A 288,358-nucleotide genomic window follows, 5' to 3' on the forward strand; every position below is an offset into this window, starting at 1 on the left:
AAGGTCCAGACGGCTTCACTGCACCCTTCTTCAAGGACTTCCAAGATCTGTTATCACCTTTTCTTTTAAAAGTATTCAATAGCATTTCAACCACGTGTCCCTTTCCTAAGCAGTCACTGGAAGCTCATAGTCATAATCCCGAAGCCCAATAAAGACCCAAAAGTCTGCACTAATTATCGTCCCATATCCCTAATCAACTGTGACATCAAACTATACTCCAAACTTTTAGCGAATCGCCTTAATAAAGTACTTCCCGGTGTCATCCATGGAGATCAGGTAGGGTTTATTCCCGGTAGGGAAGCTAGGGACAACACCATTCGCACGATTAATCTCATCTCTAGGGCAAGAACTATTGGGGATCTTTTCTGTCTCTTTGCAATCGACGCAGAAAAAGCGTTTGACAGAGTTAACTGGAGATTTATGATTGCAGCACTGAAGCAGATTGGTTTGGGCCCCACAGTAATAGGGAAAATCTGTGCTTTATACACGAATCCCACAGCCAGAGTGAGGACCAATGGTATACTTGCCTCTTCTTTTGACATTAAAAATGGGACCCGTCAAGGGTGTCCACTCTCACCCTTACTGTATGTAATAGCTATGGAACATCTAGCTAATGCTTTACGAGCTAACCCGGATATCACAGGCATAAAATTAGGAAACACACATCATAAATTGGCCCTCTATGCCGACGATCTCCTTATGTACATTTCAAACCCTCATGTTGCTATCCCATCTATTCTACAAGAATTCCAAACATTTGGCCTTCTTAGCAACTTTAAAATAAATCCCACTAAAAGTGAGATGCTCAATATTTCACTCTCGTCAGACGTAGCTTCTCAGACTCAAAGTAACTTTCCCTTTAAATGGCAGAACATTAGTATAACATATTTAGGATTACAAATTCCAAGGCAGCTCCATCTGCTTTACCCTCTCAACTATCTACCCTTGCAAAAAAAAGTATTGGAAGACCTACAGAAATACTCCTTGAAACACATCTCATGGTTTGGAAGACTGGGAGTCATTAAGATGGACATCCTTGCAAGAGTTCTGTATCTTTTTCAAACAGTCCCAATAAGCGTACCTAGAGGGTATTTTGTGGTTCTTCAGAAGGCCATTACACGATTCATTTGGAAGTCCAATAGGGCTAGGATCAGCTCCTCAATATTGACCAAACATAGAGATAAGGGAGGATTGGGATTACCAGATCTTAAGGTATATCATGCATCAGCGATACTGATGAGAATCATAAATTGGTCAGATGGGAATTCCCCGAAACTTTGGATTAAGATGGAAAGGGAACTTTCCCCAATAGACTTGTCAGTAGCACCCTGGGCGAACAATAGACCAGCTCATGAAAGTTGGCCTTTTTTGGTGAGGCACACCTTGGCCTATTGGGATTATTGGACCTTGAGGTTTCAGATCTCGCAAAAAAAGGGTCCTATGACCCCAATCATGGGTAACCCTGATTTTCTGGCTGGTGAAAAAGCATCCAATCTATTGATATGGCACAAATCTCAATGCCCCAGGGTTTGAGATATTATGGTAAAAACAAACATACAAACTTATGAATCTCTTGTCCCTGAGGATAGATGCAAAGGTTCCATGTGGTTCGCATACACCCAGATAAGATCTTTCATACACAGTTTGTTTGACCAAAGGTCATGTCCTAACTTAACAGCCTTTGACAGCATTTACATAAAACCTGATGTTCATTACAAGCTCATATCACAATTATATGGGCTCCTAATGGACTGCAGCAATCCTGATATAGTCCCATTCTTCAAAAAATGGGAGTCTGACCTTCAGGTGACTTTTTCGTCGGATGTGTACACTCTCTCATGGATTGTCTATAGCAGCTCACGCAAAGGAAAAGAACTTCAAGATCCTAGCTAGGTGGTATTATTGCCCCTCGACTGTCAACAAAATGTTCCCGAATGTTTCTAACCTATGCTGGAGATGCAAATCTGAGGTAGGCTCAATTTTATACATCTGGTGGGCATGTCCAATAATAAAAAAAAATTGGGACCAAGTTTTCCTTATCTACAACAAATTCACAGGTAAAACCATTCCCAACTCCCCTAAAATGTCTCTTTTATTGCTAATCCCAGGTTTGATAGCTAGTCTAAAGAAGAACCCGCTACGATTCTTTCTTATAGCAGCACGTATGGTAATTCCACGACAATGGAAAAAGGTGGGTGCTCCCTCTCTCTGTTCATGGGCATCCGAACTCAGACATCTATTGAGAATGGAAGAACTCACAGCACACTCGAATAGTCTGGAAGGCTTGTTCTACACTAGATGGAATTCATTCGTGGAATTTCTTCATTCTACGGAATTCTCGAGATTGGTTGGAGAAAATACTAATATAGATGACGGGATGAGGTCCAGGGATAAATAGAATTGTAATATGCCCACACAATTCCCTCTCTTCCATTTCCCTCTTCCCGACCTGTATATTGGCTGCCTTGGGGACGTATACATATTGTTTTCCATCTTTATTTCTTACTCACTCTCTCCTCTTAGGCCCTGATTGGTCGGTTTATATTTTACTTACTAGATAAGCGAGTTGTTTTTCACTCAAGATATAGGCAAACCCTAGATTTAGGGTTTCTAATAATTTACGCGATAATAAAGCAAAGTAAACATAAAAATTGATTTTACAAACTTTGGTAACCCTTTAGGTGTTCCACATGAATTAAAGGAAAATGTAGATGAAATTTCAGAATTTCACTTTTTGGCAGATTTTCCATTTTAATCCATTTTTTTCCAGTAACAAAGCAAGGTTTAGCAGCCAAACAAAACTCAATATTTATTGCCCTGATTCTGTAGTTTACAGAAACACCTCATATGTGTTCGTAAACTTCTGTACGGGTACACGGCAGGACACAGAAGGAAAGGAACGCCATATGGTTTTTGGAGGGCAGATTTCACTGGGATAATTTTAAGTTTTCATGTCACATTTGAAGATCCCCTGATGCACCCCTAAAGTAGAAAATCCAAAAAAGTGACCCCATTTTCGAAACTACAGGATAAGGTGCCAGATTTGTTAGTACTATTTTAGGGTACATATGATTTTTGGTTGCTCTATATTACACTTTTTGTGAGGCAAGGTAACAGAAAATAGCTGTTTTGGCACAGTTTTTTTTTTTTGTTATTTACAATGTTTATCTGACAAGTTAGATCATGTGGTATTTTTACAGAGCAGGTTGTTACGGACGCGACCATACCAAATATGACAACTTTTTTTGGTTGTTTGTTTCAGTTTTACATAATAAAGCATTTTTGAAAAAAAAATTTTTTTTGTGTCTTCATACTCTGAAAGCCATATATATATTTTTTTTGGGGCGACTGTCTTATGTAGGGACTCATTTTTTATGGTATGAGATGACGGTTTGATTAGTATGATTTAGGAGTGAGTATGACTTTTTGTGATGAAAGTTGACAAAAAATGGCTTTTTTGACCGTTTTTTTTTATTTATGGTGTTTACCTGAGGGGTTAGGTCATGTGATATTTTTATAGAGCAGGTCCTTACAGACGTGGAAATACCTAATATGTATACTTTTTTCATTTATTTAAGTTTTACACAATAATATAATTTTTGAAACAAAAAAAATCATGTTTTAGTGTCTCCATAGTCTGAGAGCCATAGTTTTTATATTTTTTGGGAGACTGTATAAGGTAGAGTGTTATTTTTGCAAGATAAGATGACGGTTTGATTTGCACTATTTGGGGGTGTATATGACTTTTTGATCGCTTGCTATTACAATTTTTGTGATGTAACGTAACAAAAATGGCTTTTTTGACACGTTTTTATTTTAATTTTTTTTACGGTGTTCACCTATGGGGGTAGGTCATGTGATATTTTTATAAAGCAAGTTGTTACGGACATGGCAATACCTAGGGTGTTATTTTTGCAGGATGAGATGACGGTTTAATATCTTTTTTATGATGTTCACCTGTGGGATTAGGTCATGTGGTATTTTTATAGAGCGGGTTGTTACGGATGCGGCGATACCTAATATGTCTACTTTTTTTTATTTATATAAGTTTTACACAATAATATCATTTTTTAAACAAAAAATAATAATAATGTTTCAGTGTCTCCATAGTCTGAGAGCCATAGTTTTTTTTTTTTTGGGCGATTGGTAGAGGCTCATTTTTTGCAGGATGAGGTGACTGCTAGATTGGTACTATTTTGGGGGGCACACACCTTTTTGATCGCTTGGTGTTGCACTTTTAGTGATGTAAGGTGATAAAAAATGTTTTTTTTTAGCAGTTTTTATTTTTTTAACTGTGTTTATCTGAGGGGTTAGTTCATGCGATATTTTTATAGAGCCGGTTTATAGGGACGCGGCGATACCTACTTTTCTTTTTTTCCCTATTTTTTTAAAAAAAATTGTAAAACTTTATTTTTTTAACTTCTTTTTTCACTTTATTTTTTGTACCACTCTGGGACTTCCACTTTTGGGTATCTGATCCCCTTTACAATGCATCACAATACTTCTGTATTGTAAGTGTATTACACACTGTAATACACACAGCCTGCTTCCTGTGAGATCCAGGGGGCTGGATCTCACAGGCTGGCACGGAAGGCAGCCACGATGCGTAAGGAAGGCATCAAGCTGCCTTCCCTGCCATCTGGTCCCCGTCACAGCAGCGCCACCCCGCACCCGGCAGGATCCCGCACGTGCCACGTCAGCGCTGACTGCGGCAGTGCGAGGGTTAATGCGCTGGCATCAGTGTTTTCACTGATGCTGGTGCATACAGCAGGGGTCCAGCTATCAGTGACTGCCGGACCTCTGCCGCTGATCGGGCGGGCGCAGCTTCTGCACCTGCCCGATCAGCCTGTTTTACATGTACGGGGCTGGGCCATTTAGTCACATCCACCAGCACCGTACATGTACGGTGTGGGTCCTTAAAGGGTTAATGTAGAAGGTTGTGAGTTCAAATCATCACAGAAACCTTTTAAAAATAGACGCTAAATAAAACTTAACAGTGAAAATTTTTATTTTATTGAGAAAAAAAAGGAGCAAGCGTAAAATATGATCAAATAACACCCGTATTAACCCACACCAACCTTTTTAACTTGTGTATCAGTATTTTTAAAATGTTTCTGTGGGGATTCGAACTCACAACCTTCTATATTACAGGTAAAACCTTAACCACTGAGCTATAGAGCTCAATGCTAAGTTACTGGTGAAAAACCTCATAGAAGTTTCTCTTGTATGAAACAAGAGAAACTTCTATGAGGTTTTTCAGCAAGGACTTATCATTGAGCTCTACAGCCCAGTGGTTAAGGTTTTTGCTTTTAATGTAGAAGGTTGTGAGTTCAAATCATCACAGAAACCTTTTAAAAATAGAGGCTAAATAAAACTTAAATACATAGGGTGTCCCCCAACAATAAAAAGTTTGATTCTATTGAGAAGAAAATGGAGCAAAACGTAAAATATGATCAGATAACACCCTTATTAACCCACACCAACTTTATTAACTTGTGTAACCAGTATTTTTTGTTGGTAAAGGTGGCAACCCTAACAGCACCCCCACTGAGGACCTCTATAGGTCCGCTCACTGCAGCAAGCTAAGCCTCATCAGGACTCACTTTATAAAAAATGTTTTTTTCTTTTCATCGCAATATTTTGACCCTCATAACTTTTTTATAGTTATGTCCACGGAGATGTGTGGGGGCTCATTTTTTGCGGGACGATCTGTCGTTTTTGACAATACCATTTTGGGTTGTGCATGACTTGATCACTTTTCATAAAATTTTCTTGGGAGATAACGTGATGAAAAAAACGCAAATCTGACTTTTTTAAAAAAAATTCTGTTACGCCATTCACTATATGGGCTAACTATTTTTATACATTTTAATAGTATGGGTGTTTTCGCAAGCCGCGATGCCCATAATGCTATTTTTTTGTTTCTTTTTATTTTGAGGAATGGGTGGTGATAAAAAAAATTTTTTTTTATATTTTCAAAACTTTTTTTTTTTTTTTGTAAATTGCTCCATTATTCTGTATATAAATCAGTATATCACAGTTCAGTGCTGCCATCTAGTGGCCTTAACTGGGATATACTAACAATGAGCCTGGAAGCCAAGTAAAGGCTGCGGATCATTTTTAGAACAGGGTGCTTTCCCTGATCTCTGCTGGGGGAAAGTGCTCCTGAAGAGGAATCCCGCACTACCGGTCTTTAACACTGTTAGATGCCGTGAGTAAGGGGAACTCATTGCTGTGAGGGGAGGGGCATGTGGCGTATTCTGGGGCCATGAGGGTGAAGAACTGTGTGAGCAGGTTTACGGGGCGTAAATCTGTGAGGGAGGGCCAGAATCGACAGAATGTAACTGTGTTTGTTGTTAACACATTATTACAAGATTTGGGGCCCCACTTTTGATTTTGCCCAGGACCACATTTTGTCTAAAACCGGCCCTGCCAACAGTCAGACCTTTACCAATCAGATACTTACGACCCAGCCACAAGATAGGTTAGATGATATAGCAGAGGTGTAACTGTAAAGGGTGCAGAGGTTGCAGTCATACCTGAGCTTTGGATATTGAAGGGGACAAAAAACCTTGTGCCCTATAAACATGTGTAATAGCAGGTTGTCCTGTTGCAGACTTTAAATGGGGCGCAAGTTACGTCTCTGTTACCTATATTTTTAGTTATATAAAAATGGGTAGCTGATACGCTGAAGTTTGTACGGTGTAAGGCCTCATGCACATAGCTGTATTGTGTCTCCGTACAAGCTCCAGGTTTTATGCAGTGCCCATTGAAGCCTACTCAATCATACTGTAACTATGGATGCTTCTTTTCAAATGTTAAAGTGGTATTCCCATCTCAGAGATTGATGGCATATTGTTAGGATATGCCATCAATTTCGGATAGATGCAAGTCCCACCTCTGGGACTTGCTCCTATCTCCAGAACTGGGCTGCCAAAGTGAAGAAAAGTGCACTGTACAAATATAGCCATCCTACATCCACTGCTATGGGAGTTGCAGAAGTGGCAGAGCTCTGGCTCAGCTAACTCTGGCAGTATCATAGTGGTGAATGGAGAGAGGGCCGCACATGCGCAGTGCACTCCCCATTTACCATTATGGGACTTTTGAAAATAGGTGAGTGCACTCGCTCAGCTATTTTCGTAAATTCCACACCACTGAATGTAGAACAAACCTTGCATTCATGGCATGCTCGCCTTCACTTCTAGAGATAGGTGCGGGTCCCACCTCTGAGTCTGCTCCTATCTGACATTGATGGCATTTTGTAGCATATCCTTTATAGGAAAAAATATGTTTGTATCTTAGATAGAAAAGATAAAAAGTTAAAGTTCTCAGTTGTGGATACCTTTTATTGGCTATCTGAAAAACTGATGACAAATAATAAACTTTCAGACTACTTAGGTGTCTTCATCAGGCATAGTTAATAATAAAAATACCTAAGTAGTCTCAAAATATTGCTACTTGTCACCATCCTTTTAGTTAGCCATTACAAGCTACTTACTGAGGACTCTCACTTTTTATCTTTTGTTTCATATGGAGGCAGCATGCTGATCTCCCTTTGAAAGATTCGTTCACAGGCATTATTCAGTTGCACATGTACAGTATCCAGGGGCGGATTGGCCAAATACCTTACAGGGAAATTTTCCGGAGGGCTGATGCACAGGGGGCTGCCTGGGCCCTCCTCACAGCCGGCGGAAGTTTTTGAGGGTGTATTTTGTGATGGACTGTGGTATTTGGCTCTGTTAGGGTGGTATAATGTGCCATAATATGCTACTGCTGGCCCGGCCTATCATCAATTTGGACCGGACTACAAAACGGGGCCTTTTTCAGTATTTTTTCCAGGGCCACTTTAAGCTCCCAGTCCGCCCCTGACAGTATCTCACAAAAGTGAGTACACCCAGGAAATGTTTGTAAATATTTTTTTATATGTTTTCATGGGACAACACTGAAGATGTGACACTTTGATACAATGTAAAGTAGTCTGTGTACAGCTGTATAACAGTGTAAATTTGGTGTGCCCTGAAAATAACTCAACACACAGCCATTAATGTCTAAACTGCTGGCAACAAAAGTGAGTACACCGCTAAGTGAAAATGGCCAAACTGTGCCCAAAGTGTTAATATACTGTGTGGCCAGCATTATTTTCCAGCACTGACTGAACTCTCTTGGGCATGGAGTTCACTTGAGCTTCACAGCTTGCCACTGGAATCCTCTTCCACTCCTCCATGATGACATCATTGAGCTGGATGTTAGAGACCTTGTGCTCCCCCACCTTCCGTTTGAGGATGCCCCACAGATGCTCAATAGGGTTTAGCTCTGGACACATGCTTGGCCAGTCCAGCACCTTTACCCTGAGTTTCCTTAACAAGGCAGTGGTCGTCTGGGAGGTGTGTTTGGTGTCGTCATCATGTTGGAATACTGCCCTGCGGCCCAGTTTCTGAAGGTAGGGGATCATACCATGGTTCCTCCAATGAACTGTAGCTCCCCACAGCCAGCAGCACTCATGTAGCCCTAAACCATGACACTCCAACCTCCATGCTTGACATGCTTTACACACACACACTTGCCTTTCTACTCCTCACCTGGTTGCCGCTTGATACCATCTTAAACAAATAAGTTTATCTTGGTCTTTTGAGACCACAGGACATGGTTCCAGTAATCCATGTCCTTAGTCTGCTTGTCTTCAGCAAACTGCTTGTGGGCCTCCTTGTGCATCACCTTTAGAAGAGACTTCCTTCTGGGACGACAGCCATGCAGAGACCAATTTGATGCAGTGTGCGGCGTATGGTCTGAGCACTGACAGGCTGCCCCCCCCCCCCCCCCCACCTCTTTAACCTCTGCAGCAATGCTGGCAGCACTGATACATCTATTTTGAAAAAACAACCTCTGCATATGACGCTGAGCACGTGCACTCAGCTTCTTTGGCGAGGCCTGTTCTGAGTGGAACCTGTCTTGCTAAACCACTGTATGGTCTTGGCCACTGTACTGCAGCTCAGTTTCAGGGTGTTAGCAATATTCTTATAGCCTAGGCCAGTGATGGCGAACCTTTCAGAGACCGAGTGCCCAAACTGCAACCCAAAACCCACTTTTTTATCGCAAAGTTCCAACTCGGCAATTTAACCTGAATACTACAGTCCAATACAGTGTATCTTCCATGTACTTCATTAATTAGCTATAATAGCCGCCTAAATTCAATGCGCTGCCTGGGCTGTTCATAGTGTGCCCTGCGCTGATGAATGGCAGGAAAAGTCTAAAGCATATTAGTACACCATAGACTTTTTACCGGGTGCAGGAGCCCACAGAGAGGGCTTTGAGTGCCGCCTCTGGCACTGGTGCCATAGGTTCACCACCACTGGCCTAGGCCATCTTTATGTAGAGCAACAATTCTTTTTTTCAGATCCTCAGAGAGTTCTTTGCCATGAGGTGCCATGTTGAACTTCCAGTGACCAGTATGAGAGAGTGAGAGCGATAACACCAAATTTAACACACCTTCTCAAGTGTCCCGTCAAGTCTCCGGTTGTCTACTGGGAACAGCCATGCCAGTGGTGTGAAAGTATCTACACAAGATTTTCCTTCTTTTCTCTTCTTAGTAGTAAAAAGATTTCCCATCTTAGTAGTAAGAAAGCTTTTTATCTAATCTGTCTTACATAGTTCTTTTCTAACTTATCCATTAATGACAACATTGTTATAAATCTTACCTGAAAGAGAATCTATGTCTTTTCCTGTTACTACAGTAAAAATACCATTTCTTCTTACAGAGCCAAACAATTCCACATTAATTCACTGCCTATGCATTTCACCAAAGTATGATGTTTTTCCCATGAGTGTTCCCTAGCTATAATTACATTGCCTCTTATCTCATGTGATACTATCCCTTGAATCTTCTCCTGCTCTGCAAGCATCTTCCCCTGTGTCTTAACCGTTTTTTAATAATATTCAGTTATCTCATCAAGCTCTGCTAGTGTGTCTTCGCCTTCCACTAACTATGACAGTAATATCGCATCTTAAAAAGCTATAGTTGCATTTCCTTATACCGCACCCACGCTAACCAGTATTCCCAGTGTCCCAGATTGCACCGTTACACAAGCATTTTTATTTTATCCAGCTATGAGAGCTTTTCCTCTGATTTACTTATCTACGAAAAGCCACCCCATTTTATGGTCTCAATTATTCTGCCAACCACCTGTTCTGGTAACCTTCTTTTAGCTTATGATAGTTCCTCCTTTGATCTTTATCCAATCTTTTGTCAAATGCTACCCACCTGTGCTGGTGTTACCTGGTGTCTCACTTTGCTGCGGCGCCCTTGTATCCCATCCCTTGATATCGCATTTACTGTCGCTCATCTGTCATGATGTTGCCTTGTACTGTATCTCACGGGAATATAATAGCTTTATACCTGCAGCTCTCGGGGGTATGGAAATGTCATCTACTGTACTTGTGACAGGGTTCACTTACCTTACAGGCTCCCTAACCCATGACGATAGTGTTCTATTTCATGTGATCTAAAAATGTTCATAGCTCTATGTGCATGCTCTTAGGTAGTGCACAATGGTGTCATCTTCAGGTGCTCTGCAAAAGAAAAGAGACTCATTCTTCTCAGATTGTCAGGGAACTGCGTTCACACCTCTAAAGACTGGAATAACATCCTTTAGTTTGACGTCTGATGAGATACTCCCAAAGGTCAAAGCCTTTAGCACTCTCTGGAAAGAAAGCTTTTTAGGTTTCAAGGGAAAGAAAGCAAAAAACAAACCCCCCAAGAAAACATGCTGCTTCTAGACCTTGTAAACCATCAACAGTCTCATATATAGTCACAACTGTATATAAAAGAAATCAAGAGTAGATAAAACCTGTTGAGCCACTACATATATAAAATATATCAAATACATTCAGATAATGGTGTAACATTTCATGTAACACTTAAACCAATCTAAATAAAAAAAATAAGAGACCATCATCCCCCACCCATTTCGAGAATGAGGTTCCTGGTTCCATACATGCAACAGGTAAAAGTAATGTACATTGTCATGCATGGCCACTTTTCTGCTGGAAACACAACCAAGACTAAAATCAAATCCAAGCGATATGCTGTAGGATAGGTCCACATGAGGTGGATATTCCGTAGTGGAAAATCCTCTGCTGATTTTGTGGCTATTCCACTTTGAATGCATATTTGCCACAGTTTTCACCCTATCTTCTGCCTTACACACACATGGTATGGATTTTTCTCCAATCCTTAAAATGGCCATATATTTCCCAGATCCATGTGGCAGGTTCTCATTCAGGGACAAAATGTTAGTGCCATCTATATTTGCAGATTAAACCTCTATAGGCGCTGTGTTATTTTAGCATTATTTACAGTACCTAAATAGAGGGAGTTATTATGGCTCTACTCCCTTAGAAAAGTCGCACATTTTGTTGCAAGTGCCAATTTAAAACAGAATATGGGATCGGATGCGGACCCATTCATTTAAATGGAACCACCAAAGATGCACACCGTGTGCTGTCCGCATCTATATTTCCATTCCATGACCCTGCAAAAAAGTAGAACATGTTCTATTTTTGTCCGTGTTGCGGACAAGAATAGGCGTTTATAATAGAGGGCGGGAAGTATGAATCTGCAAAATGCGGAATGCATATGGCGAGTATCCATATTTTGCGGATCCACAATATGCAGAACACAACAATGGCTACAGCTGTGTGCATGAGGCCTAAGAGTGGATTATTTACTGTACTTGCATGATACCATGGCAAAAACAAAGCTGAAAAATCAGTGGCAGATGGGAATGGAAATTTGCCTCTGATTGCTTGTTTTTTTAATGGCATAAATTCCACCAAATATATTCCATATACTGTATGCCTCCTACTCATCAATGTATTTAACCCCTTTCCAAATTGACTTCAAAATAAAATAGACTTCTAAGAAGTGACATGAAACTTCTGCTGAGTTTTTTAAAACATCTATGCAAAACTAATGAAATCATTGGAAAGATGTTGGTGGCAACTTGGATGCGGAATAGGCAGCAATTTTTGTCCAAGTGAGCAAAGTCCCAGTCATTCAGGAGGAGCTCAGCAGATTGATATACAGTGTTCTGGGAAAAGATTCAGTAAAATTTCTCATATCCTTATATGTACACTTATACAAGGAAGAATGCCAATCACTGGCAGGACTGCCCACTGGACTCCTCAGCCTAGAAGAATAATGAATTCAAAAAAATAAAATCCAAGTTATACTAAATAATTTCCCACAATCTGCTCGGCTTTTCTTCTTTGGCAGCAGTTCAGACAGCATGGTTAACATGATAGTTCCCTTTAATATATAGCTAATGAACTTTTCACTGATAATGATAAGTGTAGCTTTCTGGTATCCAGGTGTTATTTTAATTTTAGTTGTCAGAATATTTCACTTTTCACTACCCCTGTGAAACATATCTACTGTATACTATAGAAGATGCTTAAATCCTGCGGCAGTGGTATTTGGTTTAGAAGGTAGGTGTCTCCAATCACAGTTACTTCTAAAATTCTTTGGTTTGTATGACTGAGTTTCCACTTTTAGGTTTTTTGATGCAGTGTTCGAAGCCAAAGCCATTGACGGAATATAAACAAAATGGATAAAGGAAAGATTGAATCGTCTCCTCTTTTAGAACTCACTGTATTGAAAAAGGAATATGGAAACTCAACCTACATGTATTGATAGCCCCTGTCTGCCATTCATCTTAATATTGCTAACCTGGTTTTCAAGATGGCAGAAGACATGAAGACAACATGTACTGTACAGTGCCTTTCAAAAGCATTCACCCCTCTATTTCTGGCTTTTCCTGCTTTGTTGTATTAGAATCTAAAAATAAAATTAATTTTAAATTAGATTTAATGAAATGGAACTAGTAAAATAGTCCAAATTATTACAGTGGATTGATAAAAACTGCCTTGTTTAAAAAATAAATAAAACCTGAAAAGTTTTGAGTGCATGTGTCTTCGTCCCCTTTGCTATGAAATCACTAAATAAGGTCCAACCAATCATAAATCACATAATAAAGCCCCCCTGTGTGCATGCAGTGTCACATGATCTGTCACATGATATGAGTATAAATCAACCCTGAAAGTTCCGTAAGAGTCCGCAACACTACTATGCAAGCAACATGAAGATCGAGGAGCTCTCCAGACATGTCAAAGACAAAGTTGTGGAGAAGTACAGATAAGGGATGGCTAATAAAAAATAGGAGAAAATTTAAAGGGGTTTTCCGTTTGTTGTTTTTTTACTGATGATCTATCTTCTAGATAGGTCATCAGTATCTGATTGATGGGGGTTGACACCCGGGACCCCAGCCGATAAGCTCCTGAAAGTGCTGCGGCCTTCTCTATGCTTTTCCTAGGCCGAGTGGCGACACGTTCATCGATCACATGGCCTAAGAGCAGCTCAGCCCCATTCAAGTGAATGGGGCTGAGCTGCAATACAATGTACGGTGCTGTGCTTGGTGAGCTGGAAGTAGGCAGACTGCCTTCTGAAAACAGCTGATCAGCGGGGATCCCCACAATCAGATACTGAAGATCTATCCAGAGAATGGGTCATCAGTAAAAAAAATCTTGGAAAACCCTTTTAAATCCATTATAACAATATACAAAGAATATGGCACAACTACAAACCTGACAGGAGAAGGCCGCCCACCAAAACTCACAGACCGGGCAAGGAGAGAATTAATCAGTGATTCAACTGCTTACAATAACACAGAAGGGTCTTCAAAGAACCAGAGGAGATGGAAGTATCTATAGATGTCTTAGGGCCTAGTTTAAACCCAGACCTCAATTCAATTGAGAATCTGTACCACGACTTAAAGACTGCTGTCACCAATGTAACCCATGTAACTCGAAGGAGTTAGAACAATTTTACCAGGAACAAAAGATGAAAATCCCAGTGTCTAGATGTGCTAAGCTTACAGAGATCAACCCCAAGAGAACTGCATCTGTAAGTGCAGTAAAAGGTGGCTGCACAAATGACTTTCATTTCTTTTTGTTTTAATTATTGTTTGTGTGACCGTAAAAAACTGCACCATGAAATGAAATGGTGCAAACCTCTCAAAAATCCATTTTAATTCCAGGTTGTAATACAACAAAACAAGCAAAACATGTAGTGAAGTTAACACACATGCTTTATGAGACGTGTTATCTAAACTAAATGCGTTAAGCAAACACCTTCAATTGCTTTTCAATGGCTTTTGTATCAAGATAACCTGATGAGTTAAGAAATTTGAGTTAAGAGCTTGAGTGCTAACCCTGCTACATCTGTAGGTGAATACTTTCACAATGTATAACATATAGATTCAATGTTTCTGGGCGGCATATCCCTGTTTACAGAAGACAACTGGCTGCTCTGAAAACACTATTTAGTTCTGCTTTCTCCCAATGAATGAGCAAAAGGTGGCACCTTTACACAGGGCAATTATCAGGAACAAGCTTTCCTACGAACATCTGTAAAGGGGCCATTAGGAATTTACGAGTCTAATAGGGTAGGAGGGGGCAGACTTAAAAGTCTAAATACTGTAAAGCAATTTTAAGAACATCAGGGAGAGAAAAAAAAAAGGGTATTCAGACTGATAACATGCCAGTCATTGACACAAGGACTCACTCTAACACCTGACCTTCCTCATTAGACTCTGATCTCCTAAGTTCCTAAAGGCCCCTTTACATCAGCCAACAAAGCGGGCAATTATCAAGCATGTTCCGTTTGTTCCCAATAATTGCCTGCTCATCAGAGGAGGTGAGAGCTGCAGTAACATACAGTAATCATCTCCACTGTATAGGGGCAAGGGATAGCTGTTGCAGTTCAGTTGGTCATCTCTGAGCAGTGCTGTTTAGATATCATATTCTACTACCCAGAAACAATAATAATTGCTTTGTGTAAAGGTGCCGCTTATCACCTGATGAACAAGCAAGCGATTGTTGATCAGGTGACACCATCACTGAATCGGTCACCTAAATCATCCTTTCTGGGCGGCAGATTGTGCTGTCTAAACAGCTATTCCTCATCCACATACAGTAGGGGTGACTGGTGCATATAAATGCAGTTCTCACCTCCTCTGACGGAGTATGCAATTATCAGGAATAAGTGGATTGTTCCAGATAATTGCCTGAGTTGGCCTTTGTAAAGAGGTCTTTAGGTGACAGCATCAGCAATACTTTCAACCTAAGAACATGCATGTGCCGGTTCATCAGCGACACCTTTACACGGGACAGTTCCTAGGAACCCTCCTTGCCTATAATTGCCCTGATTGATCATTGGCCTGGGTATAGGAGCATTTAGTCTTTACCCCTACTGTCTGTCTATATGAAATAAAAACCTCAGTTTTATTGCTCTGGCTTATATTAATGACGTATCACTCCATGTACACTGTACTCCATGTACACTCTACTGTATCTGTAACATCTTTTAAAAGCTGTCATTTTCTCTGGGTTATTCATTTGTATATTGCCTGAGGAAGATGCCTTGTGCTCTAAAAGCTTTCAAATATATTTTTTATGGTTAGCCAATAAAGGTATCACTGCTATAATACATTGTCCATTTTAATGCAGAAGTATAAAACATCACATACATTTACATACATGTATAAAGGCCCCTGTACATGGCCTGATAAAGCAAACGATTGTCAGGAAGGAAGCGTTTCTTCCTGGCAATCGCTTGCTCGTCAGTGGAGGAGACCACTGCATTTATATGCAGCAATCTCCTCCACAGTATGGGTCAGAGAGATCGCTAGTGCCATCGCGTGTTCCCAATCAGAATCATTGTTTGCCAATGTGCTGTCGGTGAACAATGATTTAGTTGTCCGCACCAAAAATCCTATTACCCGATGCATGAGAGGTTTGCTCATTCTTAGGGTAGTCGGCAGCACTTTTTCATTGGCAGATTATCGCTCGGAACATCAGGCAGTGTAAAGGAGACTTAAGTCTAGCTGGTACTGGGGATTATTATTTGAGGTGAAATGGACACAGCTGACTGTTCAAATCAGGTGAAACAAGTCATGGTTGTGCAGATGCAACAAATGATCATGGATCAAGGATTTTAGCAGGAATACAAAATGACTCAATGTATGAGTTATTTTAGGACAGGCTGTTGTGGGGTCTCATATAGAATTGGGAATTTCTGAGGATCAGTGTGAGTGGAAAGCAGTCATTCTAGTAATTCCTGGAACAATGTAAATACTGTCATTAACATTTACACTTCATAAAACCTTGACTTTCTTCTATTGCTTTACTTAAAGGGGTTGTCTCATCATAGACAATGGGGGCATAGCGCTAGGATATGCCCCCATTGTCTTATAGGTGCGGGTCCCACCGCTGGGACTCACACCTATATCGAGAATGGAGCCCCGCAAGGTGGTGGCTGAAGGACTCTGGTCCGGCCACCACCAAGCCGGCTCCCCACAGAAGTAAATGGGAGCGTACTGCGCATGCGCAGAAATAGCCGAGCCTCCTTCACTTGCGGTGCCCGCACCTATAAGACAATGGGGGCATATCCTAGCGATATGCCCCCATTGTCCATGATGAGACGGCAGCATTTAATCGATGAACCTCAAATGCCACAAAACAGACAACGCAGTAATATTTTTTTTAAAATAAGATAACTTTTTGGAGTTTTACAGTTTTTCTTTAATTTTTTTTCCATAATATTGTTATTTATTTTTTTCATAAAAATCACAGGTATTGAAATCAGGAGAAGATACAGAGGACAAAGTTCAGTTTTAGTCTCTTGGCCTCCCACACTCTCAACACCTTGTTCTTTACTCTGTAAATTTACCAATTCTTTTATTTTTTTTATTATATTCTTTCAACATAGCCTAGCCTCATGAAGGCCATATCAACAAATGTATTGTTGGTATGGACCGAGGGCATTTTTTGAGATCTGGGGAAGTTTTGGGGAGCAAACTCACAAGGTTAAAAGTGCAGAGATCATTCCCCAAAGATACAAAGTCCATGGATCGAAAACAACAGGATAAGGAATCCCTGTTGTCATTCCTTCCCTTAAAAAAGTAATGTTGCTTGTTTTTAAACAGTTGCATAAGGAAGGTAGGATGAGAACAGGCTTTGTGCATTCCACTAATTGCCCATATAACCACATCTCTCACCTTCCCCAGTGCTCAACCTGTATCAGATCATCTTCATATTAAACTTGCGAGGAGCATCTGCAGAGGAGAGCCCAGCATCAGACTTTCGTGGCACATACTCAATCTCAATATTGTGTTTGGTGTTTCCTTTGCCCCTGCTCCAAAGAAAAAGAAGAACCAAGCAAAACAAAACCACCCCCAAGAAGGATATAAAGCCCATTGTGGTTGCAATAATTAAAGTCTTGATATCAAATGGGAACGGGACACTTGCACGAGTGCTGTTGACATCACTTTCATTCGGCTGGTTTGAAATGAAGGCAAAGGTCTTGTTGGGTTGGTGAGGCCAATCCGGAGAATAACTGCGTACATGGAGATGAGCTAATGAAGTATCATTACCACCTGCATTACTTGCCACACAGTGGTAAGTCCCATTGTCTTGTATCTGGGCATAACGTACCTCCAACGTTCCATCTGGAAATACAGTCAGACGCCCATTGCTTTTGCTGGTGATGAAAGTCTTTCGTGGGGACTGCCAAAGTATTGTTGGTGGTGGATCACCATCAGCCCGGCAGAAAAAGTGTACGGTATGACCTTCATCTACATGTACCACTTGTGGACTTCGATCCTGGATTCGCGCACGCCGGCAAGTGAAGTAATTAGGCTGCAGGACATCAGGAAAATCTTTAAATTCTTTACCCTGCACATACTCTGGACTGGAACAGGACGGTTGTTGTCGATTGAAGTTGAGACGCCAACGTCGCCGGAAGATCCATAGAAGGCGACAGTCGCAAGCCAGTGGGTTGTGGTCTAAAATGAGTGTCTCCAGATTACCCACAGAATGGAAGGAAGATTCCTCCAGTGTACTGAGAAGATTGGAGGAGACATTCAATACTCGCAAATGGTTAAGACCTCGGAAGGCATAGGGTTCCACCACAGTTAGTTGTCCACCCACCAGGTGAAACTCCTGAAGTCTGAGCAACTCATGCAACGTAGATCCCTCGACAGATGTGATGGGGTTATATGAAAGATTAAGAAATCGAAGATAAACAAGATGTCTGATTGCCACATACGGTATACTGCTTAAATTGCAATAAGTGACAGTTAGAGAAGTTAAATTCAACCCATAGAGGCTATTGGATGTCATTGTGTCCATATATGGCCAATGTGCTACCTCTAAGTTTTTCAGCCGAAACAGCCTTTTGAAAGAATAGTCACGAATGACATTAATATTGAGGTACCTTAGCCGTAGAGAGATGAGACCATGAAGGTGGGACAAAGCCTCTGTGGGCACCAAAGTGAGGTTGCACTTTTCCAGTGTCAGCTCTTCCAGACTGTTGAGTCCACGGAAGGCACGGTGAGAGATGTATACCAAATCATTATCTCCAACTTCCAGAGATTTGAGATTGTACAGGTCCTGGAACATATCATCCAGAAGAATAACAATTTTGTTCTCACTAATGTCAAGCTGTGTAAGGTTACTAAGTCCTGTGAATACACCTAGCGGAATGAGTTTTAGACGATTATTTCGGAGCCCTAGAAAACGTAGATTGAAGAGACCACTGAAGGCGCCTGGTTCAATGATGGACACAATGTTCTCATTAAGTTCCAATTCCTCCAAATAAGGAAATGCAGAAAACTCGTCCTGGTTAAGTGTTTTGATGCGATTTTTGCTTAGGTCCAGCAGACGCGTGTCAGTAGGGATGCCTTCAGGAACATTGAGATGTCGCTTACGATGGCAGAGAACAGAACGATCCTGAGCGGAGCATTCGCAGCGTTGGGGACAACCTGAGGCTGCGCCAGACAGGTAGGAGCCCAATACAAGCAAGAGGATGGGACACAGGCAGGGTGGCAGCGGGAGAATCATACTGGACCGTGGACTCACCTAGAAAAAATAAGACATATTATTAGTACTTGCATTGAAATAACTGAAATATTATTGCCACCCATTTCATAGAGATTAAAGGGTTGTACAGGATGAGAAAAATATGTCTGCTTTCTTCTAAACACAGTGCCACACCTGTCCACAGGTTGTGTGTGGTATTGCAGCTCAGTCCTATTCACTTCAATGGGGCTCAACTGCAATATCAGGCACAGATGGACAGGTGTGGTGCTGTATTTTGTAAGAAAGCAGACATATTTTTCTAATCCTTTACAAATCCTTTAATTTTACTTATAATAAATACTGAAAATGTTACATTATTTTGAATAAAGGCTTATTTACAGGTCAGTGATTCACATCTGTGTTCTACATGGACTCCATACAGATCCAATGAATTTTGTATGCGTAATGAGACCTAGTCAGTGGACTGGTCCATATTGCAACACAATTCACCCACACTATTTAATGGACCGGTTTTTCACCGATTCACCGGAAATAAAGGTTGCTGTTTTTGCAACCACAAAAAAAAAATGGATCAACCGATGGTAAAAAAAAAACACAAAGACACATTCTGAACATCTTTTGTGGATGCAAAGCGATCCAAGATTCTGCCTCCACAAAATGGACACGGATATGTGAATAAGCCATAAGATACATCCATTCAAAAATCTGCCAGGTTTAACATGGTTTTTAATACAATGTATATGGATATAAAAGCACATAAATGTAAATGGACAGGCTGTCGCCCTGACACCTGGTGACTGCCTGGACATTATCAGCGCTACAGTTCAAAAGATTTGGTCCTCTGTAGACACAATACAGGATTATTGCTATGTCACTTGCAAGCCACCATGCAAAAATGTTATGAGGACCAATAGTGATAAATCAGATCATGAGGACAATATGACAATATATGGCAAACTGCATATCACTGAGGCGATCCTAACAGGTAGGACTAAGTCATAGTATTAGTTTATTATTTTTTATGAAAAAAAGGCTAAAAAACTATGTACAAAATAAGGAGGACAAGAACTAAGCTGGTTACACATTAATCTACCGGCAGGGTGTCTGTTGGCTGGCAGGTGTATCTACGCCCGTCATGTGTGGGCAGTGGAGGCCAATCCAGTCCACTACAAATCCAGATTTCATATCCTATCTATCAGCTAAGCAGCCTTAATGCTTTCTATCGTTTGCACTGCGGTACAGGTAAGGTGACAGTCCAGTTGGGTTCAGAAATTTCAGCAACTGAAAATGGATTCAATACATGTGAGTAGCGTTGTTTCTGCAGTATAGAAACATAGAATGTGTCGGCAGATAAGAACCATTTGGCCCATCTAGTCTGCCCAATATACTGAATACTATGAATAGCCCCCGGCCCTATCTTATATGAAGGATGGCCTTATGCCTATCCCATGCATGCTTAAACCCCTTCACTGTATTTGCAGCTACCACTTCTGCAGGAAGGCTATTCCATGCATCCACTACTCTCTCAGTAAAGTAATACTTCCTTATATTACTTTTAAACCTTTGCCCCTCTAATTTAAAACTGTGTCCTCTTGTGGTAGTTTTTCTTCTTTTAAATATGCTCTCTTCCTTTACCGAGTTGATTCCCTTTATGTATTTAAAAGTTTCTATCATATCCCCTCTGTCTCTTCTTTCTTCCAAGCTATACATATTAAGGTCCTTTAACCTTTCCTGGTAAGTTTTATCCTGCAATCCATGTACTAGTTTAGTAGCTCTTCTCTGAACTCTCTCTAGAGTATCTATATCCTTCTGGAGATATGGCCTCCAGTACTGCGCACAATACTCCAAGTGAGGTCTCACCAGTGTTCTGTACAGCGGCATAAGCACTTCACTCTTTCTACTGCTTATACCTCTCCCTATACATCCAAGCATGTACAGTAACACCTCCAGGCAGGACATGAGCTATTCTGGTCTGAGGTTCACAGACCTGGAGGCCATCAGAGACAATTTTTTCCGGCACTCACCGGGTCATCTTCACACATGGTTGTACAAACCTACTTCTGTATTAAAAATCATCTGCGTGTTGTGACCAAAACAGGGCAGTTTTTAATAGGGTCATCTGAATGTGGACTAAGGGTTATCTGATCAGCTTTCAGTAAAGCGGGATTTACACTGGCCAACTATCAGGAACAAACATTCCTACAAAAGCTTGTTCCCAATAATCTGCCGCAGATCACCCGGTGAACAAGTAAAACGCTTGTTCATTGGATGAAATGATTGTTGGCGATCTTGGCATGGACACCTCAATCACCTTTCCCAGGTAGCGGATTGTGCTGCCCAAGAGCAAAGATTTTGTATGGGGATGAGTGACAGCAATAGCGATCGCTCATCTTTATACTGTGGAGGTGATCGCTGCATGTAAATGCATTGCTTTACCTCCACTTATCGAGCAGCCGACTATCGGGAAAGAACACTTCCTTGCCGACAATCGGCATCTCCTCACCAAGTGTAAATGCACCTTCACATATATTTCTTTTGCGTGATCTCGCTGACAATTGCATAACTAACGGTAGACAATCCTAAAACAGTCTGCAATACTGTGACTAATGTGAGCTGCGTAGCAGTTTGCCCAGCAGTACGTGGAATATACATGTTCGACGTATACACTAGCTTCCATGGGCATAAATATAGAAGATAGAGCATACAATGGTAGTATACAGCACTGAACATCGCCAGTAAGAGAGAGCTGCAGCGCGGCCACCAGGAGCCCTTTCTAAACGTTTTGCCCCACCTTTTCTGCACATTAGAGATGTAAACAAAGACATGGCCCCCACCTCCTCTGCTATTTCATTGCAGACAGGGCAATTAGACGATTAACGTTAATTACAGACAAGGAACTTTAGTCTGGGAAAAAAGAGGATGAATTAACACATGACGTGATGGTAAGCACAGTGTTTGGTATATAGAGAATGCGAGCACTTACAGCTACTTTTCATTTTGTAGGTTCATTATACATGTACTGTATATATATATAATATATATATAAACATTATGACATATAACACGTATAGTGATCCCTCAAGCTTCTGCTTACTGTACTCAGATATTCCACATGCAATACCAACCCATTCTATCATCTAGCATGAACCTGCTTGTTCAGAATTACTGCTCCGCATCCTTTCTATAAAGACTTACTCGATTCCTTTAGCATTTTCACATAACAGAATGTCAGGACTTCAATACATTTTCCACCTCTGGGGGTTCCTATCAATCAGGGTTGGGCTTGGCCCACCTGATTACCAAAGGATCCTCTGTTGGGTTCAGGCTCTGATACTACAATAGGCCCCAGAGATCCAGGAGAAGAAATAACATTTGGGGGGCTTTGGAGCCAATCACTTATCACTGGGGTCTATTTTGTTCATTCAAAAAAAACATTAAACATTAATGATGACATAGGGGTTGTCTTAAGAATAATTTCCCCTGGTGGGCCCAAAGTACCCCAGTCCAAAACTTGTAAATTTACACTGGAAGCCGTCTTCCTAGAATTTTATGGAAAAGTGGCAATGCAGAAAGGGCCGAGCACTAAAGTGCAAACATTTCTACCAAAACATAAGCATCTCAGAGGTGGAGCCGGTTAGGCGTTTATGCCTATCTTGTACCATGATTCTTGACGAAGGGAATACCATGTCCTTTCCCATTTCGGACTGTGAGATTAATCTGATGTTGCTAGGAGTAAACAGATAATCTCTTTTTATCATAAATCAAATGATATACACTGATCAACGGGAAATAATGTAATACAGAAAAACAAGATGGACAATCGTCATGTAATGAACCTTACTGTATATTCACATGGTGCTGATTTCTGCAAAAATATTCCACTAGACATCCTCAGGTTTCCCTCTTTGTAAATCCATTATGCATGCTGATTTATAGGTGGATTTAAAATGCAGATTTGCTCAGCTGAAATAGGTGAAGTCTGAAAATAGCTTCCCGAGATAAAGGGCCCCCATATTTCCATGAAGTGTGCTGTTCACCGGGAGCTGGAGCTTTCTCCCACCGTACTGTGTAATTATGGAGCTTACATCTGCAGTCCAATGGAGTGCAAACCCCACTTGGCAAATTAGAGAGATGTGTATCGGTCACACTTAGCATACTCTGTTTGAACTCATTAAAGAGATCTGTAGAGTAGTTAGAAGACAGGCTTGTCTGGTAACGGATACACTTTCTGATCATTTTTAGAGAACCTTTTTCTCCAGTCGTAAATAGTGTCAAGAATGCATTGCACAGGCAGGATCTGACCGTCAGCCATATACTGGAATCACCTCCATAATACAAGTAAGTGTTTCATAAACCAATAAGCTCTTAGTAAATGACCCAATATATCAATTATAAGATGGAAGCTGAGGCAATCTCCTCATGCAGTTTTAATGCACACTGCAAGTGCAAAAAATAAAGTTATCTTTGTGAATAAATCATGTGATGCACCACGGTCTTCTATTCTTCCTTTGTCTAACAAACAGGGGATATACATATTTTATAACTGTGGATTTCTTATTTTATAAACTGCCAAACAAATGTTTATTTAAAAAGGCAAAAAGGAATCTTCCAAGTCTTCTTAGAAGAAAAATTATTACTAGGCTAGGATCATATCTGCAGTGGAGGTTCCAGCAGTATTTTCTATCTCAGATTCTGGCTAAATGTCGGCAATGCCAGAAACCCATCGGACCCCATAATAGTCAAGGTGTTCCTTCAGGCGTCAGCATGTCCAGCATATGGCGGAGCTTACGATTCCCGTTTTCTGTTCCTATGCCAGAACAGAAAATAGGGTTTCGTCTCAGCCTAGGGCCTCCTGCACACGAACGTGTGCTGCCCGTTGCCGTATTGCGGCCGCATTTGCGGATCAGCAATACACGGGCGCCGTTCCGTGGGCATTCCGCATCACGGATGCAGACCCATTCACTTCAATGGGTGCGGAACGGAAGCACGGAATGGAACCCTACGGAGTGCTTCCGTGGGGTTTCGTCCCGTACTTCCGTTCCGCAAAAAGATAGAACATGTCCTATCTTTTTGCGGAACGGGCGGATCGTGGACCCAATAAAGTGAATCGGTCAGTGATCCGCTGCGGCTGCCCCACGGTCGGTGTTCATGCATTGCGGCCCGCAGCATAGCTATGGGGCGCACACGTTTGTGTGCAGGAGGCCTAAGGGCCCATTCAGACGGCTGTAGTGTTTTGCGGATCCGCAAAACAAGGATACCGCCCATGTGCGTTCCGCAATTTGCGGACCGCACATGGCCGCAACAATAATAGAAAATGCCTATTCTTGTCTGCGGACAACAATCGGACATGTTCTATCTTTTCTGCGAAGCCGCAGTACGGAATAACGGATGCGGACAGCCCACGGTGTGCTGTCCGCATCTATTGAGGGCCCATAGAACTGAATGGATCCGCAGACCTTCCTCCAAATTGCGGAACGGGTCCGGATCCATTCATACGGCCATGTGAATGAGCCCTTAGAAGGAGTATGCTGACACTAAACCGAAGAGAGTCACTTGTATGGGTCTAAATATTAAAAGCATATTACTTTTCCAATCTGCTATTTCGTGGACCATGTAATTACCATCTATTTCACCCATTTATACCACTTTGATGGTAGGTGCTATTTTTATATTTTTTTATTGTTCCATCGTACATGTGGTGGGGATGAGAGGCTCCATCTTGGTTGTGCACTCCTCCCACCCGTTCAGGGTTGTTTTTTATTAGCTTGCTCCTACCTATCCTAAGTTAACTTTGTAGGCCTAGGCCCAAAAGAGAAAGAGGTAAGTCACCAATTGCACAGGTGGTTTATTGTAGGGACCCATCTGAGTTATATTGGCTTGCTGTGGCAGGTGGGCCCACAAAATGTGATCAAAATGTACGCTAAGATCCTCCGATTTCTAATTATACGTTTTAGTAGTAACAGAATTCAACATAATAAAAGATTGCAGGCTCGCCTAAATCTTAGCGCCCGCCACCCCACGTGGAGTGCTGCTGCCTCTTCGTGTTTGCTTGATGTGTACTGCAGTCCCAACAGGTCTTCCGATGTCTTTCACCTTGTTATGAGGTGCTGAGTAACTATTATGGCAGTTTTACACGGCCCAATAGTCGGGCAGATTATCGAGGACAAATGTTTCTATGAACGCTCGTTCCTGGCAATCCGCCTGTCTAAAGGTGCAGCCAATTACCCGGGGAACGAGCAAAACTCTCGCTCCTGGGGTGAAACTGTCGTTCGTGCAGGCACCTAAATGATCATTTCTGGGCAGCAGATTGTGCGGTCCAAAGAGTGATCTGCTGCCCAGAAACAACGCAGCTGTATGAGGACAAGTGATCGCGATAGCAATTGCTCGTTCTCATACTGTGGAGGTGATCCCCCACTGAATGAGCAGCCAGTTGTCAGGAAGGAACGCTTCCTTCCCAATCATCGGCTGCTCCGCAGACCGTGTAAACCCACTGTAATACTATTGCAAGACTGTAAGCTGGATTCAAGACACTAGGATCAGGGTAAGCATGTCATAAATGGAGGCATTCCCACATGTATACTGCATCTTTTGCAGCTTGACTGGTCTTGGAACTCCCATAACCTAAAGCAGAGAGGGAAGCATGTATGCGCAGCCTGCTTTCTCCTCTGCTTGTATGGTGCTTGGTCAATCTGGATGTGTAAGCAGAAGGTCACTAAGCCCAGGCTCCTCCATGGACATTTAGGATGTATTGTTTGGCTATGGTCTCCATTAAGAAAACAAGAGTAGCATAAAATAGTATCCTGGTGACAGCTGCAACCTCTAATTCTGTGCCTCTGATGTCAAAACTTGGCTGACACAAAAGAATGCTCTAGCACATAAGTCTTCAATGTCATGTGCAGAAGACAATATTGCTGTATTAGGTGGCAATGACCAGGCAAAGCTAATGTACAGAAAAGCATTTCTTAAACTTTAAGGGTGGACGACCCCAACTGTTGGCGACATACATTTGGATGGTCAATTTTGACAGATGTGATCATATGCAGGACAGGCTGTTCTCTGGCTGCACCATACTCTGGTGTAGCATCAAAAATAGATCCCATTGCGCTTCTTTTAGCGCTATACTGGGCGCAAAGTCTAGCTGGTGAGGCCCAGCAAAAAAAAAAACAGCTGAGGAGTGCTGGTACAGAGTGTACCCAGCTGATGACAGAGGACTGGAGGGAGGTGTGTGGGTAGGGGTAACAATACATTAGTGGAGCCGGATGTATGGGAGTGTGCAGCTCTCTGCCTCTGCTTTCTTCCTCTAATGATTATAGCACCCATTAATTTCCATTGTATTGCTTCTAAGAATTTAGCAAATAAATATGTAAATTTGTTTACCACAATACGCTACATTGTATACCAAACGTTGCTCGATCATAAAAAACAAAGCCCCCTTTTGATACAGGTATTTTAAAACGCAGATAAATGCTGCAGTACAACGACAATGCCATTATGAAAAAGGTGAAACGTAATAGCTTTAATGGATTTTAATGTATGTTTCTGCAAAAAATAAACCAGGTGCTAAGTGCAGGGAGGGGGAATGATAAAAGAGGGAGTAAAGTAAGATACACCAGCTGAGTTGCCGTGTAATAAATGTGTTTTATAAATCAGCACTATACCAGGAGTGAATGACAGAAGAAGACGGGAGATCATTTTGCTTGTCCGTCTGCATGTTCCCTAAACAAACAGACTTGTAGAGATCTGGCATAAAAAGGGGTTATGAAGGAGGCATGGCTTTGTTAAAGATGGCACCTGGTCTTCTATTTCTGCGAAGAAGGGCTATTACTGCAGCCAGTTGTCTTACAGCCAGGTCTGATCTGAGGTTTGTGAAAAGAAATGGGGGGAGGAGTATGGTTGATCATATATATATATATATATATATATATACAGTACAGACCAAAAGTTTGGACACACCTTCTCATTCAAAGAGTTTTCTTTATTTTCATGACTATGAAGGCATCAAAACTATGAATTAACACATGTTGAATTATATACATAACAAACAAGTGTGAAACAACTGAAAATATGTCATATTCTAGGTTCTTCAAAGTAGCCACCTTTTGCTTTGATTACTGCTTTGCACACTCTTGGCATTCTGTTGATGAACCTAGAATATGACATATTTGTTATGTATATAATTCAACATGTGTTAATTCATAGTTTTGATGCCTTCAGTGTGAATCTCCAATTTTCATAGTCATGAAAATAAAGAAAACTCTTTGAATGAGAAGGTGTGTCCAAACTTTTGGTCTGTACTGTATATAAATCTTTATAGTAAAATATTATCTGGGACATGATCTGGAGATGCAGACCGATTGCTGCGTTTTGGGAGGAAGTGACTTCCTTTTTGTTGAATATACTGCCGACACGAGTGGCATGCAGCCCTGAGGTTTGCCTGATGGGAATTATGGAAGAAGACAATTCGGACCACTACATGACAACAGAGTCCTTTATTTTGGCACGTAAATGCATTGCTCTGAGTTGGTATAATCCCAGTACACCGACCTTGGCCATTTGGAAACATCAAATAAACAAAATCCTTCCATATATTGTACTGGTGTTCAAGCACCATCATAAACCCAAAAAATTTGATAAAGTTTGGGGCTTGTGGTGTGAATCCCCTCACACACAGTACTCATTCTCGAGCCTAAGACGAGCCATTTTGGCGGCTCAGGGCTCCATGGCATAGCAGGCTTAGTGGGAATACCTGATTCATGTATGCAAGGAATATCATTTAGGAAATAGGAGACAGCAGCAGTGCAGTGGACAACTGACATGTTTGTAGAACCGAAGTTAACTGAAGTTTACTGGATTTGTTATAACTTCTTGTATAAGAAGATTGTATATGTCAATGTACTGTACCTTTGACTTGTTCTTCTGTGAATAAAACAGTTTAAAAAATATATATATTATCTGGGAGGAATTTCTTAGATTTGTTTTCTACATTTAGGGGGAGATTTATCAAGACTGGTGCTTTCTATACCCGTCTTGATATCCCCTGCGCTGCCTCATCATAAATAAGGTGCATCCTCAGGCAGTCCATGCGCTTAATCAGAAATCTACGACAGCTCTGAGCTGCGGTAGATTTCTGGCTTCATTTGAACCAGAAAACTGGCGTAAATGTAAACAGCTGGTCATGCCCCCTTCCTGCCCTTGCCTGTCCCCTTAAAGAAAAGTGGCAAGACTAATGTAAAAAACGCCACTTGAGACAAGTTTTTTAAAACTCGTTAAAAAAATTGCAGATATGCAGTTTGCAACTTAGTTACACCACTTTTCTAGCACAAACTGAATGATAAATCTCCCCATAGTGTTTCTCTTATTAATGCTATATACAGTAGTATAGTTAGAGTCAAAGAAGAAAAGACAACTTTACGGTTTGTCTCCATCTTTAATATATACAAACGGAGTGGTTTCTATAGGCTACAATACACGAGACTTGATATTGCTGTGAATTCCTACTACTACTACTACAGCTGAAACTGCAGCAATTAGCTGATTTCTGGCCCGGCTTCATTTTCAGAAGGTGTTGTTATGGTGAGTCAACCCCTTTAAACAATGTCATAGATTTCTTGGTGACTGTTACTGTTTAGAGATCAGGAAAACAGTGACGTGGTGTTACGACAGAAAGATTTCATCTCCGTAAAGCTAACATTTAAGGGGTTTTCAGTCCATTAGAGGAAATACAATATCACTAGGATATGCCATCACTTCATGATCAGTGAAGGCCCCACTGATATTAACCATTCTCCAGGTCCATAAAACAGGAAAACAAACCTAGCAAGGGTACAAGAGGGGCCAACGGTAATTAAAGCACTTAAAACCATTATGCCACTGAAATCGGCCGTGTACAATAGGTAGTGGTCTCTAAATTACACAATGTCTACAAGAGTGTAGTGAACGCTCATCATAAGAGTAGAATCTTATTAATAATTAAATCCCAATTAAAGCAAGCCATATCAGCAGTGGAGATCCTTGTTAAAAAGAACTTCTATGTGAAATGCATTTTTCCGAATTTCAAAGTGAATCGATTCTAATTTTTTTTTAATTTGACCCACATCTTTCTAAAGGTTCTGATTCTACCAAACCCACATTTTGTGTCATTCCATTTAGGAGATGCAAGGTGAGAGAGACAGACTCTTCCAGGCAATCAAAGCATTTGACCGGAATTGATTTGGACAGTTGATTTGGCCGAATCAGAACCAAATTGAGCTTGAAAAAAATCTGCTCATCTCTATTAAATATGCATTATTTGTTGGAGGAGCGGGACACAAATTGCCAAATTCTCCTTATAAAATGGCTTGTTTAGCCACTACATACAATGGTGTTATGACTAACGCTCAAGAGCATATGCTGAATATATAATGTACATCTGGAACTGTCACAATCCTCCTAACAAACACAAATAAAAAAACAAACCATTTGGTACGTCAGTAAAACAGTGGAAGAATAGATTGAATCCTTTCATTGACAACCAAGAGAACAGATTAAACTGGAATCACAGCAAAGGTGGTGATTCTAAAGAGGTCAAGATATAATAGAGCTTATATAATGGATGGTGAAATAACGTACCAGGCTGGTGGTATAATGGGTGGAGTATAAAGAGGGTAAAACATGTCATGGAAAGAAGAAATAAAAAAGTAACCACCTCCAGCAGGGCCACCTAAGGCTGATGAAGCACACTGTGATGCAGGACCTGGGAAGGGTGGCTGCTCTATAGTGGGCTTATTCGCATCTAAACCATTCAAAGAGCTAATCCTCCAGCGAGAGATGTGAGAAGCTGCTGTGATCTTGTGAAATCAGTGAGGAGCTCAGATGTCGTTTTTGCTCTGGTGGGTTTCTAGGCAGATTCTCTTGTGACAAACCCCATAATCCTTTTAATGTGCGGCTATATCATGGTATTGATATAACCATCTATTCCTGCTTATCTATAAACTGTACAGTCATCTGTCTCCATGTCTATCTGTAGACTGTATAGTGCAGTCTCCCTCTACCGTTCTTCCTTTGTACTGGGTCCATATTCCTCCTTCTACCTCAGTCATATCTACGGACACCTTCAGGTTCTGCCCTTTGTGCTGTAAAATTCACAGTGCCCATATAAACGAGATTTACTCTCAAAGCTTAATCTTCCTTTATATAGGTATTTCCACCCAAAGGAATAGCAAAGCGGTGGCCAATGTCCTCCATCTCCATTTTTCTGCATGCTACTAACACTCTCTCCAAACCATTCTCCCTCCTTTATTTTGCACACAGGTCTCCTGGGCTAGCTAGCAGAACATGGGGTCAATAATGGTGCTGAAGTACATGTACATGAGAAGCATACAGAGAGCAGGCAGGATGCACATATGTTCTCACCATACTAGCTGAATATTAACATGCCGGGATACTGGGAAGGGGAAAAAACAGAGAGGATGAGGATGGGTTGCTGAAGAGATAGGTTGGGTGAGGAATATGTAGTAGAGCAGTGTGGTCCAGAAATGGACAAAAGACAGGAAAAACTAAAAATACAATGGAAGTATATGAACACAATGATATAAATGCACATATATTTTTCAGGAATGTCTCTTCTGAGACATGTTACACCAAACTATATGTACTGAAGACTATGACGAGCAGAATGTGGATGTGTGCAAAGATACCCGTTCATTTTGGAATATACATGTATTTTTGCAGACAGCCCGTGATAGTCTGGTATGTTACATAGTTGGAGACATCCATAGCAAATATATAGACAGATGATATCTGTACCTGGCCTTCATTTTTCGCAGCTGCGAGACGCCTTCTCTCTTTTCCATCGCCAGGGAAAGAACAACACTGAAGGACCTCTTCCTCGCATTCAGAGCATAACATGCAGAATCACAGCCTGATCTGCAGTGACAGCAGCGCTCACACAATTAAACCCAGGCTCACTTCTAATCACACAGACAATGACCCCCTGCACGTATAATGAAGAAGCCACCCAGGTTCACATCCACACAAGGACGCTTACACCGAGACAGCGACGCACAAGGACAAGCATCCACTGCCACTCAGGAAAAAGAAAAATCCAGAGGTTGATGGCTGATGGGAAGCTGCAGCACACACCGTGCATGTCATGGCATGGACCCACGTCAGCTATATAGCGGAGGTGGCCAAAATGTGGCACATATTAGACAGAAAAGGCTAGGATAGCAGGGAAAACACACAGGGCAAGGGAGAAGAAGCAAGCAAAGAGGAGGGACATACAGATACAGAAGCGGAGAGAAGCAGGGAGGAGAGGAAAGTGGGGAGAGGAGAGCAGAGGAGGAACTATGACAATGAGCTGGAGAGAAGGAACAGCTGTGAGCAATGACTCTGCTCCTTCTTCCTATATACAAGTACTACGCAGCAATGCTACTGCTGATAGAATTCTAATGTCCACAGCTTCTCTGGCCACTGCTGGACTCTGCGAGATAACTCTGCTGCCCAGAACTACATATAAAGAGATAATTACTCTTCTCACCTCTGTATGCTGACATACTGTACATCTGGCTGCTACCAGATAAGTGGACTGGCCGAGCGCTGCTCTGAAGGATAGGAGAATCATTTATGCTGGAAAATATCTGCACTACTTTATGAGCTATACAGAAACAGCCATGCTATCCAACATAATATACTACCAGATAACTCCACTGCCCGGCCTGATAGCGCGAAAAAATAAATGCACCGTATAGCGGCAGATGATTTCCTGTCCCGGACAAAGCGAGATAAGTGATAAGTCTTATTCTTAACGTAGGTTCTATGATCAACTGTTCATCATCAGGCGATACATTTAAAACCTAAGGGGGTCATTTACTATGCTGAGATACGCCTAAATTACGCATATTTCAGGGGCAATAGCGGCGCAGCGGTTAGTTGCGCCGCGATCTGTGACTTCGCCCCTCTCATGCAAGGTCTAAAATTGTGGGCGTGGCATGGGCGGAGAAGGAGATGGCCCAGCAGGCCTGTCTCATTCGCCATTTTCTAGAAAATGATCTAAATGTAAGACAGCCTAGAAGTGGTCTAACATCTAGAACTGGCGCTGGAGGCGCCAAAGTTATGGAGAGGCCTGCATCTAGGGCAGTCGAGGGCTTTGTTAAGAACAGTGTCTAAAACACCACTGATCAGCCATAACATTAACGCTTGCCTAATACGGTGTAGGTACCCCTCATGCCGCCAAAACAGCTCTGACCTGTCCAGGTATGAACCCCACAAGATTGCTGATGGTGTCCAGTGGTACCTGGAACCAAGACATTTGCAGTGGATACTTTAAAAGGGTTTTCTGAGGCATAAATACTGATGACCTTGGTGGGGGTCTGACACCCAGGACCCCCACCGATCAGCTGTTTGAGAAGTCAGCGGCGCTTTCCCTAGGCCGTGACGACACGTTCATCAGTCACATGGCCTAGGCCAGTGGTGGCGAACATATGGCACTGGTGCCAGAGGTGGTACTCAGAGCCCTCTCTGTGGGCACCCACGCCCTGGAAAAAGTCTATGGTAAACCAATATGCCTTAGACTTTTTCTGCCATTCATCAGCGCAGGGCGCACTATGTACAGCAGGCAGCGCATTGGATGTAGGCAGCCTATTATAGCTAAATGATAAAGTACATGGAAGATATACTATATTGGACTGTAGTATTCAGGTTAAATTGCTGTGTTGGGACTTTGCGGTAAATATGTGGGTTTTGGGTTACAGTTTGGGCACTCAGTCTGTAAAAGGTTCACCATCACTGGCCTAGGCGCAGCTCAGCCTGATTGAAGTGATTGGGGCTGAGTGCAATACCAAGCACAGACACTGTACAATGTATGGCGCTGTGCTTGGTGAGCTGCGAGAAGACTGCAGCGCTCCCAGTATTTAAATCTCGGAAAAGATTTTTAAGTCCTGTAAGTTGTTCAGTGGGCCTCCATGGATTGGAAATCACACAGATGTTCAACTGGATTTTACCAGCCAAGTCAATGTCCCCAAACCATTACAGGCCACTGGCATTGTACTTGGTCTACAAAAACATTAAGGTGAGTGTCAAAGTTCCCAGCAGAACACTGCCCAGAACATTACACTGTCTTCGCTGGCTCGCTTTTTTCCCATACTGCACCTTGGTACAATCTCTTCCCCAGGTAAGGGACACACAGTCATCCAGCCGTTTACATGATGAACATGAAATTGTGATTCATCAGACGAGTCCGCCTTCTTCCATTTCTCTAGGGCACAGTTCTGACGCTTACATGCATTTTTGACGTTTGACAGGCGTCAGTACAGCCACTGTGACCAATCTGCAGCTACACAGCAAGCTGCAAAGTACTGTGTGTTCTGACACCTTTCCACCATAGCCAGCATTAACATCTTCAGCAAGCAGTCTTACAGTAGGCCTTTTCTGGGATCAGACCAGATGGCTTAGCCTTTGCTTCCTATTCACATCAATGAGCCTTGGGTGCCCATGACCTTGCCTTCAGTTGTCTACCCTTGGACTAGTTGGACTTGGACTTGTTGTTTTGGAGATTCTCTGACCCAGTTGTCTAGCCATCACTATTTGGACCTTATCGAAGTTACTCAGATCCTCATGCCTGCTCATTTTTACTCCTTTCAAACCATCAACTTAAGAAGCTGACTGTTTACCTAATACAGTACATCCCACCCCTTGAACAAGACAAGAAATGTTATTCACTTCACCCGTCAGTGGTTTTAATATTATGGCTGATCCGTGTGCATGTTACAGAACTGTAGGTAAGTGAGCTATAGAGCTTGCACTGTTCAGTATGTCAGGAATATATCAAGTCCCGCAAGTGCTATTAACTATGGTACTACATGAATAGTACTGCTGACGCTGACCTCAAATCACTAGTTTGTATGCCCGTATTTGCCCCCATTTTCCCACTGTGGGACTAGAATACATATAAGAGCACTCATTCTCTTAATGCATTTCACGGCCGGTTTGCGGGCGCACAGAAGGGGAACGGGGGTGAGTATAGACATACAAATTAGTGACCCGAGGTCAGCAGGAACAGTACTATGCAGAAGTAGTACTGTATCTAGTAGGGCCTGGGGGGAGGTGACAGATCCCCTATATAATGCAAATACAGTATCTACTAATTCATGGAACCAGCTTGGGGCAGATTTACTAATTCTGTAGACAGTGTAAATTGAACCAGTCTAAAGCTACACTGAATTTATCATGGCTGCTCATGTTGGATGATAAATTTGGTGTCTGGCTAGGCATATTCCATCTATTATTTGGTTTCTTTTCTGACAGAATTTTATGGTAAAATGGCACAATTCTGGTGAATATGTTGCACCGTGAACCACAGCCCAGTTTGCTCAAGCCATGTCCCATAGTGAACTAGGTGCCCTGGATGTTTCTAAACTAGATCTGCCAAAATGTCCCGACATGTGCATTTATGGTCAGATTGCTCTTCACAGGAGACAAAACTCATATCTTCATACACACGCCTTCTAAGTTTGAAGCATGTTAGTAGCAGAGCCAATGATGATACCCGAACCCCTCACGCTGGACTGATTATGAAGGCCCCCACAGTTCTGGAAAGCTTGTGAGTCAACAGCTCACACTTACCCAAGGACTTGCGTTCCTGGACCATGGGTGCTCCTTTTTGATTCAGTCCAGACACATGAACGGGCTGGGTATCCGGGTGCCCCCTCCAAATTGTCAGAGTGGTTCTCTTTAGGCAGAGATTGATCAATTATATCGGCCGAGAAATCACAGACAGATTCAGAAAGATATGTCTGAGGAGATCTGATTAGACCGCCCTTAAGGTCTTTATTTTATACACATCTCATTATAGGAGTTTACAAGATAATTAAGATGGTTACAGCATTATGATTGGATAATGCAAGTTATATAATCTCACGTGGTACATAATGGCAATAAAGAACCTTACGTAACTGGGTAATAGATCAAACGGACAAGACTAAAAATTCTAAGGTCATATTCCCACAGTTGGCTTGGACACATCTCACATCTGGCCCATCAATGTCCACAGTTCTTGGAATTTCAAGAACACAGGATCACAAGACACACTTGATAATTACCAGAAAAACAGTTTTGCACAATAACACAAAATCTCCCTAAAAGTCCCTTTTTCCTGTCTCCTATTTGGATGCCATACTCCCCCTTCTCCTTACAGACTGCTGTCTCCATCTATTCTTAGATGTTGTGTTACAGTGGAATATATGATAAAGGTTACACTCTTCTAGAACTACTGAGGCTAACATATATAAATATACATACACTTAATATACCAGAGATATATGGTAATTACTCTCACACAGGTGACACCAGAGGTATGGGCTACAGTGAGTGCAAGGAAACCATTTTGTATACCACTTCCATCAGTTAAGAACAGGAGATGGAGATGTGGTGGGCACAGGCTCCCACAGCTAGGCAGCTGAAGCACGGAAAAGCACTGCTTGATTTCTGCTGCACCATAAGTGGTAGATTTAGGATCTGATGTGAACACAGTGAATACATGGATGTATTTTAGCTTGTGTCAAGGGTTCAGGCTGATGGTATAATGGTGTAGGACAGGGATCAGCAACAGCTGACACTCCAGATGTTCTGAAACTACAACTCCCAGAATCCTCCTTTCACTTTTGTGGGAGTTACAGGAACAGCCAAGAAAGTGTGCATGCTGGGAGTTGTAGTTTTACAGCAGCTGGAGTGACGAAGGTTACTGATTCCTGGTGTAGGAAGTCTTTATGATATACACTTAGGGTAACATTTATTGATACAGGCGTCTAAACTGCCGGTCTTAATAAATATGACCCTAAGTGTATATCATTAAGATTATCATTAAAGTCCATAGCTGGTTGGTGCCGGCTTCTCCATAACTTTGGCGCATCCAGCGCCAGTTCTAAATGTAAGCAAGCTTCCTTGCCGCCTTACATTTAGACCATTTTCTACGCCTAAAACAGGAGTAGAAGATGGTAAATGAGATGGACGTGCTGGCCCGCCCCCTTCCCTGCCCACAATTGTACACCTGCCGTGAGCTGAGAGAAGTCACAGACAGCGGCGCAACTGACCGTTACGCTGCCATCTACGCCTGAAATACGCCTAATTTAGATTAGTAAATTACCCCCTTAGTACCATCTGAATGCCTTTACGTGTCACATCCTACCTAGAAATCATGGATGATGACTACAGTTTACACATCTTTTAATGTCTATTTTCGGAAGAGTACTGAGGCATGCCACAAAGCACTCAACTCCAAATAGTTCCGTTTACTGTAATGGCCTGCATGGCTGTTGGATCTCAATCCATTAGGGCACCCTTAGAAGAGGAAGTGTGTGATGTCATCATGTCACCATGGACCAGAATCTCTAAGGAATGTTCCATCATCTTGCAACTTCCATGCCATGAAGAATTCAGGCAGCTTTCAGAGCAAAGACTCATCCCTTTGCTCTGAGACATGTATATTGGCAGAGATTTATCAAAACTGGTGTAAAGGGAAGCTGGCTTAGTTGTCCATAGCAACCAATCAGATTCCACCTTTCATTTTTCAGAGCACCTTTGGAAAGTGTAAGAAGTACTCTGATTGGTTGCTATGGGCAACTATGCAAGTTCTACTTTACACTGTATTTAAAAAGCTCTCTTCACATCGGGCTATACTGTTTCAGGTATACAGTACATGCTTTTTAAACATTTACAGACAAAAAAAAAAATCATACAGATATTTGAGTTTTTAGGCTTAGATGCCATACTTGTGTATATACTATTTCTAGCGCACAAATGTACGGCTCAGACATAAAGCCTAAAACTGTGTGAAGAAAACCTATAAAGTCCACTGCACCATGATACATATCAGGAATATATCTGCTGAACCTCAATAAACTGAAAGTGGCCAATTTTATGAGAAGGTTTCAATTGATTTCCAGTAATGACATGCTTTACTAAGTGCTTCCCTTCATGATGAATGCATATTTTTCTCTAATTGGTTCACGGTTGTCCTTCACTGTACATGACTGTTACATATAATAATGAATACACCTGCAAAAAATAATCACGATTAATAATCTATTAATCCACAAGCATTCAGGATGTCATGACCTCTTATTTTCTGTATCTGGTGCATTATGTAGTCAGGATCTACAGGCTCCACAGTAACGGAGAGATTTAATAACAGGTCTGTACACGGACATTATAATATACGTAAATGTTGTCGCTCCATCTATACTGTACAGTGAGTGCTATGACGCACAGATTCTCCCTGATAAATGGAGATATACAGCATCATATATCAGTGTCATGTGTACAGTATGTTACATTTCCTTTTCCTGTCATGCTGTCAAACATATCATTTATTTCTCATCACTTATGTAGCACCAACATATTCTGTAGAGCTGCTCAGTCCCTTGCCCTATGGGGCTTACCATCTAATTTCCCCCATCTCACACAATTTACCTATCACTATGTTTTTGGATGTGGGTTGTGAAGTGCTCACCATTACCTGAACATCAGCATTTGAAGCTTAAAGGGAATATGTCACCCCGATTTTGGACTATTATCTACTATTTCGAGCCCAGATCACTATTTTTTATTTTCCTACTGCCCCCAGTTCCCCTGCTGTTAGCACTCAAAGCTGCACTAAAATACATTGTCAGGACTGCTGTGCATGTGCAAGGGGAGCCTTCCCCTAGGGCCCTCTATATAACGCGTCCCAGGTATAGGAAATGACGAGTGGTATGTTGTGGCCTAAAATGTCTCTTTATGTGTGTCACAATGCTCCCGCCTGGATACCGCTGGACCCCAGGCTTTGGCTCCGAAGCAATAAATAGGGGGAATAATTGAGGAATAGAATAATAACTTGAGTCCAGACCCTGAGATGAATTTCAATGGCAGCTTTACTTGAATAAACGTTTCTCCAAAACGGTTTACAGGCTTTGTCTTGGTTCCAGCAGGCTTTAGCATTAAGACCGGCAGGCAAACTCTACTCTGCTTTATCTGTTTCTCTCTGACTCTGCTGTTCTGACAGGCTGGCTATATAACTCAGCTTCTTCTATATGCTTCACTTTACTTTGTAGTTTGATTCTAGGTTGTACCAGGGAACTTTCCTTCTGGCTCCTGAGGCTTTAAGCTTTGGCCTCCATGGCCGGCAGAACTTATGGGCTTAAGGTGCTCTGGCTGGCATCGGCATGTCCAGCAGAGACATGCCCCTGCACACCCTTCCCCTTGATGGGGGTAAACTACACTGGAACTAACTGGTCCCCACCCTTCCTGCAGGAAGTAGGGCTGGCCCACTTCTCTCCAGAGGGGGGTTAGAATGGAATGGAAAGTTCCATTATATCCAAGCTAGCTCTGCCATATTTGCTGCCACCTGCTGGTGAACCAGGCATATTACATGAACATAACAGTTGCAAAAAATATCATAGATGCACATTGTGATGAACCTGGAACAGAATACATAGATGACATCTATGTTAAGACCATTTGAGATAGTAGCAGGGAGCAGGAGTGGTAACACAACTCTGGGGTAGTCCAAAATCAGGGTGACAGATTCCCTTTAAAGGGGTTATGCCACTAATAATCTTTATGCTCTTTCCAGAGGACGGGGGTGTTTGATCACTGGTGGTTCGACTGCTGGGATCCCCAGCGATCACATGAATGGGGTTCCACAAGTGCTGCCAAACAGCCCCATGTGAATGGAGCAGTGGTGTGCATGTGCGTCCTCTGCTCCAATCAGTTCTATGGCACTGCTGCAAGCACTGTACTCCTATAGATGTGAATGGAGCGGTGGACACGCAGGCTCATTCTCATGGGACTGTTTAGCGGCACTTTTCGGTCCACCCTTCTCGTGATTGCTGGGGGTCCTAGCGGTCAGTACACTCCAGCGATCAAACACTTATCTCTTGATCTGGGAAAAGGGGATAAGTGTTATTAGTGGTACATCCCCTTAAAGGGGAATCTGTCACGATGCACTTGCTGTCCTATTTGTGGGCGACGCAAACTGATGTATAGCTTTGTGGGAAATGATTCAGTAAAACTTGTCACTTGTTCACTTAAATCTCAGCTCTTTCTATGCTTAGGAGTCCAGTGGGTGGTCCTATCAGTGACTGATAGCTATCTCTGAACACACAGTCATACGCTAAGACTGCAAATCACTGATAGGACCCACTGGACTCCTAAGCATAAAAATAGCAGAGATTTAGATGAATAAGTTATACTAAATCAGTCTGCTCAGCTCCTCCTGCTCTATAAGTTGCTGCTTGCAGCTTACACTGCATTTTCATGTTGACAGGTCCTCTTTCATATTGGTACATACTAATAAACCTGGTACACATTTCAAGCATCGTTTCCAGTGTTTTTGCACCAGTTAAATTGTCATAACAAGACTGTATTATAGAATGTCTATCAATACATAGCAAAAGCTAATGCCACTGCCACGGCAATGCTACCTTCCAACACTGCACCGTGATCTTATTCAGAAATCTGCCTGTTTGAGAGACTACGGAGAAGACCTGCAATGTTCAGTAAGACATAAAGCAGTTTTTCTCCCAGATCTGCATAGTGACAAGGCTGCACCATGAGATATACTGATGCTGCACAATACTGTACTGTGAGGCGCTCCTGTGCAGGCCAGAAATGGACAATGATAGATAACTGTGCTACCCACCACTGTAGCTCTGCTTGCCAGGCCTATGCAGTTAGACAAACCACCGCTGCCAGCACTGTAAAAAGAAATAATTACGCTCTCCATTGCTGCACAATAAGAGATTACTGTATTGACCAGCACTGTACAATGAGAGGCAATTCAGCTCCTACAAGTTATAATTATGCCGCAATAAAAATAAATGTGCTGTTGGGCCATACAAAATGAGAGGAATCCAATGTGGTCAGACTTTATCGAGGGGGCCAACTCTACTGGACTGCATTGCAAAAAAGCATCTGCTTAGAGCTGTGTGTATACTGAGAAATAATGGCAGTGATGAATGACTACAGTGAAAAGCACTGCTTACTGAAAGATTATACCGTGCCATCATATGGAAGTATTGCAATGCAGAGTTACAGTGTACAGTGAAAGATAACTGCGTAAGATACCAACGTAATATATACAGAGAGTTGCTGTTGATTTGAAATATGTGCCTCTATGCTGTAACTTTCTCATTAATAGCTAAATACCTCCTTGTATCGCTAATAAACATGCAAATACCCAGAAGGTAGCCCCCCCCCCCCCCCCCCCCACACCGAACAATATACAGTGCTGCCCATAATTATTTATACACCTGGCAAATTTTGAGTTAAAGTTACTTTTATTCAACCAGCAAGTCATTTTTTGACGGGAAATGACATAGGTGTCTCCCAAAAGATAATAAGACGATGTACAAGAGGCATTATTGTGGGAAAAAAAACATTTCTCAGCTTTTAATTACATTTGAGCAAAAAGTGTCCAGTCCAAAATTATTCATACCCTTCTCAATAATCAATAGAAAAGCCTTTATTGGCTATTACAGCAATCAAACGCTTCCTATAATTGCAGACCAGCTTTTTGCATGTCTCCACAGGTATTTTTGCCCATTCATCTTTAGCAATGAGCTCCAAATCTTTCAGGTTGGAGGGTCTTCTTGCCATCACCCTGATCTTTAGCTCCCTCCAAAGATTCTCAATTGGATTCAAGTCTGGACTCTGGCTGGGCCACTCCAAAATGTTAATGTTGTTGTCTGCTAACCATTTCTTCACCACTTTTGCTGTGTGTTTTGGGTCATTGTCATGCTGAAATGTCCACTGGTGCCCAAGGCCAAGTTTCTCTGCAGACTGCCTGATGTTGTCGTTGAAAATCCTCATGTATTGCTCTTTTTCATGGTGCCGTTTAGTGTGATTAGGTTCCCTGGTCCATTGGCTGAAAAACACCCCCAAAGCATTAGGTTCCCACCACCATGTTTGACAGTGGGGATGGTGTTCTTTGGGTTGACGGCTTCTCCTTTTTTACGCCAAATGAAGGAAACATAATTGTGACCAAACAATTCAATTTTTGTTTCATCTGACCATAACACAGAGGACCAGAAGTCGTCTTCTTTGTCCAGATGAGCTTTTGCAAAGGCCAAGCGAGCTTTTGTGTGCCTTATCTGGAGAAGTGGCGTCCTCCTTGGTCTGCAGTGTGCAGTGTCCGTTGGCTTGTCTGCCTTGAGACATTGCCACCAGCAGGGCCCAGATTCACCAGGATGGCCTAGGTGGTGATCCTTGGATTCTTTTTCACCTCTCTATCTATCCTCCTGGCCAGCACAGGTGTCACTTTTGGCTTTAAGTAAAAACTTTAAGTAAAAATTTTCCAGGGGTATGAATAATTATGGGCAGCACTGTAAGTGCCCTTCACTATAGAGTCTGAAGCAGCATAGGCAGAGCTGGCAACATAGGTGATACCACCAGGATATTTTCTGCATTGGTGCAAAAACTTAGAGGGATGAATGTCAGGAGTGTTTCTGGACCTTATTGGAGATTTTTTTTTTCTGGGAGTTTCCCCAGAGATTCTGGTAAGGAAGTCTGGCATTATCGAGTTTGAAAAATCTGTAGAACCATGCAGGGCATACACATGTCCTCATTGTCCACCTACAAATTAAGTACAATTACAATATAATACAGTACAATTAAAATGAAAAGCATTTAATGTGTGAAATTAATAACACATGCCAATTATCACCAGCCCCATATCCAGAGGGTACAAAACAGTGCGGACTCGCAGTGTGGGTGGATCTGAGGCACAGGTGAGCCCAGCAGGTGCACTAGTAGCACAGGTCTATGGTGTATTGTAATGTAATGTCACTTTTCTGACAAGAGAATGGTTTCACTGTACTATCTGTCTACATCCACTCAGTGGCTCGAAGGGGTCGGGAGTGGAGGTGTGGGAGACTCTTCCGTTCATTGATCCTGCAACGGCCTCCTGCAGCATGTGCACTCCTGCCCAGGTCTGATAACTGCAACTCAACAATGAAGCCAGCTTTCCGTTCATGTGACCCTAAAGAGACATGTTAACTGGTCTGTGCACTTGCAGCCCTCTGCAGGAACTGGGCACTGATAGAACAGTTTAAATGAGTAAAAAATAGAGCATGACAGGACTCTTTTTAGAGCTCACTGCCATATCCTGACTGCAAAAAATGAATGTAAATCATGCTGTCCAGTAGTACAAAAGGAGATGGAACGATGATGTCCATTTGTGCAAAAAGAGATGAGGTAGCTATGCTGTTCAGTAGTACAGAAGGGGAGGTAACTATGCTGTCTGGTAATAAGGAAGGATATCTAACTATGCTGCTCGGTAGTACAGAAGGAAAGGAGGTAACCATGCTGTTCAGTAGTACAGAAGGAGAAGTAACTATGCTGGCCAGTAGTTCAGGAGGAGAGGTAACTATGGAGTCCGGTAGTACAGAAGGAGAGGTAGCTATGCTGGCAGGTAGTACAGAAGGAGAGGTAACTTTGGAGTCTGGTAGTACAGAAAGAGAGGTAGCTATGCTGTCCAGTAGTACAGAAGGAGAGGCAACTATGCTGGCCAGTAGTTCAGGAGGAGAGATAACTATGGAGTCTGGTAGTACAGAAGACGAGGTAGCTATGCTGGCCAGTAGTAAAGAAGGAGAGGTAGCTATGCTGGCCGGTAGTAAAGAAGGAGAGGTAACTATGCTGGCAGGTAGTACAGAAGGAGAGGTAGCTATACTGTCCAGTAGTACAGAAGGAGTGGTAACTATGCTGGCCAGTACTACAGAAGGAGAGGTAACTATGGAGTCCGGCAGTACAGAAGAGGAGGTAGCTATGCTGGCCGGTAGTACAGAAGGAGAGGTAGCTATGCTGGCAGGAAGTACAGAAGGAGAGGTAGCTATGGAGTCTGGTAGTACAGAATGAGAGGTAACTAGGCTGGCAGGAAGTACAGAAGGAGAGGTAACTATGCTAGCAGGTAGTACAGAAGAAGAGGTATCTATGCTGTCCAGTAGTACAGAAGGAGTGGTAACTATGCTGGCCAGTACTACAGAAGGAGAGGTAACTATGGAGTCCGGTAGTACAGAAGGAGAGGTAGCTATGCTGGCAGGAAGTACAGAAGGAGAGGTAGCTATGGAGTCTGGTAGTACAGAATGAGAGGTAACTAGGCTGGCAGGAAGTACAGAAGGAGTGGTAACTATGCTGTCCGGTAGTACAGAAGAAGAGGTAGCTATGCTGTCCAGTAGTACAGAAGGAGAGGTAGCTATGCTGTCTAGTATTTCAGGAGGAGAGGTAGCTATGGAGTCTGGTAGTACAGAAGGAGAGGTAACTATGCTGTCCAGTAGTACAGAAGGAGAGGTAGCTATGCTGGCCGGTAGTACAGAAGGAGAGGTAGCTATGCTGGCAGGAAGTACAGAAGGAGAGGTAGCTATGGAGTCTGGTAGTACAGAATGAGAGGTAACTAGGCTGGCAGGAAGTACAGAAGGAGAGGTAACTATGCTGTCCCGTAGTACAGAAGAAGAGGTAGCTATGCTGTCCAGTAGTACAGAAGGAGAGGTAGCTATGCTGGCAGGAAGTACAGAAGGAGAGGTAGCTATGGAGTCTGGTAGTACAGAATGAGAGGTAACTAGGCTGGCAGGTAGTACACAAGAAGAGGTAGCTATGCTGTCCAGTAGTACAGAAGGAGTGGTAACTATGCTGGCCAGTACTACAGAAGGAGAGGTAACTATGGAGTCCGGCAGTACAGAAGGAGAGGTAGCTATGCTGGCCGGTAGTACAGAAGGAGAGGTAGCTATGCTGGCAGGAAGTACAGAAGGAGAGGTAGCTATGGAGTCTGGTAGTACAGAATGAGAGGTAACTAGGCTGGCAGGTAGTACACAAGAAGAGGTAGCTATGCTGTCCAGTAGTACAGAAGGAGTGGTAACTATGCTGGCCAGTACTACAGAAGGAGAGGTAACTATGGAGTCCGGCAGTACAGAAGGAGAGGTAGCTATGCTGGCCGGTAGTACAGAAGGAGAGGTAGCTATGCTGGCAGGAAGTACAGAAGGAGAGGTAGCTATGGAGTCTGGTAGTACAGAATGAGAGGTAACTAGGCTGGCAGGAAGTACAGAAGGAGAGGTAACTATGCTGTCCGGTAGTACAGAAGAAGAGGTAGCTATGCTGTCCAGTAGTACAGAAGGAGAGGTAGCTATGCTGGCCGGTAGTACAGAAGGAGAGGTAGCTATGCTGGCAGGAAGTACAGAAGGAGAGGTAGCTATGGAGTCTGGTAGTACAGAATGAGAGGTAACTAGGCTGGCAGGTAGTACACAAGAAGAGGTAGCTATGCTGTCCAGTAGTACAGAAGGAGTGGTAACTATGCTGGCCAGTACTACAGAAGGAGAGGTAACTATGGAGTCTGGCAGTACAGAAGGAGAGGTAGCTATGCTGGCCGGTAGTACAGAAGGAGAGGTAGCTATGCTGGCAGGAAGTACAGAAGGAGAGGTAGCTATGGAGTCTGGTAGTACAGAATGAGAGGTAACTAGGCTGGCAGGAAGTACAGAAGGAGAGGTAACTATGCTGTCCGGTAGTACAGAAGAAGAGGTAGCTATGCTGTCCAGTAGTACAGAAGGAGAGGTAGCTATGCTGGCAGGAAGTACAGAAGGAGAGATAGCTATGGAGTCTGGTAGTACAGAAGGAGAGGTAACTATGCTAGCAGGTAGTACAGAAGAAGAGGTAGCTATGCTGTCCAGTAGTACAGAAGGAGAGGTAGCTATGCTGTCTAGTATTTCAGGAGGAGAGGTAACTATGGAGTCCGGTAGTACAGAAGGAGAGGTAGCTATGCTGTCCAGTAGTACAGAAGGAGAGGTAGCTATGCTGTCCAGTAGTACAGAAGGAGACGTAACTATGCTGTCCGGTAGTACAGAAGGAAAGGTAACAATAGTGTCCAGCAGGTAAGATGAGGAAGCCCCGCTGTCCATTGATACAGAAGGAAAGTCCTTATTCTATCGAGGAATTCATGAAGAGATATAACTGTGTTGAAAATAAGCTTCACAGTGGAGCTCATGGTTCAGTATAAGCAGAGTCTGGTCCCCTCTGCTACATAATAAGAAACAACTGTGCTGCCCAGAGGTGGGTGGTAAGATGACGGTGCTGCCGCGCACTAGATCCTGAGTTATAGCTGTGCAGCCTCATTCTCCTAGAGGGTAGCATTTACTCAGGAAAAGTAGTGTCGCTACCGGGGCAGGTAATTACAGCAGTGGCTCATTAATAATTAATGGCTTAGACGAGTAAACATCAGAGAGAGACTAATATCACTACAGGGTATCATGGCACATACTGCGCCCCCTTGCCAGATCTTTGGAGAACAGCTGGATTTGGAGTGGGAAATTTCAGTTGTGTGATTTAAGTGGATTGCACAAACACATTAAGATGATTTTACAGCAATGTATCTATATGTATCTGTGACACGGCTGCAAGAAATGTGAGAGAATGTCCAAGCATGTGTTCACTGCAGATGCTTTCAGTGGGCAACACATAAAATTAGGGAAATATTTAGTGTGGACATGGTCAGTGGCCATATAGGAAGGAATACACTGGAAAGACATAGGGGGGAATCTATCATGTGGGTATGGCTATGTATCATGAGGGTGATATTGAAGTTTTGCAGTAGTCTGCGTTGGCATACTTTCCACCAAATTTATTAACGGTCTCACTCTCTGTTCGTAGAATCTGGTGCATCTTTAAACCTAACACTTTTGTCTAGAAAAGCCACTCCAGTTTTCCTACGCTACCTCTTACTGGATTGAGTAGACAGGCAATAGGGAAAGCAAGTAGGATGCTTGGCTGTATAGCTAGAAGTATAACCACTGGTATGAAAGAGATTGTGATCCTACTGTATACAGCGCTATTGAGACCACATCTGGAATACTGCGTCCAGTTTTGGAGACCCCACCTACAAAAAAGACAAGATAAAATGGAACAGGTGCTAAGATGGGCAAACAAAAATGGTGGAGGGTCTTAAGTATAAAACATACCAGGATAGACTTAAAGAACATAATGGGGTTATCCAAGAGGGGTTATCCACACAACGCAAGGGGGTAGGTCACCGCTGCGGCCTGCTATTGTTTGCACCCCCTCCGTGGAAGGATGTTGATTTCTGCAGGCAGGGGAGATGTTAAGATGGTGTGGAGCAATCCAGGAGGAAACCAGCATCAGGGGCCAGGTAAGTATTATAAATATGGCGGGTCTGGGCATGGTAGGGGGGGGGAGTTATTCACTCTTGGATAACCCCTTTAATCTGTATAGCCTTCAGAAAAGAAGAGTAATGAGGGGACATGATCAATACGTTAAAGGTTTAAATAAGGTTCAGGAGGGAAGTGTTCTTAATAAGACGCTAAACACAAGAACAAGGGGACACAATCTGAAATTAGCTGTGGGTAAGATCAGGAGCAATGTCAGGAAATATTATTTTACCTAAGGGTGGTTGAAGCTTGGAACAAACTACCAGCAGATGTGGTTGGGTAATCTACAATAAGTGAATTTAAACCTGCCTGGGATCACAAATGTCTATCCTAAGATAAATGAGAAATAATATTATGGCAGACTAGATGGACCAGGTGGTCTTTTTTCGCCGTTAATCTTCTATGTTTCTATGAAACTCATTAACATATCTAACTGTGCCCATATTTCAAAACTGGATTTTTGCGCATGTGACCACAAAAAGTCACAAAAGCCCTATTTTAGAACTTTATAAAGCTCAAATTCTGGAGTGCAGGGCAAGGTGTGATAAATTCAGACAGAATCTTTATTCGAAATGAAGGAGAAGCAGTGATTAAATTGTACTTCATAATCCTCAGTACTTCTGGGCGGCATGACACAGTAGAACAATATCTGGATAATTCACAGAGTAATACCATAACAATAAAGCATCTACTGCCATGTTACTTAAAACACAAGGGAGCCACCATTGATTTTGGAAGCCAGTACATCCTTGAGGTTCTGTGCTGTGTCCTGTTAATTCCTAGTGTATCTGGGGTTAACCTCGACTATATGGTCCTCTCTGCCCCCTCAGGCTGCTAATACTATTATAGGATTAGGTAGATTTCCTGTATTCTAACGGCTGTCACTAAAGGACGGCAAGAGATGGGAGGATTAGAAAGGGAAAAGATGCAGAAGGCAGAGAAAAAGACATAGAACACATTACATTCACCAAATCAGAGAGTATACAGAAATGGGAGGTTTGTAATAAGAGATGGAACAGGATACTATTCGATTGATTTAATACTGTGGAGGTATCACAGGCCTTATTCACAGAAATTTCTGGTTAAATGTCTTTGGTGGTACTACAGGCTTCAATCACACAGGGTCATCGGTAGGTTTGGCAAAACTAATATGATGGTTCTTTAGGGTGATTTCACGCATGGGATTTTTTGAAAGAATAAAAGACAGTTTGTGGCAATTTTTTATGCAGTCTTTTGAGCCCAAACCAGCAGTGAATTCAAAAGAAATATAAAGGAATATCTTATACTGCTCAATACTTATGGATACACTCCTGGCTTTGGTCAGAAAATGGCATCAATTCTACCACAAAAAGCGGTGTCTGATACTACCTTTAGGCCTCATGCAAACAACTGTATTTTTCGTCCGTGTCCGATCCGAATTTTTTGCAGATCACACACAAACCCATTCATTTGTTTGGGTCCTAAAAAAAACGGACAGCACACGTCATTTGCGCGTTGCCTGCATCCGTTCGACCGGGCCGCAAATTATAGAACCTTTCCTATTCTTGACCATTTGTGGACAAGAATAGGCTTTTTTTACAGTGGGCCCCATGACAGCATCCGTATTTTGCAGATCCACGATTGGGGACCACAAAACGGATATGGTCATGTGCCTTATAGAGGCTTTTAGAGGAAAAAGCCTCTATAAGGCACATGAACATATCCGATCCATATACTTTTTGAGCTGGCGATATAAGGAGATGGGGGGGGGGGACTTCGTATTTTTTTTTCCTGTAAATCAAAGTTATTAAAACTTTCTTTTATTTGAACTTTCTATTTGTTTTCCTTATTAACCAATTTGAGAATTATAAAGTATAAACCTTATTAGAGCAATGTTTACACCTGCTGGGAGTAACGCAGATTTTTCACTGGGAGATGGCCTACTTGGAGCCTCAGACAAAAGTAAGGAGAATTATAATTAAATGCTACAGGAAAAAACATAATTAAATGCTTGGAACTGTAAGACAAGCTACATGAATAACAAACAGCCCCCTATGTCCCTCACTCCTATGAGCTGGTTGGTCGCAATATGAGAGGCAAATGAGCGGTTAAATGACAGTAATTTGTCAAAGAGTGCTAGACGATAAGGATATATGTGTTGGCTTCTCACTTGGCTTTGCAAATTTTCACCTACATGGTAAAAATAGTGCATGGAAAATGTGAGGAATTAATGCTTGGTCCAGCAGCAAGACATACACGCATGAGCTGTGCTATGACCTAGTGAAGGTTCTAGGACTGTCACACATCCTATGTGGACTGCGTTTAGAAATGTAGACGTTAAAGCTGTAAAATGCCCCATAAAAGTCAAGCCCTTACATCTTCCTGTCATTTAAATATCTGCTTTTCAGAAATCCAATCTAGAAAAGCACAAAATGTAGACATTTACTGGGAAAAGATTCATATACTATCTTTATTCCACATAAAAAAGACGCATGGCGTGGTGTTCACAGAATAAAGAAACTTTATGACAAAAAGAACATCCGAGTATTCTATAAAAAAAATCAAAATTCATAGCCTTAGGTGACACAAGCAGCACGTATATGTGATATGTGTGGTGACACTGTGAGAAAATCCTGCAGATCGCTATCATAAGCCAAACCCCTTCTCTCTCGCACCCTGAGGACGAAGTCAGGGAGGCCCGATAAAACAATCAATCGATAATGTGAAAGGAGTTGTGCGAGGAACCAAGGGAGAGGGAGGAGGGAGACGCAGAAGGAGGAGGGGGAATCAAGGAAACAGGAGAAGAAGGGGGGGGGGAAAGGAGAGGAAAGATGGAAAAAATATGCCAGGAGAATGAAAGCATCTTAAGACGCATGAGACGAGCTTTCACGATTTACATATATAATGCTGCAATTATACAGCAGTACTAGAAGTCATGATAAACAATTTACTCTTTTGCTTGTCAGGCATCTCACAATTCGATCAGGTATTTATGAGATTGATTATAGGCCCATGATGAATTCATTAATCAATAGTGGAAACTAGACTTTTTCAGAAAATGAAGTTCCATCCTATTTCGGAGAACCTACATAGTAACATGTTTCCTCCACAGAAAATCTAGTGGGGCTCACACGTTTACAGAGACTGCAACCCCAGAATCGTACAAAATCCAAAACGGCGGGATTCCAGGGTCGCGGTAAACGTGAGAGTCCTGCTGAGACCCCATTCACTCCTATGGTTGCCCTGCTACACTGGGCATGTGACAAGTGTCACGCCCAACACTGCAGTGTAGCTGTACCCTCAGGGTCCTTTTAACGGGCTCATTCCAGGCAGTAAACGAGTGCTGATCAACAATAAGTCTATCAGCACTAGTTTAAAATGCTTTTCACAAGGCCCAATAGAAAGTAAAACAATCTGGATTAAATGTTCCTCAGCCAGTTTGTAACAGGGCCCTATGGGACGAATGTTCCTCAGCTAGTGTAAGAGGCCCCTATGGGACGAATGTTCCTCAGCCAGTGTAACAGGGCCCTTAAGCAAAAATGTACAAACGTTTCTGGTCCAAGGCCCACGTTTTTAGATCCCAAGGGCTGCAGTAAAACTTCAAGGGATATTAACATCTGAGAACTGTATGGCATATCAGAATAATATGCCATAAATGTCTCATGGGTGCTGGTGTCACTTCCAGGATTCCCACCAATCAGACGTGAACTGCTGAAGCAAAGAAATGTTCACTACTCCCATAAAATATCATAAAGTAAATGCACACATTCATGATCACCTCCCACACAATATCTACTCCTCTCTGGAGTGCCACACAGGGGTCAGGAGATCTTAATTCAGACAATACACGTGTGTTCACATGATGCACCATGAGTGAATACCCATCCCTGAAGGCCTCAATTGTCCCGTGCCTCAGGTTGTGCACCCCTGCTCTAAAGGCACTTTTACATAGGCCAATAATCATCCGAACACTTGTTCCCAATAATTGGCCCATGTAAATAAGAGTGCACATTTATAAATGTCAGTGCGCACATCTCCCCATGTAAACAGGGCATACAGTTTGCATCTGCCCTTTAAACAATCACCGATGACCTTGATCATCGATCGGAGCTTAATCGGGGCTGAAGTGCGATGTAGCGCTAAACTCTTATTGTTGTGTTCAATGTTTGCAACTTGAAACTGCCACATTATTTTATTACACTGCTTAACCTTAACTTTTTGTGTGGAATGGGTACTGGTGGCATTTCTGTCACATGAATGACTGCACTGTATGTAGATGTCAGTTGTGATGTTCAGTTTAGGTGATTTAGTCCCCAACCGCACTGATATCAGGATAATTCATCATCGGGCAGGCTGAGCTGGTCATTTATACACAGAGATATTTGCTAGGATGGGAGCAATTTACAGGGCAAATTATTCTTATACTATTATCATAATAGCAAGATAAAGCCCTAGTAATTCCTTATGATGGGGTCGTTTGTAACAGCTCGGTGATGTTATGATCATAACGATAACGACTATGAATTCTGAACCACAGGTAAAGTCAATTTGTCACTGACAAATGCCAATTCTTATTAGCCATTTTCAGGGAGAATGTGGCAAAAATCTGCATGTGTGCACTCAGAAGGCTAAAATATGACCAAAATAATGCACAACTGCCCCCATAGCTATTGTAATGTTCTGTCACATCTGGTTGCCTTCATCTTGCTATATATATATATACATATATATATAGAGAAGATAAAGAAATTCGGCGGCACCAGTAAATGGGCTCAGGTGCAAGGTCCAAGGGAATTTGCTTGAGAAAGGCTCAGTTGTGAGCTGAAACGTTGCAAATGTTCCACATGGGTGAATAAATACATCACGTCTTTTCAAGTCTTGGAGTGCTGTCCAATTTCATACGTACGGTATATATATATATATATATATATATATATATATAATCCAAAGATATTTTGTACTTAACTAGTCTAAAAGTAAAAACCCTGTATTTTAGCTAATTTTCCAAGGATTCCCTGACAATTAAAAAAGTTAAAGGGGTTATCCAATACTATAAACTGCCCCCCCCCCCCCCCATATGCCGGGCCCCTCACAGGGCATATACTTACCCCCAGGGGCAGACAAGAAACTTAAAGAGGACCTTTCATGAGATTTTATTAAGGGAGATACATACCTGTACCGCTGATGCTGGAAACCTCCTTGATTTCTTAAAATCTACCTCCTATACCCCGCCAGATTTCTCCTGCTCAGTATACTAATACTGAGCATCGGAACAGGGAGGAGGAGACGTCAGGGTTTCTCAGTGGGCGTCTCCTTCTTCCTGGCTGTAAAGGAATTTTCCGGGCTTCATATATTGATGAACTATCTTCAGGATAGATCATCAATATCTCATTGAGGATCCAACTCTCAGCACCCAAAACAATTAGCTGTTTTAAAGGGGTTGTCCCACAAAAAATATTCCACAGTTTTCAAGCCAGCACCTGGATCTGAATACTTTTGTAATTGCCTGTAATTAAAAATGCAGTTATTCAATAAAATGTATCTGTATAGTAGGGTTGCTCTGGGTATCGAACTTTACCCAATCGATAACTTTTCAGCTGGATCAATACGATACCGGGATTTGCTGTGTTTTTTTTTTTTATACTAGGCCGTGCTACTGCGCAGCTTAGTATCTTTTCTCATTAGAGAACATGGCGCGCTCCGCGATCAGCGGCCACACAGTGGAGAAAGAAGGAGGGAGTCCCTCCCCACAGTGTGCGTCCGCCCCTGCCACCAATGAAAACACTAAGGAAGGAACTCTGAAGCCGCTGACCACTCCGCTACGCCAAACCTCTGACTCTGTTAGGCTACACACCCCGCAGCTCACAAAGATTGAAAAGATGAAAGGAAGAACTTCAGGTGAGCAGGGGCAGGAGGGAAGGAAGGTCACTTTCTGAGTGCAGCTCACGCTCAGACAGCACAATGCTGAAAAGGACAATATTTATATGATCTAGATATAATATGTCCCTGGGGGCAGATAATAACATCTTCAGTTTATAGCATCCAGTTCTACACATTATTAGAATAACTCCATCTACAATCTCTGGAAAACTGAACTCCACATGTACCTACAGCTCACCCCAAAAATGCAGTGACCTCACACATCACCCTAAAAATGCACCTCATACATCACCACATAAACGCAACTTACACATCACCCCATAAACGCACCTCATACATCACCACATAAACGCAACTCACACATCACCCCATAAACGCACCTCACACATCACCCCATAAACGCACCTCACACATCACCCCATAAATGCACCACACAACACACCATAAACACACCTCACACATCACCCCATAAACGCACCTCACACATCACCCCATAAACGCACCTCACACATCACCCCATAAATGCACCACACAACACACCATAAACGCACCTCATACATCACCCCATAAACGCACCTCACACATCACCCCTCATACATCACCCCATAAACGCATCTCACACATCACCCCATAAATGCACCTCACACATCACCCCATAAACGCACCTCACACATCACCCCATAAACGCACCTCACACATCACCCCATAAACGCACCTCACACATCACCCCATAAATGCACCACACAACACACCATAGACGCACCTCATACATCACCCCATAAATGCACCTCACACATCACCCCATAAATGCACCTCAAACATCACCCCATAAATGCACCTCACAGTGGTGGTCACTTATTGTTAGGCCTCATGCACACAACCATTGTGTGTTTTGCGTCAGTGTGTGTTCCGCAATTTGCAGAACAGCACGGACAGCCATTACTATAACTGCCTATTCTTGTCCGCAAAATGCAGACAAGAATAGGACAGGTTATATATTTTTTTGCGGACCACGGAACGGAGCAACGGATGCGGACAGCACATCTTTTGCGGCCCCACTGAAGCCAAAACTGCGGCTCGGATGCGGACCAAAACAAAAGCCGTGTGCATGAGGCCTTAATTAATAGTAAGTGACCCCCAAGCACCTCCTCAAATAGTGGGCAAAATGGGGTTAATGTGAGTTACAGAATGCAGATGGGGTCACTTACTAATAATTGGGCACATGGATGTCCAAAGTCTTAAAACGAGTTTAGAACCACAACATTTAGGGCTCATGTACATGGCCGTATTTTTTTTTCCGCACCCAATCCACATTTTGGTCAGCACTCTGTCTGTTTCTTTCGTGTGGTATCGAATGGTATCGAATGGTATTGAGCATTGCAATACTTTTTTATGGTATCGAAATCTAATCAAAATTTGGGTATTGTGACAACCCTACTGCATAGCGCCACCTGTTGTTTTTTTTCTTTTCTTATTTCTTTGCCCGGCTCACTGAGATAGCCGCACATCCTTCAACTGCCTCCTTAAGGCCTCATGCATTGGGGACCGCAATGCACGGGCAACGTCCGTGTAGTGGCCGGAACGGATCGAGACCCACTCAACTTGAATGGGTCTGTGATCCGTCCGCAATATGTTCTATTTTTTTACAGTGCGGAGGCACGGACAGAAACACGGCAGCTCTCTGTAGTGCTTCCGTGGGGTTCCGTGTCTCCGTTCCACACCGCAGCTCTGGATGGCGGACCCATTCAAGTGCAGACTGTTTGCGGGCTGCAATATGGCCACGGTTGGGCAACAGCCGTGTGCATGAGGCCTAATTGTGATAGGGAGAGAGCTGCAGGAGAAAGGACATACCCTTTTAGCTGCAGCAGAAAAGACCCTCCCCTTGAGCGGCCAGTTTGATATAAATCTAGCAGAGCAATGAATGGATAGATCTCTGGATCCATGTGAGGTACAGGGCTGGTTCTAGCTTTGTTAGAAAGAGGTTGTCATGGACTATATGGTGTCTGATTTTCATTTTTTACATTAGTCATGGGACAACCCCTTTAAGAAGCTACGGCGCTCTGGTGAGCCCTAGGCCAGCGACATCACATTCATCAGTCCCATGGACTACTTGCAGCTTAGTCACATTCAAGTCAATGGGCATCGGCTGCAATACCTTACCAAGCACAGCCACTATCCTAGTGGTAAGCTGCCAGGACGTCCTTTGATGATCAGACATGAAACAAGGATCCTATAGAATGCATTTTCCTATTCAATCTTATAGTTCCACCAGAGATAGTTACCAAATGTGTCTGGTGACTGCTTATCTTCACATGATGTACGCAAGTCTGGCTAAGCCAGGAGCATTATTACTGACAATTTTCGGGTAACCTATATCTATGGTTAGCTTTAGCCTTGACATTGCTGACTGAGAATGGTGCACAATAAATCAAATTATTACCTCGGATGAGGATCACAATTACCCTGTGATTTTGTGCTGCTATTCCTCCAAAAGAAACATACATAATGCAATAGCCAACTACCCAAACATACTCTTACTAGAATTCCAGACATTCTGCTATGGATATCAAAGCTTTATCCTCTTCTTACAAACTGCGAGTTGAAGAATAAAGGGATGCAAGTTTGAAAGGGAATAGAGAATACTATAAACTGCAGAGAGCAAAGTTTTACCCAAATAATACTTCCATCAGATGTAAAGAGCTCTTTTCACTGTCCACTGTTCAGACACAAATTCAGCTTGCATAAATCAAATGGAATCTTCGCGAGATAAAGTGCATTCGGCGTGCATATTGTTATGTTGTGGCCGTGTGCTAAAATACAATAAAATTCACCTTTTCCCCATCATTCTGCACTCAATACCCCATTAGTGAGAAAAGGCATAAGGACATAAGTATTCAGACCCTTTACTCAGTACTTTGCTGAAGCACCTTTAGCAGGGATTATAGCCTCCAGTCTTCTTGGGTATGATGCCACAAGGTTTTCACACCTGTATTTGGGAATTTTCTGCCATTTTTCTCTGCAATATCTCTTAGACTCTGTCAGGTTGGACAGGGACCATCAGTGGATAGCCATTTTCAGGTTTCACCAGAGATATTCGATTAGGTTCAAGTCAGGGCTCCGGCTGGCCATTCAAGGACATTCACATATTTGTCCCTAAGCCACTCCTGTGTTGTCTTGGCTATGTGCTTAAGACCATTATCTTTTTGGAAGTTAAACCTTTGGCCCAGTCTGAGATCCAGAGCACTCTGGATCAGTTTTTCATTAAGAATATCTCTGTACTTTTCTCCATTCAGCTTTCTCTCAGCCCTGATTAGTCTCCCTGTCCCAACCCCTGAACCCCCCCCCCCCCCCACAGCATATTGCAGCCACCACCGTGCTTCACTGCAGGGATGGTATTGGGTAGTGCCTGGTTTCCTCCCGACATGGAACTTAGAATTGAGGCAAAAAAGTTCAATCTTGTTTTCATCAAACCAAAGAATCTTGTTTCTCATAGTCTGAGAGTCCTTTAGGTGCTTTTTCCCCAAAAAAAGTTCACTGAGGAGAGACTTCTTTCTAGCCAATCTGCTATAAAGCCCAGGTTGGTGAAACTGAAGTTGCTGCCTTGATGGTTGACCTTCAGGATGTTTCTCCCATCTGTACAAAAGATCTTTACAGCTCAGCCAGAGTGAGCACTTGGTTCTTTGGTTATTTATCGTACCAAGGCCCTTCTCTCCTGAATACTTAATTTGGCGGGATGGCAAGTTCTAATAAAAGTCCTGTTTGTTCCAAACATCTTCGATTTTACAATTATGGAGAACTGAACAGTTCAGTGCAACAGAAATTTTTGTACCCTTCTCTAGTTCTGTACCTCCATTCAATCCTGTCTCTGAGCTCTACAGGCAGTTCTTTCCTCCTCATGGCTTTGTTTTTTCTCTGATATGCATTGTCAGATGTGAGAACTTATATAGACAGGAATGTGTCTTTCCAAATCACGTCCAATCATCTGAATTTACCATAGGTGGACTCCAATCAAGGTGTAGAAACATCTCAAAGATGATCAAGAGAAATGGTAGAGCTAAATTACCAAAGGGTCTGAATACTTATGTCCATGTGAAATATTAGTTAAACTTTTTTAATAAATTTGAAAACATATCTAAAATTCACTTTTCACTTTCTCATTATCGGGTATTGACTGGGGAAAAACTTTAATTTGCTGCAACTTAACAAAATGTGAAAAAAGTGAAACAGTCTGGAGAATTTCCAAATGCATTGTACAATGAATCAAATCTTTGGTTAAAACTTTGTGTTGGAATAAGAAAAACTTGAGAAACATGAAAGAAATACTCTAACACATGTCCATAACTAAGGCCTCTTTCACACTTGCGTTGTCCGGATCCGTCGTGTACTCCATTTGCCGGAAGTGCCCGCCGGATCCGTAACACCGCAAGTGAACTGAAAGCATTTGAAGACGGATCCGTCTTCAAAATGCGTTCAGTGTTACTATGGCACCCAGGACGCTATTAAAGTCTTGGTTGCCATAGTAGTAGTGGGGAGCGGTATACTTAAAGTCCGTGCGGCTCCCGGGGGGCTCCAGAATGACGTCAAAGCGCCCCATGCGCATGGATGACGTGATCCATGCGACACGTCATCCATGCGCGTTGGGCGCCCTGACGTCACTTTGAAGCGCCCCGGGAGCCGCACGGACGGTAAGTATACTGCTCCCCCGCTCCCCACTACACTTTACCATGGCAAACAGGACTTTAGCATCCTGGCAGCCATGGTAACCATTCAGAAAAAGCTAAACGTCGGATCCGGTAATGCGCCGAAACGACGTGTAGCTTAAGGCCGGATCCGGATTAATGCCTTTCAATGGGCATTAATTCCGGATCCGGCCTTGCGGCAAGTGTTCAGGATTTTTGACCGGAGCAAAAAGCGCAGCATGCTGCGGTATTTTCTCCGGCCAAAAAACGTTCCGTTCCGGAACTGAAGACATCCTGATGCATCCTGAACGGATTTATCTCCATTCAGAATGCATTAGGATAAAACTGATCAGGATTCTTCCGGCATAGAGCCCCGACGACGGAACTCTATGCCGGAACACAACAACGCAAGTGTGAAAGAGCCCTAAGACTACCAACTCTATTAAAATTGTAGTAGTCTTCACAACCAAGAATCCTGGCTCAAGGAAGATTTTAGTAAGCTTTTGGCTGTATTTTTTGTTATAAAAAAAAAAAAAGAAAGGATGTTTCAGAAAAAAACCAATATCTAAATTTCAAACAGAAATACTTTTGAAACCTTACTGTTAAGGTAGCAATCTAGCCAGCTATCAGAGGTCTCTTGATTGCTCAAGTCTCAATTCACCATACAGTACTTTAAACAGAATACAGGGGGAGACACAGAACAGCTAACTGGAGGGAGAGAAGAATTCAAAAAGAAATATAGTTTTCCTGGCCCTATAGACATTAAAGGGATTGTCTCACGTCAGCAAATTGCATCAAGTAGAGAAAGTTAATACAAGGCACTTAACTAATGTATTGTGATTGTCCATATTGCCTCCTTTGTTGGCTTTGTTCCTTATTCCATCATATTATACACTGCTCATTTCCAAGGGTTACGTCCACCAGGCAATCCAGCAGCAGTGGCCGTGATTTCTCACTATAGGAAAAACCGCTGGCCTCTCTGGTGGTCAGGACTGTGGAGTGTGGATAAGCACACATGTGCAGCATCTCTCGTCTCAGCCACCTTGTATCTGCACTGCAGTGGTGGCTGTAACCCCTGGATACAAGCAGTGTATAATGTGATGGAAAAATTAATCAAGCCAGCAAAGGAGGCAATATGGACAATCACAATACATTAGTAAGTGCCTTGTATTAAAGGGAGTCTTTCACGCAGATTCACCCTATTAATCTAATAACAGTGTTATGTCCACGGCATCCCCCCTATTAAAACTGTGCTTACCGTTAGTTCCCTGCTAGCATCGTTGGGCAGAAAAACACTTTTAATCCGTATGCAAATGAGGCTGTGAAGGTGTTACAACGGCCGGTGCCCAGGCCCCTGGGTCATTTTCATACGAAGCCACTCCCCCTCCGCCGCCTCTGCCCGCCCTTAGTCTCTGCTCTAACCTCCCTTCTCCCGTCTGTAATCCCGCGCATGCGCCGATGAACGCGATATCGGAGCGTGCGCATTGAATGAGCACAGTCGGGCCGGGGCATCGCAGTTTACCAAGCGTTATCGCGTTCATTGGCGCATGCGCGGGATTACGGACGGGAGGAGGGAGGTTAGAGCAGAGACTAAGGGCGGGCAGACGCGGCGGAGGGGGAGTGGCTTCGTATGAAAATGTTATTAGGTTAATAGGGTGAATCTGTGTGAAAGACTCCCTTTAACTTTTCTACATGATAAATGCCATTTGCTGAAGTGAGACAACCCCTTTAAGGCCCCATTACAAATTAGTCTAGTAATGGCCAAACCTGCTGGTCTAATGTGTATGGGGATCTCCTGACTCTCCTCCAACAGATGTTGGGGGAGAGAAGAATCAGGCAAAGTGAATATTTTCACCCGTTTCTTTTGTTCTCCCAGGAGATAGATGCCACCAGTGTTTGGCAGACGCTTTCTCAGGAAGGGGTCAGAAGAGACAACTCTAGGCTGGACAATTTTTCGGTTGCCACCAGTAAACATGTAATGACCATGGTGAACTTTACCAAGAGTTAAAGGAGGTGGCCCATCCTGGGCACTGATTGTATATTGCTAGGATATGCCATCAATATCAGATAGGTGTGGGCAGAGGTCGCAATAACGCCTGTACAAGCGTCATAGACGCCTGTTCAGGCCATTTTACTCCCTGGAAAAAGTCTAAGGCGTACCAATACACCTTAGACTTTTCCCTGCCATTAATCAGCGCAGTGAGCGCTGTGAACGGCAAGGGCAGCGCACCGAGGCTGCTTGAAACAACCAATAACAAAGCTCCTTACAGTAAGGAGCTTAGTGATTGGTCAGTTTGAGCGGGCTGCCGGAGCTTATGCCACACCGCTCTGAAATAAGGAAGCAGGCGCACAATCCTCACTGGCGGGGTAAGTGGCCTTGCTGTGTAGTGAAATTAAGTGGGGGTCCCGGATCTGAGCGCCTTGTTTTTCCCTATAGTGATGAGTCTGCAGCGCTCAGCCGAGCGCCGTCTCTCCTCTCTGCTGAGTGCGGTACTGAAGACAGCCTCAATAGAAGGTCTAGGAGACCGTCTTCACTACCGCGCTTAGCAGTAAGGAAAGGTGGCTGAGCGCTTCAGACTCCTGCTTATAGAAGTCAGCGAGGGTCTCAGCGCTAGACACGCCAACAGGAGACCAGCAGCAAGCAACACCAACCTCAGACTTGGGTCTGACCGCCAGCTGCAAGACAGCGAGGACACGGGAGGGAGACCCTCAGGGCAGGTCATTCTATTGTCCCATAGCCTAAAAATAAAGGAGGAGCAGCTTATAGGTGCAGCACCCTGTGATGTGCCTGTGTACCCGGTGCGGGGCCCAGCACATGCCTCCTGGCTGATACACAGATGTCACAGCATGACTGACTTACAGATACCCCTACTCTCCTTGCCAATGCAAGTCCTGGAGATAACAGGGGAGAAGAGAGGAGGCTGCAAGCACCATGGAACAGGAGGCTGCATGAGGGGTAGGGTCGGGTTCACACACAGACAGAAGTGGCCAAGGAAAAGCATCACTGTCCCACTATATACCGTACACTATTAAACTATGTGCTCTATAGTCCAGGACACTATCACACTATATACCGTATACTGTATCACTATGTACACTATAACAGTATATACAGTACATTATCACACTATGTACACTATAATAGTATAACAGTACACAATCACACTATATACCGTATACTGTATCACTATGTACACTATAACAGTATATACAGTACATTATCACACTATAGTATAACAGTACACAATCACACTACATCCCACTATGTACACTATAACAGTATATACAGTACATTATCACACTATGTACACTATAATAGTATAACAGTACACAATCCCACTACATCCCACTATGTGCACTACATACAGTACATTATCACACTGTGCTACCCTAAGCCTACCACCCAGACCCTGCAGAGCCCTGTGCTACCCTAAGCCTACATAGCCTCATACTGTGCCAACCTGACCCTGCAGAGCTTTCTGTGCCACCCTAAGACTACATAGCCTCATACTGTGCCAACCTGACTCTGCAGAGCTCTCTGTGCCACCCTAAGCCTACATAGCCTCATACTGTGCCAACCTGACTCTGCAGAGCTCTCTGTGCCACCCTAAGACTACGTAGCATTAGCATCCAATCTGAGACCACTATTAACTGCCTGAATAAGGTACGTTAAAAACAACTTTATTGTGTTCTTTTATAAAAAAAAAAATCGGTTCCCCACCAAATCTGGTGATCAGGCTAGTAGTGTGAACTGGTGTATAAAGGATATTTATAAATACTTCCTCCTCAACTCACTCTGGTGTGAGTTGAGGAGGAAGTATTTATAAATATCCTTTATACACCAGTTCACACTACTAGCCTGATCACCAGATTTGGTGGGGAACGGATTTTTTTTTTATAAAAGAACACAATAAAGTTGTTTTTAACGTACCTTATTCAGGCAGTTAATAGTTTTCAATAGCAGGACGTCCATTTTCTATCAAAAAGCAGTTAACTACAATCTGAGACCACTGCAGAGGGGGAAGCTCTCATGTAAGGCTACTTTCACACTAGCGTTCGGAGCGGGTCCATCTGATGTTTCATCAGACGGATCCGCTCCTATAATGCAGACGTTTGCATCCGTTCAGAACGGATCCGTCTGCATTATAACTTAGAAAAATTTCTAAGTGTGAAAGTAGCCTGAACGGATCCGTCCAGACTTTACATTGAAAGTCAATGGGGGACGGATCCGTTTGAAGATTGAGCCATATAGTGTCATCTTCAAACGGATCCGTCCCCATTGACTTACATTGTAAGTCTGGACGGATCCGCTTGCCTCCGCACGGCCAGGCGGACACCCGAACGCTGCAAGCAGCGTTCAGGTGTCCGCTCGCTGAGCGGAGGCTAAAAGCTGGCAGACTGATGCATTCTCAGTGGATCCGCCTCCACTGAGAATGCATTAGGGCTGGACGGCTGCGTTCGGGGCCGCTTGTGAGCCCCTTCAAACGGAGCTCACGAGCGGACACCCGAACGCAGGTGTGAAAGTAGCCTAACAGTGTCCCCAGCTTTAGGCGTTGGAGGAATGACTGTAATAAGGAGTCTACTGTTCACATCTATACCGGCAAGAATAGGTGGCACTGTTTAGGTGGCAGTGGTCTTATGTTTAGTATATGATGTCAGCTAAATTTTAAATTGTCTAAATTTGCTATTTATGCATGGAAGACAGTTCTAGAATACTAGTAATGGTTTCCTGCATAAATAGCACCCCTTAATGTTATGTAGGCCTTCGCATTAACTATTTGAATTACTGTAACTTTCGTACTCCTCATCGGCTAAAAATACTCCTCAAAAATGGTAAGAGGAGTATTTTTACTCTTCCAGAAAAAAATTTGCACGACCTCTGGGTGTGGGATCCCAGGGCTCCAGACTAAAAAAAATATCAAGGAGCCATTGGCTCCTAACCTGAAAAATTTAGGAGCCAAATTTACATTTTTAGTCGCAAAATTTAAAATACATATCATTACGGTATAATAAAAAAAAACAAAAAAAAAAACACATGTCTTACCTAGGGTTATCACAATACCAAAATTTTGACTCGATTTCAATACCATAAAAACGTATTGCGATACTCGATAGCACGTGAAAAAAATAAAACACCAAAAAAGCCGCGTGCATTCCACATTTTATGGAACGTCCTAACCTAATTTTTGTCGGGACAAGGCGACTACGTTTTTTTTTTTTCCTGTTATGGCGTTCACCGATAGGAGATATTTTTAAATAATTTAATAGTTCGCACTTTTTCGGGCGTGGCGATATGTAATTTTTTTTATTGTTTATATGTTTTATATGTAAAATTGGGCAAGGGGGTGATTTAAAATTAATATTTTGGTGTTTGTTTTCTTAAACCTTTTTTTTTTTTTTTTACTTTTTATTTAATAACTATTTCCCCCCTTGGGGCTAGAACCTGGGATCTTTTCATCCCTATTCACCCTAATAGAGCTCTATCAGGGTGAATAGGACATCACACTCTCCCTGCTGCTCTGTGCTTTGTGCACACAGCAGCAGGGAGCCGACTATGGCAGCCAGGGCTTCAGTAGCCTCCTGGCTGCCATGGTAACCGGTCGGAGTCCCAGGATTAAACTGCTGGGGTTCCGATCGGAACTGCCAATGCCACCAATGATTATAACACTTGGGGGGGCGCACTGCGCCACCAATGATTCTACTTTATAATACTGGGGTTGGGGGGGGGTTCAGTGCACTGTGCCACCAAGGAATATAGTTTATGCTTAATACAAACGCAGGCTGCGCTGCGGGTGCCGGCCATATCCCATACCCGGCACCCAGCCTCTATGACTGCGCGCTGCGATCCGCCGCTATTGAACCGTCAGGTGCTGCACCTGAGGGGTTAATAGCGGCGGATCGCAGCGTGCAGTCATAGAGGCTGGGTGCAGGGTATGGGATATGGCCGGCACCCGCAGCGCAGCCTGCGTTTGTATTAAGCATAAACTATATTCATTGGTGCTGCAGTGGCCACAGCCCCTCCCCTCCTCCTCGCTTCTATCAGCCCATTGGTGGCAGCGGCAGCAGCGGTGCAGGGGGGAGGGACTGCCTCCTTTTCCCCTGTGCTGTTGAGAAGAACAGCACAGTTTAATGTGAAAGCGGCAGAGCAGCGGAGGGTCTAGGCGCAAATGGCGACAAGACTACAAAGTCTTGTCGCCATTTAGCAATTCTAAGTCGCATTGGCGACCATTTTGGTCGCCATCTGGAGCCCTGGATCCCATTCTATCTAGAGAACAGGGCCCCTAAAGGGAAAGAGAGCACACCTGACATGGGAAGCGGTCTTTCCATTCATTGCTATGGGAGTTCAGTAAACAACCAAGGGAGCTCATTCAGCTATTTTGGGAAGTCCCATAACAATGAATGGAGAGCTTCACCATTCACTGCTATAGGACTGCTGGAAGTAGTTGAGTGATCACTCGGCTATTTCGGCATTCACATAGTGGTGAACAGCGGGTGGCCACGAATGTGCGGTTGCTCTCTGTTCACTTTAGGGGTCCTGCTCTGGAGAGTACCCATCTGACATTGATGGTATATCCTAGACATATGCCATCAATGTCCCAGGTAGGATTACCCATTTAAAGGGTTATCCCATGACTAATGTAAAAAATTTAAATCAGACATCATATAGTACATGACAAGCTATTTCTAACAAAGCTAGAACCAGCCCTGTACCTCACATGGATCCAGAGATCTCCCCATTCATTGCTCTGCTAGATTTTTATCAAGCCGGCAGCTCAAGGGGAGGGTCTTTTCTGCTAGAGCTCAGGGGGCGTGTCTCAGCTCTCCCTATCACAGCTCAGGGGGCGTGTCTCAGCTCTCCCTTTCACAGCTCAGAAGGCAGCTGATGGATAAAACTGAGCATGAGCGGCCTTCTCCATGAGTAGGACAAAGAAATAAGAAAAAAAAACAGCAGGTGGCGCTATACAGATACATTTTATAGAATAACTCCGTGGCTAAGCTACATTTCTAATTACAGGCAATTACAAAAGTATTCAGATCCAGGTGCTGGTTTGAAAACTGTAGAAGTGGGACAACCCCTTTACCAGAAGTGTCAGTGCTCTGTTATGTGCAAATAAATACTAGATAAGTATTACCAACCTATGTTGATCTACCTATAGTGACCTGCCTCAGCCAGTGGCCAAAGATGACAACAAATGCCCTGCCTAATACATATTCCCACCCCCTAATAAAATTATAATTTAATTCATATAAATATAATTTATTATAAAAACATAAAGAGTACAAAAATGGACTCAATATACAGTAATCTAAACTAAATGAGTTCTGCTCTGATTAATCCACCCCCAGAATGGAGTCACAATAAATACTAATAGTCCCTTCAGATACTAAAGTCACTGCTGTTCACAATTTGTAATATAAATGCCTATGTAAAGTGTATACAGTGACTAGACAGGCGGCTGCCGTGAACTCTTTTATACTACATGTACGTTTGTATTTTTAACACATTAGATAAAATTCCACAAATTTAAAACACAAGTGGGGTGAGATGTGAACTCCTGGTTTACATAGGGTATTTGTTGCCATCTAGCAAACTGTAAGTAACAAGCACTCACTGGCTGTTAACATCCATCAGGATCAATGAGGGAGATTTATCATCTCCCCACGCCTAATTCCTGGCGTAAAAAAGTTGCAAACCACTGTGACAAGATATCGTTGCCATTTTTCCAAAATAAGCAAGGTGAGGGCAGATAGGGGGCATGGCCAACGGCCACGACAAATGTATCTTCATTTTCCCCAGTTTTCTGGTGCAAATGAAGACAGAATCTATGGCAGCTCTGAGCAGACATACATTTATGTTTAGGTGCATGGACTGCTGGAAGCTGTGCCTGATTTATGATAAGGTGTGCGCATGATCATAAATTAAGTGCATCTTTCGGCAGGGCGGTGGATATCAAGGCCGATGCAGAAAGCACCAGTCTTGGTAAATTTCCCCCATTATCTGTAACATAGTTTATAAGGCCGAAAAAAGACATCTCTCCGTCCAGTTCGGCCTGTTATCCTGCAAGTTGATCCAGAGGAAGGCCAAAAAAACCCTGTGAGGTAGAAGCCAATTTTCCACACTTAAGGGGAAAAAAAATTCCTTCCTGACTCCAATCAGGCAATCAGAATAACTCCCTGGATTAACGACCCCTCTCTAGTAGCTATATCCTGTAATATTATTACACTCCAGAAATACATCCAGGCCCCTCTTGAATTCCTTTATTGTACTCACCATCACCACCTCCTCAGGCAGAGAGTTCTATAGTCTCACTGCTCTTACCGTAAAGAATCCTCTTCTATGTTTGTGTACAAACCTCCTTTCCTCCAGACGCAGAGGATGTCCCCTCATCACAGTCACAGTCCTGGGGATAAATAGATGATGGGAGAGATCTCTGTACTGACCCCTGATATATTTATACATAGTAATTAGATCTCCCCTCAGTCGTCTTTTTTCTAAAGTGAATAACCCTAATGTTGATAATCTTTCAGGGTACTGTAGTTGCCCCATTCCAGTTATTACTTTAGTTGCCCTCCTCTGAACCCTCTCTAGCTCTGCTATGTCTGCCTTGTTCACAGGAGCCCAGAACTGTACACAGTACTCCATGTGTGGTCTGACTAGTGATTTGTAAAGTGTCAGGACTATGTTCTCATCACAGTCATCTATGCCCCTTCTGATGCAACCCATTATCTTATTGGCCTTGGCAGCAGCTTCCAGACACTGGTTTCTACAACTTAGTTTGCTGTTCACTAAAATTCCTAGATCCTTTTCCATATCAGTGTTACCCAGTGTTTTACCATTTAGTATGTATGGGTGACTTGTATTATTCCTACTCATGTGCATAACCTTACATTCGTCAGTGTTAAACCTCATCTGCCACTTCTCTGTATATAATTTAGGTGATGAGAGACCTGGAAATAGAGATCGTCGGGGACCCAGGATGCGTAAGAACAAGAGCAGCTGGAGATTGGTAAAGTGAGTGCAACTTTAAGACATTCTAAAGCTGGACAACCCCTTTAATTACAGTATTTGGCAGATTCATCCTATTATATTTCCCACTATTCAAAGCCTCATGATGGAAACAGCTAAACCTCGCTTAAAGGTAACAGTTTGTTCCATGATTTGAAATAAAATTGGATGAAATGGCTTGGTAAATCACCTATACTAATATCTGTGATTGATGATGTCAGTAAGACAGTATATTGATGATGTGACTTCAGGAGTTAATACACAAGATTAACTCATCTTCAATTAGAAAATGAGCAGTAGGCCCGAAATCATAAGAGTAGTCCAAATGCTATAAATTCTGGAAGTAATCCAATAACTAGGGAATAACAGTAATGACATTTATCTGAAAATCAGTATTTCCTTCCCACTTTATAATCTTACCTCAATAACTCGCATTAAGGCTCTGTTTATACCAAACTATTTTACATGTCTGCACCAAATAGTTGAATGATGGCAATGTTCCCTAACAAAAACTGCCGAGCCTGTTTACTACAACAGTATCATGGAGGTGAACTACAGATGATTTGGTGTAACTACATTATCAATATTTGTTCCATTAAATTAACCAACCATGCAATTTCCTGTGGATCTTCTAATTAATGGTGACCTTTACGGGAGAGAACATTGCACTTTAATCATTTCTACAATCTTTTCAAGCAGGAAAACTATGGCTATACAGAGCTCATGTTTTTTGTTTTTTTTATTCAAGTCATTTTTTCCATAATGTCCTCGGGAGCTGAAATGTCAAGCACATGTTCTACTGGGGATATACACAATGTACATAGTATAGCATAGAGGAATGCCAATGTTACTACATGAAGCTCATCTTGTTGGTTCTTTAGTAATTATAACCAGCCCCAGTCCTGCATTGGCTATTACATCTATCATTCAATGGTGAAATAAATGGAAAAAAACAACAACTGATCAATGAATTAAAGCCATCGGAAAGATCTAAATAATAATGCCCCCAAACTACCCTCCCCACCCAATAACCAGGGAAAGGGAAAGAAAATAATATACCATGTAATTTTTTACACTGTACATCAGGGAGGCAACTTAGATATCAATTTTTTAATCTGTGCTACATATCATTAATATAATATTAACTATTTTCATATAAGATTACTCTATTTCTGCCCTTCCCTTTTATCCGGAGAGGATTTGGTTAACCACTAAGAAAATAATGATGATATCTGTAAGTGATTACATATTAGAGAAAAATTATATATTTATTGGTGAAAACTGTACAATTAAAAGGATCTCTATTGCCCTGTTGGGTCGCCTCTAGCTTGGATACAAGCTGAGATATGGCTGGGCATGGAGGCATACAGGTTCTGTATAGTATACTCTGGCACATTTTCCCTCAGATGCTGCAGCTGGGGCTGTAGATCCAGCATACTCATAGGTTGCCAAAGCTTGCATACCAGCTGGTACCATAAATACTCGATTGGTGATAACAATTGTGACTGGGCAGGTCAGGAATGTGTTGTAATCTGGTAGATATATTCTTGGTAAACCCTTGCTGTGGGCGAACTTTATTCTACTGAAAAATGCAACAATGAAAAAGCTACAAATGAAGGCAACAGCGGCTAACTGTCAATGGCTGGACAGGTAATAGGTGCCATGACACCAAATTCCCTTCTGCTAACCACCTGAAAATGGTCTGGGCAGTGACAGAGATGTGTAATGAAGGTGCCACCTGTGCCGCCTGCATGATGGACAGCAAAATTCAGTGAGATGCTTCTGCTTGTCGGTGGATCAAACAATCCTCCCACTGGTGATCTGTCTGAGCCATCTGGCCCCCCTAAATTTCAAACCTAGAGTGAGTGGTGTCAAAATTATATTTATTATCTTAACTTTGTCACAACTTCCAGGTCCTTTTCCCATTTTGCCTGTGAAAAAAGAGCTTACTTGGGTTTCCCCAATGACTCAGGACACAGGAGCCTATAAATTCCAGAAATGCAGAAAGCAAATAATCTAGCGTTGGCAGTGATAACACCGTAATCACCCCTTTATTCTCTGTAGAATTCTAAGCATTTTAAAGTTTAGCATATCTATACCATTCCCGATCCAACACTCCAAACTCATACCGTAAGTCTTTAACAGTTAGTGAATCTTTAATAAATGATTGTAACGCTTAAGAAAGCTGATGGCGAAACACATGTTGGGGTAACAGAGGTAATATGCGTTATTCTTTACAGTTCACCATGTCTCACCCGGGTTGGTATTCTTACCAGTTTCATCTTTGTTCCCTATTGCACTTAATATTTCTTGTGACAAGGTGCTTTATATTTTGTGGGTTTTTCACAATTTCATTATTTTACCATACGTGGGGCATCACCACCTCTGCATTAAAAAATGTTTTTTAAACTTTTAGCTATAATTATGGATCCAGTGTGATTAGTAGTGTGTGCACACATTATAGTAGCTCTGGGTGCTTTTTCATGATGACAGATACCCTTTAAGAGTGGAGCTATAAAGTGAGGAGTGTAGTCTGGAACGGCTTTCCTGACCTTACAATATGGGTCCTGATCATCCATGGCACTAAATATACCGAGCTTACACAGAATTGTAATACTTTTGTATGAAAGGATTATTCTCATCTTATGTATCTCATCAGATGGTTCATCAGGTTTATGTTTGGCTTGTTAAAAGAGTATTCCGGGACTTAAAAGGGGTTGTCTCACTTACTCATGTATTGAGATTGTCTATATTGCTTCCTTTTCTGGTTTGGTTAATTTTTTCTATCACATTATACACTGTTTGTTTCCAGGGATTACGACCACCCTGCAATCCAGCAGTGTTGGCCGTCCTTGTACACTACAGGAAAAGGCGCCAGCCTATGCGCACTCCAGCGGTCTCGGCCACCAGAGAGGCCGGCACCTTTTCCTATAGTGTGCAAACACGGCCACTGCTGATGGATTGCAGGGTGGTCATAACCCCTGTAAAAAAGCAGTGTATAATGTGATGGAAAAATGGATCAAGCCAGCTAAGGAAACAATATGGACAATCACAATACATTAGTAAGTGCCTTTTGTTAACATTCTTGACATGATAAATGCCACTTGCTGAAGTGAGACAACCCAGCTAAGATATCATCAATATCAGACTCTTGGCACCTCCAATTATCAACTGTCTGCTGGCGCAGGCACAACGTGACTCCTGCTAACTTCTGGTGGTGATGTTGGAAGTTGGACCCCTAACAATCTGATATTGATGACCTATCCTAAGAATAGATCATCCATATTAAAGTCTCTGAAAACCTTTTTTATGATCATGAGTTATTGTCCCCTCCTGTCACTACCATCAAGATGGTTTACTTAGATTTATTTCTCTTGCTTATATAACGTCAATATATTCCACACAATTTACAGACATCGCTCACTGTCCCCAGTGGCGCTCACAATCTAAATTCCCTATTAATACATTTTTGGAGCATAGGAGGAAACTGGAGTACCCAGAGGAAACCCATGCGAACATGGTAAGAACATGCAAATGTTGCTTTTTGTCAGTTTCAAACCAAGAACACAAGTGTAGTAAGGCAACAGTGCTACAGACTTGACCACAGTGAAGTGGAGAAGCGCATGGGGATTTTGTCCCTACCCCCTATTGGTCTGATCCCAGCTATGAGCCACTATATTTGTTTCATTCTTATTATTAGTTTTTGTTATTATTGCTATGTAACACATTATTTTTTTGTATCTTTATACATAGGTGTGGTTTTTTAGTATATATTATGTTGTAATTGGATTTGTCCTTTAGGCCTCGTGCACATGACCGTAGCAGGTCCGTGCCTGTATTGCGAACAGCCATATTTAATTGAATCAGTGCGCCATCTGGGAGATACAGTGCAGAACAGAAGCACGGATCGGAAGCCCAAGGAAACACTACGGAGTGGGTGTGGGTTTTCTGTCCGGTGTGGACCTTTGGATGCAGACCCAGTTCAAGTGAATGGGTCTGTGTCCGCAGACAGCAGGCACACGGTCGGTGCCTGTGCAATCTGCATCACGGGCACGACCGGCACACGGTCACATGCATGAGGCCTTAGAGAGAGAGTTTGATATTTGGGGGCTTATGATGGCAAATTTGGGTCAGATTTATTATCTGTTTTCAAATTATATTTTTAACTTTGCTGCTATTGGATATGAATAAAGGATTGAGCAGTGTTTGATTTTTTTTTTTCAAATTGTAGTGCTGACAATTTTTTTAAGTCTCTAGCGGTTTCAAGTATGCTTGCTGCGCACACATTTTTAATGTTTAATGGTGCCTGCCATTTTGCGGATTTATTTAAGACAACAGTGTTAGCCACTGAGCAATCCACAAGTGCAATGTAGAGAGTGACTTTATCCGACCCCCACCACCACCATCACAAAAATACTCCCATAAGTCATTCATGCAACACAACTCATTACTTATCTATAATATATCATTTACTTATTAGCCAGCACATTACCCCAGTTAGTTCATATTCCAGCAACTGCAGTGTGGACCCAGGAGACCAGGAGGAGGTGGAATGCTGGTAGCTTGTGTGTTGTGTTCTGGAGCAGCAAGTCTCATTAGCCTCCTCCAAGATCTCCATTAAACATGTCACAGATAGGACACCATTTTAATATTAAAATGCGAGTTTCATTTTCTGCCACCTCCTCTGTGACTTTTAGAGGAGGTGGAAAATTATTCTTGACAGATATTCTGCAGCAGAAGCACAAAATGCTCTTTCGATGCAACACACTTTATTTTTTCATGTTCACTGTCAAGAAGTCCACCCAGTGAAGCTTTTCTGTGCGCACCTACCTCGTCAATTCATATGAGCGATAATCAGAAGTGATCTGGAAGTGTATTGTAATAAAAGGTAAGGACTCACTAATTTAGACCTTGGGAGCCAGTTCAACCTCTTTATTGTAGTAGCCAGCAAGCAACAAAAACTTCTATAGGAAGTCAAAGAAAATAATCCAAAAAGTTAAGTACCAACAGAAAATTTCTAGGCACCTTGGCTATCTCCCCACATTAAAGGCTACCCAGTGTTTTCTTAATTTTAGGCTACATTCACACGACAGTGAAAAAAAAACTTCAGTCGAAGACGGATAAACTGTCCATTTTTAACAGACTTTTCTTCACTGATGCCTTTCTGAGAAATGGAGGTTAAAAATTGACCCATTCAATTGTATGGGGGCAGTCGGTCAGTGAAAAATGGACAATATAGAACATGTTCTATATTTATTCACGTCCGTTTTTCACTGACTAAAAAAAAATGCAGTGTGAATAACCTCATAGAATACCATTGGTCTTTAAACGGACGTGTGATGGCCGTTAAAAAAAATGTCCAGTACATGTCCATTTTTCACTGTCGTGTCCATGTAGCATAAGTGAGTCCAAATGGATTTTCAGGCAAAGCCAGTAGATTCAGCAGGAAGGAGAAGCATGAGTCCTTGCTTTATATTTCTGATTTCTTACTAATCCACTCCTGGCTTTGACTAAAAAAAACTAAAGGAAAATCTGCCTCAAAACCTCCTTCGAAAAGTAAGGGTGTGAATTGACCCTCACTAATCTCGAAATTCCCAGATTCTCTTCACATGACTATAGTGGGATTACACTTTTTAAATAAGGACATCACCATGCTACCCTAATGCAAGGGCTCTAGTGTGTATGTGCAGTAGACTAAGAGATCTGCACGTAAGATTTCACGTTACCATGCTATTCAGGATTCATCTGTGATGATCTCAAATTGCTTACAATTTTTTGCCCCATTGGGTTATATTAAAATTACACGTTTTATTGCACAATCACAATGTTAAGCAATTTTTTCTTCTTTTTACCTAGATTGCATTTGTAAGGATGCCTTCACATGCGGGGGAATTTGCAGCAGAAATTTCGGCAACTGAAAAGCAATTCTTTTCATCTGAATGAGCTTTTTGGCGGCATGCAAGTGGATTTCTACAAGCCCCATGCTGATGAAAATTTCTGCACCCATATCTGCTGTGTGTGACAGCACCCTTACATGCCGATTTTGTTGCGGCTTTGCCACAGACTTCACCCTATGCGCTCCAAAGGGTGAAATCCACAATAAAAATTCTGATGAAACAACTGGCATGCTTAAAATCTGAAACAAATGACGTGCTAAATATGTCATTTACAGGCACAGAAAATGTCTGCAACGTGCATGTGGCGAAAATAACCTCGCCACTGGGTTTTGGAGGGGCCTGTTTGCCAGCCTCTTGCCTCAGGATTATGGCCCAAATACTAACTTTGAAGGAGAAGACAGACCGGCCGCACAGCCTAAATCTGTGGAATTGTTTTGGGCAGGAAAGCCATGCTTGTGGTCGGCCAAATGTGACTTCCATGGAATTCGGGAACCCCTGCTCGGATCTGGGTGATTTTTGGATATGTTGTTCACCCAGATCAGAGCTAAATTATGGGGATATGGGGGGTTTTGAGGTGGTTTCTGTGTTTTGGGGAAAAATGTGTGTTTTCTGCCTGTGAGTGATTAAGTTAGCCCATTATGTTTGGTAATTGTATCACAGGCAGAGCCCATTGTGTTTTGGTAATTGTATTTTGTTGATTGCGTCAAAGACCATGCCTATTCTGTTATTGAGTGCGTCACAGGCAATGCCATTGTGTTTGTTAATTGCATCATAGCAACCAATCAGATTCCATCTTTCATTTTCCAAAGTAGCTGTCTAAAATGAAAGGAGGAATCTGATTGGTCATAGGCAATGCCATTGTGTTTGTTAAATGTATAGTTTTTGTGTTTAAACTGTAAAACTGTAAGGATTGGCTGCTATGTTATGTCCTCAGTTCCCAACCAGGTCCACTGGGGTGGTACCCTTGTTGGAAAATGTGTATATAAGTCAATGCTTGTGTGTTCAATAAAGAGTTCCTGTTTCAGTCATCTATGTAGCTAGTACCGTAGTACGCTCCAGAATGTTCCACATACAAATCTACACATGCATGTGGCCTAACAGTGGACTTAGGCTACTTTCACACTTGCGGCAGAGGAATCTGGCAGGCAGTTCCGTCGGTCGCTGGAACTGCCTGCCGGATCCGGGAAAACATATACCAACTGATTGCTTTTTAAGACTGATCAGGATCCTGATCCGTCTTACAAATGCATTGCAAGAATGGATCCATCTGTCCGTTTGTCATACGGACAAACGGATCCGTTTTGATTTTGTTTCACATTCTTACCGGTCTGCGCATGCGGAGACCGGAAGGACGGATCCGGCATTCTGGTATTTTGAATGCCGGATCTGGCACTAATACATTCCTATGGAATTCAGGCAAGTCTTCCGTTGTTTTTGCCAGAGATAAAACCGTAGCATGCTGTTGTTTTATCTTTTGCCTGATCAGTCAAAAATACTGAACTGAAGACATCCTGATGCATCCTGAATGGATTGCTCTCCATTCAGAATGCATAGGTATAAAACTGATCAGTTCTTTTCTGGTATAGAGCCCCTAGGACGGAACTCTATGCCAGAAAAGAAAAACACTAGTGTGAAAGTACCCTTATGTGTGAAGACATCGCTAAGGGCTCTTTCACACCTGCGTTATTGTCTTCCGGCATAGAGTTCCGTCGTCGGGGCTCTATGCCGGAAGAATCCTGATCAGGATTATCCTAATGCATTCTGAATGGAGAGTAATCCGTTCAGGATGCATCAGGATGTCTTCAGTTCCGGTACGGAACGTTTGTTGGCCGGAGAAAATACCGCAGCATGCTGCGCTTTTTGCTCCGGCCAAAAATCCGGAACACTTGCCGCAAGGCCGGATCCGGAATTAATGCCCATTGGAAGGCATTGATCCGGATCCGGCCTTAAGCTAAACGTCGTTTCGGCGCATTGCCGGAGCCGACATTTAGCTTTTTCAGAGTGGTTACCATGGCTGCCGGGACGCTAAAGTCCTGACAGCCATGGTAAGTGTAGTGGGGAGCGGGGGAGCAGTGTACTCACCGTCCGTGCGGCTCCCCGGGCGCTCCAGAGTGACGTCAGGGCGCCCCATGCGCATGGATCACGTGATCCATGTGATCACGTCATCCATGCGCATGGGGCGCTCTGACGTCATTCTGGAGCGCCCCGGGAGCCGCACGGACTGTAAGTATACCGCTCCCCCGCTCCCCGCTCCTACTATGGCAACCAGGACTTTAATAGCGTCCTGGGTGCCATAGTAACACTGAAAGCATTTGGAAGACGGTTCCGTCTTCAAATGCTTTCAGTACACTTGCGTTTTTCCGGATCCGGCAGGCACCTCCGGCAACGGAAGTGCATGCCGGACCCTAACAACGCAAGTGTGAAAGAGGCCTAACTTCACATTCAGAACTCCATGGGGTAGATTTATTAACACTGGTGTAAAGTAGAACTGGCTTAGTTGCCCATAGCAACCAATCAGATTCCACCTTTCATTTTCCAAAGTAGCTGTCTAAAATGAAAGGAGGAATCTGATTGGTTGCTGTGGGCAACTAAGCCAGTTCTACTTTACACCGGTTTGATAAATCTCCCCCCATGCTCAGCTTTAAGCTAGACTTGCAGCCTGACTAATATCCAAGGGTATTGAAATTGCAGTGTGAATTGTATGCTATAAGAGATCATCAACTCACTGTGAATGAGCACACGGCGTGTACGCTTATATTGTAGTCTCCAAGTGTCTACAAGTAGGGATTTAGACTTCTCATGTCACTCTCTACAGATTTGCTGGCTCACCAAAATGTATCTGCAATTTTGGAGTCTAATCTGCATGTTCAAGTTGTGGTTAAGAAGAGAACAGCAACCTTCACCTGCCAAAAATGATTGTGAATAGCCACAAATTCCATGCTATATAGGACACCTGCGTACCTATCTAAAGATGTCTTCACTAAGGATGAGCAAAGTTGTGTTTCAAGTTCAGCATACAAGGTTTGGGTTATCTAAGAATTCCGTTATGGATTCCGCTATGACGTACCATAAAACACAAGTTCGCTCACCCCTAGTCTTGACTTTGGAAGCGGGGGAGGGGACCTGCATAATCAAATTCAGGCAGGGAATGACTGCAATCATTTATACTGTTGTTTCATAGGAGATTGTAAATTGAGTTATTCTACTGTTCCCTTTATTGAGCCAACATATTCTGCTGCAATTAATACATTGTAAAGTACAGCACTCGGCTATAGTCCCATAGAGAATGAATGGAGCGGAAGGACGCATGCTGAAACTGTCGTTCCATGAGGAATGGGGGAAAGGGACTCCCATTTTCAGGACTGCTGCGTGTCCCAGTGTTTGGACCCTTACCGATCAGTTAGTTACCGTTTTTCTTAAAAGGGTTTGCCCACTCTTTTATAAGTGATGGCCTATCGGAGGGGGTCCAGCATCACACACCCCTGCTGTGTTGTTCGGGCACTGACTTTTAATGCTGGAACTACTGCAGAACATCTGATTGGAGAGGGTGCTGGACTCCCACCGATCAGATACTGATGGCCTATTCTAAGGATAGGCCATCACTTGGAAAGGAGTGGTCAGTGGTCATGCTGCAGTCTCTCTCTGGTTGAAGGAAAGACATGCAATATGAATCCCAAGTACTACTTCCCCTGGTGACTACTAGATTACACTGAAACCTGAGCACAGAGATGGTAGTCATCTTGTTTCTACATGGACTGCTGCTATAGAATAACCTGTAGAAACTGCAAATCCATGTTCCTCAGAAAAAAAAAAAAAAAAGAGACAATGCTATTCAGATAAATGGGGTTATGATTGATTTAACATAGATAAAATATAATAAAACATCATTAAAGAGAACTGGCACCATAAAAACGGAATGCAATCTGCAGGCAGCATGCCGTACAGCAGGAGAGCTGAGCCGATAGTCGTATGGGAAAAAATTCTGCAAAACTTGTAATTCAATCTGAGAGTCATGTGGGCGGTTTTACAGATACACAATCTTGTCTTGTATGAGTTTGGATATAGTTATAGCTGTCAATCACAGAATAAGACCGCCCACATGACTCCTAAGCCCAGAGATTTAAAGGGGTTGCCTCACCTTGCACATTGGTGGTATGTCGCTAGAACGGAGTCTCAAAATGAACAAGGGCAAACCGCACATGCATGGCCCATTTCTATGGGAGTTCTGCACTTAGCCGAGCGCTGGCTTGGCTATTTCCGTCACCCACATAGAAGTAAATGGAGAACTGGCTGCACTTGTATGGTGAGCTCTCCATTCATTTCTATAGGACTCCTGAAAATAACCAAGCGCACTCGCTCGGCTATTTTTGGAACTTTCATAGCAGTGAATGGAGAGAGCGCCGGCATGTGTGGTGTGCTCTCGTTTACGTTGGGGGGCGCTATTCGAGAGCTAGATGGGATCCGCCCCTACATATCTGACATTGGTGGCATATTCTAGTGATATGGAACCAACGTGCAAAGTGACACAACCCCTTTAAATGAATACATTCTACATTTTACTGAATCATTTCCCATGAAACTATATATCAATCTGCTCAGCTTCTCCTCCTCTATAACATGCTGCATTTTCAAGGTGATTGGTTCCCTTTAAAGTTTTCTTTGATGATTTTCTATCCTTTTTGTGTATATACAAGAGAATTAGAGTGAATCCACCATGTTACTCTTGTTAATAAGTAGACTAAGGCATTTAGTACTTTTATGTGTCATATTATTTGCTAAACTACAGTTTTACCAACACATCAAAAAATCATCAGTGACTCCGTGATTTAATATTTGTGAATAGGCTTGCAGCAAAAATGCTGTTCGGTCTTCATCTCCTGCCAGTCCGTTTGGATCTGCTTTATTAGCCAATCAGATCATCAGACAATCCTCGGCAGGAGATGTGCTGTGATCTCGTGTTAGGTACCATCTGTCCTGTTGTGTGATTATGGCAGGGTAGACATGACTATATTATGAGAGGTCAGTCCTGAAAGAAGAGGGAAGGAATGCAAAGGAGACCCCGCAGATGGTGGCACTGGGGTCTTTACAAAGTACTGTAGTGATCATAAATTGTACAAGACAAGGAATGACATGTCTTGTCTGAATTTAGCTGGCTACTCTAGGAAATCGCTAGAGCCGAGCCTTTGTAAGGTAACGTTTAAGGGCATTTTCAAAGAGAAACGTGGGTAGGGACGTGAAATGGTGTCAAAAGGAGAAAACTTACATTTAACACATTGCACAACCCATGATGTCATGAAAAAAATAGTGTATGACATCATCACACTTAGTCATGTCCCATTGCCTATAAGGCCTCATGCAGACGAACGTATTTTCTTTCCGTGTCCGTTCCATTTTTTTGGCGGACCGTATGCGGAACCATTTATTTCAATAGGCCCGCAAAAAAATATGAAGTTATGTCCGTATTTCCGTTCTGCAACAAAAAAATAATAGAACATGTCCCAATATTGTCCGCAATACGGACAAGGATAGTACTGTTCTATTAGGGGCCAGCTGTTCCGTTCCACAAAATACGGAATGCACACGGACGTCATCCATATTTTTTGTGGATCCGTTTTTTGCGCACCGCTAAATACATATGGTGGTGTGCATGAGCCCTACGCTGCAGGTGATGTCGCAGGTTTTGCTTTTTGTAGAAATTGTAAAAATACAGGGCGGCTTTGTCACAGAGGTCTAGTTCTATATTCCCCATCCAGATATATCTATAGACCACACAGACATATCTATATACCACTCACACACTGAGATATTGATTTCCTCTGTAATATTTTGCTTCACTGAGCAGCTTCAGTAAAACAATTTACCAAGATTAACCCTTAACCTGCCTCTGCAGCCCGCCGCGCAACATTTTGTTCCCATCTTGCAAATATCTATGGAAACCAAATCTACTGCCCTGACCATCGTTAACCATTTTGTCGCCAATATGGTTAAATGAACGAGTACCCAATTTCTAATAATTTTTTTTCTCGTGGTTTTTTAAATGCAATATTACCAGATTTAGAGGGAAAAAAAAAAGAGAATTATACACTATATACTGATGTAATGTGACATGCTCGATTCCATTAAGCTTTTGTGCATACATCTGTGCTTGGTTTACAGCCTAAAAAAATCCATTATTTTTTCACTGACGCTTGCAGTTACCCGGGGAAGGCAATGAAAGGTTCTTAGAACCCCCAGATGCAAGTTTAATCAAAGCAAAGCGCACCGGTGCCCCTTTGACACACACTAGACGCTCTATTTTCCCAAATAAAAGCTTAGCAATTCCACGTGCAGGCAGCCAGCAGTTTACCTCTGCTTTGTACTGTAAATGCCTCATGCACACCACGGTATCCATTTTGTGGCCCACAAAACAGGGATCTGCAAAATACGGAAGATGTCTGCGTGACGTCCGTTTATTTTTGCCAACCCATTGACTTCAATGGATCCGTGGTCCGCATTTTGCGGCCAAAGATAGTGCATGCTCTATCATTTTTCAGAATGGACACACAGATGTGGACAGCACACAGATGACAAATGTATGCGGTCAGTTTTCTTTTTTTTGCAAATCCAAAGAAATGAATGAAATCCATAAAAATTGCGGATCAGACATGGATACAAAATACGGTCGTGTGCACGAGGCCTAAAATGATTCCAAATGACCAACATTAGGGTGGTTTCCCACGCAGTGGCCCGCATTTACTGACATGAGAGCCCCTAGACTCTGGCATAAATTGCACAAAAATTGGCACAATTTGGAGCATGTAGGCTTAGAGAAAATGTATTCGCCTAGTCTGAAAAAGGGTTCTGACTTAAAGGGGTTGTCCAGGTTCAGAGCTGAACACGGAGATATCCCCATTTTCACCCAGGTAGAGCCCTGATATGAGCATTTCATGCTCTCCCTTGCCCTGCACTGTATTGCGCACGGAAAGGGCTGTTTGTTAATACTTTTTACACTGCTAGGCGGAGGCTCCTGTCTAGCAGTGTTGCCGGTGACATCACTGGCACTGATAGGTGGGCTTCAGAGCTGCCCTATCCAGGCTAGGGCAGTGTTAAAGCCCACCCATTAGTGCTGGTGACATCATCAGGCTTCTATTTTTGAAAGCATTCTTACTTAGCAGGATTTTTTTACACACCTGCCTAACTTTTGCACTGTGCTATATATAGGGGGAACAAAAAGAGCCATCATAAAAAAAAAAACACAACACAGTAAGGCTACTTTCACACTAGCATTTTTGCTGGTTCCGGCAGGGTTCAGCAAAACGCTTCCGTTACTGATAATACAACCGTCTGCATCTGTTATGAACGGATCCGGTTGTATTATCTTTAACATTGCCAAGACGGATCCATCATTAACTCCATTGAAAGTTAATAGGGGGCGGATCCGTTTTTTTATTGTGGCAGAGAAAACTGATCCGTCCCCATTGACTTGCATTAGGGTAATGCCGGATCCGTCTTGCATCCACATCCCAGGACTAAAAGCAAAATACGACATGTTGCTGTTTGCTCTCCGGTCTGGGAACGCAACTAAACGGAACGGAATGCATTTTGGAGCATTCCGTTCAGTTCAGTTCAGTTTTGTCCCCATTGACAATGATTGAGGTCAAAACTGAAGCGTTTTTTTCCGGTATTGAGCCCCTATGACGGAACTCAATGCTGGAAAACTTAAACGCTAGTGTGAAAGTACCCTAACAAAAACTGCATGTAAAGCTTCCCCAAAAACTCTGGCACTTTTCAAATAAAGTTCTCCTGGGCAATAGGCTGATCACAGAAACTTCTGTTGCCAAGAACTCTAGAAATGTCTATAATCTTTGGAGAATGTGCAGTGCCTCCTCAGGGGATGTAAAGAATTACACAGTGCCCATTGCAAGCATTGTGGGTGTACCTTATGGAATCATCTTCCTTCTCTACATCTCAAGACTTGTATTTGTGAGTCTGAGTTTTCTTGGTAACTAAGACTAAGAATTTTCTGATTTCATTTTCAATACATTTCCCATTAATAAAAAATGTTTTCATTGGTCTTCTTCGATTAAGCCATTTCTTAGTCAAATATGTTTGTGGGTGAGACAACCAATATGGTCACCACCTTGGCTACCACAGAAGATGTCACACAATTTCCCCCTACTCCATACAACTGATGCTGCTCTATAAACATGCACACTGTATAGTTTTCATGCATAAAATATAGCTACAAGGTCAGATATAAATGACATCAGTTAAGCAAATTCCTAACTTTGGATTCAGTTCATACCTTGGCATGTAAGACCAGGCGTAAAATGGAATACTGTCCAATTACTGTATATGACCTGGCAACCATTGGTGTGGCTGGCTGGTCTCGAATTTGATAGGTGTAACAATAATTGCCATCTAGTGTTTATGTGACACTGGCTGCAGGCAACGATTAAAATGCAGCCATGATCTATTACCTGCATTCAAGTCGGAAGGTCCTGGAAACACTGGGAAATGGAATGTGCTTGATGCTACTATTGATCAGGGGATTAATAGAGGATGGATCAGTCTGAGAGGATCTTATGTCTACTGATATTGACACTGAAGATAGAAGAAAGCAGCGTTAAATGGAAGAAATGAGTGGTGAAAATGATGCTCTGAGGAGAATAAATGCAGAATTCTCAGATATATTACACGGAGTCGGAAAGGTATTTACCAGTATAAGTACACTGATTGCAACGCATTCCCTAAAATATCCGAATTGTCATTATTTTTGGCGCATGCCCAGTTGACAATTTGACGCACACTGTGGGGGAAAGATGCTGGTCATACGGCTTGCATGGTGCGCCAGAATTAATAAATCTCCCCCAAGGATGGATAAATTCAAAAGATTTTTGAAATCTTTGTGAAGCTGTTTGAATATAATAATAAAACCATTTTCATATTGATAAAAGCATATTCATTTTACACAAGCATCTATTCTAAGAAACCTGGCACACTTATTAAAGGGAACCTGTCATACTGAAAATTCAACCTAGTCACTAAGCAACATATGAAAATATTATAAAGTAGAAGATAGTATATATAGTGTGGGGATTTGCTCTGGTAGACAGGCTAGCGGACGCAGTACAGAGGCAACCACAAAGACTTTAACTTAAACAGTTCAATGTTTTATTCACACATAGGGAAAAACAAAAAGTAACGGTTTGCAGTCTTGGTGTTTGTTCACACCATAAAAAGTCCACAGAAGAAAGGCCTTCACCTGGTCAGCAGTTTTTCCACCCGCAGTCCACAGCAGGCTTTAGGGCCTGTTTCCCAGCAGGCATCTCTCAGCCCTTTAGCACGGCACAAGTTCTCAGTTCCAAAACACACAGACTGACAGCGCTCCACTGTCAGATGGAGGATAATCCACACCCAGCCGAGACTGCTGGCTGGGTTTTATATAGACCAATAAAGACCCGGCCTGGAGCGTGGGGAGCAGCCACCCACCCAGAACTTTGGCTACTCCCAGTAAGAGCTGGCCCGGATCGGCTTTACAGCCACACTAAAAACAAACAGTGTCAACCAGCACTAGCTGCCGCTGACACTTACCTCACCGAGGCCAGAAATCTCGGTGACACATACCTTCCATCAATGACGGCCCCATGCGCCAATATATCAATCTGCTCAGCTCCTCCTGCTATGTAACAAGCTGCCTGCAAATCAGAAGCCATGTTCAGTGTGACAGGTTCATTTAAAAGGGCTTTCCAAGATTTTAGAATAGGTCATCAGTATCTGATCAGTGGGGACCCTTGCTGATCCACTGTTTGAGAAGGCACCAGAGCAGCCTTCTCGTAGCTTTCGAAGCACGCTGACGTACATTGTATAGCGGCTGTAATTGGTATCTCGCTCAGCCTGATTCACTTCTATGGGGCTGAGCTGCGCCTGGGCCATGTGACCAATGAACATGTCGTCACTGGCCTAGGGAAAGCTGCGAGAGGGCCGTGGCGCTCACAGGTACACCAATGTCTTCTCAAACAGCTAATCAGCGGGGGTCCCGGCAGTCGGACCCCCACTGATCAGTCATCCACAGGATAGATCATCAGTATTAAAATCTTGGAAAACCGCTTTATAATTAGAGTTTAGTTCTACGATGAAGCTTTTACCTTTAAAAATATTAGGAAGCTGCTTATATAGCAATTTCCTAATTTATTAGTGTTAGAAAATTCTCCACAAAGGGGTTTGCAGTGATTTATATTGATGACCTATGCTCAGGATAGGTCATCAATATCTGATCGTTGGAGCCTGGCGCCCAGCACCTCCGCTGATCAGCTGGTCATTACGCTACATGTTGTCTCCTGTGGAGCAGCGGCATAATGTAATTACAAGCTCTCGCTGCATTCCAGTGAACACTGATATTCTTCAGTTTATGTTGGCGACGGACTGTCAATGTTTATTACTGGACTTTGTAAAGTAAGTGATCTGCTTGTATGATATCTCTTTTTCCGGTATATACATATGGCATGTCAAGGTCACTAGCCCCGGGACCTTTACTACTATTTCCTAACTATATGTCCCCATATGTAGAAGATGACACAACCCCTTTAACAGCTAAGAGGCAATACAATAATGGTCATCGTGCTTCCAGAGTGGGGCTTTAGGTTTAAAAAGAGGTTGTCGGGCTACAGGTGCTGCACCTGGGTACTGCAGCTCAGCTACCATTCAAGTGAACGTATGTTGGCACCGGAAACTACATAGTGTGCAGAGGCTTCTGCTTCCGTTTCTAGTGCCTCAGCTGCTCAAAACTGCGGGGGTGCAAGGTCCAACGATCTTATATTGCCCACCGATCTGAAATTGATGACCTATCCTATGGATTGGTCATCAATATGTGCAGCCTGGAGAAGCCCCCTTTTTTATTCCAGTGTGCAGTGTGAAGGAATCTGAGTCCTCTCCCTACTCGGATGTGGGTTTCGCTAAGTTCCATTTTCTTACCATGTACATATTAGGCTCCATTCAGACGTCCGTAGTGTATTGCGGATCCGCAATACACCTGGCCAGCACCCCAATAGAACTGCCTATTCTTGTCCGCAATTGCGGACAAGAATAAGACATATTCTATTTTCTTCCGGAGCAGCGGACCGGGAGATCAGGGGCGTGCTCCGGAAATGCGGACAGCACATTCCTGCACTATAGAGAATGAATGGGTCCGCACCTGTTCCGCAGAATTGCGGAACGAATGCGGACCCATTCTACGGACGTGTGAATGGACCCTTATAATGCGCCTGTGCAAACAGAAGAAAATACAGTAGATTATAAGATACACTGGGTTACAGGGCTTGGTGCATTACAGATCAGTGATTGTGCACAATTATCCAATATGCTGACAGATAGAAAAAAAAAAGAATGTAGCATGGTATATGAAAAGGATGACATTAGTGATGGTACACAAATTTCTCTCAAGAAGGAAAATGCTAAGGTTAGCACTGGTGTCCAAGTATATGTAAGAGCATGTTTACAGCAGGCTATTACTTCCATTGTTCTACTACTCCATTATAGGAGAACAACAAAAATGACGGAAGTGCCAGGTTCAACACATAAATGCCAGGAACGGAGCCAAACAGACCCCACTGACTATAATGGGGTTCTTGGCCTAAAGGATATCCCCTAATGGATAGGAGATAAAAGATAATTTAGCTCACAAGACTTTGCCTAGACTGACTGCACCAGTTGCAGACTCTTAACTGGGAGATGTTTTAGGTATGTACCAGTTCACATTCACTTTATGTTCACTGACAACAACAATAAAAAAAATTGAAGGGTGAAATTATATATGGTACAAAAATGTATTACACCATAACACAAGGGGTATCTCACACTGCAGAGGACCCAGCATGTTTTTGCGTTAAACAATAATCCATTGAAACTGTGCAATGCTATACAGTGCGCTGCTGTGGTACTGCAGAAAAATTAAACACTTGCTGCTGGTCCTCTCTGCAGCGGGAGCTAATAAAAAGGAATCATCTAAAATAGACAACCCCTTTCAAGAGTAACTTTCATTTCATTTTCTATCCGCATAAATGAATAGTACAAGCGAATACAAATAACTTTGTAATATATCTGATCTGAGAAAGATACTTCCTTCTCTTCTTACCAGACTTGCCTCCCTGCTCCCTTCTGTTCGTCACTAAATCTCAATTCACTGCTCAAATCCATCTACAGTCAAGACTGGCTGCCTGCTCTCTGAAGGTTCAGATTACACAGAAGTCTATAAAACGGGGAGGAGATGTGAGGGGTTGCTGGAGACAGCCAGAGACTGAAAGACTGACACAGGAAATGCTGCTGGTCTGTAAGGTCTCACGTCACTGCTGAATTCTAAACTGCTCAGATTACATAGGAGTCTATGAAGAGGGGAGGAGAAGGGGAGGAGAAGGGAGGGGCAAGGGGAGAAGAAGGGAGGGGCTACTAGAGACAAAGAGCCTGACGAGACTGCTGCTGGTTTGAAAGCAATAAACTGTCTCACTTTTCTGCAGAATTTTAACTGCTCAGGTGTATTGTATAGTGTCCTCCATGACTGCTGCTGGTTCTTTGGATGTGCTGTGCTACAGACAGGGAGCAGGAAACCCTGTTATCCCATGTCTTGTGTATGGGCAGACATAATTCCAGCTAGCCTCCACCCACTAGCTCTGAAAAAAAAAAGAGAATTGCTGACAGATTGCAGAGGGAAAAAACTGCTAAAAAAAATGCCAGATACAAGTTATACAATAGCCAGAAATAGAATAATTCCTTATGTACACACACATGGCAGTTTATTCTAAAAAAAAATACCTGAAATGACAATTACACTTTGAAATGTTAATTTTCTTTCTTTAAAGAAGTCAAAAATGCTGTGCTGAATAAGACACTAGCGGAAAATAAAAAAAAGTACCCCATGAGATTGAACTGAGATTGACAAAGTATAAACTGCTAGTGGTGCTTGGTCAATGATCACACAACCAAGGTGGTGCACCCTTTATTTTGGGTTCTGTGGCAGGGTATATGTTGAGGCAGGGTCAAATTGATACTTGGTGGTATCTCCCCTTGGTGTGATACAGGCTGCCGCTGTGGCATAGTAATAGTCATACAGATGCAGAATATCCTGCTATTCCAAGTTCTTTCACCTTTGACCTATAGCGCAGCCAAGAAGGTGGTTGGCTGTTGTGCATGGGAGATCTGCCACCCCATCCAGTTCAAGACATTCTCAATGGGAAATAGATCTGGTGATTGAGCTGGCCAGGGAAGCAGCTGGATACCTTATAATAAGTTAGAACACCCTATGCACCCCAAAATAGTGGCTACAACAGCCATGGTTGTCAGAGTATAGCTATTAGCCAGAGATCCCTATAGAAGATGTCATCTGATTAGCCCATGCTGGGACATCTGGGTGGACTTTGAACTGTGCACAAACCACTGCTCGATGTACTACAACTTCTATCCTGTGTACAGTAAACAGACTTCTGTCAAGTTTAATCTGGCCTGGTCTCTGACTCTCTCAACACCAAATGCTGGACATTGCATTTCCTACACGTGCCTTGTCTAGCACCCACATAGACATTAACACCATGGGCACCCCCAAACTACCATCAGGCAGGGAGGCCACAGCTACAGGGAGTGCCCCAGGGGAACACAGGGCACCCCCCTCCTACCCCAGGGAGGGCGTACACTGTACACATTATCATCAGGGCCACTACCGCTCCCACCTCTGCTTCCGCTTCTCAGGGGCTGGCTGAAACATCAGACAGGAAAGGAAATGGTAGCTAATGGTGCCCCACACCTTGACACCTGGTGGTCCTATGTGTCTCCGCACTATGCATGATGGCAGTAGGTGCTCTCCAGCCCTCCTGCAAACTCTGATGCGGCCATCAATACTACCAAGACAGAACCTGCTTTCATCATTGAATATTATTGTGCTCACTATATTAGAGCATCTACTGCCTTCATGCATAGTGCATGTGTGTTTTGCTTGTTTAGTTTTAATGGTGGACTTCTGTTTTAAATAATAAAAATCAGGCTCTGTGTCGCTGCCACTAGGACTATTGGGGTTGTGTAAAGCAGGAGAGCTGCAGATCTATAGCAACAACTAACCTCAGAATCCTATAAAGACACAGGGGGGAATTTATTAAACCCTGTGCACCAGTTTCTAGACATCACAAAGTTGCACATTTTTGAGCAAGTACCTTTTTGTTTTACACCCGAGCAGGCGTAGATTTCAGTTTCTGTTCCACAGACAGCCAAAAGATGCAGAAAATATTAAGTAGCCTTCGTCTCTTCAAAAATCTGGCACATCTTAGGCTGGGTTCACGTCACTATTCTGTCATCCGCTCAGCAGATCCAGTTAACAGATCCATTTTACATAGACATCAATGTCTAAAAAGGAATCTCCGTTACTGTGTACTTTAGAAAAAGCAAAGTCTACCATGCTTTTGTGTCTGGTAAAAAAGAGAAACGGTGACGGAGGCTCTTTTATTAAATATAGGTCACCCCATCTTGTTCCCCTATCTATACAACCAGTGGCGTACATCGAGAAGTAAGGGCCCCATAGCAAGGATCAAACCAGGCCCCTCCACACAGGACAGAAGGGTTTCTGCCTAAACCCTCTTCAATGACCCTTGGGCCATTTTTCCACTGCATCATTTACTAAGGCTAGGGCTACACAACGACATTTGTCACGCGACATTTTGTCGCACCAATGATGCGCAACAATTTTTATAATGATAGCCTATGGTGTCGCACTGCGACATGCTGCGACTGCGACACGACAGTCGCAAAAAATCAATTCGAAATGGATTTTGCTGCGACTGTCTCATCGCAGCATGTTGCAGTACGACACCATAGACTATTATTATAAAAATTGTCGCGCATCATTGGTGCGACATCAATGTCGCGCGACACATGTTGCCGTGTAGCTGTGCCCTTATTGTCGCGCGGCACATGTCGTCGTGTAGCCCTACCCTAAATGTTGTTCCCTTAGAGGGTGGAGTCCTGACCAAGTTTTCACCTCCAGTAGAAGGGGAGATAATCCCAACTAAGACTGGGCCCCCTCTTGCCCTGGGCCCCATAGCAGTTGCATGGTCTGCCGCTATGGTAGTTACCCCCCTGTATACAACGTTCTCAGACCCTTTTTTTAAATGCTGGAAAGTTTTGCAATGTTATTCAAATGACAAGTCTCATAATATATTTTATGTCTTGCTCTGAGCAGAGCTATTTCAGTTTTTTTCTTGTAAGCTATGATGTACGTTATTATGACAGTGATAGAACTGATGAGAAAACCTGCCTGCTCGTTTTTTGGTGATTGACTTGTGCCGATGCATTTTCAAAAGAAAGAGGGGACTTGGATGAGAACTGGTTGGAGCAGATGAGACATCACTATATATTATGATGGACAGGCTAGAAGACAGACTGACCATCCCATCTGGCCTATAAAGAATGTAGGAAAGGGGAGAGAGAGATCAGCGGAGTGATGTAAATTATATGACTGCGTCCAGCCAGAGCTGTCACAGTATGTAACACTCAGCCAGAGGGCAAGGAGACGAAGAGAGCTGGAGAGGGTGCATCAGGAATGAGGTACTGCATGAGAATGTCGGCACACAGGGCTCTCAGAGAGGCACGGGAAAAAAATCTATATAGAAAAGGAAGCGGCTTGATAACTATGATGTCCCTTGAAAGCAAAGGCACCTCATCAATCGTGTTGTGTCAAAATCCCTGAATATAAAAGTGCATTCTTTGGGTTTTTTGTTTTTTTTCTGTATTGACTCAAGTCATAATATAACCTTATTGCAAAATGTTGGAGTTTCCTTTCACATTTTCCTTCCCGGTGTGCAGCACACCTCAGTCATCCCAAGTAGAATCCTGTAGATCTTCTTGGACACTTTCCCTCTATCACAGAGTCCCTCTTAGTTGCTCGGCCCATGTCAAACAGAAGTCAACAATAAATTGTAATACATTGTAAGAATCAAGCAGGTAACGTTGCCTATTTTTTTTTGCAGGCGCCAAGAGGAAGAATACTTTGAGCAAGGGAACATATTGTGCAGCCGATGATACGTGTAGAAATGAAATGCACACAGGAGAATGCTCCAGTAAGATGAGAAATACAATTACTGTATTCGCATTAGTGGATATGAGCAGGGAGGAAGCTATAGGGGACAGAGGTAGAGGTGAACCCAGGACACGGGGCATGACGAGTCCCTAAGAAGATACCAGTATCATAAATGGTATATGATACGTGAGGATCCTTCTTACACACTTTGTATCGGGGCAGAGGAGCTTCAAGTTATACGCCTGGGAAGAAGATAATCGCTCACCCTTCAAGGATCCTAAGGAGGTGAATGCCAGAATAATGCCTGGAAATAAGCTAACGTTATTTTTGACCACAAGCTATTGATGTTTTCTGTTGGATGAGATGTGACTGCTGTCTACCTCCTAATGCTATATCAGTTCATGGATTAGTGTTTCTGGCCACTTGGTTTTACAGTCACCTTATCTCTCATCTCACTTGAGCGCTCTTCTTTTTGTCTTTCTATATGTGTTTTCTGCTTTCTGACATTTATGTGGTTATCCCATGAATAATGTAAAACAATGAAAATCAGACATCATATAGTCCATGACAAGCTCATTCTAACAAAGCTAGAACCACATGGATCCAGAGATCTCACCATTCATTATTCTGCTAGATTTATTTCAAGCTGCCAGCTTAGGGAGTGTTTCCTTTCTCAGAGAGCAGATCCTGTAACTGTGACAGCTTCTAACAGAAGATATGGCTGGTGGAAGTTGATGGATGGAACTGAGCATGTGCGTCCAGCCCAGCGAGGTGGACAGTGAGATGAGGAAAAGAAGAAACAGCAGGTGACGCTATCTATATAGACAGATACTGTTGAATAACTCAGCTGTTTTACTACATTTTTAATTCCAGGCATTTGCAAATATACTCAGATCCTGTTACATGTGCCCTTGGCAGCTAAAAGCATCTGTGTTGGTCCCATTTTCATATGTGTCCGGATTGCTGAAAATGTTTTAATATATGTAAATGAGCCTCTAGGAAACACTGAGGTGTTGCCTTTACACCTAGAGGCTCTGCTCTCGCTGCAACTGCCGTGCCTTCTGCACTGTGATTGACAGGACCAGACAATGAAGACATCATAATGCCTGGCCCTGCCAATCGAAGTGCAGAGGGTGCGGCAGTTGCAGAGAGAGCTGAGGTGTAATGGCATCTCCCATGTTGCACCTAGAGGCTCATTTGCAGATACTAAAACTTCATTTTTCTCAACAACGTGGCCACATATCAACGTTGGACCAACACAGATGTCTTCAGCTGCCAAGAGCATATACAACAGGTCAGCCAGTATCATAGGTACAAATCTAATGACAGATGCCCTTTAAACCTTAGTGGACCAGGCAATTTTCAGTTTCTGCATTTTCGTTTTTTGCTTCCTGCCTTCCCAGAGTCATGACTTTTTTAGTTTTCCGTTCACATAGCCTTATTAGGGCTTATTTTTTGGAGGACAAGTTGTATTTTCTAATGGCACAAATTACTATTGCATACAATGCATTGGGAAAATAATTCTTTAGGTGAGTGTATATCAGATTTGCATACCAATATGTTATTTTACTTTTTTTTTTTATGTACAAGACTTCAAAGGATGTGAGCTTTAGCTCCCAATATTTGTTTTAGTAAAAAAAAAAATTATTAATAATTCCTGTTTGTCACAAAGTTACATGAGGGTGGAAATGGTTTTCAACAGTCCGTCAAGGCAACTACAATCATCAGGTTGTCTGTTTTCGGGAAATATATGCTTTGAAGGTGCACTTACTTTTCAAGAGCTGTAATCCCTGTATTTAAAAGCTTAAAACCAGATTTTAGTTTTTTCCAGTTCTGGTGATTTTATGAAGATATGTACTACTAACTAATCAGGGACGGCACCGCATCTGCATCTTACAGTAAGTCGTATTCAGCATTCAATAGAATGCATGTTGAGCATTTTTAAGACGTGTTGTCCGTATAGCTTTCTACTTGGGTTACACTTTTACCCACTAACATGAACTGCTTTGGAATTTTTGGGAAAATTACACTTTGACGCAAACTTGCATGAAGGCGTCTCTGTGTGTTAACTGCTGAGTGGCATTTTGACAATGTGCCGATTGTCTACTTTCAGAAAGTATATGGACATGGGGGTTTCGTATGATATATATTTTTTGTAATCTAGGTTTTATTTGTATATGGCAAAACTGCAAAAATTGTCCTGGCTACGAGAGGTGCAAAATGTCCAAACAATCCTGGCAGCGAAAGGACTAAAGGGAGCCTGTCAGTACAATTCGTGCTCAGCATGAAATAGTGACTGACTCCCACTTTACAAAGAATTATAACTCACATTTATTAATGTATTTTCAAAGCTTTTTGGCATAAATTACGGTATGCCTAAAACAGTTGGAAATCATTGTGCATACATTGCAAATTTACACTAATATTACACAGTTTACAGCAAGATAGGCTACAGCAGAAAAAGAGGATGTGGTCACTTTGAAGGAGGCTTGGTCCCCGGCTTTCTGACAAATTTATTACACTGAAAGGTAAAAAAAAATGTCGCATTTATGGGAGGTGCATTCTAAATTTTCTGACTTTCAGGCACTCCAAAGAGGAAAAAATTAAGAGGCATGGGCCTCTTAATAAATTTGGCATAATTTACTCCAACAAACTATTGTTTACGACTGGCACAATGACAGCTGCAGCGTTTTAGAGGAAACTCATATGCCAGTCTTAAACTGAAGTGTGCTGGAGTACAATTAGCCAAATATATTGAGTGGGGGCAAACCTCTTGGGCTGTATTAAGTTGGCAAATGAAAAGTACGCCTTTGATCTTTGGCTTCAAACATAAAAAATTTGTTGAGCAGTTTTTGACCCTGTCCACTTTTCCCAATATATTTTAAAAGTGGAAAAGGAAAAAGCTGAAATTACTGTGCAAGTATAAGGTGCAACATAAGTGGTGCAAACCACTTGATAAATTCTCCTCATGCCTTGTGACTTCTCCCCGCCCAGTTTGGCTTGATTGACAGGTCTCTGGCAATTTACATATACAGAGAGACCAGGTGGGGAGAAGCTGGAGGGGAGCCACCTAGTGGCTACTGATAATGTGGGAGCCTGTGAGTATTTCATTCTGCCCAAAGGACTGAGTATGTCTTGGCTATAACGAATGAGTAGATGTACATTATCTGCCCAGTGGTTGGGGTTCTGGCTAAAGCTGGCCATACACATTCATTAGTTGCCATTCAAACAATCATTCATCAAATGCTATCTTTTCGACTTCCCCATAAACATACACATTAGGTTCAGCCGAACATGGGGGAGGAGAACTCCTGGGGATATCTCCAGGGAGAACCAAAGTATTGGGCAAAAGTATTAACTTCACTTCCATTCTTCTCTCCAATATCCTCTAACGGGGAGAGGCAGGAGCTCCCCATACATATCAGATTGCCGGCTGAACCCAACATTCTCAGACGGTTATGCCAACCATCGACTAATGTGTATGGAGGTCTTACTACCCTACTCTATTAGATAAGTACTACTTCCAATATATTTAGCACATGTTTATCTATTTCTTTTGTATCTTTAAAGCTCTCAGTTATTCATTTGTGATGTGCAGCCATATAACCATTGTCCAATGGTAATGAACACAACTTATGGTGCAGCCAATGAACAGACAATGTGGCAGAAAGCTTGAAAAACAAAAATGTGAGTATACTGAGAGCCAACAGAAAAAAAAGTAAAATGACTGTATAACCCTTGAAATCACATGGAAATTATCCAGAGAAGATGATATATATGTTTGATTAACCTCTTTCATTAAATAAAGTTATAACATCTCCATGGCTGTATTTCAGCAACACATAATAGAATAAAATACACAATATCTCATCTGTCATAATTGTAACCACTAGGGACACCGGCGTAATGTAAACTACAGATGTTATTACATTATGCGCTAGCAGAGGTAAAACTAATGGAAAGCAACAAATGGAAAAATGTTAGACCTTGGCACAGCATGGTTTTTTCACTATGTATCTGTGTATAATTACCACACATTGGGGCACATTTATTAAGACCGGCGTTTTAGCCTCTGCACTGGCGGTGGATCAACTAAGTTATGTAGAGAGGAAAAATTCATGATCACATAACTCCCGAGCGTCGTTTGGCGCGCCCGCATTTCATCTTTCAGAAACATATAGGTTATACTGAGTAAGACAATTATTTTATTCATGGCGATTGGTTGGCTGGTGTATTTAATCTGTGTCCCCCAGTGATGACGCCACCCCCAGACGAAGGTTCGCCGAAACGTGTGTCGGGGTTGGCGCCATCCTGGAGGGAGCACAGCATGGGTAACCGTTCGGTGTCCTTTTGATTATCATGTAACATGTTTCTTGCACTTTATTGTTAATCATGTTTATGTAGATGGACAGACTAATGAACGTAGTATCCGTTGTGTTCATCCTCCAGAGGATGTCGCTTTTTCCCTGCACCTATGTTCTTTTAATCATGTTTGTGAGATGGCTATTTGTAATTATGCAAAAAAAAAAGACATTCGTTCATAGGCGGTCTGGTAGTTGTTTGTAGGTTTCTTAAGTTATGTAGAGGCGTTGGCCTCTACATAACTTCAGCTTACCCACCGCCGATTCTATTAGTAAGACAGATTCCTTGCCATCTTACATTTAGACCATTTTCTACTCCTAAACCAGGCATAGAAAATGATGAATGAGACAGGCCGGCTGACCCGTCCCCTTCCTCCACACGCCCCCTTTTAGACCTGGCATTAGCGGCGAAGAAATCGCAGATACTGTCACAACATGGCTTATGACAGAATCTGTGCCAGACATATGCCACAATAGTGGGGTATATCTTTTTGTAAATTACCCCCATAGTCCATTCTCTGAGGAACGTCATTTGCATGGCAACCTTTTCCATAAAAACGTAGTGTTCGAGCCAGTGCTATGTTGTATCTTGAATAGTCACGTCAAAGAAGAATATGCCACATACATATAAAGTCACTAAAACAACAAACACTATGGAGATTTTGTAGCTGTAATCCCTAGGAAGATTATATCAATAAACCACTTTAAAAGGAGAATGGATGAAATTTATTTTAGACAACCTTTTGAGTTAATTCCAAAATAAATGGGCACCACTACTGTGAGTAGTGAAGTCAGAGGTGGCCTGTGAAACTATTGTGAGCCATATACTGTATCTCCAGGAAGGTTGCTGATGGCCACTGCAGATATGTACAAACCGCACTGTATTTGATTAAAGGGAACCTGTCACCGGGATTTTGGGTATAGAGCTGAGGACATGGGTTGCTAGATGGCCGCTAGCACATCCGTAATACCCAGTCCCCATAGCTCTGTGTGCTTTTATTGTGTAAAAAAAACGATTTGATACATATGCAAATTAACCTGAGATGAGTTCTGTCCCTGACTCATCTCACATACAGGACTCATCTCTGGTTAATTTACATATGTATCAAATGTTGTTTTTTTTACATAATAAAAGCACACAGAGCTATGGGGACTGGGTATTGCGGATGTGCTAGCGGCCATCTAGCAACCCATGTCCTCAGCTCTATACCCAAAATCCCGGTGACAGGTTCCCCTTAAACTGCACTGTATATTGGCATGTGACTAAACTGGCATGCAAATCACAAGACTGGGCTGAGTCAGGGTCCCCATATTGTGCAACATGTTCTTCAAGTTGTTAAATAGAGGTACCCATGAGGGCCTATATGCAGAATGCAAATGGAAGATCCCAGTACACTAAGAATGCTGCCACACTATCCCAATGGAGCTAAATAGATGAGAGCGCTGAGCTTCTACAGAGACTTTGTAGCCACTAAACCTGTTGCCTCTCATGAGACTCTTGTTAACATCAAAATTGTTACCGCAAGTGAGTTGAGTAAAAATATTCCAAGTTACAACTCTGTCCCTCGTATTCCTTCCATCATTCTTGAGTGGGAGGGCCATGTACAAACCCACTGGCCATAAAGATCCTGGTAAGGTTGACTCACACAGACCCTCTTACAGGCAGCCTGATACATAGTGTCATTCAGTTTCTACGCATAATATTTTGGTCAGAAAAACCTGTTACCTACCCATGAGGAGGTAAATCATTTAGAGGTTACCAGTAAGGCTACATTCACATGAACATATTTTGTTTCAGTGTCCGTTACGTTTTTTTTTGTGGATTGGATGAGTACCTATTCATTTCAATGAGTCCGCAAAAAATGCGGACAGCACACCGTGTGCTATCCGCATCCGTCCGACTGTTAAGTAGCGCCGCAAAAAAAAATAGAACATGTCCTATTCTAGTCCATTTTGTGGACAAGGATATGCATTGTTACAATGGATCTGCAAAAAAAATACGGTCGTGTGAATGTAGCCTTAAGGGTTATACCCAGGGGAGTTGCTAGGGTCTCAAAAGATTCAGGACCCAAGCCCCAAAGCCCAGTACTAAAGGCATATTTGGACAGGAAAATTCAGTACTAAATACTGTACCTTTTACATGCAGTGACGTCTACTCATATGTAGATGTTCTCTTTTCTCATCTTCTCCAATCAGCCCAGACAACACATGACAATATCTTTCAGCCATGTCTCATCTCTGCAGAGATTGCCACACAGACATCTTAGATTCCTCACTTTTCAATCATCCTCCCCCTCCTGGCGCCCCAACAGTGTTATCTTGCTGCTACCCCCAATACTGTGCCAGCTGTGCTCCCCAATGCCCCAAACTACTATAATTTTTAGATAACAGTGCTTCCACATTAGTAATAATGCGCTTACAAGAGTTAATGCTCCCCAAAAGTGCACCTGTAGTAGTACCCCCCATATTGTTCCCAATAATAATGCCACTACAGAGCCCCTAGCAGTAATAATGTCCCACAGTGCCCCCAGTAATGATAAAGCTTCCCAAAGCATCCTCTAAAGTGCCCTCAGTAGTTATCATGCTCCCTCATAGAACCCCCAGTAGCTATAATGTCCCCTGTATTGCCCAAAAGGTAGAATGCCCCCCACTCTGTAGTGCCCCCAGTAGGTATATTGCTCTCTGAAGTGCCCTTAGTAGGTATAAAGTCCCCTATAGTGCCCCCAGTACTTATACAATCCTGATCAAAAGTTTAAGACCACTTGAAAAATGGCAAAAAATCATATTTAGCATGGCTGGAAATGGGAGTGAGACAAAACATTTTTTGAGCATTCAATTTAATGAAAACAATGAATAAACTGAAACAGGCTGTTTTCAGTTTAATCGTTATTTTCAATTAATTGAATGCTCAAAAAATGTTTTGTCTCACTCTCATTTCTTCTTGTTGCATGTTGAAGCTCTACTTGGAACCTTGTTAAGATCCAAAAATGTAAAATATGATTTTCTGCCATTTTTCAAGTGGTCTTAAACTTTTGATCAGGACTGTAGTACCCCACTGTAGTGTCCCCAGTACTCAAAAGTGCTCCCCTTTAGTTACTGCCTCTTACAGGTATAACACCCCCAGCTCTTAACGAGGCCCCTTGCAGTTATAATGCAACCTCCTACATAGTGCCCCAGTAGGTATAATGCCTTTAACACTTACAGAGCTCCCTTGCATTTATAATACACACCCCTACATAGTGCCCCCATTAGGCATAATGTCACCAGCATCTATAGAGCCCCCTTGCAGTTTAAACGTGCCCCCCGTAGCATCTTTCCTCTAATGTCAATTAGAAAAAAAAACACCTCACTCCCCACTGCCGCCTGGAATCAACGTGTCACCTTCAGCTTGACACAGCCATGCACAATGACATCATCATGTCGCCTGAGACTCAGGCGTAGGAAGTCACGATTACATCATCACATCGCAACTGCACATCGCCATTAAACTCTCACATAGGCCTCAGGCATAGTGACCTATGTATGAGTGAGCAGCAGGCCATTGTCTCACATGTCCTGCTGCAGTAATTCAATTTTATCGCCGTCCTAGTCTGCAGCCACAACGTATGGGGCCCTGGACAAAACATCTGGGCCCAAACTGGATGTCTTGACCTAGTGATGCCCATGGTTATACCCATCTCAGACACTGATGACATATTGTTAGGATATGCTATCAATATCAGGTAGGTTCCACCTCTCGGACCTGCTCTTATCCCCTTCACTGCTATGGGACTGGTGGACACAGCTCGGCTATTTTCAAAACTCAGTGAATGGAGAGCAGACTGTACATGCTTGGTGCACTCTCCCTTATGTTGGAGGGCATGTTCTGGAGATGGGAGCAGGTCTAATTTAAAATCACCCTGACCATAAAATACCTTATTTTATATGTCCTCTTAAAGCAGATGTCCCGTTTCGAGCTTAAACATGCTCCATAATGCATTACCTATAGTTGATACTTACATGCTAGTCAGAGATAGTCTAAAATCTACCTACTGTCTCATCACTGGTCCAGGCTGCAGCTCTGCTTCTTCAGATTGGCTGCTATGTAATACGCAAGCCCATCACAGGCTCACCAGGAAGTCATTGTGTGGAGAGATGACTTCTTTTACAGCAAGGGGATAATTATAAAGTGCAGGCAACTAAATCACTGGCGTGCAAAAGACAAACACAATGAGGCAGATAAGCCCCCGTAAGAGGGAACCTGGAGAGTCGCTCTACATCTGTCCAGCTAGTGAGCAGTTCTTATGCCGTTTGATCTTTAGTCAAATAAAGAAAAAAAAATTTTCTTTGTGGCATCATAGATCAAAAGAAAACTGCCATAGTCTACAATCACATTCCTTGGCAGCTCTGGGTAAAGAGGCGGCACAATAACAGAACGCACAACTACCAGAGCTATATATTTTAGTCATATTAAAACAAGCACCCTCTCCACTCGCTTTCCAACTCCTTGAAGGTGAGTGAGAAGTAAAAAAGAATGTTAAAAATGGTATATATATAGTAAGACTGCAATATATTTACGTAAGCAAGCCATACATCAATAGATATTACATTGCTTACCTTGATGAGTCGTACAGAAGGACACTGACAGGCCGCTGCAAACAGATTTGGAGTGCTTTTTCCTTCCAATGCCCAATCATGTACTCTGAAAGAGAGGAAGTGGCATGGCAATTAGCACTTTCTATAAATATAACTATATCTTTGACTACATACGTTTTCTGCAGTGCCAGAGTGTCTGGAGTGGAAAGTACTCTCAATGTTTAAAGGTGGTCCACAAAGGGTCAACCATGAGAAGATACCACCTAGTATAGATAGTTAAAGACTCTTTTAGTGAGAACCATCGTCAGTTCTAATATAAGGCCCTGGCATACAGTAAGAGAAGGATGCCATGGATGTATGTATTTAATGTCAGTCTAACAGTTGATGGGTGTATGATGGAACACACATGAAACATGTTGTTAGATACTCATGGCGCGCCATAACAAACTAAGCCGGGCTTCAATATTCCAATGCCCTCTCCAGAAAGACACACTACTCTCAATTCTGGCAGAAACAGCTTTTGTATTAGCTTCATGTTCGATTGACTGTAAACTGGAAGGTATCTTGTGTGGCACTACGACACGCACCTCAACAGAATTATGGAGAATCCGTCCTTGACCTTTAAGGTGGCTGAGACACCGATGATTAAGTGGCTATGTACCAAACAGCTGCAGTCATAACACGTGGAATTAACACTACACTGCCAAGGAGCTTAAGCTCTCCTTCACCACAAACAGATAATTTTATTAAGCACACCCCCCCCCCCAACCTCAACATAAGCCATAAAAAACAAAAACACATTTACAGATGGTAAAGCACATTTGGCAGACTGTATTAGCAATCCCATAATGTTCTCTTCTATAGCTTTTCAAATATTCAATATACAATCTGATGGATGGCCATGAACTACCATGAACTACCATGAATGATATGATGATTGAAAAGCTAAAGTAGAAAACAGCCCAACGATAAGAGTCTCTCCTTTATAGTGCTGGGTTCTATCGCCATTTTATCTGGCAGTGAATGTGTTACGTCTCTGGAAGATGCAAAGGCAACGGAAGCAGCATCTTCTGAAAGAGGGAAGTTAATGTCTTAAAAAGAAAAGCAAAGGAATAAGAGAAGAATCAGATGAAGATAGGAGAAGGGGGGGAAGGACAGAAGGAGGATTCTCGATGGGAGGAGGGTTTGGGGGGGTTTGTTTTTGCACACATAATAGGATTCAACGAAGCACTGCGAGCATCCAGCCATCCGCTTGGGCTGTCCTGTTAAATACAGAGCACTGGGGAGATGGAAGGAGGGGGAAGATGGAGAGAGAGGGAGCAGGCTAAGAGCTGGGGAAAAGAGGTGCTGTACAAGCAAGCGATACTGGTAGCTATGATGCATTTTTGTGGATCAGGCGATCAGGCCAAGTAAGTAATGAGAGAATGAGGATTATAAAATAATGATAAGACAAGATCATATGGAAGGGGGATGATGAGATATGAAAGAGATTAGATATAGAAAGGAAGACAAAGGCAAAGGAAACATTACCCATTTAAGAAAGTTATTGGCAAGGGAGCGACAAAAGACATGAAAGATGCTGCTGTCTGCAGTCCTGAACTGTGACAGCCAACATAGGCACATTATCTTTTTACAGGACTAGCATCCACAGCAATGGTGTAGAACCGAAACAATATATGGGATTATATAAAATACAGGAATTCATTATTAATAGTAGTGCCATGATATCTTTACAGATCAGCACAATTCTCTTTACTGGAAGGCAAATCAACTCGATTCTATAGGGCTCCTCACACAAAGGCAGTGTATATGCCTATAATCCAGGTCATGAAGCCATGTAAGAGGCAGGAACTGCCAGGGTTTCAAGCTGCTGTTTTAATCGATCCGTCTCTCCTTCTCTCACCTCCCTCCCCCTCCACTTTATTCTCTCCTCTATTCATATTTCCCTCATTTCTATGCCTCTGAATTCACCTCTGCTGCTGTATTCTCCACTTGCCAACCTCTCCTTCAACTACCACAACATCTCTTGTTATATGCCACTTAGTCTGAGGTTGCATGCGGGCCCCAAAATACAGAAATCGACATGAGGGGTAGTAGAGCATACAGTGCAGGAGTAGTGTTGAAGGACTTGGCTGGCATCCTAACAAACCCCCACTGCCATATGTGATACTTCTAATTAAAAAATTAATTAATGAGAAAGTCAGGGATAAAAATGTGATGACAGATATAATCGGAAGGGGAGGAGGGAATAAAGGCCAGCGATGAAAGGGAGAGATTAGTAAAAAGATGAAAATAGATGTAGGCCTGGATTTACACAGCACTGACAAGGCCTGAAAACCACGGATGTATAGAAAACATGCCGAACACATAACTGTGAGGCTAAGAAAGTATATGATATTGGCACACCAAAATTCCAATCAATTTCACCACAGAGTAAATGTTTGAGATGGGTCAGGAGTCAGGATGAATGGTAAACATGTGGGGCAGTGTTTTAACAAGGCTATGGAGATGGGGGACATTTTGATGCCTGAATAAATGTCTAGAATTTTACATCTATACATATATTATAATCATAGTTTATATGCAACCAAGCACTGGAAGATGAAACAAAGACTCTAGAAAGGCGATTGTTCGCGTCTTCAATCGTGCCTGACTTTCTGAATCCATCAAAACTCCCAGAAGTCTACATTCGCCTTCTCGTTGTGGAAAATTTTATTCTGCCCTATATATTTCTTCCTGTCACCTGAGGGAAAAAATAATAACTTCTCCGCCAGAGGGGCAGTAAGAGAGACTAAATGACAGTGATATGTTTAATGGGTTAAAGTGCTAGTCCCATGTTTGGGAAGAGGTGATCGTCTAAATGACATGGTTAATTGGACAAAACAGTCCTTTATCTCACTATAAGATGGAAAATGGAAATAAGATCGGACCAAGAGCCAAGGGCAATAGAAACTTGCGAGTTAAAGGAATAACCCATCGCTAAAACGCTGCAATCATTTTTGTGCTTTCCTATCTAAATTTGTGTTGCAAATCCCAACCCATGAACCCAATCCTTATAAAGCCAATCTGCACGGAAATGATTGAGAACGTGACATCAAGGCAATAATCTAAATTATGATCCTTATTGTCTACACATATGTAACATGATTTTAATTTAAGCTTCAGAAAGTTTGATGACCAGCTCCATCACTGTGACCACGAAGTTGTGGCCATCCATCTATTTTCCTTGCAGGATCCGTTTTTTTTGTAATACCTAGACAGGCTGGGTCTGCCAGAGGAGGGTCTCAAGCAGGACTCTATGATGTTCATATGCACTAACCAGGCATGGAAAGGGGTTGTTTTGATGATGGTCAGCAATAGCCAACTAAATTAGGCAATTATGGGTACATTGACATCCACTAAAGAACAATCAGGGTCCTAGAGCTCTGCCCTAACTACTTAGAGAAAAGGGAGAGCTTTCTTAGACATTCAGCACAATAGGCAAGAGTCATGATGTTTCTAAGGAGCCAATGAGGTCTCTGTGCTGAGATTTGGAAGAGGTATATTATGACACCTTCATGATGACACAGCACATGGTTGGGTCCTGCTGGATATATAGCTAACAATGTATATAACTGTTTTGTATGAACACGTCTATCAGGGGCGTAACTTCCCCAGGCATGGCATGGCGTTTGACTCCTTTGTCCAGCACTGCCCTACTTTAATGCAGTACTATAAAGCCAAAATGTTCAATTGCTCTATATGGTATCAAGCTTACCTTACATAAGCCTCATTATCTGGATCAGGCTGGAGATTTATGCTTGGATAAGTATTACTCATCAATAAAGGACTTTGTGTGAAAAGCATACAAGAGTGGAGAGCCCTTGATTTTTTCCTCCTATAATCCGGCTGCCAAAACCTCAACAGGCACCACCAGTTTTTAAAACGGTGTGCAGGCTAAATTTTTGGCTATAATACTAGAGCGTGTCATGTCAAGGGAGACTGCAAGATAACATTCAATGGTAGCAACTTAGATTGCACCTAATTGTTTATTAATGAACTCTCAGTCTCGCACAGCAGTACCACACATGTAAACCACACCTGATCCTTAATGTAGTCTAGCTATCCTCAGTTCTGTGACAAGCTCTGCGCCCATAAAATAACCAAATGGTCCATAAAGTGTGAGGCGGCACCAATTGCAAGTGAGAAACCGTCACCCCCCTCTCATTCCTGATAGTTTTAACCTATCCCTGTAGGTCTTTAGATTTTACATATGTAACAATAAAGTTATTTAGTTTAGGACCCCTACAGGGAATTTTGTCGGTCCACTGACTGAATTGAGTATTTGTGAAATTATCCTGAGGGCCCTAAAATTGGGCATTTTTAGTTTTTCAACATCCAAAGTCGATTAGCATAAAACTTTGTTCTAATATTGTATGGAGCAGGAGGGAGCTCTGTACAGTATTAGAATGTATTGGCTCTGATGAGCTGAAGTTATTGCTTTGCGAAGCCTCGCAAGACTTTGCGCAATAACGTCATAAAATAATTTGTACTCTAAAAAAACATTTTCCGAACTCGGGTTTGGTCCCAAGGTACCACTTGGAACCGAACCGGAGTTTGAGAAATGGTTTTTTACAGTACAAATTATTTTATAAAGTTATTACCCGAAGTCTCGCGAGGCTTCACGAAGCAATAACTTCAGCTCATCGGAGCCAATACATTCTAATACTGTACGGAGCTCCTGCTCCATACAATATTAGAACAAAGTTTTATGCAAATTGACTTTGGATGTTTCATCCGAAGTCGATTCACTCATCCCTAATAGTAGACAATCCCCCTGCACACACACACACACACACACACAATAACTGTATACCCATCATAGATCTGCACTGCAGGTGACATCTACCACATTATCTGTTCTCCGAGAGTTATCACATTGTTATCTGTGGTGTTACATAGGACTGCAGGTAACATCTACTACATTATCTGTATTTATCATCTTATTTTCTGTGCAGCATATCAATTCCCACTGGAACTTAGGCCATATATGTCTGATTAGTAGGGGTCCAGTGCCCCGCCAATCATCACTTCAAAGGGAACATGGCATTCCTGTGAGTTCTGCATTCCCTTTATCCATGTACATATGGCTGTATCTGTGCTTTTTCACTTAAACAGGACATGATGCAGTGTTTGGCACAGCCGTCTAATGGTGACATTGTGTCTGTGTAAAGAAAAACTGGGTGCATGACTTGCTGGAAAGTGGAGCGCCTTTAACTGAAGACTGGTGGAGGACCTGATGTTCAGATCCCCATGATCAGTATTAATGGCCTACAACAGGGATCAGCAACCTCCGGCACTCCAGCTCAGCTCATAGCCTGGGAGAAAAAAACCTCTCAGTTGAACAAGACACCCAGAAGAACAAGAGCAGGCTCCTCTCAGTTGAGCCGAAAATCTGAAGATACCGGAGCCTATACCGTGAGAACGGAGCGGCGCCCAGGGATAATAGTAAGTGCAGGGAGATCCCTGGGCGCCGCTCTCCATGTCAGCATACTTAGTTTAGATTTTTTATTGTAATAAAAGGTCCTCTTTTAGATTAGCAATAATCGTCCGGATTATCGGTAACGACCATTCCTGCGAATGGTCATCCTAGACAATCTACCCATGTAAATGTGCCGTCGATCACCTGATGAACGAGCAAACCGCTCGTGCAACAGGTAATCCTGTCGTTCATGCAGACACCACCAATCATATTTTCTGGGCAGATCATGTGGTCTAAACAGCAATCGGCTGCTCAGAAACCATGACTGTGTATGAAGAAGAGGGATCGCAATAGTAATCACCCGTCCTCATACAGTGAAGGGGATCGCTGCATGTAAATGTAGAGTTCTTCTTCACTGAGCGAGCAGCCGACTGCCGGGAAGGAACGCTTCCTTCCTGACAATTGGCTGCAGAATCGTCTCATCTAAATCCATTAGTAATTGATGCTTAACTGTCAGATAATCAGGAAACACCAGCTATGGTCATTTTTACAATTTGCCTGGAAATCAAAAATAACTAGCTGGGTTAAAATATAGTAAAAATCCATAAATCTTAAATATTATTAACACAAATGATAATATTTGAAATTAATAAATGATGATTCAATTTGGAGTATTAGGCTGAAAACATGACGTTAAAAGAGAACATTCATATAAAGGAGTAATAGGATGTTAGAGCAGTAAATGGTTGCATAACAGAATCCATCACATTCTAGATGGCACGCATACTTAGCACTCGTAATACAATAAATGCAATATCCTTGCATTTTTCTAAATAGAGATGAATGTTTCTTGATGGAGCTGACTACAAGAACTTAATTAAATGTTTACTCATTACAGGACAATGAATAAATAACACTTTAACATGTCTGCCAAATTCACGCACCCTGTTCTCAACCCACACACAGCCTGTTATACTGAGACCCTTGCTATACTACCCATCCATTTAATTACATGTCCTTTCTGAGGGGCAAGCAGATTAGAAGACGTCACAAAAACACGGAAATCGCATGTCGCGCAAATTCCTAAGCTTTTTTGTTTTTCTCTGTGATACATGCTGAGGGGTGCCTCTCCTTTACCCCCTCCATCCATATCATCCTCTCTAAATCTCCATGCACTGAATTCTATTTAGCTCATATTCTGTCTATTATCAACCCCCCCCCCCCCCATCCCATTTTCTCTCCCGTCCCTCACAATCACTCTTTTATTACTGACCTTTTTACTTATCTCATTACGCACAATGGAGCCATAATTAACTGTAAAATGGAAGGGAACCTCTAGGACTAGACAGTCAGCTGCCAAATGGATGAAAAGACTGATGACAAATTTTTGCAACATGGTGGTGGGGGCACAATATATACGGTGCAAAACCTATAAATGTATGAATAATAGCACCGCAGCATCCCCCTTACAATGACTAACTATGGAAGTCATCTATTCTTGAACGTAATGGGTTGAAATCATAGGGAATGGTAATAATGCACTGCTTTTCTATATAGGTTACCCAGTCTTCAGGTCTCTGTGTAGATTGCGGTGAAATAGGAAGCAGTACTTGGCCCTGGTACGGAGAATCGGCGGTCATGGGGGTTGGGGCATTTTCTGCTTAACCAACTGACAATGAAGATATGGAGAGCACCTTGCTAATTCCTGCACTCTACGGACAAGTAAAATGTGTAGAGACTGTCAGTATGTAGATTATCATGTCAAAAGCCTTCTCCTGTGAAGCGGAAACACCTTTTTTTTTGCACAGTTAACTTGCTGAAAAACTGATGCACCGCCATCTGTGCGTGCTGTACTAACCAGCATGCCTTTCACTTTTATGGCTTCTATTTATATAATACTGAGGCAATGGGCACCGAGGTGTTCGGCAGCGTCCTCGCCCTGTCTGCGGCATCTTCTTTTGTTGGAAATGTTGGGAAGGGAAAAGTCAAATGCAAATAAGCTGCAGAGACTTCATTAGGCTTATGCCATCTTAGTAATGATATTAATAATGTTACTAATATAAGACTGCATAAACACAGTCATTATGGATGAGGCTGAATGTCTCCGATATAGATTTAGGTTAAATTTATACATTGAAACATTCACATTTCAGCAATGTTTTACAGCATTTTTAGTGGTCTATGCATTTCTCATCCCCACTGGAATAATATATAAACTATTTAGTCAAATAAATGCGTGTAAATGTGGTAAAACATAAATGAACTCCTATTATTTATGGCCAATTGTCATGAAATGTTAACTTACGGTCCCTTGGCTAAACCCATATATACAGTATGCTGCTCAGAAGCAGAGGTTCTAAACCTGACTGCTAGCTAAGGCTAGTTTCCCACTCCCTGACGTAACAGCCTGCCGGAGATGTTTGCTGGATGCTACCTGACAGCAGCCGGATCTCCGCCAGTCCCCATTATAGTGAATGGGGCCGGGTGGAATTCTGGCAGTGTCCAGCGGTGATGGATCCGGCAGGGAACAGCCTGCCGCATCTGTAAAATGCAGTCTGAAACAGGCCTAAGTCGAATGTTCTTTTCTCTGTCAAGAACTACTTTAAGCACAATGGCGTCATGCACATGGTAGAGTCAGCTTTTCCAGAGACAAAAAAAGTAACCAAACCACAGCGCTGTAGGCACTTTATGTGCTGAGTTATGGTACTGTATCTCTGTATTTCAGTGGGAAAAAAATGGGGTGCAATTGGAAAAAAAAATGCAATTCCTCCACAGTTTTACGGGTTTTGTCCCTACGGCGTTCCCTTTGTGGCAAAACTGTGCCCTTCATTCTTTGGGTCAGTACGATTACAACAATACCACATATGTATAGGTTTTATATGTCTAAATGCTTTAAAAATAAATTAAAGGGAACCTGTCACCAGGATTTTGGGTATAGAGCTGACGACATGGGTTGCTAGATGGCCGCTAGCACATCCGCAATACCCAGTTCCCATAGCTCTGTGTGCTTTTATTGTGTAAAACAAAAAAACGATTTGATACATATGCAAATTAACCTGAGATGAGTCAGAGCTTGAAAATATGACTCTTCTCTGGTCACACAAGTAAGATATTACTCTTTTATGTTAATTTGCATATGTATCAAATAGTAATATATAAATTACTGATTTCCTGTGTTGGTCTGCTGGCCAACATAGGAACTGCGTTTCTAATACGCTGGATCTGTTCAGAGAGACCCAGCCTATTAGAATTCATTACTGGCATCCCTAATCTCCGCACGGGTATGCAGGTAATAACCCGGAAGCGCGTACCCGGGTTTTTCAGCCTTTAGATGCTGTGATCATACTTGATCACGGCATCTAAAGGCTGCAATGACCACGATCAGCATTATTGCCGATTGCAGTCAATAGCCGTGGGCCTCTACTGTTTGAAACGCAGAGACCCGCTGGCCATGGCACCCGCTGCACGTGCGAGGACCTGTCCTTACATGTCTGTTTTAGTAACTCCCTGCATACTCCATGTAATAACAATTGTGGTGCATATATTCTTATGGCTATGTGCTGTGCCATTCCTTTATTATTCCTGCCAGAAGTTATTAGTAATCTGCTAGCAGTTTACAATGAAGGTCTATTAGGGTGTTGCCAGTTGGGGATGTGTCCCTGCACTTTCTGACATTGGCAGCACTGACTGGATAGTGTCAGACTCTGCAGGGACACAATCCCAACTGGTTACACCCATTTGGACCTTCACAGCAAACTGCTGCTAGTTTGTTCATAACTGCTATCAGGTATAATAAAGCAATAGCACATCATAGAGTCATAAGAATAGAAGCTTCAAAATTGTTATTAAATGGGGAATGCAAGTATCTGGCAGACATGTCAGGTGAGGTCACCTGTTCTCTTTAAAGGATATACTGGAATGCAAGAGATTAGTGTGTCATGATTCTCACTAGGGTGGGTATTCTATGGAATCACCTTTTCTTAAAGGGGTTATCCCACTTTGCATTTTCATACTTACCTGCTGCCAGCGCGCCGTTCACTTCCTGGATTCTGGCTGGGGGTGGGCTTCATCTTGATTGAAGTCTTCTCCCGGCCGTGCCGCACGCTGGACTGAATGCGCACGCTGCCGCGCATGCGCCATGGTGACTTATTCCTGGCCAGTATAGTAAAGAGCCGGCGTGCTCGTTCGCGGCTCTGTACTTTTATGGCCAGGAAGAAGTCACCATCGTGCATGCGCGGCGGCGTGCGCGTTCAGGACAGCGAGCGGCCTGGCCGGGAGAAAAGAAGGAGTCTTTTGCGCAAGCGCGGACACCGGGATTCCGGAGAAGAGCGGTGGCCGTAACCAGGGGAGACCGAATGACAACAATGAGGTAAGTGGGGATGAATTTTCTCCTAAACGGTGGGAATTGGTTAATCAAATATAAATCATTAACAGATTTAACAGTGATCATTATGATGGGATAACCCCTTTAACTCTTAACTCCCTCAAGGAGGTATGAAGTTTCCCAGTCAGATTCTGGGTAAGGTTGCCTAGCAACTGGATGCGCCTGTACACAGGAGCTATGGCCACACTTGGAAATCGCCACAGGAGCCTAGTGAGGTGAGTAACAAAATAAAAGAGAAGTTTAGATAAATTTTTTATTTTGCCAGTGGTGAGACTCAGACACAAACACAAAAGAGGCTGCAGCTCTGCAAGTGCTAAGATACATGCAAACACTGAATATATGGATTATTTTCAGTTGCCTTACTGCCACAGTACCAGTAAAAAGTTTAGACACACCATTTTATTCCATGCATTTTTTCCCTACATTGTAGATTCATATTGAAGGCATGAAACCGATGAAGGAACACATATGGAATTATACAGCGAACAAAAAAGTGTTGAAGTGTAACTGTTATAATTTTTTTTATTTGCTACTTTATTAGAGCTAGGCATGTATACCTGAGTTAGTCTGTCAATGATTGTCAAAAGATCTGTAATAATTACCTTATAATAACAGCTTTCATTAATGTCCCCTGTCCCTTCCAAAATGGGGCCACTTTTTTGGAGTTTCTACTCTAGGGGTGCATCAGGGGGGCTTCAAATGGGACATGGGGTCAAAAAACTGTCTAGCTAAATCTGCCTCCCAAAAACCATATGGCGCTCTTTTCCTTCTGCGCAATGCCGTGTGCCCGTACAGCAGTTTACGACCACATATGGGGTGTTTCTGTAAACTACAGAATCAGGGCCATAAATACTAAGTTTTATTTGGCTGTTAGCCCTTGCTTTGTAACTGGAAAAAAAATAGTAAAATGGAAAATCTGCCAAAAAAGTGAAATTCTGAAATTTCATCTCTATTTTCCATCAATTCTTCTGGAACACCTAAAGGGTTAACAAAGTTTGTAAAATCAGTTTTGTATACCTTGAGGGGTGTAGTTTCTAAAATGGGGTCACTTTTTTGGATTTTCTACTCTAGGGGTGCATCAGGGGGTCTTCAAATATAACATGGCAGCTTAAAATTATCCCAGTGAAATCTGCTTTCCAAAAACCATATGGCGTTCCTTTCCTTCTGCGCCCTGCCATGTGCCCGTACAGCAGTTTACAACCACATATGGGGTGTTTCTATAAACTACAGACTCAGGGTCATAAATATAGTTTTGTTTGGCTGTTAACCCTTGCTTTGTAACTGGAAAAAATGGATTAAAATGGAAACACTGCCAAAAGTGAAATTGTATCTCTATTTTCCATTAACTCTTGTGCAACACCTAAAGGGTTAACAAAGTTTGTAAAATCAGTTTTGAATACCTTGAGGGGTGTAGTTTCTAAAATGGGGTCATGTTTGGATGATTCTATATTTTCAGAAAAATTTTAAGATTTACTTCTAAACTTCTAAGCCTTCTAACATCCCCAAAAAATAAAATGCCATTCACAAAATGATCCAAACATGAAGTACACATATGGGGAATGTACAGTAATAACTATTTTTGGAGGTATTACTATCTATTATAAAAGTAGAGAAATTGAAATTTGCTCATTTGCTAATTTTTCCAAATGTTTGGTAAATTTGGCATTTTTTTTATAAATAAAAAAATATTTTTGACTCAATTTTACCACTGTCATGAAGTACAATATGTGACGAGAAAATAATCTCAGAATGGCCTGGATAGGTAAAAGCGTTTTAAAGTTATCACCACATAAAGCGACATGTCAGATTTGCAAAAAATAGCCTGGTCCTTAAGGTGAAAAATGGCAGGGTCCTGAAGGGGTTAAAAGACAGTTGCTATGGCTTTTCTGTCTCCAGCTAAGAAGACAGGAAGTTGGAGGGGCGGTCCTTCACACTGCATGCCTGCATTAGGCTTCAGAGTGAGGAGGCGTGTCTCTCAGTAATCCAATCTGATTGGCTGGCAGGGAGCTGCTGGCTACAGCAAGTGTGTATGGGAAGTGAGGTAAAGCAGTTTTGGCCTCAGAGAACTGGCAGAGGAGCCATCTAGAGAAGGTCCTCATATTGTAAATGTTTAAACAGCCGTAACTAAGGGAAAAACTCAAGGAAAACAGTGGTATGTGAAGAAACTAAAGATTGCTTTATGCATAATGCTGCTGCAGCAGTAACATATGCTAAAATAGATTTTTTTTTAAATAGCTTTGCACACTTGGCATTCTTAACCAGCTTCATGACCAGGGGTGTACACAGAACTTATAGGGCCCACAGCAAAACTAGCCAGATTTAGATTTCTGATGAATTTACGTTTTTGTTATTAAGTGGAAGAAAAATTAATTAAAAAAATTGTAATTAAAAAAGTAACCTTTAGCCTCAAACTATTTTTACAACTTTAGGAATATTTTTCAATGTATTTACATTAGAGAACTGGCATAAATATATTGATCAATTTCTCCCATACAGCTCTAAATCTCTGCTTCACTTCAGAAAATATATTACAAAACTGTCTGCCTGCAGCCACCACTAGTGGGAATTTCAACAGTTATCATAGACTGCAATGGAAGTTGCAATAGCTATTTGCTGTGAGCTCCCTTTAGTTTCGGGCTGCATGGAAAAACTGTGTTTTCAGGCTCTCCTCCTCTGGGACCTGTAGCTCAATTAGCAAATATGCCTTGTCAAGAGTTATGTTGTGAAATTTCTCTCCTCCATAATGTTTTTCAGAACATCAGTTGTGTTTTGCAAAAGTAGGATTGGTACACAGTTCAGTGTTTAGCTATATTCTACTACTGTTCTAATCAACATTATGGCCAGAATCACTCAACTAATTAAAGTGAAACGGCAGTCCATCATCACTTTAAGACATGGTCAGTCAATCCAGGAAATTTCCAGAACTTTGAAGGTATCCTCAAATACAGTCATGAAAGCCATTAAGCACTATGATGAAACTGTCTCTCATGAGGACCGCCCTAGGAAAGGAAAACCAAGAGTTACCTCTGCTACAGTAGGTACACAAGGTACACCAGCCAGGGCAGCGGAAGCCAGAGCAGGTGTACAATGTGAATTTTCTCAAACCTTGGAAAGATAGGGAGACCATTATTGACGATAGCCCGCGGCAGAGTTTTCTAGGAGGAGAGGTGCCGGCCCCTCAGTCTGATGTAAGGGAAGCGGTTGACACAGTGAAGATTGCTGACAGCCTCTCCTCTAAACAGACTCAGGAGGCCTGGGAGTTTGTCAGCAGGAACACGGACGTGTTCTCAGACCTCCCTGGACGCACTTCCATAATCCAGCATGACATTGTCACTGAGCCTCAGGCCAAAATCCAGTTGAAACCATACCAGGTACGTGAGGCTCGGCGACAAGCCATCTCCGAGGAAGTGCAGCTAATGCTGCAACTAGACGTCATTGAGGAGTCCAAAAGTGAGTGGGCCAGTCCAATAGTCTTAATACCAAAGCCGGACGGTTCGTTATGATTCTGTAACCATTTCCGGAAACTAAACAAAATCTCCAAGTTCGATGCATATCCCATGCCCCGGGTAGACGAGCTGATTGAGAGGTTAGGACAAGCCCGAAACTTTTCTGTTTTGGACCTCACCAAAGGGTACTGGCAAGTACCCTTAACGGAGGCTGCCAAAGAGAAAACTGCCTTCATCACGCCTGAGGAGCTGTATCAATATAAGGTCTTACCCTTTGGTCTGCATGGTGCCCCCGTCACTTTTCAGCGACTAATGGACATTGTGCTTCATCCACATCGTCGGTACGCTTCGGTTTACCTGGACGATATTGTCGTCCACAGTACCGACTGGGAAAGTAACCTGCCCAAAGTGCAGGCTGTAGTAGACTCCCTTCAGAAAGCTGGACTAACCGCTAACCCCAAAAAATGCGGGATAAGGTTAGAGGAGACAAAATACCTGGGGTATGTCATTGGGCATGGAGTGATCAAACCCCAAGTAAACAAAATAGAGGCGATAAAAAATTGGCCCCGACCTGTCACCACCAAACAAGTAAAGTCATTCCTAGGTATGATAGGCTATTACATGAGATTTATTCCCCACTTTGCTACTGTAGCCGCGCCATTGACAGGGTTATTGAAGGGACGCAAGTCAGCGATGGTTCACTGGAATGACCGGGCAGAAGAGGCTTTCTCCGCTTTGAAGTCAGCCCTCTGTGGGCCCCCGGTTTTGGTGACAGCTGACTTCAAGCGGGAATTCCTAAGCTGCAAGCTCACCCCAGCCGAGACCAGGTACAGTATAGTGGAGAGAGAGTGCCTGGCTATCAAGTGGGTACTCGAGTCTCTCCGCTATTATATGTTGGGGAAAACATTCCGTCTGGTTACTGACTACTCCCCTCTCAAGCAGATCAGCCAGGCCAAAGAGAGAAATGCCCGAGTCACCAGGTGGTTCCTGTCCTTACAAAACTTTAAAGGGGTTATCCCATCAAAAGGATCAAAGGTTAATTTGTCCACGCTGCGACAATGATCATTTTCCTAAATATAATGTTTAAGCCAATTCCTACCCTTCTCACTAAAAACCTCCCCCTTTTACCTCATTGTTGTACTGTGTCCTCCCTTAGTTACGGCCACCTTTCGCCGGCCGAATGCAATGGCCGCGCATGCGCGGCGAGCGAAACCACCTTCCAGTGTGTGGCTGCATTTCTTACATGAACGCGCAACGCCGCTGGCCGCGCATGCGCGGTTCTTCATTCCCTTGTGCTGCTTCTGAATCAGAGCCGCGGAATGCAGGATGTGAGAGGGTAGAGAAAGCACTGCTGCGTCTCCCAGAATGAAGTTCGGCTATAACGGGAGCGCGCACGCAAGTAAGGGAGGCGGAGTCAACTGATCAGCAGAGCGCTGACGAGCTGCCCATCAATAGAAAGGACAACGCCCCAGGAAATAGGAGTTAGTACAGAGTGAACAGGAGACGCTGCGATGAAATTAGAAGGTGGGATAACCCCTTTAAGTTCTCCGTAGAACACAGGGCAGGCCGGTTGCTGGAAAACGCGGATGCCCTGTCCCGAGTATACTGTATGGCATGTGTTCATCCCCTCAGGGTTGAACAAAGGGTGGAGGTATGTAAGAAGGTACAAGGAATCATTGTGGATGATAGATACGTGTCACCGAGGTTCCTGGCCTTGGTGGAGTAAGAGCCGGTTTTTATGTGTCAGCAGCAGTTGTTGTTTGACACCTTGATACTTAGTATGGCTGTAATAGCTGATCCGGGATGGCTCTTACTGGGAGTAGTCAAAGTGCTGGGTGGGTTAATAACCCCCTATGTTCCAGGCTGTGTTTTGCCAGGCATAAAAACCAGCCAGCACTGCCAGGTGAGGAGGATTACCTCTGTCTGACAGTGGAGCTCAGGAGGTCTGTGTGCTGTGATCTGAGGACTGTGTTAGGATTCGCGGCTTGAGCCGGGCTGGAGGTTTCAGACCCCTGTATGGGCGAACAGGCCGCCTAACGCCTGCCTGTGGACTTGACAAGGCAGAACTTCCAACAGGGTGTGCACCCGCTAATCCTAACTACCAGAGCGAATCCCCACACTCTGTATTCACACTTCCACAGAGAATTCTATCATTCACTGAAAACACCACTCCCGTGTACAGTTATCAGTGACTGACAGCTATCTCTGTATACTTACTTACACAGAGAATTCTATCAATCACTGATAACACTTCCCTCTGTAGCTAACAGTGACTGACAGCTCTTTCTGTATACTGTACACACTTACACATAGAATGCTATCAATCACTGATAACACTTCCCCCTTGCAGAGCTATCAGTGACTGACAACTTTTTCTGTATACACACTGTAAGGGATCGCTCTCTCTCAGGGGGTCGCAATCACAGACTTCTCCTCTGACAACGGGGTTTCAAGTCCAAAAGGTGCTTTATTTTGGCACTTTAGCAACATCACACATATAAACATCGAAAATAAACACCTGCCCGTCTGGGCTCAACCTAATACACGTGTTGTCTCTATCTCACCTATAGAGCGCCGTTCACACACAGGATTAGATCCGGATTCCTCAGCCATATACGGTCCAGCAGCCTCCAGGCTGTGACCACACCAGCACCCTTGGGGGGAGATGGTTCAGAAGTCCTCCCGACTCTGACCGTGTGACCCTCTTTCCTTAGGCGTCGCTGCCCCCCCCCCCCCAAACTTCAGGCTTTACAAAGCCTTGCGGCCCCTCAGCTCTCCTGGCTAAGACCACACAGAGCCTCTCAGGCTCCCCTCTTTCTCAGGCTTCCTCAGCCTTTCTCCCCCAAGTCATACACAGAGGGTTGTTTTATCCCTCCTTGATTACAGCAGCAGGCCTCACCTGCGATCACCTCCGGCAAAAGACAATATATGCAGTGGAAGGGTGTGGACTGGCAGATCCCACCACCAAACATATCCCCCAGTCCACATGAAATCCAGCCCAGAACAACATCTAGACAAAACTGTCTCAGAACTACATTTTGCTGAAACCACTGCAGCTTTCTGGATTTCAGTTATCTCACCCAGCTGAGGTATCTGGGTGGGATATACACGCCTCCCAGGACTTATACTGTACACATCACCACAACACTTATACAGGGAACAACTGATAACACCTCTCCGTCTACAAATGTCAGTGACTGACACCCATCTTTGTATACACACATACACAGAGAACACTTACAGAGCTCTTTCAATATATACACTTACAATAGAGAATGCTATCAATCACTGATAACACTTCACCTATGTACAGCTATAATTGACTGATAACTATTTCTGTATACACATTTACACAGAGAATCACTGATAACAACTCCCACATGTACAACTACCAGTGACTGACACCTATCTCTGTATACACACGCAGAGAATGCTATCAATTACTATGCATTTATTGAATCAAAACTCCATCTCCAGATGTTAGTCGAAAGTATATGGGAAATATGAAATGCAGGCCACACAAGCATTTTTATGCTACTGGTGTTTTTGTTTAGTGACTTCTTAGGGTTTTTTATGATGTTTGAAAAATACAGCATGATGAAACTTAAAGGGGTATGCCCATCACAGACAATGGGGGGCATATAGCTAGGATTTGCCCCCATTGTCTGATAGGTGCGGGTCCCACCTCTGAGACCTGCAGCTACATGAGAATGGAGCAGGGAGAATGGTGGCTGGAAACCTGGGGTCTGGCCACCGCTAAGCGCTCTCTCAATACAAGTGAATTGGAGCGCACCATGCTTGCGCAGCCACCTCTCCCATTCGTTTCTATGGGGCTGACGAAAATACCCAAGGCAGTGCTCATTCATGGAAATTAATGGAGTGCAGCTGCGCACTTGCAGTGCCTCTTCACCACCTTTCCCTGCTCCGTTCTCTCAGTGTAGGTGCGGATGCCAGAGGCGGGACCCGCACCTATCAGACAATGGGGGCATATCCTATCGATATGCCACCATTGTCTGTGATGGGAATACCCGTTTTTTTTTGGGCATTTTGACATCTCTATAGGGAAACAACATGGTTCACACAGTTGTTTAGAAAGAAAATGCAGCTAAAAAAGCCATAAAAGTGCATGTGGCATGGAAAAAAATGTAAGTGGTTTTCAAGGCTTTTTTTTTAGCAGTGGAAAAACGCCAGGCCAATTTCATGCATGTAGAGACCCTACGCGTTGGTGAGGTATTACTGTTTTAAGCCTCTCTGAGACCTTTCCTATAAGTTAATTCCCACTGGGCAACCCTTTAACATGTTCTTGGCTGCCGAAGCCCCAATAGAAAAGGACCGCGTAGGCCTGACAGACTGTAATCACTCAGTTGTGAGCTAATCTGTGAAAAAGATGAATGCCGCAATTCTCCATTGCACCAAACAGAATGGTGGCTTTCCATCACAACTCTTTTAGTGAATCACCATTGACAGATACAAAACCCACACATATATAAAACACACACATTACAACACAATATATAAAGTACTTTAAAATATAGTAAAAAGCTCAGCTGAGTTTTCCAGTTTGTCTTACAAAATTAAACTAAAACCACCCATTGCAGAAAAGACAGTAATGTCTCTCATGGATGAGTTTCCATTTAGCACAAAGACCTGAAATAGTTTGAAGACTGGTGATTCAGCGCGTGATACATAATTCAGATAGTTAACAGAACTAATCTTCTTATTTGCAGGGAAGGCAGGAGATACGCTCAAGTTGCAGACAGAGGAGGAGTGCAGAGACCTCTTGGACTGGCAATGCGAAGAAATGTCTTGATAGTCACACAGTCTAATGTGTAATCACAGCGTATCACAGATTACTGACTGATCTGTGTAATTACAGCATGATGAGTGGAGGAGGGAGAAGAGGGAGAAGGTAGGAAGGAGGAGGGGGGGAGAATTGAAGAGGGAAAGGTGCCAGGCCTGTGAGAAGATATGTACGACGAGAGAGGGATAAATGAGAGTAGATAGAAACCAAAACAGAGGTGCAAAACAACAGGAAATGGCTCTCGCCAGGCTTTCCCCGACCCAAGAATGTCGAATATGCCTTGTTATGCACTGATGCAGGGATGATGGGTGTATTACTGAACGCAACACAAAAGACCACATTTAGTATTCACAGCCTTGTCTGAAATGCTTGCAAGCCTCAGAGGACATGTAATAGCAGCCATATTTGTTATCATCCAGCTTTCTCAAAAACAAAAAATGGCTGAATACTTTTGGTTTCTATAAAATTGGGTGAAGAACAATATGGCTGTCATGAACGTTCCTAATGGGGCTATCACCCAACTTTTCAAAGCTCCCTTCACACTTTTAGGGTAATACAGACATTTTTTTGTAGCTTATCCAGATGAGCTGTGTGTGAATGCTCTCATCTACAATATCTGTCCTGGACTTTACCCAGATTTTCTCGCTCCACAACCCTAGTACTACGGTAAGTCTAGGCAGCAGTAAATGTTCCACAGAATCACAGTGAGTGTGTTGAAGTACTCGCCCCGTGCCTAGGCACCTGCAACGTTCCTGACATGGAACAACTCTGGGCTGTATGAAAAGCAAACTCCCGGACCTGATATTCCTAAAATTTGCCGGTATTTAGGTATGCCATTTTCCAGCGTAGGAATGGTGGGCTACAAGCTTAGGGCGCACTCTTATGAGCACTTACTCAAATAGGGCGTGTTAGAATCCACTGCAATAGCAGAAAGTCATATTTTGCTGTCATAAACAGGTACGAGACAACATAGGCAACAGAATAATCTCCAGGGATAATGGAAGGGTGTTTTCACCACAGGGTGACCCAGCAGACGATTCAGGACACATGTCACCAGCACTGTCTGGTTTGGTAGCAAAGCCAAGGGCAATGGCACTGTGTCCCTAATCTGAGCTGCCATATGCCACTTACACAGAGATGACAAGGACAAAGTACAGTGTGTGAGAAGAGAGGAGAGAAAGAAAAGGACAGGAGGGACAGGCAAGGAGTACAGCAACATAATAAAAGATTTGGTGATACCGCACATATATTAAGGAAGGCAGGAAACACAAGGAACGGGCTCAGGGGTAAGCGGGAGACAAGGTGAGAAGAGAAAAACAAAGTGGACGTGAGATGAAAGCTGCGGGCAAGTCATGTTTAATGATAAGAATATGATTAGAGTAAAAAGTAATAACGGAGGGAGATGGCAAGCAGGAAGAGATGAAGCAAACAGCCATGAGAGACGCTGTGCCTGGCCCGCAAAGTGTTACTCAAGGTAATACTAATGTGAGAAAGACATTGAAAACTGAGAAGCGACAACTTCTCACCTTTAATTAGTCACAAAGAAGGGAGCGAGCAGGCAAAGTGTATAGTCTGCAGGAGCAAGACATTACAGGAGGCGTGACGGGCAGAAAACAGACTGCATGCTGAGTGTTAGCTAAATGCCTGCTCTACATGGCAGTCACCTAGAGCTGGCGGACAGTATCCTGTAGCATTCAGCATTCTGGACCACAGACTGCAGCCATTTATAACATCCCTATGCATTTAATCAATGTTAGGTATGAACAATAAAGGCTCCAGTGATCGAGAAACAGGGACTTCACATGTAACGATGTCTAAAGGTCCCTTTACACAGGACGATATTTCAGCAGATAGTCTGCTGCTCACTGGTGGAGGAGACCGCTGTATTTACATGCAGCGATCTCCTCCAGAGTATGGGGAAGAGCAATCGCTAATGCCATTGCTCTTCCCTATACTGACACGTTCTTTGCCGGCAGCAGATCGTGTTTACACAGAACGATCTTCTGCTAGTAACCGATCATTTTTGCATGCGAACAGGCTATCGGATAACGAACCCTCGTTCATTGGGTAATCGGTGGAACATTTACACTGCCCGATCACCGGTAACAAGTGTTACTATGAACGCTCATTAACCATAATCTGTGCGATTCTCAGCCTGTATAAAGGGCCCTTAACCCTTTCGCTACCAGCGCGAGCGATAGGCAAACATGGCGCCCGCTCGCATGACCGGCAGGTCTGTGCTGTTTCAAACAGCAGAGACCCGCGGCTAATTAAAGCCTTTAGATACCGTGTTTAAGTGAGATCACAGCATCTAAAGGGTCAAAAACCTCTGTGGCCAATGAGGATGTTGGTAATTGATTTAAATGCGCTCAGCCTTGCTGAAGAGTCTGAGGGCATTTAAGCTGCAATTCTTATTTTGGCCATCAGGTGGAAGAGCAGCATAGGAAATGAGCAATAGTCAGTAATAAATGCATTTTAAAAATCCATGATTGTTCAAAATTAAAAAATGCATTTTGTATGCTCAAATACGAGCTTCAAAATCATTACAAAAAAGTAAAAAAAACACCTGTTTTAAAATATATAAAAAATTCAAGAAATTTAAGTTTCCGTATAATAAAAAATAAATACCTAAATAACCAAAAATATAAACATCATTGGTATCACCATGACCGAAAACGCCCGTACATTTAAAATATTTTTCCAATAGGGCAAACGGCGTAACAGAAAAAAAGGGTCAAAATGGCCAATTTGCCATTTTTTCATTGCTTCTCTTACCCCTAAAAATGTAATGAAAAACTCACACCCCAAAATGGTATCAATAAAAACTACAGATTGTCCCGCAAAAAAATGAGCCCCCCACACAGCTCAGTAGATAGAACTATAAAAAGTTATGGTGGTCAGAATATGGTGATGTAAAAAAAAAATTTTTTTCCAAAGTAAATTTTTTTTTTTACACTATTTAGACATAAAAAACCTAAACATATGGGGTATCGTTGTAATTGTACTGACCAAGAGAATGAAGGGCATGGGTCAGTTTTGCCGTAAACGGAACGCTGTGGGAATAAAACCCGTAAAATGGTGGAGGAATTGCGTTTTTTTCCCATTCCACCCCATTTGGAATTTTTACTGCTTCTGACTACATTGTATGCCATAATTAATGGTGGCATTAGAAAGTATAACTTCTCCCGCAAAAAAATAAGCCCTCATACAGCTATGTGAATAGAAATATAAAAAAGTTATGGCTCAAGGAAGATAGGGAAGAGAAATGAAAACGCAAAAAAACCCTCCAGTATCCTAAGAATTAAACCACAGAACTGGGGTAGGCTGTTTTACTGGCTCTTTATGAAAAGACAAAAAAAAAGTGGGAAAGAAAACACAATGAAGTCTCTGAATAATCATGCAGGCCTTGGGGATGCTGATTAAGAAAAACATGAATGTCAAGGAAAGCAATGACTTGGTAGCTTGACAAGAATAATTGTCTTGGACATGATTTGGACATGTGAAAATTAAGAGAAGACCGAGTCGCCTGGAAAGACTATGTGGAAAGTTTTTAAGACAAAAGAGAACATTTTTGGACATCTGGAGAAATGCAATTCATGTTATTCCTAAGTGGATTTGACACACTTAGGCCTCATTCACACGTCCATGTCCAAGATGACATCTGTGACGAGATGGTCAGTAGTTCATTTGTAAAGATGTCTATGAAGAATCCCTGGTTAGTCCATGTATCCATTTTTTGCCCTTCAAGTGTCATCTGTACTCCACGGACACTGCTAGGCTGAAAGTCAATTTACAGAGCATCTCCTAGCAACAATCCATGAAAACCACGGATCAAACACGGATGGCATCTATGTTGCGTCTATGATTTTCACAGACCATAGACTATAACGTGTGTGAAGGATCTGTCATGACAAAATTAGGGCATGCTTCCGTGGTGTCACCATGGATATGTGAATACACACATTAAAGTCAAGCAAGTACATGTGCTGTCTGTGGAGACTCAGAGATTCACTGAAGCGTGAAGGAGGCCTAACTATGAAAACCCCTTTTATACTATAGTCAGCCCAGTAAGGGTACTTTCACACTTGCGGCAGAGGATTCCGGCAGGCAGTTCCGTCGCCGTAACTGCCTGCCGGATCCGGCAATCCGGACGCAAACTGATGGCATTGGTCAGACGGATCCGGATGCAGATTTTTTTGCATTTTTAAAGGTCTAGGCATGCGCAGACGGAAAAGCCGGATATGTTTTGCTGGAACACTTAATGCCGGATCCGGCATTAATTTACATTGAAGTCTATTAGTGCTGGATCCGGCATTAAGTGTTCCGGCATTCCGGCAAGTGTTCAGTATTTTTGGCCGGAGATAAAACTGCAGCATGCTGCAGTATTTTCTCCGTCCAAAAAACGGAAAAGGGACTGAACTGATGCATCCTGAATGGAATATTTTCCATTCAGAATGCATTAGGATAAAACTGATCAGTTTTTTTCTGGTATTGAGCCCCTATCAACGGAACTCAATACCGGAAAACAAAAACGCTAGTGTGAATGTACCCTGACCGGCTGATAGTCGTGGATTGGACCTTAAAAACACTGCAGGAAACATGCAAATGACTGGTGACCAATGAAATACATGGACAGTCTGGGACTGCTAGAGTGACAGCGGCCAATTACTTATGCCTGCGAAAATGCATCTGTTTTTCCCCTATAAGATGTTAATTTGGATAACTTGCATCAAATTGCCTTAGAAATAATGGGGCACACTTGTTTTACACTCAATCCCCTGAATCGATCCCCTTCTAGCGCATCTGTGCAGGTTCATACGCCAGAAGTGAAATCTATGACCGCAAGGATGCTGGTGTTGATTTTAGGTATACTGTCTACACCAAAGAAACTGTAAATTATAATACACATGCCCGGTCAGCTATGCCTAGCCCCACACCACCTACTCCCCTCACTCCTCTGGGCACTTTTTGGAAAAGTTCAAAAGCTTACGTTTTGTGCAAGTGTATTGTGTGCCATAATTTGACTTTTTGAGGCCAAAAAGCTGGCGTAGGTAAATGATAAATGTCCTCCAATCTCTTTATTGAAATAGAATTCATGATCCAGTGCATAAGGTAATCTAGCAAAGAACGGCTCACAGGATTGCAGTAGCAGACAGGGATTGTGTGCCTGAGCTTATCCAGCGACCTTTAAAATGAGAGCTCAGGTTGTTTACAGCTAAGGGCTCATGCACACGTCCGCACTGTGTTTTGCGGTCCACATTTTGCGGAACAGAACGTCCTGGCCTCAATGGAGCAGTCCTATCCTTGTCTGTAAAACGGACAAGAATAGGACATGTTCCACCTTTTTGTGGGTGCCATGAAGTGGACATACAGATGCTGACGGTGTGCTTCCTGCATGTTTTACGGCCCCACTGAAGTTAATGGGTCTGCATCCGACCTGCACAAAATGCGTATTGGATGCGGAAAAAAACATATGTTCATGTGCATGAGCTCTAGGACAAAGAGTACTACAAAATAAGAACATGGGAATTCACATGGACAGCTGTGGGTATGGCTAAGTGGTGTTTCAGGAGTCAAATGAGGATTTTCAGCCAACCAGTACCTCATATCCTGGGACCTGATAAATGTCCATCATGAAGTACAGCAACGGGTCCAAATGTCTGTCAGCAATCATAGTCAACAACCAAGTCCAGTCATTTCCTGCACACACGTTATTCGGTACGGTTTCAGGTCCAGAGATTTCAGCCCTCGCTGACACGTCAATCGTGATACACCAACTTGCTGAGACGGTCTTCAAGTTGATTTTTGGGGGCTACTTGCAACCCGCTGTTGAAATTCTTGCACAACTTCAGCTGTCCTGACCTATGGAGGCCTCGGTTTCTTCATGTTTGCAACAGAGCCAGTTTGATGCCATTTCCGAACCAGACTCTGAGTACAATGTTTAGCTGGTTTTGTTCCTGGGTACTTGTTGGCAAAGGTCTCTTGCGTTTCCTTAATCGATCTGCTTCGCACATAGTCTTCCACAATCGCTATTCGCTGTTCCAGGGAGAACACCATCTTTTTGACACAATAGGCCCCTTTTATCAAACTGAATAATAAATCAGTCTTAGTTGCCAAAAGCAACCAGATCAGAGCTCAGCTTTCAGTTACTACAGGGCTCTGAAAAAAATGAAAGCTGAGCTCTGATTGGTTGCTATGGACAACTAAGACAGATTTACTATTAGGCAGCTTGATTTGGAGATATTGGAGGCGGGCTACTTTTTCGTGGGCCACCATCAGTTTTTTTTTAAATAAGCACAAAAAAATGTTCCTTTTTTGTTATTGTTTTATTATATTTTTATTACATTATCTGATTAAATGATACTATTATACATATTTATTTTAAACATCTAAGTATTAGCATACTGTTGTAATGTAATACATTATGATCTATGCCACTGTTGCACAGTGATCCAGACTTACTAATGTCCCTAGACTGTCTAAAAAGTGGCACAAATTGGCACAATTCTGGCGCAAATTGGTGAACTATGGTTTTTCCAATTTTCGGAATCACTTGGGTGGGGTTTAGTGGAAAGGGATGTGGATTTGTGGGAAGGGGCATAGCCTATGATATAACCTTTTGGCAAAAAAATGCGCCACAGTTTTGGTATAAAATTCTGTCTCTACGTAAGCCAACGAATAGGGGATTAACAGTTATTTATAACAGTGTCTATTCCTGCACCAGATATATCATCCAGCCTGAGCCCCTGTGATAATCCTGGTACAGGTCTAGGCAGCCTGTCTAAATTAATGTAATCTACAGACTTAGTAAATCTGCTCCAGAGTTGTTAGGGCAACATTTGGAGCAGATTTTGTTGTGGATCGGTGGTGGATTTTTATGATGTAATTCACATTCTGTTTGAACATACCATTAGTATTGCCTAGGCTTAGGGAACAGACAACCCAGTCCCTATGGCTGACTACACAGGGGTCCGAATGTCTTTAAACTGGGAAACCTGTTGACCCGATTAAAGGAGGGAGCCTACTCACTCTTGACTGTGGTGAACAAAGGTTTACATAGCTGGGATCATAGGAATCTCTAATAACTTGCACAAGGGCAGCATAGGACACTTGTAAAGGACTTTTTCTATAATAAGGTCCCTTAATGGATGCAGCAAAAAGGTGCACTGGTAGTCGTTAAGGGGTTAAGAGATTGCATTGCTGGAGAAGGAAAAAGCACGGAGATTCCATAGAAGAAGAGAGATCTACAGTGGCATGCCAAAATGTGGGCACCCCTGGTCCAAATTACTAATACTGTGATCATTTAAACAAGTTAAAAATTAAATGATCTCCCAAAAAGGCATAAAGATGCCACATTCCCTTTGTATTTTAAGCAAAAACTATTTTTATTTATTTTGATCTTTCATATTTAGAAAATAACAAAAAAGGAAAAGGTCCTGAAGCAAAACTTTGGGCACCCTGCATGGTTAGTACTTAGTAGCACCCCCTTTGGCAAGTATAACAGCTTGAAACACTAAACATGCTGGGCTCACTGTTGAAACCAATCAGATAAGGTGTATAAGCTAAACTAAAAACTTCTAAAATAACATGAATAAATACACCCTGTGAAAGAATAAAGCAATACATTTTTATTGATATAAATAATAAATAAAATCACAGCACATATAATATTGGACACACATTAATCCTACAGGCCGCTGTCTCAGAAATTTTTCTTGGTCTACCAGACCTTCTCTTGACCTCCACTGTTCCTGCTAACTGCCATTTCTTAAAGGGGTTGTCTGGGTTCAGAGGTGAACCTGGACATAGCCATATTTTTACCCAGGCAGCCCCCTGACAAGAGCATCAGAGCATTTGATGCTCTCCTTTGCCCTGCGCTAAATCGAAAGGCATTTTCAGGAGATCCAGTGACGTACCAGGCTCTCTTTAGGGCTGCCAGGCTGAGGCTTCTACCCAGCAGTGTATTATTGTAAATAAAAAAAATCCCAATGCAAACATCAGGGGGGGTTAAAATATGGGTATGTCCGGGTTCAGATCTGAACCTGGACAACCAGGGGAGTAGCTATAGGGGAAGCAAGGGAAGCGGCTGCTTTGGGGCCCGAGCTCAGAATGGGCCCACCCAGGATGAGGGCTAAAAAATGTTATTGTCAGGACCCCCTCAACAATATTATAAAAAAGACATTATATACAGAGACACTGTAGGAAACGGACAGAGCGACTGCTGGGCCTGGTCTAAGAAAGCGATTTTGACTAGCCACAGAAGTGGGGGTTGCAAATAAGTTGCTTGTGGGGGGTTGGGGCATTAAAAAATTTGCTGTGGGGCCCATTCATTTCTAGCTACGCCACTGCGGACAACCCCTTTAAACCTGAAAACGCTTTGCTATCTTCTTATAGGCTTCTCCTGTGAGCCTCAACCATTTCTATTTTCAGTGTTAGGCAGTTGCTTAGAAGAACCCATGGCTGCTGTTTTTTGGGGACAAGGTTATGGAAGTCTGGGTATTTATAAAGCTTTGAAATTTGCATCACCCTTGCCTTTCCTAATGGTGATTGTGAACAAGCCTTAAAAGGCTCTTTAAAGGGTTTCTATCACTTTGTTTCACCTATTTAGCTTTCAGACACTAGCGATCCGCTAGTGTCTGCTTTATCTAACCATCCTAATATAAGAGCTTATTGTCCTGCCGTTTAGCTAAAAAAATAACTTATATAGATATGCAAATGAGCCTCTAGGTGCTATGGGGGCGTGATTAGCACCTAGAGGCTCCGTCTACCTTAACAAACTGCCGCCGCCCAGCGCGTCCCTCCAGCCCGCCCATCTCCAGCTGAAGCGATCCTCTCCGTGCGCGTCTCTGTTCTGCGCATGCGCAGTGAATGTCTGATCGCTTCCCTGCTCAGACATCTCCACTGCGCCTGTTCCTCGGAGCACTATGACGTCATCGGCGCAGGCGCAGTGGAGATGTCTGAGCAGGGAAGCGATCAGACATTCACTGCGCATGCGCCGAATACGAGGAGCATCGCATTCCGGAGGAGATGGGCGGGCTGGAGGGACGCGCTGGGCGGCGGCAGTTTGTTAAGGTAGACGGAGCCTCTAGGTGCTAATCACGCCCCCATAGCACCTAGAGGCTCATTTGCATATCTATATAAGTTATTTTTTTAGCTAAACGGCAGGACAATAAGCTCTTATATTAGGATGGTTAGATAAAGCAGACACTAGCGGATCGCTAGTGTCTGAAAGCTAAATAGGTGAAACGAAGTGATAGAAACCCTTTAAGGCCTGGAGCATCGGTCAAAGTTATCTGAGGGCTCAAATCTCCCTGAGTACCCATACCTTTGCAAGGTACTTGTTTAATTTTTCCTGTACAAAACCAAAATCATAACTGATATTGCTTAAAATGTTGAAAAGTGTGTTTCATCTTTAAAGTGGTTCTGCAGTTTGTTTTAGCTGATGCTCTGTCCTCTGGATAGATCATCAGCATCTGATCGGCGGGGGTCCGACACCCGGGACGCCTGCCGATCAGCTGTTTGAGAAGGCATTGGCGCTATAGCAGCGTTGCGGCCTTCTCACTGTTTACCGCTGGCCCAGTGACGTCACGACTAGTATCAACTAGCGTGGGCGGGGCTAAGCTCTGTTCACTTTAATAGAGCTTAGCCCCGCCCACGCTAGTTGATACTAGTCGTGACGTCACTGGGCCAGCGGTAAAGAGTGAGAAGGCCGCGGTGCTGCTGGAGTGCCGCTGCCTTCTCAAACAGCTGATCGGCGGGGGTCCCGGTTGTCGGACCGCCGCCGATTAGATGCTGATGATCTATCCAGAGGATAGATCATCAGTTAAAACAAACTGCAGAACCCCTTTAACTTGCCTTTTGGAGATCATTTAATATTCAACTTGCTTATCTGTTCAGAGTAGCAGTAATTTTGACCAGTGCATACCACTGTAAGAGAAGTCCTGTATCTAAGAGTGGGAGGAGGCGATTAGAGTAGAGACAGGAGAAGGTCACTGAGAGGGCAATTCACACATATTTAAAATACGGGTTGATCACATAGCGGATAATAACTGTCATGACTTTATGTGCATTCATACTATTTAACGTGTCTCAATTAAAGTGGGTTATGAGGTCAGTGGACACATTCAGAATAATATTTGGAACTGAGTTATTATTCTGCATGAAAACAATTTGCTGGCTTCCACTGAACCCGTCATTCAATAATTTCTTACTACCAATAATTTACAGCATAAACTGGAAATGCCAAGTTACAGGGGAGATCCGGGAGGATATCAACAATTCAGAGTACTGACGTTAGGGCAGGTTTACAATAGCAAACGGGTGTGTATGCCGATGTTCTGATGTTTTGGGGACTAGAAAAGGGGGCATAGCTAATGGAAGCCATAAAATGTGTCAACGTATTCATGTGTGCAATTTTAGCGTAAAATACTAAAGTAAAGTAACCAAGAGGTACAGAAAAGTGTCTTACAGGTCTATCAAGATGTGTTAGGCAGGTATGGCAGCAGCTGCTCTCTCCACCAGTTCTAACAGCACTGTATATGCAAGTATTACCTCTACTGTTTGTTATATGATGTGCAGTTGGTTTATATTACCATTGCATTTACTTTTTGAGTGTTACATATTATATGACTATATCTGAATGACATCCTATAAAGGAAATCACTTTGTTCACAGAAAGCATTCCCAAAACAGGTACATAGGTTGAAAGATTATAGAGGAAACTCCAGAGTCTTCCATTGTAATTACTCATTAGAGAGTCATTTGACTCCATAATAAATCATTTTTGCAAGCTCTGTGTGCGAGCCAGCGGGTGACCATGCTGGAAAGCTTATGGGGAATGGTTATCACTCTTTTTATTCTCATGTTTTACATCTGAGAGCAGAAGAGAACGCAATTCTGGATAAAACGAAACAATTAAAGGGGTTTTCCAGCAGTCTAGCCATAGGGACTCGTGAAAAAAAATCCAGATTTACTTGGTTCCCAATGTTCGGTCCCAGCTCCAGGGCTGGCTGCACTGGACTTTCAGCCCCCGTTGGTAAATTTCAAGATGGACAAGGTCACGTGCGCCGCTGCAGTCAATGAATGGCCTCAGCAGTGATGTGTCCCCGTGTCCACTATGGACATGTCACAGCTGAGACCAATCAATGGCTGCAGTGGGGGACATGACCTCCTCTGTGCAGGAAGTTGACAGACAGGGACCAAAAGTCCAGTAAAGACAGCCACGGAGCTGGAACCAAGCGGCAGGGGCCAGGTGGGTTTGGATTTCTCCACAGTTCCCCCTAGCTGGGGGGGAGGTAGATTTAAAAATAAAATAAAATGGACAACCCCTTTTGAGACATACAATTCTGATACAAGTACAGTATAAACACTATAGAAAGAAGAACTTCATTTCCGAGATCTAAGCATACCACACCTAGATCTTGGAAATGTTTGTTTTGTGGACCTGTTTTGTATACTTTTTATTAGCCATTCCATTTGTATACACTAAAAGCTGTAAGGGTCAGGAATTTGCATTCAGACTGTAACATGCTGTAATAAAACCATACCATAAGAAATTACAGCATTAGGAAAGCTAGGAAAGTTCAACCAGAACAGTAATTAGCTGCATATTTTCATTACTACTGCTTTGTGAGTAATAAGCAAAAGTGGTCATAATACTCCTCCACAATATTACTGTTGAAAAAAATTCAATCGGTCAGAAAGTTTTATATTTTATGCTGTTTCTGTTTCACTATTGCTAATTACATCACGCTTTAAGGCCCCTTTCACACGAGTCATTAGGCTTTACTGAAGACAATGATGCGGTTAGTTGAGATCTTGCTGGCATAGAAAGAGAAAACTATTAGGCCCCTTTCACACGAGCGAGTTTTCCGCGCGGGTGCAATGCGTGATGTGAACGCATAGCACCCGCACTGAATCCGGACCCATTCATTTCAATGGGTCTGTGTACATGAGCGTTTTTTTTCACGCATCAGTTCTGTGTTGCGTGAAAAACGCAGCATGTTCTATATTCTGCGTTTTCCACGCAGCCCTGGCCCCATAGAAGGGAATGGGGCTTCAGTGAAAAACGCATTGCATCCGGAAGCAAGTCCACATGCGATGCGTTTTTCACTGATGGTTGTTAGGAGATGTTGTTTGTAAACCTTCAGTGAAAAACGCATCAAATCGCATTGCACCCACACGGAAAAATCTGAACAACTCAACGCAATCGCAGATAAAACTGACTGAACTTGCCTGCAAAATGGTTCGAGTTTTACTAAACGCATCCGGAGCCAATCCGTCACACTGGTGTGAAAGAGGCCTAAATTGTCCACTTTTACAGAAGGGGTTGAAAGGCTGAAACATAGGGTGGTCTGTAAGGCCACTTTCACATGAGAGTGACGGATTAGGTCCGGATGCGTTCAGGGTGCATTCAGGGAAATTCGCACCATTTTGCAAACAAGTTCAATCAGTTTGGTCTACCATTGCGTTGAATTGTTCAGTTTTTTCAGCGCGGATACAATGCGTTTTGATGCATTTAAAAACAACATCTATTAACAACCATCAGTGAAAAACGCATCGCACCCGCACTTACTTGCGGATGCAATGAGTTTCACCATGCGTTCTATGGGGCCAGGGCTGCGTGAAAAACACAGAATATAGAACATGCTGCGATTTTCACGCAACGCAGAAGTGATGCGCGAAAAACAACGCTCATGTACACAGACCCATTGAAATGAATGGGTCAGGATTCAGTGCGGGTGCCATATGTTCACGTCACGCATTGTACCCCTGCGGAAAACTCGCTCGTGTGAAAGGGGCCTAATAGTTTTCTCTTTCCAGCAAGATCTCAACTAACCGCATCATTGTCTTCAGTAAAGCCTAATGGCGGCTTTACATGGCTCGACTGTCAGGCAGAATATCGGGGACGAATGTTCCTACAAAAGCTCATTCTCGACAATCTGCCTGTCGAAAGGTGCAGCCAATCACCTGATGAACGAGCAAAACGCTTGTTTAATGGGTGAAACAGTCGATCCTGAAGGCAAGTAACTTATCATTTCTCGGGAGCAGATCGTACAGTCTAAACATCACTCTGCCGCCCAGAGACAATGCAGCTGTATGAGGATGAGTGAATGCAGTAGCGACTGCCCATTCTCATACTGTGGAGGAGATCAATGTAGCGCTTCACCACCACTGAACGAACAGCCAGTTGTCAGGAGGTGTGTGAACCCGACTCAAATCCACTGCATTAACCACATCCATAGTTTAATTAGTGTAACATACCTTTTCAGAATCTACGTTAATTTCTCCTTTAGCAGAACTTCTGTGCCACTCCAAGTTGCCAGAAAACCAATCGCCACAACTTATAAGGAATGTGCCATCACAAAATGATCTGTTGTTTAAATCAAGTTTTTATGTTTAGCATCTTTTTTAAAGAATATTTGCTGATGTTTTTTTTAAGTTTCGTGTTCCTAGCTATTAAAAAAATGAATTCTAAAATCTTGCAATTTTCATGGCTGGCCACTGAGCCTCATAATACGATCAAACTCCCTGTTCTTTAAAGATCCCGTTTTAGTAGTCATCTCATTATCATTGCAGGCAGGAGTACAAGGAAAGGTATAAACTATATATATATATATATATATATATATATATATGTTTACTGTATATTACGTAGCACAGGATCCACCATTTGCAACCTGTATATATCTAACACAAGATCACAATATTCACAATAGGAGATGGTCACAGCTCAGCTCCTCTCCCTTCCTACGCAATGACCTCTGCACAGGTCACAAAACATGTCTAAAAAGCTCTCCCACATGAGCCAATGAGTCATCTCCAGAGTACAGGTTCCTATGCGCCATGTGGCTGCTATAAAGCAAATCTCTAAATGCTGTTAATAGCAGCTCAGGCAAGATGGATTGCTCCTCAGTCATTTACAGTGGAAAAAAAAAGAATAAGATGAAAATCTATAATCAGAAAATAAAAACATATTAGACAAAGAGTATGTCTTAGTGTTAGTTTTTTTACATAGCAAATAAATGTAGGTGATACATTTCCGTGAAGTAAATGTAGCCACCTTTACTGATGTGCTCCCAGAACAACACAATATTACAATAAAGTGCAGCTCTCCGGAGTTACTGATTCTCCTTGCAGATATGCAGCTAGTGTAGGGACTTTTATAGGCAATGCTCCCTTGGCAAATGTATGCAAATTATTTCTCCTTTGGAAAGAGGAAAAATGTCTCTCTAGCGCCACCTATACGTAACCCTGTAAGTCAGTATCTAGCCCATTCGAGGGCCTTGAAGGGGTTGTCCAAGTAAAACAAAAACTCAACCAGCCTCATAGATGGTAAAACAACAAGAGAACTAATACTCACCGCTTTTCTCTCCATTGTCTCCAGTCCTTCCTGCTGCTGACGTCATCTTCCTGGCTGCAGCAGTGATGTTCTGCGCACACAACTCACCTTTGTTACCAATTACTGGCCTCAACAGTATACACGGCATTGCTACTGAGGCCAGTGATTGGCTGCAGTAGTGACCTGTGTGCACAGAACATCACTGCAGGCTGTCTTAATTTTGGTCATGCACTCCTGACTATCCCATCTTTCTGAAAAGCTGCTTTTATTTAATGTAGTATAAAGCTGGGGTCTTCTCTCCCTGTATTAATTGGAGGTCCACTGGCACCAGGAAAGGTAGCATACAGAGTTGGTTCAGTTTATATATGGAACTTGCCTTCCCTAAATTCCTTGGATGGCGGGTGGCACCATAAGAGTTAGCATTTAGTACGTTCCCGTCCAAAAGAGGTCTCCTTGCTGTTGTGGATGGGCACAAATGATTTTGATCAAAATGTACAGTACTAAATAAGTACCTCACATTAATTTATATATTCAGTATACCATTAGTTTATACATTTATGTTCATGTATCATTGTGTATGCAGGGTGCTGATGCACCCTCTTTGATTTAGCATTTTAAGCTATGGCGATACTCATCTGTCTATTAGGATATGCTGACTAATGTTGGTTTCTCTGTGCATGGAGCGTCACTGCTGCAGCCAGGAAAACAAACAGCAGCAAGGAGGACCCAAGCACAGCACTGGAAGAAGTAGGGGAGAAAAGGGGTGATCCATTACAGTTAACAGCACCATGCTTGCCCCAGTCTCATAGGTCTGATGCCTGGAGATATTTGATTCTGTCTTGTCCTTCAAGCCACACATCCAAACCCTCACCTCCAACTGGCTCTTTCAAATCAAGAACATCTCTCGTATTCTCTCCTTCCTCACCATGCCCTCATCATCTCCTGCCTGGACTACTGCAACATTCTCCTCTGTGGCCTCCCATCGAGCACTCTTGCTCCTCTCAAATCTATTCTCAACTCTGCTACCCAGTTAACCCCCTCTCCTCTCGTTTCTCCTTTGCCTCTCCCATCTGCCAATCCCTTCACTGGCTCCCCATTGACGAGCAAATTCAGTTTAAAATACTAACAACTACATATATGGCCGTCTATGATCTGATCTGTCCCATCCTTACATCTCTGAAGGGCTTTCCCGATAAATCCACACACGTAATCTCTGATCCTCACAGGACCGTCTTCTTGTTCTCCTCTCACCTGTTCTTCACACTATAGACTACAAGATTTCTCATGTGCCTCTCCCATACTCTGGAACTCACCACCCCAGCAACATCGAAACCTTCAAAAGTAACCTTAAAACCCACCTCTTCAGGAAAGCCTACCACCTGCAATAAGCATGCTGCCACCACACTGCCGGATGAGAAAGCTTTTGCCCTCACCTACTGTGTCCTCCCCTCTCCCTTGTAGATTGTAAGCTCTTGTGGCCAGGGCCCTCTCCGCTTCCGTATCACTTTGTTAATAGTCTCATATGTTTATTGTATTTGTATTTTTTATATCATGTATGTGTAACCTTATCTTGATGTACAACGCTATGGAATTAATGGCCCTTTAAAATAAATAATAATGTCCATTCATTTGCTATTTTACCACATTTACAGGGGTTGTCCATGTTTTTATTTAACTTGAACAACCCCTTTAAAACATACAAAAGGATATCAGCTAAACAGAGTAACCCATCTGCAGGCTGCTTCTTCAGGGTTCTTGCTTCTCACCAGTAAAGAGTAGGCAGCACCCTCCTCTGTACTGACAAGAAACAAGAACTATGGGCCAGATTTATCATTACTCTGACAGCTCACTCCACTTTAACATATGGCTAAAGTCAGTTTTAGCCAAGTCAGATTTATGATCGGCCCTTTAAGACTGTAATAAATGTGGTTTGACGGTAGCAGTTTATCCGTCAGTAAGCAGCTTTACAAAAGTCGCACATCTTTACGAAATAGTCGCACGTTTTTATGAAAAAGTCGCATGTTCTATTAAAAAGTCTCATAAGATAAACATGGTCCTCACTGGAGTGAAATTGCGACTTTTTTGCGACTTTTTAAATAGTCCCAATAGTAAATCTGTCTAGGGATTCATTTACATAAGAAAACACGGCCACTTTCAGAAAACTGGCGAGCATAGTGCAAAGCAGAAAAAAGTCGCAAATTTGTGCGCAGTTTTAGCGTTTGGGACTTTTTCACTCCATTATTCTGACCTGAGCTAATGATAAATCTGGCCCTATGTCTCTAGTTTGGATGATATCTCATGTAATATCCCTTGGTTATTTTTTGAGTCTCTTTAGGGGTAAATGCACACGTTCAGGATTTATATGTGGACAATTCGCACTGAAATCTACAGGTGTTCGCAGAGAAATTTGTGTGGTCAATCTGCATCAATTGGTGAGAATTTGCATGTGCATTTTCCGCATGTGGATTTTACTTTCCCCATTGAAGTGAATGGAAAAAATCCGGACAGAAAAAAAATATATATATTGACATGCTGCGAATTTTTAAATCCGCACCATAGGTCAAAATCCGCGCAGAAAAAATCCACATTGTGTGCATGAGAATTTCAAATTCTCATAGAATACAATGTACATGACCTACAGTGGGGATTTTCCACACGCAAATCCGCACGCAATTCTGTTCAGATACTGACTTACAGGGTAGCCATCTATAGGGGGCACTAGAAAGACAGTTTTCTTCTTTCTGGAGGAGAACCGTCATTTGCATGTTCAACTCTATAATAGTTAGGTCCTTGACACTCAGTTAATGGCTGGATTAATTTTTCCATCTCATTATCCACTTCTCATTTCCATGGTTACGACAACCCTGAAATCCTGCAGCGGTGGCCGTGCTTGCACACTATAGAAAATAGCAGCGGCATAGGCACACTCCCGCGGTCCTGGCCACCAGAGCTTTTTCCGATAACGTGCAGGCACGGCCACCACTACTAGATTGTAGGATGGTCATAACCATGGAAAAGAGCAGTGTATAATGTGATGGAAAATTTAATGAAGCCAGCAAAGGAGACAATATGGACAATCACATTAGTAAGTGCCTTGTAGTAACTTTCTCTACATGATAAATTCCATTTGCTGAAGTCAGACAACCCCTTTGGGGCTAAGAAACACGCAACACACAACAGAATGAGCTTGAACATTTCAGACAGTAAGTATGTTAGGCAGAGATAGACTATAAAATGGTTGTCTGGTTGAAGCATTCCTTTTTCCGGATATATTTAATGGCCATTAGTTTAAGGCATCTTCACTATAAATGATGGCCACTATGCTGTATCAGATCCTCTGCATGACGGACACCAGCAGATCCCGATGGATTGCATTGATTTCTAGGGGGCTGAAGGCGATCTGTTGAGGCATCACTAGTTTTGCTTCCAGTACTATTTTATCTGTCAACAATAACAGAATGTGCAATGAAGGATCTAAAATGTGAACATTACCTTACTCTTGCAAATGTTCCTGATTGTACCCACGTTTCATGTATTGGCAGGTGTAACAATATTTTTTTTCAAAAACACTGCAGAATTGGACTTCACCTATAGCAGTCGCCTTTTCCGGGTGTCTTCCAGTACTCAGAAATCAACAAGACTTTCAGCAGGGCTGAATTGTAGAACAACTGGATGTTCGCAAGCATAATATGATGAAGCACGTATCAACCCTGGCAGGTAAGGGTGGGTTCACACTGCATTTTTACCATCCATGTAAGGTACACAAAAAAGGAATACGTTAAACAGATGCCTTAGACAGATACCATACAGTGGCATCCATTCACCATAGAGTTCCACTGTGAAAAAAAAAAGAAAAACTTATACGTATTTACTGGTCTCTGCAGGATACAAAAACGTGGTTTTCTGTGTTTTTGCATCATTTTTATTCTAACGTATACGTCAAACGGACACAAAAAAAAACACGATGTGAACCAGCCCTAACATGAATACAAGATAACTTACTCATCAATAGATGACAGGACCCAAATAGTGATGATAACAAATGATGGTCCAAACAGATGATGATGGCGGTCAGGTAATAGATCAGGTGAATTATGAAGAACAGAGACAAATGAACAGACGCATTTGACCCTAACTAACTCCTCTTGCATCTTTCCCTAGATCTGTCCCTGAACACAAGTCCTAACATTAACATCACTGACCATCATATCTAACCACTGAAACCCTACTCTGCAATACTGACCCTAAGGGACTCAGAAGTTGACCTATTCACTTCAATGGGGCCACAAAAGATGCAAACAGGACACCGTGTGCTGTCCGCATCCATACTTCCATCCCGTGGCCCCGCAAAAAAAGCTAGAACATTTCCTATTCTTGTCTGCAATGGCAGACAAGAATAGGCATTTCTATCATAGGGCTGGCCAGTATCTGTGTTTTGCGGATCCGCCTTAACGAGCCCTAAGACAACAACTGAGGAACTCCAGGACCCGGTGACAAGAGGCAAACAAGAAAAAGCTAACTGCAAACACAAGACTCAGAAACAGGACCCAAAAAGGATACTCAGAGGAAACAAGAGCTATACCGGATACACGTGCAGAGCTTACGCTATCACCAGCATGAGAACAGCAGACTAAAAATATTTAAAGGAAAGCGATCCAATCAGTAACTTCTTCCCAAATGAGCTTGGCCTGCATCAGAGATTAGCTGACCACAGTAAATGGATCCGCTGCAATTCAGTTGCATTGCAACCACCCCAAACATATTAATAAACAGGTCGTAAAAGCAGTTCAACCAGTGAGAATATTGTAATGGCTCTCATTTTATTTTTATATTTCAAACATTCTTAACTTACATTAATGGGGACATTTGTTAAGTTTTCTTTTCCATCTCCCTGTTTCATTTCTGTTTAGCTCTGCCAAACTTGGTGATGTGTGACTGTCACTGTCCCCTTGCATATTTAAGGGATTTTCTGGAATCAGAATACTGTTGGCCTATGCTCAGGACAGGCCATCAAAAATATCAGATCGGTGGGGGGGTCTGATTCGTGGCGCTCCCACAAATAAGCTGTTTTAAGGGGACACAGTGCTCCCAGTATAGAAACCCTTAATTCATTTTTGATTTGTTATTTTGCTTGGAAAATATCCTAAGAAATTTACCCCTCATCTGTTCACATAAAATAGGGAAAACTCTGAAGATTAAGGGGCACCTGTTACATGTGCACTTGGCAGCGGAAAGCATCTGTGTTGGTCCCATGTTCATATGTGCCCACATTGCTGAGAAAAAGGAAGTTTTAATATATGCAAATGAACCTCTAAGAGCAACGGGGGCGTAGCCATTACACCTAGAGGCTCTGCTGTCTTTCTGCTCTGTACTTTGATTAACAGAGCCAGGCAGTGAAAACATCATGACTGGCCCTATCAGAGTAAAGAGGGCGTGGCAGTTGCAGAGAGAGCTGAGCCTATAGGAGTAATGACAACGCCCCCATTGCTCCAAGAGGCTCATTTGCATACATTAAAACTTCCTTTTTCTTAGCAATGCGGACACATATGAACATGTCACCAACACAGGCGTCTCCTGCTGAAAAGCGCACATGTAACAGGTCAGCCAGTGTCATAGGGACAAATCTGCTGACAGATGTCCTTTAAAATAATGTTTAAATAATATAATTTTTTTCAGACAAATGGTCGTAAAAAGGTAATCATCTAATAAAAAGTTAAACTTAATAGCACTTCTCTCAGCATTTGAGTAAAAGGGAATCTCCCTAATGTGCCTCCTGTGCATTACAATCCAGGCTTATTAAAGTTGTAGGATCCATGAAAAAAGTAACTATAACAGAGGTAAAAAGGAAATATATTTCCCATAATAAATATCACACCCCCTTCCACCAGGCTTGGACTTATTCATGTTTTATTGCGCAATAAAAATGAATCACACTGGGCTTAATTAGGCTGAAACCCAAGCTTTTACAAAGTGATCTACATTTCTTCCATTTAGTAAATAAAAGTAATTAAATGCATAATTATGGTTTTGTTCACATATGCATTGTGGCTTCCATTCAGAGGAATGGCACAGCGTTCAGTGCGTATAAGATGCATGCCATAGGCGCCCAGTAGAGCTCTGTGACTTATATCTGGGTTTGTGGGTTTCAATCTCTGACTCTAAAGTAGCTGCATGATGCGCTATCCTTGCCATCAAATCAGCAGTGTGACCGTAGGACATCAATGCTGATACTACAACACACTTAAAGGGAACCTGTCACCGGTATTTTGTGTATAGAGCTGAGGACATGGGTTGCTATGGGTTTATTGTGTAAAAAAAAACTATTTGATACATATGCAAATAAACCTGAGATGAGTCCTGTCCCTGACTCATCTCAGGGACAGGACTCATCTCAGGTTAATTTGCATATGTATCAAATGTTTTTTTTACACAATAAAAGCACACAGAGCTATGGGGACTGGGTATTGCAGATGTGCTAGCGGCCATCTAGCAAACCATGTCCTCAGCTCTATACCCAAAATCCCGGTGACAGGTTCCCTTTAAGGCGGGGGCTACACAATGATCTTGCTTGCAATACCCGTTGTACAACCAAAAATCTCTGTGTATCACTGCAGCCACTGAACTGAATAAGGTACACCCGGCGCAGGCGCACTGAGGAAGGAGCGGCCGACCGAGCGTCCTCCTATCAGTGCGCCTGCGCCGATTGAAGACTGGTACGGCGAAGGCGCGAGATTTAAAACGCAGACAAGGCCAGTTAGAGGACGAGCGCGTTCGCTGGCCCTGTCAATCAACATGAGGAGGGGGAGTCTTTATGAAAGGAGGATGCGGCTGCTACCAGCAAGTAGCCGCCCTACTTGCTGGTAGAGAGGTAATTTACATATTATAAAAGTCAGTTTTTAGAAGAAACTACTGAACGAAAATGAGTAAGAGCATTATATATTGATATATCGCAGTATAAGGAATTTAAGTAGCCAAAAAAAAAATATATGACTTTAGTGGGGTGACAATAGCCCTTTAAAGCACACATGGCTTTTGAGGAAAAAAAAGTGGCTTGTTTTGATCAAGTGTCCAAAAATTATGCCTCAATGGAGGCAGATGCCTGCCTCTTTTTATACACATACTGTACATTGTCATGTGAAACAGTAGCTTGTTCTGCACAAGTATCCAAAAATGATGCCTTAATCGGAGTAGAATGCCTGTCCATGTTACAGTATATACACACAAGTGTTAATTGTCAGAAGGATGAGTGGCTAGAACCCGAAAATGTTCCCATCCAGATGGAGCGGTAGGCTGAGCATAAACTTTAGCACTCCATTCATTCTCTACGGGACTGCCAGAGATCTGAGATAAGGGAACCCAGTTCATGAGATTGGTGATGGTCCCAGTGGTCAGACCCCTGGCAATCAGTTAATGTGGATAGGGGATATCTTTCATATTTGACACAGATCCTTTATTATTTTCTTTGTATCAGCCTATCCTATGTTACTCTTGTCTTCAGCCTTTTTCGCACGCTGTATGCCTGCAGACTGTATGTCGACATTGAATTTTTCGTTGCCAACGCTGATTTCCCTCATTTTTAATTTCCCTTCATTCAGTTCCCAACACTTAGTTGATTATAGAATGACTGAACAAGTCTACAGTTGCACGACCTAAGAATTACCTTTTCTCTTAGATAATTGAGAAGTCTGTCCATGAGATACTTAAAGAGTTAAGCTACGCATGGTACAATGTGATCAGCTAATCTGATCAATTCTGGAGTACAGCAAACACCTGGATTCCAGGATAGATCAGTAATGGTGTTAGGCGGTGAACTGGGGCATAGGCAGTACTATGTGCACATTGATCAGCCTAACTAATCCACTGAAAAGCAAAGATGCTACACAGAAAGCATTACACTGACAATGTCACCTTGTTCCTCTACCTTATGTAACATAGAAATTATTTTAGGTGGACAAAGGGCTGTAAAACCAATTAGGCAGCACTTAAAACTAACATAAAAAAATCACCAGTGAATATGTGTCCTTGATGTGTCCCCTTCTGCCACGCTATGACCAATCAATAGGGCTACCATGATAGCTTCCACAGGGACAGTCACCTAGCTTCCCAAATCAATGAAAACAGGCTGCATTACTTCATAAGGGTAAACCCTTATGATCACCAAGCGTTGCCAGAAAAAAAAAAAGATATATAACCACCGTATATAGTACCTAAAGAAGTTACTTTGACTGGTGATTATTCAAAATATATGAAAATTACTGCTAATGTGGTATATCTGTTGAAATATAAGATATGTCTGGAAATAGAGAAAACATAAGAATCTAGGGGCAAATTTACTAATACTGTCTGGGGGAGATTTATGAAGACAGGCGCTCCATACGCCAATCTTGATGCCCTGTGTGCTGGAGTAAGATGCTGTTTCTTGTTCCCCTCATTTCAATGGTGTCCAATCTGTATTGCGGACAAGGATAGGTCATTTCAACAGAAGTCTGCAAAAAAATTGTGGCATGCCCACGGGATCCATGTTTTGCGAATCTGCAATTTGCGGACCGCAAAACGGATATGGTGGTGTGCATGAGGCCTACTTGTGATGCACCTCATAATTTTGGACTTTTTATGCCACAAAAGTTAAATCTGCTCTCTAAGTGCAAACTTAGTGTAAAAATGCTCCAGATTTATCACAGTGGGTAAGGCCTCTTGCACACGACTGTATGTATTTTGCGGTCCGCAAAAAACGAATCCGTAAAAAATACGGATGACATCCCTGTGCATTACGCAATTTGCGGAACAGAACAGCTGGCCCCTAATAGAACAGTACTATCCTCGTCCATAATGCGGACAAGAATAGGACATATTTTTGCGGAACGGAAGTAAGGAAACGGAATGCACACGGAGTACCTTCGGGTTTTTTTTGCGGACCCATTGAAATGAATGGTTCCGTATACGGTCCTAAAAAAAAACAACGAACAGACACAGAAAGAAAATACGTTCTTGTGCAAGAGGCCTAAATCTGCTACAGCCTTACGCCTCATGCACACAAACGTATTTTCTTTCCGCGTCCGTTCCGTTTTTTTTTGCGGACCGTATATGGAACCATTCATTTCAATGGGTCCGCAAAAAAAAAAACACTGAAGTTACTCCGTCTGCATCCCGTTTCCATATGTCCGTATTTCCGTTCCGCAAAGAAAATAGGACATGTCCTATTATTGTCCGCATAACGGACAAGGATAGTACTGTTCTATTAGGGGCCAGCTGTTCCGTTCCGCAGAATACGGAATGCACATGGACGTCATCCGTATTTTTTGCAGACCGCAAAATACATACGGTCGTGTGCATGAGGCCTTAAACTGTCTAGTCATATTAAGTGGCTTACTTTGTGCCAGAATCGTGCACCTGAAATTTAGCACATCATAGTCACAGAAAGCTTACTAAACCCAAATGTTCTGTTCACATTAGTGTTTATAGCGATCCTCTGGGTTTTATTGTGCTGTCCGGTAATTTGGTGGCAGTCTGCAGCGCTTTTTTTTGGCTGTCAAAATTACCAGAAAACCTGTTGGAGACTTGACAGATCCCAAGAGAGTCAATGGGGTCCATCAGAATTTGTCAGCATCTGTTTGCAAACAGCTGTTATGTCTCTGTTATAAATGGAATCCATGACGCTAGTGTGAACAGAGCTTAATCCAGTTTTCCAGCTTGTGAACATTCTCTTCTGTTGAACCCTTTCAGAACCAAGGACAGCAGCATCAGATGTATCAGTCCCTGAATGTTCCTTACCAGTCACCTTCTCCACTGACCCTGTCACTGACAGCAGCACCCCCCCCCCCCCCCCCCAAGCTCAATACATTATTAACCTTTACATGAGTTTCACATTTTTAAATTCTTAAATAAGCTAAGGGTGTTTTTTTAGATATGACTTTTTGCAATAGTGAAGAAAGTAGAGGCCTCACCTGGGTCTTCTGTATTTCTGCAAATCACATACTGTATGTAATAGGAAACATGTATTAAAGTCTGTTTTCTATCTCGAGGTAACATCCATTTATTGATTTGCATAGGTCTTTCTGTAAGAGTTCTGCCTTTTCCATAGTCCACCGAAATTGTTTGATTGAATACCTTGTCACATGATAGGAGGACGTGCCAGAAACAATTGTATGGACTACAGTCGATTCAGGTTATATACTGGACAACAAAAGGACGCCTGGTATAACGGACATTTCCAAGGATCCAGGAGATTCTAAATATATCAGATGAAGGTCGGCCATTTCCGAGGATCCAGCAGACCACCTAATGTGTATTGGAATGTCCTGACTACCTCCAAGCCTCATAATCGGGGGAGAAAGGTCCAGCATGTTGGATTTCAACATGACCAATCCTTTTGTATGTGGTAGCAGCTTATTCCTCCATTCCTACTGTGAACACACCGAGCGAGCCAAGGGCGCATGAGTATTTGGGAGTCAGAAAGAACACCTTAAAATATGACCTTCAAAGCAATGTACATTTGACTAGCTATACAATCAGCAAAGACAAATGTAGAATCTCTAGTGTTTTCGGTTGTATCTACTTACCGTAGTTTTTACATTTTGCAATATACAGAAATATTTAGGGACAAGCTGTCGAAATAAAATAAAAAAACTGACTCTGTTGCTCACAGCAACCAATCACAGCACGGCTGTCTTTTTTCAAATGCACACTTGGAAATGAAAGCGATGTGATTGGCAGTGATGGTCAGCCAGCGAACACATGCGGGCTGCCATCTTTAGTAAGGAAGACTCACCCGTCCGGCGATGCACAGGTAAGCCCTTACCTGTGCCTCTGGCGGGAGCTGGTCTGAAATCAAATGCGTTCACCGGGCGCAGGCAGTTCCGAGAACAGCCCGGATGAAGGCCCCCGGCGGCTGTCTCGGAACTGCCTGCTCCCGGTGACCACATTTGATTTCAGACCGGCTCCCGACACAGGTAAGGGCTTACCTATGCATCGCCGGACGGGTGAGTCTACCTTACTAAAGATGGCAGCCCGCATGTGTTTGCTGGCGAACACTGCGAACTGACCATCACTGGTGACTGGTTGCTAAAAGCCACAAACACAGTTTTCCTTTCAGATTTATAAATCTCCCCCCAATGTTGGAAATCGTCATCAAGCAGGTTTGCCGCTGCTGTTATATCATTACGGTGTCTATAGGCTAATGAAATCAAAGGCAATATGATTGGTTACAGTGTAATTATAACAATAGTGTGAGACTATCCAGGACCACCTGTCTCATCTAAGTAACTAAAATACTAAATAAGGTAACTTTGCAAACAGTCTTAAATCGTACACTGCTTTGATTCTACAGCTACTCAAAATATTTATGTGTCCCCATGGTTACAGACTACAAACAAACTCTCTGTAGTCTGATACCACAGTCTTCTGTTGCCTATACATACTGTATATATAATGTCTTGACAAAAGGAAAATAGTTTGATCACCAAAAATGTATTGGAACAGTCATGAAATACCACCAGAATTTCAAATTATCATCGGTTATAGCCATTACATTCCGTGTACATAATAGTCACAATGCATAAGAAAAATGCTCTGCTCTACAGATGCTTAAGGCTTCTGCTGCTACACTAAACGGCTAGAGATGCCCAGAGTCTGCTCAATTACCCTGCTCAATTACTGTAACCTTAACTCATCCATGAAGGCACACATCTTGCACCACACACCGGTACTACGTAAATGATGTCTAAGCCCACTGGTGAAGCAAACAGAGAGGCCGACGCCGATGTGGCAATAATACATGACTTCCAAAGTGACTTCAAATCAATACAGAAGGCAAAAGGTTTTCTACTCAAAAACAGTGACCTCAATCATTGAGAAGCTGACACAGATGTTAGATACGGTCATAGATATTACAAGTGTGATAAACACCCTGGGAGAGAATAAGGCCCGCAAGGATCCCTAGGGAGAAAGGATGAAGCAGATGAGTGACTGGAAGTGATGCAGAACAGTGCACATGGAGGAAAGAAAATCTCACATCTGTCACACACACACCATGGAGACAGGATTCCAGTAAAGTCTGAAAGGGTGGCCACCAAAAGTGGCACTTGGCAGCCAGAAATCTTAAAGAGCATCTGCCGGCATGACTGACCCTATAAAACAAGGCATATTGTAACCATAGATAATAAAGTATTCTCCAGTAACACAAGATGAGCGGCGAAATAATGCACATTACTCTGGGAAGAGGAGAATGTGCAGCAAGAGCGAAATAAATGACAAACCAACAGTAATGGAAATGGGTCAGAGTGTCACCTTCACTATCTATAGATATGTGTGTACCCGCTGTCTCCGGTTATGCATCGTCCAATAATCTGGTACAGTATACTTTCTATGCTGTAACAATAAAGGTTTCAAGCTCCACCACCTATTCACACTGTAATCCACAAACACAGTCCAGCATAGGGCCAGCCAGGGTATGACAGATTGTCTGCTTTTTTTTACCATGAGACTGCTATGTGTATGTGGAGGTCATCAATGTAAGATTATATGCTGAATTGATTTTTTATTTACGGTAATAATTGTGCCTCTTCAATCATGTGGGGTAGTTATCTCCCCGACCTCCTACCAGTCATTCCTGCCATTATGTGTCATACTTACATTGCCTCACTTTGACATCTGGTTCACATCAAGCTGATAAAAGCTGTCTTGAATATAAGGAAAAATGCATCTGGATTTGACTCTGCTTAATATTTGATTCCCATTAATAATTCATGATGTTTAATAAAACCTAATCGCATCATTTTGTAGACATTTTGTTAGCAGGACACTCTGGAAATACGAATCCCCTCAGATTTCCCACCCTGAAGGAGGAAAATGGTACATGATTAAACGGCTGCCTAATAAATACAAGCATGCCATTTCTTCCATTACTTCAGCGCACACGCGGTCTGCCAGTCTGGTTGCATTTAGGCGTAATGCTGCAAGCCCTGCATAATAGCACCCACCTTATTCTGTATATGTGGTGAATGTGATGGGGCTACGTATATGTGATGAAATAGGTATATTTCTGGCTGGTCATCTGTAAGAATTAGCTGCCTGTGCTATATATCTTCTGTCTCTAATTAAGGTACGGTTTCTGATTCTCACCTTACAGTAAATGGTTCATAAATCCCTGGCTGCATCATAATATTACACTGTATACATTGCAAGTTTTTCAACTAACATTCACCCCCATTTCTGAGATGATGGTGTTGAGTAAGGTACAGCTATTGGCTAATTTGCATAGTTTTTTTCCCATGACTCACTACCTTAAAATAAGTCTACGAACACTGTTGAGTCTCTTCAAGGAGAGCTAATATCACCCTGAACTACTTTAAACAGTTTAATCCATTGTCCCATTAGAAAATATTTTAAAAAAGGAAATAAAATTAAAACTGAATTCTTTTTTAATTGTTACTGAAACCAATTGTCCATATTATTGTAAGCTACTCAATGTTCAGAACATAAAAACAGCAAAGAAGACAGATACAGCAAATGGTCCACCAGGTACAAAATTCTTGATTAGCATGTGGTAGGTTTGGCCAAGTATCAACTGTCCATTAAACTAATGTCACGGCAAGTGGGGATAAGAGGAACACCAAGTAAACAAACAGCAACAGGTAAACAGACTAGGCCTTAAAGCTAGGGAGGAGGAAATGGTAACCTCCTGACAATCCCTGAGCCTCTCCCTGACTGCTGACAGTATGAGCAAGTCCTGATGGTGAACAAACTCATACGCTGGAACCTAAGCCCTGCTAACACTGTAGCAAACCCTAACTTAGGGAGTGGGGAATGAGACACCGTGAAGGGACCAGCGTCTCCCTGAGACCTAGAAGCAACACACGCACAAAGGAGAAAACAGGAGGACAGCATGAGACGAGCGGGAAGTAGAAGATTCACAAACAACCAGTATAGAACTCCAGAAGGAAAATATCAACTGCAAAGTAAGAGGCGGACTTAAATAGAGCCTCTTAAACAGCTAACGAAGAGAACCTGTGGAGAGGTGGGATCCAGCCCACAACAACAAACAGAAAGGAAACACAGAAAGACTTGTCAGATAGACTTACGTGCTGCAAATCTATTCGATCTTCTCAGATCTCTCACAGGGCATGCAGTGAAAACTAATGGATCATGAGGGAAAGAATTACATTACATGGTCAAACATCTGGATCCCTGGGAGTACGACATAATGCTAATAAGTCACCAGGTACTAGACATCTTATCACTGCCTCAACATGGACTGAACACTGCACCACCAGCAAGTATCTGACTGAAAACTAGGGACAAGCTAGAGGATAACATAATGTTGAGCTAGTTAGAGACTGGACACTAACTGAAGTCACTGAAACAGCAGAAAATGGATATTATACTGCTTTCTCACTAGGGACTGGACGCTACATAACTGGTTTAGCATTGACTGAACACAATGCTGCCAGGTCAAAATGGACTGTACACAAATCTACTTTGTACAGTACAAACCAAAAGTTTGGACACACCTTCTCATTCAAAGAGTTTTCTTTATTTTCATAACTATGAAAATTGTAGATTCACACTGAAGGCATCAAAACTATGAATTAACACATGTGGAATTATATACATAACAAACAAGTGTGAAACAACTGAAAATATATCATATTCTAGGTTCTTCAAAGTAGCCACCTTTTGCTTTGATTACTGCTTTGCACACTCTTGGCATTGTCTTGATGAGCTTCAAGAGGTAGTCCCCTGAAATGGTTTTCACTTCACAGGTGTGCCCTGTCAGGTATAATAAGTGGGATTTCTTGGCTTATAAATGGGGTTGGGACCATCAGTGGTGTTGGAGAAGTCAGGTGGATACACAGCTGATAGTCCTACTGAATAGACTGTTAGAATTTGTATTATGGCAAGAAAAAAGCAGCTAAGTAAAGAAAAACGAGTGGCCATCATGACTTTAAGAAATGAAGGTCAGTCAGTCAGCCGAAAAATTGGGAAAACTTTGAAAGTAAGGGCTATTTGACCATGAAGGAGAGTGATGGGGTGCTGCGCCAGATGACCTGGCCTCCACAGTCACCGGACCTGAACCCAATCGAGATGGTTTGGGGTGAGCTGGACCGCAGAGTGAAGGCAAAAGGGCCAACAAGTGCTAACCATCTCTGGGAACTCCTTCAAGACTGTTGGAAGACCATTTCAGGGGACTACCTCTTGAAGCTCATCAAGAGAATGCCAAGAGTGTGCAAAGCAGTAATCAAAGCAAAAGGTGGCTACTTTGAAGAACCTAGAATATGACATATTTTCAGTCGTTTCACACTTGTTTGTTATGTATATAATTCCACATGTGTTAATTCATAGTTTTGATGCCTTCATAGTCATGAAAATAAAGAAAACTCTTTGAATGAGAAGGTGTGTCCAAACTTTTCGTCTGTACTGTATATGTCAGGATATATTGAGAATGTATCAGCACACACCACTAAGATACTTGTAAGCACTAGCTGACATAATAAAAAAGAGACCCTAATAAAAAAAATTGATGATAAAATATCCAAGAAGAGTTTCACCAACATTCCAATGTCAATAGGACACGTCATAAAACACTGATGCTGCTTCCTGTCATGTCATGTCCCTATGCCGGAATGGCGCTTCCCCGCAGCACCACCGGCATCTGGTTGTTAGGGGACGGGTCGGATATCCAGGAGAGGAAGCACCGACCAATCAGAGGCAGTTCTCGCTTGCTGCCCATACTGACATCCTGAGTCATGTGATGCCGGCTACGTTACGCGACCCAGAAGTGCGGCTTAGATAAACAGGCAACCTGCTGGCCACAGGTTGCCTGTGATTGGTCTTATGCTCTGGATTAACACACTTACGTTGTATTTTCTGTGAAGTTGCTACTGGATTCCTGACCTCTGCTTGTACCCTGACTCAGACTTGTGTTTGACCCCTTGGATTTGACATAATCTGGTTTGTGCTACTGGTTTCCGATTCTGGTTTTGTTTGGACTCTCCTGGTATTCACCTCGGCTTGGTACATTTTTGGCTCTGTCTTCTGTCCGCTGTGCCATTCAGTTAATAGTCATTTGTTATTTTGTCTCATGTGCTCCCTTTCCTGATTTAGGCCCAGCACTTATATAGGAAGGGACTGCCACCCAGTTGTGTGCCGCCATTTAGGGCAGATGGTGCAATTACATAGGGACAGTACTAGGCAGAGCTTACTGCTAGCTACTGTGATATGTCACTTTATGTAATTCCCACCCAGCATGGTCTACTATCCACCAGCTCCTTCAGGATGGGTTGAGATCCAGGTGATCAAAAATGGTCAGTGTTTTATGACATGTGCTATCTAGATTTCCTCAAAAACATTTTAGTGAAGAAATCCATTATGGATCAAGACATTATGCATCCTTTCACTTCTAAACAGGAAGAACCAGTCCCGGACTTAATGAATGTGGCTATTGTATTCTTGAATGATCCCAGTGACTTTTTACTCTGCATTATGTTATTCGTCTGTGCCACAAGGGTGAAAGTTACCAGGAATGAATGCCGTACAATATCATCATTTATGTAGTAATTGCAGACTTGCATTGTGGCGAAAAGCCCAGGTTCAGCAGAAGTACAAAACGTCACGTCACAGACAATCTTCCATTAGACATTGTTTTACAGTGATCGTTTCCTTCTTCATTGAACAAAATGCTCATTTAATTAGTTCCTATGTTATTTCATAAAAATAAAGGAGACACTGAGCTTCCATTATTATTTAAGACTCATGTTCAATTTATAATATATGACTTGACCTGGATTTAATAATGCATTGAATTTTTACAGTTCCAGACTAAGTGGAATGGCAATCCCGTGTGCACAGACCTGTGGTCACTCCGCCATGCGATGCCGCTGTGTGAACAATCCTTCTAGGAGAGAAAACTTTTGTAATCCGCTAGGAAATGGAACATATAAAGATTTGATTCTCACGGAATCCATGAGAGAAAGACAACTGTGAGATGCTTGCCTCGTGATTATTGAACGATGCACTGATGATTCAACTTGGCCTATTCACTCTGTGTGGCAAAACCAGAAAAAAAGTATAATGGAAAGATATGCATGTCTTCTTTGCTTTGGACCTGCTCCTGGTTTCAGTTTGCAAATACTCATGAAAATTGCTGACCATGTGAAGGTGGCCTTTGACCTGCCCACCAGTGTCCATCCCTGTTAATGGAGATCCTGTTCCTGTAACTGGGTGTCTGTGACAGTTACTGGAGGTCTGTATCTGTTACTGTTATGATACGATGCAGAGACATACCAAGGGGGCTCAATAGCTAAACCTGAAACAGGGCCCTACTCCACTATGACCACTTTATGCAAAATGTTTTTGATCTTTTTGGTGTCCACTTCATCTGCCATATCTTTTCTTCCTTCCCTATTCCATTCTGGTATCCACAGTGGTAACCAACTGCATTTCACATATCCAAGAAGGTGATCCTCCTTGGTTTATGTCTGTTAGGGCTCATGCACATGACCGTATGTATTTTGCGGACTGCAAAAAAACGGATCCACAAGAAATATTGATGATGTCCGTGTGCAGTCCGCATTTTGTGGAAGGGAACAGCTGGCCTCTAATAGAACAGTACTATACTTGTCCTTAAAGCGGACAATAATAAGACATTGTCTATTTTTTTTCTGAACGGACATACGGAAACAGAATGCACACAGAGTAACTTCCGTTTTTTCTTTTTGCGGACCCATTGAAATGAATGGTTCCACATACGGTCCACAAGGAAAACGGAGCGGACACGGAAAAAAGTTTGTGTGTGGTAGTTATTTCTATGGTTCTGTGGCTATGGTGGAGAGGGCTGTGGAAGTCAATGTTATCGGGGGACCTAGCAGTTGAGAATATTTTCCAGAAAAACAACTGCAAATTTTCTGGCATAAGTAAACAGGAAACAAACAATCTAAAGAAAAATGGATGAGGAAAAGTTAAATACACCCCAATGTGGTTCAAATGATTGGGTTAAAGGAAGCCTGCCAGCATCTGTTTGCCTATTAAACTAATTCTAGTGACGGGTGGTGGATTAAAACAGCTTTACAAGCATACTTTTGTGTTCCTGGACACAGGTCCAATTACCAAAGCAATGAAGTTTGATCCAACAGTGGAAATGAGTTTGCAATTGCCCAGTGGATGGCCCAGAGCATGACAAGTGCCCAGGCTCTTCTAATTAAACCCTTCCAGGTGCCTCCATCTTGGTCAAGATTGAAAGTGTAAGCACTTTTTCATGTCACATTCTCCTGCACCGAGACCATGTGGGAGGCTCTGGGCTGGGTTTAGTTAGGAGACCCTCAGCTCCTGGTGGGCCCGCGACTGCCCACTGGGCACCTGCATAATCAATCGGAGAGATTTTGTTAGACTGGACCTCTGTCCCCAGAAACTAAGAGTATGCTTGTAAAACTGTTTTAATCCACTACCAGGCACTGGAATTAGTTTAATAGGCTGAAAGGAGGTGACAGATTCCCTTAATGAGCACATAAAAGCGCAGAACAAATTTAACATCAACAATGACTTAAAATATGCAGCACCTTCCCCCCTCTCTTTTATAATATCATGAGCTGCAGATAAATCTAATCCGGAGGAATCCAGCACAACCAATAAACTATCCCAGCTAACCTGCATTCCATAATGAACGCTATTATCTCCAAGTCTGTTCCCATCTAAAAACATATGCTCATTCTGCAAAGTAAGAAGATACCCTCACCAGCAATGGAGAAGTAGTAAACACAAATGACTTAACCCTCCTCTATATCTGACAAAGTATATACTCTGTTAGTGAAGGTATGTCGTCTGCCCATTGAAACAGGACTCTTAGACTTAAAGGGGTTTTCTGGGATTTTAATATTGATGACATATCCTCAGATTAGGTCAGCAATATCAGATTCGGCAGGAGTCCGAATCTGATATTCATGACCTACCCTGAAAATAGGTCAGCAAATTAAAAGCCCCGACAACCCCTTTAAAGCCTGTCATGCGACTTAGGGTCCATTCACACGTCCGTAGAATGTGTCCGCACATTCATTCTCTATGGGGCAGGAATGGATGCGGACAGCACACAGTGTGCTGTCCGCATCCACATTTCCGGAGCACGGCCCCTGACTTCTGGTCCGCGGCTCAGAAAAAATATACAACATGTTCTATTCTTGCCTGCAATCGCGGACAAGAATAGGCAGTTCTATGGGGGTGCCGGCCGGGTGTATTGCGAATCCGCAATACACTACGGACGTGTCTAATGGACCCTTATGCTGACCTGTTTCCAACAGCAGGATATGGTAGAAGGAGAGAAGCTGAGCTCAGTGATATATAGGTCTATATAATATAAAGAAGAATTTGAGTAAAAAGCATAGATCCTGACAGGACTCCTAGAAGACAGCAAGAGTCCTGATTACCCCGCCCGCAAACAGTGAGAAACTGCTCATCTTGTATCAGGTTGTGTACATAGAAGTCAATTATGCCAAGTGAGTGGGGTAATCAGGACTCTCACTGACACTCCTAAGAGTCCTGTCAGGATTTATTCTTATTTTTCACTCCAAATCTTGATTCCGAATCGTATACTTCTATATCACAGCGTTCAGCTTCTCTCCATCAGATCCTGCTCTCGGGTAGGGCAGCAGGAATCACCTGACAGCTTCACTCTAACGTAAATGTGCAGCTGTTTATGTGGGAAAATAATAAAAAATGTAACATTTACTACCCTAAACCCTCCACGGCTTCCTCACCAATGATCCTGCAGTCCCTCACCCTGACTTACTGCAGCCAATTGAAGCATCTTCACTGAAGCTGACATGTGCTAATACAGCATGCCATTATTGAGTGCCAGGAAACACAGGTAATTATTGGCTTTTTGGTAATTTTACCAAAACTGACAGTTTTTTTTAAACTGGACAATCCTTTGACCTTTAAAGCGACCCTCCCGTTCAAGAAAAAAAACAGAACATTTACTTGGTGCCCTTATTTTAATTTTTTCATCTACAGAGCCACCAATTCCTGGGTTCTTCTTCTGCCATCCAAGATGGCCCTACCACTTTTCAGACTACCTGATGCACAAGGGGCATTTGGTAGCCCAAGGATTGGCCAGCACTGCCCATGTGAACAGTACTGACCAATCCAAGAGCAGGGATGGACAAGTAGGAAGTGTCTTGGGCTACCAAAAACACAGTGTGCACCAAGTAGTCTGAGAAGTGGTGTGGTCATCTTGGATGACAGAAAAGTTGGTCAAGGATTAGCGGATCTACAACTAAAAAGAATAGAAGGGCACCACGTGTTTTGTTCATTCCTCAGTAACCAAGCAAGTGTGCATGCTGGGAGTTGTAGTTTCCCCACTGCTGGAGTGCCAAATGTTGCTGATCCTTGATCTAATTCTTTTTGGATAGCACAAGGGACAGACAAGCATACTGTGTTAAGGAGTTGTAAATGTTCTGTCATCCGAGAGATCTATTTCATTGTGAAGAGGTCAGGAAACCCAGTCAGTGAAGATGCGAGCACAGGCCACAATTTAAGCTTGTAACTGGAATCGTACACAGGTCATACTTGTCGTTGAATGGGTTTTCAGGACTGCAGGGCAGGTACTCTCCAAATCCATTCTGAATGTTTTACCTTTTAGGATTTCTAATCTCAATCCCTCACAGTTTTCTTGCTATTTTTCTATAAAAGCCTTTTCCTGGCACCCATACACTTGATGATTCTGCTTCTGTCTACCATTATACGCCAATTGGCCCTTGTGAATTTTCTGTTTATCCTGTCTTTGGATTCTTCAAGACTTCACACTTTATACCAGGGGGAAGCATTATCACAATATATTTATCACCATTACCACCTTCAGCTACCTACACAGAATCCATCATTAAACGGAAACCTTTTTAGCAAAGTGTTATACAGCTTTACATATTGCCCTCGGAGCCCGATATTAGTTTTCATTACTCATCTTATTCTTAATAGTTACAATACACTTTACACTATGCGATGCATCATTTATGTAAATTAGTAATGACGTGATTAAATTACTACAGCATCTCTTGCTCTGAACACATATTGTATACATTTATAAAACTATATGTATATATATACACTGCTCAAAAAAATAAATGGAACACTTAAACAACACAATGTAACTCCAAGTCAATCACACTTCTGTGAAATCAAACTGTCCACTTAGGAAGCAACACTGAGTGACAATCAATTTCACATGCTGTTGTGCAAATGGGATAGACAACAGGTGGAAATTATAGGCAATTAGCAAGACACCCCCAATAAAGGAGTGGTTCTGCAGGAGGTGACCACAGACCACTTCTCAGTTCTTATGCTTCCTGGCTGATGTTTTGGTCACTTTTGAATGCTGGCGGTGCTTTCACTCTAGTGGTAGCATGAGACAGAGTCTACAACCCACACAAGTGGCTCAGGTAGTGCAGCTTATCCAGGATGGCACATCAATGCGAGCTGTGGCAAGAAGGTTTGCTGTGTCTGTCAGCGTAGTGTCCAGAGCATGGAGGCGCTACCAGGAGACAGGCCAGTACATCAGGAGACGTGGAGGAGGCCGTAGGAGGGCAACAACCCAGCAGCAGGACCGCTACCTCCGCCTTTGTGCAGAGCCCTGCAAAATGACCTCCAGCAGGCCACAAATGTGCATGTGTCTGCTCAAACGGTCAGAAACAGATTCCATGAGGGTGATATGAGGGCCTGACGTCCACAGGTAGGGGTTGTGCTTACAGTCCAACACCGTGCAGGATGTTTGGCATTTGCCAGAAAATACCAAGATTGGCAAATTTGCCACTGGCGCCCTGTGCTCTTCACAGATGAAAACAGGTTCACACTGAGCACATGTGACAGACGTGACAGAGTCTGGAGACGCCGTGGAGAACGTTCTGCTGCCTGCAACATCCTCCAGCATGACCGGTTTGGCATTGGGTCAGTAATGGTGTGGGGTGGCATTTCTTTGGAGGGCCGCACAGCCCTCCATGTGCTCGCCAGAGGTAGCCTGACTGCCATTAGGTACCGAGATGAGATCCTCAGACCCCTTGTGAGACCATATGCTGGTGCGGTTGGCCCTGGGTTTCTCCTAATGCAAGACAATGCTAGACCTCATGTGGCTGGAGTGTGTCAGCAGTTCCTGCAAGACGAAGGCATTGATGCTATGGACTGGCCCGCCCGTTCCCCAGACCTGAATCCAATTGAGCACATCTGGGACATCATGTCTCGCTCTATCCACCAACGTCACGTTGAACCACAAACTGTCCAGGAGTTGGCAGATGCTTTAGTCCAGGTCTGGGAGGAGATCCCTCAGGAGACCGTCCGCCACCTCATCAGGAGCATGCACAGGCGTTGTAGGGAGGTCATACAGGCACGTGGAGGCCACACACACTAGCCTCATTTTGACTTGTTTTAAAGGACATTACATCAAAGTTGGATCAGTGTGTTTTTCACTTTAATTTTGAGTGTGACTCCAAATACAGACCTCCATGGGTTAAAAAATTTGATTTCCATTTTTTTATTTTTGTGTGATTTTGTTGTCAGCACATTCATCTATGTAAAGAACAAAGTATTTCAGAAGAATATTTAATTAATTCAGATCTAGGATGTGTTATTTTTGTGTTCCCTTTATTTTTTTGAGCAGTGTATATATACATATCAGTATTTACAATTAGGCACCCGAGGGGATGTGGCTAGGGGGCCCAGCGGGGGAGGCAGCACCAGAGAGTTTTGTATTTATTAGTTTTTTTGTTAACATCAGAATATCACAAAACCCTTTTAGGCTACCTGCAGAGATTGCAAGATTACTAGGCTATGCCACCATTGTCTGTGGGACCCGCAACTACATCGAGAACGGATTGTGGAGGGTGCACTGCCCATGCGCAGCCAACCTCCATTTATTTGTATGGGGCCGCCAAAAATAGCCACGCGCTGGCTCAGCTATTTCCATCGGTCCCATAGAAATGGGAGCGGTGGCCGTGCAAGTGCGGTGTACTCCCATTTAATCCTATAGGGAAAGTGCTTGGTGTTGGCTGGAACCGCAGAAACCAGGGGTCCTCCAACCACCACTTTCCTCGCTCCGTTCTCCGTCACCTTTGGGACCCGCACCTATCAGACAAAAGGTCCATATCCTAGCGATATGTCCCCATTGTCTGACATGGGAATACCCCTTTAAGTTTAAGATCTTTGTAAATTACCCCAGTGAATTTCTCAAGCTTCAAGGGTATGTATGACATTATTACTCACTGGTGGTCAGTTGGGTTGGAAATTTCCATAAATGACTTATGTTATTGTATTTTCATGTGGAAAAATCACAGCGTAAGGCCTCATTCACACGACAATATGTGCTGTCCGTATTTTTGCGGCCCCACTAAAACAAATAGGTCTACATCTAATCAGCAAAAAATACAGAATAAAAATACGTTATGAGGCAAGAGGGGTAATACAGTACTAGCAAAGTGAATGAGGCAACTTTTTAAAGCCCGTGCGACAATATGTTGTCACAGGGAAATTTTAATGCTGTCCTCGCTACTTGGGAGTGGCAGGGTCCTGAGCATGGCAAATTTACTAACATTTAGGCCTCTTTCACACGGGCGTCATGTTTTTTGCCCGGATAAGATGCGGGTGCGTTGCGGGAAAATGCGTGATTTTTCAGCGCGAGTGCAAAACATTGTAATGCGCTTTACACGCGCGTGAGAAAAATCGGCATGTTTGGTACCCAAACCCGAACTTCTTCACAGAAGTTCGGGTTTGGGTTCGGTGTTGTGTAGATTGTATTATTTTCCCTTATAACATGGTTATAAGGGAAAATAATAGCATTCTTAATACAGAATGCATAGTAAAATGGGGCTGGAGGGGTTAAAAAAATAATAAAAAAAAAATTTAACTCACCTTAATCCACTTGATCGCGCAGCCGGCATCTCTTCTGTCTTCTTCTTTGCTGTGCACAGGAATAGGACCTTTGATGATGTCACTGTGCTCATCACATGGTCCATCACCATGGTGAGGGACCATGTGATTGGATCATGTGATGTGACGTCACCACAGGTCCTTAGCCGGCAGCTCAACATAACAGAAGAAGACAGAGATCCGCAACTACGCGATCAAGTGGACTCGTGAGTTAATTATTATAATTTTTTTAACCCCTCCATCACTATTTTACTTTGCATTCTGTATTCAGAATGCTATTATTTTTCCTTATAACCATGTTATAAGGGAAAATAATAATGATCGGGTCCCCAGGCCGATCGTCACCTAGCAACCATGCGTGAAAATAGCACTGTATCTGCACTTGCTTGAGGATGCTTGCGATTTTCACGCGGCCCCATTCACTTCTATGGGGCCTGCGTTGCGTGAAAAACGCAGAATATAGAGCTTGCTGTGATTTTCACGCAATGCACAAGTGATGCGTGAAAATCACAGCTCATGTGCACAGCCCCATAGAAATGAATGGGTCCGGATTCAGTGCGGGTGCAATGCGTTCAACTCACGCATTACACCCGCGGGGATATACTCTCCCGTGTGAAAGGGGCCTTAGTCCTTGAAATATGGGTAAGATGCTGATAAAAAAACTACTTCACTTAGGGAGAGGAGTGGTTTTTTCACTCCAGGAGCGAGAGCGGCCATAGAGGTGCCTAATTTATCATTAGGGCGCACACCTCATCATAAATTTTGCACATTTTCTGTCAGTGGAGGGGGCAACAAAGTCTTTGTAAAGGAACATTTTTTAAATCCGCAGTATGTCAATTGTTTGTGCGATTCCTCACCTTATATGTAGTGTTTTTCCTCATGGACTTGAATTGGGTTTTTAATATAAACAGAAAATCCACAACACAAAAACACATAGAAACTCACACAAAATGCACCAAAACCACGATAAATCGTGTAGATAAGTGTCTGTTTTTTATTTTGTTTTTGATGTGGTTTCAATGCAGATTTTCTGCTTAGAAATCTGCTCCATGTGCATGTCACCTTATAGTGACTTGTATGCTTCTGGTGTGAGTGAATTTCTGATCTCATCTGTGACATTCCCCTTTTTAGCAGAACACAAATTGGCATAGCTCATGGCTGGAATGGTTTTGCATTTAGTTCATGGACTGCTGAAAGAGGTGCCAAATTTATTAAGAGGTACATGCCTCTTAATGAATTAAAGGGGTTGTGTCACTTCAGCAAGTGGCATTTATCATGTAGAGAAAGTTAGTACGAGGCACTCACTAATGTATTGTTATCTATATTGCTTCCTTTGCTGGCTGGATGAATTTTTTCATCACATTATACAATGTTTGTTTCCATGGTTACGACCACCCTGCAATCCATTAGCGGTGGCCATGCTTGCACAGTATAGGAAAAAGTGTGAACCTCTCTAGTGGCCAGGACTGCGGAAGCTCACGTAGGCTGGTGCTTTTTCGTATAGAGTGCAAGCACGGCCGCCGCTGATGGATTGCAAGGTAGTCGTAACCATGAAAAAGAGCAGTGTATAATGTGATGGAAAAATGAATCCAGCCAGCAGAGGAGACAATATGGACATTCACAATACATTAGTAAGTGCCTTGTATTAACTTTCTCCACATGATAAATGTAATTTGCTGAAGTGACACAACCCCTTTAAGTGCACCTAACAGTGGGCTTCTTAGTAACAGTGGCGTTGGAAATTTCAGCCTTAGGGCTCATGCACATGAACGTATTTTCTTTCTGTGCCCGTTCAGGTTTTTTTGCGTACCGTATACGGAACCATTTATTTCAATGGTTCTGCAAAAAAAAGAAATTGCCCCGTGTGAATTCCGTTTCCGTATGTTCGTTCTGCAAAAAAATAGAACATGTCCTATTATTGTTCGCATTATGGACAAGGATAGGACTGTTCTATTAGGGGCCGGCTGTTCCGTTCTGCAAAATACGAAATGTATATTGACGTCATCCGTATTTTGTGCGGATCAGTGTTTTGCGGACCGCAAATTACTTACGGTCATGTGCATGAGCCCTTAGTATAATCTGCCCATGCTGTTTTGTAGATTTGTTTTGCACAGTGGCTTTCAGTTAATATGCATATGGGGGATAGCTGATCGCCCAGGGAGCGTTTGGCAGTCAGCTATGCTATCTAAATTGTATGGACATCAATGGTCAGGGGGGCACTAAAGTGCCTAGAGCAGCATGAACTCTAAATACAGCCCTGTATACGTATATACTGTACGCTGAGTGTTTACATGATCAGGTGTTTTGGTAGTACAATCTGTTGATTTGGCAAAGTCCCAAATCAACACAATCTGGACTGCATCCCTATCAGTTGTTTAGTTAGTTGTTCTCTTGCTCCTAAGGGCTCATTCACACGACCGTATGAATGGGTCCGCATACGTTCCTTAATTTTGCGGAACGGTTGTGGACCGATTCATTTAATCCGTTATTCCGTTATACGACACCGCAAAAAGTATAGAGCATGTCCTAATCTTGTCCACAATCGCGGACAATAGGCATTTTCTATACCGTATAACACCAGCCCTGTAAGTTCCACAAAATGCAGACAGTATAAGGTCGGTATCCGTGTTTTGCGAATCAGCAATTTGTGGGCTGCAAAACAGGGCACGGTCGTGTGAATACACCCTAATAATCAAGTTGTATGTGTAGTTGTATGCTGTATACAGTCAGTTATGATTGCAGACCGTGCCCACTGCTGTCCACTTCCCCGAGTGGGCATGGGTGCCGCACCTCTTACCCTGTTCTGCATCTTGCCTTGCCGCCACTCTGGACCCACGTGCTCTCAATTGCCACCTGCAGTGGATTCGGCTTCCGGCATTCCAGATGCCTTGTTCTACCTCACTCCCCTGTTGCAGGCCACAGCCTGTGCTCTTCTTACTGGCCTGTACCCTAGGGTGAGTGTGCTTGTTCTCAGCCTCTTAAAGGGCCAGCGTGTGCACGTACAACTCGTTCCAGAGCCTATGGTTGGCTGTCCCTGGGTATATAAGGCACCTTTCCTATAGGGAGGGTACCTGAGCTTAGGTTCCTAGCGTGCTAGTGTTCCAGTGAAGGTGTGCTTATCTGCCCATATACCGTACCTCTGCTTGTTCATTGACTCTGATTATCTGCTACCTGCCCTGACTATAGCCTGACTTCACAGATATGCACCAGCTTTGGATTCCCCGACCTAGGCCTGTTTCTGACTACAAATACTGCCTGATCCCTCGGTGCTTTGCACAGGGGTCTCTGACCCCTGTGGGTCAGCTGCCAAGTACACCGGGACTATCTTAAAAGGTGGCTCATCTGCAGCGAAGATCTGATCCCTGTGCAATGGTTAAACTGTGAAAAACAGGGGACTGCCAGGATAACGCCCTTAGAAATAGCCCAAAGCAAGACTGGCTAGTTGCTACTGTGGGTCCACACCTATTGCCTGTTACAGACACATATTTTAGCTGATGCTCATTGTAATACTGTATATAATGCAATCATACAAGATGTGGCTAACACATCCAAACATAGTCCAAACTGATTAACAAGGAATATTATAACTACAGACAGGGCAGTTAGCGGAATGCAAGGCCTCAGCTTCTTTGCCAACATGGAAGCAGACTACAGGCTGTTTTATGGCAGTCTGTATTCCAGACAAAAGCCTCAAAAGTATTTTGAAACAGGACACCCCAGCTCTATAGGGCTAAAGGAAGCATTTCCCATAATTGCTATTTATGTTCCCCTGTACCTTTGTCTTTATACATATGTCTATGTGCATTATTTAACAAAAAATATTTCTTGTTAAATGGTCTGTTAGATATTCAATATCAAATGAAGGACACACATCCATATTGTTTGCACATGGCGTGACGAGAAAGTTCCTCACTGCCACCATGCACCAGTTTTGAATTAAATATGTGCCATTTGCATACAGTCAGAAACTGCAGAAAAAATAAATCCATTTAGAGATGTTAGTCTGCTACCATGGTCCCAGCAGGTAACGATATAAAAATGTGCAATGGCTTACAATATGAAGCATTCTAAAGCCATGTAAAATTTACATATTTTATATCTACCAGAGAGGCTGATCATGTACTATATAATTCCCCAACAGACTGCATCACTAATACGCCATTGTGTTAACAGACAGTGTAGGAGTGGGAAGAAAGGGGCAGTGGCAATTATAGTAAAGCAAGGCTCATTCATCCTTCACGTTCTATATCCAGAATGGGGATGTATGTGATGTTCACGAAGTGCGGGGCTGGCAACTTTAGCAAATGTTTATGGAGAGCAAACAGCGAAATGATCTATCGTCAATGATAAATGCTTCTAGCTGGCGATCTGAAGGTTCCACTGCTCCCACACACTGACAGCATGACAGAAATACTGACACGCACATTTGCAGCAGCCCCATTCAATTTGCTGCTCACAGTTTCTATGCTAATCCAATAGTCACTTTTACCACTCCTTAAATACCATCATAAAGTCGCATGACTGCCTTCCCTTCCAAGAAGGATATGTAACATAATTACATCAAACAATTGAATTCTAATACTGACTCCTCTTCGTGCTGGCGGCAAGGAAGGATTAAAACTTGGCCACTTACCACATGTGTGCCTAAGCAATCTCGGCTTGGATGACTTAAAGGGGTTTTCAGAGAGTTTTTTTTTACTGATGACCTATCCTCTTGGTCATCAGTATCTGATCAGTGGAGGTCCATCAGTTGTTTGGAAAGGCCCCAGCGCTCAATAGTAGTGGAGTGGCCTTCACTCTGCTCACCAAGTACCACACTTTATATTGTATCACTTCGATGGGGCTGAGCTGCACCTAGGCCATGTGGCCGATGAGCTGAGGGTGCCGCTGCCTTTTCAAACAGCTGATCGGCAGGGGTCCAAGATGTCGGATCCCCACCGATCAGATACTGATGACCCATCCAGAGGATAAATCAGCAGTAAAAAACGCTCTGAAAGCCACTTAAAAGGGGTTGTCCAACCCGCACAGCAATTTTACTTATTGTCCTGAAAGTGCTCAGCCTAAGGCCTCCTGCACACGACCGTAGGTGTCCCGTTGCCGTACTGTGGACCGCATTTGTGAATCTGCAATACACGGGCACCGTTCCGTGTGCATTCCGCATCACGGATGCGGACCCATTCACTTCAATGGGTCCGCAAATCCGGAGATGCGAAACGGAAGCATGGAATGGAACCCTACGGAAGCACTACGGAAGCACTACGGAGTGCTTCTGTGGAGTTTCGTCCCGTACTTTCGTTCTGAAAAAAGATAGAACATGTCCTATCTTTTTGCAGAACAGGCGGATAGCGGACCCATTAAAGTGAATGTTCGTGCATTGCGGTCTGCAATTTGCGGGCCGCAGCATGGCCACGGGGCGCACACATTCGTGTGCAGGAGGCCTAATAGGGCTCATGCACACGACCGTATGTATTTTGCGGTCGCAAAAAAATACGGATGACATCTTTGTGCATTCCGTATTTTGCGGAACGGAACAGCTGGCCCTTCATAGAACTATACTATCCTTTGCCGTAGTGCGGACAATAATAGGACATTTTTTGCGGAACGGAAATACGGACATACGGAAACGGAATGCATACGGAGTAACTTCCGTTTTTTTTTGCAGACCCATTGAAGTGAAAGGTTCTGCATACGGTCCGCAAAAAAAAAAAAAAAAAACGGACACGGAAAGAAAATAAGTTCGTGTGCGTGAGCCCTAAGACAAAAAAGCCACTTACCTATTCCCTGATTCATTCCTCTGGATAGGAAGTGTGACATCCTGTGGGTCATCATGTGAACTGCTGCAGCCATTCACTGGCCTCAGCAGTTACATGCCACTTGGGTACACATTACCGTCAAAGACAGTGAAAGGCTGCAGTGGGGGGGCTAAGCATGGGGCCATAACTAAAACTGCTGTGATGGTCAGAAAACCCCTTTAAGAGTGACATAAAGCTATGCATTTCTTCCAGTTATACAAATTACCCCAATATTTATTAACTCAAAACACATGAACACATTTTTTCAATTTATTTAAATTGTTTTGTGATCACCAATCCACCAATATATTTTCTTTGAGTTTGGGCACTGGCTCCATGTCCTAGGTACCCACAGTGACAAGACCTATGATGTCATGTCAATATTTGGTGTAATACCTGTCACAGTCATTACCGCTGGCTGTGACCTTCTGTCTATGCTCTCGCTGCAGCTCCGTTCCTCTGTATTATTTGTGGTTCTTTATGGGTTAACTCCCCTGTGTGACTATTAGGAGTTAATCCTCTGTCTGCTCCATGGGTGTGGTCTCTCTGCTGCACCCATGGAACCTGTATATAAGGCTGAGGTTTCCTCAGTTCTGTGTCAGCTCTCCTGGTGTGTGTTGTCTTGTCCTGCTCCTGGTTTGTACTCTCTCTCCCATGCTGCTGACCCATGGGATCCGTGTCTGTCTGCCTGTGCTCTGTGGGTTTCCCTACTTGTTCATTTGCGTCCTCTTTCCCGTCCATTTTGATGTCCTCTTTCCTGTCTTTCTGTTATCTGTTCTGCCAGTTATGTTTTAGTTACTTTGTGTTTATTCATATGTCTGTGTTCAGCAAGCCTTTGCAGCAGAGTGGCATGACAAGGCCATGCAGTTTACTACTGGTGGAGCAAGTCCTTCTCTGCTCATTGCCACTCCTGCTCCCTTGCGTGAACTCCTGCTTGTATTATTAGTTGCCCTGTTTTGTATTTGCCTGTCTGTTATGTTTGCCTATGTGCCGTCAGTACCTTCTGGTACCTGTTGTCCATTCGTTCCGGCTGTCACTGTCTAGTTCACGCTCCAGAGTGGACCCTGGCAACTTCCTGCGGCAAAGTCTAACCCTACCATCTAGGGCTCTAGTGAACACCAGGAGTTGCTTAGTCATGCCCCTCTGGAGTATTACTAGACAGTGGCGCAGTGGGGGTTTTCTCCCACTGTGCTGACGGTACATAGAGCTCATGTTTTCTCTGTGCTGCCTTTCATGTTTTTGTTTGTGCAATAAACTCTTATGTGTCTGTACCTGATTTCCGTTTATTGCTTGACGACGCGGTGGTCTCTCCTGGGACCTCCAACTCGTGACAATACCGGTGTGTGTTTTCAGCAGTCATCTCATTATCATCAACAAAATATATCACCTATACAGTGATAACACAGGATCCACCACTCACAAGTGATGGTCACAGCTCACCTCCTCTCCTTCTCTGCACACAGTATGCCCAGAACACTATCACATATGTCATTTTCAGTCTACAGGTTCCTATGGTCCACGTGACCACTGAAAGCATATTTCTAAATGCCACAAGACGGTTGCCCCCCCTCATCATGTGCGGATTTTTTTTTACCATCAGAAAGTAATTAACAGATTAGAAAAAGGGCATATTTATCGGTCTCTGGTTTTAATATGTAAAAAAATGGTGATACATTATCTTTAACTATATAGGCAGTCAATCGGTAGGTGGGCAAGAATTCTTTTTAGGTGGGTCTGACAAATTGGACAAATTTTCAGCAGTTCCAGAGAATGCAAATGAAGGTTAGCTATATCACGGTGGGACTGGTATAATCTGCCATCTTTACTGGCTACCTATCTACATGAAGCAACCATCCTCAGTACAGAGAAAAATGCTTGGGGCGTTCAGAACAGCTTGCAGCAATAATCGTCATGATAGCGGTGGACATTTAAGGACATTGTATGTGATTTTGCGTTACAGCTTGTGAATTCTGCATTATGTCAAATGTACCAGTCAGGATAAAAGCTCTGTTTAAATGAATATTGATCCTTCAGCTCCACTAAATTAAGGAGTATAAATGAAATGTTTCTTTACATTATACTTGTGTTATAATGCTAACATTGGTTTTGCGAGTTGTTATTGTTAAAGCAGTGACTACTTATAATAAATACTTAATAGCCGTAGTTATGTCTGCTACTCATGTTTCGGAAGCACTTCACCAGGGTAAAAAAAAAAAAAAAAAAAAAAAGACAGGATTATGGTCATGTATGATGGATGTCGTCATGTATCTCACTGTTAGGCCTCCTGCACACGAACGTGTGCTTCCCGTTCCCGTATTGCGAACCGCATTTGCGGATCCGCAATACACGGACACCGTTCCGTGTGCATTCCGCATCACGGATGCGGACACATTCACTTCAATGGGTCCGCAAATCCGGAGATGCGGTATGGTGCGGAACGTAACCTTACGGAAGCAAGTGCTTCCATGGGGTTTCGTCCCGTACTTCGGTTCCGCAAAAAGATAGAACATGTCATATCTTTTTGCGGAATGGCCGGATCATTAAAGTGAATGGGTCCGCGATGCCCTGCAGCTGCCCCACGGACGGTGTTCGTGCATTGCGGCCCGCAAAACGGGGCGCACACATTCGTGTGCAGGAGGCCTTACACAGACATATGGCACTATTCATTATCCAGCTATGAAGACTGGAACCTACAGTACATACTGCTTTTATTAGTATTTATCCATCATTCTGCTCTTGTGCTAGTGTGATTGTTTCTTTATTCCAGACATAGCTGGCTAGCTAATAGCTTCCAAATACTTGACGCCTGCTTGTTGACCCATGCCCGCCTTCGTTTTAGCTCCAGATAAGCTAGCTGTCCCTGTAAGCTGCGCAGCTGCTCAACCTAAGGGCAAGAGCTTGCTGCTATTAACGTGGATACTTCCTCCGTTAAGTTCAAAGTGCCAGCTTTCACCACTGGCTACACCACTCTGCATCCTCAATGAGCTGCTGGACCATACTTAGTGCTGTATTTAAAGAAGTACTCCCACAAAATTTTTTTTACATTTTTTATGCTCTGGCCTGTTAGAAAGGTACATGATGTAAATTACAGCAAAGGTAATCTAACCAGTTGCTGCGCTAGCAGTCTGTATTGGCCACTAACCTGCTCTCCCCTGCAGGCATGAATGCTGTGCTACTCACTCTGCCCACTGCTGTCCTGCAGCGCTCCCAGCATATTTGATGGTGTGTGCTGTACAGGCAGCAGCATCATCTGTTAGGCCTCCTGGCCTGCTCTATAGAGCAGGCTCACTCTCGGCCTCTTAAAAGGCCAGCAAACATATTCTACTGTTTCGCTAGCCAATGGCTTTCTGTCCATGGGTATTTAAGGCACCTTCCCCAGTAGGAGGGTGCCTGAGCTTTAGGTTTTCTAGTCTTTATAACCAGCAAAGGTGTGAATCTCCATCTGGCTATCTGTGTACCGTACTCTTGCCTAAATACTGACTCTGACTACTAGCCACCTGCCCTGACCTTAGATTGGTTCTCAGATTGGCCTACTGCCACTGCTTTGACCTCAGACTTAACTGTCAGATAGGCTAGTACCCTGCCTACCCTGACTTTGGCCCGTCTCCAGAATACACATATTGCCTGATCTTTTGGTGCTTCGCTACAATGGTGTCTCTGATCCTGTTGGTCAGTCACTAACCACACCAGAACTCTCAAGAGGTAGTGGAATGGTGGCTCTTCCACTACAAAGACCAGATCCCTGTATAGAGGTTTAAGGGTGAATATCAGTGGAATGTCAGGATAATTCCCTTAGAGTTGGCCCTAAGTCAACCCGGTTTGTCGGTATAGTGGGTCCATACCCACTGCCCGTAACATCGGTGGCTGTATTTGAGAGTTATCCGATTACTTCTGGTCCTCAGATGTGTCATGAGACCAACACTCTGGCTCTCCAACTGACTCAGCATCTTATCTTACAGTTCCTCTGTTTTTTCTTATGAAACTCTCGTGGAGGATATCATAGGAATGAATAGAACAAGTGACTTCCAGTCCACACATAAGACGTTGTATCAGTAGGAGCGTCACAGTGTCAGTAAGAGCTGAGGACCACAATGGAGTAGATAACTCACAACTACATTTACAATGTACCTTTCTAACAGACCAGAGAATAAAACATTTTGTGGAGGTGCTTCTTTAACAGAGGAAACAGTACAGTGCCAGGTTAATATACCATATACCAAAGAATGCAATTATTGTGCCATCTAGACACAGGTAATGCTGTATCATCGAAGAAAATGCAGTTCTATTCATCACCAGGAATCAGGGATGTCAATAAGACAATACTTACTGTCTTTGTCAAGCCTTAAGGATTACACAAGTTTCTAGAAAAATGATGCTGCTCCTTGGTTTAGGCCACAAAATAACGTAGACAACAATACACTTCATGGATCATGATGACATGAACAAGCAAGAAACATGTTTGACAAATAACATGATGAACGGAAGAAAGGACCTCAAAACGGAGTAATCATCTCATCATAAAAGAGCTCACTTTCCCAGCCACGAGCTGGTGTCTGTGAAATGAAATTAGCAGCAAGGAGCAGTATCTTCTATTAATGTGGAAGATCTACCATGTGCCGCCTAATTGTTTTTCTTGGCAGCAGAAGTCTTGGGCAGGGGCTATGCACAGATGAGCTGACCATTTACATCCTGGCATATTGTGCTAGAATAATGTTTCCACCAAAGCACAATCAATTCCTGCTATTATCCATAATTGAGTTTTCTGACCATTTACACTGTGTCATTAAAGGAAGACTCATATGACATAACTCATATACCCTGTCATGCCTTGTCAGGGCCTGGGGGTAGTGTCCTGTCGTCTTTATTTATTTTTGCTAATGTGTAGGGACAGAGATAGGGAATATTTTTGTAATATTCGTTATTTAGGGAAAACATTTATTTATACTAGAAAACAAGGGCTGAAATGTCCCTTAGCAGCGATCTTTTCAGAGAACGTTTCTAAAGGACATCCTTCCTAAGGGCTTGTTCACACGACTGTGCCGTTTTTTGCGGATCTGCAAAACACGGATGGCGCCCGTCTGCCTTCCGCAATTTGTGTAACGGAACAGGAGGCCTATTATAGAAATGCTTATTCTTGTCCGCAAAATGGACAAGAATAGGACAGGACTCATCATTTTTGCGGGGCCACGGAACAGAGCAACGGATGCGGACAGCACACAAAGTGCTGTCCGCATCTTTTGCAGACCCATTGTAATGGATGGTTCCGTATATGGACCATATGCAGAACGCAGAAAACGGAACCCAAAATACGTTTGTGTGAACAAGCCCTAACAGCGCAGTGCTGGGCTGGCTAGAAAAACGGGCTGGGAGCTGGCGTGCGTCTGCCCGCACTGTTCCCCCATATAGTGGGGCAAATAAAGTAATAATACATGACATATATAATAATATATAAATGCGTGGCCAGCGCGGTCAGTGAGCTCTCCCCCAGGACTCCTGGTGCGCTGTGTGATTAAGCAGCTCCCGGGAGCGCTGCCTGTGTGAGCGGTAAGCATTGGCTACTGGCAATGCAGGGAGGCAAGGAAAGCTCCTCTACTGTATATAGGGACAGATAGTACATTACATGTCCCTATGTACAGTAGAAGAGCTTACCCCTGCCTGCCTCCCCAGCACTGCGCTGTTAAGAAGACGGATGTCTCTTAGCAGCGGCTCGGAAAAAGATCGGCCCTAGTTTTCTAGTATCAATAAAGGTTTTTCCTAAATAAAGTACATTACAAAAATGTTCCCTATTTCTGTCCCTACACATTAGCAAAAAAAAATAAAAAATATGACACTTACACTTTAAATGCATTTGCCATAAATTACTCCCTTGGGCCCAGTCCTAGGCATAACACAGTTCTTTTTAGAAAAACAAAACAAAAGAAAACCATATAAAAGGCTGTACATCACCAAGTAAAAGCATTATTTCTTTTATTACACAACAATATTGCATACAATAAGGGCCTTGTGCAGGACAAGAAATAGATCCAATGCATAACCATGTGCACATCCAGTCCTAAATACGGCCAAATGTATGCTACCAGTGGACATCCAATATGCAACATATGATATACATGACATCAAACAGTCAAATAACAATACCCATAATGAAAGTGTCCAGGCAGACAAGATGCACAGGTAACATGCTCCACGTGCATCGCTGGAGACCCCTGAAGAAGTTGGTGATTCCAGCGGTATGGACCATTACCGTGGCTGGCACTCCGCTTATATCAGAAGTGTGCCCCTTAGTTGCTTTTTGACACAGTTCTTTTTAGGCCTCATGCAGATGATTGTATTTTTCTTCCGTGTTCCATCTGCTTTCCATGTGATCCATTTATTTCTATCGGGTCATGCATGCATCCATATTTTTTACCCATGCATGTGGGCGTTCTGCAAATTCTATTCTTGTCCATATTGCAGATGAGAATAGTAATGATGAGAGGAAGAAAAATGTGGAATGCACCCAGAAGATATCCATATTTTGTGAAACCATAGTTTGCAAACTGAAATACGGACACGGTCGTGTGCATGAAGCCTTAAAGGAAATGTGTCATCAGAAAATGACCTACTGTTTAAATCATATTTCTATGTTAAATATATATTTAAAGGGATTTTCCGGGATATTTTTACTGATGACCTATCCTTAGGATAGGTCATAAATATCAGATCGCCGGGGGTTCCACACCAGGCACCCCTGCCGATCAGCTGGTTGATGAGGATATTGATGAGGACAGGTCATCAATATTAAAATCCTGAAAAGCCCCTTTAATTAGAAGCTTTGTTGATGTTATTTTTTATTTTCCATGTCAATATCTATATTTAAACAAAAACCATAAAATCCTGCAGTTTTCGCACTGGCCACTAATAATAGGCACCATTTCTTGGTCTGTAGAGATCACTTTACTGCAGTTATCTGCTTATCTATACACAAAGGTATTTAGAATGACAGATAAGTCAGTATCCACTGTAGGAAGGCGCAAGGGTCCGTCATTGACGGAAGGTACGTGTCACCGAGGTTCCTGGCCTCGGTAAGATAAGAACCGGTAATTTTATGTGTCAGACGCAGCTAGTGCTCGCTGACACTGTTTTACTTAGTGTGGCTGAAAAGCCGATCCGGGCCGGTTCTTAATGGGAGCAGCCAAAGAGCAGGGTGGGTGGCTGTTCCCCACGTCCAGGCCAGTTTTTGGGCTGGGTTTAAAAACCCAGCCAGCAGCTCAGCTGGGTGTGGTATGATCTTCCAAGTGATAGTGGAGCTGTGGAAGCTCTGTGTTTGGGAGCTGAGGAGATCCGCCCATGCTGCAAGGCTGAGAGCCTGCTGGGAGTCAGGCGCCCTAAGGCTGGGTTCACACTTGAGCGTTTTACAGCGCGTTCAAACGCGCTGTAAAACGCTCAACACATGAAAACCAATGCTTCCCTATGGCCCTGGTTCTCACTTGAGCGTTTTACAGCGCGTTTGAACGCGCTGAAAAACGCCCTACGCTCAAACAAGTTCTTGAGCTTCTTTGGGGCGTTTTGACGCGCGTTTGTGGCCATAGGACACTGCAGTCAATCACACAAACGCGCGTCAAACGCGCGTTTACTATTGCAAAAAACGCACATAAAAACGCGCGACAAAAACGCGCATATCAAATACGCTCAGGTCTGAACCCAGCCTTAAGCCTGCTGTGGTCTGCCAGGTGATTTATGTTGTGCTGTGTGAATTAACACCAGGACCCTGTAAAGCATTGTTTTTTCTTTTCTGCCTTTTCTGTGTGAATAAACACTGGACTTTTGTTTTTCAACCGTGGTCTTGCCTCTGTATTGCGTCCGCCTACCAGAGCAAATCCCTACACCACCCAGTAGGTTATTATAAAAGCTTATCTATTCTTTCCTTGTACAATGACTTCTGCACAGAACATGCCTAGAAAACTCTCCCATAAAAGTCAATGAGGTCCCCTCCTGACCATTGTGTCTATGGACCATGGCCCATGGGGCTGCCGTAAAGCAATTTTCTTAATGCTTTATAAATGCTGTTAAGAACAGATCATACAAGATGGACGCCCCCATAATCATGTTCAGGGAATAGAATAAATACATCGGTATTAATCAGTATTTATAAATAATCAAAAAACAAAAAGAGATTAGAATAAGGTGATATGTTTTACTATTTGGTTTTAAATGGCAGAAAAAAAATTCTGGTGACACATTTCCTTTAAGGGGTTTTGCCCTTTTTAACAACTCCTTGTAGATTCTCTCACCAGTCAAACGGCTTAGCAGGTGAAACACACCTCAACAGTGAGAGTACCGTTGGTTTTCTACTCTAATAGACATTATATGTCCATATTTTCTTTTTTCTAATGGCATATGGAACAATCCAAAGAGGAAAAACCCTTTAATGGTAATTAAGGAACGATTATGTGGGTGAGACAATGTGCAGACCCAATGGATCTGATCACATTGACTATTAGCATATAGTGATTTAGCTATACTTTATATCGATCAGTTCGAAAACAGCCTTAGGGCTCATGCACACGACCGTATGTATTTTGTGGTCCGCAAAAAACGGATCTGTAAAAAATACGGATGACATCCGTGTGCATTCTGTATTTTGCGGAACGGGACAGCTGGCCCCTAATAGAACAGTACTATCCTTGTCCGTTATGCGGACAATAATAGGACATGTTCTATTTTTTTGTGGAACGGAAATACGGACATACAGAAACGGAATGCATACGGAGTAACATCTGTTTTTTTGCGGACCCATTGAAGGGAATGGTTCCGCATACGATCCGGAAAAAAAAAAAACGAGCGGACACGGAAAGAAAATATGTTCGTGTGCATGAGCCCTTACTTCCATGGTGCCTTTTACTGCTTCTGATGTTTTTCGTCAGATATCTTTCTTCTCTCGGACTTCCCTTCATGTCTCCGGCAGTAGTTTCTTTATCCATCATGCTACAGTGTACTCGTCCTACTGCCTCAGCTGTTGATGTGTGCTGGGCAGATGCTCAAACCCTGGGGCTTAACCTTAGGACAAGGCTAGCTGTTATTAGCTTGTAGACGTCTTCAGTATGGTTCTTGCTTTTCTGCGTTCCTATATCGTTTGTTTCTACAGACGTCTGTTGCAATGCTAGCAGCGGAGGTGCCAGATCAGCCTATTTTTGAACCAAGTATGCAAAAATTCGCAATCGGGAGTATATCAGACAATTCGAGAATACGCAGAACCCATGCAGTTCATTGTAATTCAGAAGTAAAGTACTTTACTACAAAAATAATAATGTACATTTACAGTTAATGTGTGAAGCTCCTTTACAAGCAGACCTGAAATAATAGGCATGCTATGAGCTCTGGCTTCCACCTCATTCCCATCAGACCCCTACCCTAACTCATACTGTAATAAAACTACACTCATTTTACTGCAGTAGATGGACACATTCGAAGAAATCTCCTATTTAACATACTGCGGGCATTTTATGCTACCTCTACTCATATATGCCATAGCTCCAGGACATAATCCCAAGTGTTCCATTCCTGTAGTATGTCTAATATTTCTGGATGGTTAAGGCTGTGTCATGGCCATAATAGTTTTAGGTTCACGCTACGAAACATGGAATTGAATTGGGGCACAATCAGAGTTAGAACGTCAATGGCTCTGCATGGGAAAAAAAACTACAATCAACCTTAGAACTACAAAAAAACTGTTGCAAGGTGTGACTTCTTTTTTGCCACAGTTTACACGCGGCTTTATGTTCGAAGAACTAGATATAAGCAAATTTCTTGAAATTCAATTCGGCAAAAATTGGTCAAGCGATTCAATTTGGATCAGAATAAATTTGACCCAAAACAAAAGTGCTCTAATTGCCCTGAAAAGTTGTGGATGACGTTCTGGAGTCTCCTAGGACTGTAACCAACAACTTTCAAGCTCTTTAATGCCAAGCCAGCATTTGTAATGTCAAAGTGACAGAGACATAAATGGCTATGGGTAAACACATGGCTGGAGGTGGTAACAAAAAGCCTCTTTAACCCCTTCACTACATCTTTAAAGAAAGATAGTGCCCAATCCGGAGTGAGTGCCACCCGCAGCCAATGTCCGCCGTCGATGGTAATGCTGACCCTGGACATTTTACCCCTCAGATGGCATCCGACCTGGGCTTCCGAGTCAGTAATGCATCCCACCTGCGGAGATGGGGGAAGACGTTCCCTTTACAGTAATGAGCCTGAGCCTGTACTAGGCTTCCAGACTCATTACTTGCCTATCACAGTTCAGGCCAGCAGGTGGCAGTACTGAACTGTAATATAGTGATTTCTGTATAGAATAATGGATTTTGCAATTGGATGATTGCAAGTTGAAGACCAAATAGGGACCTAACAAAAAGTTTAAAAAATAAATATGTATATATATATATATATATATATATATATATAATAAAAATTCAAATCACCCACTTTGCTCAAAATAGAAATAAACAATAAAAAAAAAAAAATTACATCATGGGCAAAACGGCCCATACTATTAAAATATATATTTGAAAAAACATCCCACACGGTGAATGGTGTAACCGAAAAAAAAAAAAAAATGGCTGATTTGCCATAATTTCATCACTTTACTTCCCAAAAATGTTTAATAAAAAGTGATCAAAAAGTCATATACAACCCAAAAAGGTATTAACAAAAACCACAGATCATTTCACAAAAAATGCACCCTCACACATTTCCAAAGACATAATTATAAAAAAGTTATGGGGGTCAGAATATGGTGATGACAAGAAATCTTTTTTTCAAAAGTTTTTATTTTTTTTTGTATTAAAACGCAAGAAAAACTATATAAGTGTGGTATCGCTGTAATCACACTGACCCGGAGAAAGAAGGGTACAAGTCAGTTTTACCGCATAGTGAACGCTGTAAATAAATAAAAAACATAAAACTGTGGCGGAATTCAGTTTTTTTTCCAATTCCACCCGATATAGAATTTTTTTCCAGCTTCTCTCTACATTGTATTCCATATTAAATGGTGGTATTAGAAAGTACAACTTGTGCAAAAAGAAAGCCCTCATACGGCCATGTGAATGGGAAAAATAAAAAAGCAAAAACAGAAAATCGCTGTGTCAGGAAAGGGTTAAACAGATACTGTAATGTAAAATTCTATTAGGTTTAAAAAAAATATAGTCCAAGGAATAGTCGAAATGCCTGCCACTGTGTATACACAAACACTGCCTGGGGTGATATAATCCTTCTTTTTCATCTTTCCTGTCTTCTGATCTTAAAAACTGGCTGATGCCAATTTGTCCTAATATTCGGATTTAACCTGACTTTTTGGAATATTTGGGCGAAACTTGATTTGCTTAGAATCGATTCGCTCATTTCTACGAAGGACAGTTATTAATACTAGAAAACATTAGGACTTGAGAGTTTAAAAAGCAAGCTGTGTGGGGAAAGTGGAACAACGGGCTGCCCCTCTGTTCTGTACTAGTTTACTTGTGGAAGAAAAGTGCAGAGAAATTATCTTCTCTTTCCTGTTTTGTGCATCTTTCCATAGCTCAACAGGAATCAAGGATACTCTTAAGTCCCTGCAGCAACCTCAAAGCCTGAAATGTGCCAGCAGATGGTTTGCAAGGTATTACACTTAAATGATGGAGACTAGTTTGCACAATGCATGCACAGAAGGCTCTTCATGAGAATTCACTATTCAGGACCGTTACAAGGGTCGTTTCATTCATCTGGGTAATATTAATTACTTTAATGTTAGCCCTTGCCCTTGTCTTCATCCTACAAATGTAATAACTGCTGAAATCTCCAGGTTTCCAGGTATGAAATGGCCTCTGGCTATCTGCACAGGAATGGACCTTTAAGCGCCCCAGTGTACATATCTCCTGATAAAGTTCTGCCGAAGGATAAATATTCATGCAATATTAATGAATGGCTGCATGCGTTACTGTGCAGCGTACATATAGCAAAGGGGTCACATATTAACTTCCTACGTGGCATCAGCAATATGCCCGTTCCACAGATCTCCGTGCAAAAGTGAAAATACAAAAATTCTATCTTTAATTCCCATAGTGATTATTAAAGAATCACTCAAGTTAATTTTCAATTTCCCTGGAAAATACAAATTGTTGTTCCATAGTGTGAAAAAAATCCTTCTATTCCTACCTAGAGATCTTATGTCACCTTGATGTTCTATTGCTGTTATGTCACAGGATTTATTGGATACGTCTGCCATTGACAGTTTTTTACATATACACTTGTATTAAAAAGCACAGTCAGCTCCATTGTTCAATATACACATCTCAACACTGAAATTGCAACACCAAGACAAGCCATAAGGTTGTGCAAACAAGGAAGTAGGAGGTGTCACCTGGATCTGCAAATGATCAAATTTTCAAGCACCTAGCTCCAATCTGAGGCATGAGGCATATAGCATAAAGACCAGATTGAAAGCAAAAAAATTTTGCCACATAAAAACCTCAAAAATCTGATCATGTCATGTGGGATGGTTGTGCAATACCTCCCATTCATCAACATGCCAGTTGTCTACACTTGTCACAAATTGAGAGGGACAGAATGCTTGAACTGAGAGACCTTGGTTTATTAGTCCATCAGATTGAATAGGAATGACAGCAATAGATCTACAGAGGTGACCTTCTGCATGGACAGATGGTCTGATTAGAAGAATGGCACGTAGTGATCCACTCTGTACTGATAGTGAAATTGGACGTCACATCCCAAGCCTAGGGCGGCTAACAGTTTCTATACAAAACCATCACAAGATGTTTGCATGCTTATGTGCTACAAGTCAGACATCCAGCTATAGGTGTTCCACTGAACTGTGTGATGTATCTAGTGCTGTGTGTAATGTCTGTAGTGCTGTGTGTAATGTCTGTAGTGCATGTGTAATGTCTGTAGTGCATTGTGTGATGTATGTACAGCAGTGTGTGATGTATGTACAGCAGTGTGTGATGTATCAGTGCAGTGTGTGATGTATGTACAGCAGTGTGTGATGTATGTACAGCAGTGTGTGATGTATATACAGCAGTGTGTGATGTATAAGTGCAGTGTGTGATGTATGTACAGCAGTGTGTGATGTATGAGTGCAGTGTGTGATGTATGTACAGCAGTGTGTGATGTATGTACAGCAGTGTGTGATGTATGTACAGCAGTGTGTGATGTATCAGTGCAGTGTGTGATGTATGTACAGCAGTGTGTGATGTATGTACAGCAGTGTGTGATGTATGTACAGCAGTGTGTGATGTATGTACAGCAGTGTGTGATGTATGTAGTGCAGTGTGTGATGTATGTAGTGCAGTGTGTGATGTATGTAGTGCGTGATGTATGTAGTGCAGTGTGTGATGTATGTAGTGCAGTGTGTGATGCAGTGCAGTGTGTGATGTAGGGATCGACCGATATTGATTTTTTAGGGCCGATACCGATACCGATAATTTGTGAACTTTCAGGCCGATAGCCGATAATTTATACCGATATTCTGGGAATTTTCATTTTTGAGAAAAAAAAAAAATTCCTACACAAATCTGCTGAAAATTAATATGTTTATTGTTAATGTGTATTTTTTTTTGTTTATTGTTAATGTGTATTTTTGTTTTATAAATCTTTTTCATTTATACTTAATATTTTTGTGTTTTTTTTTTACTAACTTTTAACCCCCTTAGGGACTAGAACCTTTGTCCTATTCACCCTGATAGCTCTCTATCAGGGTGAATAGGATCTCACACTGTCCCTGCTGCTCTGTGCTCTGTGCACACAGCAGCATGGAGCTGAACATGGCAGCCAGGGCTTCAATAGCGTCCTGGCTGCCATGGTAACCGATCAGAGCCCCAGGCTTACACAGCTGGGGCTCCGATCGGAGGAGCAGGGGAGAGGGGATCCTGTGGCCACTGCCACCAATGATTAATACTGGGTGGGGGGGGCGCACTGCGCCACCAATGTTTTTACTATTGGCCGGGATTGGGATGGGGGTGGGGGGCGCACTGCGCCACCAATGATTAATACTGGGGGGCTTGGGGGGGCGCACTGCGCCACCAATGAAGATAAGTCTATCGATCATTCATATACAGGAGGCGGGAGCTGGCTGCAGAATCACATAGCCGGCTCCCGACCTCTATCAGCGGTAGCTGCGATCCGCGGCACCTGAGGAGTTAACTACCGCGGACCGCAGCTATTGCTCATAGAGGTCGGGAGCCGGCTATGTGATTCTGCAGCCAGCTCCCGCCTCCTGTATATATGAATGAATGAAAGGCTTATCTTCATTGGTGGCGCAGCGGCCACAGCCCCTCCCCTCCTCTTATGTTCTATCCCCTCATTGGCGGCAGCGGCAGCACAGGGGGAGGAGACACTGCTTCCTTCTCCCCTGTGCTGCGGAGGGAACACAGAGAGCGCTGTCAGCAGCGCGTTCTGTGTTCCCCATACGTTATCGGTATATCGGCAAAATTGATGCCGATACCGATAACGTTCAAAATCCTCAATATCGGCCGATAATATCGGCCAAACCGATAATCGGTCGATCCCTAGTGTGATGTATGTAGTGTGTGATGTATGTAGTGCAGTGTGTGATGTATGTAGTGCAGTGTGATGTATGCAGTGCAGTGTGTGATGTATGTAGTGTAGTGTGTGATGTACATAGTGCAGTGGGTGATGTATAGATTTAAGTAATGTATGTAGTGCAATGTGTGATACAGTGTATATGTAGTGCAGTGTGTGATGTATGTATTTCAGTGTGTAGTGAGCACAGAAGGCTATTATAGCCAAGTGGTAAAGTACAGGGAAGATACACTATATTGAACTGCACTTTATCACTTTGCTATAATAGCCTGCAGTGCATTCATTCCAGACCCCTCCTATTGGCTTATTAACCCTATGCTGGAGGGTGGGGAGCAATGTTATTTACATTTTTTATGGGACTGTATGTTGGAGGGACTGGAGAGAAGGTAGGATGGGAGGGGAGAGATGTAATTTAGACTAGTAATGATTCCCCTGCATAAATACCCACCTCTTAGGGAACGTTCACACCACCATTATTTATTTCTATTGTTCTGCTCAGTTAAATGAGCAGAACAATGAAAATGACGGTAGGATAGTGTACATAACTGACCCGAACAGATCCTGTTTTGTTACCAGACAAAAAAGTCCTGCAAACAAGGCTTTTTTGTCCAGTCTTTTTGACTGAATCTGTGACAGAGGTCTTGAATGGAGCCTCCAGCCCAGATGTGAACCACGTATATAATATAGAAAACCGCGCTGCTTCAACTGAGTGCAATTCACATTGAGGGAGACAAAAGGTATCTATCGGTGTGATTCCTCAGTTTTGGTTCCCATTAAGGTCGATGCTCAAATCTCCTAAAAGTCAAAGAAGATACGGCCCAACATAGTGAAATACCGCCAACTGAGTTTAAATAACGTGATTTATTGTACTCACAGGATCCATAAAACAACACGCATATAAAATGTGCACGTCCTCTCATGAAACCCCCGACCCGGGTTTCACCTCCGCTTCGTCAGGGGCACCTGTGGACTCGTCTAGACTGCTCCTTTTTCAAGACACTATGGGTGTTACTACAGCCCTAATTTTCATGTTTACAAAATTAATTTCAAATAACATTCAAGCTCTTTAAATACAAAACCGTCAACTCACAACATCACATAAAATACAAGTTAAAACATCTCTTTAGTCTAATTCTGATTTCATAAAACTTTCTCTTTCTCCTCCCTTCAATATCACATGATTAGCTTTCTCTATTTGTCTTCCATTAGTTCCTCCCCTCAATACAAATAGATTGGCTAATCCCCCTCTTTCTGGAAAAGCCGCAGTCTCTTTCTACCTCCGCATAGACCTCAATAATAAACCACCGCACTGACATCCCAATGTTCACATCTAGGAAAATAACTTTTGTAAAAAAAACACTGAAAAAAATAGGATACAACTGACATCTCGATACTTTACATGTTAACTATACAAGCTTTTATGTCGAATTCATATGGAAATCTTTATCCTCTTTAGTCCTACTATTACCTTCATTCCCCTTACTCTGATTTGTGTACACACTTTCTTCCATAACTTTCCGTGTATAAAGCTCTAGTTCTTTCCTATTATAACCCTTCTCCAAAATCCTGTTTTGTATCATATTACTTTGTTCCTCATAGTCATCAATATTAGTGCAATTCCTATACACTCCCTATAAACTGCCCCTTCGGAATGTTTCTGATCCAGGGTTTATAGTGGCAACTAGTAGTGGAACTACTGTATAAGCATTGACATCTGTTGGTTTGAAGAATGTCTTCGTTTTTAGTTTACCTTCTTCAGAAAAAATTGTCAGATCTAAAAAAATCAACAGAATCATAGCTTACATTCCCTGTAAACAGCAAGTTCCAATCATTTGCATTTATGTAACATAGAAAAGCCTCCAAACCTTCACGTTCTCCCTTCCATATTAACAAATAGTCATCAATATACCTTTTCGACACAATCAATTCCCCGTTTTTAGTTGTTCTTTCCAATATAGGCCTTATGTATTTATCTTCCCATGAGGCCATAAGAAAATTAGCAAAACTGGGGGCGAATTTGACACCCATCGCGGTCCCAGTGCACTGTAAATAAAAATTACCATCAAACAATTTTTTTTTTAAACAATCCAAATAAAATTCCCCTTGCTTAAACGTCATTGCTGGATCTTTTTCAAGACAATCCTTAATTGCATTTATCCCTTTATCTTTGGGGATGATGGTGTACAGAGATGCAACATCAACTGTGGCTAATATCATATCTTCCGTGTATTGATCAAAACTCTTTATCAACTTCAAAACATCCCCGGTGCCTTTCAAATAAGAAGGGGTCTTGCTCACATATTTTTGCAGAAAAAAAGTCCACATATTCAGTAAGACGGCTGGTTACAGAATTAATCCCAGATACAATTGGTCTGGGAAGGGGGTCAATAATACTTTTATGAACCTTGGGTAGATAATATAGAACTGGAATCACTGGATCTTTCATCTGTAGAAATTCAAATTCCCTCATATTAAGGATCCCCATTTCCTTGCCCCTTTCCAATAATACATCAATTTGTTTTTTATACTCTGGGGTTGGATCTTTTTTCAATTTCATATATGTAGTATCATCCTACAGTAATTTGACCATAACTTCTTCATATATTTTTCTATCAAGGATGACCCTCCCCCATTTTGTCAGCCGGTTTCACCGACATATGTGCATTTTTCTCCAACTGTTTTAATGCTTTTCTCTCCATGGGTTAGATTATAATAAACAGGTTGAGGATCTATTTTATCTAATTACTTTAAAAGCCCTCTCTTGAAAGCTTCAATACATTTATTAGTTTTTGGCTGTGGAAAAAATTGAGATCTATCCTGGAAGTTCGTATGTATAATTTCCCCCGTACCTTCATCTATGTTGTTTATTCTGGGGTTAGAGGCGACATATTTTACTATATTAAATTTTCTTATAAACCGATGAATATCTAAAACGTATTAAGTGGTTTTGTGGCCGCAGATTTCAGCCCCTTCATTAGTACTGCTTTTTCATTTTCACTTAGAATGTGTGAACTAAGGTTATAAATTCCATTTAATTCTCCTTTACTCTCTTGTTTCTGGGGCTGTTCTTCTCTTTTCTTCCCTCCTCTGCATCCTCTATAAGATTTATTTTCTGAGGTGTCCTTAATTTTTCTGTTTGTATCCTTGTTTCTATTACTCCTTCCATTTGAATCCCCTTTATTTTTCAGTAGGGAAAATTTCGGGATTCATAATCTTGAGCCCTATTATCGTTATTCATAGGCCTAGATGTACTCTTCTCTCCATTTGGGAAATGTTGGTCATTATATTGGGATCTATAATCCCTGTATCTATAATACTGTGAACTTCTTGGTGGTTGGTTGGTCTGCATACCATATGTATTCGGTCTATACTTTGCTGTTGGATATATCTTTGTTGATAACGGGGATAGTGGTTACCAGGGGGATATCGAGGTTTAAAATCATAACCATATCTCTGTGGTCTATTTCTATGTTGGTGAGACTCTTTAGATTTATATGACTCCTGCTCTAGAGGGACCTCATAATGCATCTTGCTGTGAGTTTGAGAATTCTTGTTATTTAATGCCATTGTCTCTTTCTTTGATTCCTCATCATGTGAACCCTTCTCTATTACTCCTTTGGATTTCCATTTATACACCTTATTAAGCCGATAATGTGTATTGTAATGTGAACAAGCCCATAACATTACGTAGGCCTACATATTATGTATTTTAATTACTGCAACTTTCATACTCCTCCTGTAAAGTTGTATTTTTAGTCTTTAGGAAAAAAATGTAGTGCGACCACTGAATATGAGATAATTGTCAGTTCCAACTATTTTGCAGTTGCCACCATGAACAGACCAAGTACAGACATGCTGGATCTGCTGTTTGGCAGTCTGTTTCACCTGAAGTTTCATCGCCGGTTTATGACCAATCTCATCTGATGTTTGTCCATGGTCGTAGAGGCTTGTAATGCTACTGGAGAAAAATAACTTTCTGATGGAATGATTCTCATCCGACTGGTTTTATCCAGATGAAGAGGCTTCAGCTTTATTTGAGTAGGAAAACATTAATTTAACTGGTTAGTAGCCCTATTGATATTAAAAGAAATGAATGGAAGTCCATTTCTTTAGTTACATTAGATGACCAGTGCCTGGGAATTGTCCAGTCGTGGGTAAAAATATGTTCCACAGTAACTGTCGTCTCTAAAACAAGCCTTTTTACATGATAAAGTGTTTAAATCTCAGAATACAAAGCTTCAAATTAAGAATGGAAAGGGCAGAGATGACGGACGTGTAGTTGCTATCTTGCTCTCTTTTATCATTTAATATTAGTAAAGCTTTGAATGTTCCTCATTATTATGCCTAACACATGGAGTTAATTTTACTGCACAATGAATCTTGGCCTCGCGCTAGTCTACAATTGCAAGTCAAGCTTTCCTAAATGCATGGCTTTATAATTCCAAGAAAATGTTAATCTAAAGTAATTGTACACATTCTCATTGTAAGCCAACTGTGGTCTTCAGCCGTAACATATTAGCTTCTTCTAAATTTAGGACATTCCTTCACTGTCCAAGAATCTAGTCAATGGTAAATTAATATTAGCATACTGGGACAGGCAACACGATAGGGTGCTTGTTTTTGACTTTCAGTAGATTGGCAAGTGTACTAGAGTCATGGAGATTTAATAAAATATTATCACATACTGCACTATATATATAAATATATATATATATATATATATATATATATATACCATATATATATATATATATATATATATACACACTCACCTAAAGAATTATTAGGAACACCTGTTCTATTTCTCATTAATGCAATTATCTAGTCAACCAATCACATGGCAGTTGCTTCAATGCATTTAGGGGGGTGGTACTGGTCAAGACAATCTCCTGAACTCCAAACTGAATGTCAGAATGGGAAAGAAAGGTGATTTAAGCAATTTTGAGCGTGGCATGGTTGTTGGTGCCAGACGGGCCGGTCTGAGTATTTCACAATCTGCTCAGTTACTGGGATTTTCACGCACAACCATTTCTAGGGTTTAAAAAGAATGGTGTGAAAAGGGAGTCCTGTGGGCAAAAATGCCTTGTGGATGCTAGAGGTCAGAGGAGAATGGGCCGACTGATTCAAGCTGATAGAAGAGCAACGTTGACTGAAATAACCACTCGTTACAACCGAGGTATGCAGCAAAGCATTTGTGAAGCCACAACACGCACAACCTTGAGGCGGATGGGCTACAACAGCAGAAGACCCCACCGGGTACCACTCATCTCCACTACAAATAGGAAAAAGAGGCTACAATTTGCACGAGCTCACCAAAATTGGACTGTTGAAGACTGGAAAAATGTTGCCTGGTCTGATGAGTCTCGATTTCTGTTGAGACATTCAAATGGTAGAGTCCGAATTTGGCGTAAACAGAATGAGAACATGTATCCATCCTCTGATGGCTACTTCCAGCAGGATAATGCACCATGTCACAAAGCTCGAATCATTTCAAATTGGTTTCTTGAACATGACAATGAGTTCACTGTACTAAAATGGCCCCCACAGTCACCAGATCTCAACCCAATAGAGCATCTTTGGGATGTGGTGGAACGGGAGCTTCGTGCCTTGGATGTGCATCCCTCAAATCTCCATCAACTGCAAGATGCTATCCTATCAATATGGGCCAACATTTCTAAAGAATGCTATCAGCACCTTGTTGAATCAATGCCACGTAGAATTAAGGCAGTTCTGAAGGCAAAAGGGGGTCCAACACCGTATTAGTATGGTGTTCCTAATAATTCTTTAGGTGAGTGTATATATACACACAAATGAAACGTGGCACATGTTCTTCAAACATAAGCCACCAAACCAGACTAGATGAAAGCACTGGCAGGTATTTCACTTAATTATACACCTAATGCATCCATGAACATGCTGTACAGGAAATAATGGATTAGATACTCACACATATACTGTCCGCTTGTCATAACATATTTTGATTGTTAAGGTGATAAGAACAAATGAGGAGCACTAAGGCTTGAAGATTTAGAGGTGGCTGTGTCTTCAGCTTAATGATGCCATAAAAGACAGGCATAAGAAAATCAGGACATATAAGCCTACTGATCTTGATGCAAACAACACATGCCATAATCTATTTATACAGAAGTGTAGTTAGTTGTGTGTAGTAAAAAAGGTCTGTTAGTATGCACAAACTATACACATTTTTCAAAACGGTGTGTGACCAGCAACTTACTGACAGACCTATTATTCCTAAAGGCAGCAAATGGTGAAAATAACAGCACAAATATAGAGGTTGTCCCAAGAAAAATACCGGTATTCAACAGTTTTGAAACCAGCACCTGGATCTGAATATTTTTGTAATTGCATGCATTGTCATGTACTATATGATATTATATGATTTTATTATTTACATTAATCACAGAATAAACCCTTTCATTTTCTGTCTGTAGGACAGTCAAGTATGCGCCAAATTTTTTAATAGGTGTGTTATTTTTAAGATATTTAGTCATTTTACTTGAACAAATTTCAGCTATACACTGGCTTGAGGCTAGTTTCACACCAGCGCTAAAATCTCCTGGCATACTGTTCTGTCAGAGGAACAGCCTGTTGAAGTTCATTGTATCTAGCATAGTCATATACTACCTTTCACCGCCGGAGCCTACAGACTATAATAGCACCCAGTAGGGATTCAGCCTGTTTCCAGCATAAGTGCTGGGATTTGACCGGGCAAAAGCACTGCTTGCAGCGGTATTTGTCCAGCTGAATCCTGGTACTGATACCAATGCTAACCATAGTCAATGAGGCCTTGCGGCTCTTTAGCCCTCAGCGACTATGCCGGATACTATGAACTTCGACAGGAAGTTGCTCTGCCAAAACAGCCTGCTGGAAGAATTTAGCACTATTGTGAAACTAGCCTTATGTGACAACAGTCTTAATCTCCCCCACTGTCGTGCATGCATCTCAAAGATTTGCTTAGGGGACGCTAAAGTGGGTAAAGGGAACCCTGGGTGGCATTGACTAGTCTAGCGTGTTCTGTTAGTGGTGATTATGGGAAGGGCTGGCATTTTTCTGAACTTCCTGCTATCCCTTTGAAAGCATTGTATTACTTCCCTTACCATCCAAAAATGGCTTCTTCAATAGATGAAATGGAGATAAGACAGAGTTTAGGTAGAACATCCCATTTCTCTGTGCACATGGTAATCAGCCCTAATTCCCCATTCCAGCAGAGGTCTACAAAGCCTGGCAGACATTTACTTGTCGAAGGCTTATTCGGAAATCTACGCAATCCAACCTAAAAAAAGGTTACATCTATGACCAACAAGGTTGTGTGGAATGCTGGAATGTAAATCATGGAAATGGTCGCACTGAGATATGAGATTATAGCACAACAGAAAGAATCAGCCGCTTGTTGTGAAGCCTAACCAACAGGAAATGAAATCCCTGGCCTGATTGTGTGTCAGACCATTTACTTTAAATATTGTTCTGCTGCCATGTAAGCTGTTGCCTGATGATGGGGTAGGTGATTTTCCCATTATGCAAATACGGTTTGCATCTAAGGACATCTTAGCGCAGGATGAGACCAGCTACCATCACGTGCGGTACTTTAGCTGGCATCAAAATTGCATATAATTTACTGTTTCGTATAAATAAAAAAACATGAAAGTCGGTCTATCTGATGTTTTCTATTCTGGGGAATGAGTGTTTCTAAGGTGAGCTGCAATACTTATCTCCATAGCTCTTCTCCTTCACTTTCAATGGGCTGTCACTTTTCACTGTGCTGGAAAACAGTAGGCTGCTGCTATCACTAATTAGCTGACAAGGCATTTTACCGTCTAAGCAGGAATTATAAATGGATAGATCACCGCTTTCTATAATCCTGTGCGGCAGTTCTAGCTTATGTGCATACTGCAGGGGACGCAGTCTGTGCTATCCTCTTATCATCAGAACGTATTCCCTGCTGTCACATATCACCTCAAGCCTAGGGCAAAGTTACTCAACAACGGTGATGTTTTTAGAAAGGTGAAGTCTGCCCAACTTAGCCATGATGGGATCGAGAGCACTACTAAACCCTATCTCCATGTAAACCAAAAAGAGAGAAAATTGTAGGTGATGTTAGATGAAAGTAACAAACAGACATGCCACACAAAATTCTCTGTTCATAAAGGAATAAAAAAAACTAAGGAGACGAGTGATATAACCTATGCTTTTAAATGTGGCAGTTTCTTACATGCGGTGTAGTCCAGGACATGGGACCAGCTCAGTTAAAGGCCTATTCCCATGAAAAATATTCTGCGTTTTCAGACCAGCACCTGGATCTGAATACTTTTGTACTTACATGTGATTAAAAATGTAGCCCGAGTTAATCAATAAAATGTATCTGTAATGTGTCATATGCTGTTTGTTTTTCGTTACTTCTCTGTCCACCTCGCTGAGGTGGACGCACATGCTCATTTCCATCCTTCAACTGCCTCTCGAGTTGTGATAGAGAAGATGTTGCAGCAGAAAGGACACACACCCTGAGCCTGAGCTGCAGCTCAAAGGAGACATCCCTTTAACTGCGAGCTTTATATAAATCTAACAGCACAATTGGAGCAAAGAATGGGGAGATCTCTGGATCCATGTGAGGTACAGGGCTGGTTGTAGCTTTGGTAGAAAGAGGTTGTCATGTACTATATGATATATTATAACCCATTTAAGCCACCACATTACCTTATTTTTAGTGCAGACCTTCACGTGACTCTAACTCTCTATAGTCCCATGACATTAGAAAAAGAAAGGAGAGGGACTTAACCCTTCTCTCCTCTAAGGGAAAGTAAAGAAGGGACTGAACAAGCACTCGCATATAGGGCTATAACGGTGTAACATACACTAGGACTGGGCAATTTTTTAATGACTGATTTGTGTAATAGGCCCCACTTACTTCTATGTACACCTACAGTACGAGTTCCCTGTACCCTATACTGTACTCAGTGAGAACATTAAGATAATAAATCAAGCAGGGCCCCCCAGGTAAAGGCTGATTAAAGGGAATGTGTCCTCAGAAAATGACCTATAGTTATATCAATTTTTTCATTTTTGGTGATTTTTATTTTATTTTCAATGTCACTAGATTTTTTCTGCAGTCTTCACACTGGACACTAGGTCTAAAATATATTAAGACTTCCTGTCTTTGAGAGCAGCCAGGTGGGCCATAGACACAATGGACAGGAGGGGACCTGTCTGTCCTCTATGGGAGAGTTTTCTAGTCATGTTCTGTGACCTGTGCAGAGGTAAGAAGGCAGTAGATAAGCTGTGATATCACCTTTGTGAATGGTCCTGATCCTGAGATATCTATATAGAGGTGATATCTGTCAGCGAAATCATACTTGTAATGATAGTGAGATGGCTACTGAAAAGTTACCTATGCAGAACAGGAAATCATTACCTATTATGAGGCCATTATATACTTTAAACACATTTTTTTTTTTTAAATATAGATAGTAACATGAAAAAAAAAAAGCCTTAAAAAAAAAAAAAAAAAAAAAAAAAAAAAGATTAACCTAAAAACGTGTTTTAAACATCTAGTAATTTTCACATTCTCTTTAGCATCAGCATTGGGGTGCTGTAACTTAAGTAGAATACAAGCTGCGTTAAATAGCCTATATTCTGCTGTCAGGTTTGCAAGAACAATTCATGGAATTTCATTTTACGGATGCTCTGCTCTTTTTTTTTTCTGAAACGTGTGTGATTTGCTAAAATACATTCACATGTTTACCAAAGGCATTTCGGTCAGCAGAGCGAATACTTGAGAGGCGCAGAGCCATTTTTATTACTTCTATAAATTCTAATGCCTTGTAAAAATTGCCATAACCTACCTTTGCTCTTTTTGTATTGAGCTGGGTCTTATCTACTGCCGATGGGTATATGGCATGGGGGAAGTCATGTAAAGTATATGTAATATATAATGTACATAGATAATACAGAGATATCCAATACACTGAAAGGTGAATATTTGCAAATACACCAGACAGAGTTACTGCATATAGCACCTTCATCCAGTAGAGAAATGGTTAAGTACCTGATCAGTAGGGGTGAAGAGCGGCAATTAGGCAGCACTTTCCCAGAGGCCTCTTGGGGATTACATTCCTCTTGAGCCAACCAATGTCTAGTGTGAGAGGCACTCAGAGGATGAGAGCAGGGAAACCCAACCACTTGAGTGTCGCACAAGGAACTCGATGGAGTACTATCATACACACACTTATCTGCGTATACAACACAGCAAGTTTTATACCGACACGCTGGTTTGTAGACACTGTGGAAATCCTGTTATATATGGTTTACATGGTGAGCCAGATGAGATGGCCTTAGCAAGATACCACATTATAAAGAAGGGTGCGGGAGAATTCCACATGTCTGACTAGTATATTTAGTGTGTATGTAGAAATACTCTCTCCACATACAGTATGTACTGCTGCAAAATGGGACCTAGGAGAAATGGAAGTGAGCGAAAAGGTCTTCTTGAATCCAGCAGAGGTCATGACAGAAGTGCTGTAGATGCAAAAACAGCGTTCTACAGATGTCAGGTCTTCAGAATGAATGCCAAGACAGGCGGCTTTCAAATCAATAACATAAACTAATATTATCCCTCCTACTTTCCTGCTTCAGATCAGCTAATAATAAAAAATTGCACTGATTATTACTTAACCCCTTCAGGACCCTGCCATTTTTCACCTTAAGGACCAGGCTATTCTTTGCAAATCTTACATGTGTCACTTTATGTGGCGATAACGTTAAAACGCTTTTACTTATCCACGCTATTCTGAGATTGTTTTCTCGTCACATATTGTACTTCATGACAGTGGTAAATTTAAGTCAAAATATTTCATTTTTATTTATAAAAAAAATACCTAATTTACCAAACTTTTTGAAAAATTTCCAAATTTCAATTTCTCTACTTTTATAATAGATAGTAATACCTCCAAAATAGTTATAACTTTGCATTCCCCATATGTCTACTTCATGTTTGGATCATTTTGTGAATGCCATTTTATTTTTTAGGGACGTTAGAAGGCTTAGAAGTTTGAAAGCAAATCTTGACATTTTTCTGAAAATTTCAAAAACCAACTTTTTAAGGACCAGTTCAGGTCTGAAGTTACTTTGCGAGGCTTACACAATAGAAACCACCACATTTTAGAAACTACACCCCTTAAGGTATTCAGAACTGATTTTACCAACTTTGTTAACCCTTTAGGTGTTCCACAAGGATTAGTGGAAAATGGAGATGAAATTTCAAAATTTCACTTTTTGGGCAGATTTTCCATTGTAATCCATTTTTTCCAGTAACAAAGCAAGGGTTAACAGCCAAACACAACTCATATGTCTACTTCATGTTTGGATCATTTTGGGAATGATATTTTATTTTTTGGGGATTTTACAAGGCCTAGAAGTTTAGAAGCAAATCTTGAAATTTTTCCGAAATTTTCAAAAACCCAATTTTTAGGGACCAGTTCAGGTCTGAAGTCACTTTGCGAGGCTTACAAAATAGAAAACACCCAAAAATGACCCCATTCTAGAAACTACACCCCTCAAGGTATTCAAAACTGATTTTACAAACTTTGTTAACCCTTTAGGTGTTCCACAAGAATTAATGGAAAATAGAGATACAATTTAAAAATTTCACTTTTTTGGCAGATTTTCCATTTTAATATTTTTTTTCCAGTTACACAGCAAGTGTTAACAGCCAAACCAATCAATATTTATGGCACTGATTCTGTAGTTTACAAAAACACCCCATATGTGGTCGTAAACTGATGTACGGGTACAAGGCAGGGCGCAGAAGGAAAGGAACGCCATATGGTTTTTGGAAGGCAGATTTTGCTGGACTGGCTTTTTGACACCATGTCCCATTTGAAGCCCCCCTGATGCACCCCTAGAGTAGAAGAAACTCCCAAAAAAGTGACCCCATTTTGAAAACTACAGGATAAGGTGACAGTTTTGTTGGTACTATTTTAGAGTACATATTATTTTTGGTTGCTCTATACTACACTTTTTGTGAGGCAAGGTAACAAAAAATAGCTCTTTTGGCTCCATTTTTATTTTTTGTTATTTACAACGTTCATCTGACAGGTTAGATAATGTGCTATTTTAATAGAGCAGGTTGGTACGGATGCGACAATACCAAATATGACTTTTTTTGGTTGTTTGTTTCAGTTTGACATAATAAAGCATTTAAAAAAAAAAAAAAATGTGTCTCCATATTCTGAAAGCCGTAGTTTTTTAATTTTTTTGGGCAACTGTCTTATGTAGGGAATCATTTTTTTCGGTATGAGATCACGGTTTGATTGGCACTATTTTGGGGTGTATATAACTTTTTGATCGCTTGGTATTACACTTTTTGTGATGCAAGGTGACAAAAAATTGCTTTTTTTTTTTACAGTGTTCACCTGAGATGTTAGGTCAGGTGATATTTTTATACAGCAGGTTCTTATGGACATGGCGATACCTAATATGTCTACTTTTTATTTATTTATTTAAGTTTTACAGAATATCATTTTTGAAACAAAAAATAATAATTTTAGTGTCTCCATAATCTGAGAGCCATAGTTTGTTTTATTTTATGGGCGATTGTCTTAGGTAGGGTATAATTTTTTGCGGGATGAGATGACGGTTTGATTGGCACTATTTTGGGGTATATATGACTTTTTGATCGCTTGCTATTACACTTTTTGTGATGTAAGGTGACAAAAAATTGCTTTTTTGACACCGTTTTCTTTTTTTTTATGGTGTTCATCTGAGGGGTTAGGTCATGTGGTATTTTTATAGAGAAGGTTCTTACGGACGTGGAGATACCTAATATGTCTACTCTTTTTAAAAAAAAAAATTACATTTAACACAATAAAAGCATTTTTGAAACAAAAAAATTCATGTTTTAGTGTCTCCATAGTCTGAGAGCCATAGTTTTTTTTATTTTTTGGGCGATTGTCTTAGGTATGGCTCATTTTTTGCAGGATGAGGTGACGGTTAGATTGGTATGATTTTGGGGGGCATACCCCTTTTTTGATCGATTGGTGTTGCACTTTTAGTGATGTAAGGTGATAAAAAATTGTCTTTTTAGCACAGTTTTTATTTTTTTGACGGTGTTCCTTGAAGAGTTAGGTCATGTGATATTTTTATAGAGCTGGTCGATACGGACGCAGTGATACCTAATATGTCTACTTTTCTTTTTTTCCCTATTTTTTTCAATTTTTTTAAATTTATTTTGGGAAAAGGATTTTTTACTTCAAATTTATTTTTATTTTTTTAAACTTTATTTTTTTTAAACTTTTTTTTACACTTTACTTTTTGTCCCACTCTGAGACTTAAACTTTTGGGGGTCTGATCCCCTTTACAATGCATCACAATACTTCTGTATTGTGATGCATTGGCTGTAAGTGTATTACAGACTGTAATACACTTACAGCCTGCTTGCCTATGAGATCCAGGGGGCTGGATCTCACAGGCACTCCCGGAAGGCAGCCACGATGCCCAAGGAAGGCATCAGGCTGCCTTCCCTGCCATTGGGTCCCCGTCACAGCAGCAGGGGACCCGATGGAAGCTATGATCCCTGTACGGACATTGCACGTGCCGCGGTCAGCGCTGACCGCGGCACATCAAGGGTTAATGTGCCGGCCTCTGTGATTTCACCGATGCCGTCGCATGCAGAGGGGGTCCGGCTATCAGTGACTGCAGGACACCTGCCGCGGATCGGGCAGGTGCGTCTCCTGCACCCGCCCGATCACAGCGCCGTACATGTACAGCGCTGGTCCTTAAGTCACGGACATCTGCGCCGTACATTTACGGCACGGGTCCTCTACGGGTTAAAACAGACCATTTACACTCACAGAAAAGTTAGCTTTTTGTGCAGCGGTGGACAAATCATTCCACCCACAGAGCTGCCACCTCGAGCTCCATGGAAGGACAGTGTGATCTGCAATGTCACTGCAATTAATGTGTATGCGAGATGTGCCTCAGGGTACCCTATTAATACACGTTATTTTCATTACAAAAAATGGCATGCCTTACTATATTTTATAGCTAATTTCTCACCAAGCAGTAAACGCAATTGAAATGAATATAGACCCTGGGAGGGGGATGCAAGCTCTTACAGTGTATATCTACTGCCATAAAAAATTCCTACGAATAATATTCTACAGTTTTCAAACCAAAACCTGGATCTGAATACTCTTGTAACTGCATGTAATTAAAATGTATTATAGCTACTGAGTTATTCAGTGAAATCTATCTGTACAGCGCCACCTGCTGTTTGCCCTTTTCCTAATTTCTCTGTCCTACTCACTGAGATGGAAGCACATGCTCAGCTCTATCCTTCAACTGGAACCAGCTGCAGCACACACCCTCTGGGAAAGGACAAGCCTCCTGGGCTGCCAGCTTGAAATAAATCTAGGAGAACAATGAATGGGAAGATCTCTGGATCCATATGACTTACAAGGTTGGTTTGGGCTTTGTTAGAGGTTGCCATGTACTAGATTATGTATGATTTTCATTTTTTACATTAATCAGACGATAACCCCTTTAAAAGAGCCAAGGTTGGGTAAAAGACATTCATAATTATCTAATATGAACGGATTGCCATCACTTGACGGCAGCTTAATCCTCTCTGTTCTAGGATGATCATAGTAATCATGGCAGGCATAGGAAGTAACAAATACTTAGATTTTAGACAGACACAGCCTATCACCTTTCCGACACTTTTCTCTACCCCTGGCTGCTCACATGAAAAGCCTGCTTGTCAGAGCAGGAAAGCAGCATGGGAGTGTGCAGCACCTAAATTAAAGGGGTTGTCCCATCTTGTCCTTTCCAGGTGGCCAGACTTGGGGCCGGTGCTCTGCTGGTTCTGTAGCTCCCACTGCAGTGAATGAGAGCAGTTCAAACAGCATAGCAGAACAAGCTATGCGGCTTTTATAACTCCCGATTCACGGAAAGGGCATAGCTTCCTGTGCTACACTATTTGCATTGCTCCCATTTACTGCAAAACCTGGAGTCAGCGTAGAAACAACAAGATGGGACAACCCCATTAATATCTAGACTGGCAGTCATGGTGTTCATGGGGGCACTATGGCTGACACTGGTATGGGGGCACTGTGGCTGACAATTGTATGGTGACCACTGTGCCTGACACACTGTAACTGACTGGTGCAGTCATAAGTGCAATGTGGATAACAGTCAAAAAGAGCATTCATATGGAGGCAACGTGGTTGGCACTAATGAAGCACTATTGCTGGCTCTCATTAGGATGCCACAACTGACAATTAGTGTATGTTCACACTTTCAGGATTTTTTCAAAGCACATTCGCATAGATTCTGCACAGGTTTTTTTCTGACCTATGTGATTGAGAAATAAAATACCCTTTTTTCATGCATTATTGGAGGAATGCTATCGGACCCTGTTAGGATTTAGGCATGGAATCCATATCTGTATCCTGGCAAACTTGGCAACACCATCGGACTGAATTTCCTTGGGCCCACCAGAATAAGATATTCTGTGTATAGAGGACATGTGCATGTCCACTTTTAAGCAATATTCTGTTATCATTGTATATTAAGAATACGATTAAATAGGATATGTGGTTGAGAGGCAATGTTGGCTGTAAAGGGCCCCTCTGCAAGAATATTATAGAAAACGATGTGGTTCCCTTTTGTGTAACAGGCACTTGTCATAAAGCCCCTTCAAGCAAGTTGTTCAATGGTATGACAATGGTTAAACAGTCCTTCACATGCAATTAAAGAGGACCTTTCATGGGTCCGTACATTGTAAGATAACTATCTGGACATGTAGAGCGGCGCCCAGGGATCTCTGTGGCCCCGTTAACTTCTCCCGTGCTGTATGGTAATTGCTACTATTGGTTCACCAGGGAGGAGTCTGCCCTGTTTGTCCCTGGGCGTTCCTTCTTCCTGGCTGTGAGCCCTGTGCTGCGATTGAAGGAACGCCCAGGGATAAACAGGACAGACTCCTCCCTGGTGAACCGATACTTGCAGTTACCATACAGTGCGGGAACAGGTAACGGCGAACGGAGCGGCGCCCAGGGGTAATAGTAAGTGTAGTGAGATCCCTGGGCGCCGCTCTACCTGTCCAGATAGTTATCTTACAATGTACGGACCCATGAAAGGTCCTTTTTAAGTAGATATTAGGAAGCATAAGTGTTTTCTAGATAAGATGGTGATGAGCCCCTTTTCCTTCTGGGCCCTGCAGCTGCACATATGGTATGGCCACTCCTGGTCACTAGTTCCAAGGTCAGCTCCAAATGAAATGGATTTCTGCTTAGGGACCTTGTTTTATTAGAGTCGCATTATTGTGACAGAGCTGGGGCCTCCTGGACAACATTCTGGTTCTCTGGTGGACCACAGACCCTGCTCAGCATTGCGTGAACATGGTAATAATGCAGCACTGTAGCTAACACATATGGATACAGATTATATGCTATGTTTTGTACTGTCCAGTTACCTCACATTTAGGCATCCTGCACATGACCGTATCCGTTTTGTGGTCCACAAATTATGGATCTGCAAAATACAGGTGTGGTCTATATGAATCCTGCACTTTTCCCTGGCCCCATTGTAGAAATGCCTATTCTTGTTCAGAAAACGTTCTATAATCTGCAGCATTTTTTGTGGCCTCATAGAAATGAATCGGTCCACATTCGATCCACAAAAAATGCGGATCGGGTGCGGACCAAAAACAGAGTTGTGTGCATGAGGCCATATTGACCATTTGATTTCCATCCACACTTTTTGCGGATCCATGTGGCCAATCCGCAATGAAAAAACATGGAATGTACATGGGCAGTATCCATAGTTTGCAGATCTGTTATATGCAAACAGAAATACAGACACAGTCATTGGCATAAATCAGTGGCGTCCAAAGGGTTTCGGACTAAACTCTTTTCAATGACCCTTGGGCCGTTTTTCCACTGCATCATTTGCTAAAAGTTGTTCCTGACCAAGTTTTAACCTTCAGTAGAAGAGGAGATAATTCCAACTAAGACTGGGCCCCCTCTTGCCCTGGGCCCCATAGCAGTTGCATGCACTGCCGCTATGGTAGTTACGCCCCTGCCATGAAGCCTAATACAAAAATTTACCTTACAAGAAATATCATATTTTCCCTAATGCTGTGGTTTTCTATTGTATTTCTGCCCCAAATTAACAAATAGAAACAAAAACAAACAAAAAAATATATAAAAATCCTAAAACGTAAAGTTGTAAACTTTTTGCTGTGGAACTGTTGATGGTTATGTGTCCATTTATCCATAAAATTATATGTGAGCATCTATTATGCAGCTGAGCATCAAAGGTTACTGTAGACTAAAATGCTAATAAAAGACACTTTGTACTGACCTAAAACATGAACGACACGCGAGAACAAATCAGTCATGAATGTAATATGGAAATACACGGCAGACCAAGAAAACCTCTCATTCATATTAAAATTACCTGTCACACATTTTACTACCCAAAGTAGCACATATTTACCAATGTAGCAAGCTGAATTTGCCATTTAAAGGGGTATTTCCATGACAACAAGTCCTGGCATATTACTAGCATATACCATTGTGTCTTTCTTGGTGGTAGCCTGGCTGCTGGGACCGATTCACAGATTATTCCAGCATAGCCAGTGGAAAGGAAAGATGCTGTATAAAGAAAAAACTTTTTGAGCATGTACAGACTCCCAATGAATCTTTACAAAAATCCCTTTAAATCTCTTTAACTGCATCTGTTTGTGCATCTTGAAAATAATGAGCTGAGTGGGTTGGTCTGCTTATAAACAGCACTATAAGCGGCCCACTCATAAGACATTATAAGGGAATCTGTCCAGTGTTCGTGTACGTCCTGTCCCCTTGTTTCAGTACAGTCTATTCACATTCCCACCTGGAACATCGCCGCTGATTGAGGGACACGTAACCAGACCCGTTCATCAGCACCGCCACTGAATAACACGATGCATGGCACTGTGCATGCGCAATTTCTGCAGTTGTGTGTAGTATTATTCTATGGAAGCCACTGTTGGCTGGGTATCGCCATGTCCAGGAGTGGATTGGCCATAGACCCTAAAAGGAAACTTCCCAGGGGCTGATGCCCAGGGGACTGCCCAAGCCCTGCTCATGGATGCTGGCCAGGTACGTAGTGATCTGATGCTCTCAGAATTAATTAATGGAGCATCTGGTAATTATGCACCTGACCAGTGGCACCATGTTATTTGGTTCTGCTGAGATAGTATTTTTTGCTGCACTGTGGGTTTGGGCCGCCTTTTGTCAAACTGGACCCGCCTACAGCACAAGGTCACCTTTTTCCAGGACGACTTTAAGTTCCATGATCCAAATAGGAACCGTACAGTAAGTTATAGCGTCCTCTACAACTTCTTGTAAGTGGCTTATAGTGCAGTTTACAGTAATTTTGGGAACATTATGATAAGACTGCCAAAACCTTTAAGCAAATTTAGCAAGTTCGCAAGCAATTAAAAAAAAAAAAAAAAAACTTAGCAAATCTTAAAACTTCTTACACAACTAAAATCTTACTGGCACCACATTTTCAAATCATAAATATAAATCACCCCATTTTATTAACAATTCATACCTCTAGTTTGATTTTTAAATTAGGTGCATGAGGGATATTGTGTCTCAGCGGTGAGAACTGCAGACTCACCATACTTGGACACTCTAGCGGTAGTAGTCGCACCTAAAGTGGCGTTAACAGGGAATTATCCCAAAGCGACATATAAGGCTATCCTCCATTTTGTTATATGTGGAGAGACACCTATCAGGATTGCTAAAAGGAAATAAGGAGGCACTTATATGGGAATGAATCCCCAATTTACTGCTGCCAGTATTGAGGTTGTGCACACTTATGCAACCACATTATTTTATTTTATTTTATTTTGTTTTCTTCCCTCCACCTAAAAGATTTCAGTTTGTTTTTAAATTGAGTGGTACAGTTTATAGATCACATTAAAGGTGGAAAAAGTTCTGAAATGATTTGTCTTTGTCTCATTTTTTACATCACAGAAACCTGACATTTTGACAGGGGTGTGTAGACTTTTTTTATCCACTGTATATATATACAGTATACATATATATATACATACACACACACACACACACATATACATACACATCTACCATATTCCACTGCTAATACCCAGCCTATGGCTTTGTGTTCCTTCCTTCTAATGGGCAGGATAATTTGTGCTATACAGCATGTACATTTTTTTTTTGCTTGCAGTATTTTACATTCACACTGGTAGAATAATTATCACACTTCTGCTGGTATTTGTTAAATTCAACAAGGAGCTAAAGGTGCCCACACATGAAAATGTCCTAGGAATGCTAATTGTGTGAACCCTTTAAATCTCATCATCTGTAAATGCTATATAATGAGCGGCTACACGGAGAGACTACTTAATGTAGCATCAGGAATTCCCAGCAATGTATTTAAAATGTTCAATTACCGCGACAAATAATATACTTTATACTTCATTCTTTCAGGTCTCTGCAACAGGCTGCTACTTTAGGGGGTGAGGTTAAGAGCCCCTACACATAGGAATTTGCACTTGTGTTTCTTTCCATATTGCATGGATTTTTATGGTGGTTTTTTGTAGCATTTTTCTTCTAAAAGACTGTTAGAAGTTTGTTATTCCGGTGTTTTTTTTTTACCGTATAGAAAGGGGAGATATCAAAATGCCAGGGGGGAAAAAGCGTAAAAGCTTCAGCCTTTTTAAAAAAAAATTCCAAATGTCACCTTGTTAACAAAATGCAAAAAAAATGCACATGCATTATTTGGAAGATGCAAAGAAAAACAATAGAGGTCTATGGGAAAAAAAATACTAGGCAGTGAGGGTAAAAAAAAACACCAAACCCACAGCATGCTGTTATTTGGGAAAAAAAGGGCTATTGGTCCAAAAAATATACCTCATGGGTGAAAAAATTCTGTACAAAAAATTCCAATTTGTCCTGCATTTATTAATACCCACAGATGTCTATGCAATATCTGTAGCTGGTGGTTTTGTCTTAAAAAAAAAAAGGAGAAGAAAGAAAACCTGTGTGTGACACCAGCCATACGAGGCACTTACTAATGTATTGTGATTGTCCATATTGCCTCATTATACACTGCTCATTTCCATGGTTATGACCATCCTGCAATCCAGCAGTGGTTGATGTGCTTGCACACTAAAGGAAAAGTGGAGGCCCCTCAGTTGGACGAGACCACGGGAGTGCTCATATGCTGGTGCTTTTTCCTATAGTGCACAAGCATGGCCACCGCTGATGGATTGCAGGGAAATGAGCAGTGTATAATGTGATGGAAAAATGAATCCAGCCAGCAAAGGAAGCAATATGGACAATCACAATACATTAGTAAGTGCCTTGTAGTAACTTTCTGTACATGATAAATGCCATTTGCTGAAGTGAAACAACCCCTTTAAGGCCATATGCTTTACACTAAGGTTGGCTGAACCCTCCAGTTTTAATAGGACTGGACAGCCAACTACTGTGTGTTACATATTCGGCCTACATTCACTATATCAGTGAAAAAAAGGATTAGGTTTTTTGAATTTCCACATTCCCAATCCTTAGTTCCCAAGGGAGATAAGCTCCCACCAGGTGTCTGGCAGTGGTTTTTTCCACTCTCCCCACTGAAAATACATGCATGCTTGCCATGTATTTCAGAGATAAAATCGATAAAATCCGAGAAAGCTTTAAAGACCCCCCACTACACCCCTACACAGCCACTCCAATGCTCTTCCCATATAATCCAGTTTACCACTGTCACAGTAGAAAAGCTTTCCAACTTAGTTTCCGAGTCACACCTCACCACCTGTGCCCTTGACCCAATCCCATCCCACCTCATCCCTAACCTCACCACTACGGTTATCACTGCTCTAACCTACCTCTTCAACCTATCGCTAACCACTGGCGTCTTCCCTTCCTCTTTTAAACATGCAACCGTCCCACCCATCCTGGACCCATCCTCTTTATCCAGCTATCCTCCCATTTGGATCCAAACTCCTAGAACAACATGTCCATCTCAAATTGTCCTCTCACCTTTCATCCCACTCACTTTTTGATCGGATGCAATCAGGCTACAGACCCAATCAATCACTGCAATAAAAACTGCCCTAAATAAAGTTGCCAACGATCTGCTAGCTGCCAAAGCTACAGTACATGGCACTACTCTGTGCTCCTCCTCCTTAGAGGACCTTTCACTAGATTAAAAAATCTTAACGGCGCCCAGGGATCTCCCTGCACTTACTGTTATACCTTGGCGCCGCTCCGTTCGCCCGGTATAGCCTCCGGTATCTTCATATGTTAGGCTCCACCCAGTGGAACCTGCAGGGGACTCCTTCTCCCATGCTGTAGCGCTGGCAAATCGCAGCGCTCAGCTCATAACATGAGAGTTTTTTTTCTCTCTCAGGCTATGAGCTGAGCGCTGCGATTGGCCAGCACTACAGCATGGGAGAAAGAGACGCCGGCAGGTTCCACTGGGTGGAGCCTAACATGTGAAGATACCGGAGGCTATACCGGGCGAACGGAGTGGCGCCCAGGGATAATAGTAAGTGCAGGGAGATCCCTGGGCGCCGCTCTCCATGTCTGTATACTTAGTTTAGATTTTTTTATCTAGTGAAAGGTCCTCTTTAACCTTTCCTCTGCCTTTGATACTGTTGACCACTCTCTCTTCCTACAAATCCTCGCTTCACTCAGCATCAAAGACCTGGTCCTCTCCTGGATCTCTTTGTACTTCACCAACAGAACCTTCAGCTTTTCCCATTAATACACTACCTCCTAATAACACCCCTCTCCCTGTTGGTATCCCTCAAAGCTCTGTCCTGGGTCCCCTACTTTCCTCCATATTATACATCCGGCTTGGGACAGCTCGTAGAGTCCCATCTACCTCTCCGGCCCAGATGTTGCTTCCCTCCTATCCAGAGGCAATATGTTCTTTCTTCTCCTCCCGCTTCCTAAAACTCAACATGGAGAAAACTGAATTCATTGTCTTTCCCCCATGTCACTCAGCCCCACTACCTGACCTGTCCATTACAGGTAATAACACAAATCTTTCTCCAGTCTCGTGGGCCCGCTGCCTGGGGGTAACATTGGATTCTGCTCTGTCCTTTAAGCCACACATCCAAACCCTCAACTCCACCTGCCATTTTTATTTTAAGAACATCTCTTGTATTTGCGCCTTCCTCACCCGAGTCAACTAAAATACTAATGCAAGCTCCTGTCTGGACTACTGCAACATCCTCCCATCCAGCACTATCACTCCCTTGCAATCTATTCCTAACTCCGCTGCCCGGTTAATCCACCTCTTCCCTTGTTTCTCCTCTGCCTCCCCCCTCAGCCAATCCCTTCACTGGCTCCCCATTGCCCAGCGAATTCAGTTTAAAATACTTACAACTACATATAAGGTCGTCCACAAAGTGTCCCTTCCTTATATCTCTGACCTGCTTTCTCGATACATTCCCAAACGTAATCTCAGATGCTCACAGGACCTCTTCCTCAGTTCTCTTCTCATCTGTTCTTCACACAATCGACTACAAGATTTCTCACGTGCCTCTCCCATACTCTGGAACTCACTACCCCAACACATCAGACTCTCCCCCAACATCCAAACGTTCAAGAGTAACCTGAAAACCCACCTTTTCAGGAAAGCCGAGCATGCTGCCAGCACACAGCCACATGAGCAGCCTATACCCTCACCTAATGTGTTCTCCCCTTCCCTTATAGATAGTAAGCACTTGCAGGCAGGGTCCTCTACCCCTCTGTAACAGTCTGTTAATAGTTTATTGTATTTTATATTTATGTAACCGCAACTGGATGTACAGCGCCATGGAATTAATGGCGCTTTAAAATAAATAATAATAATTCATGTGTATGGGGAGGTTGGGAGGAATAGCCGTCAGCCACATAAACATACCAAAGGCTGCCATTGTGCTAATTTTAGGTTTTTGGATTGAGCTAATAGAAGGGGTCTTATCTCTATTATCTAGAGCCAAGAAAGAGGTTCATATTAGTTCTGATCAAGAGAGGACCTAGGTGTCCATTGAAAACAATGGGCACCATGGAAGCTGTATAGTTGATTGTGAGGGTTCTCAGCATCAAGACTACCATTGATCGCCTATTGGTGAAGGGATTTGTAATCAATCTTCTAATTATATCTGTAGGTGCCACATTATATAACAACTTCCAGGTACACCGTGTTGTCCATGCCAGCATATATCACTATATCAATAACTCCCCACACCAAAGGGAGCAGTAATACAGTATTTTCTTAATTCTTCTTCTACCAATTTTTTACTGAAATAAACCTACTCAATAAATATTAACTTAAAAGAGAAAGAGTGGTACTTGGTGATAAGAACTGAACTTAATACAAGCAGTAAAAATTGATTTTGTGCAGATGGTCAATACAAAAAACATAAAAACATTTGCAGAGACAATTACCTAAATCTGGCGCTATCTCTGGGGAAGGGACAGCTAGTGGCTAGCCAAACTCAGGTGAACAAATTGATAAATTTAACAGATGACAGCAAGCCATTTAAGAAGAAAACATTCTGTTTGTTGGCATCTGTCCATTTTTTATGTTAAACTTAGATTCCTTTCAAATACAAAAAATGAATGAAAATAAACACTGTATCAAGTTAAATGACTTGATTTTTACAGATTTTACAGAACAAAAGTATATGACTTACCTCTCCATCATATTTCACTCTCAAAGGATTTTATCCATGGCTCTGTTCAGTTTTCAAGTTTTAAAAAATGTAAAACTTTTCCACGTTTTACGCTTTTCTTGCCACTTTTTAAAAGTGATGGAAAAAGAGAGTACGATTAGGCGGGAGGGGTGTGGAGTGTGAAATAGCTGTAAATTATGGAACAAATCTTGTCCAACTCATAGTTGGCATTTAGAAAGTCTTTAGACTCTGCCTTTTTTCACATTTTGTTATGTTGCGCCCTCGTGCTAAAATAAAAAAAAAATAAAAAAAATTTTCCCCAATGATAAAGTGAAAAGAGAATTTTAGAAATGTTTGCTAATTTATTAAAAAAGAAAAGCTAAAATGTTGCATGAGTATAAGTATTCAGACCTTTTACTACGACACTTGTAATTTAGCTCTCGGGCCTCCCATTTCTCTTGATCATCTTTGAGATGTTTCTACACCTTGATTGTAGTATATCTGTGGTAAATTCAGTTGATTGGACATGATTTGAAAAAACACATTCCTGTCTATATAAGGTCTCAGAGCTGACAATGCATATCAGAGCAAAAACCAAGCCATGAGGGGGAAAGAACTGCTTGTAGAGCTCAGAGACGGGATTGTGTGGTGGTACAGATCTGGAGAAGGGTATAAAAAATTTCTGCCGCACTGCAAATTCCCAGGAGCACAGTGGCCTCCATAATTCTTAAATTAAAGAAGTTTGGAACAACCAGGACTCTTCATTGAGCTGGATGCTCCACCAAATCATGGTAGAAGGGCCTTAGTAAGAGAGGTGACCAAGAACCCAATGGTCACTCTCCAGTAGGTTAACCATCACTGCAGCACTTTACCACTCTGGGTTTTATGGCAGAGTGGCCAGAAAGAAACCTCTCAGTAAAAGACACATGAAAATATTCATATCCTCTCTGCAACGGAATCATACTGACAGCTTTATGTCAGTATGATTCCGTTACAGAAAGGTCACACTGCATTATCAATCATAATGCCGTGCACTTCTGTAGTCCAGACCGTATGATCTCTCTCTCACACAGCGTGTGATTGCCATATGGGACAGGCTCGTGTGAAAGAGCCCTAAATCTCCCCTTTAGAGTCTAAAAAAACAAAGAGGTTACTTTGTGCTGAGTGAAGGGAACAATTGGGCTGCTTTTTGCATCTTGTCAGAACTTACAGCCCTGTACCATTCTCATAGTCCATAATCATGATTCTGTTTACAGCTGTTTAGCCCTATGAAGTAAAGCTTTAGCACAAGCTAAAACATTCCCACAACTAAAAGTTCTGACGTCCCCAAATAATAATGAAAACTACATATTAATATATTATAAAATGGAGAAAACTTTTTATTTCATAATATGCAATTCTAAAGTGACAGGATGTTAGGGACAACTCAAATTCTACATTCACCTTTTTCCATTACAAGTGCAGTTTTAATTTCCAAGGTGCAGTCTGAAAGTGCATACAGGCAAATACTAGAGGACCATCAACCACAATTAAAGGGGTTGTCCGGGTTCAGAGTTGAACCCGGACAAACCTCTATTTTCAACCACGCAGCCTCCCTGACTTGAGCATCGGAGCAGTTCGTGCTCCGATGCTCTCCTTTGCCCTGTGCTAAATCGCGCAGGGCAAAGGCTCTTTTGTTTACAATAACACACTGCCCGGCCGAGGCTTCCGCCCGGCAGTGTGTTTGGTGACATCACCGGCTCTGATAGACAGGTTTTAGCGCTGCCCTAGCCGTTTTACTGGCTAGAGCAGCGCTAAAGCCCGCCCATCAGTGCCGGTGATGTCATCGGGCTCCCGGAGCAGCCGGAAGAAGAGGCTTCAGCGCTCCTGCAAGGGACACGGTAAATCACAGAGTCTAAGAAAAGTTCACTTCCGGCGAAGAATTTCCTATAAGAAAACTGGGCTTCATAAACATGTGGAAAAGGAAGGACATGGATGTATGTTATATGTATGTCTGTCTTGTACTAATGGAACAAAGTCCTCAATCCCGGACAACCCCTTTAAATAAGAAAAATATGTAACAATGTAGCAATGTTTGTAAAAAAAATCTAAAGACCGGAGAATATTTATAAATTATTATTTTCCATGAACTATCAGATAAATGTGATAGTTAATTGTGGGTAACCTCTTTAACCACCTCAGCTCCCCTAGCCTAAACCCCCTTAATGACCAGACCACTTTTTACAATTCTGCACTACACTACTTTCACGGTTTATTGCTCGGTCATACAACTTACCACCCATTTTACCTCCTTTTCTTCTCACTAATAGAGCTTTCATTTGGTGGTATTTCATTGCTGCTGACATTTTTACTTTTTTTGATATTAATCGAAATTTACCAAAATTTTTGCAAAAAATGAAATTTTTCATTTTTGTTGTAAAATTTTTCAAATAAAACTACATTTCGATATGAATTTTTCTCTAAATTTATTGTTCTATATGTCTTTGATAAAAAAAAGTGCAATAAGTGTATATTTATTGGTTTGGGTAAAAGTTATAGCGTTTACAAACTATGGTACAAAAATGTGAATTTCCGCATTTTGAAGCAGCTCTGACTTTCTGAGCACCTGTCATGTTTCCTGAGGTTCTACAATGCCCAGACAGTAAAAACACCCCACAAATGACCCCATTTCGGAAAGTAGACACCCTAAGGTATTAGCTGATGGGCATAGTGAGTTCATAGAAGTTTTTATTTTTTGTTACAAGTTAGCGGAAAATGATGATTTTATTATTTTTTTTCTTACAAAGTCTCATATTCCACTAACTTGTGACAAAAATGCCTATCACGAAATACCTTGGGGTGTCTTCTTTCCAAAATGGGGTCACTTGTGGGGTATTTATACTGCCCTGGCATTTTAGGGGACCTAAAGCGTGAGAAGAAGTCTGGAATCCAAATGCCTAAAAAATGCCCTGTGAAATCCTAAAGGTGCTCTTTATAATTTGGGCCCCTTTGGGCACCTAGGCTGCAAAAAAGTGTCACACATGTGGTATCGTCGTACTCAGAAGAAGTAGGGCAATGTGTATTGGGGTATATTTTTACATATACCCATGCTGGGTGAGAGAAATATCTCTCTAAAAGTCAACTTTTCCCATTTTTTTATACAAAGTTGTCATTTTAGAGAGATATTTCTCTCACCCAACATAGGTATATGTAAAAAGACACCCCAAAACACATTGCCAAACTTCTCCTGAGTATGGCGATACCACATGTGTGACACTTTTTTGCAGCCTAGGTGCGCAAAGGGGCCCAAATTCCTTTTAGGAGGGCATTTTTAGACATTTGGATTCCAGACTTCTTCTCACGCTTTAGGGCCCCTAAAATGCCAGGGCAGTATAAATATCCCACAAGTGAACCCATTTTGGAAAGAAGACACCCCAAGGTATTCCGTGAGGGGCATGGCGAGTTCATAGAAGTTATTTTTTTTGGGCACAAGTTAGCGGAAATTGATTTTTTTTGTTTTTTTTCTCACAAAGTCTCCCTTTCCGCTAACTTGTGACAAAAAGTTCAATCTTTCATGGACTCAATATGCCCCTCAACGAATACCTTGGGGTGTCTACTTTCCGAAATGGGGTCATTTGTGGGGTGTGTTTACTGTTCTGGCATTTTGGGCGGGGCTAAATTGTGAGCAACCCTGTAAAGCCTAAAGGTACTCGTTGGACTTTCGGCCCCTTTACGCACCTAGGCTTCAAAAAAGTGTCACACATGTGGTATCGCTGTACTCAGGAGAAGTAGGGCAATGTGTTTTGGGGTGTCTTTTTCCATATACCCATGCTGGGTGAGAGAAATATCTCTGTAAATTGACAACTTTGTATAATTTTTTTTTTTAAAAGTTGTCATTTACAGAGATATTTCTCACACACAGTATGGGTATATGTAAAAAGACACCCCAAAACACATTGCCCTGCTTCTCCTGAGTACGGTGATACCACATGTGTGACACTTTTTTGCAGCCTAGGTGTGCAAAGGGGCCCAAATTCCAATGAGAATCTTTACGATTTCACAGGGCATTTTTTACGTATTTGGATTCCAAACTACTTCTCACGCTTTAGGTCCCCTAAAATGCCAGGGCAGTATAAATACCCCACAAGTGATCCCATTTTGGAAAGAAGACACCCCAAGGTATTCCGTGAGGGGCATGGCGAGTTCCTCGAATATTTTTTTTTTGGGCACAAGTTAGCGGAAAATTATATATATTTTTTTCTCTTACAAAGTCTCATATTCCACTAACAGGTGACAAAAAATAAAATTTTACATGAACTCGCCATGCCCCTCACGAAATACCTTGGGGTGTCTTCTTTCCAAAATGGGGTCACATGTGGGATATTTATACTGCCCTGGCATTTTAGGGACCCTAAAGCGTGAGAAGAAGTCTGGAATATAAATGTCTAAAAAATTTTACGCATTTGGATTCCGTGAGGGGTATGGTGAGTTCATGTGAGATTTAATTTTTTGTCACAAGTTAGTGGAATATGAGACTTTGTAAGAAAAAACAAAAAAAAATAATCTATTTCCGCTAACTTGTGCCAAAAAAAATAAAAAATCTTCTATGAACTCGCCAAGCCCCTCAAAAGTGATCTTTTTATAGCGCCGCAGCGATTTTACGGTGTTTTTGCAGTGATGAGAAAAAAAAATTCTGTCACTGCGGTGGGGCGGACTGAACGCAAGTGTGCGCACAAGATCAGGCCTGATCGGGCGAACACTGCGTTTTTTGTAGAGCCTATATAACATGTCCTATTCTTGTCCGCAATTGCGGACAAGAAAAGGCATTTTCTATATAGTTCTGGCAATGTGCGGATCCGCAAAATGCGGAAAGCACATTGCCGGTGTCCGTGTTTTGCGGATCCGCGGTGTCCATGTTTTGCAGATCCGTGGATCCGCAAAACACATATGGACGTCTGAATGGAGCCTTACAGTGGGGTGGTCAATGACATGGGGGTGATCAGGGAGTCTATATGGGGTGATCACCCCGTCATTAATCACCCCCCTGTAAGGCTCCATTCAGACGTCCGTATGTGTTTTGCGGATCCGCGGATCCGTGGATCCGCAAAACACATACGGACGTCTCAATGGAGCCTTACAGGGGGGTGATCAATGACAGGGGGGTGATCAGGGAGTCTATATGGGGTGATCAGGGGTTAATAAGTGACCAGGGGGGGTGTAGTGTAGTGTGGTGCTTGGTGCTACTTACAGAGCTGCCTGTGTCCTCTTGTGGTCGATCCAAGCAAAATGGACCACCAGAGGACCAGGTAGCAGGTATATTAGACGCTGTTAACAAAACAGCGTCTAATATACCTTTTTGGGGTTAAAAAAAAATCGGATCTACAGCCTGCCAGCGAATGATTGCCGCTGGCAGGCTGCAGATCCACTTGTTTACCTCCGGTTCCTGTGAACGCGCGCTCCTGTGTGTGCGCGTTCACAGGAAATCTCGCCTCTCGCGGGATGACGCGCAGGTGCGTCCAGGAGGAATAACAGGGCCGCCGCCAGGACGCAATCCTGTGTACGGCGGTCCTGAGGTGGTTAAAGAGAACCTGTCCGGAGCTTGCTGCTGCCAGAACGACGGGCAGCATGAAATCTTGACAGGTGGTTACAAACAGCTTTACTCTGAAACGTTGAATTGAATTGCCCCGGTGACTCTTCTCCCGGTTCAGAGCTGTGTTTTCTCTAAAATGCCGCACATTCCACAGTAAAACATAGATGTTTGTAACCAGAGAACCTGTCGGGATTTCATGCCTGTGATTCGAGCAACATAAATCTCTTGACAGGTTCCCTTTAACTGAGAAATTGTAGGTCATATTCTATAAGAGAAGAACAAAATGTGTTCAAAGCACTTAACTATTCTAAAGATATGTGTTATACAGATACAGATAATATAGAGACCATAGAAAGCTATGAGTCCATGCTATACCATACTAACTAGCAATGGTTGTGCCCTTAATGAGTTAGAGGACCTGTAGCTTCTCCTGACGTGTCTGTTTTAGCAACTACTCCCATTCCCCATGTAATAACAATTCTGGAGCATCTATTCTTATGTCTGTATGTTGTGCCATTCCTTTATTATTCCTACTTGAAGTTATGAATTACTAGCAGTTTGCGATGAGGATCCAAGCTGTGTGTGACTAGCTGGGGGCTGTGGCCCTGATTTGTCGGACACTGGAAGCACTGATTGGATAATGTCAAGCTGTGCAGGGCAGGGGCACCACCCCAACTGGTAACATCCACTTGGACCTTCATAGTAAACTTCTATTAATTTATTCAAAACTTCGAGCAGGAATAATAAATCATAGAGTCATTGGAATAGATGTTCCTGAATTATTATTTTTACATGGAAAATGCAAGTAGTTACTAACACAGATATGTTAGAAGAGGTGACAAGTCCTCTTTAAAGGGGCTTTCCACTTCCAAACGACTTGTTCTTTACAACCTTCCCTACCCCCCCCCCCCAAATCCACTATTATATTTCCATTATTTCAACTTTTTATGAGGATTGCAGAAATCAGGTAAGTATTGGGTCCGTCTGATCTTTTTAGCGCTGCTCTGCCTTTTTTTTAAAATGGGAAAAGCCCTAGTCAGCAAAGGAAGAAGCTGAAGCTCATTAGGGAACGCTCCACTGTACTCTGCTTATGGAATAGCAGAAGGTTTCCAGAACATAAGAGGGTATTCAATGTATTTCAGTGGAATTAAGAATTCATTGAGCACCTAATTGCTGTGGTAGCCATGGTCCGCAATTCACCTTGAGATGGTATTTCCTTTTACATCTAAACATTAACTGCACGTAATTTGCAAAGTATCTGCAATTACATCTATTTGTAAGATTGTGCACAAAAGCTATCCAGCCAAATCACGGAAAACATGAGCTGCTTTCTTAATAAAGCTTTGCGTTTTAACTCGAAACATACCAATGACTTGGAGGCCAGTGAAATAATTGCTTATTGTACAATTGTAACAAAGGGGAGACACGTACACAGGAAGCTTATAGGGAACAAAACAAGTACTACCCATATCCGCCCTTCATTCATATATGATTAGATTGCCACAAAGAATGTAAAGCTCATTGGTACAATGGCATACCGACCAACCCTAAATAATCACAGGAGGTATAAATGAAATTGTATACAGTACACATTCATTTAAGACATGGACTCACATGTACAAAATACAACACAGCTATAGGTAACCTCCTGGAATCTACCAGTCCAATATCCTTTATGCCATTACACCACATTTCACCAACACATATGCATCAGGTATATGAGGTAGAAGCTACACATACATGTGTATGATGGTGGGTCAGAACAAGCAGCCAAGAACCCCCCCAAACCAAGGGCAGACATACAATAGGTGCACCCTTTGTAGCTGCTCAGCAGCCCAGCAAATGAAAGGAGCCCTCTGCTACCGTAAAACCAACAAGCAGCAGTTTACTGTTTATTAGACTGAATGTAAGGGACTGAGCTAGTGAATTTCATAGCTCATAATTATTGGTGAATTGTTAGGGATACATAAGGGGGTGCTTTATGATAGTGAGAAGGCCCTATGATTGGAGAGCAAGGGGCCCATATATTGTTCTTCCATGAAGGCCTCAGCTGTCTATATCCACCCATGTCTCATACCTATCCATCACTAAGCACATACCGTATGGCTATAGTCTGAATGTTACGACAAGCAGACAGTCCTCTTGACCAGTTATCCCCACCATTAAACATACAATCACAGTTTTTAAAGGATGTCACACTTCATTTTTCAATACACTACAATGGTGTGTATCAGAGAAGTGCCACCATTACAGTGATCAGATAGAGAGGTTTGTATGTCCTGTATGTTAGCTTATATACTAACCAACCCATGAATGGCCAGCAGTTTTATAGAGCATATGGTTTCAGAATAACATAATGTGAATAATTAATAATTAGAACCTGCTACTTAAACATTTCATACTAGGAAGTAACAGAAAGTGCTATGCAGACACTTCACGTGAATAAAAGTGGTTAATAAAGAAAAGTGCAGGTAATACTGAAAGGCGCTTATAGTTGCCAAGCAAACTTAAAAGGGGTTGTCAGAGTTATTTTTATGTTCTTTGTATGTTTCTAACTAATCAAATGTAACAGCTTTACCATGCACTTACTTCATCTGTAGTTGCTCCTTTCTCAGATTCCACTGTGATGTCAGCTTCTCTCCCTGCTCTGATGTTTCCTACACAAGCTGAGAGAGATGTGTGTCTGTAGGAGAGGTCATAGTCTTGGCCACCCCCTGCACTGGCTGAGCTGCTGCTCTCTGCCCTGTATCTCCCTCTCACTGGATACTTCAGGAAAGATTAACCCCTTCAGCAGCACAGACTCAGGGCTGAAGGCTTTACTGAGTAGCTGCAGGCTGCAGTGAGGAGACAAATGCTGGGCACAGGAGCTGACAAACTAGAGGAGTTCTGCAGAGCATTGCACAAGCATAGGTAGGGGGAAGATCCTGTGTGTATCAGCAGTGTCATTGTACAGCTTGGACTTGTAGTCCTACACATAAAACATGCTGCTGAGTATCCTAGCAGGCAGACATGTCACTCAGGGCAGCACTTGTATTCACTCCCTTTGCAGAGCAGGAGTAGGGGCAGAGATTGTTGTTATTGTAGGTAAACAAAGGGCCAGAAGAGAACCAGGGAAATCAGGAAATATATTTTTTTTTTTTCACCTAAAACTTGCTTAGCTCAGTTATATATTGCTCCCCATTAGATTTACAGTGATATATATATATTTTTTCATATCTCGGTCAACCACTTTAATACCTACAGAAAATGGATTTAAAAAGCTCATCAATATTAAAGCAGTTTTCCAACATTTAACACTAATAATGGCTTATCCCTGGGACATGTCATCAATGTGGGATCGGTTAAGGTTCCTGGGGTCGGACCCCTACCGGTCACACATTGATGAAATTATAACATAGGGATATGCCATCAATGATAAATGCGGGAAACCCCATGTAACAGAGGAAAGGAAATCTAACAACGATTCAGTTGACAAATTGAGTTCACAATGTTACTTCACAGCCTTTGATTATGGGAAAGATCTTATTAAAACCAAATATCTTGAGATGCTAGTATTGAAATGTTATATGCTTGTGAGTATCTAATTCTTCACACAAAACAGCTGGGGAAGAGGATATGTAAGCCCTCTATGCAAACAGCTGAACGTCATCCACTCATTGAGACCCTGTGAAGTGATAGATTCTATTCTTCATATCAATACTGCTTCCTTTTGTCCCAAATATAAGTTCTATGAACCAATTTCAAGACCAGCAGATCTGAGCTTTAGGATGCCATCTTGAACATCACATAAGTGTCTATACTCTGGTTTCCCCCTATGTTAAGCCTCTATCTACATATTTCTAGATTCTAATGTAAAAATCAATTTACCAATATATTTACGGCGACATCCAATGCATGTCATGTACACCACTGCTCTTCATCTATAACGATAATTTACTCCAGTTCCTTTATCTTGAAAGCTTCTGATAGGTTCTTTGAAGGTTTTGTTTACACACTGTTGCTGCCGCATGTGAAAGAGACCCCATACAACTCTGGGGGCCAATGCCTGCATGATTTAGCAAGTAATATTGATGTACTACCTTCAAAATTGTGCAGCCACTGGTTGGGGGAGTTTCGGCCACACGTAGCTGCATCACAGATGGCGACAAAAAAACAGCCTTAGTGACTAAACCCAGCAATCATCAGATGTCATGAAACAGCTTTTTACCAGGTGGTGGGACTATCTTGTCCTATTTGGGCACGTTTCTACAATTCGTTTTTTTTTATGTGGTTTTTGAGGCCAAAGCCATAAGTATATACAAAAAGAGGACAAGACTCAACTTTCCTTATACATTTGTCCCATATTTATTGGCCCTTAATTGAAATAGTACCATGGTCTGGTCCTTGGCTACATGATAACCGTATGAGTCAAAGGAATGCCTCAGGGCCCCACACACATTAGTGTATTGCTGGCTGAATCTGCGAGGGATGGCCAACAGTCTAATGTGTGTGGGGAGATCCTGACTCTCAGGTAAGAAAAGGATCGGGCGCAGTGAATATTTTCGAATGATCCTTTTGTTTTCTAAGGAGCATCTGGCAGAAGCTTTCTCCTCTCTCTCCATTAACAACACTTACACACCTGGCTGAACCGAATGTGTATGTGTATGGGGGAGCCGGGAGAGATAGCTGTCAGCTGAACGATCGTTCGGCCATCAGTTATTGAAAGTGTATGGCCAGTTGAATGTGTATGGACAGTTCTTTTGCGGCACTATCACTGGTTGCCAATATTGTGTAGGAGGAGCGTGGCTTTACCTTGTATGTAGAATAATACTTATGTTATTCTAAGGCTAGTTTCACACTAATGTTAGACATCTCCCATTCATTTCAACAGCGCTGTGTGCTGTCTGCATCCGTACTTCCGTTCCGTGGTCCCGCAAAAAAATAAAGCATGTCCTGTTCTTGTCAGCAATTCTGGACAAGAATAGGTATTTCTATCACAGGGCTGGCCGTGTGTCAACACACGCGAACAGTATCCATGTTTTTTGGATCCGCAATTTGTGAACCGCAAATCGCATACTGTCATGTGAATGTATCCTGTGTGAAAGCAGGACAGTGATTGGCTGCAGCAGTCATGTGCTGGTACACCTGCATGTCACCAACACACTAAACCGCTGAGGACTGTGACAGTGATTGGCTGCCGTATACCGTCACTTCAGTGCTTGTAAATAAGCAGACACAGGAGGACCAGACCAGAAGAGAATGGTGTTGGAGAAAGGTGTGAATATACCATCAAGTTTTATTTTAGGTTATTGGAGGGCTTGTCCCCGTTAAAGGGGTTGTCTTACCTGGAATACTGTCGACATATCGCTAGGATATGCCACCAATTTCAGATAGGTGTGGATCCCACCTCTGGGACCAACATCTTTAGAACACAGCTCCCAAAGAGAACGAGAGTACACTGAGCATGTGCGGCCGCCCTCCATTCATTTTTTATGGGAGTGCCAAATATAGTGTTAGCTCGGCTATTTCCGGCAGTTCCATGGAAGTTAGACAACTCCTTTAACACTCTCCTTTTTCTTCTGATTGTAAATTTATGGCTATATTCATTGCCTCTATGGAGCAAAGTGTTAAAGTTTACTGTTTACCTTAACACCATTCTGCAATTTTCCTTTGTCTCAGAAGACATTGGTTCATTGGGCCTATTCTATCATAGAAGATGATCCTGAGGGGTCCTCTCTATATATACAGAACATGCTTTATTCACTTTTAATTGCTTATAATTGTTATCATTGTAGGTCTTATGGGTTATTTATGAATTATCTTATATGAAATTGACCCTAGTGACAAGTGATTGGCTGCAAAGTCAGCTGCAAATGGGGGTGTCATCTACTGGCAAATTTGATGCGTTATTGTGTCAAGGCCAGGGCTAACTGGGAGATCCCCGGGTACTCTGATGTGCCAATCTGACCTTCAATCTAAATAAAACATTGAATAATTGTGCAAATACATTGCACTGCATCTTGTTCTAGTCTAGAGTTACAGCCCTAATTACATCTCAGAGCTGTATTTCAAAATCTTTAGACTTTCAGGACTTTACACTGGTTATTTCACCCTTGACAATGTAGTCTGAGCACCAGATGATACATACAGTACTCTGACAATGAACTGTCCCATTGTCCTTTTCAGTAATGGAAATGGCAGAGAATGATTTATGACAATCTTTCATTCATTTTCATGACGGGACAATTTTGCATTTGATTGTCTGGAAGGAAGCGTACTTTCTCGGAATTCACCTGCTCGTCAGCAGAGGAGACCTCTGTATTTACATGCAGTGATCTCCTACACAGTATGAGGAGGAGTGATCGCTAATGCCATCGCACGTCCCCATATAGAATCATTGCTTGCTGGTAGCATAGTGTGTCTACATGGCAAGATCTGCTGCCAGCTCGCTCACCGGGTAATCAGCGGCACTGATAATAGCTAATGAGCGTTCCTATGAACATTTTTTTTAGCGATTATCTGGCCGATTCTCAGTCTGTGTAAATGGCCCTAAAGAAAGTGGTTGTCTTCATTGGAATGATATATATGGAAACTAAATGAGCAGCACCAAGTTTCGTTGTTCACCATCCAGACACAGGTGACACCTTCTGTCTCTTCCCAGACCATTTTCCAGGTGCTTAGCAGAAGGAAATTTGGTATAATGGTGACCATCACATGTCCTGCCATTGGCAGCCAGCCACTGTCACCTTCGTATGTACTGGTGTTGTGAATGAGAAAACTGTAATGCTACGGACTAGAACCATATAATCTTTAACAACGAATCCAGATTTTGGTTGGGATCCCACAACAGTCAGTTTTGGGTATGGAGGCCTGGTGGTGAGAACTTCAATCATGCCTTTTCTGTGGAATGATACTTTGCCCCATCTGCTGGAGTGATGTTCTGGGGAGCCATCGCAGACGACTGTTGGTCACTCTTAGTAGTGATACGAGGGCTACCAGGAACTCAGCGATACATGCGGGATACATGGCAGGACTTCCAACTGGCATTTTTCAGCGGGCTGATGCTCGCCAAGACACAGTAAGAATTTATCAGGAATGTCTCTGCCAGATTGCAGCACTTCCTTGACCTGCCCAGTCACCAGATTTATCGAGCATTTATGGTACCAGCTGGGACACCAGCTTCAGCAACCTACAAATATGCAGGATCCACAGCCTAGCTGCAACATCTGTGGGCAAATGTGGTACAGGATACCATACAGACCCTGTATGGCTCCATACACAACCACGTCTCATCTTGTATGCAGACTAGAGGCGACCAATATGGAATTGGAGCCTCCTTTCACTTGTACAGTTTTCCCTAATAAACGTATCCTTTCTCTCTAATATTGTGATCACTTATATATATCTAGTTGAAAGAAAGAACCGGCACTCCTTGCAGGTTTCAAATTATTGAGGAGGTATTACCGCCTCGAAGGGGAGGCAACAGGGTGGAGTTATTACTGAAACATGAAGCCTATTGGATTCACTGCCTACAAAGGATGACACCCAAGGGGTTGAATCATGAGTACGCGGTGAGTAGTTTTCTATGAGCATATATAAGAATTATCTATTGCGACTAATTATGCTTTCATATTCATATAAGTAATCGTTTTTGTTTTTATATCCTCTATGTGTTTCCACAGTGTAACTGATACTTAGCGATCCTCGATGAGATAGAAGGACCGCTTTTTCTTTCTTTGGAATGTTAGTAAATACACTTTTGGTTGCCTTGCCAACATGACGTCAGAATCAGATGACTCGCAAGCCTCTATCATGTGACGAGGGGCGGGCTATTTAAACCTATGTTGATGTTCATTTCATTGCCACTTGCTGTTTGCATGAGTTTGACAAAGGCACTTGCATGTGCCGAAACGCGCGTCACTTCTATCCCATAGTGGCGAATAAAATACTGAAGATTATACTGCAAGGAGTGACGGTCCTTTCTTTCAACTAAGTACTTGGGGGACACCCGCGGACCGTGCACCCACACCAGCAGTGCCGCCCGACATCTATCTTTCAAGTTCATTTATATACATCATCAATACATTGACACATAGAAAGTTTCTTTAGATTTCAACAACTCCGTCTCAGTTCATTATTTTTTATTCTAATATTTCTTAAAAGGTACCCACTGACACAAATATTCAACCGCGATGAGTCTCCCTGGAAGAAAAAAAATAAAACATTTCTGCATACATCAATCGGGAACCTCATGCAGATCACTTTACTTGAAACCTTTATTAAGGCTTGAACTTAATAAGTGCTAGTGTAATTGGTAGAAAACCTTGCCAAGCTCTTTTTAGCAGAACCTTAATTTTACTAAAGTGGTCTTGTTCTGATGTGAGGTCCACCTTTCATATATAGTTCCCAAATAATTTTATTTACCTCATCAACCAAATAACATTTTGCTCTATGTAGTAAAGCAATACAGGAAAAGTCAGAATTAAAAAGGTGCATTTCCTCAGTACCATTGCCCAATGCTAAATTTCCTGCCAACTTAACTGCCCTCAGACTCTATCAAAAGCCAGAAAGCCCCAGGGCCCATTTCTCAATAGACCAGAATATTTCAGCTTCATAAACAAGTGTTTCTCATTCTATTCCACATTGCTTTGTTTGTATTCCTGCAATTCTAATGCCGTGTATTTCTCGAGGGGTACATCGTCACAATTTCTTGGACATTTGGAGACTGCTGGCAAGCTATAATCCCATTTATGGGAAAGTTGACAGCCACTTCTGAGTTCAGCCTCCCTCTCTGCATAATAACTCTTTCCAACACCAAACAATAAGCATTTCCAATGAAAAGGACTGGCCTAATGATTCACTTAACTCATTTGCAAGCAAGCCATATCATAACAGTTGCATAAAATTCATACATTCAATCAATGTTAAAACTCAGACTAAAAATTCAGTCACCACTGAGGAAGGGGCCTGTTACCCGAAACGCGTATGGTAAAGACAGTGAGGGAACATCAAGGAACAACATTTGGAAATTGTCTGTTTTCAACTTTTAACATCTACAGATTCATTTGAAAACCCCGCCTGGAAATTCAAGTCATCTGACCGCCCCAGCCAACCACGTGGGAAGCCACAGGTCCTGGAAGGTCAAAGCAGAGCAAAGAAATCATACTGCTATCCAGGCAAGGGTGTAAATCCCATAGACTTTACCGACAGGTCCTGGAAGCTTAAAGCACCGCATCTGACAAACTGGTGCACAAACGGGCCGAACACAGGAGGGGTAAAGTACTCTATATATTCTATACAAAGTATAGCATTGGATTATTGCAACTTGTCGAAATCTGGGGATGATATTGATCTCTTTGGACATTGCTCTATTGAACATTGTGCTCTCCCACAAGTATAGCTGCTAATACACATCAGGGTTATAATTGCCTTTCGACTTATTGGCTCAACAGCCCCCCCCTAAGGACTTTTAGTATATAGAAGTGTACATTTTGAATTTTTTGTCTGAGTTTTAACATTGATTGAATGTATGAATTTTATGCAACATGTTGTAAATTATTTTAAAGTATCATATATAAAAAAAATTCTGATATACCAACCAACTTGTCTGTGTTGCCTGATAAAGAGTGACGCCCAATCCAATCAATTACCTTTTTACTTTACCAGCATTAGGGAGTGCTGTTGGGCAGTGCACCTACCCAATAGCGGATCAGAAAGTGAGCCACCAACCTTGTGCTATTTACATATCATAACAGCCTCTTAAAAGTGGAAGATCATCTTTGCCAATTTTCGCAATTTCTTAAAATACGTTATTAGTAGATTTGCCGCTTTAGGCCTCTTGCACACGACCGTATGCTTTTTTCGTTCCACAAAACAGGGCCATGCGTATGCCACCATTTTTGTTTCAAACTACTGTACAAATGCCCTATCATTGTCCGCAAAATGGACAAGAATAGGACATGTTCAATCTTTTTTGTGGGGCTGCTGAATGAACACATGGATGTCGACAATACACAATGTGCTGTCCGCATCTTTTGAGACCCAATGAAATGAATGGGTCTGCATGTGATCCACAAAAAATGCGGACTGAACATACGGTCGAGTGCATGAAGCCTTAGTTGAAGGGCCATTAAAATAAACATACAGTATGCACAATATGGCTTCATGCACGTGGCTGTGTTTATATTTCGGTCCGCAAACAACAGATTTTCAAAATAGGATATTTCTCGTGTGAATTACATATTTTTCGCACTCCTATCAATAGAAAGGACTTCTGTCGTCGCAATATGGACCAGAATAAGACATGTTCAATCATTTGTGAAACGACCACATGGATTCACAAAAAACACAGATGTGTGCATGGCCCCATGGAAATAAATGGGTCAGTGTGCTATCTGCAAAAATACAAATAAAAAATATGGTAGTGTGCATGAAGCCTTGCAGAGTTCAAGTGTACCCTAGTTCAATTAATAAAGTACCGGTTGCATTTTTATGCAGCCTGTATTTTGCCAATGGCCACCAATGAATTTACACACAAAGCAACTGTAATGAATGAACCTTTTCAGTTACCACAGCTACGTTAAGGAATTGCTATTTGAGCTTAAAGTACTATTCCCAACACAATAACTTATGGCATATCCACAAGGGTTCCATCTATGTCCTCCTACTTCTGATAGGTGCAGCCGTTTCTGTAATCCCCACAGAACTGTATGAGAGATGTGAACATGCATAACCAGATCTCCATTTATATTTTCCCTTGATGCAACAACGCCCAACATAGATCATCACCTAGCAAACTTGTAATACATTCTCCACTTACTAATAACTGTATAATAGACAAGGGGACAACCAAGCTGAATCTGTCGAGTGCTTTTTCTGCATTCCCCCACAAAATATGCTTCCCTTGACATGTGCCTAATTTGCAACATGGTAAATACAGTCCTAGCCAAATGAATATCATGAGAATTATGGAACCCTGTCTCATAACTAAAGGCACCCATATACAGATGCGTTCAGTCTTACCTGATCTCCAAACTGGAAGTGGTATCAATTTTGTCCTGACAGCAAAACAACATAATATCGCGAGACTGTAACTAAACTCTAAATGACTGTAATACCCATCACAACCACTGGGTGGTGAGTGCTCCACATTTAGCTTATTGCTCAAGCTGCTTTTTCTTCTGTTTTAGGCCTCTTTCACACTTGCGTTGTTGGGATCCGGCATGCACTTCCGTTGCCGGAGGTGCCCGCCGGATCCGGAAAAACGCAAGTGTACTGAAAGCATTTGAAGACGGAACCGTCTTCCAAATGCTTTCAGTGTTACTATGGCACCCAGGGCGCTATTAAAGTCCTGGTTGCCATAGTAGGAGCGGGGAGCGGGGGAGCGGTATACTTACAGTCCGTGCGGCTCCCCGGGCGCTCCAGAATGACGTCAGAGCGCCCCATGCGCATGGATGACGTGATCCATGTGATCACGTGATCCATGCGTTTGGGGCACCCTGACGTCACTCTGGAGCGCCCGGGAGCCACACGGACGGTAAGTATACTGCTCCCCCGCTCCCCGCTACACTTTACCATGGCTGCCAGGACTTTAGCGTCCCGGCAGCCATGGTAACCATTCAGAAAAAGCTAAATGTCGGCTCCGGCAATGCGCCGAAACGACGTTTAGCTTAAGGCCGGATCCGGATCAATGCCTTCCAATGGGAATTCATTCCGGATCCGGCATTGCGGCAAGTGTTCCGGATTTTTGGCCGGAGCAAAAAGCGCAGCATGCTGCGGTATTTTCTCCGGCCAAAAAACGTTCCGTTCCGGAACTGAAGACATCCTGATGCATCCTGAACGGATTTCTCTCCATTCAGAATGCATTAGGATAATCCTGATCAGGATTCTTCCGGCATAGAGCCCCGACGACGGAACTCTATGCCGGAAGACAAGAACGCAGGTGTGAAAGAGCCCTTAAGAACAGAGAAGCTTGTCTCAGATATGAGATATTTATCAGCAGACCCAGCTAAATTTGGTGAGATCTATTGAGAATGTTAAGTGTGCAAAAGTCAAACACACGAGAATAAATGAACACTAAATCCAAAAATTATGTGAGATACTGTCTACTGAGCTGCGTATCTAATCCTATTATGTGTGATACTGCCTGCTGAGCTGTGTATCTAATCATATCATGTGTGATACTGTCTGATGAACTGGGTATCTAATCCTATCATGTATGATACTGTCTGCTGAGCTGTGTATCTAATTCTATCATGTGTGATACTGTCTGCTCAGCCATGTATCTAATCCCATCATGTGTGATACTGTCTGCCGAGCTAAGCATCTAATCCTATCATGTGTGATACTGCCTGCTGAGCCATGTGTCTAATCCTATAATGTTTGATACTGTCTGCTGAGCTGGGTATCTAATCCTATGATGTGTGATACTGTCTGCGGATCTGAGCATGTAATCCTATCAAGTGTGATACTGTCTGCTGAGCTGTGTATCTAATCCTGTATTGTGTGACACTGTCTGTTGAGCTCCGCATCTAATACTATCCTGTGTGATAGTGTCTGCTGAGCTGTATATCTAATCCTATCCTGTGTGATACTGTCTGCTGAGCTATGTATCTAATCCTATCCTGTGTGACACTGTCTGCTGAACTGAGTATCTAATCCTATCAGGTGTGATACTGTCTGCTAAACTGTGTATCTAATTCTATTATGTGTGATACTGCCTGCTGAGCTGTGTATCTAATCATATCATATGTGATATTGTCTGCTGATCTTTGTATCTAATTCTATCATGTGTAATACTGTCTGCTGAGCTGTGTATCTAATCCTAAGGGTTTTCCTGTCTCTTTCATTTTTAAAATTCCCTTTAGAGAGGAAGGTTTTATGTTAAGGTACAGATCTGAGCAGGAGGTCAGATGGAAGGAGAGATAAGAAGTTCCTTGCTGAGTGCAGGGGTTTTAGGGTGTTTTAGGCAGTGCAGGAAAATAGGGTTAATAGTGGGAAGCAGAAACATTGTTTGCAGTGAATATTTCATTAGTTACAATTATGGTATAATTAGATTTTGTGCACTTAGGAAGTTTGAATTTTGGATGAAGACCAATGTCTCAGAAGAACTAAAGCCTTACATTTACACTTCTAGGTGTGAACAATAGAGGAGGGGCTGGATTTCCCTTATTTAGGGACTAATCAAAGAACAGCTGGATAGAAGGAGTGAAAAATCAGAGAAAACAAACAGGTGATAAAGACACAGGGAATGGAAACTGGAACGTTGACATAAGCAGTAAGAATGAGGCCTGGACACTTAGATCATAGGAAAGTTGCGAGAAGCTGTAACGCTGAATGCTGACATACCAGGGCAAAACAAGCCGATTTTCAGCCAAAGCCAAAAGTGGATACAGCAGGAAGGAGTAGTACAAATCCTTCCTTTATATTTCTAATTCCTTTCCAATTCAATTCTGACTTTGGCTGAAAATCCTGTAGGCAGGTATGCTTCAAATTCTCATCCCAAAAACTCCATGTGAATTTAGCCTTAGTGCATTCACATGACCATGCTTTTGGTCTGCATCCAATCCACATTATTTGAGGACCCATTCATTTCAGTTGGGGGCAAAAAAGATGTGGACAACACCATGTGCTGCCTGCATCTGAATGTCTGTTACCTGGCCCCACTAAGAATATAGAACCTATCCTATTCTTGTCTGTTTTGCAGGGGGAATTCTCTATTGGCAATACAGGATGGGCAATATACAGTCCTGGTCAAAAGTTTAAGACCACTTGAAAAATGGCAAAAAATCATATTTAGCATGGCTGGATCTTAACAAGGTTCCAAGTAGAGCTTCAACATGCAACAAGAAGAAATGGGAGTGAGACAAAACATTTTTTGAGCATTCAATTTAATGAAAACAACGAATAAACTGAAACAGGCTGTTTTTCAGCTGATCAAAAGTTTAGGACCACACCTCCAAAAAAACAACTAAACCCACCAAAAACAGAAATCCAACTTCCAAACATGAACTCAGTAATGAGTAGCTCCGCCGTTATTGTTTATCACTTCAAAAATTTGTTTCGGCATGCTTGATGCAAGCGTTTCTATGAGGTGAGTGGGAACATTTCTCCAAGTGGTGAAGACGGCCGCATGAAGGCCATCTACTGTCTGGAACTGTTGTCCATTTTTGTAAACTTCCCTTGCCATCCATCACCAAAGGTTCTCAATTGGATTTAGATCAGGGGAACACGCAGGATGGGCCAAAAGAGTGATGTTATTCTCCTGGTCCCTACCTTGTCCTGCGGGCATTGTGTACTGTAGCGTTGTCCTGTTGAAAAACCCAATCGTTACCACACAGACGAGGGCCCTCAGTCATGAGGAATGCTCTCTGCAACATCTGGACATAGCCAGCGGCCGTTTGATGCCCCTGCACTTCCTGAAGCTCCATTGTTCCACTGAAGGAAAAAGCACCCCAGACCATTATGGTGCCCCCTCCACTGTGGCGCGTAGAAAACATCTCAGGTGGGATCTGCTTGTCATGCCAGTAACGTTGGAAACCATCAGGACCATCAAGGTTAAATCTTTTCTCATCAGAGAATAAAACTTTCTTCCACCTTTGAATGTCCCATGTTTGGTGCTCTCTTGCAAAGTCCAAATGAGCAGTTCCGTGGCGTTCAAGGAGACGAGGTCTTTGAAGACGATTTTTGTTTTTGAAGCCCTTCAGTCTCAGATGCCGTCTGATGGTTATGGGGCTGCAGTCAGCACCAGTAAGGGCCTTAATTTGGGTCGAGGATCATCCAGTGTCTTGACGGACAGCCAATAGGGTCTTCCACTTGACTTTTTTGTTCCATAACCCTCAGGATCATTTAAGAAATTCCAAATGACTGTCTTACTGCGTCCCACCTCAGCAGCGATGGCGCGCTGTGAGAGACCCTGCTTATGCAGTTCAACAACCCGACCACGTTCAAAAAGGGAGAGTTTTTTTGCCTTTGCCATAACAACGTGTGACTACCTGACAGAAAATGACAATGAATCCACATCTTTGCACAGATTTGGCCTTTTAAAGGCATGTGGTCCTAAAATTTGGATCAGCTGAAAAACAGCCTGTTTCAGTTTAATCGTTATTTTCAATTAATTGAATGCTCAAAAAATGTTTTGTCTCACTCTCATTTCTTCTTGTTGCATGTTGAAGCTCTACTTGGAACCTTGTTAAGATCCAACAATGTAAAATATGATTTTTTGCCATTTTTCAAGTGGTCTTAAACTTTTGATCAGGACTGTATATTTACTGGCAATGCACGCAATATGAGGAGGGAGGTCGCAGGAGGATTATATACTGGCACTACTGGTGGAAACATCAAGAGGAGCATTATACACTGGAGCCATTAAATATATATACAGACACTTCAGGGGATAAATGGATACATGACACTGTTAGGGTGCATTCACATGACCGTATTTTTGGTCAGTGTTTGATCTGCATTTGTTCTGGATTGCATACAGACCAATTCATTTTATAGGGGCAAAGAAGATACAGACAGTTGAAGCAAATCCAGGAGGAGAGAACGCCTCATCTAGTTTTTACACCTCCCAACATCTGACTACTACCCCCAGCCTCAGAAATATCCAGAAACACATCTGCCTCTCCCCTGTCTGTACTATCACTAGCAGGGGACGGGGTTCACTCTCTCTCCCCTCTTCATTGTGGAGAGGAATGTTTAGAAGCATGGCCAGATCACTGAGAACCCTATAAAAGTGTTGAGTATCACACATGACAGGATTAGATACATAGCTCAAAAAACAGTATCGCACATGGTAGGATTAGATACACAGCTCAGCGGACCATATGACACAGGATAATGATTAGATACACAGCTCAGCAGACAGTATCACACATGATAGGATTAGATACCCAGCTTAGCAAACAGTATCACACATGACAAGATTAGAAACATAGCTCAAAAGACAGTATCACACATGGTAGGATTAGATACACAGCTCAGCAGACAGTATCACACATGACAAGATTAGAAACATAGCTCAAAAGACAGTATCACACATGGTAGGATTAGATACACAGCTCAGCAGACTTTATGACACAGGATAGGATTAGATACATGGCTCAGCAGACAGTATCACACATGATAGGATTAGATACCCAGCTTAGCAGACAGTATCACACATGACAAGATTAGAAACATAGCTCTAAAGACAGTATCACACATGGTAAGATTAGATACACAGCTCAGCAGACTTTATGACACAGGATAGGATTAGATACGTGGCTCAGCAGACAGTATCACACATGGTAGGATTAGATACCCAGCTCAGCAGACAGTATCACACATGATAGAATTAGATACATAGCTCAGCAGACAGTATCACACATGGTAGGATTAGATACCCAGCTCAGCAGACAGTATCACACATGATAGAATTAGATACATAGCTCAGCAGACAGTATCACACATGGTAGGATTAGATACCCAGCTCAGCAGACAGTATCACACATGATAGAAATAGATACATAGCTCAGCAGACAGTATCACACATGGTAGGATTAGATACCCAGCGCAGCAGACAGTATCACACATGATAGAATTAGATACATAACTCAGCAGACAGTATCACACATGATAGAATTAGATACATAGCTCAGCAGACAGTATCACACATGATAGAATTAGATACATAGCTCAGCAGACAGTATCACACATGGTAGGATTAGATACCCAGCTCAGCAGACAGTATCACACATGATAGAAATAGATACATAGCTCAGCAGACAGTATCACACATGGTAGGATTAGATACCCAGCGCAGCAGACAGTATCACACATGATAGAATTAGATACATAACTCAGCAGACAGTATCACACATGATAGAATTAGATACATAGCTCAGCAGACAGTATCACACATGATAGAATTAGATACATAGCTCAGCAGGCAGTATCACACATTGTAGGATTAGATGAGTATGCGTATCCAGATGCCGTTCATCTTTCTTGCAAGCCCCATTCACTTCTATGAAACATGCACAATATAGACGATGCTGAGAGTTTCCTGAACGCAGAGATGACGAGTGACAGCTGATGAATACATAACATTGAAAAGAATGGTCAGGAGTCAGTCTGGAGGTGACGCATTCACACATTTTTTGTGTCACCCCAACTTCCTCATAGATTGTAAGCTCTTGCGAGCAGGGTCCTCACTCCTAGTGTTTCAGTTGTATATTAGTTGGTAACTTTGTGATATCTTCTGTTTTGTACATGAACCCTCTAAATTGTAAAGCGCCGAGGAATATGGTGCCGCTATATAAATAAATATTATTATTCACTACACACATCACATCCGGACAGAAAACACTATGCTGTGAAAAAGGGGGATGGGGGGACTGAAATGCAGCAGCACCTCCCCCACCTCTCTTACCTCAGCAGTGTATGTACACAAAGCAGAGCTCCTTATCTCTGTATCTGTATCACACTCTACTGTATATAGATACATACAAAAGCTTCATAGGCAGTATCACACCTGCTAGGATTAGATACACAGCTGAGCAGACTGTATCACACATGATAGGATTAGATACACAGATCAGCACACTCCTCTCCTGAAATACTCTGTGCTTCTGGGGGACCCTGCTCCTTCCACTATGTAAAACTCAGCCTGTGACCCCTCACAAGGGCAGCACACTCCTCTTCTGGAATCCTTTGTGCTGCTTGGATCCTGCTCCGTCCAGTATGTAACTCTCACCCTGCGACCTCCACAAGATCAGCAGGCACCTCTCCTGAAATCCTCTGTGCTGCTTGGACTCTGCTCCTTCTACTATGTAACAGGATTAGATGCAGCAGCTCAGCAAACATTATCACACATGACACTATTAAATACACAGGTTAGCAGCTCAGCAGACAGTATCACACATGGCAGGATTAGATACGAAGCTCAAAAGACAGTAACACACATGACAGAATTAGATACTCATCTCATCATACAGTATCACACATGATAGGATTAGATACAAAGCTCAAAGGACAGTATTACACATGATAGGATTAGAAACACAGCTCAGAGGGCAGTATCACAAATGATAGAATTAGATGCACAGCTCAGCAGACAGTACTGCACATGGTAGGATTAGATACACAGCTCAAAGGACAGTATCACACACAATATAATTAGATACATTGGCTCAGCAGACAGTATCATACATGTTAGGATTAGGTACACAGCTAAGAGGACAGTATCACATATGATTGGATTAGATACATAGCTCAGCAGACAATCAATAATCAATAAATATTTTAAATGTCATGCAAAAATTGCGGTATATACTGACACCCAATGTGTCTGAATTGTATTATGTACATTTGTAACGTGTAATGGGACTGTTAAAAGTACAGTATATAATAATCTCTGCATAATACTGTGGTTGGTGTGTGCTATTTTGCATATAATAAATATAAAACTAGACTAGCACTTTATACTGACATCAAGTGTATCTAAATCACAGTATACGGCATATAGAATTGTAGTGAACAATGGCACAGGTCAAAATATATGGTAATCATTGCACAGTAAAAAATAAAGAGCATCCGTCGGAGAGATTTGTTTAATGCATACAATATATTTTTTATATATATGTTAAATGTAAGACAAAGACGTGATGTGAACCCAGCCAAATTTCACAGTTGTAATTCCATTACCAGGTCTTGACCTTATGTTCAGGTATTAGCTAGTAACACAATTCGCCACCTGCTGTCTGAACGTTGTATTGCAATTTATCCAATTTAGATATAACATAATTTTGTGACAAACATCTCAGGACATGTTGAGATAAGTGAGCAGTTAAGTGTGGACACATCTGTACATTACATTTTCTAATGTGTATGGGGGCCACCTGATTTTCCCTGACAGATGATGTGTAAAAAGAAGGATCGCCACAGTTGAATCTCAAATCCAGATCCTATTTTTTGTGGCAGGTGATGTCTGGTAGCAGTTTTCTTCTCTTATGAAATTGAAAACACATGGATGCTTGCCAAAACCAAGCTTATGTATGCATAGGGCAGTTGAAAGGACAAGATATCGGCAGCTATTGAGGGTGCATGGGCATCTTAAAGGGGTTCTCCATTTGCACTTTAACATTTTTATCTGCCCAGAGTACCCCAAACACGGCATGCTTTTGCACCATATACTACATCTGTTCTTCAGTTCAGCCCGTTTCCTTCCTCTTTTCTCAGCATCACTGCATCCTAACAGGATGTTTACACTCAGAACTTCCTGTTTTCATCAGCTTCCTGCAGGGTTTTCTAACCAAGCCCAGTATGCTTTGCTCTGTAATGTTTCACAGGGCTCGCTCTGCCTGCCACACCGTTCACCAGCAGGAGTCACGCTCCCTTATACCGTACCTCCCCTCTCCATGTCAGGCTAGGTTCACATCGGCTTTCGGGAAAATCTCATAGTCTGTTCCAGCAGAGGAACAGACTACCGGAATGACCGTGTCTGGCAATGCCAACACCATTGAGGCTCACCGGATCCTCATTCACTATAATGGGATCAATCTGGTTTCCGGCATGAATGACAGCTTTCTGGAAGAAAAATACCATTGCATGGAGCTTTTTCTACTGCAGAAAGACAGCACTTAACTATCTCATTATAGTGAATAGGGATCCGGTGGCCACAGAGGTATCCTGCAATGTTAAATATGGTAATTCCAAGAATCTGCTCCCCTGCCACAACAGACTACTGGATATACCGAATGCAGATGTAGACGTAGCCTTAGCAAGGTGAAGCAAACCCTAAGAAACATTATATAGCAAAGCATACTGGGTTTGGTTAGCAGAAATCTGATGAAAACAGGAAGTTCTGCTTGTAAACATCCTGTCAAGATGCAAGGAAAGAAAAATATGCAGTGTTTGGGGTACTGTAAAAAAAAACATCATTTGAGAAATTGGAGAACCCTTAAGATGAACATAACATTCTTCCCAAAGATTGTGGGTGCAGGAGCTTTGAATGCCATATCAAATTTTAATCAAAAACACCCTTAGGCAGAATAAATAAATCATCATGATATTCTTCTTAGATCTAGTGATCAAAATACTAAAATACTAAAGGTGACTCGTAAACAAACATAATTAGAAGGAAAGATGAAAACAGAAGGCTTTTGTGGACTCAAGTGGCCCATGGTGGTGGTGGGGTTATGGTATGGGCAGGTGTATGTTATGGACAACGAACACACAGGTGCATTTTATTGATGGCATTTTGAATGTACAGAGATATCCTGACGAGATCCTGAGGCCATTCATCCACGACCATCACTTCATGTTGCAGCATGATAATGCACAGCCCCATATTGCAATTGTCTGTATACACATCCTTGAAGCTGAAAACATCCCAGTTCTTGCATGGCCAGCATACTCACCGGACATGTCACTCATTGAGCATGTTTGGGATGCTCTGAATCGGTGTATACGACAGCGTGTTCCAGTTCCTGCCAATATTTTCTGACCCCCCCACCCAGTAAGGCAAAACTGTGCACATTTCAGAGTGTCCTTTTATTGTGGGCAGTCTAAGGCACACCTGTGCAATATTCATGCTGTCTAATCAGCACCTTGATATGCCACACCTGTGAGGTGGGATGGATTATCTCGGCAAAGGAGAAGTGCTCACTAACACAGATTTAGACAGATTTGTGAACAATATTTGAGAGTAATGGGTCTTTTGTGTATGTAGAAAATGTTTCAGATCTTTGAGTTCTGCTCATGCAAAATGGGAGCAAAACCGAAAGTGTTGCATTTATATTTTTGTTCAGTGTAGTTATTACTTTACATTTCCCATATGTCTACTTCATGTTTCGGTCATTTTGTAAATGACATTTTCTTTTTTTGGGACATTAGAAGGCTTAGAAGTTTAGAAGCAAATCTTAAAATCTTTAAGAAAATTTCCAAAACCCAATTATTAAGGACCAGTTCAGTTCTGAAGTCACATTGTGAGGCTTACATAAATGGCCCCATTTTAGAAACTACACCCCTCAAGGTATTCAAAACTGATTTTACAACCTTTAACCCTTTAGGTGTTCCACAAGAATTAATGGAAAATAGAGATGAAATTTCAGAATTTCACTTATTTGGCAGATTTTCAGATTTTTTTTCTAACAAAGCAGGGGTTAACAGCCACACAAAACTCTATTTATTAGGCCTCATGCACAGGACCGTTTTTCGGGTCCGCATCCAAGCCGCCGTTTTTGCGGCTCGGGTGCGGACCCACTCACTTCAATGGGGTCGCAAAAGATGCGGACAGCACTCTGTGTGCTGTCCGCATCCTTCGCTCCGTTCTGTGGCCAGGCAAAAAAAATATAGCATGTCCTATTCTTGTCCGTTTTGCGGACAAGAATAGGCATTTCTACAATGGGCCGCCTGTTCCGTTCTGCAAATTGCGGAAGGCACACGGGCGGTTACCGTTTTTTGCGGACCCTGATTCTGTAGTTTACAGAGACATCCCATATGTGATAGTAAACTGATGTACGGGCACACGGCAGGATGCAGAAGGAAAGGAACGCCATATGGTATAATTTTAAGCTGCCATGTCACATTTGAAGACTCCCGATGCACCCTTAGAGTACAAACTCCAAAAAAAAAACATTTTGGAAACTACGGGATAAGATGGCAGTTTTGTTGGTACTATTTTTGGGTACATATGATTTTTGGTTGCTCTATATTACACTTTTTGTGAGGCAAGATAACAAAAAAATTGCTGTTTTGGCACCATTTTTATTTTTTGTTATTTACAATGTTCATCTGACAGGTTAGATCATGTGCTATTTTTATAGAGCAGATTGTTACGGACGTGACAATACTAAATATGACTACTTTTTTTGGTTGTTTGTTTCAGTTTTACATAATAAATCATTTTTGAAAATAATTATTTTTTAGTGTCTCCATATTCTGAAAGCCATATATATATTTTTTTTTTGGACGACTGTCTTATGTAGGGGCTCATTTTTTGTATGAGATGATGGATTGATTGATACTCTTTTAGGGTGCATATGACTTTTTGATCGCTTGGTATTACACCTGAGTGATTAGTTCATGTGATATTTTTATAGAGCAGGTTGTTACGGACATGGCAATACCTAATATGTATCCTTTTTTATATTTATTTCACTTTAACACAATAAAAGCATTGTAGAAAAAAGAAACATGTTTTAGTGTCTCCATATTCTGAGAGCCATATTTTTTAAATTTTTTGGGCGATTGTCTCATGTTGGGGCTCATTTTTTGCGGGATGAGGTGACTGATTGGTACCATTTTGGGGTACATACAACTTTTTTGATCACCTTTAATACCTTTTTTTGGGTAGTGAGGTGGGCATAATTTCAATTCCATCATAGTTTTTCTTTTTTTTTTTATGTCGTTCACCATGCAGGGAAAGTAACATGACGCTTTCATAGATCAGGTCGTTACGGACGCGATGATATCAAATGTAATTTTTAATCAATTATAAATGTGCGGCTATAAGAAGAAATTAGATTTTTTTTTTTTTTACTTTTTTTTAACTCAGACCCACTTGGTTCTTGAAGATCCAGTGGGTCTGATGCCTCTATAATACACTCTATAATACACTGCAGTACACTATATAGTGTACTGCAGTGTATTGTGACTTTACACAGCGTGATCAGCCTCCTGCCTTTAGCAAGAGCCTGATCAGGCTTAGCTATACCATGGCAAGCCGGAAGCCCGTGAAGGCGTCCGGTTGCCATGGTAACCACCGGGACGCTGCCACAACAGAGCAGCGCCCCGATGGGGAGGGGGAAAGCCCCCTACCTCTGCGAACCCATCAAGCATCGGGTCGCTGCAACGGCACAGCAGCAGCCCGATGGGAGAGGGAGGGAGCTCCCTTCCTGTTAACCCTTTCCATACAGCGGTCCCTATGGTCCCAGCACCGAATTCGGACGTTTCAAGCAGAGTGTCAGCTGTATGCGGACACTCTGCAAACCGCTCGGCCATCCTGAAAATGGGGGAAGGGGGGGGGGGATCGCGCCCGCCTGCTCGGCCATCCTGAAATTAGGGGGCCACATGAGCTGGAGCCTACAGGTGGGAGGGGGTTATTATATACATACATTTTAGAAGGTTCTGATCCTCACAGTCATGGACTGTGGGGATCAGAACCTTTCAGCCGGCATTAGAATCCTCTGATTGGCTAGTCTGTACAGAATAGGTAATCAGAGCGATCGCCGGCCCGGGACTGCCCTCATTAGTCCCGGGCCGGTTAGCTGAGATCCCTGGCTGTGTAGACACGTCAAATAGCACTAAGGCGCTAAACATTATATAACGTACATCTACACGGTGGACCATTTATATGGATACACCTTAATAAAATGGGAATGGTTGGTGATATTAACTTCCTGTTTGTGGCACATTAGTATATGTGAGGGGGGAAACTTTTCAAGATGGGTGGTGACCATGGTGGCCATTTTGAAGTCGGCCATTTTGAATCCAACTTTTGTTTTCAATAGGAAGAGGGTCATGTGACACATCAAACTTAATAGGAATTTCACACGAAAAACAATGGTGTGCTTGGTTTTAGTGTAACTTTATTCTTTCATGAGTTATTTACAAGTTTCTCTTTGTTTACAGCCATTGACATGTCGCCGAGGTTAACACGTGAGGAGCGGATAGAAATTGTGTTGATGTCTGGTGAACGCAGTAACTGGGTCATTGCAGCAGATTTCAATGCAAGACACCCTACGAGACCACCCATCTCCCATGCTACAGTTAGCAAACTGCTTGCTAAGTTTCGTGAAACTGGTTCAGTGTTGGATTTGCCAAAATGTGGACGCATGAAATCTGTCTCTAATAAAGAAACATCAGTGGCTGTCCTAGCTTCATTCAGCAAGAGCCCACAGCGTAGCACTCGCCGCATGTCACTGGAGAGTGGCATTAGTCGAACATCCCTTCGGCGGATATTAGCTACTCACAAATGGCACCCTTACAAACTCCAGCTACTGCAGCATCTCAACGAGTATGACCCAGATCGGCGCACTGAATTTGCAGAATGGGCAAAACAAAAATTGGAACAGGACCCTCAGTTTACGCAGAAGATTTTGTTCAGTGATGATGCAAACTTTTATGTGAATGGTGAAGTTAACAAACAAAACCACCGCTATTGGTCTGACACTAACCCACATTGGATAGATCCCTCCAAGACTGTTGGAACAAAAAAATTTATGGTATGGTGTGGTATATGGGGTACAAAGATAGTGGGGCCATTCTTCATCAATGGAAACCTCCACTGGATATGCGAAATTGCTACATGATGATGTGTTTCCCTCTTTATGCACTGAAGCTGGCACGTTCCCTGAGTTTTTCCAGCAAGATGGTGCACCACCACATTATGAGTGTCAGGTCCGAGCATTCCTAGATGAACAGTTTCTTGGAAAGTGGATTGGTCGTCGTGGGCCAGTTGAATGGCCCCCAAGGTCTCCCGATCTGACCCCCTTAAACTTTTATCTTTGGGGTCATCTGAAGGCAATTGTCTATGCTGTGAAGATACGAGATGTGCAGCACCTGAAACTACGGATACTGGAAGCCTGTGCTAGCATTTCTCCTGCGGTGTTGCTATCAGTGTGTGAAGAGTGGGAGAAGAGGGTTGCATTGACAATCCAACACAATGGGCAGCACATTGAACACATTTTATAAGTGGTCAGAAACTTGTAAATAACTCATGAAAGAATAAAGTTACGTTAAAACCAAACAAGTTTGATGTGTCACATGACCCTCTTCCTATTGAAAAAACAAAAGTTGGATTCAAAATGGCCAACTTCAAAATGGCCGCCATGGTCACCACCCATCTTGAAAAGTTTCCCCCCTCACATATACTAATGTGCCACAAACAGGAAGTTAATATCACCAACCATTCCCATTTTATTAAGGTGTATCCATATAAATGGCCCACCCTGTAGAACAATTACATATCTCAAAATTGCTACTGTATATTATTATGACATTTCCCAAACACAAAAATATGGTCTTGATTCATTTAATGGTTGGTAAACAAATACCAATGTATAATGGCGGGCACTTGTTCCTGTAATGACTACATTTTGTATCTAATTACCTTTTCATAATTCTTCATATCTCCTTTGCAAGTTTGTGAAAATACAGGCGGCAATAACAAATTTGTTACTAGGTAACTATTTTTATTTTATTTACTAGATTATTAGATCTAGGCATGTATACCTGAGTTAGTCTGTCAATGATTGTCAAAAGATCTGTAATTACCTTAAAATTACAGCTTTCATTAATGTCCTTTGTCCCTTTCCACTGCTCCCTTAAAAGACCGTTGCTAGGTCTTGTCTGTCTTCCTTTTAGTATAAACAGAAGACGGAGGGGTGGTCATTCACACTGCATGCCTGCATTAGGCTTCAGAGTGAGGAGGCGTGTCTCTCAGTAATCCAAGCTGATTGGCTGGCAGGGAGCTGCTGGCTACAGCAAATGTGTATGGGAAGTGAGGGAAAGCAGTTTTGGCCTCAGAGAACTGACAGAGGAGCCATCTTGAGAAGGTCCTCATATTGTAAATGTTTAAACAGCCGTAACTAAGGGAAAAACTCAAGGAAAACAGTGGTATGTGAAGAAACAAAAGATTGCTTTATGCATAATGCTGCTGCAGCAGTAACATATGCTAAAATTGATTTTTTGATGAAAACTTGACAGTTACCCTTTAAGGAAAGTTTTGTTATTGCGAATGGCCAGGCAATTTTTACTGCAATCAGCTCCTTCAGCAAGCAATGGAAAGTAGCAATTAGGCTTGACATATAACACATTCACTGTACTTGACAACAAGGCATGCCGGATCCAAACAAGCAGCTCTGCAACATATTCAAAGCCTGTTCCGCATGTTCTCTGGGAAAATATGGCTGCTTAAAAACAGGCAAGATCAAAACGGCAAGTTATAGAAGCATTATCAGGTTGTCACTAATGTATTTGCACATGTTATTCTGTATGTAACCTCCCACACTACTGCTACAGTTGAGATAATTGTTTCAGTTTTTCCTATACAGAACTGACAAGGTCTAATTTCAGCCTCCTATAGATGGATGAAGGACCAGGCTAGATGATCGGGTTGATGAGCATTTTTTGAAACAGGGTCTGGACAATCTCAGAAAAGGGCCCAAGTTAACAAAATCTAATGATCATTCCAGTTGGATTAGCAGAATGCAATGTGGGGCTCTTTGTGTTGTACCATTCATGATGTGTCATTACAGGGACACTTCAGTCCACATTTCTTTAATCGCATATAAAGGGGTTGTTCCATGAAAAATACGCAACATTTTTCAAACCAGCACGGGGAGCGGAATACTTTTGTAATTGCATATGGTATATATTGCCACCTGCTGTTTGTTCTTTTCCTTATTTCTCTGTCCACCTCAGCAACAGCGCTCACAAGGCACCAGCCATATATACCATTAGATGCAGTGATAGTTACTGGGAGAGAGCTGAAGCGGCAAGGATACAACCCCTGAGCTGTGACAGGGAGAGAGCTGCGTCCGAAAGCACATACCACTGATCTGTGACAGGAGACAACTGCATCAGAAAAGACACACCTCTTCAGAAGGACATGCCCCCTGAGCTGCCAGCCTGAAATAATGGAGCGATTAATGGGAAGATCTCTGGATCCATGTGAGGTACAGGGCTGGTTCATTTAATCATAGGATAACGTATTTAATGACTTGTAGCTGAATATTCCACGTAATTCTTTTTAACTGTAAAATGGGTAGATGGCTTTCTGGATACAAACATTTTGAAGTCGCTCCATGTATTTTACTTTCTGTCCTGGCTCTTTAACAGACAGCCTTTTCAGTCAGACCATCACTGCTCCTAGTGAGAAGCCTCCTGTAGTGACTCAATTACATCATCATACATTACATTGATCAATGAAATGCTCTTCTCTAGGCATCTTTATCTATTCCTATAAACAGAACAATAAAGCTGTCATATTGTCATCTCAATTCTTCACCTACTATTTAATGTGGATTACCTTGCAGATAATATCTTCACCTCACAGAAGAAGTAAATAAACTATGGATTACCTATCTATATAGGAAAAGTGTCCCTTAAATGCATAGAATATGAAATGTTAGATACACAAGGCCTGTCATTAGGCTGGCTGGCCCATGGGTAAAAATTGGGAGGCCAAAAATAATTGTGAATTTTCAGATATTTCAATGAAAACTGCACAGAGTTTGTGTTAGTAGCTTCTCTTAAAACTCAAGTAGGAGTTGAGCCCAGCAACTCTCTCCTTCACGTATGTCACAGATATATGATTCCACTCAGCATTGCTTGTGTTTATGACTGGAAGCCTTATGGACAATCAATGAGGGGCTTTTCTGTTTCGGACATACGACCTGATGGACAAACACTTGACCACTAATACAAGATATTAATTTAATCATGCATGTCCTCACACAGCGAGAAGAATGAGAAATAGAGTGTATTCTCACTGCTAGGGAGAACTGAGGGAGGGAGTGCCCTGGGGAGATAGAGCAACAGAGCAGTTGACTTTTTTTTTAGCAAGTAACATTCCAAGTATTTAACCCCTTTGGGACACAGCCTTATTTCACTTTAAGACCAGGCCATTTTTTGCAAATATGGCCAGTGTCACTTTAAGTGGTGATAACTTTAAAACGCTTTGACTTATCCAGGCCATTCTGAGATAGTTTTTTCGTCCCATATTGTACTTCATGACACAGGTAAAATGAAGATAAAAAAAAAATATTTTATTTATAAAAAATACCAAATTTACCAAAATTCTTTAAAAAATTGCAAATTTCCAAGTTTCAATTTCTCTACTTCTATAATACATAGTAATACCTCCAAAAATAGTTATTACTTTACATTCCCCATATGTCCACTTCATGTTTGGATCATTTTGGGAATATATTTTATTTTTTGGGGATGTTACAAGGCTTAGAGATTTAGAAGCAAATCTTGAAATTTTTCAGAAATTTTCAAAAACCCAATTTTTAAGGATCAGTTCAGGTCTGAAGTCACTTTGCGAGGCTTACATAATAGAAACCACCCAAAAATGACCCCATTCTAGAAACTAGACCCCTCAAGGTATTAAATACTGATTTTACAAACTTTGTTAACCTTTTAGGTGTTCCACAAGAATTAATGGAAAATAGAGATACAATTTCAAAATTTCACTTTTTTGGCAGATTTTCCATTTCTAATAATTTTTTTCCAGTTACAAAGCAAGGGTTAACAGCAAAACCAAACTCAATATTTATGGCCCTGATTCTGTAGTTTACAGAAACACTCCATATGTGGTCGAAAACCGCTCTACGGGCACACGGCAGGGCGCAGAAGGAAAGGAATGCCATACGGTTTTTGGAAGGCAGGTTGTGCTGGACTGTTTTTTTTGACACCATGTCCCATTTGAAGCCCCCCTGATGCACCCCTAGAGTAGAAACTCCATAAAAGTGACCCCATCTAAGAAACTACACCCCTCAAGGTATTCAAAACTGATTTTACAAACGTCATTAACCCTTTAGGTGTTCCACAAGAATTAATGGAAAATAGAGATACAATTTCAAAATTTCACATTTTTGGCAGATTTTCCATTTTAATATTTTTTTTACTTTTACAAAGCAAGGGTTAACAGCCAAACAAAACTCAATATTTATGGCCCTGGTTCTGTAGTTTACAGAAACACCCCATATGTGGTCGTAAACTGCTGTACGGGCACACGGTAGGGCGCAGAAGGAAAGGAATGCCATACGGTTTTTGGAAGGCAGATTTTGCTGGACTGGTTTTTGACACCATGTCCCATTTGAAGCCCCCCTGATGCACCCCTAGAGTAGAAACTCAAAAAAAGTGACCCCATTTTAGAAACTACGGGATAGGGTGGAAGTTTTGTTGGTACTAGTTTAGGGTACATATGATTTTTGGTTGCTCTATATTACACTTTTTGTGAGGCAAGGTAACAAGAAATAGCTGTTTTGGCACCGTTTTTATTTTTTGTTATTTACAACATTCATCTGACAGGTTAGATCATGTGGTATTTTTATAGAACAGGTTGTCACGGACGCGGCGATACCTAATATGTATACTTTTTTTTTATTTATGTAAGTTTTACACAATGATTTCTTTTTTTAAACAAAAAAAATCATGTTTTAGTGTTTCCATAGTCTGAGAGCCATAATTTTTTCAGTTTTTGGGCGATTACCTTGGGTGGGGTATGATTTTTGCGGGATGAGATGACGGTTTTATTGGCACTATTTTGGGGGGGGGGTGACTTTTTGATCGTTTGCTATTACACTTTTTGTGATGTTAGGGTACTTTCACACTTGCGGCAGGACGGATCCGACAGGCTGTTCACCATGTCGGATCCGTCCTTCCGCTATTTCGCTGTGCCGCCGCTCTGTCCCCATTGACTATAATGGGGCCGGGGCAGAGCTCCGACGCAGCACGGCGAGAGCCGGCGGACTAAAAAGTCGGACATGCAGGACTTTTAGTCCGGCGGCCTTTCGCCCTGCACTGCAGTGCTGTGCCGGAGCTCTGCCCCCGTCCCCATTAGAGTCAATGGGGACAGAGCGGCGGTCCGGCGGGACAGCGAAATAGCGGAAGGACGGATCCGACATGGTGAACAGCCTGTCGGATCCGTCCTGCCGCAAGTGTGAAAGTACCCTAAGGTGACAAAAAATGGCTTTTTTTACACAGTATTTATTTTTATTTTTTTACGGTATTCACCTGAGGGTTTAGTTTATGTGATATTTTTATAGAGCAAGTTATTACGGACGCTGCGATACCTAATATGTATACTTTTTATTTATTTATGTAAGTTTTACACAATGATTTCATTTTTGAAGCAAAAAAAAATCATGTCTTAGTATTTCCATAGTTTAAGAGCCATAATGTTTTCAGTTTTTGGGCGATTACCTTAGGTAGGGTATGATTTTTGCGGGATGAGATGACGGTTTTATTGGCACTATTTTGGGGTGTGTGTGACTTTTTGATCGCTTGCTATTACACTTTTTGTGATGTAAGGTGAAAAAAAATTGTTTATTTAGCACAGTTTTTATTTTTTATGGTGTTCATCTGAGGGGTTAGGTCATGTGATATTTTTATAGAGCCGGTCGATACGGACGCGGCGATACCTAATATGTATACTTTTTCATTTATTTATGTAAGTTTTACACAATAACAGTTTTCTTAAAACAAAAAAAAAGATGTTTTAGTGTCTCCATATTCTGAGCCATAGTTTTTTTATTTTTTGGGCGATTGTCTCAGGTAGGGGCTCATTTTTTGCGGGATGAGGTGACGGTTAGATTGGTACTATTTTTGTGGGCAAACGCCTTTTTGATCGCTTGCTGTTGTACTTTTGTGACGTAAGGTGACAAAAAAAATGATTTATTTAGCACAGTTTTTTTTTTTTTACGGTGTTCATCTGAGGGGTTAGGTCATGTGATATGTTTATAGAGGCAGTCGATTCCCCCCCCCCCCCTATTTTTTACCAATTTTTTTTTAACTTTATTTGGGGAAAATGACGTTTTTGTTTATTTTTACTTGAAACTTAATTTTTGGGGGGGAAACTTTATTTTTTCAACTTTTTTTCACTTTATTTTTTGTCCCACTTTAGGACTTGAACTTTTGTGGGTCTAACCCCTTTACAATGCATTCCAATACAGGGTGGCAGGGTGTGTACTTCTGCACGTGGTGCTCATACTCCATACTGAATAAATCGGGATGTTTTGCATATTCTGTTTCCATCTTGTATCATCTGACTAAAGAGACAAATGCTTAACCACATTCAGCATTTGTAAAGCTGACGTGCCAGTGCTAGCTGGTAGAAATTTACGTCCGTAATGTTGCAGCTCTTCCTGTTCTTCTGAATGTTAAGAATGCATTTTATTTTACAGCATTTTCATATCATTAACACGTTTATCAATACTGTGATTTCAATGTTGAGTAGTGTATTTGGCATTTTTAAGTATTTGCTATGTATATGTGTGGATTTCCTCTACAAAATGTGTCCAGTCTAGAAAAATATAGTTGTGCGTGTCCAGGATAGGGGTTTTCTATGTATACGCCTATAAAAGTAAATGAAAAGGTCAGAAAAAGTCAGAAAATGACCTATTGTTTAATTTACATTTTTATGTGTAACATTTTTTGGTGATTTTTTTCAATTTTCCATGTTAGTATATACTGTATATAAAAATGTTAAAAATCTGCAGTTTTCTTACTGGTTTCAAAGCCTAATACGTGAAGACTTTCTCTTCTGTACACATCGCTTTTCAGCAGACATCTCATTATCATCACATGCAGCAGTACAATGGCAGATAACAGCTGTGTATAGATAACACCAGATCCACCATTACAATAGGTGATGGTCGCAACTTATTTACTCCTGCACCATGCACAAGTTACAAAGCAAGTCTAGAAGACTCTCCCAGAGAAGTCAATGAGTGCCCTCCAGACTATTGTGTCTACGGCCCTAATGTTAAAAAAATAATAGGCCTAGTGACAAGTGTGAAAACTGCACAATTTTAGGATGTTTGTATTTCAGAAATTCTAAAACAATATGTTTAATATAAAAACTTGCAAGATATCTTGATGCTACATAAACAAAGATTAAAACATACAATGAAAATAAAATGCATTCTTAACATTCAGAAGAACAGGAAGAGCTGCAACATTACGGACGTACATTTCTACCAGCTAGCACTGGCAATCAGCTTTACAAATGATGAATGTAGTAAAGCATAAGTCTATAGGTTTTGTCTATGATATTCCTCCCCTAATTACGCTCATTGCAGGAATATTATTTTAGGTAATGTATGTGACGTGCCATTCAGGTCACATCAAGCACATTTTTCTATACCCGAGTCCCTTATTATGAAAAGCACACAATGAAACTAATACCAAGTGAAACAAATCAGTTTAACACCATACTTTCCTTTACATGATACCATGGAATTGTTATTACAATATAATCTAAATTATGTAATGGTGTCTGGCCTAAAGGTGTAAAAATCTCCCGACTACATAATGCAACAGACAAGAAAGTATGCTACACTGTGTACTATGAAGATGGTGGATAAAAATAGATAAAATACACGCATCATAAAAACTTAAAGCAACATAGACAAATACAAATTTGAGTGCTTTATGTACTGAAAATAAAGGGTTATATTTAAGTGTTAATCAGTCCCAAGGTGGCTGCATCAAGAGTAAGAGGATGAAGATGTCCAACTAAGCTTTGATCCATATGTGTTAACATACAGGTTCGGTAATGTCTACTTCTATGCATATATGTGAAGCAGAGTCAAACTGAGGCCACCACTGGCCCTTGATGGAACTATTGATGTCCTGCAGTGATATCTTATAGTCCAGCATAGGAGACAAAAAACCCAAATGGTGGTAAGCCGTGGCCTGTGGTGGCAATCTGTGATGTGCCACTGAGGCGAGTAATTGGTTGCAGTGGTCACAGGACCAAACCACTTCTGATATGGTGGGGACCTAAGCTGCTAGGAACAAGACAGTGGTGCACAAAAGGCAGGACCACAGACAGGTGAATTTGTTTTGTCCTACCTGAGTACACATTACCACTATTGGGGTTGTCAGCTCCTAGGCTGATGAACCACTTTAAGATGCTTAGCTAATCAGTTTCTTCTCAGAGATTTGATCAAATTACGTTATACCTGATGAATAAAGGCCCGTTTACACTGGTCAAAGATCGGCTGAACAAGCACAAACATTTGTTCCCAGTGTAAACAGCGATCAGCCGACAGACGAGCGTTGATTGCATTTTTTATGTTGGCAAAAAAATTGATTGCTGCCAGCAGGTTGCCCCATGTAAGCAGAGGACGTGCTGCCAGCAAATAACCTAATCTATCAGAGGAGGGATTTAAATGAATGATCGCAAGTACGATCATTTCTTCAGATCACTGTTGATAGTTATGCAGTGAAAATAAAAGTACACATGCGCCAATTGACAATATGTTTTTAGGAATAAAGCAAGCTTCTTTCTATTTAGTATTAATACCCATAAACCTCTTCTGTCTGCTTTCTAGGGTCCCCGGCTGTCTTTTACAGCAGGGGACCCAATATTCAACTGCCCGATCATGTGCCAGCAAATGCCCGCACCATAAATATACTATGGCACAGGCTATGGTGACTCACACTGCCCACAATATATTTATGGCATGCTGTTATTAACCAGTCAAATGAGCTATGATCAACTTGTTTAACTGGTACTTGTTATGGTCCTGCATCACGGCATGTAAAAGATCAGTCCAATTGATCAGAAATCTGTGGGCAGAATTTATCATGAGGGGGGATATTTGAAGTCAATTTTGCTTGAGTCTGTATTGGAATACTTTATGCCACTATTATCAAATGTCATATCTCGCATCCTTAAACTTAACACTTTTGCCTAGAAAAGCTGCTCCAATTTTCCTTCTCCACCCTTTTATTGAAGTGAGAATGTGATTTTTTTTTAAGAAGTCTCAGTGATAAATATGGAGTTAAACTCATTAATATGGATAACCACGAGTGGTGTTAAAATACAAAAAGTCGCCAAATTTTTGTGCAAGTCTAAAAAGTTGCAAAATCCCCATTTTGCAACTTTTTGAAGCTAGAATTCTGGAGTTAAGGCATGATAAATCAGGGAATGTGCATGTAAATCCAGCTTTAAGTCACTTTCACACATTTAGTATTTGCTTAGTATTTTTCATCTGTATTAGGTCTCATGTACATGACCGTGGTGTCCGCATCCGAGCCGCTGTTTTGGCGGCTTGGATGTGGACCTATTCACTTCAATGGGGCCGCAAAAGATGTGGACAGCACTCCGTGTGCTGTCCGCATCCGTTGCTCCGGTCCGTGGCCCTGCTAAAAAAATATAACATGTCCTAATCTTGTCCGCGCTTTGCGGACAAAAATAGGCATTTATATTGAAGGTTGTCCGTGCCGTTCCGCAAATTGCGGAACGGCACGGACAGCCTTCAATATAAATGCCTATTCTTGTCCGCAAAGCGCGGACAAGAATAGGACATGTTATTTTTTTTTGGGGGGGGGGGGGGCCACGGAACGGAGCAACGGATGCGGACAGCACACGGAGTGCTGTCCGCATATTTTGCGGCCCCATTGAAGTGAATAGGTCCACATCCGAGCCGCCAAAACAGCAGCTCGGATGCGGACCAAAACAACGGCCGTGTGCATGAGTCCTTATGTAGGCAAAAACCATAAGTGGGTCCAAAATTCTGAAGAGTCAAAAATGGTTCCATTATACTGTTCGCTGTAGTCCACTCCTGGTTCTGGAATACAAATACAGATGTAAAATACTGACCTTGTGAAAGTGGCCGCACCTGTAGTTCTTTCCGTTTTGCAGTAAATGTTTCGGCAGTAATGGCATTACTGGAGCTCTATACAAGAGATCCGATACAGTATAATAGATGCCAGATCCCCCATAATCTCCCATTGCCTGGGGAAATGCCCCTCCCGAGACCAGGGGGGGGGGGGGGGCCCATGGATCAGTTTTGCACCCTGGCCCCATGGATTGTGTGTACGCCACTGACCCTAACAATAGTGAATCTGAAGAGCTTCCTGCCATGTGATTAACAAATACATACATCTATATACAACTGCACACTCGTCTCTCCTGGATCATCTAGGCAACCACGAGTGTGGAATCTTAAAAATGTATTCTCAATCTGAGCTTCAGAGTGAATGGCCTAACATACCCCATTAAGCATCATAACACAGTGACATATAGTTCATCCTCTATGCATAATTCTCTTGAACTGTACAGGAAGCAAATAAATGTTCAGATCCAGCCCATGTATATTCATTGGGAATTGTGATGGCATGCTATTTCCTCTGCTATTGTAAGAAGCACTTTCATGCATTGCCTCACGCTGGTACCTTGCAGTTTGATAATTGTTGGGGCTGCGGATAATTTGACTGTGCCCCACGTCTTTGACATACACTTCTTTCTCTCATTATAGTACACACAGAAACATCAGTCAGTTTATACAGACATTCTTCTGAATACTTCTTTCTATTTGCACTCCACCTGTTATGCATGATATTTAGCAGCACTTTAATCTAAGCCTCTGTTCCCCGACTCTCCTGAGCACTATGGATGCAGCAGAGGCCATTACATGTCGCACTGCTGAGAATCGGTTAAAGACATCCGATATGTAATTAGCTAATGAAACCACTGTAAATGTAGACATCTATGCAAGCCAGCACAACATGCTGCAAGCTCCTCAGTCAATGGAGTAAACCAGGGATAAACTGTAGCTCAGGGCCGCGTCAGACCTGTGCTGAATAGTTATCGGTGCATGACTGGGGTTTAAATAGAAAGAAAAAAACACTATGCAACAGCACTCTGCACTAATGCAGAGAGCACTAATCCAGAGAGCACTAATGCAGAGAGCACTAATGCACAGAGCACTAATGCACAGAGCACTAATGCAGAGAGCACTAATGCAGAGAGCACTAATGCACAGAGCACTAATGCACAGAGCACTAATGCACAGAGCACTAATGCACAGAGCACTAATGCACAGAGCTGTTGCTTTGTATTTTTTTCTTTGGGTTTCTAACTATGGCAGCGCGCACCTGCGCATTGGGATGTGCTGACTAAGGGTCCATTCACACGTCCGCAAAATGGGTCCGCAAAACACGGACACCTGCAATGTGCGTTCTGCATTTTGCAGACCGCACATCGCCGGCATTCTTTAATACAGAATGCTTAGTAGAAGGTCAATATAATAAACATTATATACACCCCAGTATAATAAACATTGGTGGCGAAGTGCGCCCCCCCCCAACACCCCAGTATAATAAACATTGGTGGCGCAGTGCGCCCCCCCAACACCCCAGTATAATAAACATTGGTGGCACAGTGCGCCCCCCTACACCCCATTATAATAAACATTGGTGGCGCAGTGCGCCCCCCCCCCAACACCCCAGTATAATAAACATTGGTGGCAGAGTGCGCCCCCCCAACACCCCAGTATAATAAACATTGGTGGCGCAGTGCGCCCCCCCCCCAACAACCCAGTATAATAAACATTGGTGGCGCAGTGGGCAGTGCCAATGAGGGTTAAAAAAAATAAAGAAAAATTAACTCACCTCCTCCAATTGATCGCATAGCTGCCGGTCTCCTGTTCTTTCTTCAGGACCTGTCAAAGGACCTGTGGTGACATCACTGTGCTCATCACATGGTCCATCACATGATCCATCACCATGGTAATGGACCATGTGATGGAGCTCAGTGACGTCACCACAGGTCCTGAAGAAAGAACAGGAGACCGGCAGCTACGCGATCAATTGGAGGAGGTGAGTTAATATATATATTTTTTTTTTAACCCTCATTGGCACTGCCCACTGCTCCACCAATGTTTATTATGTTGGGGGAGGCGCACTGCGCCACCAATGTTTGTTATACTGGGGGGGGCGCACTGTGCCACCAATGTTTATTATACTGGGGTGTTGGGGGGGGTTTGGGGTGCACTGCGCCACCAATGTTTATTATACTGGGGTGTTGGGGGGGCGCACTGAGCCACCAATGCTTATTATACTGGGAAGGGGGGGGGGGGCGCACTGCGCCACCAATGAAGATAACTGACCTGTTAATACAAATACAGGAGGCGGGTGCTGGAATCAAATAAGCTGCACTTGACCTCTATGACAGGGAGCTGCGATCCGCTGCAGTTAACCCCTCAGGTGCAGCTCCCTGTCATAGAGGTCGGGTGCCGGCTATTTGATTCCAGCACCCGCCTCCTGTATTTGTATTAACAGGTCAGTTATCTTCATTGGTGGCGCAGTGGCCACAGCCCCTCCTCCTCCTCCCGTCTCTTCTTATTGGCGGCGGCAGCAGCACAGGGGGAGGGAGAGACTCCTTCTCCACTGCGCTGCTGAATAGAACATCGGCGGCGGGGCAGAGAACTATCATCTCCTGTGCCCCGCCGCTGTATTCAACTGCAGAGCTGCGGCGGCGGGTCTAGTCGCAAATGGCGACAAGACTAAAAAGTCTTGTCGCCATTTGTAAATTCTAAGTCGCATTGGTGACCATTTTGGTCGCCATCTGGAGCCCTGAACTCCATTGCTTGTTGTTTTCCTTTCTTGTTCAGCCTCATGAAAGATAAAAGTGACAACTCCGGCAACCACTGGCTGTAGCGGGTTACCGATGAGGTCACTGACTGGATTAGTGGTCAAATCTCCAAGCTGAGAAAGCCATTTTTAAAGGGAACCTGTCACCTGGATTTTGTGTATAGAGCTGAGGACATGGGTGTGGGAATGCAAGTGGCAGGGGATGGGTGAAATACCATTTTTTTTTTCATTTTTTTAAGGGCATTCTATGCCTTTTTTGTTAAAAACATACTGACCATACAACCCTTTTAACACATACAAGACAAATCAAGAAAGGCAGAATTGTGCATATAGTTCTCTCTAGATCTACAGGAAACATTTGGCTGGATCCAGACCTCGCCATGACCCTACTCCGATGCTTCTGTTCCAGCTACTCTCACTTAATTTGCCATTACCTCTGTTAAATTGAACAATGTTTCAAAAACTGTTTTCTAATCAATTAATTCAAGCTGGACACCTGCTTTAGTAATTTCAGTGGGAATCATGGAGCAGAACATCTTGTACTAGGTTGTAAGGGTCATGTTGGAAGGACTGCTGAATCAAGTAATGACATCCATGGCAATCAGATATCCTGTCATTTCAAGTGTCTCCATTGGCATTGTCTGTTCTGGCCTGTCCTGCCACTCTTCACTAGAGAGAGAGACAGCACCAGGAAACCTCCAGAGCAAAGCTGTGATTTACTCTGCTGCAGTCAGCAAGTTAGGCATGGTATATTTCTCATGAGCCATAGTATGAGGAACAAAGAAACATAAATGAACCAGGGGCTTTAAGATGCCTCCAGAGGCGCCTAAGAATTGTAGAAGCACTGCTTTGGAATTATTTCCTTAAAGGTCATTTCCTCCTTAAAAGTAAAAATTGGTCCTGAGATACCTGCACACAGGTAACTGATGCTCGATGGCAAGCACTATGCAGCCACAACGCTGCTCACACAAGGTAATGTCCCATAAGGACAATGTAACTGTGGTAATTAGTGATGTTTTCCATTAGAAATCCAGCACCACGATACCTCAAAGACTCACAATTTTCAAGTACTTTAAATGGATTGTTCCACCATAACAAGCTATGGGGATACGTATCTGATCAGTGGGCGTTTGGCCGCTGGGTCTCCTACTGATCAAAAGAACGGGGTCCCTGAGTGATGATTCACATATGCTCGCTGCTGCTCCATTAATATCTATGTGACGGCCTGAGATAGTGCAGCTCTGTACTCCTCTTCTCTTCCGCAGTCCCACGGCGTTGAAGGTAGCGACAGCACGCATGTGTGATCGTCACTCCATTCAGGAGACTTAGGGTTCTCTTGATCGGCAGGGGTCTCAGTGATCAAATGATCCGCACTGATTGGAAACTTTTCACCTATCCTGATACATTATTGTGGTTGGGCAATCCATTTAAAAGGGCATTTATCATGTAGAGAAAGTTACTACAAGACACTTACTAATGTATTGTGATTGTCCATATTGCTTCCTCTGCTGGCTTGATTCATTTTTCAGTCGCATTATACACTGCTCATTTTTAGGAGGTTACTATCACCATACAATCCAGCAGCGATGCCCGTGCCTGCACACTATAGAAAAAAGCGTTGGCCTCTCTGGCAGCCAGGACTGTGCCCACAGGCTGGCACTTTTCCTATAGTGCGCAAGCACGACCACCACTGCTGGATAGCAGGATGGTCATAAACCCTAGAAACGAGAAGTGCATAATGTGATGGAAACCTGAATCAAGCCAGCAAAGGAGACAATATGGACAATCACAGTACATTAGTAAGTGCCTTGTATTAGCCTTTTCTACATGATAAATGCCATTTGCTGACGTGAGACAATTCCTTTAAGGGTTTTATATGGTGATTATAACAACTACTCCACTGGTCTAAAGGAAACTAGATTTAATAATATATTATTCTTGTATAACTAAAGACACCTACAACATTAAACCTCCAAACCCATGCTTTTGATTTGTTAGTTTGCTTTACAGTTGGCTGTTCCCATATCTACGATAAAATTCAATGAAGATCTGCAAACCCCTACCGTTCAATATGCCATAAATGTCTCGAGAGAGAAAACATCTTTAACATGCAGAACATCATATTCCTTTTGAGATTCCAGTATACATAAAATAGCGTCTCGTAGACAATGAATTTTACAGAGTCAAATGTAAATATGTGGGGCTTCCTGAAGTGAGAAGAAATTGGTTGGTAGAATTGAGAGATACAAGTTAGATAGGAAAATAAAAGGAAAGTCAGAGAAGATCGCCTACTTTTATAATTCAAATTCTCCCCAACTTAGAAGAGTAAGACTGTGATTTTTCGTAGTCCAACAAGTAAAAATAAAATTGGAGACCTAGGCCTGCAAGAACATGGGTGCCTAGACATTTCTACATACTGCAATTCTTTAGGTATAATACATGATGTGAAGGTAAATTATAACAAAGAACTAACAAGGAAAAGCAGATAAAAGTGTACATAAGGGAAAGGTCTCTGAAAAATATGGACACACTGGGGCTCATTTACTGTTTCATACATCAGTCTTAGTAAAAATTAGTCTTAGTAAAAAGGAGTAAGATACGGTAAATTTATTAACAGGGGTAGGCCATTTAATTAGTTTGTCGCACCTGCTGTCTCTACTCCAGAAACTGAAACCTATGCCAGCTAGGAGCTGTCGTAGATTTCAGTTATAATTTATGCCAGTTTTCTGGCATTACTCACTGTAAGGGTCCATTCACACGTCCGCAATATCGGGAACAGGTGCGGACCCATTCATTCTCAATGGGGCAGGAACGGATGTGGAGAGCACACTATGTGCTCTCCGCATCAGCATTTCCGGAGCGCGGGCCCGAACTTCTGGGCTTTGGCCCCGAACTTTCGGGCAGCGGCAAAAAAATAGAATATGTCCTATTCTTGTCCGCAATTGCGGACAAGAATAGGCAGTTCTATGGCGGGTGCTGGCCAGGTGTATTGCGGATCAGCAATTTGCGGATCCACAATACACCACGGACGTGTGAATGGACCCCAAATGTGTCAGGTCGTGGTGGTGCCACCCCCTTTCACTAAGCTCCACCCATAAAAAATAAATAATGTTGCAAGAGCAGTGAGAAACATAAAAGTTTTCAATTTCTGTATGACAAAAAAACTGGCATACAAGTTTTGTAAATGGCCCTCACAAAGTTATGCCTGACGCAGAGGCGTAACTACCATGCGCCTGCTATGGGGCCCAGGGTAAGAGGGGGCCCAGTCTTAATTGGGATTATCTCCTCTTCTACTGGAGGTGAAAACTTGGTCAGGACACTACCCTCTAAAGCAGAGATGCTCAACCTGCGGCCCTCCAGCTGTTGCAAAACTACAACTCCCAGCATGCCCTAATATCTGTAGGCTGTACAGGCATGCTGGGAGTTATGGCCACAGGTTGAACATCCCTGCTCTAAAAGAACAACTTTTAGCAAATGAGGCAGTGGAAAAATGGCCCAAGGGTCTTTGAAAATGGTTTAGGCAGAAACCCTTCTGCCCTGTGTGGGGGGCCTGGTTTGATCCTTGCTATGGGGCCCTTACTTCTTTATGTACGCCACTTCTCAACTTGGAAGCACTCAGCTCAATCACTGGCTGAGGAGCGCCAATGTTGCCGGTATTAACTGGCGGAGCAGTGACCTTTGCTCTGTCGATAGGCAACAGGTGCAGGACCTGAGAATCATTCAGACAGGAGCGACAGGGGATCTGTGAGGATGACTTTCTTTTTTTAGGCCATTCTGACAATTTTTTTAAAATTTATTTTATTGGAGTTACAACTCCTTTAAGCTCAGATGCTTCCTAATACATGAGTATTACCCCCATGTGCTCTTTAGTTCCCATTCTACTACTCCTCAACGCATCTTTCTTGTGCCCCCTCCTCATTCCAAATACAATGAATAATTATGAATCAAACAGCCATATTATAAAAGCTTTTGCCACATGGCACGTGGAAAAGCAAATGATGTCTTAATTCAGAAACAAATACGGTAATGCTCAAGTAAGAGCCATGGAATTAAGACATAATGCTAAATTCTTTAAGCTGCCCAGAGTTTTGGATTAAAATGCAGCTTTAGTAATCTGGTCTATATATAACTTTTTAGCAATAAACATCACACTAAACATGAAGATTATCCAAATAAAGACCTGTATGTCTCCATGTACCGAGTCAAACACAGCAACTTTTCAAGCTGCTCCATATTAATGATGGTGGCTATACCATAAACATGAACAGTCAACGGACTTTACAACTATCTTAAAGGGCTTCTGTCACCCCACAAAACTCCTTTTTTTTTTTTTGGATAGTTAGATTCCTCATAGCGCGATATAGGAGAATATAATAGTCTTACTTACTTTCATGCGGCCGATTCTTTATAAAACGAAGTTTTATAATATGTAAATGAGGGCTCTACCAGCAAGTAGGGCGTCTACTTGCTGGTAGCCGCAGCAGAAATCCGCCCCCTCGCCGTGTTGATTGACAGGGCCAGCCGTGATCTCCTCCTCCGGCCGGCCCTGTCAGTAATTCAAAAATCGCGTGCCTCTGGTCATTCGGCGCAGGCGCTCTGAGATGAGGAGGCTCGTCTCCTCAGCACTCCCTCAGTGCGCCTGCGCCGATGACATCACCGAAAGAGAAGACGTCATCGGCGCAGGCGCACTGAGGGAGTGCTGAGGAGACGAGCCTCCTCATCTCAGAGCGCCTGCGCCGAATGACTAGAGGCGCGCGATTTTTGAATTACTGACAGGGCCGGCCGGAGGAGGAGATCACGGCTGGCCCTGTCAATCAACACGGCGAGGGGGCGGTTTTCTGCTGCGGCTACCAGCAAGTAGACGCCCTACTTGCTGGTAGAGCCCTCATTTACATATTATAAAACTTCGTTTTATAAAGAATCGGCCGCATGAAAGTAAGTAAGAGCATTATATTCTGCTATATCGCACTATGAGGAATCTAACTATCCAAAAAAAAAATATTAGTTTTGTGGGGTGACAGAAACCCTTTAATGGCTTTATCCTGAAGATGTCTTGATTTCACTAATATTCTAAGATTTTATAGGGATGGATCTTCTGGTCTGTCATGGTTTACAATGGTTCTGTAATCTGTTGCTACACATTCCTTCTTATAAACAGACATATAAAAGATTATGTGCTCATAGCCCTTTGACCCCCACCTAGACCACATATCACAAAAAAGGGGATAGCTTTACTGCGTTGTTAATTCAAAGTTGAAATTAAAAAAATAAATTCAATATTGATCAGTCCATCTAAACCCAATATATCAAGAATCTGGCAAGAAGGGCGCCTACACTTCCATTTGCCACATGGTGACCTTACCTCTTACACGAAATGGCTCTTGATAAAAGCAATAAAGGTCATGAAGATGATTGTTCAGCTGTACATCATTTCTGCAAAGACATTAGATAAAAGTCACATGTGATTGGTGTTTGAGGTTAATGGTTATAGTCAAAACGGAGGAACAGGCGAAAGATGACTGCACACATTTTGATTTGGTAGACAGGTTTGGTTCATGCTGTAATTAAACAGATGGACGCACCATAGGGTAATTCCGCATTAGACAGAACAGTAAAGAAGAAAATACAAGGCTCACCTTGTTAGGTTGTGCTAATGATAGGCACAACTCTAATGAAAGCTCATCAAAGTGGGTCCTAACTTAAGAGCCCAGAGGGTGGTGGTCTGCAGCCACAGGTAAAGTGTCTTCTTATCGGAGATGCCTGTAGTCCCCAAGAAGGTGCGTATTTCCAAAGATAAAAGTCCCACGGCGCAAATGACCAACCACAGGTCACCAGGATCTGGTGTTTCCCAGTGACGTCAATGTGTGCTCCAGGCCGCACGGCACTGACCATTACAAACTGCCAGCCTCCCTCACGTGGTTGGATGTCCAATCACGTGATCGCAATAAACATCGCACTTTTCTGTAAATAGTTTTTCGTACTTTTAGAAAAAAGTTTTTATCTGTTGCATGATCTAATCACCAGTAGTTTTCAAATAAAGTGGCCCCATACACATACATTTTTTTTACTATTGGGAAGAAATCAATCATTTCAGATGTCACTCCCCTTGACCCCCTGACCTCAAACAGGGGGTTCTTTTGAGTATAAATGTTTGTAGCTTATGTCTTTTACATGTGTGCAGCCTTGTTTACCTGATGAAGGGGAGTGATTCCCTGAAACGCGTTGTATCGCTGCAATAAATCACTTTGAATCCAGATCCTGGTGACCTGGTCATTTGCGCCGTGGGACTTTTATCTCTGGAAATGCACACATTTTGAGACATACTTACACCACATTTTCACCTATCAGAGCCGATATCTGAAAGTGTTCAAACAATTCAGGGGTGTTTTTTGCTTGTTTTTTTTATGCCAAAATCCAAAGGAGGGCAGATGGGACAAAGGGGCAATTTGAGTACATATTTTATGCCATTTTTGTTAGGAAAAAAGGAGAAAATTGTGGGGCATGGAATATTTACAGCATCATTTGCGACCTTTGGTGCTCCTCAACACTTTTATAAAGAAGACTGAATTTCAGGCACACCGAGTGCTGGAAAATGAGGCAAGTTTATTAATAATTTAAACATTTTCATACTCCAGCTGCCTTTTTACGAAGACTGTTGTAGAAAATGCCTAAGCACTACACCTCTCAGGTGAGGCTTATGTACTAAAGAACGAAAGGGTCAGGTAGGTTAAAATACAACCTGTCCATCTTTTATTTACCCAAAAACGAGACGTTTCGCATCCTACCATTAAAATTGGTAGGAACAGCTGACAAAAAACAAATGTGTATGGCTGGAGGTGCTTCAGCTAAGACAATAAAAATATATCCTGAAAGGCATCTATGTGGTTTTCTATCGTCTGTGTGTCGTGTACCTTGAAGCTTTTATGAAGATTCAATAAAGTCTTTGAATTTTTATCCTCTGGCTGGGATTTATCCTGTTTTGGTCTCAACCCTTACTGAGCCGAGGTTCACCTGACAGGAGTTGGCATCTCTAAACTCCAATAAGGATATATCGGTATACTGTAATTATATTCTTCAAAGGCTGCTAGTATTTCCAACACTTTAATGGTGTGAGATAGATTTGGAGCACCTTGCTAGACTTGTAAGACACTTTTCTCCTACTTACACCACTTCTTGGTGGGCTTTCCTAAGACCAATATTCTTTAAATAAATTTGAGTTTCATATCTATTTTTCTAAACTCTGCCCCTATTCCAAGAGACTTTTTAAAACCATCTACTGAGGAGCAAAATTAACTTAGTAAATCCCTCCCCACACCCCCATGTTTTCAAGAACAGGACTAGAAAATAAATTGCAAATTGCATTTCTAACAAAGCATTGCTTTGAGTCATCAGGCATGTTTGGCAGACAGTGATGCAGTCTGGCAGATTGGCACTGTTCTGGGGGTAATGTGGCTGATGGGGTTATGACTTATTAACAGACTGTGGCTGCTTCCTCTAATTACAGAACAGGCTGCCTCCGGTTGCTATGGGTAACAGCTGTACTGTACTCCCGTCTTCATGACGCACTCTGCCTGCACATTAGGAGCTGTACACTACAGATAAGCGCGGGAAACTGAAACGTTGTCGGTGACACAACACTTACCATGCTGCCGGCCGTCACTTATGTGTAACCTGTGCGAACTGTGGAGTTACCGAACAGTTACTACTGGCAGGGCTGGTCCCTGACGGGGGCGCACACCGCGGACGAGAACCGCTATAGCTCACATATGTGTTCATAGCCGGATTAGCCTCATACAGCATGTGAGGCTGAACAAGTTAAAACAAGGCGCTGCAGCAAGGCCACTTACCCCGCCAGTGACGATCGCGTGCGCCTCCTTCCTTACTTCAGAGCGGTGTGCCATAAGCTCCGGCAGCCCACTCAAACTGACCAATCACAAAGCTTCTTACTGTAAGGAGCCTTGTTATTGGTTGTTTCAGGCAGCAGCATCGCTGCGCTGCCCTTGCCATTCACAGCGCTCACTGCGCTGATGAATGGCAGGGAAAAGTCTAAGGCATATTGGTACGCCTTAGACTTTTTCCAGGGAGTAAAATGGCCTGAACAGGCGTCTATGACGCTTGTACAGGCGTTATTGCGACCTCTGTGCTTATGAAAATGTGTAGAAATCTGAGTCTCACTTCCTTCTGGGATTCGCGTCCCCACCTATCCCTTGGTTGAACTTGATGGACTTATGTCTTTTTTCAACCGTATTAACTATGTAACTATGTAAAATGGTGCACAAATTTAGCATCGAAAGAGGTTATCCAGTTTTGAGGAAATTCTGGGGACTAACTTGCCATAAAGAATAGATGATTACTTACCTGGCAGATCCCATGCCGCCGTTCCAGTAGGGCTCTGTTTTCCTGGCTGGAGTGGTGATGTCAAGTTGACACGTGACTGCTGAAGCCAATCATTGACCTCAGGGGTGCATTGGAAAATAAGTGATTGGTTGCAGTGGTCATGTGTTGTCGACATGACATCACCACTGCAGCCAGGAAAGCATATCCCTACCGGGAGAACCAGTGTGGGATCTGTCAAGTAAGTAATAATCCATTCTTTATTACAGATCTATTGTTCTTTACAGGTCAACTCCTTTTATCATATTACCAGTCATTGCAGAATTCCGCCATATGGCATTGTCTGAAAAGTATTAATTGAAGTACACAGAGAATTGTATTGCAGGGAACATAAATAGCATATAAAGCCATATTCTGCATCACTTTTACTCAAAAACATTGTCTGTGATATAATATACATAAATATATGTGGCTTACTGGGGAGTAGTTTTAAAAAATTATTGTCTGCAATGTTCAGTAAGTTCCCACTGTGGTCTGCTGAGGATTCTGAAGTTCAGTTCCAGTTTATGTGTTCAAATTGTGTGTTTTCATGCGCTGACTGAGTAATGTCCCAATATATCTCTGGCTCACCTGTATCAGCTACATGGGAATCCTCCGTGGTGCTGGAGAAAAACATCTACTCTGCTGCTTTTCTAAAGAGATGATTTGGAATCAGGTACAAATGGTGCTCTCCTTCAAACATGTGATTGCTGTATCTATCCTTTAATTTCACAGACATTGTGTAAACTGCACCTAGCACGCATTTCAGCTGCTACTGATTACAAGATTATTATAATCAACTATAATCCTCTCAGTTATTGCAGATATTTTGGATTGGGGACACAATTCTCTGAGCTGTATAGTTAGAGGATTAAGACAAGAAGTTAATATAATAGATAGATTTATCACTTAGGGTACTTTCACACTTGCGTTGTTCTTTTCCGGCATAGAGTTCCATCACAGGAGCTCAGTACCGGAAAAGAACTGATCAGTTTTATCCTAACGCATTCTGAATGAAGAGCAATCTGTTCAGGATGCATGAGTTCAGTCCCTCTTACGTTTTTTGGCCAGAGAAAATACTGCAACATGCTGCAGTTTTCTCTCCGGCCAAAAATCCTGAACACTTGGCGGAATGCCAGATCCGGCATTAAATGTATTCATTGAAATGTATTCATGCCGGATCCGTTACTAAGTGTTCCGGAAAACCAGATCCGGTTTCCCGCTCTGCGCATGCGCAGACCTTTAAAAATTAGACAAAAATAAATAGCGGATCCGTTTTTCCGGATGACAACTGGAAAGACGGATCCGGCATTGCAATGCATTTGTCAGACGGATCCGCATCCGGATCCATCTCACAAATGCATCCATTTGCGTCCGGATTGCCAGATCCGGCAGGCAGTTTAGTATACAAAATGAAAAAAAAAGAAAAAAAACTGTAACGATTGACCAAATTCTTCAACTTCTTCTAAGGCTACTTTCACACTTGCGTTTTGGCTTTCCGTTTGTGAGATCCGATCCGTTTTCATGTATTTTTATGTGTAAAATCGGGATTTAAACTTCTCGGCAGACCCCAGCTGTCATGACAACGATCGAAGGCCGAGAGAGCCACATCCTTCTGCTTTACCTCACAGATGCCGTGATCACTTTTGCAGCATCTGAGGGGTTAAATGACAGGGTTCAGCAAGATCGCCGTTACCCGTCAGTGCCGAGAGGTGCCTGCTGTATAAAGCGGGCGCGCGCTGCTGCGTATGGATACATTCCCTCACTCATGTATATGTACGTGATAATGTATGAAGAGGTTAAAGGAGTGGTTTGGTCACTTGTTTTAAATGTCTCAGAACACTGTAAAATAATAAAAGATGTCACACTCACCTTACCGATCCCCAATCTACTTGTTCGGATGCTTCCTGGGTCCCCTGTCTGTCTCTCTACTCCCTGGTACCTCTAAACGCAAAATTGCGACCTATCAGCTAATCCCTGACTGTTAGGCTCCATGCAAATTATCATATCCGTTTTCTGGTCCACAAAATGCAGATTTTAAAAATACGGATGCGGTCCATGTGCTGCCCACATTTCTATTAGCAGACCCACTGTTTTCAATGGGTCTGTGATCTGCATTTTGCAGAGATAGTCTATCCTTTTGATAAACAGGCATACGGATGCGAAAAGCACACATCTGTATGTCCATTCCACAAAAAGATAGGACATGTCCTATACTTGTCCGCAAAATGAGGACCATGGACCACTGAAGTCAACGGGTCCGCAATAAATGCAGATGCAACACAGACGGCATCTGTATTTTGTAGATCCAGAAAACGGATATGGTTGTGTGCATGGGGCCATAGAGAGGACGAATCAATTCTGAAGAAACCAAGTTTATTATGAACTTCCCAAATACTTTAAATTCCAGTATATCAGCAGTGGTTGCATTTTCACATGAATCAATCAGTAAGATCAGAACACAGAACTGCAGGGCAGGGATGAGGAAGCAGGAGAATCACATGGCCCTTGGCGGGGCTTTGGCTAGCAGGCTTGCCCATAACACCTTGCAGTTATCCTCAGCCAATCAGGAGGGTTGATACTGACATGTGTCATAGGCACTACATAAGATCCCAACTAGGGAATCCATGTGTATTCTAGTAGGCTGATATGATAGGAACGTCTGAAAGAGACAGAGAGAAAAAAAAATCTAATCTTTAGAATTCAGCTAACCGATTATCGGGCAGATCATCGCTAACAAGCACTTGCAGGAACGTCCGTTAGAGATGATCTCCCTGTATTAGGATACAAATAGGATCGTTGGTTCGGACATCTTAATCATCATTTGCCGGCAGCAGCTCCTGCCGTCTAAAACAACACTCTGCTGCCGGCAAACGATGATTCTGTATGGGGATGAGCGGTGGCACTAGCGATCTCTGCTCCACATAATCGTCTGCTCACTTGAGTAGTGTAAAGGGGCCTTTACTGGCAAAGAAAATGTTAGCGTCAATGAATATAATGGCTAGTTAGCTAGCTTTAATTAACTGACAAACAGAGAGATGGGCTTTAGCTAGGGACAGGACAGGGTCAGTTTAGTGAGTGTGTGACCTCACTGCTGCCAGCCATTTGCAGTGAGTGCTACACTGCTACAGCAACATTTAAATCTAAAGTACGATTTTTTTAAATTCATTTCTCTCATATAATTTATAATCACAGACAGAAGTCTTCTAAAATATGAATCCTATGCTGATAGTGCACTGCCTGAGGTTTTTTCTTTTTCTGGTTTCACAGCTGCCGTATATTCTACTGGACTCTGTCCAAATGACCTTTTGTTTTGTAAAATATTGCTAAGTTTCTTTAAATAATTTAGTAGATCACAGACTAGTGTAAGTAACCTGACATATTTCTCTGTGTCACTGTTGCCGTATACGGTAGTGGACTCCGTCCAACTGACCATTTGTTTAAAGAAAAAAACTGCTGCAGAGTTTCTTCCAAAAAATTCCATTTATTACAGACTATTATATCAAAGCCGACGTACTGGTCTGCATTACAGCTGTGGTATATAGTAGTGGACTCTGTACAGTTGACCATTTTGTTCTTAAAAAAAAAAAAAAAAACATTTCAAAGTTCAAAACAAGCCATTGCTTCTTCCGATAACACCAAGTGTGTATAAACACTGGCAGGACATGCCCTCAAAAAGGGGTCATTTTTTTGGACTGGTTTTAATTTTAAAAAGCATAAGAAAGTGTGGTGTGTTTTTAACCCTTTAGTGACCACCAATATGCCTTTTCACGGTGGCCCGGTCTAAGTGCCGAGCTCCTGCTCTAACAGCCTGGACTGGCAGGAATGCTGATCCAGGCTGTTTAACCCCTTACACGCCGCGGGCAATGGCATTACACAAATATCGTGCAAATTATCCCCTAAGGTGAAAACTGTGAAAAAATAAATAAATAAAACAAAAAAAATAAAAATTCCAGAATTGCTCATTTATTCTTAGTTGCCACCGGAAAAATGTAAGAACAAGCGATCAAAGAGTGTTATTTACCCCAAAATGATACCAATAAAAGCTACAAGTCAAGCCCTCACATAAATCCATAGAAAGAAAAAGAAAAAGTTATGGCTCTTCGGACGCGGCGATGCAAAAAGATTTTCTTCATTTCTTTTTAAACTGGTTTTTATTGCACAAAAGTAGTAAAACTTAAAAAAAACATATGAATTTGGTATCACTGTACTCGTACTGATCCAGAGAATAAAGATATTATGTTATTTACGCCAAAAAATGAATGCCAGAAAATTTATAATGTAAGAACTCAGTGGCAGTATTGCTGTTTTTTCCCATCTCCCTCCCAGAAAGAGTTAATAAAAGTTACTCAGAAAGTTATGTGTACCCCAAAATGGCGCCATTAAAACTACAACTTGTCCTACAAAAAACAAGCCCTCATAAAGCTATACAGACGGAAAAATAAAAAATGTATAGTTCTTAGAAGGCGACAATGAAAAAAAGTAAGAAAACCGCTTGGTCAGTAAGGCCCAAAACAGGCTGGTCACTAAGGGGCTAAACAGGCTGCTACCATCCGTTTACTCACAGCCATTTACAGTATGTTGTCACTTATTGTGACATTACTAATGCTGTCGTTGCATTAAAGAGCTTGAAAGGGGCGACATGACTCTTCAGGGCAATTGGGGCACTTTAGATTTAGGCCGGATTTATTGGGACAGAAACGTATGTGACAGTCGAATCCACTGAATTGGGACCAAAGCGAATTTCAAGAGATTGAAGTGGCTGCAGTACATCACATATCCATGTTGAGAAGGACCGGGCAGTACAGAGACCAGCTGAGGATCTGGAAACATCAGAATGGGTGTGGCAGGGAGAGGTAAGGTAGGATATGGAAGTTTATTACTTTATACCATTCTGAGTTTTTTTTTTACACCTGAGGCATCTGTACAACCCCTTTACTATGGCTTTAGGGTTAGCTGTATGGTAAAGCAATGAACTGCTGCTATTAGCTTTCCTCTATACTGCAGATGTTCATGCAGATGCTTGTATTCTACATAGCTCAGTAAACTTATGACTGTCTGGTGCCATAATACAGCTCCCGTGTAAGGCTAAGTGAACCCGGGAGTGCCTTATTATAGATTCATTTCAGATGTTTTCTCCTCTACGGTGGTGAATATCTCTGTAATGAGGTCATACCATAGTTAGTAGTCATCTCCTTTGAGACCTGAAAGGTAATAGTCAGATGTACTGTAACTAGGATATGATAAACTGAATTTTTAACAAGAGGTCAAGAGAATACCGGTAAATTCACCAATTCATTCAAAATTTATATATTTTTATTACTAGTGAACATTCTCTTTAACATACTCTTTAACCCGTTAATCCTCAGAATAAGCCATCAAAATCTGATCAGTACACCCTGCAATCCTGTTCTGCAATAGGTCCAGTTGTTGTTGGAATGCCATTGTATGGTGGACGAGCTGCATGGAACAGTACTATCCCTTTAAGCACAAAACTAATTTTAGAATACATTTTAGACTAATACTATTTTTTATGGTTGTTAATTAAAATAGTTTTTATTTTTTTAGTGACTTTTTTTTAAACTTTTTTTTTTATTGACTATTTTTCATTATCCTCATTTTATACATACAAACATACATGAAAATTTTACCAGGACATTGGGTTTTCTTCACCCGTTTTATTGTAAATCTATGGCACCTGCAAAGATATTTCTGGCATCCCAATATACATGTAAGTCCCGATGGTCTCACCAGAAGAAGGGTCACTGTGCTTGGTAGAGAAACGTACACATTTAGGGCGAATTGACACACTGTGGTCAAATAGAATTTTTTGTTGCAATTTATGCAAAACTGCGTAATTTTAAGCAAAACTATGATATCACTGCAACATGTGAACAAACCCTAACATCCATACTAAGCCTCTAATATTTGACCTTCTCAGCACTGCCCTCAAATTTGTAGTGCCGACAAAATGATCAGGGATCACCATTGTTTGGGTCCATGTTATATAAAATATATAAAATTGTTGAGGGAAATGTAAATAAAGCTAATGTTCAGCTGCTTCGCCGAATTTTACAAAAATGTTTTCTTACCTCTCAGATGCCACTTTCATAGCTGATCACGGCATCTGACAGTAATAAGAGTGTAAAATAAACAAATAAAATTAAATCACTATCTCACCTTGATTGAAGATCTAGTGCAAAATCTTGCGCGGCCCGTGATGACGTCATCACGTCGGCCAACGTGGTGACGTCATGTGTTACTGCGCTGTCATGATCCCTCCCGTGAGGTTAGAATATCGGAGAGACTTGCATCACGTGAGGTTATCTGACAGCCTCTTGGCTTTCACTTTGCAGTGTTGTTGTTGGTATGACCACACCTCTTGTTTCAGGTGTAGCTTGTGGTCATCACTGCTCCTCTATTTAGTTTGGACTCACACTTCTTACCATGCGGTTTATATTCTCTGCCTGGAGTTAAAAGAGCTGGTGTGTTGTCCTTATCAGAGTTCCTGCTCATCCATTTTCTATATAAGATAAGTGTACTTCTCTTGGTATTCTGTTGCTCCCAATTGCTCGTTTCTTACTAGGCCTCAGGGAGACGCTGGTTCGTTCATCTGGGAAGGAACCAGTAGTCTCAGACCCTGTCACAAATCCTAGGGCTTTTCAAAGTTTTTAGGGCCTAGGTTTCCGGTGTATGAATATTCCCACCTTCAGGGTCTATTCATACAGACAGGAGTCAGAGCTAGGTTTCCGTAGGTGGTCACCATTTCTGCCCCTAGCCTTGAGGCCTAGTTCCTGGTCATTTTCCTTCTGTTGTACTTCTGGTGTTCCTCACCTCCCCTTACATTGTGACACACGCATGGAATTTCACGGGAGATCTTCAATCCAGATGGTCTCGTCGTGATCAAGTGGATGAGGCAAGTATGATTTTTTTTTTTTTTACTGCCATTCAGGGAAAATCGATTCACCAACACGAAGCACGAGGAAATACAGCTTCGCAGCAAATCGAATTTTCCCTGAAATTCAGATCGAAGTCCACTATCAATGGGGTCTGTTCAGGCTCTGTTCACTTCAGTTATGGGCCAGATCCAGCACTTCCATTATTTTCGTTGTTCTGCTCCCCCAACAGAGTAGACCATTGGAAATGATAAAGTGTGAATGTGGTCTTACACAGAAAAATACATATTTTGCAAATTAATATTGTCATGGTTAAAAAATTCAATGGAACTGCTTTGTTAAAAAAAATTCCATAAAAGAAACTAAATGCTACGGCTCATACTGCAATAAGTAACATGTCATGAAGGTTGTCACACTATGGGGAGGTTCAACCAATAGTATTTCTGCCTTCCAAAGGGAAGAGTCAGGGCCAGGGGGCATACTAGAAAAGGCTGAGACGCATAGCAAACTTTTGAATAGACTCTTGCTTCCCTAAGTGGTGTGAATAATCGGTTGTACTCTGGTTGGTACAATGATAGTGATATCAAATAAGTGTAGTGGTTTTTTTTTACATTTTACTACTTTTGTACAATAATACCACATTTTATGGAAAAAGGAAAGGATAGGGTGAGTGTAAAAATGTAAACTTCATTGATGTTTTTGTTAGTGTGGTGTAAGTGTTTGGTGTGATGTATTTTACACCGTGATCTGGATGCCGGTAAATGCTGATTTAAAGCTTACATTGTCAGCTTTAAATCAAGAATAGGTTAGTATCTCTAGCTGCTATATAGCGTGAGATAGAGTAGGTTAAAACAGCCCACTCCTCCCTTCAGAGGGCTATAGTCTCTTCTATGGAAAGTAAAATTACTGCCTGGCCAGGCCCTCTTGAAATTGAAGGTCCCGTAGCAGCAGCTATGTTTGCTACAGCAGTAGTTCCACCCAAGGGAAAGGTATAATCACATTTACTAGATTTGTTGCAGAAATGTCTGTGACGACCCCATTTAAATAAAGGGATCTGATTTTATTCTGATGGCAAGGTGATGGATTTCTGCAAACTTCAATCATATAAATGGGACACTCAAAGAAATTTCTGCAAGAAATCTGCCCTAGTAATAACAAAGGAGTCCTAGCCATGTTAGCCGACTTTACTTTGTCAGAAACTTTGTTTTATTCACATCAGTTATTTACCTTTGCTTATAGGCTATCGTTAGTTTTCTCCATTTTCCTACATAAATGTATTTCCATATATATTTTGAAGTTGTTATCTTTTCCATCAATCTTGACTTTTTGATTATTTTCCGCCAGCCCTGCTTCTCGGATTATATATTCATAGTAGAGGCTGAATAATAAGGTGATAGTATGCAGCCTTGTCTAACTCCTTTGCCAACCTTGAACAAATCTGTTTTTCAATTTTCTGTCCTCACTGTGTCATGTTTAACAGTTCTGAGAAGTGCAGGTACACCCATTTAGTTAGATCATTTCATAAATTTACTTGGTCAGCATACTCAAAGGCTCTGCTCTAAAGGGAGTCTGTCACAAATTCACAAATTAAACTGTTCCTGGTGCCCTGCAGTTTACATGCACAGTATCCCAAACATTACCTTTATTATCTGTTTTTTTGATATTCCGTGCCACTGTAAAACAACTTATAATTCATATGTAAATTACCTGAAAGGAGACTAAAGGGGCAGTCTAATCGCTATTGGTGGCTAGGCACTTTGAACTGAATTGTCCCCCGGTCCTCCCTCTGGTCCCAATGTTGTTAAGCCACTAGTTGAATCTTGCGCAGGCAGTGAAGTAAGCCGAGTTGAGCTGTGCGCCTGCGCGAGAAATCTTCTGGCTTGATGACATTGGGCCCAGAGGGAGGAGCAGGGGTCTATTTTATCTTTAACGGGATTGTCCACTTTCAGGATAATCCTCCGGATCAAGCTGCGATGTTGAATAGGTATGTACTTAGGCTACTTTCACACTAGCGTTTTGGCTTTCCGTTTGTGAGATCCGTTCAGGGCTCTCACAAGCGGTCCAAAAGGGATCAGTTTTGCCCTAATGCATTCTGAATGGAAAAGGATCCGCTCAGAATGCATCAGTTTGCCTCCTTTCAGTCACCATTCCGATCTGCAGGCGGACACCAAAACGCTGCCTGCAGCGTTTTGCTGTCCACCTGACGAAGCGGAGACAAACAATCTGACACAATCTGGCACAATAGAAAACTGATCCGTCCCCCATTGAGTCTCAATGGTGTTCAAGACGGATCCGTTCATGACAGATGCATGCGGTTGTATTATTGTAATGGAAGCGTTTTTGCAGATCCATGACAGATCCACAAAAAACGCTAGTGTGAAAGTAGCCTTACCTGTTAGATGCAGAGCAGTCGCTCCATTCTACCACCCAGGCTGTATTTACTGGCTGCAGCAGCGATGTCATGTCAACAGACGTAACTGCTAGAGCTAATCACTGCCCTCTTTGGGTGTGCTGCTGAGGTCAATAATTGTTGGTCGACATGACATCACTGCTGCAGCCAAGTAAATAGAGCCAAGCCGAGAGAATCGGAGTGACATCGCTGGATCTGGCAGGTAAGTGCTTACCTGTTCTTCATTGAAGTTTGATCTGGTTAGATCCTGAACCTGGACAACCCCTTAACGTTTCATGCATGTATACGCCAATGTATTCTTATATGAGGTTAAAGGGGTTTGTGTCCTTTTATATTTAACCTTAAGGCCCCTTTCACACGAGCGAGATTTCCGCGCGGGTGCAATGCGTGAGGTGAACGCATTGCACCCGCACTGAATCCGGACCCATTCATTTCTATAGGGCTGTGCACATGAGCGGTGATTTTCACGCATCACTTGTGCGTTGCGTGAAAATCGCAGCATGTTCTATATTGTGCGTTTTTCACGCAACGCAGGCCCCAAAGAAGTGAATGGGGTTGCGTGAAAACCGCAAGCATCCGCAAGCAAGTGCAGATGCGGTGCGATTTTCACGCACGGTTGCTAGGAGACGATCGGGATGGGGACCCGATCATTATTATTTACCCTAATAACATGGTTATAAGGGAAAATAATAGCATTCCTAATACAGAATGCATAGTAAAATAGCGCTGGAGGGGTAAAAAATAAAATAAAAAATAATTTAACTCACCTTAATCCACTTGATCGCGCAGTCCGGCTTCTCTTCTGTCTTAATCTTTGCTGTGCACAGGAAAAGGCCCTGTGGTGACGTCACTGCGCTCATCACATGGTCCGTCACATGATCCATCACCATGGTAAAAGATCGTGTGATGGACCATGTGATGAGCTCAGTGACGTCATCAAAGGTCCTATTCCTGTGCACAGCAAAGATGAACACAGAAGAGAAGCCGGGCTGCGCGATCAAGTGGATTAAGGTGAGTTAAATTATTATTATTATTTTTTTAACCCCTCCAGCCCTATTGTACTATGCATTCTGTATTAAGAATGCTATTATTTTCCCTTATTACTATGTTATAAGGGAAAATAATAAAATCTACAGAACACCTAACCCAACCCCGAACTTCTGTGAAGAAGTCCGGGTTCGGGTCTGGGTACCAAACATGCCGATTTTTCTCACGCGCATGCAAAACGCATTACAATGTTTTGCACTCGCGCGGAAAAATCGCACATGTTCCCGCAACGCACCCGCATCTTTTACCGCAACGCCCATGTGAAACCAGCCTAAGAGGCCATCAATATACGATCATACCCACCCCACCCAATCAGCTGTTTTGCAGTATCTCCGGCACCAGTCAGCACTAGAACTACACAGATTTGTCTATTACGTGTAGTGGATGGAGCTGGTTACTGCATCAATGTTCTCACTGATGTGAATGGGAACAACCCTGCAGTAACTAGCTCCATCCACTACACAATCTCACACTGATGACCTATCCTGAGGATATGTCATCAATACTGTACTCCTGGAAAATCCCTTTAACATATACTTTATTTTGCTTTTTGCAGCGTCCCACTCAGGACACGTGGGAACTGCAAAATTACTGTAAAACTGCATTACTGTGTTGCATATCATTCTGCATTACATCACATGTATCCCTGTTCATAGACTGGTTAGGTGTGTTTTATACATCCCACCACTAGAGGGTGATAGCACTTAATATATATAAATACCTTAGTCAGGCCTAGTGTGAGAGAGTGGAGGAGAGCTGTTGTGGTTGCTAGTGAAGTGATTCAGTTCAGCTGAGACTACACATCACAGAGTAGTGAGTGAAGTCAGAGGCAGCTATGTGGTAGTGCCAAGGTATGAGGAGCAGGAGAGCGTTTTCCTCCTGTGGTCCTCTTAGTTCCTTTCATCCTACAACCAGAGGATAGAGTTTCGTCCCTGGAAGAAATCCAAGCAGAGAGACATCGGTGATAACAGCCATTACCTAAGGCTTAACGGGCACCTTTCCACATGGTGGAGGACAATCTAGGCAGCCTCACCATAAAGTATAGAAGACAGATTAGCTACCTGTTCAAGGACTTGGAAGATACAGAAATTATAGGACTAAGCATACCCGAAAAGAGTACTACTGAACCACAGCCTGAGTCAGGACCTAGCCAAGGCCTATTAACAGTGGATCAGCAGAATTCCTCTAAATACCAAGAGACTGTATTCCGTCTGGATGTATATGCTGCAACTTAAACCAGCTACAGTAAAAGTTGTGAGTTGTATCCTACCACTGTCTACCTCATTCTTCAATACCACAACAACTGGTTGTACCACCATAAACGGTACTGGCGTCACGACAAATACCACCAAGGGACCCAGCCGCCACAAGCACCCTAATCACCGCCGTCATCAAGGGCAACTCAGCCTCCATCTAGGCTGGTGCTCCCCTATCACAGAGCGTGCCCCGGAAGGTTTCGTGCTGTCTTCCTCATCACTGTGCTGCCGGCCCAGGGAGGCTTTCTGCTAACCGTGAGTAAACCGATGAACTGTATTATTACTTCCCCTCATCGGCCCACCGTGCACCTCACGTGTCGCCCCTGCGGTTCTGGCACGCCGCATTTTCAGTTTTAGTCTTTGCTAAATCTTGGCCATAGTAAATAGTATCAAATGGCAATTTACTATTTTAAAACAGCAACTATAACCCAAATAAGCATCTCGCCTTTACTAATATATTAAAATAATACAATGATGCACATATTGTCAAAATCAGATATCAGAGGTACTGTATTTTCCTGCGTATAAGACTACTTTTTAACACATGAAAATCTTCTCAAGTCGGGGGTCGTCTTATACGCTGGGTGTCGTCTTATATGCCGGTATACGGCGTGCTGAAACTTACTTCCTAGCCGGACTGGAGAAGCTGTCCTTCTCCAGCTTCAGGGACAGGCGCCCTCTAGCTGAGCCACCGTGCGCTGCATCCCGGCCAGCCGCTCCTGAAGCAGCCCCCTCTCCCTGCTCTCAGTGGTTTTCTCGTGCCGGCAGTATCACATTGCGTACTACCGCTCAGATCGTCCTGAAGACAGGGAGGGCTGGGCAGGCAGGGAGAGCTGACCCACCCAATCCAAGCAGGCTTTGTATGCAGTGTGCACAGAAAATACTGGTACATCGCATTGGCTGGTTGTTGTATACTGGGTTGGATTGGCGATTCTGATGGAAGGCAGGGTGAAGCAGGAGCATCTGCACTTCAGACAATTATAATGTTGGAACGGCGGATCTCTAATGAAGTTTGGTGTGCATCTTATCTGTGGTGAAAAAACATACAGTACAGCACCGGTATCTGTACATACAGTACAGCACCGGTATCTGTACATACAGTACAGCACCGGTATCTGTACATACAGTACAGCACCGGTATCTGTACATACAGTACAGCACCAGTATCTGTACATACAGTACAGCACCAGTATCTGTACATACAGTACAGCACCGGTATCTGTACATACAGTACAGCACCAGTATCTGTACATACAGTACAGCACCAGTATCTGTACCGGTTCATACAGTACAGCACCAGTACATACAGTACAGTATACAAATGGCTAACAGTCAGGACCCCATCATGGCTCTACCAGCAAGAAGAAAGAAATATGAAGCCAGTTTCTAACTTAAAGTTGTAAACTTTGCCATGGAACATAATAACTGCGCTGCTGCAAGACAATATGGAGTAACAGAAAAGATGGTTCGGGACTGGAAATAAAATGAAAAAGCATTAAAGAGTATGCCAAGGGGTAAGTGTGCATTAAGAAGAGGCACCCCACATTGGCCAGAACTCAAAAAACATGTAGCAGACATGGTGAATGAGCATCGCCAAAACGGTTATGTAGTGACACGAAATAAAATACGTTTGTTTGCACTTCAGTGGGCCAAACCTAACCCAGATCACAGTAACAGATCTAAGGCCACTGTATCCTGGTGTACTGGATTCTTGGAAAGGCATAATATGGTACTGAGCGAAAGTCGCACAACAATTACCTGCAGATCTTGATGCCAAAGTAAATAGCGTTGGAGGGGTAGTCTTATACGGCGAGTATAGCCCAAACCCTATATTTTAACTGGAAAAGTTGGGGGTCATCTTATACACCCAGTCGTCTTATATGCCGGAAAATACAGTATATAATAAGTTGGCTAGATGCCACAATTCCTGGCTTCATTGTGAAAGAAAGACTGAGGCAGATTTATCAATCTCTCAAAGAAAAACAAAAAAATCACAGCATTTCAGCAGAATATGGAATGAAAGCTGTGCTGTGATTTTTTTTGAGGCAATTTCATAAATCTCCCCTTAGATTCGTTGTAGAAAAGCAAATCAATATACCGCCAAATGCAGTAAGGGATGTCCACTATATGTGTCAGCCTGGATATACAAATGCACTAAAAGGCAGTAAAACGCCCCCATACCTCTGGAAAGTGGTTTGTAATTTAGTCTTTCCACTCAAATACCATGTGGTGGTATTTTAGTTGTCTGTGAAACAAAGGCCAGCATCAAGTGATTGACATTGAAATAAAAGTAGAGCACAGGCTGCCCGCCACATCTAGATAGGCGCAATAAATAAGTACAAACTAGGGTTTCTCAAAAATGGAAATCTACTGGACCTTTACAAGGGAAGGTCTATCATCAGAATACGATATCACTTGGGCGGGGGTCCGACACCCTCGCCGATCAGCAGCTCTGCAGTAGTTTCAGCTCTGGACCTACAAAGACCCTTCCATTGTGCCGTGGATGACGTTGGTTAATGCTGCCCTGCTCCCAGTGAAGTGAATAGAAACAGCACAGCAGTAACCAGCTCTGTCCACTGCACAACACTGTGCCTCCAGTGCCAGAGCTGCTGCAGAACAGCTTATCAGCGGGGGTGAAGGGTGTCTGTTCCTACTGATCAGATAGTTATGGCCTATCCTGAGGATAGGCCAGTGATGTCTAACCTCCGAAACTCCAGCTGTGGTGAAACTACAACTCCCAGCATGCTCCATTCATTTCTATGGAGTTCTGAGAACAGTCAAGCAAGTGTGCATCTTGGGAGTTGTAGTTTTACCACAGCTGGAGTGCCGGAGGTTAGCCATCACAGGGATAGGCCATCACTTTTAAAGGGTTATACAACCTTTTCAAGGGGGACACTTATCAACCCCTGTATGCCAGTAAATGGCATCAAAAAGCCACAAAGTTAGGAGCACCCCCCATTTGTGCGAATATTTGTTAAGCTACTTTCACATCTGCGGCACTGCTATCGGGCTGCCTGTTCTGGCAAGGAATGCCGGGAATCGACTGAGCACAAACTGCAACGTGCAGCAGTATGTGTCCGGCCGCTTCTCTGCATGTTTGGCGGAATGCGGCCAGATCTCTGCCGGACCCCATTATACTTAAAAGGGGTCATCCAAGATCTATAATGCAAATATGAGGGGGGCAGCCAATACCAGGCCATGACGGGAACGAGCCTCCCTAGCATCAATCGCAATGCTAGGGAGGCTCGCTCCCGTTGCGGCCTGGTATTGGCTGCCACCCCGTTGCCAGTTTTCATCCGCGCGACAGGGATTCAGTGGCGGCCGTGCCGGCATCACAAGCGACGCGGGTGCCAGGGTGTGAGGTAAGTGCAACCTCTGTGAGAAGCCTGGGCATATGAGGAGGCATTATAGATCTTAGATTACCCCTTTAATGGGGCAGTGGGCACTCTGGTTGCATCCTGCAATGCCAGATCCAGAGAATTTTGCCACAGATGTGAAAGAAGTAGCACATCTGACGCCAGCAGAAAATAGATTAAAATTTTCAGCCAAGAAATTGCTTCTGCATATATATTACAGAAAATGATATTCTCTTCTCATAATTACAATGTTCTATGAGTGCACAAACTTTTTCAGGTAGCTTCTGTATGTTTTTTCCTCGTATAGCCATAGAAACTAAACAAGGGGGTTAAACAAACTAAGACTCCATTCACACGTCCGCAAAATGTGTCCGCATCCTTTCCGCAATTTTGCGGAAAGGGTGCGGACCCATTCATTCTCTATGGGGACGGAATGGTTGCGGACAGCACAGTGTGCTGTCTGCAGCCGCAATTGCAGAGCGCGGCTCCGATTTTGGGTCCGCAGCTCCGCAAAAAGATAGAGCATGTCCTATTCTTGTCCGCAGCTTGCGGACAAGAATAGGCATTTCAATGGGGGTGACAGGCTGGTGTGTTGCGGACCCGCAATTTGCGGGTCCGCAACACACCACGGACGTGTGAATTAAGCCTTAAAGGGGTTTAAAGGGAGTGCGCCATAAACTGCTATGTTGTGTGACATAAAAGGGTAAATCAGTTTGTCCCTTACCATAGCTGTTCTATTGAAGACCCCCTGCTGGCCATGGATGGGAAATATAGGCAATGGATGACGGGAGGTTCTGCTTCCTGTACCTGTGCCCGACCTGGACGCATTCAGCTACTGTACATGGACACGGAGACTGCTGGATATGTTGTAACCCATCCATGGAGAGCCTTCAAGTGACCAGCTGGTGTAAGGGATAAGTGAATTTACACCTCTACCGTATGTGACCAAACATAAAATTTTATAATAAAGTGGCCAATCCTAGTAATGAGCTTGGCGAGAGCTTAGATATCACATGATCAGATGTTGGGGGTTAAAAGAAGGAATGAAAAATCTTCAGAGCAGGAAATATTTATCCAGGAAACCTCAGGAGAATTGGAGACCTATTACACGGTAGAACAGTCTGTAGGAAAACCACTGCATCCTCTACTACACATCTTTATACTGCACATTTCCATACGTGGCAGCCAGGCCTCCCCATGCAGACATGCATGCTTTCAGATCTAGCAAAGAAACGGAGGACAGTCCTAAAACAAATACACCCCGGCGTGCAAAAGATAAATATCTCATTATTTTCAAAGGGGATCTTTATCTCGATTTCAGGCACTGTCACTTCTGAAAATCCTCTTCACAGGTACGCTGTCTTAGACAGTGGGAAGTCGCAGAATGAATAAAGGGGTAGCAGCGCTAGTAAATTACAGGGGTCCCTTTGGATTTTTCCCTGCGCTTGTGGAGGTTCTGCAACTCAGCCCCAATTTTAAGGGGCCACAACCTCTCCATTCTGAAGATCAATGAGAGCTGGATTCCCCGGGCGTAACCAGAATGGCGGCCATTACAGCTCCCACATGGGCCATCTGGCAGTTATTCTGGAATCCTAAATGTCAAGCCTGACAGGTTATACAGATACATCTGTACTGTGCAGTGATACATCTGTATTTTGTACAAAAGAAGACATTTATTTACCTGTGCTTCTTCTTATTTGGCTAAATTAATGAATATGGTGCGGTTATCCCATGTATAATGCCATGATATAGTACATGACAATCTCTTTCTAACAAAGCTAGAACCAGCCCTGTACCTCACATGGATCCAGAGATCTATCCATTCATTGCTCTGCTAGATTTATATCAAGCTGCAGCTTAAAGGGAACCTGTCATCAACTTTATGCTGCCCATACTAGCGGCAGAATAAGGTAGAGACAGGTGAGTTGATTGCAGCGGTCTGTCGTTTACAAGTTAAAAGTAAGTGGTTGCCGAGAACCAACATCACAATCGTTGCAGACTGGGCCTGGAAAAGAGTCCCGGCCACCTGAGAAGAGTCCTGGTTACTCATGGATTCCTGCTCTCCTGCCCACCTGCTGATGACTGACAGGCTTCTACCTAGTTTTCTCCCTTTCTCTCTAGGAGAGAACTGCCAATCATCAGCAGACGGGTGAGAGAGCAGGAGATTATAATAACCAGGACTCTTCTCAGGTAGATCTGACTCTTATTAAGCCCTGGGCTGCAATGATTAGGATGCTGGTTCTCACCAAACACTTACTATTAGCTCATGAGTGACAGACCGCTGAAATCAGCATTTGTCACTATTTTATGCTGCCCTCAGTGAGATCAGCATAACGTTGATGACAGGTTCCCTTTAAACTCCTTCACTGTATTTGCAGCTACCACTTCTGCAGGAAGGCTATTCCATGCATCCACTACTCTCTCAGTAAAGTAATACTTCCTGATATTACTTTAAAACCTTTGCCCCTCTAATTTAAAACTATGTCCTCTTGTAGCAGTTTTTCTTCTTTTAAAGGGTTTCTGTCACCCCACAAAACTCTTTTTTTTTTTTTTGGATAGTTAGATTCCTTATAGGGCGATATAGGAGAATATAATAGTCTTACTTACTTTCATGCGGCCGATTCTTTATAAAACGAAGTTTTATAATATGTAAATGAGGGCTCTACCAGCAAGTAGGGCGTCTACTTGCTGGTAGCCGCAGCAGCAATCCGCCCCCTCGCCGTGTTGATTGACAGGGCCAGCCGGGATCTCCTCCTCCGGCCGGCCCTGTCAGTAATTCAAAAATCGCGCGCCTCTGGTCATTCGGCGCAGGCGCTCTGAGATGAGGAGGCTCGTCTCCTCAGCACTCCCTCAGTGCGCCTGCGCCGATGACGTCTTCTCTTTCGGTGATGTCATCGGCGCAGGCGCACTGAGGAGACGAGCCTCCTCATCTCAGAGCGCCTGCGCCGAATGACCAGAGGCGCGCGATTTTTGAATTACTGACAGGGCCGGCCGGAGGAGGAGATCACGGCTGGCCCTGTCAATCAACACGGCGAGGGGGCAGATTGCTGCTGCGGCTACCAGCAAGTAGACGCCCTACTTGCTGGTAGAGCCCTCATTTACATATTATAAAACTTTGTTTTATAAAGAATCGGCCGCATGAAAGTAAGTAGGACTATTATATTCTCCTATATCGCCCTATAAGGAATCTAACTATCCAAAAAATATATAATGAGTTTTGTGGGGTGACAGAAGCCCTTTAAATATTCTCTCCTCTTTTACCTTGTTGATTCCCTTTATGTATTTAAAAGCTTCTATCATATCCCCTCTGTCTCGTCTTTCTTCCAAGCTATACATGTTAAGGTCCTTTAATCTTTCCTGGTAAGTTTTAGCCTGCAATCTATGTACTAGTTTAGTAGCTCTTCTCTGAACTCTCTCCAAAGTATCAATATCCTTCTGGAGATATGGTCTCTAGTACTGCGCACAATATTCCAAATGAGGTCTTACTAGTGCTCTGTAGAGTGGCATGAGCATCTCCCTCTTTCTACTGGTAATGCCTCTCCCTATACACCCAAGCATTCTGCTAGCATTTCCTGCTGCTCTATGACATTGTCTGCCTACCTTTAAGTCTTCTGAAATAATGACCCCTAAATCCCTTTCCTCAGATACTGAGGTTAGGACTGCATCACTGATTTTATATTCTGCTCTTGGGTTTTTACGCCCCAGGTGCATTATCTTGCACTTATCAACATTAAATTTTAGTTGCCAGATTTTTGACCATTCCTCTAGTTTTCCTAAATCCTTTTCCATTTGGTGTATCCCTCCAGGAACATCAACCCTGTTACAAATCTTTGTGTCATCAGCAAAAAGACACACCTTACCATCGAGGCCTTCTGCAATTTCACTGATAAAAATATTAAACAATATGGGTCCCAGAACAGATCCCTGAGGTACCCCACTGGTAACAAGACCATGTTCTGAATATACTCCATTGACTACAACCCTGTTGTCTGTCCCTCAGCCACTGCCTAATCCATTCAACAATATGGGAGTCCAAGCCCAAAGACTCTAATTTATTGATTAGCCTTCTATGTGGGACAGTATCAAAAGCCTTACTAAAGTCTAGATAAGCGATGTTGTCACGGAACCATGAACCAGACGTACAACAAGAGATAAGTGAAAATAAGAAGGCTTTATTGAAAATAAAGCTGTAAAGCAAAAGTCCAAACGGATGGTGAAACCGAGCAGAGTCTTTGCGAAGTCAGAGGTCAGGAACCAGAAGGGTAGTCAGACGAAGCCAGGATCAGGAACCAGCAGGGTAGTCAGACGAAGCCAGGATCAGGAACCAGCAGGGTAGTCAGACGAAGCCAGGATCAGGAACCAGCAGGGTAGTCAGACGAAGCCAGGATCAGGAACCAGAAGCAGCAGCAGTCTTAGAAGCATGTGAACACAAGAGGACCAAGCAAGGAACTGAAGCCACAGACCTCCTATATATGAGCTAGGCATCCAGCTCCTCCCAGGGGAAGGAGGAGCCGCAGGGTGGAAGGCTACAAGAAACCCAGAAACCAAGATGGCCGCCAGCACATGTCAAACGAAGGAGAGCAGCAAGCAGGTAAGACCATGACAGATGTCTACTGCACCTCCGCCATCTATTATTTTAGTCACCCAATCAAAAAACCAATAAGATTAGTTTGACATGATCTCCCTGAAGTAAACCCATGCTGTTTTTCATCTTTCAATCCATGGGATTTTAGATGTTCCACAATCCTCTCCTTAAGTATGGTTTCCATTAATTTCCCCACTATTGATGTCAGGCTTACTGGCCTATAGTTGCCCGATTCCTCCCTACTACCTTTCTTGTGAATGGGCACAACATTTGCTAAATTTCCAATCTTCTGGGACGACTCCTGTTACCAGTGATTGGTTAAATAAATCTGTTAATGGTTTTGCTAGTTCACCGCTAAGCTCTTTTAATAGCTTTGGGTGTATCCCATCAGGCCCCTGTGACCTATTTGTGTTAATTTTAGACAGCTGACTTAGAACCTCTTCCTCTGTAAAGACACATGCATCAAAAGATTCATTAGTCTTCCTTCCTAACTGAGATCCTTTTCCTTCATTTTCCTTTGTAAAAACTGAACAGAAGTATTCATTGAGGCAGTCAGCTAGTTCTTTATCTTCTTCCATATACCTTCCTTCTTTTGTATTTAATTTGTTAATTCCTTGTTTTAGTTTCCTTTTTTCATTTATGTATCTGAAGAATGTCGTATCACCTTTTTTCACTGACTAAGCTAATTTCTCTTCTGCCTGTGCTTTAGAAGCTCTTATAACTTGTTTGGCCTCTCTCTGCCTAATCTTATAAATTTACCCTTTATCCTCATTTTTTTTTTTTTTTATAATTACTAAATGGTTTCTTTTCGTTTTTAATGATTTTGGCCACTTCTGCTGAGTACCACAGTGGTCTCTTCCTTTTTATTGCTTTTACCGACAAGCCTAATGCAATTATCTGTTGCCTTCAATAGTGCCACTTTTAAGTAGTCCCATTTCTCCTGGACTCCATTGAAATTGTTTCAATCTGATAAGGACTCGTATACCACTAATCTAATTTTAGAAAAGTCTGTTTTTCTAAAATCTAAAACTTTTGTTTTTGTGTGGTGTGACTCAGTCACTGTACTTATAGTAAACCACACTGACTGGTGATCACTAGATCCCAAGCTTTCCCCTACAGTAATATCAGATACCAAATTCCCATTTGTGAATACTAAATCTAAAATGGCCTCCTTCCGGGTTGGCTCCTCAACTACTTGCTGTAGAGATAATCCCAGTAGGGAATTTAGAATATCTGTACTCCTAGCAGAACTAGCTATTCTGGTTTTCCAGTTTACATCAGGAAGAGTAAAGTCTCCCATAATGTCATTTTAGCTATTTCCTCAACTAGTAGATCATCTAATTCTTTGACTTGGCTCGGTGGTCTATATATCACACCTACACGAGTTACCTTATGATTATCAAGCTGCAAGGTAACCCAAACTGACTCTAAATTGGTCTCGCTAAGTTGTATTAAATTAGATTTTATGCTATCTTTCACATACAGGGCCACCCCTCCCCTTTCTTGCCTTCTCTGTCTTTCCTATATAGAGAGAACCCTGGTATTGTTATATCCCAGTCATTACTCCCATTGAACCATGTTTCAGTAACAGCCACTAAATCTATTTTCTTATTATCACTTTTTATTCTATTTTTTGGGGAGGTGAAGTGACCAAAAAACAGCAAATCGCTCATTTTTTTTATTTTTTTTTCATTACTCCATTCATGGTACAGGATAAATTATTTTATATATTAATAGTTCAGGCATTATGGGGCGTGTGATACTAATAATCTTTATTTTTTATTGTATTCTTGTTTATATTTTTAAAAACTTTTTTATTTTACATTTATTTTTACCTTTTGATCATGCAATATGTCTGATAGCTTCTCCCATAGAATGCAATCATTTACCATTGTAGCCTATTAGAGATTAACTATGGGGGTCATTTAATAATGCTGGCGTTTTACACGCAATATCACGTAATATCTTCTATATCTGGCGGTGGATCTTCTAGAGTTATGTAGAGACGGGAACCATACGGATCCGTTATGATTCCCATAGACTTCTAGTAAGATGGAATGCCTTTTAAAGGCTTCTGTTTTGCATTCCATCATAATACAAGTCTATGGGCAGCAGAACGGATCCGTCCTTTCGTCCTATGGATTCTATTATAACCATGTTATAACGGAAAGCCATAATCAGAATCCATAACGCAGATGTGAACCCACCCTTAGGCCTCATGCACACGGCCGTTGTTGTGGTCCGCATCCGAACCACATTTTTTGTGGCTCAGGTGCAGACCCATTAAACTTCAATGAGGCCACAAAAGATGCGGATAGCCCTCCGTGTGCTGTCCGCATCCGTTGCGCCGTTCCGTGGCCCCGTAAAAAAAATATAGCGTGTCCTATTCTTGTCCGTTTTGCGGACAGGACAAGAATAGGCATTTCTACAATGGGCTGTTTGCAGACCGCAAAAAAACAGAACGGTCGTGTGCATGAGGCCTTACACTCAGACAGCAGCACTGAGTTGTACCCTCCCTCCCACCTCTGCAGCTGACCTGAGGTTCATTTTACCCCATCCGCTGTGGAGAGGGAGGGGGGGTGGCCTCACTAGATAGGGGCGTGGCTTAACTGAGTCGGAGGTGGGGTTTTACAGTCCGTTTTACCATCTATTCAGGGTGACCTGAATGGCCAGCATAACTACGGTACATATGGGTTTGATGGCAACTATATATATATATATATATATATACATACAGTACAGACCAAAAGTTTGGACACACCTTCTCATTCAAAGAGTTTTCTTTATTTTCATGACTATGAAGGCATCAAAACTATGAATTAACACATGTGGAATTATATACATAACAAACAAATGTGAAACAACTGAAAATATGTCATATTCTAGGTTCTTCAAAGTAGCCACCTTTTGCTTTGATTGCTGCTTTGCACACTCTTGGCATACTGTATGTATATATATATATATGTTCTTCTTAGGGCAGCTAGACCATTGTATATATTGATTTATTTAAAAACACCTGCCCCACAGTGCTTCAGTGCACATTCTTACCCTTTCGTTACTGCTGCTCAGCACTTGACTTCTTCTTACTTCACTTCTGTTTCTCAACTGCTCCTGACCTGATGCTGCCAGCCTGGTCAGGTAGGTGATGCTGTGAGTGTGTGCAGGAGTGCAGTCCCAGACGGATATGGCTGGGCTGAGGGGATCCTGTCCTGCAGTGCCTCTGCTCCGCCTCTACTGGCTCCTCTGAGAGTACGCTGAGGCTCAGCAGAGAACTTCAGCAAGCTGGTGCTGTACTCTGCGCTCTGCCGCCGCTCCACTCACTACCTATCATTGCATCCTGCTCTTCCGTATCTGGCAGCTGGGCCAGCAGCTGAATGGCACAGTTGTGTAGTGGTGACTGTGGAGTGAGCAGGGGGCCATTCCTGGGATGGGGGCCCTGGGCAATTGCCCAGTTTGCCCCCCCTAACGCTGGCCCTGCTTGGAGGTGATTTGCCTGGTCACATGACTCCATCAGCAGCCATTTTATGGAGAGGACCTTCCTGTGAACAGTACAAAAGACTTGGCCAATAAGGAGGCATCCCTTATGAAATACAGAAAATGGAACGGAATTTCAACAAAGTCTATGCCATATAGTCATGTCATAACACATCAGTCAACAGTAACCAGAAAGTGGACAACCCCTTCAACACGGGTTGATAGAGCAGACAAGGAAAGACAATGGACCTTCATAGAAACATCCATTCCCAATCGCTGCCTACGCCCTAACAGCATTTACGTGCAGAAATGATCGGTGATATATGGGGATAAATGATCGTTAATACGATCGTTTGTCACTATTCACATATGTTGTGCTGCATAAACGGTCAAGCATTTACTCTATGACGGGTGGTCAGTAGAGATGAGCGAATCGAAGCTGACAAAGTGGAATTCGATCAGAATTTCAGGAAAAATTCGGTTTGCACCGAAGCCGAATTTCCTCCCGCTTCATGGTAACGAATCGCATTTTTTCCTTAAAGAGGACCTTTCACTAGTTTAAAAACTAAAAACTAACTATATCAGTGGGCAGAGCGGCGCCCAGGGGTCCCCCTGCACTTACTAGTATGTCTGGGCGCCGCTCCGTTCGCCCGGTATAGGCTCTGGGGTCTGCAGCTCCCTCTGTTGTACTGGGCGGAGTTTTTGTATTAGGGTTGTCCCTTGCTGCAGCGCTGGCCAATCGTATCGCACAGCTCATAGCCTGGGACTCCCGAGACAAGGGCCCCCCTCTGATCGGTGTATCTCTATGACAGATGTCTGTTTCATCTTGAATAGAACCTAACAGGTTACATATATAGGAGCTAAGTATCATCTTGAATTTAATTTATATCTGTCCGTTTTTCTGTTATTCCCTATGTCCATTAATCTTACATCACCTCCTGATGTCTTATTGTTTATACATATTTCCATCTGTATGTGTGTTTTTTGTTTTTCCCTGTATTTATTTATTTTCAATCCAGGTTCGTTAGTAGGGCTTTTTTAGGGCAATAGAGAGACTTAGGTACGGGGGCAGGGTGTCTCCACCATCAGGGGACATCCCTGTGCACAGGATTTTAGATCTTGAGGGTCATCTAGGGAAAGTTTCTTTCCCATCCGTCTACCCACTACCCCCATCTTTACCTAGTCAGTACTTTATTGACCCCACCTAAGAATTTATCCTTTTTACAATAGGAGTTCTTGTTTCAATATATCTATCATACTTAGGATATCACTTGGAGCAAACTATTTTTGCTCTATAACCCAGTCGAATAATAAAAGGTATCGTTTTTAGTTAAGCATGTTAAATTCTACTTTTTTCTTAAAATAAAACTTGTGTTTTATTCATTTAAATCTCTGCTCTTTCTATGATTAGGAGTCATCTGGGCCATCCTATTAGTGTCAGTCAGCTGTCAATCACTGATAGGCCCACCCACATGGACGGAATATTGATCTTCCTCTGTACAGATTACCAGTATTGCTTGAATCCACGCCATGGTCAATACATATGGACACTATGGGGGAGATTTATTAAAACAGCTGCAAAGGAAAACTGCTTTAGTTGCCCATTGCAACCAATCAGAGTTATCCTTTCATTTTCCGAAGGAGCTCTGGAAAATGGAGGGTGTAATCTGATTGGTTGCTAGCATAGCCACTGCCCAATCCACTTTGACTATTTTTGCTAGTGCTATAGAAATTAATGGAGGGCGGTGGCATATGCGCGGTGCACCCTCCGTCACTTTGCGGGCTCCGTTTCTAGCCATATGTCTGGAATGGCACATGTATGAAATGACACAACCCCTTTAATATGCCAAGAATGAAGATTGCTACATCTGTAATACTTGTCTGTATTGGTATATCAGAACAGCCTTTTCTGTTCCTGGGAGTGAGAAAAATCTAGAATGGACATGGAAGCTATCCCCATTTTGCAGCGTGAGATACAGACACGGCGGTGTGCATGAGAAAACGGGATTACAAAAAGTGAACAATATATATGATGTACTTATAGCTGTGACCAATTTAGTCAGGACCATTGGTATTATGGAGAAGAAACCGAAAATTGAAGATTTCAATTTGCTCATAAGGTGAGAAAATAAAAACGCATTTTGATGATTGGATATTTGGTATTCCTTTAGCGTAACAAATGCAGCTTGTTGCTGTTGTAGCAATTTTAGAAAAAAAAAGCTAAAGAATAAAATACCCTTAGTGTACACAGTAACTGTCTGACTTCACCCATCACCTATACACAGCGGGGGCAGCTACTGTGTGAGCAGAACAAACATTTATGAGGGAAATGCCTATAAAATCACTAGTGACTTCACTCAGGCATGAAAGTGCACGTTTCATCAATAGCCTTGGTGACACTGCCAAAACCAACGGCCAGGGCGTTCTTAATTTAATGGAACAGCAACATCCACTGTGTTTAATGGATTTTCAGCCTGTCACCCCTTTTAATCTGAGTCGCTTAACATTTGCAATTTCTTATAATTAAGAAATATATATATATATATACACACAATATTTTTTTTTCTCATTTTGTTTCTGATTTTATGTTTGCCCAGATTAGAAAATGGATTTTGAGTAAGGGCTTCCCTAGCACATTAATTAGACTGCTGCCTACTTCTCTGCTCAATATTTATATGCCTCGGGTAATATTGGGCAAAACCACTATGTCATGGGAATTGGTTTCTAAATAGACTTCATGCACGTTTCTTTAAAAATTACAGGTCAGGAAGTAAGAATTTTCTGCTGTACTCTTACTAAAGGTGTGAGACATACAGGATTCCCAGCGTAGGACTGCAAAAATATGTCTTCAAATGCTGTATTTTATAAGCAGCAACCTCTGCAGCATGGGGCACAGGAGTTTGGCGGCAGGCTCTGGGCAGAAGCTAGGTGAGTGATGTGGCGCCCATGCCTGCCCCAGATAGCAGAAAGGCGGCGGGCATGGAGCGTCGCCATGACACAGTCTTGTACCTCATGTAGATCAGTAAAATGTGGCCACAGGAAGAAAAAGGTGCTCATAGGGTAAATAAGTTAAAAACGAGCCTCCAGAAATAGGAAGAGTGGTACTGCTGACCTGTTGTTGTTGCACCTATTATTCGGTGCAACTGAAATGGAGGTGAATAAAAATGATTACGTATCGCTGGTTGGTGCTGCCGATTGCGTCCGCATTCACCTTTGGGGGTGGCCAAGCCGCCGTCTGGGTCAATGAATGAGGTATATTTCCACTGGACTCGGGGGTCGAGTGTAGGGGTGGACCATAGGCGCAAAGTTTCACACAGCATCTGGACGCCACACGTGCCAGGAGCTGGGAGCAGCGCACTCTCCACCAGCGGCATCACCCACCGACTTAAAAAAGGGGTCCGCAGAACCCCGAAAGGTGTTGCCACGATAACAATAAAAAAACCTATTGGTTTGTAAAAACTCTGGTTGCGTTTTTGCGCCTATGGTCCACCCCTCCACTCGACTCGATTTCCAGTGGAAATATACCTCACTCATGTAGATCCAGAGCTCTCCACATTTACTACTGTAATTGCTCTGTTAGATTTATTCCAGGCTGGCATCTCAGAGGGCGTGTCCCTTCTCAGGGGGAGTGTCCTTTCTGTTGCAGCTCTCTCCCTGTAACTGTCACAGCTTCTAACAGCAGATAGGGCTGGTGGCAGTCAGAGGTTGGAACTGAGCATGTATGTCCACCTCAGCAAGGTGAACAGACAGACAAGTGAAAGCACAAACAGCGGGTGGTGCTATACAGATACATGATACATTTTATTAGATAACTCAGTGGGTATACTACATTTTTTATTACATGCAATTACAAATGTATTCAGATCCAGGTGCTGCTTTGGAAAATTTAGAATATTTTTCATAGGACAACCCCGTCAACTTTTGCAAGGATAATAATGCTATTTGGCTTTTATTAGTTTACATCATAAAGGAATATTAGAGGTATTCCCAGAATCGACATTTATCACCTATTAAAAGAAGAGGTCATACATGTCTTTTCATGGGGATCCCCACCGGATTACAAGAAAAGAAGTCCCATATTCCCCTTTCCTTCAAACTGCACCACCCACAATGAAGCGGAGCTTGAAGAGGCAGCTGAGCATCTTGGCTATCTTCATGCTTGAACACTTCTTTCAGAATCTGCTAAGTGAGGAGAAAAGGGACCCTCGTTCTTCTGATCAATAGGGGTCACAGTGGTGGAACCCCCTAAGAGCAGACATTTATTCCCTACTCTGTATGATAAGGATGAGAGTAATCACCACTCAGGGACCACCCAGAAGTCTAAAGTAGTGATAGGTGCAGTTCTATAGGGGGACAACGTATTCCTTTTTTCTGACAACATGTACGGTTATACAGATGGGATAATATGAATAAATAATTGGCAATTTCTTAGGCGTAAGGATATGTTTCTAGTTCTTAGCACCCAGACCTTGAAGAACGAAACAGCAAACAGGAGCAGCCAAGCTGGGAGCTCGGAGCTACTTAATGATATTCCAGTGCACTATGTATTTCACTTGACAGACTCAATTACAACGTATTTGGAGCAATTAGACATCAGTCCATCTATATTTAGCTTAAGTGGTAGAAGACATAACACACAGAAAAGTCTGTAAAAATAATCCACAGACGAGAGATAATTCTATACATAGCACAAAACATGCAGGACCCAAACATTACTCCATTACAGTAGTCCAGAGCTAAAATGATGTAAAGCACTTACAAAAAATACATACTGCAGCATGAGTTAATGCATCTTCTTGTAACACAGTAATAAAATAAAGCATTGTGTTCTCGGCTAACGCTGGGGTAAGATTGCATTCAACGTCCATAAAAGAATAAAAGAAAACTTGCACTGTATATTTTCCACAAATGTCTATTAGAGGACTAGAAAAGCCAATAAAACCTTTGCAATTTAAAACAAATTTAGAAAGAGCAGACTTTGGGTGAACGTTCAGGTTAAAAGAGCATACTCAGTATATATTACATAGGATAGCCCCATGGGCGGATTGGAAACGAAAAGTGGCCCTGGGAAAAATGCGTAAAAGTGGCCCATGTTGTAGGTAGGTCCAAACTGACAGAAGGCAGAGCAACATAATTAGGCAGGGCCAACAGAAGTTGGTGGGGCCAGCAATACCATAGTGCAGAGCAATATACTGCCCCACCTGAACCAAATACCACATTGCTGCTGGCCAGGTCTCTAGGAGAGAATCAGTGCATTATGTACCCGGCTGGCAGCCGTGAGGAGGACTTGGGTGGCCCTCCTAGGGATCAGCCCGCCAGAAAATTTCCCTGTAGGCTCTATGCCCAATCCTCCCCTGGATAGCCATGTCTATGTGTGCCTCGTAACTGAATAATAGCTGGAAAAGGTACAAAATGTCTTTATGGGGGTGTCCAGAAGTTAAATATTGATGACTGATCAGCTGTTGGAAGGGGGTCATAGAATTTAGGCATCCTCTTCCTGGACCTGTGACACAAGTGCTATGCAATGTACAGCGCTGTGCTTGGTATACTATGAAGAAGTTGCAGAAGTGAGAGTTGGACCCCCATGATCTGATATTGATGACATATTCTGAGGACAGGATATCACTTTTTTATCGAGTGTACCCTTTAAAATGAGGTACACTCAAGTATAGTTTGTCTGTGTTTTAGTACTTCTACAGACCAAGAAGATGTAGCAGAGAAGTCTATGAGCCTAACACTGAGTAGCACAACATACCTACCTACATACATGGCAAGTAAGTGGACAGTCATTCTAAATTAAAGGATTTGGCCATTTCAGCCACGTCCATTGCTAGCAGAAATATAAAAAGGCATCCAGACATTAAAAATGTATTGGTAACCATTATCAGTAGAATGAACATTTCTAACAGGCCAACTCATCAAATATCTCCCTCCATGGCAGAATAGGAGTCGGGGGGGTTCCATGTTCTCTCGATATGCGGAGAGCTTAAAGATTATATGCCCACCTATTGGACATTTCTGGCATACTGTATCCTGAGGAAAACCCTTTAAAATTAGGGAAAACCCTTTAAAGGGAGTCTGTCCAGTATTTTCCTCACAATAGACTTCTAGAACCATATTACATTCACATAGAAAAGTACCGTTTGTTAACTGTCTAAGTGTTGTCTGCGGCTGTGTTTGAAGAAATAAGCAAATGATCTGCAAGTGCCCAGAGCCGGGTCCTATTACTGTATTTGCCCAGGCCCCCTACGGAGTTACTGGTCAATAATTCGTCCCCTGGCTTTCTGAAAACCAGCCAGCGTCCTGCTTAGGTGGGATTTCGGGAGCAGAGAGTGATGAATGCAGGACACTGGCTGACTTACAGAAAGCCAGTGGAGAAATTATTGACCAGTAACTTCGAAGGGGGCGCAAATACAGCAATAGGAATCGCTCCTGAGCACTTGCAGATCATTTGTATTACTCTTCAAACTTTTTTTTTTCTACATCACAGCCGTAAACACTGAGAAAAGTACAATTTGTGAACTGTCCATGTGAATTGTAATGTGATTCTAGCAGTTTATTGTGAGAAAAATAGCTGACAGACTCCCTTTAACTAAAATGAATAAAAATCTCAATGCTACAAAATACATTGACATTGGACATTGACATTGGAGTGAAGAGTGAGTTTACAAAGCCTTAACGTCACTGAAGACCTTTAAGACATGTTCACAGGCGGCAGATTTCCTGCAGAAATTTCTGCAAGAGAAAAAAAATCTGTCACATAAATATGAAAGAAAAGAAATCACAAACACATGCTGCAGAAACAGCTCCATTCCTATGTAACGGCTCATGCACACGAACGTATTTTCTTTCCGTGTCCGTTCCATTTTTTTGTGGACCGTATGCGGAACCATTCATTTCAATAGGTACTCCGTGTGCATTCCATTTCCGTATGTCCGTATTTCCGTTCCGCAAAAAATTAGAACATGTCCTATTATTGTCCGCATTACGGACAAGGATAGTACTGTTCTATTAGGGGCCAGCTGTTCCGTTCCGCAAAATACGGAATGCACACGGACGTCATCCGTATTTTTTGCAGATCCGTTTTTGCAGACCGCAAAATACATACGATCATGTGCATGAGGCCTAAGGGGCAGATTCCTCAGCTGCAAAAAAAAAATCTGTTTTAAGAAATCTGCCATGTGTGAATATATCTTTAGAATGAATTAAAAAATTCGGACTGTGCACAATACCAGTTCCTGACTTTATTAATGCTCTTGCAACTGGTACAATTTCTCAAAACCAGGTATTGAGGGCTTGGATTTCCTGTGTCTGCAAAAGATTCAGAAAAAGAAATACCGTACTACAATTCTCTATGTCATGTGAAATAGATACAGTATATTTCCAAAAAGGCTATTAGTTGATTTACAGCATGAAAATAAACAGTTTGTCTCATTGAATCATTAATAATTACCGGTGGCTTTCTCCTTTCCTATTTAATTCAAATTAATGCGACCTCTGGAGATGGGGTAAGAAAATGCTTGAATCCTGTAAAGTTTCCTCCTCTTTTCAGCTCTCTTGACTATAGCGTGCCACATCCTGTGATCTGAGATGAGCTTTACTGCTCAAGTGTTCTAACAGTGACCTGATCTCACACATCGCCATGTGAAAGAGGGTTTACCAGTGGCCTTGTTAGGATAAGTAGAAAAGACTACTAGAAACCACATATGGTAAGCAGCATGCAGTACTTCAAGATCATTTTAGCAATAGTTGGTAAATAACATCTTCATTCAATATACATATCTAAAGGCAACAAGGGGACATCCTCTATGTCTAGAGTAAAGAAGGTTTGGAATCAGATGGAAAATTGGCTTCTACCTCATGAGGGTTTTCTTTTGCCTTCCTCTGGATCAACTTTGTAGAATAATAGGCTGAAGTAGACAGACATATGCCTTTTTTCAACCTTACAAAACTAGGTTACTACACAGTAGATCGATGTGGAAACTGCGGAGCACCACGTGCCATTGATGTGAGACGTGAACATCGGCTAGGAAGGTGCGAGAGGGCGGACTGACACCCTACAGTGTAGCAGCTCCCCACCAAAATAAACCAAGGGCTACCAGACGTATGTCTAAAACAACAGTTCAGTAAACCTTACTGCGTAGGGGGCTCCGAAGTAGACAATGGTCACAGCTCCTCTGCAAACAAAGTTACATCGTCAAAAAAGGCTTAAATTTTCGCAGCAGTATCAGAGTTGGATCTCTGCTGAAAATGGTTGCCTTCTCCGATGAGTCACATTTTCTGCTTCATTGAATTGATGGGCGTTGGCTTGTGAGGCAGAACACAACAAAAGTCTAACCCACTAATCAATACCTGAATATCTCAAGAAGACCTGGACGTTACAATAAAACGTAACTTTTACTTAAGAATCAAAATGCAGAAAAATACAAAAAAAGTGCTCAAATAATGAGGTGAGAAAAAAAAAATATATAAAATATACATAATAATCTCATATACAACTGGATAACAAACACTCCTGGATAATAAATGGAATGATCATACCAGACCCAGGATTACAATTTATTGGTTTATACCTGCCAGGTGCTCGTCATTTAGTATGGTATCCATGGAATCAGGGCAGCGGGAGCTTGTGATAAAGCTGGTCTTCTGGGGACAAAAACTAGCAGGCCCTAAAGCGATGACCTTGCCTAAGTGAGGGTAGGGGGCTAGTAGCCCCTGCGTAGCAAACACGGAGCACCCGGCCCGATAGGGGCAAACCCGTCAGGAACCTGTACCTACTTGGGGCCTAATCCCTAAAAATGTCAGAAACATCAGAGAACAAACACCCTGCATCCATTGCTGGAAGAACACAAGCTGGTGGTGGCAGTGTTATGGTCTGGGGAATGTTTTCGTGGCATTCTCTGAGCCACTCATCCATGTGGAAGGCACTCTCAACCTATTTGAGTATGAATCCATCCTTGCAGATCATATACACCCATACATGCTGATTGTCTTCTGTGTTCACTCTATGGATCCTCCACCACGTACCCTCCAGCAGCTGTGGGATTCACTGTAGTCATAGCTTCAGATACCTGTGATAGTCTACCAGCCCGTCTAGCTTCTGTCCGTGCTGCACACGGCGGTTACTCTGGATATTAGCTGGTGGTCAAAATTATGTGACACTATCTGATATACATATCATTCCAAACCACTTTTGATGCTGTCAGTCTAGCCTCTCCAGAAACAGACACGATACCAAAGTTGCTTATAGCATAGCCAACGCCTGAAGTGTTTAGACACTCTGTAAAATCAAGTAAGCTTGGTAATCTCTACTTACCACAGTAACACTTCACTGCAGTCAATTACCATTAAACACTTAGGCACTTAGTGAATTTCTCCCAATAATGTAAGCCAACATTAAAACAGTATCCTTTGCTGCACACTCTGCAAGAAAAGTATTTAATGTGAACTAAGCAAAAAAAATAAAAAGATACAAGTATTAGGGGACTGAAAAAGTCTATTGCAGATTTCGTGGTGAATTATTTCACAGCAACCTCCACATTTTGCATTTGGATTTCCTTGTGGATGTCTCTCTATGCATTACAAAGAAGAAAGAACTGGCATTCTGCAGATTTAAAGTCAATTTACAGGCAGATGTTCTTTCATAGTGTGCAGACATTTGTTAAAACCTCCTCAGCTGCCCCCAAACCAAGTTCGAAAATTTGCAGCATTTCTGCTATGCGAGGACGACGTTTTAGTATAACGCATGCATGGTAGTCAATCCTGTAGATACAGATGTCTAGCACCTCTGACATCGCCTTTCATCAGGGACATGGAATTTCATAATGGAGGTCATGTATTGATGTTCCTCAGCAAAATGTCATCGATGATGACATCTTACATGTTTTTACACAAATGCTCTTTGAACTGCGCTTACATCATCTCTTCTTCACGTCCATCATTTTACACTGACCTTGGGTAGACATGATAAAGCATAACATACCTGACCTGACATTTTCCCCATCTTTTTGCCAGTTACAATGAAGATATAAATGTGTAACAGATTTGTTTTTCCTCTTGAAAAACACAATATTGGAATAAAAGGTCATCTTCACTTATGACTTATTGCAATTACTGTATGAAAAATGAAAGGGTACGGCCACACGGTCAGGTTTCCTGATGCAGATTTGGAAGCAAAAATCAGGAGTGGATCATAAAAGGAGAAAAAGGATACTACTATTCTGAGTTCACTCCTGGTTTTGGTTTCCAAAACTGCATCAGGAAAGCCAGCCGTTTGGCTTTACCCGCTGTAAAAGAACATTACCAAACCGTACTATGGTTAATTTCAAAAAATGTCAGCTACATCTTGCTGCGTCTAAAGGAGCCGAGGAAATGTGCATCTATTAAGTCACTAAGTTTGGTCAAAAAGCTTGATGCAAGCAGTGAATGTTCAGTTACATTTACAATGTGGCTCCAGAGATCCATCCAAATGTGAAAAAGAAAAAAAGACTAGAGAGCCAAATGAGCGGCGCATTTAAACCCTGTCCGGCTGCTGAGCATAGGGCTCGGTTTTTATGTTTGAATGTGCCATTGGGGGTTAAACCAGAATTGGCACACAAGGCGTACTAAACTACAGACCCAAGATCTTGCTCAGGTTTTGTACTGACCACACTAAGACCATTTCACATGATCAGTGCTTGCTCAGTATTATTTATCAGTATTTGCAAGCCAAAACCAGAAGCGGGGCCAAAAATTCCCATTATGCTTTTCTCTGTAGATTCTGCTCCTGATTTGGGCTTATAAATACTATGAAAAATACTGACCATTAGAAAGAGGCCTTAGACAGGTTCAGGGACAGAAGGCTTTCTAGACCAACAGTGAAATGTTCACCAATCAGTTACACTGGTATATTATGGTTATTGGGGCCCCTCAACATTTAGTGGGTAAGGTCTTACTGAAGTACCTTATCATTCTGACCCTTCCCGATCCACCACTGGTCTCTACTTCCTGCTCCATGTCATAACACAGAAAATGACCACAACCAATCACAGGGGTGACCTACCTCACTGATAGGCTAAGCAGCCATTTCCTTGTGTCGACAGGTACAGGAAGAGTTGCAATGAAAATGACAGGGGATCGGTAAGGTGAGTATGACTTGTTTTATAACTTAAAGGGAACCTGTCATCAACTTTATGCTGCCCATACTAACGGCAGCTTAAAGTAGACACTGGTGAGTTGATTTCAGCGGTCTGTCATTTATAAGTTAAAAGTAAGTGGTTGCCGAGAACCAACATCACAATCATTGCAGACTGGGCCTGGAAAAGAGTCACGGCCACCTGAGAAGAGTCCTGGTTACTCATGAATTCCTGCTCTCCTGCCCACCTGCTGATGACTGACCGGCTTCTACCTAGTTTTCTCCCTTTCTCTCTAGGAGAGAACTGTCAATCATCAGCAGACGGGTGAGAGAGCAGGAGATTATAATAACCAGGACTCTTCTCAGGTAGATTTGACTCTTTTCAAGGCCTGGGCTGCAATGATTATGATGCTGGTTCTCAGCAACCACTTACTGTTAGCTCATGAGTGACACACTGCTGAAATCAGCATTTCTGGCACTATTTTATGCTGCCCTCAGTGAGGTCAGCATAACGTTGATGACAGGTTCACTTTAACATGGTAATACAGGGGAAATTTTTTTAAACTTGATTCATAAAGTTATTGAGAAAATACCCCACTAAAATGCCATAAAGACCACATGATATATATATATACACACACACACACACAAGCAGTTTCTATGGCTTTTTTAAGTGAACAAACAGGACCATAACAAATCTGTGCTGCTAATATGTTCCAGTCATGGAGTATATACTGAATTACAGGTCAGTGATATCTATTGCTCATTTTACCTGTTTTACTGAGTATATAGGTTTTAAATAGGTTTGCAGTTTTATATAATGTTCAGTCACTGATATACAATTAAACATTCGACAACTCCATAATATACAGTAGTTTGTGCTTCAACCCCCCCACCATTTTCAACATACCTGCAATATTTCCTGCTGCTACAGTTGTATCCAGGCAAGCTTCTGTAGCTCCTACACTAAAGCCCGCAATCCTACAGCCTTGATGGTGTATAACAATGTATCAGGGTAGGTAAAGGTATTAGCAAGCTATATATTTTACAAATGACTGCCTAGAATAAATTCAATTGTAGCAAAGCCTAAAGGTGGCCAAACACATAAGTACAAAGTTGATCAAAACAGATGATTTCAACCAAAATGAATGTTCGTTGGTTGATATCTAATAACGTACAACCGTTTTAACTGACTGATGACAGACCATTATTATATTAAAAGAAGTGTTAATATTTTCATCTGATAGATAAAATATCTTTTATGGCAGAACGATGTTCCTTTGAAAGAAAGATCTTTTGCCTATTCCCCCGGTTTCACTGAAAGATCTTTAGGCTATCCCCTCGGTTTCACTGAACATGTATGGTCAATGTAACGGCCAATATGGACTAAAATGTGTACAACCCTGTCTGCAAAATGTTCAAAACATTCACTAGATATTTGTTTGCTCAACTGCTGTCTAGCCATCCACCAATTTTTAACGTGTATGACCACCCTTACAATTACGGCTCAAAGCCGGCTGAGCTGTGCCTAGGCCACGTAACCTATGGTCGTGACGTCACTATCCTAGGGTAAGCAGTGAGAAGGCTGTGAGGCTCACAGGAGTGCTGGTCCCAGATGTCAGACGCCCACTCATCAGATACTGATGACCTATCCAGAGGATTGGTCATCATTGAAAAAGAGTTGAATGACCCCTTTAATAATTCTAAAAGTTGCAATAAGAACACAATGTAAACCCAACTTTATTCAATATAAATCACAAAACAGTGAAGAATAAATACATATTTGGTATGCCCATAACTAGGCTTGAGCGAACCGACCTTCGGATCATAGATCTGAAGTCGATTTGTTTAAATACTTCCATTTTAATGCCGTTTCCGTACAGCATTAAAATGTATTGTCTCTGTGGAGCCAAAGTTCTTCTCGCCCAAAGTCGGCAAGACTTTGGTTAATTCCTACTGTATTCATATCTGCGTATTGAAAACAATTTAAATAGCAATCTGAGCTGGAGATGGGATAGTGGATGTTCCATTGACTATTCTGTATTTGGTGTATTTGTAATGTATTATGTACTATGGATTAACACTATTTTCTTAGTCTAGCTGTGTAGTTCTCTTTTTTTCAGGTATGGGGCACCTGCAGGGACTATTGCCTCCAGTGGTTGGAACGTTTAGTACTTTTAGACTATGGTGCACATATATGATGGCTTGGGAGGGTCTATGAGAGGGATTTGGCCTCTCATTTGATTGTGCTCTAAGAGCAGTTGTTGTCTCTATTACTTGGTAAAATTCAATCAGAATTCAAAGTATCTGAACCAAAAAATATAGCAATCTAAACTGGGCTTTGGTGCTGGCTGGTACCTCTGTACTAGAGCCCAGTTTCGATTTTAAATTGATTTTCAATTTAATTGATATGCATATATAAATACAGTAGGAATTAACCGAAGTCTTGTGAGACTTTAGGCGAAACGAACTTTGGCTCCATGCAGCCAATACATTTTAACGCTGTACAGAAATGGAATTTACATCAAATTATTTGAACGAATCGAAAGGAAGAGGAGAAGGAAAAGAAAAGAAAGGAGGGAAGGAAGAGAAGAAGAAAGGAAATAATAAAAAATGGAGGAAAGGAAGGAAAGGGAGAAAAAAAAAACAATGGCCCGTAAGCAAAATAGGTATACATCTGCCAAAGCAGGCTGGAAATTGGCGGAATCGGCCAAAATTTAACAATTCTTGAAGTCCCCAAAGATTGTAGCTACAAGAGCGGGACAAAAAGGGTCCTATGATTTGGATGTAGAAAAAAAAGCCGGATCTAGAATAGAAGAAGTACTGGATCATTACATCCAGGAGGTGGTGGCGGAGTGAGATGATGTACAGTACAGACCAAAAGTTTGGACACACCTTCTCATTCAAAGAGTTTTCTTTATTTTCATGACTATGAAGGCATCAAAACTATGAATTAACACATGTAGAATTATATACATAACAAACAAGTGTGAAACAACTGAAAATATGTCATATTCTAAGGTTCTTCAAAGTAGCCACCTTTTGCTTTGATTACTGCTTTGCACACTCTTGGCATTCTCTTGATGAGCTTCAAGAGGTAGTCCCCTGAAATGGTCTTCCAACAGTCTTGAAGGAGTTCCCAGAGATGCTTAGCACTTGTTGGCCCTTTTGCCTTCACTCTGCGGTCCAGCTCACCCCAAACTATCTCGATTGGGTTCAGGTCCGGTGACTGTGGAGGCCAGGTCATCTGGCGCAGCACCCCATCACTCTCCTTCATGGTCAAATAGCCCTTACTTTCAAAGTTTTCCCAATTTTTCGGCTGACTGACTGACCTTCATTTCTTAAAGTAATGATGGCCACTCGTTTTTCTTTACTTAGCTGCTTTTTTCTTGCCATAATACAAATTCTAACAGTCTATTCAGTAGGACTATCAGCTGTGTATCCACCTGACTTCTCCTCAACACAACTGATGGTCCGAACCCCATTTATAAGGCAAGAAATCCCACTTATTAAACCTGACAGGGCACACCTGTGAAGTGAAAACCATTTCAGGGGACTACCGCTTGAAGCTCATCGAGAGAATACCAAGAGTGTGCAAAGCAGTAATCAAAGCAAAAGGTGGCTACTTTGAAGAACCTAGAATATGACATATTTTCAGTTGTTTCACACTTGTTTGTTATGTATATAATTCCACATGTGTTAATTAATAGTTTTGATGCCTTCAGTGTGAATCTACAATTTTCATAGTCATGAAAATAAAGAAAACTCTTTGAATGAGAAGGTGTGTCCAAACTTTTGGTCTGTACTGTAAATGTCCTGTCTAAAGACAAATCCTCACCATTAAATGAAATATTGGGTGTGATTAAAAAAAAGCGGAGAGTTAATAAAAGACATCTCAATTCAACTTGGGGTAATCCAGATCGATGTGGTTTTGAGATGACGTCTCTAAAATACGTGACAGAGTAACTACCATAGAAAAAACTGTGGAACTACTGGAGAACGAAGTTAAAGTGCTTAAAACGGAAATCACCATGTTGAGATCTGAAGGTAACATCTTTAAAAAAAAGACGGTCGATCTGGAAGACAGGTCTCGGCGATGTAATGTCAAAATTGTGGGCCTACCGGAAGACATGGAAGGAGACAATCCTGCAGATAGGATACAGAACTTAATTTTGGAGAGGTTTGGAAGGGAGCATTTTTCTCCATTATTTCTTGTGGAAAGGGCCCATCGGGTTCCAGGAGGTAAACCAACCCCAGAAAAAGCTAAACGTCGGATCCGGTAATGCGCCGAAACAACGTTTAGCTTAAGGCCGGATCCGGATTAATGCCTTTCAATGGGCATTAATTCCGGATCCGGCCTTGCGGCAAGTGTTCAGGATTTTTGACCGGAGCAAAAAGCGCAGCATGCTGCAGTATTTTCTCCGGCCAAAAAACGTTCCGTTCCGGAACTGAAGACATCCTGATGCATCCTGAACGGATTTCTCTCCATTCAGAATGCATGGGGATAATCCTGATCAGGATTCTTCCGGCATAGAGCCCCGGCGACGGAACTCTATGCCGGAACACAACAACGTAAGTGTGAAAGAGCCCTAAGAGACGACTTTGTGAAAAAAACATCACTTGTCTATCTGGATAAACTGCGGAAAATTTTTAATAGTGGGACTTATTTTTTTGATACTCCTGACCTTGTGGCAGATTGGCTTAATCAGAATAACATCTGATCCTGTTTTTTATTCACTTTTTTTCATTGTGGTGCGTGTGGGGGGGGGGGGGGGGGTGAGGAGAGGTGATCTTAGTTGAGAGATCTGTCCTAAGATGGTGGCGGATCAAGAGTTGGTGGGTGGGGGGGGGGGGGGGGTTATGTAGTATCGGGGGTGGGTTGCAATGTGTCTCCCAGGTGTGGGAGGAAGAGGTAGGAACTGTCTGCTTTTTTTTTTTTCTGTTGATTGATGTCGGTTAGAATTCTAACCTGGAATTTTCGGGGTCTTGGTGATAAACTAAAAAGACATGCAGTTTGAGATCGGTTCGGAGACATCTTCCAGCGATTGTCAGTGTACTGGAAACCCAGTTTACTGAGGGGGAGATTCCTCGACTCGGTGGGGGATGGGCTTCGCATACCTACCATTCCACTTTTACTAGTTATTCAGGAGGAGTAACAGTATTAATCCATAAAGGGATTGATTTTTTCTACCGGGCCTCATCCACCGACAAGTAGGGGAGATTTGTTTTTCTTCATGGAAATTTATTTGGGAAATTATGCATTTTGGCTTTTATTTATATCCCTCCCCCCTTTTTCTCTTCATGTACTTAATTGTTTACTAACTTTTATGGATCAGTGGCCTGAATGTCCTGTCATTGTGACAGGGGATTTTAACTGTCTTATTGATCCAGAAAAGGATAGGGTTTCTATGGAGACAAATATTTATATCCCACGTCAAGGGTCTCCCCTGTCCCGTTTTTGCCAGGAATCCGGATCTGTGGATATATGGGGATATCTAGGGATGGGGAAACGAGCATATTCCTGTGTTAGTAAATCCGGGAGGTCGATGTCTGTGATAGATTTAGTCCTGATAAATAAAAACTATATGAAATATATAAAATGCATGAAATATGAGGCTAGATCTTTATCCAACCTCTTTCCATTGAGTTATGTTTGATGGATGATAGATATATTGTTAGACCTCCATTTAGACTTAATCCTCATTGGATCTTTATAATGGACAATCATGAATTGATTAAACAAGAGATAGAATTTTATTGGAATACCAATTATAACTCAGCAAGGACCCATTTAGTATGGGATGCATTTAATGCCTTTATGAGGGGGTGTTTATTAGTAACATCTCTAACTTAAGAAAAAGCTATGCCAAGAAAGAGAGAGATTTGAAAGAAGCAGCCGCAGCTAGTATAGATGAGTTTTCCAGTAACAATACAGAACAAACTAGGGAAACTATGCAGAGGACAAGTCAGGCTTTTTCCGACTTTCTTCTGGATAAGGCCCAGCAAAGGCTTTCTTTTAGAAGGAAAAAAAATATTTTTCTGAATCAGGTTGCCCAGGGAAAATGCTGTCTAGGGTGATCTCCAATCAGGATCCAAAAATAGAGATACAGGAATCCATTAAAGAGACATTTGTGAAATATTTTTGGGAACTGTTCAAATCAGAAAATAGTGTTTCAGATAAAGTGATTGATTCATATCTGGACTCTATCTCTTTTCCAGTCCTTACAGATATTCAAAGAGAATCCCTTGATGCGGACCTCTCCTTGCAAGAGCTAGAGGCCGCTTTGAAAGCTTGTGCGGGAAACTCTTCT

At 42.3% G+C, this 288,358-nt stretch overlaps 1 protein-coding gene and 1 long non-coding RNA gene across 4 annotated transcripts; one reads left to right on the top strand and one right to left on the bottom strand.

The window, feature by feature from the left end:
* Nucleotides 1-16,611: 16,611 nt before the first annotated feature.
* Nucleotides 16,612-96,602, bottom strand: LINGO1 (leucine rich repeat and Ig domain containing 1). 3 transcript variants are annotated; one of them, XM_040413720.1, is made up of 2 exons: nucleotides 96,524-96,602; nucleotides 16,612-18,972 (listed from the first exon to the last, which is right to left on the bottom strand). In XM_040413720.1, the coding sequence occupies exon 2, from the start codon at nucleotides 18,952-18,954 to the stop codon at nucleotides 17,134-17,136; it is 1,821 nt and encodes a 606-aa protein (XP_040269654.1). In that variant the 5' UTR covers nucleotides 18,955-18,972; nucleotides 96,524-96,602; the 3' UTR covers nucleotides 16,612-17,133. The 3 variants fall into 3 exon arrangements, with proteins under 3 accessions (XP_040269654.1, XP_040269653.1, XP_040269652.1); XM_040413719.1 differs by lacking the exon at nucleotides 96,524-96,602 and adding an exon at nucleotides 34,534-34,702; XM_040413718.1 differs by lacking the exon at nucleotides 96,524-96,602 and adding an exon at nucleotides 30,718-31,224.
* Nucleotides 87,015-134,095, top strand: LOC120985657. The gene is made up of 4 exons (XR_005775566.1): nucleotides 87,015-87,094; nucleotides 89,398-89,464; nucleotides 132,478-132,652; nucleotides 133,097-134,095. It is a non-coding gene; the product is annotated as an uncharacterized LOC120985657 (long non-coding RNA).
* Nucleotides 134,096-288,358: the final 154,263 nt, after the last annotated feature.

The sequence above is a fragment of the Bufo bufo genome, chromosome 1, assembly GCF_905171765.1.
Source record: "Bufo bufo chromosome 1, aBufBuf1.1, whole genome shotgun sequence".
Classification (NCBI taxonomy): domain Eukaryota; kingdom Metazoa; phylum Chordata; class Amphibia; order Anura; family Bufonidae; genus Bufo; species Bufo bufo.

What these genes read in the sequence shown, in the direction of transcription:
- LINGO1 (XM_040413718.1), bottom strand. Translation starts at nt 30,819, where the DNA reads ATGTTATGCTCTGAATGCGAGGAAGAGGTCCTTCAGTGTTGTTCTTTC. An exon ending in CTGCGAAAAATGAAGGCCAG is followed by an intron (nt 18,973 to 30,717) that starts GTACAGATATCA and finishes TATTTTTTCTAG; the next exon opens with GTGAGTCCACGGTCCAGTAT.